Genomic DNA, 281918 nt, shown 5'->3' on the forward strand with positions numbered 1-281918 from the left:
ATTTCGGTATGTAAATACTTGGGCACAACTTCCCAGGACACAGGAGAGTCTCAGAAGCTTGTGTCCGTTTTGTTTTTTTAAGATTTTATTTATTTATTTGACAGATAGAGATCACAAGTAGGCAGAGGCAGGCAGAGAGAGAGAGGAGGAAGCAGGTTCCCCGCTGAAAAGAGAGCTGGATGTGGGGCTTGATCCCAGGAACCAGGGTCACAATCTGATCCGAGGGCAGAGACTTTAACCCACTGAGCCAACCAGGCACTGCAGTGTGCATCTGTTTTTAATGAATATGTTTGGGGCGTAAGATATTCATCATTCAACTGACTTTTGTCCCCTAATTTTGTGTTATAACTGATATTTTATAATAAACCCGATATAAGTATGACCATTGGTCAGCCAAGATCACAGCAACAAAATCAAACGTGCTGGGTCAACTACTCTAATATTAGGAGTAGTGCTGGTATCCATAAATTTTTCCCAGATGGTAAACAACTCCAGACAAAGCTCTCCAAGTATACTTTTCCCTCTATTTAAACATAGTTGCATTTCTGAAAATTCAATGAAAGAGACTTTGTGTTGATATCTAAAGGAGTTCGGTTCTAGCTCCACAGAATTATGAATGGTTTCCCAGCAACATAAGGTCAAGGTCAGTGGGAATGGAGCAATTCTCTGGGTGCACTCTCCAGTGCATTGAAGGACATTTAGCATTCCTGCCTCCTGCCCTCTAAATGTCTGTGGCCTCCCAGTCCCCATCAGCAAGACAACCAAAAATAACCCTACGATTAAAAAAAAAGTTTCATAGGGGCTGAAATGCCCCCACTGAGAACCACCTTTAATATGAATGTTGCTGAGCCAGATCCCAGGAATAAGTAGGGGGTTCCAGCCCCTGGCTCTGGGGGAGGGGTCCAGGAGGCTGCCTGGGTTTGTGGTTGGGCTGTGAGCTGGAAGATGGAGCACTTTGCTAAAATGCAGGATTGGACCATGCTATTTGTGGGTGCTAGTGCAGTGTGCATGTAGAGACAGAAGAGGAGGGCTTTTTGGAAATCAAAGAGAAGCTTCCTATCACTGAATAGAACCAGTACCACCAGACTACTACGGTACTCCACCTCTTCATCCCCATACTGGTCACATCTACCCAAGAAGGTCGCCGCAGCCCCTTCCCTGGTCTGCTTTAAACCCTCTGCCACACAGTCCATTCCCTACCCGGGAGCCTAGAGCTTCCTAGAGCGCACCTCGATGTGCCATCTTTTCTTGCTTCCCTCACGAGGCCCTGGCCCCTGATCGACAAACAACCTCCTTCCAGTTTCCGGGCTTTTGTGCAGGCCACGTTCCCCCTCAAGCCCCAGGGCTCCCAGCCCTCCAGTCACCCGTTAATCCTGCTCTTCCGTCAGGCCTCGGAGCAAATGCTCTTTTCTCAGAAAAGCCTTCTCTGATTTCCCAGGGAGTTGGCTGGGTTTATGGCCACATAAGATTCATACAAAAAATAGTAGCAAAATAACTTTTAAACGTGCCTAGCAATTGGATTCACTCCTGTAAAATCCCTGAAGACGGCCCATTCTCTCTGGCACACTGTTGACTCTTCCGTGCCTGACACTTAGAAGGTGCTCAGCATTGCACAAATGAATGAATTTCTACAGACTGCCGGTCTGGGAGTTTATTTCCTGGACCCTGCGTCACCCTGCCTGCGCAGTAGTCGGACCTCGGTTTCCCCGTCCGCGCTGCTGGCGGGTCTCCCGGGGCAGACGTGCCCGCGGGGGGGCGCGACCCCGGTCCTCAGGCTCGAGGGTCCCGGGGCGCGGGCGGGGGCGTGCGTGCTGAGCGTGCGGGGTGGGACGTGACGGCCTGCCCGGGACCTCCTGCCGTCCGCCGCAGCCGCCGCTTCGGGCTCCCGCGCCGCGCACGCGCACGCGCGCCGCCCGGCGCCCCGCCTCCCCGCTCCCCACGCCCCAGGGGGCCCGGCGCGCGCCGGCGCGGGAGGCAGGAGGCGGGAGGCTGGAGGCGGCGGGAGGGGTGGGGGGAGCGGACGCCGAGGGGGAGGGGCGGGCCCGGCCCGGCTCGGCCCGGCCGCCCGCGCGCGGCTGCTGGAGCGCCCCGGGCCCGGCCCGGGCGGCGGCGGTGGCGGAGGTTCTAGCCCGAGGCCTCGGCGGCGCCCTTGCGCCGCATCGCAGCCATGGCCCTGGTGACCCTGCAGCGCTCGCCCACGCCCAGCGCCGCCTCCTCCTCGGCCAGCAACAGCGAGGTGAGCCCCGGGCCCACGGCCCCGGCTCGGCCGAGAAGCCGCCGCTCCAGGCCTGGGCCGCGAGTGCGGGGCGGGGGGCGTCCGGGCCTGCGGGGGAGGGGCCCCGCGCTGCGACCCTGCCTGGGCAGTCGGCCTGGGTTACTGTGCGGGGGACGGAGAGTGTCACCGTCTGGGGGTGACTGTGTGTGCAGCTGTGACCTCTGTGTGGGGGGTGACTTTCCGCGAGACTGTACTGCGGCTGTGACCTCTGTCTGGGGGTAGCTGTGTGTGTGACTGATCCCCGTCTGGGGGTGACAGTGTGGGAAACTGGCTGTGCCCCTGGGACTCCTAACGGGTGACTGGGAGATGCTGGTTGTGAGATCTGTGGTCCTGGGGTTGGTCTAGGCCCTCTCCCCGTGTGCCTGACTGTATGTGAGTTTGTGTGTGACTGTGGCCTGTCTCCTGGGAACCGTGTCTGCCTGATGCTGTGACAGAGGCCCCCCGGGGGTGCCCCTGTGAATGTTTGAGATTGTTTCCCTGGACTGGATGCCCCTGGAGGTCTGCCTCTTGGTGTGAGTAGCTGGCCTGTCGTGCCCGTGTCACTGTGTGACAGTGACTGAGTGAGTTCAGGGTGCCCTGTGACTGGGTGTCTTGTCTTTGTGTGAGTCTGGATCTTCCTTTTTGTGATATCCTTTGAGACTGCATGTTTGTGTTTATCTGGCCGTGTGGCTGGGGGCGATTCTAGGGTTTACTGTGGTTGCAGGGGTGCATTTTGGTGACTGAGAACACACCACTGCACCCTGCCGGTTTCTGTGTCTCTCTCTGCCATCAGGCCTCTGTGGGCCGGCTCCTCGATCTGGGGTAGACTGGGGAATGGGTCTTCTGAGTGGGCGGTTGGCCTGGGCTGCACTTGGGGCCTCAGGGTACTATAGGGCTGACTCTCTCATCCCCCACTCTCCTACCTTCTCTTGGAGAACTGTTTATGGCCTCTGGTCTCAACTCCTATCCATGGCAAGGCTGAGAGTTGGCCTGAAGACAGAGAAGCTGGAGGAGGAAATTGGGAAGTGTTTGGAGAAGGGAGAGAAGGCTGGAGGAGGGGCCTGCAGGCCCAGGAAGTGGCCTGGCAGCTCTAAGCCATTCAAGCCCCTTCTCTGTGGGGGAGGATAACACGGATAACATGGAAAGGTTTGTGTGAGAGAAGAGGAACTGGTTTTGGTGCGGCCTATTTGTCCTGCAGGCCCGGGTGGCTCTTCTGCCTGATTTTGTTAGGAGACTCTGGAACATTTTCAGAGTGGCGGTAAGGGTGGATCCCCCCCCAACCCCCTCCTTTCCTGGAGAGGCCATTCGTGAGTTACCTTGTCTGCAGACAGGATTCTCCTCATCCTTCCTCTGCGAGTCAAGTGCAGAGAAAAGGACACTGGTGGCCAGTTGCCTGCAGCTGAGACTTGAGGCTACAGTGGCTCTTTTCCTCACCACACAGATACCTATTCTCCTCCATCACTGTGATTACCACCAGTTTGCAGTCTATAGAGAGCTTCCTTGCACTTGATCTCAGACTGCCTTCTCAACAGTGAAATGAGGCGATGGTTGGACTCCAGTAAGGGCTTGTACACAGGGCCCTCAGCCTTGGTTTCGGATTCTAAACTCCATGTTCCCTGCGTAGCTCACACCAGATCTTTTCCTGTCAGAGACACATTTTTTTAAATTTCATGTTATCTTTCAGCTGAGCTATAATTCACGTATCATCCGTTCACCATTCCTCAGTATATGATTCAGCGACTTTTCGTACCTTCACAAGGTTGTGCAGCTTTCCCCATGGCCGGGTGCCGGAAGTCTTCATCACTTTGAAAAAGAAGCCACGTGCCCCTTAGCCACCACCTGCAGCCCCCTTCTCAGCACCCCTACCCTGCTCTCACCAAACTCTAGGTTCCCACTGATCTGCTTGCTGTCCTCATAGAAATGCCCGTTCCGGACATTTCATATGATCACAATCCTACAATATGTGACCCTTTGTTTCTGGCTTTTGCTGCTTAGCATGATGTCTACAGGGTTCATCCATGTCGTAGCACAGATCAATACTTCATTCCTTTTTATTGCGAAATAATATTCCATTCGGTGGATGTATCACATGTTTGTTGGACATTTGGGTTGTCTCTATGAGACACATTTCAAATTATTATATAGAGCATTACTTTTACCAAGTGCCAGGGACCCAGTAAACATGAGAATAAAACTCAGCCACCTTTTTTTTTCCCCAGCCACCTTTTTTTTCCCCAAAAGATTTTATTTATTTGAGGGAGAGAACACAAGCAGGGACAGGGTGGGAGAAGCAGACTGAGCAGAGAGTCTGAAATGGGACTCGATTCCAGGACCCCAGGATCATGACCTGAGCCGAAGGCAGAGGCTTGACCCACTGAGCCACCCAGGCACCTTGGCCCCATTTGATTGGCTGTTAATAGAGGAGCAGCATTAGTTGCCCAGTGAACTAGCCGAGGTTGGGATGTTCCCTAGAAGATGAGGCTTGCTTTCCGATGGGGTGGGGCAAAACGTATGGAGAGAGCAGGCACGTGCATGTGAACTCAGGAGACGAGGCCATCTGTGCCTCAGGTCTGACCTTCCCTGGACCTCAGTTCCTGTGAAAGGGCCGGCTTCCCTCCTATGTGTCCTTGGGCATGTATAGCTTGCTTCCCTGGGAAAACTGACTGCATGTTGCCTCCATTTCATTTCCGGGAATCCCAGAGAATGAGCAAGAATTAAATGTCTTTTTGAGGCCTGTACTCCTAACTCACTTTCTCTCTCCTCGAAATGCACCTCTTCCCCTGAGTCAGACTCAGCCCGGCTGACTCAGCTGACTCAGCCGGTTTAGCCTGGGAACAGAGAGGGAGATCAGCCCGCCCAGCAAAGCAGCTCTCCTCTCAGTTTTTTCTCCCTGCCCCCACCCCATCTTTAATTATCTCATTTATGTCGCTTTACTGTTAATCTTATCTCATTCCTTTGCGAGAACAAGCAGAACGCCCCACAGTAAATACATCAATAACTTTCAGGAATGGATTGGAACATTGTTATTTTTGACAAATGTTCAAGGTGACTCATTTTTATGGGCAGATCTCCAGAGTCTTTTTTTGGCCAGAGGGAGGTGGGACGCAGAGGAGGGGTCGGATGTGGTGTGTTGGTGTTAGATCAGGATCAGGGTTTCTCAGCCTTGCCACTGCTCATGCTGGGGCTAGACAGTTCACAGTCATTGGTCGTTGGAGGTGGGGGGGGGGGTGTTGTCTTGCGCATTGTGGCATATTTAATGTAACCCTGTCCTCCACCCCTAAGATGCCAGTCGCGTCCTCTCGAAAAAGGCTCCAAACATTGCCCAATACCCCCCTATTGAGAAAAATCATCCCCAGTTGAGGACCCCTGGGTTAGATCCAGCATTGTCTTCTAAGTGGTTGTGTGAGTTGTTTGTGCTGCACTCAGGGACAGAAGCTCATGGCCCTGTGGTCAGCACAGCCTCACCTCATGGGTTCCGTTTCTCCTTTGCCCCTGGGGTAGGGCGCGTGAGAAAACCAAGTGACTGGCCACCAGTGCGCGCCGTTGCACATAGAGTATCTTCGTAACATTTAGGGACCCCGGGACTCTCCGCTGTCCCCCTCTTTCTTCGTTGTGAGACTGCCCCCCGGCTCTGTGTCCCTTGCTCCGCAGGCCCCTTCTCGCGTGAGCTCCTCACCCTTTTCCCATTACTGCGGACTCCTGCCTGGTCTCTGTCCTCATTCAGCCTTGCATCTCTCCCAAGGATCGCTGCTTTCCAGGTTTCTCTTTCCTCTTCAATGGGTTCCTCTGTGGAACATCAAAACATGCCAGGTCCCAGCGGTGCAGAGTTGTTGGGGGGCGGGGGTGTTTTCTTATTTCAGTTTTCTCATTGAAAGCGAAAAAGAAAAAAAAGAAAAATTGCAATTGGCGCTTAAGTCCCTGTTACTTTTAGATTCTAACCCTCTTGGCCTTTAAACTTTTAGAAAATATTAAATGTCCGTTTCTTTTGCTTATATAAATAAACCAATAGCCTAGAAAGTTTTATGTTAAACATTTAAGCCTTTTTGGGAACCACCAAGAGCTTTTGAGACCCACAGACAGACAGGCTGCTCCTGGCCCCCTTCCATGGTGAAAGGCTTGCCCAGAATGATTTTTCTTTTTTCTTTTTTTTTTTAAACCCATGTGTTGGAGCTGAAAATGATATTGATCACTCAGCTATTACCTGGCTTGAAGGAGGAAATAGATTCTTCTTAAAACATCACGCCCCCCCCCCCATTAAAAAAAACAGGGTGAGGGGCGCCTTGGTAGCTGAGTGAGTTAAGCATCTGCCTTAGGCTCAGGTCATGATCCCAGGGTCTTGGGATGGAGCCCCACATTGGGCTCCCTGCTGAGCAGAGAGCCTGCTTCTCCCTCTGCCTGATGCTCCCCCTGCTTGCGTTCGCTGGCTCTCCAGCAAATAAATAAAATCTTTAAAAAAACAAAACAAAACAGGGTGAGATCGCAAACCACACTGGAAAGTTGAGATGAGCATGTGGGTGAGCAGGGCCAGGTAGGAGTGTCCAGTGAACAGGAATCAGTGCGGGACACTGCGGAAGGTATGTGGATAAAGGCTGGGAAACCTGAAAAATCCCTCCATGGAAAGTTCTCAGCAGGACAAGGGTGGGTGGAGCAGGGTTGCTGAGGAAAGGGTGCGACCTTGTGGACAGAGCCAGGTTTCCTGGACATCTGTATCTCTGTCAGGCATCAGAGCAGAAAACGTGAGACTTGTGTCTGTGTGGGAGCCTCGTTGCTAGTGGCGTCTGTGGTGTGACACTGTCTTTCTTTCTCCGTAGTTGGAGGCTGGCAGCGATGAAGAGCGAAAGGTAAACCTCAGGTAAGCGGCCTCGATTTTCGTTCCTGAGTCTTTCTCCTAAGCAGGTTGAAAGACTCTTGTTCCTTTCTGGAAGGGAGAATCCTCTGAAGAGAGGATACACCAGTGCGTTCAGTGAGAGCTTTAAAAATCACACCGCAAGCATGTACAACGGTAGCGCGTCCACGTGCGTGAACATGTTTAACCATCAGGAGCTTTCATAACGTTGTATAACATTTCAAAAAGAAGGAAGGTCATTGCCAGGATTCCACCGCCCTCCTCAGTTCCCTGCTTTGAACATCTGTAGAGACTTCCTTCCAGATTGTACCTTTCTGAAAAAATACTCTTTGTCTCGTGCTCTTGCTTTTCCACCCAGCTTTTGCTACAGTGTCCTGCGGTAAGCACGTTGCTGGTTTGAAATAGATGTCCCACCCCCTGGGTTCAAGGTGGGGTTTTTTTGTTTTGTATTTTTGGGTTTTTTGTGTGTGTGCCTGTGTGAAATCTTGTGAGATGCTCCCTGAAAAATAATTCCTCGGGCTATAGTCCTCAGCTGCTGTAGTCACTAGCAGACCCCAAGGGCATTTTTATTTTTCTTTGCCAAAAATGAAGGCCTTCTTTTGGGTATTTTGTTTACGGAAGATTTAGTTCTCCGTTACATAATATATTCGTATTATATAATGTGTTGTACCCTAAGGCACCAGTCTTAAATTCAGATTCTTAGAGTCTAAAAAAGTAAATGGAGTTTCAAGGATATTGTTCTTTGCGGGGGTGGGGGGAATCTGTTTCATCTTGTGAGGACGAAGAACACCAATTGGGAAAGGGAATGTATGTTCAGAAACTGGGGTCCACCATTCATTATTGAGAGCAGGATGTTCTCTGGTTAAACTCACGGGTCTTTGAAGATTCATGTCTTTGGGCGAAAGGAGGGAAGACACTCACTTTTATTGTGGCATACAGTATTTGTAAAGATTTTACGTATAGGGAAATAATGGCCCGGAAAAATCAGAGAGGTCTTATTTCAGGGGCTGGGTCCTCATTTTAACGATACCTTTGGGGATGATGGCGGGTTTTCCCTGTCCCTGGGGTGTTGGGTTGCTCGGGGTCTGGGTCAGGGCTTGAAGGCTGGAATCAGCCAGACTCCCAAGTGGGGGCAGTCACGGGCTGTGTTTTGTGTTTTCGAGCTTGGCTCTCTGGGTGGAGGCAAAGAGGGGAGGAAGTGGAAATCCACTCTCTGGAGGCTCTTTGGGGGAGGAAGTGCTGGAAGAAGGGCTTGCTGATCACCATGGAGGCCACGAGCGGGGCTGCATCTACAAGTGCATCTCCTGCCCCAAGCCTCCCTCCAGTACTCCCCTGGAGTGGGAGTTTCTTCTATCCCCGAGGCCTCCCCTTCGCAGGGCTTATGCCCAGGAGAAGGTATTTAGCTGTCTCACTTAGATTGTCTTTGGGCAAAGAACTAATTTTTTTTTCCCAAACTGCCCTTACTTAGTGGACAGCATAGTCCAAATGGAATTATTTCATTTCAGAACTCACAAGTAGCAGTGATGTGCAAATGTGAGTACCCTGGCAGCCAATACAGGCCCTTTCTCTGCACAGTTGGGAACTCGAGAGGACCTCACAAGGTGGGGGGAAGTCACCTCTGCATATTGCCATATTCACTCCTCTCAGCTGTGCCAGGAGGGGTTTTTTTTCCAGTTTACAGGGGAGAAGCCTGTGGCCCAAGGTTGCACGTGGCAGGTACTAAATTTGAAGCGAGGCCTTTGTTGCCTCCCACACCTGTGTTTGTCATGGGATGCCCCGACACCGGCATTCTGAAGACCGGTGCCAGGACCAGGACTGAGGAGCCCTGCTGACTTTGGGTGGTGTCCCCTGGATGTGTGCTGACCATGGGAATCCCTCATCACTGCCCCCAGCAGGCCTCCCCCCATGCCCTTGTGAACGCTGGGAGACCCTGGCCTGGAGCTGGGAATCTGGGCTCTGAGCTTATCTTCTTGGGTTCCCCTCTTAGTCCCTCTTCCCCCACCTTGACATTGACCCCCCCATTTTTAGGCAGACAACACCATCCTGCTTTCTAAGTGTTGTAGCCACGCAGGAGAAATTCTGGTTTAAGCTTTGACTGCAACTCATTCACGGCCATGTGTTGATTTGCATTTTCAAGCCTTTGCTGTCCAGGCTTCTAGAAGAAGTAGTAATGGAATAGTCCATTGTGTTTGCTTGTCTGGGGAAGAGGGGATTTCTCCATGCTTCAGATTGGTTCTGGATAGTTGCTGGTAGGCAGGAAGCCTGGACCTAGCAGGATACTCCTTTCCCCGCTCTCCTCTGTCCACCCTTCATTGAGAGCTTTCATCTTTCGGTAGTTCTTTTTGACTCAGCCATGGCCAGGAAATGGCTGAATCACATGGGCGGGTCTTCTGGGCCTCAGCTGCTCCTCTTCCCCAGTTTCCCCTGGTGGCCCCATAGCTCAGGTCCTTATCCCTCCCCTGTCCTGTGTCAGTTGTTATCCAGGCCACCCTCCTTCCCACTCAGGTTTCCATCCCCACCGTCAGATGGACACGGTCTCAGAGCGCCCCTGTGCCTCTTGCTCTGGTCCCATCTTGTCTGCTCTCCGCCTTCCCCCTCCGTGGCTGCCCCATCCTCTCCCCACCGCCGCCCCACTCTTGCATGGGTTGTGTTCATCACACTCCCTGGCCAGGCTCTTTCTTGAAACCAGTTCCATTTCCTGCCCAGCCAGCTCAGTGGTCCTGCCCCCAGTCGTGTAACTTCCTTCTCTCTGGCGGGAAGCCCTTGGCTCCCCTCTGTGGGCCACGTGGCTCCACCCTACATGGCAGGTGCACGTGCTTTTGTCCCATCCCTCACCGGCAGCGGCACTCCCCTTAGGGACGGGGCCTTAGTTCCCTGCTTGGGCATGACATTTCAGCTGTTGCAGTATGTTAGCTTTGTCCTGGCCCTGCAGTACAGTGTGTCCCTGGATGAGAAAGAGTGAGGTGTGGAGGAGACAGTGGGGGTTTGGACACAGGCAGGCGTATGTTCACAGTCTGGCTCCTACCTGAGCCGCTGAGCTCCTTTGCCTCTGTGCCTTAATACACTTCCGTGGGTCTCTTTCATTCCGTCTGTCAAACACATACAACTCGCACCTAATAGGGTGGTGGAGGGGCTGAGTCGGGGCTCCTTGCACGGAGCCCGGCCCACAACAGGCTGAAAGAGCCACCGTGACGTTTGGTCCCCGTGAGATATTCACGTTCGTGTCAGTTCACAGCCCAGACTTAGCTGGACTTCCTGCGGATGCAGTGTCCACTCTGTCACGCTGGGCCCCTGGGCCGCCCCCAGGGACACTCTGACCTGGAGCAGCCCCATCCTTTTCCCAGCTGCAGCCCTGTGGGATGCAGACAGCCTCGGGCACACTCCCCAAGGTCAGCGTTGTGATTCAGACAGTTTCTCGGAAGGCCTTCCTGGGGACCTCACAGGAGCTGATCACCTTGTGCCCAGAGCGAAGCCGACTGATGCAGAGCGAAGGAGGTCTGGTTCTCCACATTCTCCCCGCTGCCCTCCGCACGGACAGACAGCCGCTGGCCTCCCGCAATCCCCTTCTGGAAGCTGTGCCGCCCAGCCTGTGGGAATCAGTGAGCAGACGGCTCCGCTGGCAGTGGCTCTCGGCTCCCTCGCCATCCTGGGAGCTGCCTCCGTCTGGCACGAGATGGATGCGTCTGTGCGCCAGGCAGGGCCCCGGGGAGAGAATCTGGCTATGGTTTCCAGAGGGTGGCTCTGGACTGAATGTTTTTTGTTGTTGTTGTTTCCATCCAGAGTTCCCAAGTCAAGCATATGAAAATGCTCATTAGAGTTCTTTTAATATTTTTCGTGCCTCCCCCAAACAAACATGGGGCCAAGGCTGCAGGACTTTGTCTTCTGTTTTATGTGGCATCCATGCTGAACGGTGACCTCCCTGCACCTCTCCTCTCTGTCCACGTTCCCTTCCCCTTCAGATCTTGACCTAGAATTCCTCAGAAGCCCCCGCTGCCCTGGAGTGTGGTTGTACCTTCCCTCCGTCCCCCACAGCAGCTCCCATGTCCTCACTTCCCCATTTCCATTCAGCACCTGTCTTTTATGCCTATCTGCTGTGGGGGTTCCTATTCGCCTTTCGCAGTGGTTTCTTAGGCTGGACTTTCTTGTCCCTGTGGATGCTCCATCCGCTGAAGTCCTTCCAAGGGGCGTCAGGCATCCCCTGTGTCCCAGTTCTGCGGCAGGTCACTGTATCCGTTAGCAGTTGCCGTGGAACAAATTAGCCCAAACCTGACAGTCCAAAACAGTTCCCGGTCATGGCCTCACAGTCGCCAGGGTTGAGAATTGGGACATAGTCCAGCTGGGCTCTCCACTTGGGGTCTTACATGGCTTTAGTCAAGGCATTGGCCAGGGCCAGGGTCGCACCAGAGCTTCAGGTCCTCATCCAAGCTTACGTGGTTCTTGGCAGAATTCCTTTTCCTGCAGCTGTGGAGGTCCTGGTGGCTTGCTTCTTCAAGGCCAACCGGAGGATCTGTTGCCATGGACTCTTTAACCCACTGAGCCACCCAGGCGCCCCTGCCATGGACTCTTGTAACGGAATGCCGTCGCAGGAGTGACCGTCCCATCACCATTACCTTCACTATACAGTGTCACCTGAAGGGGACATCTGTCCCATCCCGTCAGGATAGAGGCTCACCCAGGGTGCCTGTGACAGGGGCTGGGATCTTGGGCCTTCTCCGAATTCCACCCACTGGTCTCAGCCTGTGCGTACATTACATAAAGGTGACGGCGACAGAGATCCTCGCAGGGTCGTCAGGAGCACCAGCGAGCCCGCAGGCCTTGACCCTCACGCCAGTGAGTGGCACGTTCTTTCTTGTAAGCGCCCACATGCTTGTTCTCACTTTCAGGCTTGGCATCTCTTGGATTCACCCCGACTTTGACTGCCTTGTCCTCTGTTGGCCCCTGCATCTCCCTCCTTGAGCTTCGGCTTTAGGGGACGGCCTGGGTTTGGCTCCCCCCGTCCCCCACTGCCATCATCTGTCGCCTCACCAGGCAGTGGGCCAGACCTTACACAGCTTGTGGGGTCGCTGGCAGAATCAAATATCATAACTCCGTGAGCCTTTTCACTATTGTAAACTCTGAACAGATGCTCTTTGCCTGTACCTCTTTCAGAGGTCAGCTTCTATAGTGATTTCCTGGCTCTTCCTTTTCCTTCCTCCATGCGCTTTTCTCTTCTCGTATTTCCTTGGTACCAGCTTTGTTGTATATACTTAGGTACATAAAGGTTCCCCCACCCGGTGCAGTAGGAAGATGGTAGGGGCTTTTGTTAAAGAACGGTTCAGAATCTCGAGATGGTGAGAGCAGAGCTAATCCTTGAGGCCCTCCTGAGCCTGGAGCCTTGAGTGGCAGGACAGGGCCTCCCTGGCCTCAGCCCTCCCAGCGCCTGGCACACACTGGATAGGCCACTGAGGTGTCACACAGTGACTTCCTCCCATAGAGGAACTCGTGGTGCTCTTGGATGACCTACCGGATACTGAGGACAGATAGCCTTCCTGCCATTTCCCCCTGTAGCCACTCTTAGAGCATTCACGGCACCCCTCTGTCCTAACCTTTCTGCTTAGGTGCCACTCACCCAACATATATTTCCTGGCACCTACTCTGTGCCAACACTATTTCCAGGAGCTGGGAATCGAGCAGTGGACGAGACAGATCTCGGCCTCAGGGCTAACATTCTGTTGGGGGAGACCAGGCAGTAAGGAAGATAAACTAGAATAGCGTGTCAGTAAGTACTAGGGAAAGAAAGTGAAGCAGGGACAAGAGGCTCTGGAACGGAGCCTCCAAACACGCTCCACTCTGTGAGTCGCCAGATGAAAGTTATTTCCTCTAACATACGCAGACCTCCTGTAAGGAAGGCGCCATTTTGATTCCCATCCTGTGGACTGGAAGAATGAGCCTTAGCTGGCCTGACTTCATGTGGTATGAAGTGACAGAGGCAAGACCCTCAAGCTCCGTGTCTCTCTGCCTTCAGAACCTGTCCTCGCCCCCCCAATTCAAGAGCCATCTCAATTACCCTCCTGCCAGTGGTTCAGAGCTCTCACCAGGAGGCCGAGAGGAAGGAGTCCACCTGGAAGAACTACCATCTTTGCAGCCATTCTTCCTGCTTGGAGCCTAGCGGCCTTTCTGTGAACTATATTCTTGAGCAAGTCGTGGGGGACCCCCCACGTGTCCCTGAGCTCCACTGAGATCAAGAATTGTGACACGTCCCCCTTCTCGGATGGTCCCTGGGCAGTCACTGGGCAGAGGCCCTTGGGAATGATAGTACCACCTCCTGTTTCCTGCAGGTGCAGGTGCAGGTGCTGGATTTGGAATCTTGCCCCATATAGGTTATATCATCAGCATAATCCTCAAGGTGGCTGCCAGCCCCAGCTTAGGAAGCTACAGTTCAAAACGGCCGGTGGGATGCCAGGGCCAGGGTTTGAATGCAGGTCCCTGTATTCGGAAACCCATGTCCTCTTCTTTCTGCCCCATCTGGTCCCTCACAGGAGAGGGACGCAGTTTTATGTTCAACAAATCCTTTCCTGTCCCCATCCCCTGGGCTTTATAGGCACTAGCTCCCCACCGACCCCCACTTTTCAACATTGGGGTACACAGACTTTTGAACTTCTGGAGTTTAACACAGGTGCTCTCCCTGGTGTATTGGGACATGAATTTGCCTTTAGGGCAGGTTAAATTCTTTGTTAGAAAAACTCCATCTACAGTGGGGACAAATGAGGACAGAGGAAAAGAGTTCGTATGATTCTTGATTCTGTAGGAACTTAATTAAATTTCTTATTAAGTTTAACTTGAAATGAATTTTGCTAGAGTCTAGTAGGTTTCATTAAGCTTTACCAGTACTTAGACTTCAAAAGAATGCCACGGGGCCCCGGTCTCCTCTTTCCCAGGCACGGGTGCACCAGGGGAGTACATACGGTGTCAGAGTCCATGCTCGGGTGGTACCAGCAATCATGCCGGCACTGGATGTGAGCAGAACAAAGCTGTGAGAGGGAGTCAGCAAAGCTAGGCTCTGTCCTGAGAGGTGATGTGAACCTTAGGCAAGTCACTAGACATCTCTGGGCCTCCACCTACTCCTTTGTAAAGTGAAGAGACGAGATTAGATTGCTGCCCCCAGATGGAGATGAAGAGTCCTCAGACCCATCCCTCCTGGCCTGTGTCCTCGTGTACTTGTCATAGTTCCCTGTAGATTTGTAACAGACTGCTCAGACTTTCCCCTTCATTCCAGGACAGAGGTCAAGCGCATACATTTGTGGTCAGGGTTATGGTCTGACCCTGACTTGGAGGACACTAGCGTGGCATCTGAGACGAAGCGGACCCTTTGCTTACACTCCTCAGCGGAGCCCTGGGCCAGCCACACTTTGCTCTCAGGAGCGGGCTTCAAGGGACTCGCCTTTGGCGTACCTTGCCCTGTGGTCAGAGCTCAGGATTTGGAGCACTTATTAGAAAATTCCTAAGACTAGGAGAACATCCAAAACAAGTCGTTTTGCTTCTTTTGCTTCGAGAAAGGCTGCAGTAAGAAAACAGGATTAATCAAAACGGGATTAATCAGAGTCCAGACAGCCATTTTCAAGGCCTGTGAGTGATTGGGCTGGGGGGGGGCGGTGCGTGATCTTGAGTCCCACTCTGGGGCGAGGTCAGTACTGGGACACATGGGAGGTGACATGCCAATGGGGAAGCCAACTGGCCCACCCAGCTGCCTCCCCAGAGTCCGGAGCTGGCAGACTGCCCTGTAAATTACGGAGGTCAAGCCTTCAGGCCTTGAGGCCCGGGTATAGCCCCTGCCCCCACACTGTCTGCGTGACTGTGACCTAGGGCCATCCACATGCCCTCCCCAAAAAGTCCTTCTCCGTCTTGGGGCCCTTGGGAGCCTTAGGGAGAGCCTTTCACTGCCTGGGCATACTGTCTTTGTGGATGCTGTTGGACACATGGTAGCTGTTTGTTTGGTTGGGTTTTTTTCAGCTGTTACTTTCATTGATGGTAGTGCCTGCCAGCCCCGCCTGCTGCCCTTCCCGACCTCCGTCCCCTCCACAGACTCCCAGTTTCACCGCAAAAGACCAAAAGGTCAACCCAGTGGAATCTGAGAGGAGAAACCGCCAACGCATGACCTATTTCCCTCCCAAGTTCTACTGAACCTTGTACCAGACCTTTATCTGGGAACCAGCATGTCTTGTGGGCCTTTATTTTTACAGATTTTTTTCTTAATGGCTACTTTTGGAGTTATTTTTAAAAGACTTCATTTAAAAGAAAGCGGTTGCTGTTCAGTGTTAGGAAATACCTGATGCTCTCACTACTAGGGGCTCCCCTGCACTGGCGGACATAACTCCCAGTTAGGTCTCGGCACATGGCTTGGCAAGAGTTCTCAAGGTGTGTTTCCCCAAATCTGGGCCCAGACGAAATTCCCACAAGGGAGGCACGTGGTTTGGAGAGAGCCAGGTGGCTTCCCCTTCTGGGTATCACTTGTCATTTCCAGGCCCGCCGGCTCTGTGCCTGGTCGGTAGCACGTGGAGGTTTGGGAATGGTTTCTTTAGTCTGGGGCTGAGGCCACAGAACCATGCAGCAAGAGGGCTTCCTAAAGGGCCTGCTTTCTGGGCCCTGGGCACCCCTGTGCTGACCCTACCATGTGGGGTGGGAGGGAGAAGTGTCTCCTAGGAAGCAGCCTAGAAGTAGAGGCAGTTTTTGAGTTAATTTTCTTTATCTCACAATTCAGCCAGTATATATTTAGTGTGTATATACTGGGATCTGGCTGAATGCTGGGGTTCTTTGTTAAAGAAAGAAAGAGTGCTTACCTACCACAGGCAATGTGGGTATGCTTTGTCTACCACAGCTTTGTCCAAAAGGGATTTGAAACACCCTATAAAATTCAGAGAAAATTAACGAGAAAAGCGGGGCACAGGGAAAATAGGGGGAAAATAAGATGAAGCCGGGAGAAGATTTGTATGTGGAATGTATGGTGTAACATTGGTATAGTTACCAGAGCGTGGCTACAGATCTGACTTCAAGCTTCCTAGTGGTCAAAGCAAAGAAAGAAACAAGATCAGTTGCTTGATTCATGATATTCCTAAAAAATGCCACCAGGTTAGTTCATTCCTCTGAAGAATGCTTCCTGATGGACACCTGTGGGTGTTCCTAAGACAGCCCAGTGTGGTGGGCAGATAAGCAGGTTGTCTTAGGTTTAGCCCTGAGGCCCACAGAGGGAGCTGATGTTATGGGCCCGTCCTACCAATTAGGGTGTTTGTGGTCTGGAGAGGTGAGGTCAGCAGCAGGACTTGGTGCCAAAGCTGCTGGTCGCCCCAAACGTTGCAAACAGGATGCTGAGTCACATCCTGCGGGCCTGTAACGTCCTGACTACATGTGCCCTTCACAATAGGAGGCTCGCACGGGCAGGCTGGCCTCCCGCTGTTTCAGAAGTGTGGTCACAAGCCAGAAAATGCTCCAGTTAGGTTTTCGACAGGTCAGAGCTGTGGGTACCCAAGGCCCCCAAACTCTGGACTCACACAGACCAGGAGGAAGTGGGAGAGTGGAGTTTCCCATCACCCTTTGTGGCCTCTGTCCTGGAAAACACGGAGAGGGAACAGGGTCTGAAGACAGGTCGAGGTCTCCATCAATGAGGGTATGAAAGTCTCCAAAAGATGGAAGAGGAAGGCTGTGAAGTATGCCGGTGGCAACGACTCATAGTCTTAAAAGCTTTTATCACCTGCCAATAAAGGAAAATTACAAGCAATGCTTTCCCAAAGCCCAATTAAGTGGAAATTTTCCAAATAGCTTTTTAGATTTTGAAACAATATAAAACTTACAGGAAAGTTCTCACAAAGAATTTTTTCTGAAACAGTTGAGAGTAAAGTTGCCTGCCTGGTGCCCATCACCTTTTGCATATAGGCAGCAGCCTTCTCCTACAAAGTAGACCTTTGATCCTTGACCCTGACACATTACCACCCACAGAGCCCCATCAGGGTCTGCCCTGAGACTCAGTAACCTTCTCTGTAGTAGAAGAGTCTAGTTCAGGATTGTATGTGGCTTGTAGGCGTCCTGCCTGAGTCTCTGTCATTCCATCCCATGTCCTCCATCTCCCTTGGACAATCTTATGAATAGGACACTTGTGCAGGGGACAGGCCTGTCTGTTTTGTTGACTGTCCCTGAATTTAGGTTGGCATGGTATTCCCCGGAAATTAGATTTGGATGGGGTCTCTTTGGCAGGAATAGCCCAGGAGCAATGCTGTGCACTTTGCTTCCCGCCACGCGAGGGAGCACACAATTTCGTTTTGCCCCGTTCCTGGTGATGTTAACTTTGGGCACCTTTACTATATGATTATTCTTTCCCCCTTTGTCCTTAAGAAGTATTTCTTGGGGGCCATCCTTGGAAATTATTTTAATCCTATCCGTCTTTGTCTATTTATATCTGTACAGACTCATGTTTGTCTGTTCTATCCCACGGTTTTTAATCCAGTGGTTGTATTATTGACTTAAGAGTCCCCTGCTTGGCCACTGGGGTCATGTGCAACCTGGCTTCCGTGACCCTTGAGGTCCTGTCCCTGCCATCCTTCAGCACTGCATGCTCTCCAATACCAGATGTTCCAGGCCTCATCTTGTCCTCTCTTTGCCCCATGTCTGGAGCCAGTCATTTGTTCGAGGAGCCCTGCTTCTGTTTAGTGGAGAATGGAATTTACAAGTTGTGCTTATCACTCTGGGGGTGTCGCCCTCCTCAGGCCCTCTTGGGGCAGAAATAGGGAATTTGTATATGTATGTACACACACACACACACACCTGCATCTCTGGTTCTCTATTTAAATAATTTTGGGAACCCCGAGTTCAGACCTTCCTCTCTGATCCAACATCTCACAGTTTATTCTAGTTTTCTCTCCATCTTTGTGACTCGCTTCCCTGACCATGAGAAACCTGGTTCCAGACTGACCCTAAAACACTTGCTTGTTTGAACAGTCTCCCTGGCTATCACCAGCCTCCCATCTCTGCAGCCACCTCTCCTCTGCACAGATTCCTTCCTAGCCCTGCTCACCACATCCCTCCCCAGATGCCTGCCTGGCTCAATCCGCCAAATGGTCTTGGGCCTGAATTGTTGAAGAAGAGAAGTCAGCATTTCTGATGCTGTTTCCCTGAGGTGTTCATTCAGCAGGAGAGCCAGGATGTCAGAGTCCTCTTCCTGGTTTCCCATCCTGGCTCTTCCACTTCTTGGCCCTGTGAACACAGGCCAGCAGCTCAGGCTCTCAGAGCTTCAGTTTCCCTCAAAGACAGACACTGGGGATTAGGTTAATGTGTGTAAGTGACTTAACATGACACTCAATAAGGATGTTCATTATTAGTATTACATTCATCGAGTGCACACTGCCTTTTGGGCCCTCGGAGATCCAGAGAAGGAGAAGTCATAGGCCTAGCCTTTGAGACACTCGAGGTGAGGTGGAAAACTTGGTTGTGTTGTCCGAGGCCCTTGGTTGCCAAGAAGGCCTGCCCACCAGGTGACTGTATGTCCACTTGGAGCCTTTGTGTGGCAAGTCTTAGGTGTCTGGTGCAGCCCGCTGGTGGTGAACACCGCATGTTCAGGTGCTTGGAGATGCCCAAGGTGACTTAGTCATGCACTGCTTTGAAACTGAAGAGGAGGCCAGCTCAGTGAGTGTGTTGCGCCTCCTGTATGCTAGGCAAGGATGGCGCTTTAGAAAATTACATGTGTCTGGCCCTCAAGTCTGACGGTGAAGTTCAGATACACTGGCGTGAGGATAACTTCACTGTGCGTTTTAGTAAGTATTTCTGGGAGCACAGTTTGGGGACCAGGGGCCTTAGGTTCCTATCATTTCTTAAGTATCTGACCTTGGAGAGGTGACTTAACATCTAAGGCTCAGCTTTGTTACCTGCAAGCAGAGGGAGCTGCTGTGAGATGTTGAAAGGGTAGAGCCATGGCTGGCCACTGGGGCAGCCAGGGAGGGCTTCCCGGAGAAGGGGTCAATTCTGGCAGGTGGGCACGAGGTGGGGAGCAGACAGGAGGGAAAGAGAAGGCCATGAACCAAGGCCAGGGTGGAAGAGTCGACGACCGCACAGAGAGAAAGCAGAGACTGTGTGGAGTACGGGACGAACTGTGTACAAGGTCACATGAGGACGGTTTTTATTATAAATCACTTTTTCTGATTGTTTTATGAGCTCCTTGAGGTCAGAGAGTGTCCGACAAATGAAATTGAGGTCAGCAACATGGCTGATTGTAGCTACCACAGAAAGCTGGCAGAAGCGGGTTGGACTGTACCAATAATGCAGCATCATCGAAAGTTCTAGAGCTGGGAAGGGCGTAGCAAGAGCTGTGTTGAGGAGCTGTATGGTGGGTGGGAGGCCAGAAGTCCCTGCCCTGGTTCTCCTTAGAGAGTTCATGAAGCCGAGCTGCCCCCCCCCCCCATAGCTGCCAGCCACATGCACCTCACTGAACTTGAATTTAATTAGAATTAATAAAACGACCAATTCAGTTGATTGGTCTGACTCACCACCCTGTCCGTGTTCTGGAGGTGCCTGGGGCTAGTGGCTCCCCGCCCCCCACCTCCCGCCAGGGACGGTGCAGTTAGAGAGCATGTCCGCTCTCCCGCAGGAATGCTCGGAGTCCTCAGCTTAGGGCCAGGCGCACAGTGGGCCCCAGGGAATGTGGCGTGGCTCGAGGGGATGAGGGAGGCCAGAACTGGAGCGGTGACCGACCAACTGGGGAGAAAGGGACCTTGGGAAAGATGAGGACTCAGCAGCCGCATACCAAAGAGAAAGGGCAAAAGACCTGGGGCGGTTGAGATCATCTGTCCTTGGAATTTTTGCGTTGTTTCAGAAACATTTCCTCCGTGTGTGTCTGTTATTTCTGGCTGGCTACGTTGTCTTTGCTGCCGCTGCATTCCCAACACAATGTGGCCTTTGTGCCTTCTGCCCTCCTCAGGGGGCTTAGATCCTGGTATCTTGGATGTGCAGAGGAAGATAGCAGTGGCTGGAGCTTCCACAGGGGGGGGACCTGAGGGCTCTCATGCGGGGCGGGCCACGAAGGGACCTGTCCGAAGGTTTGGAGAGCCAACTCTGGGCACATCGTTTGCTGTCCTTCTTCTACGGGGTGGGGGAAAATCCTGCTGCTGCGAAACTGCTGGTATATTCCTGGTAGGAGCTGCTCGCTGCTACCCGTTGATAGGAAAGGAGAGCTGTGTAGCTGGCTTCAGAGAATGTCTCTTACTGTCTGAAATACTTCTGGACATTCCTTCTCTCTGAGAAAAGCCTACGCTTTCGAGCCAAACAATACATGCCCCGGCAGCAGAGACATTTGTACTGAGCCCTGCCAGCATTTCTTGCCTATGACCCCTGTTCCCTAAGTAGAAGGCCCTGCCCAGCTGGCATTTCCCTGTCCTCAGCATTCCGGGTGTAGGGGAGCAGCTGGGGAGCTCTGGTGGAGAGACATGGCAGGTGAGCTGCTGGTTTTCTCCTGCTCCGAACGACGGCCTTCGGGACAAGGCCCCAGTGAGCTACACTGTGAAGCACGAAGCAAAACAGAGCAGGGCCTTGGCATACACTGGGGTCTTGGAGGCTCTTGACCAGGCCTTCAGAGTAAGGGAAGGGCCTGAGGAGAGCACACAGTGAGTCTCCGATCATTCCGTCCTCTCAGACTTCACTTCACTGGGAATGGGGTCCGAATCCGTCCAGACCACCATCTGTAGCTGTCCGGGCTTGCCTGCTGCTTCCAGGGCCCTGAGGCAGGCAGGCAGGCTGGCCATCGCGCCCTCCGACCCGGGCACCTGGCCACGCAGGTGCCCAGCGTGGAGCTGCTCGGCGTAGCCCTGCCTCTTCGTGGACACGTGGCTGCAGACGAGTCTTTCCTCTTCTGTCTTGTCCCCTTCTTCAAAAGCATGAAATTGGAAGAATTAAGTGAAAAAACAGAGGAGCAAGCTCTCTGAAAACTGCGCGGCACCATTCAGGCAGAAGGTAGCATCAATACATGTTTATCCAAAGCGACACTCTGAGTGTCATCGGTCTACTGAGCTTCCAGGTGCTGAGAACTTACCTTGACAGGTTGATGGCTCGACTTAAGCCCAAGGTTTGATTCTTAACTTTGCCCGTTCTGAAACTGGAATTTATTAGCACACCAGGGATGATCAAACTTCTGAGGAACCAACTTAGGCTGATCAGACTCATAAGGAACTGACTTGTAAACCAGAATGGACATTTATGAATTCACAGTGGGGCTTTTCACAGCAGAGACCAGGGTCTTCCTTGGTTTGCTCTGGGGTATGTCTGACATGATCCTCCCACTCTCCTGCTCCCGATGCCCTCTTCTGTGTTCACTGATCCTCTGAGGCCCAGCTTGGTGGTGTTTCTTCCGGGGAGATCTCCTTGCCCCCCCGCCCCGGGCTGTGCTGGGGGCCCTCCCGTGGATATGCATGTGGGCAGCACGTATGGAATCTGCTGCATCGCCTTGCAGTCACTGTCCTGCGTCCGTCCCGCCCCCTGGAGTGCGATGTCGCCCCAAGGCAGAAGCCAGGTCTGCTTTATTTCTGCATTCCCAGGACTCAGCCCTGACCAGGCACAGCAAATCTTTGTTCAAAATAAACAGAAATTCCTCTTCGGAGCATTCACTTGCCTTTTCTGTGGTGACCAACTTTATATTCGTTCCTTTTTTTTTCCCTAGAATTGTCATCACGCCTGCTGGACAGACCACAGTCCCCTCAGCCATCCCTATAGCAGGCCCAAGGGACTCGAGGGTTGATCCTGTAGACCTAGTTCAGTTCATTTCAGTCGGCCCCATCTGTTGATTCTTCTCAGAGCCTAGGCTTGGGGCTCTGAGTCTCTGATTTTTGTGTGAGATGTAGCATCTGAAATACTGTAAGTAACTTTCTGAGTGTGGTGAAGATCAGGTGCCTGATGTTAGCCAGAATGCTCTGTCCACAGCTGAGCCCATCCCAGGGCCGACGTGTCTGTTTTGTTACTGTTGTTTCATAGCGTCCCGCGGGGTTACCTTTCAAAGGCCGGGACCTTTGACTGAAGGTGTTTGGTAGAAGAAGGGCAGGTGCATTTTCCTGCTAACCTGTCTGGCAGCTTCCAAGGAGGGTGTTCTGGTTTTTGACCTCGCGTGACCTCCCCTCATCACACCAAATCGTGTCTGCTCTCCCTCCGAGAGGGCCCTGCGTTTTTCGTGGTTATTTCTCACCAGCGGGAAACACTGACTGCGCACCTACTGTGTGAAAGCCGCAGCGGGCGCCCGTTTTCTCTGTCTCTTCTGTCACTGTGAGGCTCAGGGATTCTCACTCTGCAGCAGGAGCACTTTCTTAAAACACAGATGCCTGGGGACACCTGGGTGGCTCAGTTGGTAAAGCAGCTGCCTTCAGCTCAGGTCATGATCCTAGCGTACTGGGATCGAGTCCCACATCGGGCTCTTTGCTCAGCGGGGAGCCTGCTTCTCCCTCTGCCTCTGCCTGCCTGTGCTTGCTCTCTTCCCCTCTCTTTCTCTGATAAATAAATAAAAAAATTTAAAAAAAAAAAAACAAAAAAACACAGATGCCTGGACTTCCTGTAGACGTTTCAAGCTAGAATCAGCTGAGGCTGAACCTGGCCATGACCGTGTTCTAGAAGTTCTGCACGTTCTTGGGATGTATAGCTGGTGTTGGGAATCAGGGGTGGGAGTGTCGTATTCCAGCGTGTGGTGTTTTACACCTTACATTTCCGTTTTCCAAGGAACTGTGCTGCTGAGTGGCACAGCACACAGCCAACCCACCTGAACATAGGCCTGTTCCTTAGAGAGGGTTATTGTCTTTACTGACATGTGGCCAGGCTTGGCTTCGCATCAAACGCCTCTGTCCGCAGGTGTGCGGCTGTTTGAATGAATGAATAGAACCCTGTGAGTATCATGACAAACGTAGAGTAGAACATAAAGTAGAGCCCAGAAATACAAGCTCCCATACCTCACTGCATTTTGTTTTCTTAAAAGCCCAGTGTGCCCCAGAACCCCCAGCTTAAAAAATGAGGTGATCCCCGGAGGCGGCAGGAGATTGACCGGCTTTCTTCCTGTGTCCTTTGGAGAAGAACATTGCCCAGCCCTCAGAGCTGTGGGAGCTGGACACCACGGTGTAGCCTTGCATCCGGCCACAATCTCTGTCACACAGTGAGCCATCAGCAAGTGACAGCAAATGACAGTGCTGTTGATGAGAAGCCTGCCCTGAAGGTGGCTTCTTCACCAGCGTGGCCATGGCTGTGGTGCTGCCCACAGAACTCCACCCCCAGCTTCCCAGTCTGTCCACAAGGACTGCCCCCCAGTTACAGAGGAGCCTGTGGCGGAGGGGGGATCGCGGTGGTCCCCTGAGGCCTCCTGCTTGCCCCCAGGGCTGGTTGGGGAGCTCTGACGCTGCCGAGTCTTCTCCCACTGGAGTCCTGTTTCCCTGAATCATGCCTGCTCTCCCCTTCCTCTGCACGATGCCTGCACCTGCTAGAAAGAAGGGCTGCCTACCCGACCATGTTCTGACTTCCCAGTGACATGTGCCCAACTTGTAAAGGTGTTACTGAGTTCCTGGGCAAGGTGCAGAATCACTCTAGTATGGGCCCCCACTTAATCCTCTTGTGAAGATTTATTTATCCTCCGGAAGCTGGGGGAAGCTTCCAGACAAGGCCTCCCCAGGAGTCTCTGCCCGCCACTCCCTCCTTCAGCAAGGGTTCCAGAATCTACCAGTTAGACGTTCCCGCTTCCCTCTTCAGAACACCAGCAGAGCTCCTTTCCTTGGGTGCTTATCCCAGTCCACCCTGGGATGGTGGCTAGTCATGTCCTTCATTTCACCAGCTCAGGGTGGTGCTGCAGACCGCAGCCTGGGGGCTCCCGCCCGGCGGGTTTTGGCGAGGGTGGGGGGGTCTCATGCCAGGCGCTCAGGGTTACCTAGGCCTGCTTTACCTTTGCAGCCTGCCCTACCCTTCATGCTTGTGGTTCCAGAAGTTTCTCCTGTGTGTGCACATGCAGGTCCCTCTACCTGGGTTCCCCCCACCATCTTCCCCTCACTTTGCTTCCTAAGGCAACGATTAGCATGACTGAGGAATTTTTGGAATGCAGAATGCTTTGACAACATGGGATAAATGCGGCAGCTGCCCACGGTCACCGTTGGGGGAATGTATGGCAATTTGATAGAATTAGGAGTCCTTCAGCCTGTCGATTTCTACCAGAAGGGGGTCCTCATCTCCCGGGTCTGTTCCTTGGCGGCCAGCTGTTTCCCCTCACAATGTAAGGCACACCCTGGTGCTTGTTCCTAAGGCCTCCCAAAACCCGTAGGAGTAAAGTGATTAGAGGAACTTCAGCTGTTTTGCTCCCTCTGAATGGCCCTCTTTCATCTGGATATACAGGGACAAGAGCCTTTTTAAACCCAAATATCAGGGGAGGACAAGAGTCCCACAAGAGCCATTCTCGCTCTGGGTGGAACACCATCCGGGGACAGGGACTCCTGCCCAAGGAAGGACTCCAGCCCCTTCCTTCCCTTTCCTCTTTCACCGGAGGGAGTGCAAGGCAGTAGCTCAGGGGCAGTCAGAGATGCGAAGCCGAAGCCGGCTGTCGTGAACATGTTTTATTTCACTGACTTCTGCGTCTCCCTTCAGCCAGCTCACAACTTCCGCTCTTCAGAGGTTTCCGGCCCAAAATAGTACGTACCACTACCCGATCTCTCTGTTCCTACCACGCATGGGTTTCTGGATGACGCTAGCCGTTTATTCATCTGTCCTTAGTGCCTTGTAGAAAAAACCCTAATGCTGTGTAGTCTCCTGAACCGGGCAGTGGCCAGTGTCTGAGAACATATCTGTACGGCGGAGATAAAAGCACTGGGGGGCTGGAGGGATGAGGGAGCAGGGAGGGCCGGGGCTGAACTTGTTTTTACTCTCCCATCAAGGTGTGTCTTAAAGCAGTGAAGGAAAACAGTTCAGTTGTATTGGTCTGGGTCTGACCTTTCTGGAACTTTTGTCACATACTTTTTAGGACACCAGCATTTGGGGGGGAGAACTCTGGTTTTTCTGTAGCTGGGAGGGGTGGTTTGTGAGTCTATATGTCCTTACCCCAAGTAAAATGGGTGTGCCATACCCAAAATGGTTGTTTGTTTTTTAAGATTTTATTTATTTGAGGGGCGCTTGGGTGGCTTAGTTGGTTAGGCGACTGCCTTCGGCGCGGGTCATGATCCTTGGAGTCCCGGGATCCAGTCACCTCGGGCTCCCTGCTCGGTGGGGAGTCTGCTTCTCCCTCTGACCCTCCCCCTTCTCATGCTCTCTCTCTCAGTCTCTCTCTTACAAATAAATAAATAAAATCTTTAAAAATTTTTTTATTTATTTGAGAGAGTGAACAGGGCAAGGAGGAGCAGAGGGAGAAGAAGCAGCAGACTCCCCGCTGAGCAGGAGCCCAACTGGGGACTCAATCCCAGGACCCTGGCATCATGACCTGAGCTGAAGGCAGCCACTTAACCCACTGGGCCACCTAGACGCCCCCTCAAAATGGATTTCTTAAAGGACATTCCCATTGCTGTGCCCTGAGACTCGCAAATCAGGGTACCACGCTTCCCTGTATTACAAGCCCACCACAGAGAACCCCATGAAGCCTGGCAGTGGGAAAGGGTGTTCTCCTTGGCTACCGGGAGGGTGTGCGAAGCTCGGGGCCTGGAGTGAGCTCAGAGCAGAAGACAGGAAATGGGGCCACAAGGAAGATCTGCATTTAGTTTCCTTAAATGCTGTGGCTGCCCCTGCTCTCCATCCTCCTGGCCCCAAGAGTCATCAATGGTGTCACCCTAAGGCTGTATCTGCTTACTGTCTCCCCAGCCGCAGGGCAGCCTAACAGGCTAGGATGGAGAATGTGCTTTGTGGGCTTCCCTGCAGCTTTAAATCTTGCTCTTTACTGGAAATGCTGGTGCCTCATTGCCGAGGGCAGAGGCAGCATTCCAGGGCCCTCTTCTACCCCGCCTCTGATTTCATATGTAGATGGGGACTCTGGCTCTTCTGCAGTCACAGGAACACTGAGCACTGGCCTTGCACGCCATCACGGGATAAAACCAGCCTATTCTTTGGCATTGTTCCCTTTTTACCCCCAAAGGAAATGTAAGGGAAACCAAGGGGAATTTTTGCCCGTGATTTCCAAGGCAAAGGTCACTGTTAATGGCTGGCTGTTTCCAGAGTTTTGGGGCTTCTGATAAGTATGGATTTTTTTTTCCCTTTTTTTCCCTTTTCTCTTTTTCTTTTCTTTTCTTTTTGTTTCGTTTCTCTCTTTCTTTCTTCCTTCTTCTTTTTTTTCTTTTTGGTGGGGGCAGAGAGAGATGAAGAGGGAGAGAATCTTAAGCAGGCTCCATGCCTAGGGCCTTGATCTCATGACGCTGAGATCGTGACCTCAGCTGAAATCAAAAGTCGGACGCTTAACCGACTGAGCCACCCAGGAGGCCCCTCAATATTTTTCTTTTAAAGATTTTATTTATTTATTTGACAGAGAGAGATCACAAGTAGGCAGAGAGGCTGGCAGAGAGAGAAAGGAGGGAAGCAGGCTCTCCACGGAGCAGAGAGCCTGATGCGAGGCTCGATCCCAGGACCCTGAGATCATGACCTGAGCCAAAGGCAGAGGCTTTAACCCACTGAGCCACCCAGGTGCCCCCCCCCCGCTTTTTTAAGATTTTATTTTTTAAAGTAATCTCTATGCCCACCGTGGGGTTTGAACTCACAACCTGAAGATCAAGAGTCCTAGACTCTATTGGCTGAGCCAGCCAGGTGCCTACTCTTCTGGTATTTATAATCCTGGGCTCCCCAGCTCTTGTAACTGGCAACACAGACCTACAGCTGATAAAATGGGAAGGATGGCTTGGCAGCAATAGTTGGGAAGACTAAATGAAGAAAAGCTGAAAACTGCACGAATGTAAAGGATTGGTGAATGAAATCTACAAAACCATCAATAACTCAACAGCTTGAGTAAGAGAGGCAGCTCTCGGCCTTATTCTTGGGTATTTGAGCAGAGTCACTATTTTTGGCATGAGAATTCAACCAGGAGAAGTCACAGATTTTATTGTGGATTTTATAGTGTACAAAATCACTAATTCTAGGTTTTCTAATTCTAGGAGCCACCGAGTTCAATGTGGTGAGTCTTTTTAGCACCTAGAGTTGTGTATTAGGCTTAGCCAAGGTTTTCATTCCATGGTTTAGAACACTTAACTACTAATACTAGATGTCTGGGGAGAAGGTGATCTTGCCCTTTTTTTTTGTATTTACAGAAATTGTCCTTGTATTTCTGTCAGGAGTTGATTCGCTTCCTGTTGAAACAAACACGCACAAAAAGTGCTGTTTTTTCTTAGAGCTTTTCCCCTCAAATCATGTATAAGTTAATTGGTTGCTCAGTAGAGAGTTAATGATTTTTACAGTTCTCTTTGTTGTGAACTGTGATCTTTCACAAAATTAGTAGAAAGGGGATGCTTTTCTGTTATCATGTGTAGTACATGTTTTCCCTTATTCTGAAAATCAAATAATAATTGCTTTAAAAAGTTAGTATTTGCTCAGTATAGAAAATTTGGAAGATAGAGATTTGGAAATTTGGAAGAAGAGAAAGAAGATAATCATAGGTGGTCCATCTCCCCACCCCAAAAAAAACCACTTTTAATAATTCTAGCGTACAGGTAATTTTCCACACGACAGTGTTTCTGAATAATTGGTAGTAACTAGTAGCTAATACAATCTGTCAGTTTATAGTCTTAATTTCTGCGTAAGCTAAAGATTCTTTTTTGATAGCCAAATCATGAAATGTTTAAAATTTAAATTATAACTTCTTAAGGCTGTATGTCAAATGTAAATGTTATTGCTGGTTTAAAACAACAAAAACCTAAGGTTCCTTCTGCTGAGAAATTCATTATGTCAACTGGAGGTTTTCTGTCACAGCAGTGACACTGTAACCCTAAGTTAAATCACCAATCAAGAACTGTGGGCTTTTGCTAAGATGCAAACGAGTAGTGAAAGCGTAACTTCCTCTTCTTTATAGTCCATCAGGGGAAGGCACCAAGATCAGTGAAGTTGTCCTAAGTCAGGGAGTACCAAAGATTCCACAGCGAGAGCGTCGAAAATTCACCAAGTTCAGAAGGTTGCTCTGTATCTTTAGAAGACATGATGTAGGGAGATCCTTTCACAGTATCCTATAGGAGGGGGCTCTCGGCCTTGCAAGAACCTTGGGCGTCTTAGCCGAGGCCTGAGTTCATGACCCAGACTCTCCAGCAGCAAGCTTGTAGCCAAGATGTGGAAGAGTAGCGCAAAATGATTTTAATCGCTGTTTTGTCCTGTGTGCATTGTATGTGTCATTTGTCTGCATTAAAGCTTTTCCTCTGATGCATTGTCTTTGAATTCCAGCCTGACTGTGCTCTGGTTTTATTCTTCCCAGCTTAAGTGAGAGCTTTTTCATGGTGAAAGGAGCAGCCCTCTTCTTACAGCAGGGAAACAGCCCTCAAAGCCAGCGAAGTCTTCAGCATCCCCACAAACATGCAGGTAAATTGAGGTTTTGACCTTGGAACTTATTTTCTGTGCAATGGGAGAACCTCCCATTACTGGTGGTGAGCAAGTTGCTGGTTTTTAAGGCCAGAGGAATAGTGGAACACAGGCTTGTCATGCCTAGTGCAAAGCAGGAGCTGTTCCCTTGGGCAGGTAAGCCATGCACGTTTTCCAGGTAGCCCCGAGAGCCAGCACCCTGTGGACTGCGCATGTTTGCGCTAGAAGTAAGGCAGTTGGCAGCGTTCTGTTCGGATGTAAAGGTTTCTCACTCGCAGTTTATCAGTAAACTACAGATTACAGTATGAATTTTTTTTTTTTTTTTAAACAAATGCGCCAGAACTTGTTATAGCCAAGACATTGTCCCCTTGATAGTTACTCCCTTGGGATGCCCTATACCTCCTCTGAGAACTCTGGTCATTTCTCTAAGCTTCTGGGAAGCTCTCATTTGGGGAATTCCTTTACAGGTCTGTGGCCGGCGTTGGGGTAGGAAGTCTTTATGATTTAACAGTGGATTTGGTTTTGGGAAGTAGACCGAAGTGATAAACTGGGAATCAAACCCAGTATTCATTTAGGTCCAATAGCACACAAGTAGGAAATTCCTGTCCATTCCTGTCTGAGGCACTGGTACTTGATGCCCATACAGTAACAGAGCCTGCTTTTCTCAGGTGCCTGGACTCTGACACCGAAGGCAGTTTGCAAAGAGGAACCAGCAAACATTGCATACAAGTGCATCTTTGTAATAGGCCTGTGGCCTCTGCAGGCAGTTCTGGGCAGGGCAGCGCATTTCGCAGTGCGATCTGCCAAGCCCTCTGACCTCAGAACAACAGCAGGTGAAAGCAGCCAGGAGCCGGGGCCAGTTCCCTTGTCACCGGGATCATTTTGTCTCTCACCTCAAGTCATCTCACCTCATTTTGGATCTGAATGCCTAGGTTAGAATTTCGTGTCTTACACTTTACAGAGAACACCAGGGGTCAGTCAGGATTTTCACATACTGTTACTTGGAATCAAGACCTAGCTCTGTTTGAAGCTCGGTTGTCAGGAGGCAATGTGGTTTGGGCAAGAATGTGTGATTTGGAGTCAGACAGACCTGGCTTGTGATCCCAGTCCTACAACTTAGTAGTCACGGTCGACTTCAGAGCCTCAGTTGCATGATCTTAACAATGGCCATCAAATACCAGTACCTCAGACAGGGATGGAATTTAAAAGGGATGCATGCAGGGAGGGGACCCTGGGTGGCTCCGTTGGTTCAGCGCCTGATTCTGGATCTGGCTCAGGTCTTGATCTCAGGGTCGTGAGTTTCAGCCCCCTCAGCATGGAGCCTACTTAAAAAAAAAACGTATGCATGTAACATACTTACCTCCCCTGGGTGCCCTGTGTATAATAGCAACGACTGCGAGTACTATAATAACACAAACAGAACCTTCTTCTTGCATCTGCTAATGGTTCTGTCCTGTCAGGAATTCAACCATTATTCGTGTCTTAGCACATACAGCAAAGTGAATGCTCCAGCTTTGTTCACCCGTAGCATACAGTGTCTCCATCCTCTGACCCAAACAGTGTTCTCATACTGTGTGCAGCTTGGGGAAGCAAGCACAAAGCCATGTTATTTGGGCTGGTTCATGCATCTCTGGAATGTACTGGAGAGTAAGAAGAGAGCTATGGGCCTGATGGCTCTCCTGCCCCTGAGGTCTGGAATGGCTGATGGGCTCAGAAAAGCAAGAGGGATGGTGACAGTCCCAGGACTCCCAGGAAATGTCCCTGGGGCAGACACAGGCTGGACTTGCCATCAATTCCTGTTTTTCTAGAATCCCTGAGAAGTGTCCCGGCTGGCCCCCAGTCCCATCCGCAGCCATGCAGAGCAGAGAAAGAGTGAGGGTTAGTTCTGCCTGTGCAAAAGGCGTTCAGATCACTGCAGCCAGTCCCCAGCACGAGACTGTGGCGAGGGCTTCTGCCTGATCTTCCCACAAGTGCTGAGTGAACACGTCCGCACGTGGAGGCAACGTGCGGAGGCCAGGCTGCAGTTGGGAGTTCTGCCCGTCAGCATTTTCCCGTCTCCACCAGCAGTCCCGCTGAAAGGAGCCTATCTGTGTGGAAAATGTCCCTTTCATCTGGGCAGTCACTGATAAAGGGGCTTGTTTTTTCTTTCCTCTCTGTGCTTCTGTGATTCGGGGTGAACGGTGGTGGCATGCAGGCAAGCCCAGGACCAGCCGAGCCGGCTGTGTGCCTTTGGGACGGTGGCGTCACCACAGGCGAGGGTGCTGGTGGGTAGAGGAGGCCTCCCTAAATGTGAACCGTTACCTGCCAATCATTCCTCATGGAAGGCAGCGCCGGTGTGGGGTGTCCTACACCGTGCTGTCCTGTCACACAGAGAACAGACGAGAGGAGCCAGCTCCCAAAGACCTAAGTCCTCTCTGAGGCAAAAAGGACAATTTGAACATCATGTGTCAACCTGCCCTGAAGTTTCAAAGATGGCTTTTTTTTTTTTTTTAAGATTTTATTTATTTATTTGACAGAGAGAGAGATCACAAGTAGGCAGGTAGGCAGGCAGAGAGAGAGGAGGAAGCAGGCTCTCCACAGAGCAGAGAGCCCGATGTGGGGCTCGATCCCAAGACCCTGGGATCATGACCTGAGCTGAAGGCAGAGGCTTTAACCCACCGAGCCACCCAGGCGCACCCCAAAGATGCCTTTGCCAAAGGAATAAATGCAGTGTATTGATCCTTCTGGGATTCTGGTTGTGATCTCTAGGATAATGTTTGTTTGTTTTAAAGATAATTCTGTTACTTCTTGGCATGGCACAAATCAGATCTCCTAGGAATTACTCCTACTACTACTTGTAGACCAGTGTCTTTGCAGACAAACCTTTCCTTCAGAGAGAAACCATGAGATAGGGACGCCTGGGTGGCTTAGTCGTTAAGTGTCTGAGTCATGATCCTGGGAGTCGTGGGATTGAGCCCTGCATCGGGCTCCCTGCTCAGCAGGAAGCTTGCTTCTCCCTCTCCCCCTTCTTCTCTTCCCTCTCTCGCTGTCTCCCTTTCTCTGTCAAATAAATAAAATCTTTAAAAAAAAAAAAAAAAAGGAAGAAGGAAACTGTAAAATGTATAAAGTGGGGAATAAGCTGTTTTGGAGTCCCACTTGCTGCTCACTGATTATGAATCTTGGGTAGGGGCCCGCCTGGAAAACACAGCCTGTTTCCTGTGTTGATCCTCCGTGTCCGTGTCCGTGGAGACTCACCAAAATGGAGAAACTCTCCTCCCTACACCTCAGCCCAGAGGCACCTCCTCGGCTCTGGCATTGCTCTAGGAGCTAGAAGTTCTGCGTGACTGCCTTTGGAAAGTAATCATGCTTTATCATGCTTTATTGAATCCGATTGTAGCCTGGCGTGCATATAAACTGCCGCGAAAAGGGGTACGAGCCTTAGGCCATGGGCAGCTGCTAGTAGCCTTCTTAACATTTTATGACCTCTGAAATTGCTTGGGTAATCATCAGTGAGCCAGTGGGCGAGAATAATGATGAACATAATGATCAGAAGGAGGCCCAAGACCAGGGCCCAGACGTGCAGGCACTTGGCGGGAGAGGCGTAAGCCTGTGTCCCCGTCACCGCACCTGCCACACTCCTCTCCCTAGACTCCACGGAGAAGGCGAGCACCACAAAGCCCTGGCAGCAGAGGGACCGGACAGTGGTCGGGCATGGAGGTCTCACTGTGGATGTTCATCAAGCTCTGGGGCGCACGAGCTGGGGGGATGGAGCAGAGGAAGAGGAGAGAATCTCAGGCAGACTCTATGCTGGGCAGGGAGCCCCACACGGGGCTTGATCCCATGAGCCTGAGATCATGACCCAAGCCAAAATCAAGAGTTTGATGCTCAACCGACTGAGCCACCCAGGTGCCCCACGTTTCAGAACATAAAAGCAGCTTCTAAAAACGTGGGCATCAGCTAGATCTCCCCATTCTCACCAGGCAACATTCAGAAGTAGAGTAAGAGAAATTGAGCCTCCTAGTCTTTGTGACACTTCTCTTGGGGTGGAGGTGGGGGATTTTGACTCCGCCGTCTTCATCCAGACCCTTCGCATCAGCCTCTGGCAGGTTTCTCCCTAGAAACTTTCTTCGTTGGTCCAACAGGTGACTTGCCCCAACATCTTCAAGTAATGATCAACCTTCTGCGTTGTGAAGATCGGATCAAGCTGGTAAGAAGAGACGAGAGTGGCAAGTTTTAATTTTTAATTTTGTGATTCAGTACAGAATTATTCACGAGCGGTGAGAGGTGGGGAGTTCCTATGTTCTAGCAAATTCTCCCAAATTATTCACAAAAGCCAGAGCCGGGTTTGCTCTTCACCACCTGCTAAGTCCAGAGAAAGGATATGTTAGGCGTCCATGTGGGTCTGAGGGTGGAGATCTTCATTCTCCAGATTTTAGCAGTTCACCCATTTATCCCAACTCCGGAGCAGTCTCCCAGAGCCAACCACTGTCCCTTGTGCATGGATATAAATCGGACATGGCCACTGCTCTTAAGAATCTCATCTTAATTCCTGAACTCACAGGGGGAAAGGTAGAAAAAGTCCTTGATGTTGATTGGGTGATGGAAGGGGCCACCGCCTCGAAAGGCAGGCCCTTGAGCGCGTCCTTGCCTGTCTAGGCCGTGCGTTTGGAGAGCGCCTGGGCGGAGCGGGCCCGGTACATGGTGGTGGTGGATAGCAGCGGGCGCCAGGACACGGAGGAGAGCATCTTGCTGGGAGTCGACTTTTCCAGTAAGGAAAGGTGAGTCTGGTGGGGCAGCGCTTCCCTTCGGCGGCAGGGACACGGGTTTCATGGAGAAAGGTTTCCATGCTGCCATATCCATGGGTGGTGATGGTGCGTGTGTTGTGTGGTCAGCAGCGTGTGTGAGCAGACATGCAGAACAGTAGGGTGCACCACTGCGGCTCGGGCATGCCTGGCACTGTACTAGACTCCATCTCTGCTCTCAGCTCTGGGTTTGCTGAGAGGACAGAGAAGTTTCACTGAGCCTAGAAGTTTACTACTGGGTTGCTCTTGGGGATGCCATGGAAGAGAGCACCTAAGCCAGGAGGGCTTCCTGAAGAAGGTGATGGCTGTGGTGGACACCCATGAACAAGCAGGAGCCAGCCACGTGAAGCAGGGATGGGACTGTGCAGACGTATGTGACTGATAGGCATCCTATCCAGTACTTTCCCATATCCCCATCCCAGGTGGATTCCCAAGTATTTGTTGACAGGTCCTTGGTCAGGTGCTCGAAGAGAGGTTTGGAATTTTCCAGCGACTGGAGGCCAAGTTAGTTGTATTATGGGCCCTATTACATGTGTGAAATGAGGGCAAAGAGCTCTTCTTATATCTAGGATATGTGAGTATGCGTGAGATCATCGCAGAGCCTGGGTTTGTGAGAACTGGATTAAGATAGGCTCTCTGTAGTCTTAGTCATTACTCATCTTCCCAGGCAGGTGTGCATTCTCCTGTGTATGAGGCAGTGGGCCAGGTACATGGAGAAGCAGCCGAGACAGTTGTCCCCCACGGAGAACCTGTAAGCTTAGCAAGGAAGGAGCCATGACCAGACGGCAGGGTGATGGGGGGTTTCCCGGGGGCCTGTGGAAGCATGGGACAGGGGTGGGCTTGGAGGGGGCAAGCCAGGAGCCTTCTGCAGTGGGTGATGGCTCACTGAGTCTTAAAGGACAGGTGGGCACCAGGGATGGGGCAGGAGTGGGGGTGCATTCGAAGGCATCATGAGCAGAATCAATGGCAGGACAGAAAAAGCTACAGACGTGGTGATTGGTGGTGGCTATGTAGTCTCGTCTCGTTCCTGTGAGAGGGCTACTAATTCTGGCTGACAAGTCCACAAAGAAAGAGGGGACGATATTTCTTTTATGACCTTCTTCCCAGTGTGGGATAGCATCCTTAGAAAGCTCTCTGTGGCACATGTAGGGAGAGTGAGCCTGTGTCTGTGGCCTTGGGTAGGCTGGGAAGTCTGGATCTGGAAGACTGTAGAGCCTGGCAGGTCCCCCTGGCTCCATGAGCCATGGTGAGCGCCCCGGAAAGTGAGAGGGCCCAGTGCCTCGTGGCAGGGTAGCCCCAGGCCAGCACTCTGGGACATGGTGGCGCTCCATGTTCTGTGGAGCGCAGAGGGATTTAGTGTGGAACAGCGATGTAGTGATATTTGCTCTTCGGTGATCAGCCAGCCTTTCGGAGTTCCTCTCTTGCCACGTGTGGGCCATTCCTGTAACATTCTCTGGCCCAGAGGGGGATCCTGCCTCCTTGTGGGTTGTGGCCATGGCAGAGGTCTGCCCTCCCTCCAGCCATCTCTGTCACTTCTCTGGGAGAACACAGGGAGGTGCCACAGTGTGTCATCAGCGTTTCACTGAGCCCTTAAGCTGCCCTGTAGAGCAGGTGGCCCTGACCCATGTGTTACAGGTGAGGCATAACAGCTTGAGAGGTCAGGGTGGGTCTCCCAAGGCCACAAAAGGCTGACAAAGCTGGGCCTCAGAAGCCAGCCTTTTGTGGCTGCCTTGTGGTGTAGACCCCACACAGCGCTGCGCTGTAGCTCTGCCTATACCCCGTCATTCGTGAATTTGTCTGTACTTGCTAGATCTTTCCTTGTGCCTGGCCTCTGCTCTCCGACCTCATAGTCTGGAGGTCATGACCATGGCATTAGACACATGCGCGGGCACCCCACGTCATCCTACACAGCTGGGGTAGACAGGGCCGCATGCAGGCGCCAGCCCCGAGGCCAGCGCGGGTGTCTAGTGGCCAGGACCGCAGACACTGAGAAGGTGGTCAGAGGGCAATGGGAACCCAGCGGGTTCCTGTCATTGGGCCTGAGGGGAGGCCCTGCAGGTCCAGGCATGCGGAGGCTATGGACTGGGCCCCCGGAGAGCCTCCGTGTGTCCTGGAGCCGGGCCTGGCCCCCACTTGGCCCAAGAGTCCCCACGCTGGCCCCACGGGCTCCCCTGCTCCTGCTCTTCCGGTTTCCTCTGAAACTTTCTCCTCTGTCAGTTGCCCCTGCCCATTTCACACTTCGAGGTCCTTCTCCTTTGGAAGACCCCATTTCCCCGGCCAGGCAGCCCTGCTCCCGTCTGCCAGCACGTAGGCCCTCCCTCCCCGGAGACATTTTATAGTCAGTCACTGCAAACTCACAGAGCGACAGATGAGGGGACATTAGGGAATTTGTAGTTTTTACAGTCGTGTCATGGCCCCTGGCTATGCTTTCCACTGCAGGTGGGGACTCTGAGCGGGGTCCTCCGAGGACTTAGCCCCGTGCGCGGGCCTCTCTCTGGGCTCTTCCCCATCTCTGCAGGTGGGCGAGGCCAGTGTAGATGCTACCCTTGTGTCATCTGGACGGTTTCATCTCATCCTGCCCTGGAACTCCCCCTCCAGCCCTGAGCCTGGCGCTTTGGTACCCCCAGTCCAGTCCAGTCCAGTGTCCTTGTAGCTCCGTCTTCTGTCCTCATTACCTGTCCCTGGCATGGGTCCTCAGTGCTGAAGGGGGCCGGCCTTCCAGGCCTGGCCCCGTGTTCCCAGCTGCCCTCTGCCCTGGGCGCTCTTGGCGTGTCAGTTTGGGGCTACAAGGGCCCCCTGCTCGGCTTGCCCCTCCAGGTCTCAGCATACACTGTGTTTTGCAGCTCTACAAAGGAAGTAGGGTCAGCCAGTAGAGATTGGGTAGGGGTCCAGGGGAAGGGGCCAGGGAATTTGCCTAATGCAAAAGACTTAGTGTGATTTGACCAGAAGGGCTTGCAGCTGCCTTCCCCACAGACAGAAGCAGAGGGTGGAAGAGCCCCTTGCTCACCAGCGCTGCAAAGGAAGAGGGGTCTGTGGGCTCAGAGCTCCCTATCTGCTGTCGGAGGCATCACGTTACTCCCTGGGCCGTTGCTAAGAGGTAGCAGAGGTGGACGTTCAAGATCCCTGGAGGCTGTCGGAGCTGGCCTTGGCTGTGGCTGTTCCCTTGGTCTCTTAAATGCCTTTAAATGCCTGAAGGATTTTCATCACAATCTAAGTAACCCTCTGAGAGGGTCCTTTTTGTCCCTCTGTGTTTCTTGGTGGCACCTGGCACCAGAGTCGCTAAGTACCGTTTCACTGTTAGGGTGAGCAAAGCAAAAGCAGATGAGGCTGGTTTTGAACCTGTGGCTGTACAAAAGGTACAGAAACAGAGGCCCAGAAGTGAGCTCCAGCCGTGGTGTTGGCACTCTCTCCACCCCTGCCACCCTAGGACAAGAGGCCCAGTTGGCCACCACCGCTCGCCTGTATCCCCTGGAGTGTGTGTGGCCTCGTGCCAGGAGTGCGCCAGCCATCAGTGGCTTCACCCCTGCTACAGTGTGGGCATGTGATCAGCTGCTCGCTCCCTGCCCCCTGAGGGCCACAGCCAAGACCTGGCGTTTCTGGAGCTCCCTCCACACTCCGGAGGGATCACAGTCCCCTGTGACTGTCACTGGGACCCTTTCTGGCGGGACCATCCCAGGCTCATGTCTTCTAGAAGTCAGTGGCAAGTGGTCCCTACACAGACAGCCTGAGAGCTTCTCCCAGATACACACCCAGTAGCCAGGCCCAGGTCATGTGGTGGTTCTCTTCTTGCAAGCTGGACAGGCTGGGTGAAGTCAGGGAAGAGGATGCATGAGTGGGCAGACCCTGACTCTGGGCATCTTCTCTTTCCTCCTGAGCAGTAAAAGCTGCACCATTGGGATGGTTCTCCGGCTGTGGAGCGACACGAAAATCCACCTTGATGGAGATGGGTAAGGAGATCTCTTTAAAGGATTCTTCCAGGGGCATCTGGGTGGCTCAGTAGGTTAAGCATCTGCCTTCCGCTCAGGTCCTGATGCCAAGGTCCTAGGATCGAGCCCCACATCGGGCTCCCTAATCAGTGGGGAGCCTTTTTCTCCACTCTTCCCCCACCTTGTGCTTTCTCTCTCTCTCAAATTAATAAAATCTTAAAAAAAAAAAAAATACTAGATGATTCTTCCACTGTAGGCTTTGAAACCCGAGTTGGTTGGGCGCCCTTGGATGATCCTGGGGAGCAGAGTCATCTGTGTGATGTGCCCATTACAGCAGGAGAGGCGACATGCCCTCCTGTGCGCCGCACAAGGACGCCAATATTTGGGACATCATTTAAGGGAATTTGGGTTGTGAAGTATCAACAGAAGAGTGTTTACGGGGGATGTGCTGCTGTGTGACGTTCCAGAGCGGCAGACATCTGACACTCATTCATTCACCTTAATGTGTTAAATGAGCACTCGGGACGTGCCCTCCATGCGGAACTGGTCCCTATCAGTTCACGGTTGGAAAGGACACGATGGGAGCTCACAGCTGTGGGGGTGCAGGGAGAGAGAAGCAGGTGGCAGGCGCCTCTGCAGAGGAGGAGCCCTTCCACGTGGCCTGGGCAGGTGGACAGGAGACAAAGAGCCACCTGGGTTTCCTGTGCATTTGCTTCCAGGGGAAATATGGGGCTTCTGCCGTGAGAGGGAAGTAGCTGAACACAGTTGTCCCTCCACTGAGATGCCAACGGTAAAAGTTATGTTGCCTCATACATAGACTTGGGGAAGAAAAATTAAAATGTGATTTTTGTTTTGTTTTGAAGAGGCGGGATCACGGTTCTGGTTTGTTTCTGGGTTTTTTTTGTTGTTGTTTTTTCGCTTTGTCACATTTTGCCATCTGTGACTCTATTTCCCATGCAGTGACAAAAACAGGGTGGGTGGGGGGCAGGCAGTAGCAGGGGGTGGGGATGGTGGCAGGAACCGGACCGAGATGGTGTCAGATGGCAGTGCTGCCTTTGCCAGGGCTTGTGTTTGTGATAGACCTTGCTGGTTACATAGCTGGGTTAGAAGCCAGTCTTCCAGACTGGAGAACGTTTTTTGTTTTGTTTTGTTTTTTTACTTTTTTCCTGCTCTTGCCCTGGTTTGATCCAGCGGGCCAGTATTACCTGCTCAGAAAGCACCAGGATGTCCGCCGTGGCCCCGCCCGCTCACCTCAGGATGCTGTGGCCAGAGTCTGATTCCTTACCAGGCCTCCTTTCTTTTTTTTTGTTTTTGTTTTTGCTTTTGTTTTCCATCCCCAGGGGCTTCAGCGTTAGCACAGCAGGACGAATGCACGTCTTTAAGCCCGTATCCGTCCAGGCCATGTGGTAAGTGTGCTTTTAGGGACTTTTACCACCTTAGCAATATTTTTTTAGCTGCCAACATGAATAGGAAAACCCCCTTCGACTTTAAAGCTTGTTCCGGTGCGTTTATTTGTGTGTGTGTAGCAGAATGCAGGTAAGATAAAGTGAACCCTGTTAACCATTTTTTAAGTGTGGTTCAGTATACATCCATGATGTGCAAAACTAACTATCCATTTCTAGAACTTTTTCATCATCTCATTAAACGCTAACTCCCTTCCCCACTGCCCCAGCCCTGGTTAACCTCTGTTCTACCTTCTATCTCTACTAGTTTGCCTACTCCAGGTCCCTCCAGGAGTGGGGGGTCATCCCCAACTTGCCCCTGTGCGGCTGGCTTCTGTCACGGGTCGCAGTGTTTTCGAGGTTTGTCCATCTTGTAGCATGTGTCAGAAACCTTCCGAAGGCTGAGTGTTCCTCCGGTGTGTGGTTAGAGACTATTTTTTTGTGTGGCCTCATCAACTGTCAGTGGACATTTGGGTTCTTTCCACCTTTTGGCTGTTGTGCTCGGAGCTGCTGTGAATACGGCTGGATGGACAGCTTGTCTGTCGGAATCCCTGTCTTCAGTTGTTTTGAGGATGTACCTAGAAGTCGAATTTCTAGAGCACGCGGTTAACTCTGTGTGTCGCTCTCTGGGGAACCAAAACTGTTTTCCGCAGACCAGGTTCTTCGCCCCATTTCACCGTCCTGCCGGCCGTGCACAGGGTTTGGTTTCTCCGTGTCCTTGCCAGCACCTGCTAGTGCGGGAGTTCTCATCTTCGCCCTCTTAACGGGTGTGAAGTGGCATCTCGTTAACGGTGCTGGTTTGTATTTTCCCGCCTGATGAGTACTGGGCTGTCTCTTCACATGCTTGTCGGCCCTTTATACATCTTTTTTGGAGAAAAGTCTGTTCAGGTCCTTCAGCCAGTTTTTTCACTGGGTGGTTTTTTGTCGTTGAAGGTATGCTATTCTTATGTATCCACGGTTCCTGCCGTCCCCATGCCGTCCCTGTGTAAATCTGCATACTCCTTATTCCTGGCACACACTCGGTTTGTGCCCTGAAGGGAGCGGCACCCTGCCAGGCACTGGGCATCCGGGAAGGCATACAACGGACAATAATTGGTGTCCTCGTGGGGTTTACACTCTGTAGAGGGGAGGTGGCCTCAACCCGCACAGAGTCATGTGTCGGACCAGGGAATACAGGGAGCATGTTCTCACAGGGCTCCTTGCTGCGGGATGTGGGGAGCAGAGTCTGTGTGGGGGCGGGGGGCTTCCTGCTTCGGGGATGCGGTAGCTGTGGGCAGAGGCTGCACTGGGGGAAACAGGTTGGGTCCGGTGCTTCTCCAGACCAGGCACACACACCTACAAGCCTCCCTCATCCTTGGAGGGCCGCACAAACACCCCTGCCGCGAACCCAACACAACGGTCTCCGTTTCCAGCGATCTGGAAGAGGCTCAGGAGGGAGCTGGTGGCTGCTGAGAAGGGTTCTGCCCAGCGTTTCACAGTCACTACTTTGTTCTCAGGGACAGCGAGAGTTAGGCTGAATTCTCCCAGGAGCCAGTCGGTAGTCAGTATAGTGCCCCGTTGTCACCTTGTCTGCTGCTCCACACTGCCCTCCATTCAGGCTCCTTCTGGAGAAAATCACGAAATCCGAATGCCCGTGATGTCCCAGATGTTCCTTGCGTCCCTGGATCATTTCTTACCTCTTTCTCTTCAGGCAAGTGAAAAACAGGCCCACGAGTTTTTCCAAAACTTCAGGAGCAAAGCTAAATTTAGTAAATATGCAGCTTAGGCCTGTGCCCTGAAGCAGCCAGAGAGAGGACAGACATGCCTGAGTGGGACACGTGCAGCGGACGCCGGGGTGGGCCCTTCCCTGAGGATGCTCACTCCCTCCGAACCTTCCCACTCCCACCCTCCATTGATGCCTTGGTTCACCCCCTTCACTGAGAAAGTTTCAGCCTAGATTTTTGTTTAAAAAAAAAAAAGACTAAGCTGTGTTACCATACACATTCTCCCCATTTTCCATAATGTTCCTTCTGCCCCACCCTTCCTTCCTGAACCTCTTTTTCATTTTGTCCTTGTGTTGATGTGAGTTCCTAGCACTCATTTCCCTAAGAGATCGAAGCATCAGAGCTGTTAGTAACGGTGATGGGCAAAGGTTATAAAGCAAGTTATTCAGAACACAGTAAAATGTGCGGCTTGTGAAAGACTCTTTCCTTCCACCTGCTGGGTGTCGCAGTGGTTCCCACGGCCTCAGAAGTAATCTGGGTTCTTGGGCATTCATTGGCAGAGTGGGAGATGGTCCGGGAGCCAGCCCAGGCGGGAGAGTTACAAGGTTTGCACCGTGTCCTCATGGGCCACAATGGAGGATGTCTCATTGGCTCTTGGGTTTGTGGCGTGTGTCCCCGAGACGAGCTCCCATTCCTGGCAGCCTGGCAGCCTGGAGGTTTCAGACTGCCTTGCTTCCCCCACATAACCTTTTACATATGGCAACGCTCGGAGGGAGTCCTTGAGGGACCCCCCCACCCCACTTTTAACCCCCATTTGGAGGGAGAAGCCCAGGCCTGACCCTGTCCCCCCTCCTCACCCCAGGTCTGCCCTGCAGGTCCTTCACAAGGCCTGCGAAGTGGCGCGCAGACACAACTACTTCCCCGGCGGTGTGGCGCTTGTCTGGGCCACATACTACGAGAGCTGCATCAGCTCAGATCAGAGCTGCATCAACGAGTGGAACGCCATGCAGGACCTAGAGTCCACGCGGCCCGACTCCCCGGCCCTGTTTGTGGACAAGTAAGTGCGGCGTGGCCCAGCCCACGCCAGCCAGACCCTGAGTCTGCCCGAGGTCCCTCCCTCCTCCCCGGCAGTCCCAGGACCAGCATCCCGAGCTGGGGCTCCTCACCTGCTGCCCCCAGGTTATCTATGGCCTCCGGAAGGCTCCGTGACCCCTGCCCCACTTCTGAAATTAGAGGTGCATTTGGGTGTGATGCATTCTGGGGAACAGCTCCGTAACTCCCATCAGCTTCTCAAAGGAAAGTGCCGCCCACATGCTTCACCGGCTCCGGGGCCGTGTTCTGTGGTCTGGCCTCTCCCTCTCTTCCGAGGAGTATTAGGTATCCGGCGTCCCGGGATCCCAGAATGCAACGGCACTGACACTGCCTGGGGACAGCCCTCCTTGGTGGCCCCAGTAGTGAATTGGGGCCCATGTCACGTGGCCCCCAGCAGAGCTCATGTGGCCTGAGGCTGCACTCACTGATGATCTGGGTCCAGAAGAAGGAAACAGCTCCTCTATCTTCTGTCTTAGCTAGGGCCCTCCTCCCCCCAAGTCGTGGGTCCCTCTGGGACTGTGTTATAAGGGCCATGGACAGGGAGGTCAGCCTGAATGAGGAGACGACTGGAAGCCACATTCTAGGAGGCCCCAAGTGGTGAGAGAGTTGGGGAGAATGACGGTTGCCTTTAAATATAGAAAGGGGCGTCCCATGGAAGAATTGTCGTGGTTTGTGTAGAAGTAGGGCTGGTGGGTAGACATTACAGGGAAGCACATAGATTCTCCATGTAAGAAGGAGAGGAGCAGAGCCGGGTGAAGTGAGGCCCTCACGTGTGAACATGTTCCAGTGGAAGCAGAAGGATCGGTTGGTGGTGGGCGGACATGCTGCGGGTGCTTCCAGTGTCTCGTCCCGAGAGCCTGAGTCTCTGCAGACCTGAGCGAGGACTGTGCTTTCCAGCCATAGCTCTCCATCCGCTCGCCACTCTGTGGACTTCCTTGGGGGTTCTAGACACAGGCTCGGACCCTTCTGTCCCTTTCCCCTCCTCCCAAAAATGTGCGCACAAAGAACGTGGCTCTCGGAGCATCTGGTGTGTCTGCAAACGCGGACCTCAGGCTCCCTGTTCTTCTGCATCTTACTGGACGTACCTTCTTCCCAGGCCAACCGAAGGGGAAAGGACTGAGCGCGTCATCAGGGCCAAGCTCCGCAGCATCATGATGAGCCGGGATCTAGAAAACGTAACCTCGAAAGAAGTAAGAGAGCTCGTCCCTCAGCAAGCCAGAGGTCACAAGGTGTTCATGTGTCCTGTTGCTCTAAGCACAGCAGAGGCGGGCCTGCCGCATTTCCTTCTCCGACTCTCAGAGGCTTTGACCCCCCCCAAGAGCCTTAGCCTCCCACTCTAGTCTGGATCCCGTTGTGCTCCATACCAGCTGTGGGGCCTTGAGCACATTTCTGATCTCTCGGAACCTGTAAGACCTTTGGTGGTAGTTCCCGAAGGCACGCACATTGCCCTGAGACATGCTGGCCTACTAGCTCCCTCTCCTTTACCTTGTGTTTTGTTGAGATGCAGGGAACGCTTATTGCTTATTTCAGGATTCTCACTTACTAGCAAGTTACCAACCCTGGACTGCCTTCTGTGTGCCTTCAGATTTTTTTCTGGATCACTTTTTTCTTGTTTCGGTGGCTTTTTGTTCAAAGACCACAATGAATTATAATGTGTTTAAACTGGGTAAATCTGAGGGCTTGAAAGGGCCATTGAAAAAAACCATAGATTACCCTTTTTATTAATTAACACACATACAAAGTCATATTTGGGGGCAACCCTGTTGGATCCCCTCCCTCTTTGGGAGCTTTGTTCTATCGCTCAGTAAGCTTTGCTTTGCTGTACAACAAAAACAAAAACGAAAAACTGGGATGCCTGGATGGCTCAAGTCGGTTAAGTGGCTGCCTTCGCCGGCTCGGGTCGTTATCCCAGCGTCCTGGGATCGAGTCCCACGTCAGGCTCCTTGCTCCTCAGGGAGCCTGCTTCTCCCTTTGCCTCTCCCTGCCTATACTCTATCTCTCTGACAAATAAAATAAGTAAAATCTTAAAAACAAAACAAAACAAAAAACTATCATATTGTGAAGCCTGCTAAAGCAGGATAAAACTGACTTTATGTATTCACCGTGATGTATTTGATAATTTAATTGTAAAAATAGAAGTTCCTTAAACTCAGTAGAAGAGATCCCGTGCAAATCAGCTTCTTCATATAAAATAATGAACTTCTCCCAGTCAGACTGACTGTGAGGCTTGGTAGCCTGTGTTCCCACCACCTGTGTTTGTGCTATGTGCATCTCAATGTGTATGTGCCAACTCTGGGGTAAAAAACAAAAAACAAAAAAACGCCAAAACAACCAAACACCTTTTTTGAAAACAGCCACAGTTTAAGTGGTAACATAACTTCTTTGGAATTGGACAGCCCTTGTTTTGTTTTGTGACGAATCACTTTCCTGCTGTTCTCCACTCCACAGATCCGTAATGAATTAGAGACGCAGATGAACTGTAACTTGAAAGAATTCAAGGAATTCATAGACAATGAGATGCTCCTTATCTTGGGACAGATGGACAAGCCCTCCCTCATCTTCGACCACCTTTATCTCGTAAGAAGCATGGTGCACAGCAGGGTCTGGTTTGGGGAAACATTGGTCTGCAGACTTGGGTTGGAGCTTGCAGCAGAGTCAGAGACAGGGAGAAACTGGCGTTGCTAGAACCCCATTCCTGGCTGTTCTGGGAACCCCAGTCTTCAGCTCCCTTCCTCTGGCCTGCACAGTTGCACTCTGCCAGATGTCTGAGATGGGGCTTCCAGCTGAGCTGTGTGGAGTGGTGTGAAGGCTGTCTGGCATGGTCCACTGGCCGCAGTTTTCAGAATCTCTCCACCCTTGGTCTTCAGTCACTAACACAAAGGTCCTGTCCAGTTACCACCACACTATTTGCAGGCTAGCGCCCCCAGTTACTAAATGACACATGCTTGCCAAACCCCAGAACCACACCTGGCATCACCGAAACGTAAGAAACAGTAGGCAAAACAGACCGAAATCGCGAAACTCAGTTTTTTCCCCTCTTTCCATCTGGGCAGCAACTCCGTGCCCTGCTCCCGGGCCCACCGAAGGGACAGGCCCTGGGAGCCCCAAGCAGGGGCAGGTTGCGCAGCTTCCCCCCACCTCCATCTCTTGCTGGATGCTCTTAATGCTGCAAATCTCCATAGAAGGCAACTGGCAAGTTCTCAGAGTCCCTCAGAGAGACTATAGAGGAGAGCATGTTACTAAAATTAGAGAAGCAGTACAGTGTGATGAAAGTCAGACCCACCAGGGCCAAGTTCCCACTCCCCAGCCAAAGCAGCTGGGAGACGGAGAGCGAGCCTCTTTGCCTTTTCTCCCGCGTTCTATACCATGTGGGATGGTTATGAGGATTAAGTAGAAGACGTTCTTAAAGCACCGAGTGCAGTTTCTGTAGGCACTGGTAAATGGCAACCATTGATACAGCAAAAATCACTTCCTGGGAAAGTGGAGGAAGTGTATTTGCTGCTGAAGGCAGGGACAGTCTTGTTTTCTGCCCACAGGAATTAATTAATAGTTCTTCAAATGCATGTGTTGTGATATATATACTTAATACTAAATATATATATATATCAAATGTATATGTATTTATGTATGTATCAATTCATGTGTGTGTGTGTGTGTATTTAATGTTTATATTAAAACCTATATGAATGTGTGGGTTTGAAGCCTTTCTGTATTTGGAAAGCTGTCCGGCAGCCCTGGGCTCTAATCTCCCCAGGAAGTTGGTGGTTTTTTTCATGGTGGAAGCAACAGAAGGCAGGCCATCTCTCCACTAGGTGGTGATCACAGCAAGAGGAAGCTCACAGATGTAGCGAGCTTTCGTTATTGTTTTCCAGTGAGGTTTGGTGCTTTATGTCACTTTTTCCATGAGAGATACTAAAGGAATTCTTATATTTGAGCCTCTCCCTCCAGCATGAAAATCCAGCTAGCACCCACACATTGCCACTCCACTGGGCCCCCTGGGGCTCCTGCATCCTGAGGGGTCTGCCCTCCTGGGAAAGGAAGTTTCTGCGGAGACTTAGAGGGGGCTCTGACTCTGTCATTTGCATTGCCTGAGAGTGAAGTGATAGCTTTTTCTTTGTTTTTTTTTTCCCCTTCTGTGTTCCTGGGAAGTCAGAAACGGGAGCATTCGTTTTTAATACGCTTTCATAGGCATTACATTAAAATGTATTATGGAAGGTTCAGAAACACCAGTAACTCCAAAGAAGAAAGTAAAAAGCTTCCCCAATTTGGCAAATCTAGATGTAGTCACTGTTAACGTTTTAGTATATTTATTTTCCCATCTTCTGGGTTTTTTTCTTTTTATGTCTATATAGCTTCTTAAAAAAAAAAGAAAGAAAGAAAGGAAAGGAAAGACTCATACTGTTTATATAGTTTTGTATCCTGTTTTCTTTTTTTAAATTGTTTTCATTATGCGACATTTTCCTGTGTTGTTAAAGAGCCACCCAAAGTATGATTTTTTTTTTAATTGCCCCATCGTGTGGCTTCATCATTTATTTTACTAATTTCTTCTTGTAGGACCTCTTAAGTTATTCCCATTGTTTGTTCTCGCAAATAACCATAAATATCCTGGTGCATAAACCTATGTGCAAATTCCGGGTATTTCCTTAAGACAGCTTTTTGTACGGGGAACCACTGGGTCAGAGAGTGGGAACTTTTAAAAATACCCAGAAAGGTAGATTGACTTCTGCTTTAAATTAGTGGTGTGTGAAAGTGCCCCTCTCCTGAGCGGCAAGCCGGAGGTCACTGCCTCTGGTGACGGGACCCTGCCGGAGCCCTAGGAAAGGACTTCGTGAGCGCGGGGGTTACAGATTTCGCCTTTCCCCCAAGGCCTGGGGGCATCCAGGGCCTTCCATGCAGGCTGATACTGCCTGGAACGCCCCGGGAGCCTGCTTTGCTAGCGGTCTCTTTCAGTTCTGTCTTCCATCTAAGGACAAGGGCCCGTGACGTAACCCTCCCCCACCCAAGACTAGCCCACCCCGTGCCTCCCCAATGCAATTCTGAGGCTGACACGTGACACTCACGGGGGTTTGTGTGATCTGTCCCCCAGGGCTCTGAATGGAATGCATCCAATCTGGAGGAACTGCAGGGCTCAGGGTGAGTCTGCTCCCCTCGTCTCCCCTTGTCCTTCCAGGCATCTTAGAAGCCCCCGAGGCTGAGCCCTTATAACCCATGGCCAAGGGCTGGGCTGGACAGATGTGCTTCAAAATGCCACCTCCTGAGTATTTCATGGGTTTTAGATGTGTGATTGTTTGTATCACCAAGAATGATTCACAGTCACACGCCAGTGGCAGAGGACAGCCTGGATGCTGGTAGGGCCACAAGCCCCCTCCTGGGCCCCACTGCCCCCTGGCACAGGTGCTGGCAGGTCTAGTGTGGACACACACACACCGGTCTGGCCACTCAGCAGCTCTGGTCCCAGAACCACTCCTGGTCCTCCCGGATGTTCTACTTCGGGGCCTAGTGGGAATCTGGCAGCTGAAGACTCAGTCTTGGTCAGAAACATATGCCCGTCTCTGTCTGAGAAATGCCCAGCAGCAGGAATTAAGAAAAAAAAAAAAGTTTAAATCTAGACCTTCAAGAACAGATGTCTGGACATTTTTTTTTTTAACAACGCAGCCACAAAAATCACCATTTTGTGGGTCTGACATGATGGCATTCTTGAATTACTGCATTTAAAAATCAAGACTAAACAAATCTTAAAACATATCTTTAGAACTACTGGTTAAGATGTGTTCTTTCAACAGAAAGTTTTCTTAAAATGTAGAGTGATACTATCGATGCTTTCTCGCACTGGGAATGAATAAATGATTTTTTAACGTATTTTGTAAAGCACTTGTAATAGTCTCATAGAAACCCTATCTGAGGTATCTTCTAAACTCCTGAAATTATTTTGGTCTTCCGGGAATGTATCCGGTTTAGAGAACCTGCACTCAGAGACCCACCCCACCCTTTACTTACTTATTTGTACTCTGCCTTGTTTTGAGAGGATTTAAGGCAATTCTCAAGGACATAAGTAATGGATGGAATGGATGGATATATTCTCTTTTAGCTCTTTGTTTTTTTTTAAGCCTCTATCTATTCATAACAGGAAGTTTAAAAATTTGAGAGTGTCTGAAAATGTATCTAGTAATACATAAGTCTGCTTCCAGAATTCCCATTGCTTAGCAACACTTTGAACTTTCTTTTTGTAAGTTTTTTTTTTTTTACAAAGAAATTTGTTCTTTATTATAATACATTCTCACCATATAGAGGGCAGTTGAAAAAAAAACTCCTATTTAAGGAAGAAAGTCCCACCATAAACATACACACTTTACGAGTGTGTATTTAATTTTTTCTTTGCTCAGTTTTCTGTTACTTTGGGTTTTTTTTTTGTCGTTCCTCATTCTGATTCTCCAAATTTGTTCTTTATTTTTTTCTCATTACAGTGTGGACTACATTCTAAATGTCACCAGGGAAATAGATAATTTTTTTCCTGGCTTATTTGCATATCATAACATCCGAGTCTATGACGAAGAGACAACAGACCTTCTTGCCCACTGGAACGAAGCGTACCATTTCATAAACAAAGCAAAGTAAGTGGGCGGAGAAGCCCAAAAAGCTGGTCTGAGGAAGTAACTGGCAGATGCTGGGTGGGCAGAAATTGATGGCAGTCCCAGACACAGAAATCTCTGGTTTGTGGAGCCTTTGATGTCTGGTGGGCCTCTGGTTTTAGACCACAGGACCCCTAGCACCAAAAAGGCACATTCATTGATCTTCTCAGGGTGGGGGCCCCAATGAGCCTTTGTTTCCCCCATCATTGATTGGGACACCAGACCCCACTTCTGTCATCAGCACTGCTTCCGGGCAAGAGTCTCATATCCAGTAGACATTCATGGGAGGTCTGTCTATAGGGAGTCACTGAGCCAAAGTCGTGCGTGGACTGTGAGCACCTCTGGGGCTGCTTCCCCAGAGAAAGCTGCTCAGGCAGGAGCCTGGAGGGAGGGCCCGCCTTCTGCACCTGAGTTGATCCAGTTTTCCTGTTCATAGAATGGGGCAGACCGTCAAAGGTCCCCATTGCTCTGAGCCTGTTACTGGCATCACCTGTTTTTTTGTCCTCCCCTTATTCTCCTCTGGAACAACTCTGCCTTACTGAAGTCCAGAATATAGAGACAACCCTTTGCTATCGAGAGAAAACCCGTCTTCTGCTTTGTAATCCCTTAAGGTCAAAGCTCCGTAACATGTCCTTACTGAATCTTAGTTTGTTTGCATTCCTGGGGGGATAGATTCCAGACCAGCAGTCAAACAAAAAAAAACAAAGACAAAACAAAATGCACTGACAGATGGGGATGAATTTGAAGCCTGTGGTCTAGGAAAGGGGCTCAGACCCACCTGACAGGCCAGCTGCTTCCAGTATAAACAGACAGGCTGGTGGGTCTACCTCCTGTACAAATAAAGCTGTCCCGGTGCTGCCCCTTCCAGCATCGTGAACCCTCCCATTTTCAAGCCAATGAGGTCTGGAGAAACACAACCTAGCCATTTCTGTGCAATCAGTCCTACCTGGGCCAGAACTGCCTCCTTACAAATGACCAGCCCACCTGCCTTCTTCCCCTCATCCAAGCCCGGGTGCCACCATCCTCGCTCTGGCTCCTCGACCCTCCCTTTGTGGCGAACATCTTGCCCTCCCAAGGACCTCATGGCCTTCCACTTGCTGGCCCCGTTTTCTCTGCGGTCACCCATTCCCCGTCTCCATCTGCTGGGGCAGCTGGGGAGCTTTTACAGATGCCCCTTGCACTGCCCCTTTGCTTCCTGCAAGAGAGTTTCTGGTCTCCTGGCCCATCCCAGTGATCCTGCTTTGTCCCTGAGGGCAGCCGATCTGGGAGCTCTCCCAGCACGACTTGGCAAGGCAAGGACTGATTTATCTCGATTTCCCATTGTGTGCTAATTGATTTTGCAGTGAAGTTATTTCCTTTTGAGGGTGTGTGGCCATCTGCTGCTTCAGTATCAGGACATGGCAGGGGTGGGGTCTGGGCACGGAGATAACTTCAGCATTTAAAGGAAAGAAAAAAACACATTGGGTAAAACCTGAGAGAGTGAAACCGTGAACGTTTGGGACCCTCTCCCCTGCTTCTGCAGGAAGAACCGTTCCAAGTGCCTGGTACATTGCAAAATGGGTGTCAGCCGATCTGCCTCCACGGTCATAGCCTATGCAATGAAGGAATTTGGCTGGCCTCTGGAAAAAGCATACAACTACGTGAAGCAGAAGCGCAGCATTACACGGCCCAACGCAGGCTTCATGAGACAGCTGTCTGAGTATGAAGGCATCTTGGACGCGAGGTGGGTGAGCGTCTGCAGGACGGGTTGGCAGAACCCACTAAGCTCCCGTCAGGCCTGGCAGTGGCCTCTGCAGCTAAAATCCCGCCTCTGGTCAGGGAGGGGGGCGTAGGGGGTAGGAGCCAGGCTGAGACAAACAACTATTGTTTGGGGTTTGATTCGTGGTTTCCAGGAGGGATCTGTTTGATTTTGTTGGCATGCACAGAAAGCTGTTTTGCTGCTGGAGGGAACGGTGTGCGGCTTCTCATCCAAGGTATGACGTCAGGGGTGGCGCAGGCACGTGGCCATCCCCGTTTCCTGAGCATCTGCTTTGGGCCTGCCAAGCCCTGGGCCAGGCCTTGCCACAGGGCAGGTCCGAGGACAGCAGGACGGACTGGCTTCCAGCACTGATGAGCTGGGCCGTATCCGGCTAGCTTGCCCATCTCCCCCAGCCCTGGTTTCCCCTTCTGAGTTTGCAGCCTAAGCCTACCTGGTAGGGAAAGCTGTTGTGAGATTTACCTGAGGACTGCACAGGTTGACCTCTGCAGATGCCATGCTAGAGGTGGCTTGTGGTGAATAAAACGGAGCTTTGGACCTCCACCCAGAGGACTTGGAGCTCCAGTCCCCACCCAGAAAAGGTCTGCCAAGGACAGGTTATCCCGGGCGTACAGGGGAATGAAGAGTGGACACTGGAGGTTAGCGTGCCCCATGTTGCACAGCCGGCAGACAGCACAAGGGAGAGGGCACAGTCAGGTCTGCTGGCCCCCACGGCTCTGGTGCTGGGAGGCCCCGTGGAGGCAGGTTCCCAGACGCTGGGACTCTTTCTCCCTGGGTGATTTCTCACTGGTGTTACGACGAGGCCACATGCACAGTCCATGGGCTTCTTGGCCAAGTGTGAGCAAGAAGGGGTGCCCTGGCAGGGTGGAACAGAGTCTGAGAATAGCTCTGGACATCTCTGGAGTCCCTTTCCTGTCACCCAGGGAGTGGCTGGACAGATCCCCAGGCAGGGCCCCTGGCCGAGGGGAGGCAGAGGAGGGTGGGAAGGAGGCGGGAGCATCTTGCCCTCCTTTCCCTTAGCTCTTCAGACCCTTGCTGCCATCAGGGGTTTGCCACCTCACAGCCTCACCAGGGGTCTTCAGGCTGGGGGCACAACCACAATGCACTGCCTTGACTTGAAACCCCATCTGGGGGCCCTCTTGGCCTTGCCTGGAATGGGCACACAGAGCAGTCTCGACAGGTTGTGGTGCTCCCATATGTTTCAAAACAACAGCAGCCCCCTGCCTTTTCTTTCTTTCTTTCTTTCTTTCTTTCCTTTTTTTTTTTTAATTTTATTTATTTATTTAATAGAAAGATATACAGTGAGAGAGGGAACATAAGCAGGGGGAGTGGGAGAGGGAGAAGCAGGCTTCCTGCCAAGCAGGGAGCCCAATGCAGGGCTCAATCCCAGAACCCTGAGATCATGACCTGAGCCCAAGGCAGATGCTTAACAACTGAGCCACCCAGGCACCCCTAAAAACAACAGCAGGCCCTTAATCCACATCCTTTCCCAGCTCCTGCTCCCATCATGGCCACATACCTGCAGGATGTTGGTACTGGTGCCTCAAGGGTCCTGGAGGTGACTTAAGTGCCTGAGTCCACATTATAATTTTTTTTTTTGGATCCTTACATTAAAAATATGTTATAACCACTGGCGATTCACAGACCTGTACCCCTGGGGATAAAAATATGTTATATGTTTAGAAAAAATTAAAAAATAAAAATTTTTAAAAATTTAAAAAGAAATGTGTTATAACCAGGGGCGCCTGGGTGGCTTAGCGGGTTAAAGGCTCTGCTTTCGGCTTGGGTCATGATCCCAGGGTCCTGGGATCGAGCCCCACGTCAGGCTTTCTGCTCAGCAGGGAACCTGCTTCTCCCTCTCTCCCTCTGCCTACCTCTCTGCCTACTTGTGAATCTCTGTCTGTCAATAAGGAAATAAAACTTTTTAAAAAAAGATACGTTATAACCATACTACCATGGTATCATGAGACCTGTTTTTAAAAGCAATGTGTCTGCCACATGGTCGTTGTGTGGCAGAGTCACTGAGGGCCTCCGCCAGGAGCTGTGCGGTTGAGGTTCCAAGGCTGTTTCTGTCAGCCTTGAGCTGTCTCTTGCTGGCCCAGCCCTGGGCGCTCCTCCTGGGACCCTCAGGGCACCACCCTCCCGTGACCTTCCTCTGCTCTTCCTCCCCCACAGCAAACAACGGCACAACAAGTTGTGGCGCCAGCAGAGTGAGACCTGCCTCCAGCAGCCGGCAGATGGCCCAGCAGGGTCTGGGGACTTTTTACCAGAGACCTTGGACGGCGCCCCGGAGGCCCGGCTGCCCTGCCTAGACGATGCTGCCCAGCCCAGCTTCCCAGACAGTGGCGCTCCAGGGGGACCCACTCTCCCCTGCTGCTTCCGGCGGCTCTCAGACCCCCTCCTGCATTCCCCCAGCGATGAAACTGGCAGCGTGGTCCACCTGGAGGATCTGGAGAGGGATGCCCTTTTGGAGGAACCAGCCGAGCCGGCCGAGGCAAACACACCAGCCAGACATCTCCAGGAAGCTTCTGGACTCTGCGAGAAGGAAGTGAAAAAGAAGCTGGAGTTTGGGAGCCCCAAGGTCCTGAGTGGCTCCTCGCCGCAGGTGGAGGAGATGGAAGGGGAGGAGGTCCCAGGAGCAGGGCAGTGGGGACGGCCCCCACCCCAGCTCGAGAAAAGCCTGCTCAACCGGGAGAACCTTAACAACAACAACAGCAAGAGGAGCTGCCCGGAGGACTTCGAGGTGGGCAGTGGGGCGGTGCGGAGGGCAGCGGGCATTACTGGAGCGTGGCTGCGGGTGCCTGGGAGTGCAGGCGCACTGTGGGGCTGGGCTGTGCAGGGCCAGCGCCCGTCCCTGCAGTTCTTTTCCCCCACTGCTCCCCCCCCACCCCATGCCCTCATTCACGGCTCAGGCAGAGCTTCCGACTCAGTATCCTTCTTACTTAAAATGTAAAACAAGACTTACTACCTAGCTTCAGCATTTATCAACCCGAGGCTCTACCGCGCCCCACTCAATTTCCCACACTCTGAATTGTCTTGAGCCAAACCCCAGCTGGGTTGCTCCTTGCACAGAAGCTTCAGTGAGTGACATAACCACAGTCCACCCTGAAGAAGTTGATGTAATTGCTCAGTATCATCAAATAGCTGCTCTTCCCACTCCTGCTCTAATGCTTGACTCCCTGAGTCCCAAGTGGCTATCCTGTTTGGTGGGTTTCTGCAGCAAGGTCCTAGCAAGCTGGCCCTTGTTCAGAAAATCACTAATTCTGCCCGCCTTTCCTCTCCTCCGAGTGGCCCGGGAGCTGAGGCTGGTGTCCTGAGAGGTGTGCTGTGCCGCCCACCTCCCAGGTCCCGCCCTCACTCTGCACCAGCTCTTGCCACGGCTGGGGACATGGAGCTCCGTTCCCCCTGCCTTCCCTGTCCATCTTCTGAGACAGCTGTGATTCACAAGGAGGACCACTCAGAAATGCGTTCCCATATCCAGAGGGTTTGTCTTTCCTGTGTTCTAATACAAACGAAAAGGGAAGTCCCAGCTACCGACCTCCAGACCGAATGTTAATTACTCGTGAATTTCTCCCACTCAAAGCAAATACACATAAAGACAGATGATACAAAACATCTGTCTGGGATGGTGATGTGTCCATCAGTCTGAAATGGCATCGGGTGGATGGCAGGATGAAGAGCAGGAGAAGCGTGGGTAAGAAGGTACATGAAGGACAGCCTGCCTTTACTGGCCAGAGCTGGATTGAATGGGTGAGGTTCTCCAGGGAATAGGACCCAGAGACAAGCACTCATTCATTTGTTCAAATCTTATTTGCTAACTACGGTGCCAGGTTGGTGAGGGCTTCCACTGCAAGAGGACCACGCTTCCTCTGCCCTCGCCGCTTAGCACCTGCTTAGCGATCTCAGTAGAGGTCCAGCTCCTCAGAGAAGCCTTCCCTCTGCGGAGCACTTTGAGGTCATCCCTCTCCATCCTGACACGTGTCACTCAGTTTGCTGGTTCACATGCGACGCTCTGAGGGCAGGGACTGTCTTCTTCGCAGCCCCTGTGCCTGACCCAACTCCTGACATGTGACAGGCGCTCCCTAAATATGAGTCGGATGGGAGAATTTGCTCCTGCTCTGTTGCCCCCTGGGCTCTGAAAGGTGGTCTTCAATCTCCTACTGGGGGACGTTCTGCCACATTTTAGAACATTAGGTTCTAAAGGTTTTAGGAGAAAACTTTGGTCAGAACTTCAGGAAAATTTCTGGCTCAAGAGTTCAGATCTCACCGGTTGAGCTGGAAGCCAGCCCCAGGAATCCTGATTCTACAGGAAATCCACCCTCCCACCTCCCCAACCACACGCTCTCCATGTGCCCCCCTGCAGTCTCTAGGAATCCTGCCTGGGTTTCTTTACGATTCCTCCAGTGTGGGACCACCCCAGGACATCTTACCTTGGGGGACTTAGGTCTGTGAGATGAGATGGGACTAGGCCCTGACGGTCAGGGCCGTGGGCAGGGGGCAGGGAAAAGCATGGGCCAGCAGCCCTTTGCCAAGAGGCCTTTGTTTTAGGCCAGCTTGGGAATCTCACAGCTAAACCGCTGTTCGCCTCAGCCCGTAGGACCCTGTTGTCTGTCGATGGGTGTGTGAGGGAGGTGTGAGCAGTTGTCCTGCCTTCGGAAGGGCCCGAGGTGGAGACGCACATCACATTTGCCTAGAGGGAGATGACTTTCCTCAGAAAACAGTGCCGACATGTTCCCCATTGGTAATAAAACACACCTCAGCCTGGTGCCCTCATCCAGGACTGTGCTTGGGTCTGTACTGGTTTTTGCCTTCGACAACCTCACTCTGAAGACCACAGCCAATGGCTGGATGGTGGCTCTTTGGAGTCACACTGTGTTCATGCTAAAAGGGAAGAGCCCTATTTCCAGACTACATATTCCCCAAGCACAGATTCTTTCTAAAAGGGAAAGGAAGGGAGGAGAGGCGTGCAATGGTGAAGGTGGGTTTGAGAGGGCTCTGCTCCTGACCATGCTGTGCTGGTTGTGTGGCCAGAGATTTGCCCAGGATCGTAGTCCTGTAGCCTCTGGAAAGTTGGGTTCAGCCCTGTAACCACCACTGTATACGCCCAGGTGGGTTCCAAGAGGCCTGTGTTGCTGCGTTAACTGAACGAGGGGCACTGCCTCTGCAGTACCTGCCCGGCCCCACTCCAGCCCCTCCTCGTATTTTGTGGCCTCCGGCTCGCTGTTGTATACTCACAATGTTCTTATCCCCTTTCAGCACGATGCTATATTTGGGATCCTTAACAAGGTGAAGCCTTCCTACAAGTCCTGTGCAGACTGCGTGTACCCTATAGCCAGCGGGGCTCCCGAGGCCTTCAGGGAGCGGGGTGAGAACCCCGGAGCTCCTGCCATCTGTACCCAGCCAACCTTCCTGCCGCACCTCACATCCTCCCCTGTGGCCCACACATCCAGCAGGTCCCGAGCTTTAGAGAAACTGGCCTCTGGCCCCAGCGAAAGTCCCCCATTCCTACCACCAGCAGGCTCAAGGAGGTCAGACATCGGTGGCTCCGGGGCCGCAGCTGCCCCAGAAATACCAGCTAGCCTTCTGGAACCTTCCAGAGAAACCCAAAAAGTCCTGCCAAAGTCCCCCCTTTTGAAGAATTCTCACTGTGATAAGAATCCTCCAAGCATGGACGCAGCGAAGGATGACTCACCACCCAAGAAAGACCTGAAACCTGCCAAGGACCTGCGGCTTCTGTTCAGTAAAGAATCTGAGAAGCCGACAAGCAACAGCTACCTGATGCAGCACCAGGAATCCATCATTCAGCTGCAAAAGGCGGGCTTGGTCCGAAAGCACACCAAAGAACTAGAGAGGCTGAAGGGCACGCCCGCAGACCCTGTGTCTCCCTGCAGGGATGGCCCCGCCAGCAGGTTAGAAGCCAGCATCCCTGAGGAGAACCCTGATCTGGCTCCTGTCCCTCCGCTGGGGCCCCCAGCTCTGCCCAGCCTCTCGGGGAGTGATGAGAAGTCAGAGGCCATCCCCACTCCGTTCGAAGTCGCCCCACCCAAGAGCCCCGGTCCCTTCCTCTGCCGCCTGGATCACACCAGTCACTTCTCAAAAGACTTCCTGAAGACTATCTGCTACACCCCCACGTCGTCCTCCATGAGCTCCAACCTGACGCGGAGCTCCAGCAGCGACAGCATCCACAGCGTCCGAGGCAAGCCGGGCCTGGTGAAGCAGCGGACGCAGGAGATCGAGACCCGGCTCCGGCTGGCGGGCCTCACCGTCTCATCCCCACTGAAACGCTCACACTCTCTGGCCAAGCTCGGAAGTCTCAACTTCTCAACAGAAGACCTGTCCAGTGAGCCAGACGCGTCCACCCTCACCGACTCCCGGGACGCCCAGTGGAGCGAGTCTTCCTTCTTGCGTGAGCCCCAGGCAGCCCCAAGGAACCCAGCTGTGACCTCTCGGCCATCAGGGAAACCTGCTTCAGAACACTTGAGAAGCCCCTCTTGGACAAGCAAAAGCTGACCGGCCTCTTGCTGTATTTACTCGGACATGCGTTTCCACCGGTCCCTCCCTGTGTCTCACTGTGGGTTTCAGCTGTGATGTCTCCTAAACAAGTGACATTCTAACTCTTCCCGCTCTCGCTGCAGAGAGGAAGAGAGGAAAAAGAAGAACCCAGCACAAGGAGAAGGGGGGGGTGCCAGTCAGGTGGCCTGGGAGAGCCAGAAGCCATCGGCCAGTAGATCTAGAACTCTGCTCCCCAAGCCCTGTGTTTTCAGGAAGAATCCTGTTTTTAAAAAGAGCATACACAGACATGCACACACTCCCCGAACACTGCGTGTGCACCATGAAGGCTCCACGACCACAGCGCACATTCCTAGCTCATTCAGGCCCTCACAGGGAAGCCCTTGGATGGCAGTATGAAGTCCTACCTCTGTTCTTGCTGTGCTTTTTATTTTTTAAAATATAGTCGTGACCAAGGCTCTTTCCAGGGAATAATGCTGTGTCAGAAAAGGTTATTCCAAAAAAGATTTTTTTTTTAATTCTTATTTTTTCGCTGGGGACCCCCAAAAAAGTCCTAAGTTGACTACGCACAACACCGCTAGGTAAAGTCAGAACAGGCTGTCGAATGCTGTTGTTGGACCGACCCTGTGGTGCGTGGAGATGATCGGTGCAGCTGAGTTCCTTGTCCTGGTGTGTGGTCCCAGCAGAGTGGCGTGCATCCGGCCAGTACTGGGGTGAGGAGGGGATGTGTATATGTGACGTCCTCAGTCATTGCTAATGGTGACGTGTAAGTTGCCCCCAGTCTGGGGAGAAGGACCCACAGAGCATCACTGCGTCTCCTCTGCTGCTCAACCCGATGTGGTTGCCTTGAGGCTTTGAGAGAGCTCGAGTGTGTGTGGCGGGGGTGGTGGGTCTGAAATGGGGATTGTCCTGCCAGGAGCCCTTGGGCCCATGAGGTTACAGGAACAGGTTCAGGGAGGAAAGGGGGCTCTAAGCAGTCACGAGCCGCTCTGCTGGCCCCTCTCTCGGAATAGCCCTGCCACAGCTTCTCGGAGAAATGAGACCATTGAAAAGCTTCATAGATGTTTACAGTCACCGCTTCCTTTGATGACGTACTGCTCCGTCTCTCTCGCCCTTCCTGGCAGTGAGGACAGTGGAAGAGGGCTCTGTACTCCTGGCCGGGGGTCTGGGGGGCCCCTTTCAGAATCAGGTGAGCTGCACCCATCACATAGCCACGGGATCCGGGCATGGATGGAGGGAGTCCACTGGTGTTGGTCAGTAAGACAGGCTGTTGAAAGTATTTTGGAGAGAGAGAGGGAGAAAAATAAAAGATGCTTGGTAATAAGACAGAAAGGTTTCATCCAGGGAGTCCGCAAACTCTGGTAACAGACCCTTGAGCTAAGAAGCTTTTATATTTTTAAGGACTTGTTAAAAACAACAATCTAATATGCAGCAGGGACCGTGTAGCCTGCACAGGCTGAGATACTCCCGATCCAGCCCTTTAGAGAAAAGGTTCACTGACTCTTGGTTCCACAACACAGGGCTGCCCAGGGCCCTCCAGAAAGAAACTGCCAAATTCGAAGGCCTGCCCTGCCCCTTGGACACCTCAGGCCCAGGCCTTGTCTTCTCCTGACCCAGACCTTGCCTGCCTACCCATGTGCTGTCCCGCAGGGTAGGGGTTGGCCCGGAGGTGCTGGCCGATAGTTGCCCAAAGTATGGTATGCACTCAGCCGTCCGCTGGATTTATTCAGTCAAACTAGAAGCCTTTGGCACTGACCACTCTCCGAAAGTGGCTGAAGGAGCTGCCATCTCGGATCTTACAGTGGTCAGATCTGGGTTAGGGTTCGGGCACCACAGGCAGGGTTTTCAGGAACGAGGGCAGACGGGGCGGGGGTGGGGGGTGGTGGTGGTCCACGTTTCAGCTAGTGGGTGGAGTTTGTGCAGAAACACCCTCTCCAGGAACTTTTCCTCCCCAATGTTGTTGATTTTTGTTTTGTTTTTTAAATCATAATGTTATTTGATAGGAATTTGTTTTCCCACCCCTGTCATTCAAAATCACCTTAAAGGGTGATTATCTACTACTTCTTAGAATCCCTGTTGGGTTCCCCTCCCGCTCCCTGCCCCCGGCCAAAAGAAAGAAAGATCATTCTCAAAAAACATACCGAGTTCAGTATATGTTTTGCCAAATGAAACTTCGCATTGTGGTTCCATTTTTGTGTCAAACGATCCTTTAGATTTGATGCTTGACAGGCTTCCGTTGCTCTTCTAACCTCATGTGTCTGGTGTGTGGGAACAATATATTTTTGCAAACTTTAATTTTGAAAGCGTAGAAGGAGAATTACAAATTTGGCTTTTGGCGACCCTGTTGTTTGCACAAGCACGGCTTGTATGTCAGGTCTACACAGACCAGGGCCCAGGGCCCCATCATCAAAGCTAAATGGGGGTGTTCTTGATTGGATGGCTAGCACTCTGGCCCGGAGGAAAGGATACGGACTTTTCTCCAAGACCCACATCACCAAGAGCGCTCTTCCAGGCTCAGGGGCACCCTGGCAAACAGACTCACGCTGACCTTTGAAAAGAAAGCCTGTGCTGTAAGCTACGCCGCATCTGGACCAGCGTTCCGTCTGCCTGGGATCTTGCTGATGGCGAACATGCTGAACGTGGGAGGTCCACGCGGGAGGCAGGGAGTTTCTGCTTTGAAAGTCATTGATCCTGATGACCACCATCTTCAGGGAATGTCCTTGTTAAAATAGAGAACGGGAGTTTTCGAGATCTGGTGGATGATCTCCCTGAGTCTTGAACTGCCTCTCTTGTGCCACCTCACCTCTCTCTCTCTCACTGTAACTCGTGCGACATGCTGCAAGTTAGACTCAACTTCCCTAGATCTTCAACTTGCTTCAGTCCAGGTGGGGTGGGGGCTGCTGCTTGTCAAGCTTTGTTACGTATGAGGGGGAACCTGGATCTGGGGAGAGGAGGAACCACACTGCCCTCTGATCATGATTCGATAATGCCCATTCCGGTTTCTTTGCCTTGGAGCTACTTTTGGGGGTCAGAGCAATGCTGAAGAACTTCAGCACAAGGCTTCTTGCTCTTGGCATTCCGTTTCTTTGATCTCTTCGAGGGTACCCATGCTGACCTCTAGGTGCCGAACTGCACGCTCCTGGGCAGTGACACCCATTTGTCATGTGTGAGATCACTCACCAGCTGCTCACGGTGGCCGCACCGTCCAGCCTTCCCTTCTGTGTCCCCCCACCCCTCTAGCCAAAAACCATTCCATCTCATTCGAAAGCCTTTTCTCTCCTACATAAGCCCAGAGGATGATACAGGGTGGAGCCAAAGTCGCAATAGAATTAGCATCTTGAGGCTGGCCCTGTCCTTGGGCGCTCTTGTCTCCACACGGGCCAGAACCCAAAAGATTCAGGACTCCCCCTCCTCCCCTGGGGCCATCTCTCCCCAGTGAGAAGAAGTGATGCATCATTTAGGCAAGGTCCACAAACAACCTTACCCAGGGTGTCTGAAGAAAGACGTGCTCTCTGTTGACCAGAAACGCTTTGTTCTGGAATACTTTCCACCCAGCCCTCCTCTGGCTGGCCACCTAGCAGAGCTTCCCCAGACCCAGTGAGGGCAACCACGTGACCTCTGGCAGGAGAGCTAGGCAGGCCAAGGAATTTGTGATGCTGGGCACAGTGAGGGTGCACCTGCCCCGCTCCCATCCTGCAGGCTCTTGCCAACGCTGCATGCCAAACAAAGGAGTTGGTTGACACCCCCTCCCCGTGCTCACTACTTGGTCTTTTCATTGTGTGCCCTGCAGCTGAAAACCTATGTATATGAACTCACTCTGCATACATACACGCATATATATATGCACATATATATATGCAACTTGAAGCAGACCATCTCACGGGCCACTTCTCTCCCATCGACACACACACTGTGTCCCCCTAGTACAAAGTGGATCACCTTGAACGATACAGAGTGGGGCCATGTGCAGCAATACTCTCCATAGACCTGGACATTGACCACCCCCCCCCAACACACACACCCTTTTGTCTAGCCCCGGGCCCCGGCTTCGGTCCATCTCTGCCACAGGAGTCTTTACAACCAGCCCCTTTGCTGTCCTTTGTGTTGGCCTTGCCGCACAAGAAGGTGGCTGCTTCCTCCCTCCTTTTTCCGACACTGTAATTATTGTTTTACAATTGAGTGCCTTAATAATAGTTTACAAATACTGTGTATTTATGGGAAACTGGTAAGCTCGCACCTTCTGTGATTGGGCCTTTGCCTTGGCGATGGTGGTCGGCGTGAGGGCTGGAGCTTGCCCTACCCCATGCTTGTGCTCATCTGCTGTGCAGTCCTATGTGGGGGGGGGGGGTCCTCCCCACCCCACCACTGTCTCAGGAGCATTGGTGGTTCCTGCAGGTGAGGCTGGCACTTGCTCACTGTGTGTCCCACAGTAGCAAGGAAAGCACAGAATTTGGTTCGCTAGCCAGCCAGGGGGTGGCACCGTCCCCCTTTCCCCCATTGCACAATTGTGCTCTTTAAATAGAAAAGTGTTACCACCTAGGCCTCCCTGTGTTTCCTCCTCTGCTGGTGTCCTGAGCTCTCTGCCACCAAATGTGGGGACAGACACCAGCCCCGGTGAAATGAGGAGCTAAGATAAGTTCTCTAGTTTTCAGAAGCTGCCAGTGGGTTCCAGCGTGTTGCGTTAAGATATTGATGATTTTTTTTATTCTATTTTTCTTCATTTTTTTTATATTATATATTTAAAAGGCAGTATCTTTTGTACTGTGAATTTGCAGTAGAAGATGCATAATGCACTTTTTTTTTTTACTTTTGTTGGTGTGTACTGTAATAGTCTGTGTGCTTCTTGTGATGAAAATAAACTTGTTCTTTATAAATGTCTGACGGCGTGTGAACTCGTGCAAAAGGAAGCTGCTGCTTCAGTCGTTGCCAAGACAGTCAACATACCCGCGCCATCCAGACAGCCAGTCTTTACTGAGCACCTGCCTTGTGCTCAGTGGTATAAAAACCCAGACACATTAGACAGAAGAAAGAACCAAGAAAGCCAATGTTAGTGCCTCCAGGAATGGTCTTGTTTTTCCTCCCGATTTGATGAGTAAGGAAGCAGGCCTGCTTGTGGGTGGTCATTTGGATACCCAAAAAAACCTATCCCTGCCAGGGTGGGACTTGAGCTCTTGGTGGGCACCTCTTCCACGAAAGCAGAAAGCTAGAGTGTGTTTAACACCACCGCCTGAGCTAGTCCAGCCACACACTGTGGGAGAGGAGACTGTGGAAGCTAATGATTGCTGGTGGCCAAAGCAGGAATCCCAGGGTACCTCAGTTGCTGCCCACAACAAGGGCTTCTCTTGTGCCCAGGCCACAGTGCACTGCAGGTCAGGACCTTTTGGTGGCACTCCTTCTTTGGTGACTCATGAAGCTGAACTACTTGCATTTTTCTTTTTCTGTTTATTTTTTTATTTTTATTATTTTATTATTATTATTAAGGCCACTCTCATTTTTAAACCCTGCTATCTTGGTGTTCTTTGCTCTGGCTGTGCAGTCAGGGGAAAGAGCATGCGGCCTCACGTTCACTCTTCACTGCCTTTAGATGTGATACACCTGTGTTTATGCTGTAATGGGCGAGACCTAGTCACGTGGTCCCCACACCCCAGCTGCCAGGACCACTGGGAGATGTGACGTACACACATGCTTGGGGGGCACTACTGTTGACCACAAGTACCTTGGCATGACCACTCAATTCCAGTGCTTGTGGATCCAAGAAACCTTTCGTTGCATTCACCTCAGCTTACTGTGTCTGTCACCTGGACTCACAGGAGACTGATAGATAAACCAGAATGCAAACAGATTACTTGAGAGCAAGACTTGAAGCTGTCAAGCAAGTCCCAAGTACTCTCACTTGCACACTGAGTCCTCGAGACAAAATCAACATTTGAAGCCAAATTATGGTTAGGAATTGTTTATGGAGTATGAAATCAAAGCAAAAGACTAAGGAAGGGGGTGATTCCTGTGGTTAGTGCCAGCACGCTGCAGGGCAGTCCTTTCTGCAAGATGTTTGTGAAACCAAACCCCTGAGGGTCATGGTTCAGGACAGTCTTCATCATTGGCAAGGCTGGAGATGCCTCCTAAATTCTCTCCAGGCTTCAAACATGAATCAAAGCCTGGGGAGCGAGGCCCAGCGCTCCGTGTGCTCCTGATGGATTCCCTGGGAATTCTAATGGCCAAGCACAAAAACCATCAAAATAAGAGTGTGATGCAATGGGGCAGGCTTCCACTTTGCTAGCTATGCTCACATTCCACACATGCTTCCTCGAGACAACACCCACATCCCCCTAATGGAACCCGGGCGTTCCCAAAACTCATCAGATACTCCACTTACCCAGGGTCCTAGGAGAACATTCCTCTCATTGGCTGATTTTACCCTGGTTTCGTTCTCAGAGTAATGAGCCTGAGGTTGAGTGTAATCCCAGGTAGTTTTGTAGAGGAGGACTCCTTGCTTGCTTGTGTTGATGCCTGGAAAAGCCCCTTTTGGCGAGGCACTTGCAGGAGGCTCCAGAAGGCAGGGCTTGGAGAATGACTGGTGTTTCAGAAGGATTCGAATCAGGGGTCCTGAGGCTCTTTCTAAAGATGTGTGCCAACAGCATCCTGAGTGAGCCCTGCCCAGAAAACACCAGCCACACATCCTGTACCCTAGCCCAAGGGAAAAGATTCTACCAGCCCTTCTGTGTCCCTGTCACTTTCCATCAGGAATCCCCGAGTCCCCCAGACAGCCCTGTTGGTGTGATCTGCAGCTCATGCTGAAGAAACAGGCCTGCAGAGGGCAAGTGGTTTGCGCACGGTTACATCTGGGAAGTGGTGAAGCCAGTGGGTATGGCTTCCTCCCCACATGAAAACTTTCCCAGGGCTTTTCCCACCCCAGAAGTAGAAAAAGCAGCCCAAAGATGCATCTTGGTCTCCCTATAGGTATTAGCAAGAAAACACAGGAGTCAGGAATGAAGCCTCCAGCCCCTAGAAAAACCTGACCCACATCATGCTCCAAAGGCTATCTGGACAACACAAAGTGTGTGTCTCTCTCCCAAATCCTGTCCACCATTATTTGCCTTCAAAGGGAAACCGCTTGTGCATCCTGGAGTATAGTTGTAAAGGGTCCCCTTTCAGCTCAAAAGTCCTCTTGTCATCAACTGATACAGCAAATAAAATGTTGGTGTTTACTGGAGCAGCCTCCCAGCATAGGAAAGGAGGCCTAAGGCCCTGATGCTAAGACACAGATTCTCCTGCAGGTGGTATGTTGGAGGTGGTGAGCTCTCTCTAGTTTGGAAGTCGGATATGAAAATAGATTAAGAACAATGCTACCTACCTCGTGGAGCCAAGAATTTGAGAATTAGCTAATGTACGCAACCGCCTTCAGCCAGGCCCACCAACTGTGCTGTATCATGCTGGCCGTTCTTGTTGGTACTGGCAGCAGGGAGGGAGGAGGGGGAGGCAGGAAGGAAGTCACCTAAGCTGAGCATCTACTGCTTTCAAGTGTTACACATATATTACCGAGTTGGTCCTCATAATGGGTTTGACCCCTTTCACAAACAAAGAGGTGGAAGCTCGGAGAGGTTAGGGAATGTGGGTCAGAGCCACATAGCCAGAAAGGGACAAAAATCCAGGGTGCCTGACTCCAAAATCATATACTTTCTATCCTGCCATCCTCGCCCCAATGAAAATAGCCCATACTGCACTTAGGGCAATGTTGAGCATGTAGTAAGTGCTCAATAAATTTTTGATGATTATGAATGAGTGAACAAATGAAGGAAATATGGTCCGAAAGTGAGTCCTAGTTCCGTTCACAAAGGCCTGGAAAGTTTGGGGACACCCATGATTGCCTAAACCAACTCCCTCTCTGAGAGAGGCAAAAAGCCTGTCACCTTCTGGACCCCAACAAGAGCTTGGCACATTGGACCAAACCTTGGGTCAGCACCGGGCATCAGCTATGAATCTGAGAATCCCGAGTTTTTCAGAGTCCAGAAGGACTCAAGCCAGATCCCTTTATAACACCCATCCATTCCGGCATTCTCCACCCCCACCCCCATTCGTGGCTCCCCTGCCATGTGCCAGGTGTTGGAGACAAAGAGGAGGCCATCTGTCATCCTTGGGGGTCCTGACAGCAAGCCCTTCTGTAAGGGACAGGAAGAAAACACACCACCTGCTAAAAGAAATGGAGTCAGACAGGTAGGATTCCAGGTTTGTGTCTTCCCCTCCTCTTACCTATTTTCCAGCATCTCTGCAACAGGGTTCTGTAATGAAAAAGGAAAGTGTAAAGATTTAATGGAAAGGATGCTTTTGTAACTGAGCTGAAATTTGCCCTCTAAGTTCCCGGGCTCATGGCTCTGAGGGACTCAACACAGCATTTTCCAGAAGGTCTTTGCTCTCCTCTGATGAGTTAGCATGGCCCCAGAACAGACAGAGTGCTCCCAGCCTGCAGTGGCTCCCTGTCCTGCTCCGTGAGCCCCTCTGGGCTGCTGAGGCCTACCCTCTGAGCATCTGGGGGCTGGTGATGCAGCACCCAGGGTTGGTTTCACAGGGCGAAGACTTTGCTTGGAACTCTGCACTTACCAGGGTACTGCGATTGGTCTAATGCTCTGCTTGCCACTCTTTTGAAATCCCTAATAATTCTTTTTTCTTTTTTAATATTTTATTTATTTATTTGAGGAGAGGGGAGAGGGAGAAGCAGGCTTCGAGCGGAGTAGGGATGTGGGGGTTGATCCCAGGACCCCAGATCATGACGTGAGCCAAAGGCAGACGCTTAACCAACTGAGCCACCCAAGCACCCCTAAATTTCAGTGTTATTTGTTACATAAAGTACTTAGAACAGGTCCTGGCACAAAGTAATCCTTCTGTGAGTAGTTGCTGGAACAGTGGGGAAGACAGTGGTTAGACCCACCCACAGATCAGACCCTGTTAATGGGCCGCGCCCCCCACCCCCACACACTGCCTTAGCATCTCTCTGAAGGGCCAAGGGAAGCAAACCCAAGCTGCCTGGAGAAGGGGGAGGAGGACTCTAACGCGTTGTGCATACACATCACCCCCAGCCCCTGCCCCTGAAGCCTCAGAGGACAGAGGGCCAGGGCTCTGCCTCTCTCCGGATATAAACATCGCCCGTCCCGCGACATGGACCCCAGTGGTTCTTTGCAATAAGCCTTTGGGGACGGGAACGGCGTGGGCGGCCTGGGAGCGTGGGCTTGTCCCTGCTTCGATCCAGAGGCACATCCTGTTCTGGCGTTGCCATGGCACAGCCAAACATCTGCCACAACAGACGGCTGGGGCCGGCAGCTGGCAGCGCGGCCGCAGGGGGCACGGGAGGCCGGGGCGGAGCACACACAGGACAGGGCAAGACTGGCGCTGGACACTGACTTAGGAAACCTCCTGGAAACCGCCCACCTCCCGGGCGCATGCACGTGCACGCGTACACTGTGTCTGGAAGACTTCCGGGACCGGTGCGTTTCCTATCGGGAGCAGTTCCTGACTCCCGCTGTGCTTCCTGGAGGTCTCAGGAGAAGATCCCAAGCGCACAGCCCTAACAGGACTGTCCCCAGCCCACCAAATCTGAATTCTTATCCTGGTCTAGCTCACAGCGGGGCTCCCAGAACTGCCCAAGTGGCCCCATCTGGCTCCCAAAATGGAATTTGCTTTCCTGGTTGTTATTTTCTGTGATTAGAAAGTAAAACACAGTCATTGTATCAAAATCACATGATGTCTACAGGGACAGTAGTGGCCCTCCTGGTGTACGAGTCTGCCACTGGCTGTGCCACACACCTCTCATGAGTAATAGGCACGCATAAAGGGCTTAGAATGGCACCAGGCCTAGGAATGTGCTATACACATATGTCAAATAAAATGATTGTTAATATCTGATTCCATACATCAGGCTGGCAACACAGGTATGAATACATTTCCTACCGCAAGAAACAGAGGCTAAGATGAGTGACATCACCTGCCTAAGGTCACTAAGCAATGTCTGACCTGGATTTGAATCTAGGTGACACCAACACTAGAGCTTTAAGCCCAAAAACTTCCAACACCGACAACCCCTTCTGTTGCTTCTCTTCATCCTAGAATACCTCGCCAGGTCCCCTCCTCTCTTCAGACTACACACCTCCAGTTCTGACCTCATTCCTGCTGGAAGCCTCAAGGGGTCCAGCTGAGGTCACAGTTCTGGCCCTAGACTCATGGAGGCCACACCCTGTCTGGGGCCTTTGCGCTCTCCTCACCCCTTTGCCTGTGTTCCTGCCTTCCAAGGCTTTCAGCCCTCTCTGCTTGTTGCCTCCCAGGGCCTAGACTTCAATAACGTCACAGTTCTTCCCTCCTCCCACTTTCTCTGCCCGGCAGTGAAAGCTTGGTAAAGTTAGTTGTAACAGGCGACATTGCCGGCTTTGTTCAGATGAAGACTCAGAAGTTGAATGGCTTACCTAGGTCACCCAGCCAGAAAAGGAACAGAATTCCAGACCTACCTCTTCCAGAAAACCATCCTAATAGCATGGCCCCAAGTCCAGAAGAGAGGGCTGTTTATTCTGAACACCGCATGGGCATGTATAAGACTGTGAGTCCCTTAGGTTGAGCACTGGGTTGGGTTTATTGTGGCCCACCTGTGCCGGACATAATAGGCACTCAATAAATACTTGTTCAATGAATGGTTACATAAGTAAAATGATGAATGATGGAGCATTGATCATGATCATGATGTCTCTTTTCCCCTCTGGAGTTATGAGAGGTTGGGGGGAGTTAGGCAGACCCAGTTGAATCTTTCCTCTGCCACTTCCTGGCTGTGTGACCTTGGCTCAGTTACCTAACCCCTCTGAGCCTCCACTTCCCTCTCTGTAAAATAGGGTTACAGTCTGTGGGGAGGGGTGGAGATGACTTACAATGACTGTACAGAGTAGGTGTTCAGCAAACAGCACCGCAGAGAGGTGATTCAGGCCCTGAGTCAGGCTGCAAGGGTTCCCAGTGTGAGATCCAACACCGACTATCTGTGTGGCCCCAGTGGCCGTAGTCATTTTCCTTCTCTGGATCTCATTTTCCAGATCTGTCACTTGGGGATCATAACAGCATGGATCACTCAAGGTGGTGAGGATTAAAGGGGAGTCCACTTGGTAAGTCCCCGAAAACATGGGCTTCTGTGATTTGGGGTGACTTCTCCCACTCTTCTACCCAACCCAAGGCCCTTGCTCCATGCCAGGCACACAATAGGGGCTCAGATTGCTGGAGGAACTGAAAATCATTTCTGTGGCCCTTAGGCTGTGGACCCAGAGAACCAAAGCAGCTCCCAGAACACCCTCCCCACCTGGGCCAGCTCTGGGGTGTTTTTCCATCAGACCTGGTGACTTGGTGGAGAGGGAACCTTGGCCTTGTCACTACCTTTGTGCAGAGTTCAGTGGAGCTGGGATGGCAGCGGCTCCTTCCGGAGAGCCCCTCCCCACAGATGCTAGAAGTGAGGTGGGGAAGGCTGGAGTGGGAATAGAAGCCCCTCCAGAGCCGGCCTTGCACCCCAAGGGGAGCAAGTTACTTGTACAGGCGAGCAGGCCTCAAGCTAGCACCACTGCTCCCTGCTGTGTGCCTGTGGACTTGTCCCTCCACCTCTCTGAGCCTCACTTCCTGGACAATGGGCTGTTGATGACATGGGTGGCCCCTAGAATTATTGAGAAGCAGGTGAAGAGTGAAGCATACAGTAAGTGCTCCATAAATGTACAGGCACTGCTGTCTCAGCTTTTCCTATAGAACTCCTGACTTCCACAGATGGGGAAACTGAGGCTCAGAGAGGGCCAGTGACTTGTCCAAGGTCACAGAGTCTGTATCTTGCTGGTTCCAGCTGTGGCTTTAACCATTCTCCCTGCTCAATCCCAAAACAGCCAGCAGGGTTGGGCTTCTGGGTCGACCAGGCAGGGGTCTCCCTAGAGCAGAGGGGTTGGGTGGGAGGGGGTGGTGGAGAGCAATAGGAACAGTCACCTTTACCCAGGGCCTTGTTCTCTCCTGAAATCCTACAAACTCTATGAAAGCAAATGAGGAAACGGAGGCTCAGAGAGGTGATTGTCCCTTGCCTGAGCATACAGTGGAGTAGGAGGCTCTTGACCCCAGCCCCAGATCTGTTTGTTGAACGAAGCAAGTGACAGCCACCAGTCCAAGGACACACAGTGAGTTACGTGGTTTCAGGAGTTAGTTGGCCTCCCACACCCGGGAAAGGGAAGTGAGAGGAACACACAAGGTCAGGCGCCTCTGGACTTAGTGTGTTATTAGCAGCTCCCCAAGGGCAGGTGGGAAGGGGCCCTATCACCCATTCCCCTTCCTCCCCCTGAGGGTCCAGTAGCCTCTCAGGGGTGCCCAAAGGGTGTCGGGATGGCTTCTGCAGCCCCAGGGGGCGGGGGAAGCCAGATGGGTAGACTAGGGGCAGCCCTGTCTTCTACCTGCCCCCCCACAGGATGCTCCCCTGCCAACCGGCTCCACCTCCTCACAGACCGCTACACACCGACCCCAGGCACCACACCCCTTCTCCCTGCCTGGCCCTAGTATATAGTCTGGAGGAGAATGGGCATGGCACACACCTCCTGAGCCCTCCAGCCTCCAGGGCAAGCGTCCTAGCTGCAGGCCGTACGAGCCTACCTGCCTCCAGGGGCACCGTCTGTGGTAGGGTGGGGGGCATGGCCAAAGGCCAAGGCAAAGAGCAGGTGCACTTAATACAGGCAGGTTCAACAGGCAGGGTCTGAGACCTGCCCGACAGTCTACACCAGATCCACCAACTGGTCTCAGCATCTCAGTGGCACAGGCATGTCTTATGTATGCATCCGCACTTGAGAGAAGAGAAGCCTGAGGTCAGCGTCTCCGAATTTCACAGAGGCTCCATCTAGGCCAGAAGGGCTTGCTCTGGCAGCCAGTCTTGTGAATTTGCAATAGTATGATCCTGACGACCATCTATTTATTTATTTATTTATTTATTTATTTATTTATTTATTTATTATTTTTAATTTACTTGACAGACAGAGATCATGAGTAGGCAGAGAGGCAGGCAGAGAGAGGGGAAGGGAAGCAGGCTCCCCGCTGAGCAGAGAGCCAGATGTGGGGCTCGATCCCACAACCCTGGGATCCTGACCTGAGCCGAAAGCAGAGGCTTTAACCCACTGAGCCAGCCAGGTGCCCCGTGACGACCATTTATTATGCTCTTATTGCATACCCTACACTTTGCTAAGCATTTAAATATTATCTCCTTAAACCTCACGGCAGCCATGAGACAGACTAACGCCATTATCCTCTCCTTTTACTTTTTGTTTTTTTGTTTGGGTTTGGTTTTAAGATTTATTTACTAATGGGCGCCTGGGAACCTGCTTCTCTCTCTCTCTCTGCCTGCCTCTCTGTCTACTTGCGATCTCTCTCTGTCAAATAAATAAATAAAATCTTAAAAAAAAAAAAAGATTTATTTACTAATTTGTGAGACAGAGATAGAGAGAGCACGGGTGAGGGTAAGCAGCAGAGGGAAAAGGGAGAAGACTCCCCAGGGTCCTGGGATCAGGACTGAGCCGAAGGCAGATGCTTCACCCACTGAGCACTCAGACGTCCGTAATCTCTCCATTTTTTTTAAAAAGTTTTATTTATTTATTTGACAGAGAAAGACACAGTGAGAGAGGGAACACAAGCAGGGGAAATGGGAGAAGGAGAAGCAGGCTTCCTGCTGGGCAGAGAGCCCAATGCCAGCCCAATCCCAGGACCCTGGGATCATGACCTGAGCCAAAGGCAGACGCCCAACGACTGAGCCACCCAGGCACCCCCTAGTCTCTCCTTTTAAAGGTGAGGAACTGGAGGCACAGAGAGGCAGAGTGACTTGCCCAAGGCCACACAACATCTCTTTGGCAGAGAAGGAAATCAAAACAGGGTCTGCTCATTTGCCAAAGCCTGTGCTCATTGCCAAACTGCTCGAATGGTGCTAAAATGACAGCAGAAAGTCTTGTTCTTTTTCTTAGTCACCTCTGGCTCCCCGACCAAGGAGGAGGAAGAGCTGGCATTCAGTTCTCTCACCCCATCAGCCTCTTCTCCCGGAGGGATGTCACTGTTCCAGGCCCTGGGAAAGTTCTCAGTTTACAGCTGCAAGAAGGCAGCCCTAAGCTGGGGACAAGGAAACTGTATTTGCATTCTTTTTATTTTATTTTATTTATTTATTTGACAGACAGAGATCACAAGTAGGCAGAGAGGCAGGCAGAGAGACAGGAGAGAGGACGAAGCAGGCTCCCTGATGAGCAGAGAGCCCGATGCGGGGCTCGATCCCAGGACCCTAGGTTCATGACCTGAGCTGAAGGCAGAGGCTTTAACCCACCGAGCCACCCAGGTGCCCCTGTATTTTCATCCTTTAAAAGTTGTTTGAGTCCTGGGAGCTTCAGGGAAGTAGGGACAGAGGGGGCCATAGATTTCTTCCAGAAATGGTCTCCTTTTCTTTGCACTCCCTGGGTAATTAGTGTTGAGGGTCAAGAAAAATGACCGGTCTTTTCTCACTGAACTGGTGGAGGGGAGGGAAGGGGGACAAACATCTGTTCCTAATTCATGGGACAAGGTAGTATCTCTGTGGCCCTTGCTTGCCCTGGGTGCTCCAGAAGCCTCTCGGTGTCCTGATCGGAGTAGGGGATAGAGAAGCAATCGCTTGCCCCTCGCTGGGCCATCTGCTACTTGGAACCAAACCCTAGAGGTAGCTGCTCAGCCTCTAGTTGGAAGACCACTGGGTTAAAGGGCTATTTCAGAAACCAAAACGCTCAACTTCTGTTTTCTGGGAGTGTCAAGGAGCAGGCCGGCAGGATGAATTTATAAATGAAGAGCCAGCTTCCTTCCCTCAGTGGTCCTACATGCGGGCGTCCTGAGCCTCAATTTGCTACCTAGTCTGCTCCATCACATGCCCACCCGCAGGAATAGCCAGAGCAGAGCGCAAAGCAGGGTGGTGTCTTGACGATGTCTTCCTGGTTCTTTCTCTGGGCATAAACATGCAGATATTCATTATTCCATTGTGTGGTTTCTCATATAGGAGGACACATAGAGGGCCCCTGGGGGGCTCAGTCAGGGAAGTGTCCGCCTTTGGCTTGGGTCATGACCCCAGGGTCCTGGGATTGTGTCCCATATCAGGCTCCCTGCTCAGCGGGAAGTCTGCTTCTGCCTCTCCTGCCGCTCCCCTGCTCATGTGCATGCTCGATCTCTCTCAAATAAATACATAAAATCCTTTAAAAAGAAGAAGAAGAACAACGCGTGCATGGGTTGTTTCCAATTTCCTACTATTGTAAACAATGCTGCAGGGAACACCTTTCTGCCTAACGCCTCTGTGGCACCTGCCATCCTTCCCTTAGACCTGATTCTCAGAAATGGTAGCCTCCCTCCAACGGGGCCGCACACTGCCTCATAGTCCCATCTTCAGGAAGTTGCCTGCCCTGTGGAATCGGGGCTGGCCTGCACAGCGTGTGACTCTCAAAGCTAAATCGTAAACAGCATCACAGTCTCTGCCTTGGGCTCTTGAATCTCACCATCTGGGGAAGTCAGCTGCTGTGCCATGAGGATACTCCAGCAGCCTGAGGAGGTGCACATGTGATGGGAAACTGAGGCACCTCGCATCAGCAGCCACACCAGCTACCCAGCCATGTGGGTGAAGCAACTTGGAAGAGGTGTGGGATCTCAGTGAAGCCTTCCGCAGAGTGCTGTCCTGGTTTCAGCAGACTGTAATCTTTTTTTTTTCTTTTAAGATTTATTTATTTGAGAGAGAGAGAGCAGGGGCAGAGGAAGAGAATCTCAAGCAGACTCCCCATTGAGCACAGAACCCAACACAGGACTCAATCTCACGACCCTGAGATCATGACTTGAGCCAAAACCCAGAGTCGGGTGTTTAACCGCCTGAGCCACCCAGGCGCCTCCGCCTCCAACCTTCTAAGAAGCCCTGACCCAGAACCACATAGCTATGCGGCCCCCAAATTCTCAACCTGCAAGAGCTGATAAATGATTTTGTTTTAAGCCAGGACACTATTGGGTGATGGATTTTGCAGCCAGAGGTAACTAAGGGACAAAGAATTGAAGACCAGAGCACTTTTAAGAATCATGACAAAGAATGCCATTTCTCCTTTCCTCTTCATTCTGCTGGACTGTCAGCTCTGGCTCTGACGTGGAACTGGTCTGATGATCTAGAGTGACCTCCCCATACGAGTTCCCATCAGCTCTGGGAACATGGAGTATATTTGGGAAGCCCCAAACGCGACCAACAGTCATCTCCACGCTGTTCCCTCATGAAGACTGATTTTTGATTAGTGGCTGTGGGCATTTCCAGGGAGAGATGGTCACAGCCCGTTAATGTGCCAGCGAATGCATCAAATAGCCCAAGCCGGCAGCAGAGAAAACCCAGCCTATTATCAGTTAATTGCCCCTTTCTTTCTTTGGATTCTCAGAAACCTTTTAAGGAGGGTCAGCAAAACCATCTGGCTCATGAAAGAATATTTAATCAGAGGCCATGCAGCCAGAATGAGGATTATGGTGAGGAAGTTGGCTTCCATTCCTCAGGCTCACGTGCTCTAAAGCTTTCCCCCGTGACGCACAGATCCAGGGAACCTGCTTAGGTACTTGGAGAAACGTTGAGGGTTCCATTCATTTAATCACTAGTATGTTTGGTTAATATTTATTTAGCATCGCAGACACTCAATAACACTATGTTGAGAACATTCAAAGGCGTGAAAGTCATGGTCTTTGTGCCTGACGTTGTTCACAGAGGCAGCGAATGAAGTAAAAAGTCCATAGATGGTGGTGTTCATACCATGTTCCAGTCCCAGCTATAACCACCTACAAGCTGTGTGACCCTGGACAGGTTTATATACCTCTCTGAGCCTCTGTTTTCTCTTCTAAAAAGGAGAAGATAATAATAGTATCTGTTCACATGATTTGAGGATTAAAGGAGATAGGCATGTGAAAGGATCATTATGGGCCCTAGAGCTTGGCATGGGTTTAACCACTGTGGAGAGTGTAATTGTTAATAGTAAAAGGTCCCACAGCACCACGGATAAGCCCACATTACAAATAAGACAGACCCTGGGGCACCTGGGTGGCCCAGCCAGTTAAGCGTCCAGTTTTTTATTTCTGCTCAGGTCGTGATCTCAGGGTCCTTAGATGGAGCCCTGCATTGGGCACCCTGCTCAGTGGGGAATGTCCTTGAGATTCTTTCCCTCTCCCTCTGCCCCTCTGCCCCTCTGCTTGCATTCTCTCTCTCTCTCAAATAAATAAATAAACCTAAAAAAAAAAACCCAAAACCCAAATTTGAATCCCAAATGTGTGCCGTGGATCAAATGCCTTCACCCCTCTGAGTTTTGGTTTTTGTTTTCTTTTTTAAGATTTTATCTATTTATTTGAGAGGCAGAGAGTGAGCAAGTGAGGGAGAGAGCACAAGCTGAAGTAGGGGCGGAGGGAGAGGGAGAACCAGGCTCCCCACTGAGCAGGAAGCCGGAAGTGGGGCTTGATCCCAGGATCCTGGGACCATGACCTGAGCCAAAGGAAGACGCCTAACTGACTGAGCCACCCAGGTGCCCTTCAGCCTTGGTTTCTTGATCCATGCAAAAGGTCTAATCGATGCTCCTCACAGGGCTGTTGTGCAGATTAAGGAAAGCAACGCGTGCGTCTAGGTGTTCAACACACAGGAGACCCACAATACATGGCAGCCATTTCTATTAGCAGGGAAGATGGTCAGAAAAGAAAATCGTTGCAATATAGTATGACAAATGCTATAAAAAAGGCCTTTCGGTGGGTTTTGAGGCATGGGTGTGGATTTCTGAGGAAGCAACTAGCAGTCCATTTGTGTACTAGCACCTTAAAGAACAAGTCCTCCTTTGAATTTGGGGCAGGAACTCTGGCTTCAGGGGCAGGACCCTGTGTGGCGAGCCTGTGCTCCTGGAAGCCCGGAGCAATTGGGTTGTTATTTAGAGTCTGTCAGATCAGGGCACCTGGGTGGCTCAATTGGTCAGGCATCTGCCTTTGGGTAGGGTCATGATCTCAAGGATCCAGGATGGAGCCCCATGTTGGGCTCCCTGCTCAGGGGGGAGTCTGCTTCTCCCTCTGCCCCAACCCCCCAGCCTGGCTCATTCTTTCTCTCTCACTCAGAAAAAAAAAAAAAAAAAAAAAGGCTGTCAGACCAGGGGAGCCTAGGTGGTACAGTCAGTTAAGCATGTGATTCTTGGTTTCTACTCAGGTCACAATCTCAGGTGAGATGGAGTCCCACTCAGCACCTGCTAAGGTTTTTTGTTGTTGTTGTTGTTGTTTTTATTTTATTTGTTGGGGTACCTGGGTGGTTCGGTGGGTTAAGCATCTGCCTTCAGCTTGGGTCATGATCTTGGGGTCCTGAGATCAAGCCCCGGGTCAGGCTCTCAGTTCAGCGGGGAGCCTGCTTCTCCCACCCCCTCTGTCTGCCGCTCTGCCTATTTGTGCTCTCCCTTTCTCTGTCAAATGAATAAAAATTTAGAAAAAGATTTTATTTATTTATTGGGGGGGGGAGAGAGCTAGAGAGAGAGAGAGAACACGTGAGTGAGCATATGAGTGAGCCCATGAGTGAGCATGGGCAGGGGGAGAGGCCGAGGGAGAAGCAGACTCCCCACCGAGCAGGGAGCCTGACTGGGGCTCAATCCCAGGACCCCGAGATCATAACCTGAGCTGAAGGCAGATGCTTAACCGAATGAGCCACCCAAGTGCCCCTGCTGAGATTCTTTCCCTTCCTCCGTCACTCCCTTCACTAGTACTCTCTCAAATAAATAATTTTTAAAAAGAAAAAAAAAAAGAGTCTGTCAGACCAAGGTCCAAAATTCAGCTCCACCCCTGACTTAGCCAAGTGAAATTAATCAGTGCAGTTAAATCCATTTGCTTCTCAGTGTCTTCATCTGTAAAATGCTGCTAGTGATGGCGGTGGTATGTGCTGAGCGCCGGCCGTGTCAGACCTTGTTTTAAGTACTTTGCATTCACGAATGCACTGAGTCTTCATGACAACTCTGCGAAGAAGGTGCTATTATCATCTCCCCATTTTACAGATGGGCAAGTTGTGGCACAGGGAAGTTAAGTCACTTACCAGTAAGCGGCTAAGACTGATTGTAAACCCAGGTCCTCAGGGTCCTCAGCCAGTGCTCTGAGCATTTTAACTCTGCAGCTTTCCATCCACATGACATGGTCTGGGAGAGGATAAAATCAGATGATACGCACATAAACTGCTAAACGCAGAGTCTACAATATATTTGTGGTGTTCCCTGGGAAGGGAGCTCCTGGCATTTTCCACCATTCTTTGCAAGCCTGTCTTTTCCAAGGAAGGTATTTTTCCATCCCTACATATTTTAGAAAGGTCGTACATACCCCCTGCCCTTGCTGGCCGTCAGATATACAGAGCAGGAGGCAGAGAGGATGGGTGAACATTTGAGGGCTCCCCAACTCAGTGAATCGTGAGTTCTCAAAGAGCCTGCATCCCCTAGCTTGCTGGGTGGGTCTTCCTGCCATGCTCCAGGCTGGACATATTTCCATGGAGCTTCTGAGCAGTCGATTATATATGTCCACCAAGCTAATGACGCCAAGGGCATGGCCAGGGTGTCCTAGCAGACCACTGAACACAGGCCTTGAATACAGCCTCATCAGCTGTCTTATTACTTATTGTTTCTGCTTTAGGGACTAGAGAAGGCAGAGGGAGCCTCATTGCATGGTGTAGGAGAAAGAGATCAAGCCTTGACTTCATGGCCTTGGGCAAGCTTCTCCACACACTCCTTGTATGTAGAGTGGGAGGATAAGGGCTATGTATCAGTTAACTACTGCTGTGTAACAAACCACCCCAAAGTGTTAGCAGCTTAAAGCAACATATATTATTTAGCTTGGTGGTGGGCTTGCTCTTGTGTCTGTGGTCAGTTGGACAGTCAGTCATGGCTGGATGGTCTAGGGTGTCCTCTCTCAAATGTCTGCTGATTGGTGGCTGCTGGCTGGGGGGGACAGGATGTGTCTGGGTCATAAGACTGTTATCATCCAGCAGGCTAGCTGCTTCTACCTGGGTTTTTTCACAGGGTGGCTGGGATCCAAGTACAGCAAGAGAGGGTAAGCTCCACACACAAATAATTTGCAAGTCATTGCATGTGTCATATTTGCTCGTGTCCCATTGGCCAAAGCCAGTCCCATGGTCAAGACCTGAGTCAGAGTGGAGAGCAACTGCAGGGACAGGGATGGGGCTGGATGGAAGAGAATAATTTGTAGCCATTTTTGCAATCTTACCTCAGTGACCCTGCCAGGGATATCAGGAAGAACAAACGAAAAAGGATACAGTTCTCAGTAGTAACTAAGTTAATAGAAATCACTATTGGCTTGGAGTAGCAGCTCAAAACAGGTTGAATGAATAATCCTCACTTTCCAGGGGAGGGAACTGCTGTTCACAGAAGTTGATCATTTAACCAGAGTCACACAGCTAATTCTTTTTTTTTTTTTTTTTTAAGATTTTATTTATTTATTTGACAGAGAGAAATCACAAGTAGGCAGAGAGGCAGGCAGAGAGAGAGGAAGGGAAGCAGGCCCCCTGCTGAGCAGAGAGCCCGATGTGGGACTCGATCCCAGGACCCTGAGATCATGACCTAAGGCAGCAGCTTAACCCACTGAGCCACCCAGGCAGCCCACACAGCTAATTCTTGAAAACAACTGCACTCAGAACCCAGGGCTGTCTGATTCCAAAGGTCATAGCCGTCCCCGTGGCTGTTTTCCCCAGCAAGTGCAATTCAGTTCAAACATTAATAGGAGCTAAGAGAAGCCTCTATCTGGGTTACATACCCGGTCTCTCCTGTCCGACCATGAAGGTCTGGCCTCATTATTTGAAAGAAGCCAGCTGACTCCTGCTTGCTGTCTGTAGTCCAAAACTGGAGTACAGCTGAGCCTGGCACAAAGCAGAAACCAGGGAGCATTTGCTTAAATCCAAGAGAGTGACGCTTCTTCCCATAAGAAGTGGTGTTTGCATGCAGATACCAAGGGAGAGCTCTCTGGCTCCCACGGGGCAAATAATGCCTTCCTGCGACTGACAGTTCTGGGGGCAGGAATCTCTCTGTTTCAGAGGGCTGTTCCCCCTTTTCAGCTTTCCTTTGGGAGAAATCATTTCCTCACCTCTCAGAAAGGGACTTGGCACTTCCTTGGGGAGAAAACAGACGATCCTCTCTCTTGCTCTTCGGCTTGGGAAAGGCAACAGCTGCCAGGGGAGCTGTGATCAAAACCTGTAAAAGAAAAGGGAATATAGGGGCGCCTGGGTGGCTCAGTGAGTTAAGCCTCTACCTTCGGCTCGGGTCATGATCCCAGGGGCCTGGGATCGAGCCCCACATGGGGCTCTCTGCTCAGCAGGGAGCCTGCTTCTCCTCATCTCTCTCTCTGTCTCTCTGCCTATTTGTGATCTCTCTGTCAAATAAATAAATAAAATCTTTAAAAAAAAAAAAAAAAAAAAAAAAAAAGAAAAGGGAATATATTCCAAACCACCTGAGAAAGGAGCTCCTGTGCTCCCCCCTCCCACCCCCCTCGAGGGCTCCAAGCCTACTGTGATTTACCCTGGTGTGTTCAGGGATTCTCCACCCTGTAGGATAGCGTCTGTGGGAGAGCATCCCATCCTGCAGGTCCCAAGTGTAGCTCTGACGCTGGAGAGTGAACACGTGGGCACGTTCGACTGGTTTCTTTGCTTTTGTTTCTATCTGGAAGTTTCCATAATTAAACAACAACAACAGCAACAAAACCCCAAAAATAGCAGTAACTCAGCAATTTGGAAGCAGAGGCTGCAGAGGGGAGAAGGCAGGCGCTGAAGTCAGAAACATGCAAGACAGAGCTGTATAATCTCAGTTCCTTCCCCTTCTAAAGCCTCAGTTTCCCCTTCTGTAAAACAGGCATGATTGTAGGCCCTATCTGCTAGGATTGCCGTGAGGATCTCCCGAGATTTTTCTTGCAAAACCCCAAGCCCAGTAAGACAGTAAAGCTGCCCATGTCTGTGCTAGGGTCTCTCTGCCTTGCTGTTGTTGGCATCTGGGGCCTCATACTTTCTCATTGTGGGGTGGGATGGAGGCTGTCCTGTACTTTGCTGACACTTGGCATCATTCCTGGCCATCTCATAGTTGTGGCGGCCAAAAATGTGTCCAGATACCGTCTGATGTACCCTGGGGGCAGGGGTGGGGTGTGTAATTGCCCCAGCTGAGAACCAAGGTCTAAGCCTTTATCTTTGTTGCTAATTAACAGTAATCCCCTTACCATGCGGAGGAACACCCGCCAAGGTAGACTCTGGCGTGTGTTGCTAATACCCCAGTAAATGACACAGGTAATTGCCCCCACAGCAGGATTTACATGGGCAAGCGCGTGGGTTTTTTGGGTACCCAGAGTCATATCTGAATTTTGAAAAATCTTCAAGGAGCTTGGGGATCTTGACAGAACACCTTGAATATACAGAATTCTTTCACTCTCTTCGAGAAGGTAACATTTTAAAAATTTCAAACCATTGAATGCCCTTCACAGAGATGTGAGAAAATACGGAACAGGAAATAGAAACAGGAAACTCACTCATAACTTGAATGCTGTTGCTCAGAGAGAATTTCTATTACTGTGGGGGTGTGTCCTTCCATAGAAATGGGACATAAATGCTTTCTGACCTGCTTTTTTCATTTAACAGCACATCTGGGGCAGCCTTCCATACGGTCAAGCAACCAATCATCTTCTACAAAATTCTTTTCTAGTTCCTGCATAATCACCCATGGCTCCCCGTGGGCTGAGGGATAGTCAGGCTTCACAGGGGAAAAGGTTGAGGTCATATTTGCAGCAAACCAGTCCTTTGTTGATGTTATCTGTGCAGGTGGGGGCCAGGGACCACAGACCTCATACAGGAGGAAGGCAAAGGTTGGATTCTGGGAAGTCTTATTTGCCTCTAGTATGAGGAACAGACATTTTTGGCTGCTGTTCATTCTTTCCAGGGCCTGACCTCAGCCTGTCTTTCTGGTCATACCCCCCATTTATTGCATTCTGTCCCATTACTGCACTGGAATGTATTTACCTATCCTCTGGTTTCCATCAAGGGTTGTTTCCTGAGCAAAGAACAATGAATGTCCTGACCCATATATGCTCAATCCTCATTATTGGCGGACTCCATATTTGCAAATTCGACTACTTCTCAAAAATTTCTTTGCAGCCCCAAAAGCCACACCTGGAGTGCTGTTGGAGTCATTCATGGGCACGTGCATGTGCAGAGTGGAAGAAATGTTAGTCATCCAGCATGCCTGACACTGGCTGAGGTCCAGCAAGGCAACAATGTTCGGCCCTCTTATTTTAGCTCTCTTATGTTAGCATGTGTCCTTTCACTGTATACTTAGTATTTGTGTGCATTTTTGGCATGGGTGTGCATTTAGGGCATGATCTGCTATTTAATATGGCCCCCAAGTGAAGGGCTCAAGTGTAGTCTAGGATTCCTACGTGGCAAGGAGGCTGCAGTGTGCCTTAGGGAGAAAATGTTTGCGTTAGATAAGCTTTGTTCAGACATGAGTTACAGGGCTATTGGCTGTGAGTTCAATGTTAGTGAATCAACTATATAAATATATATTAATGAACAATGTATATATTAAATAAGGTGCCTTCAAACAGAAACATACATAAAACAAGGTTATATAGGGGCGCCTGGGTGGCTCAGTGGGTTAAGGCCTCTGCCTTCAGCTCAGGTCATGATCCCGGCGTCCTGGGATCGAGCCCCATATCAGGCTTTCTGCTCAGCAGGGAGCCTGCTTCCTCCTCTCTCTCTGCCTGCCTCTCTGCTTACTTGTAATCTCTGTCTGTCAAATAAATAAATAAAATCTTAAAAAAAAAAATTAAAAAAAAATAAATAAAAAAAACAAGGTTATATATATATATAAAATATACTATTATATATATTATATTTTATTATATATTTTAATGAATTTAATAATACATTAATAAGTCATTAATTATAAATTGTATCATATTTATATATATTTAAAATATATAAATATATAACATAATATATAAATATATAACATAGAATATATAATATATAATTATATATAATATAATAATATGAAAAATTATATTGTTTGATATATTTGATTTTATTAAATTTAATTAAAAATTTATTATTCAGGGGCATCTGGGTGGCTCAGTGGGTTAAAGCCTCTGCCTTCGGCTCAGGTCATGGTCCTGGGGTCCTGGGATCGAGCCCTCCATCGGGCTCTCTGCGCAGCAGGGAGCCTGCTTCCCCCTCTCTCTCTGCCTGCCTCTCTGCCTACTTGTGATCTCTGTCTGTCAAATAAATAAATAAAATCTTTTAAAAAAATCTATTATTCAATATTTAATATAATATATTAGTATATTTACTATAAAAACATAATAATAAATTTAAAAGGTCAATAAATTATAATGATACATATTTTATTTTAATTATATAAGTATTATATTATATATAATATTTTTATATAATACAATTATATATAAGTTTTTTTATATATTGTGTTTTTAAAAAATTTATTTATTTATTTGTCAGAGAGAGAGAACACAAGCAGGCAGAGTGGCAGGCAGAGGCAGAGGGTGAAGCTGGCTCCCTGCTGAGAAAGGGGCCCAATGTAGGACTTGATCCCAGGCCCCTGGGATCACAACCTGAGTGGAAGGCAGCCACTTAACTGACTAAGCCACCCAGGTGTCCCAAAACTAGGTTATATATTGATTGGTTGATGAAATGCCATGACTGTGGCCTGCAGGAACCTAGCCCTGTATGTCCCCTAGGAGCAAGGATTCAATATTCAGTAATGAAGTGTTTGTGGTGACTTTATTATAGAGTATGACAATAGTAAATAATGGGATCATTGCATCCAACCATGATTATGGCCTTAGGATAAATTTCTGAGAATGGAGTTACTGAGCTTAAGTAGAATAGCCTACTGAGAGGTCTTTTGAGTTTGTATCAGTTAGCTCTGATTATGCAACAAACCTCAGTTTCCCCTGTAAAATGGAGATAAGAAAAACCATATTAACTTACATCTGCTTAGGATGAATAGTCCTGGAGCAAGAGCCTGGCAAGTTGGTAACACTGGGCCTGGTGAGAAGTAAGTACATGCTTAATAAGTACCAATTCCTTTAGAGTATTTATTTGTATTCAGTATCTGGGGCAGGTGCTCTCACAAACATAATTTCAGGTTAGCATCACATTTTCTTGCCCAGTGAAAAGATAATGAAACTGAGGCCCCAGGAAGTGATGTGATTCACCTAAGATCCCAGGGTCAGGAGGACCTGTAGCAAGGCCGGTCATTACACCAAGGCTTCTACCATTAGCTCAGTCCATCCTGGGGATCTTGCATGGACTCAGTCCTAGTATAGGCTGGGCCCTGTGCCAAGTGTGCAAACCATTTTCTCATGGATGCTCCCACGTCATGAGGTGGTGTCAGAGGAAGCTGAGTAGGGAGTGGGGATGTTCATCCCCGCTGGGTGGTCATGAGGCCATCCCCCCATTGGCATCGGTGGAGACCCCAGGAGGAGTCTAGATTTCTACCCCGACCTAATGAGATGATGTGCATGTCTCTCTCCACTAGGGTGGCCTCAGAGGAGTCATAATAGAGAGGCAGGAGTTTTGCCACTATCTGATATAGTCCTCAATGTATGTAGAGAAAATCTTTAAGACAGTCGTGTAACAAACAGAGCTGACATAAAGGGAAATACATTTGCTATACTTTACTTGTACTGGTAAAATGACACTGGTAGATGGTGAACACATCTATAGATATATAGAGATAGATACATAGATACAGGCTCATCCTATCTATCATGTAATACTTAGAACAACCTCGAAAAAAAAGCCTCACACAGAAATAAACTAAAAAATACTAGGGATAGATCAAAATGGAATTTTTTTAAAAAGTTAAAGTAACCCACAAGAAAGCAGAAAAAAGAAAATAAGACAAATATAAAGTAGAACAATCACAAAACAAAATGTCAGATTAAGCTGTAATGTATCATTGCCTTAAATGTAAATGGCCTAAATACACTAATTAAGAGATGGAGATTGGATAAAAAAATATGAACCAACAATATGCAACCTATAAGAAACTCACTTCAAATATATCAGTATAGGCAGGTTGAAAGTAAAAGGAAGGAAAAAAGATATACTATGGAAACAGTAATCAAAGGAATTCAGGGTGACCATGTTAATATCAGATAAAGTATATTTCAGAGCAAAGAAAACTACCAGGCTGAGAGGGACACTCTATAATGATAAAAGGGCAATCCCCCAAGAAGACCTAACAATCTTAAATGAGTATACATACACCAAACAACAGGACTGCAGGACATGTGAAGCAAAAACTGATAGAATTGAAAGGAGAAATAGACAAATCCATCCTTATAGTTTAAGATTTCAACACGCCTCTCTCAACAATTAAAAGAACAACTTAACAAAAAAATCAGCAAGGACATTATCAACTGACAGGCTCTGATTGGCATTTGTAGAACACTCTGTTGAAGCACAACAGGACACACATTCTTTTCATGTACCCACAGAACACATACCAACACAGACTAGATCCTGTACCATTAAAAAGAAACTCAGGAGATGCCAAGTGGAGTGTGTGCATTTTTGATAACTATGTACATCTGCTTACTGTACAGTTTGAAATACTAGTTTTTTTTTTCCCATTAGGTTTTATAAAAATGCAAAAACAAAACAAATCTTTGGGGCACTTGGCTGGCTCATTGGGTAAAAGCATGTGACTCTTGATGTCAGGGTCGTGAGTTCAAGCCCCATGTTGGGTGTGAAGCCTACTTAATTAAGATTGAAAAAATTCTAAGAAAAGAAGCTTCAACAAATTTAAAAAGAATTAAATAAACTGTACAGTGTGTCCTCTGATCACGATGCAACCAAATTAGAAGTAGTACCAGAAAGATAACAGGATAATCTCCAAACACTTCAAAACAAAATAACACACTTATAAATAATTCATGAGTCAAAGAGGAAGGCTTCAGGGCAATTTAAAAATACATTGAACTGAATGAAAATGACGATACAACATCAAAATGTGCAGCACACAGCTAAAGCAGTACTGAGAAGGAATCCTGTAGTACTAAATGCATATATCACAAATGAAGTACTAAATACATATAGTAGATAAAGTCTTATATCAATAATCTAAGCTCCTACTTCAAAAACCTAGAACAAGAGGAGCAAAATAAACCCAAAGTGAGCAGAAGGAAGGAAATAATAAAGAGCACCAATCAATGAGATGGAAAATAAAAAACAATAAGAAAATCAATGAAATGAAGAGCAGTTCCTTGGAAGGATCAGTAAAATTGACAAATCTCTAAGACTAACTAAGAAAACAAGAAAAAAAGAAGACATGACTTACCAATATCAGGAATGAAATAGGAGCTATTACTACAGACCCTCTAGGCATCAAAAGATAATAAGAATGCTCTACAAACAACTCTATGCACATAAATTTAGCAATTTAAGTGCAGTGGGCCAATACCTTAAAAAAACACAAACTACCATAGGTTACCCAATATGGAACAGATAATTTGAATAGCAAAAAAACTATTAAGGAAATTGAATTTGTAATTTAACTGCTCCCCCTCAAAAAAAAAAAAAAAAGTCTAGATCCATATGGTTTCACTGGAAAAGCCTACCCAACATTTAAAGAATTAACAGCAATCTACACAATCTCTTCCAGAAAATAGAAGAGAAGATAAACACACCCCACCTCATTTTATTAAGGCAGTGTTACTCTGCCTTATCAAAACCAGGCAAAGAGTACAAAAAAGGGAAACTATAGATCAATATCCCTCATTAGTTTAAAAACAAACAGGCTTAAAAACACATTAGCAAATAGAATTCAGCGACATGTAAAAATAATTAAGCACCATGACCAAGTGGAATTTATTACAGGGATACAAGGCCAGGTCAGTATTCAAAAATCAGTCAGTGTAACCTGCCATGGTAATAGGCTAGAACAGAAAAATCATATCATCATATCATTTGATGTAAAGAAAACATTTGGCAATATTCAAACCTATTCATCATAAGAACTCTTTCAAAAAGTAAGAATAAAGGGGGAACTTTATTATTATCGAAAATAAACATTTATTATTAAAATACTAAACTAAACTTTCACAACTTGATGAAGAGTCTGTACAAAGAAAATCTATAGCTAATATCACAGTTCATGAAGGAAGACTAAAGGCTTCTGCCCTGAAGTCAGGAATAAGGCAAGGATGTTTGCTCTTACTATTTAGTCAACATAGTACTAGAAGTTCTAGCCAGTGCAATAAGGCAAGAAAGGGGAATAAAGGCATAAAGATCAGAGAAGAAAAAATAAAACTATCCCTCTTCATAGATGACATGATGGTCTGCATAGAAAATCCCAAGGAATCTACAAAACACTTCCTGGAACTAATAAGTGAGTTCAACAAAATTGCAGGATACAAGTTAAACATACCAAAAAAAAAAAAAAAAAAGAGTTGTATTTCAATACCCTACTAAGGAACTCATAGACACTGAAATTTAAAAATACAATGCTATTTATAATCATAAAAAATAACTTAGGTGTAAATCTCACAAAACATGTACAGGGTTTATGAACTAAAATCACACAACACAATAAAAGAAATCATATGATATTATGGATTGAAAAATAGTATAGTAAAGCTGCTGTCACTTCTTCCCAAACTGATATATGGGTTTAACAATTCCTATAAAATCTCAGATTTTTTGTGCAGATGTAAACAAGATTATTCTAAAATCTATATGGAAAGGCAGTGAAATTAGAATAACTAAAACATTTCTTAAAAAGAATAAAGCGGGGGGCATCTGAGTGACTCAGTCAGTTAGGCATCTGCCTGTGGCTCAGGTCATGATCCTGGGGTTCTAGGATTAAGTCCCACATTGGGCTCCCTCCTCGGTGGGGAGCCTGCTTCTCCCTTTCCCTCTGCTGCTCCCCCTGCTTGTGGTCTCTCACTCTCTCTGTCAAATAAATAAATAAAATCTTAAAAAAAATTTTTATTCAACAAAATTATACTTGGCTGGCTCAGTGAGAAGGGCATGTGACTCTTGATCTCTGGGTGGTGAGTTTGAGCCCTGCATTAGGTATAAGGATTACTAAAAATAACTAAATAAACTTAAAAAAAGAATAATTTGACATGGAACATGGAATTCTTAGATTTAATACCAAAAATATGATCCAAAAAAGGAAAATCAACAAACTGAATAACAAAATTAAAAATATTTTCTCCACAAAAGACTATATTAAGGGGATGAAAAAAATACTACCTACTGGGAAAAAATTTTGGAAACCACATATTCAAAAGAGGATTAGTATGTAGAACATAAAAAGAACTCTCAAACTTAACAGTCAAAACACAAAAGTCTCAGTAAAAAAAATGGGCAAAAGAGAAGAAGAGAGAAATGGATGGTAACTAAGCATATGAAAAGATTTCAGGGGTGCCTGGGTGGCTCAGTCAGCTAAGCATCCAACTCAGTTTTGGCTCAGGTCATGATCTCAGAGTCGTGAGATCAAACCCCACATCTGGCTCCGTGCTCAGCAAGGAGTCTGTTTCCCTCCTCTGCTACTTGCCCCCCATCCTCTTTGCTTGCTCTTTCTCTTTCTCTCAAAATAAATAAAATAAAATCTCTTGTGTGTGTGTGTGTGTGTGTGTGTGTGTTTTTAAGAGATTATTTATTTATTTGACAGAGAGAGACACAGCGAGGGAGGGAACACAAACAGGGGAAGTGGGAGAAGGAGAAGCAGGCTCCCCACTGAGCCGAGAGCCCAATGTGGGGCTCAATCCCAGGACGCTGAGGTCAGGACCCAAGCTGAAGGCAGATGCTTAATGACTGAGTCACCCAGGGACCCCTCTTTTTTTTTTTTTTTTTAATAAATGAAAGATTTCAACATTGTTACCCACCGGAGAAATGCAAATTAAAACCACAATGAGATACCACTATATATCCATAAGAATGGCTAAAATAAATAATAATGACAACACCAAATGCTGGTGAAGATGAGAGAAACTGGATCGTGTATGGATTTCTGTTGTTTTTTTTTTTTTTAAGATTTTATTTATTTACTTGACAGATATCACAAGTAGGCAGAGAGAAAGAGAGACAGAGAGGGAAGCAGGCTCCCTGCTGAGCAGAGAGCCTGATGTGGGGCTTGATCCCAGGACACTGGGATTATGACCTGAGCCAAAGGCAGAGGCTTTAACCCACTGAGCCATCCAGGCACCCCTGGATTTCTGTTTGATAGGGGTATAAAACTGTTCAGCCACTCTGGGGAATAGTCTGAAAGTTTCTTAAAATACTAAACATACAATTATCATACGACCCAACCATGGTACTATGTGGCAAATATTTTTTTTCATAGAGAAATAAAAATTTATGTTTACACAAAAACCTGAACAAGTGTCTATAGTGTTTATAGCAGCTTTTGGGGTAAGAATCTGCTCCAAACTGGAAACAACCCAGGTATCCTTCACGTAACAAACAGTTAAACGGGGAAATAGCCATACCATGGAATACCACTGGGAAGGAATAACGAACAAAGTACTCATATGTGTAACAACCTAGGTACATCCCCAGGAATTTATACTGATTGATAACAACAACAACAGTCCCAAAGATTGCATACTATATCATTTCATTTGTCATTCTTGAAATGATGGAATTAGAGAAATTGGGAACAGAGGAGTGGTTGCTTGCCAGGAGTTAAGGAGGAGGCGGTTAGGCAGGAAGTGGGTGTGGCCATGAAACGTGGGTGTGGCCATGAAACAGGGCTGTGATTTTGTGATTTTGGTGATGTTCTGTCTCTTGACTGTATCAGTGTAGACGTCCGGGTTATACTGTACTATCATTTTATAAGACGTTACCACTGGGGGGAACTGGGTAAAGGGTACATAGGATCTCTTTGTATTATTTCTTACGCTTGCATGTGAATCTACAGTTATTTCAAAATAAAAAATTAATTTAAAAAAAGGCAATCCAGGGGCACCTGGGTGGCTCAGTTCGCTGCACGTCTGCCTTTAGCTCTGGTTATGGTCCCGGTGTCCTAGGATCGAGCCCCAAGCTGGGCTCCTTGCTCAGTGGGGAGCATGCTTCTCTCTCTCCCTCTGCCTACTGCTCCCCTTGCTGTGCTTGCTCTCTCTGTCAAATAAATAAAATCTTTTCTAAAATCTTAAAAAATAAAATAAAATAAAAAAGGCAATCCATCTGTAGACACTCATTTCCAGCTCCTAATCTGCAGAAAGATACTCAAAGCAGGGAGAATGGAGATTTATTTTTTTTTCTTTTTTTCTTTTTTAAAGATTTTATTTATTTATTTGAGAGAGAGAGACAGTGAGAGAGAGCATGAGCGAGGAGAAGGTCAGAGGGAGAAGCAGACTCCCCATGGAGCTGGGAACCTGATGTGGGATTCGATCCTGGGACTCCGGGATCATGACCTGAGCCGAAGGCAGTCGTCCAACCAACTGAGCCACCCAGGCATCCCGAGAATGGAGATTTATTGATGTAGCATGAATTTTAATATTCTCTGAGCTTTGCCCTCTTCTGTCACTCAATTAGGGGTCTTGCCTGCTGAGATTACTCTAGAGGTTTCTAGTCTCTCATGTATTTAATATTATTATTTGTTAATGCTTCCACTGGGCTAATTCACTCAGCTTCCAGGTTGCCTGGGCAACCCAAGACTAATGTCCCCATTTGGTACAAAGAGAAACCAGAAACATGAAGTGCTGAGGAGCTCCAAATGCAGGCTTCCTAATCCTTTATTCTGCATACATGAGCGGGCGCACCTGTGGTGTGTAGCATTTGGAATCACTCTTATTTTTGCTGATCATTCAATTCCCCTTCATCTAGCACATGTCTTAGGTCATTTCAGTAACTACTGCAAAAGACTCTAAAACCCAGCATCTCACCTTGGACTGGAGTCCCTTCATTTAAGGGCCAGCTCAGGCAGAGCCAAGATTACCTTCAGACTCACAGTGACTTTGCTGTGAATTTAAGAACAGTGAGATGCTGGGTTTTCTCCGGGCAAAGGGTTGCACAATCTTCCTGCTCTTTCTGGGAGTAGCAGCTCTCAGCTGACCACATCCAGGGCAGGTGTGGGGTGGGGTGGTGAGATGGCCTTGTTTCTTGTGTAAGAATCACCACTCCCAACCCAGGGATAAAACTAGGAATTGAAACAGGCACCCGGAAGGCAAAGGCCTCGGGAACTTTCTTTCTCAGTGTAGTCCAGTCCTCTCTGGTACTGTCATCTGGGGGAAATTGGTGTCATGGAAAATTTTTCTTCTGATTTCATCATTGAGAAAACTGGGCTAAGTGAATCAACAAGTTTTAAACAGCTGCGTGTGACAGGCACTGTGCAGGACGCTTTGCTGTGCCTTAATTCACTGAATCTAGATCTTTGATCTTTAAAACCCCACCCCGAAGTAAGCATTTGGATGAACCCCACCATATAGATAAAGAGAGTAAGGCCAGAGAGGGGAAAATGACTTGCCCAAGGTCACAAGGTGGGTACGTAGAGGAGCTTGAAGCTAAGGCCAAGGCCACCAGGATCCAAAGTCACTGTTTTTTCTATTCTTTCTTGTTGCCATAGAGGCAGTTTAATGGACTAAACCACAGAGGGTCCAGAGTTCTGCCATTAGAGGGATATGGCTTTTATCTTTAGCTCTGCCTGGCTCAAGTTGTGTGACCTTGAGCAATTAATTTCTTATTTTCTTCATCTTTATAGATGGGAATTAAGAATCATTTCTGCAGGGACACCTTGGTGGCTCGGTTAGGCATCTGCCTTTGCCTCAGGTCCTGATTTGGGGGTCCCAGGGATCGAGCCCCGAATCGTCATCTACATGCTTAGTGGGGAGTCTGCTCAAATTAATAAATGAGTTCTTAAGAAAAAAAGAATTGTTTTTGTAGCCATTGGATTGTTGGAGGAACTTCAGGAGATTTTGTGTTCAAAGCACTCATATAGTGCCTGACAAATGTAAGTGATGTTCAATGTAAGCAATGATCTGTTCCCAAAGAGTAAGTTAGTTTGGTTCCCGGCTCCTTCGCAAAGCACTTGCATCAACCTTCATTTCCCCCCAAACCACTCAGAGCTCTGCTGCTAACAATGCCCTTGTTTCACTAAAAATAGGAATCATGATAACAGCCAATGGTTTCTGTGCATGGCCAAATGCCTGGGTGCTTCCCCAACTTCATCTCATTTAAATGACGTGAGCAGCTATGTCTTGCTGTGGAAGGGGTGCTCCTGTGAGTGGCTGCTTGAAGGCAAAAGGAAACTCGCCCCCCCCCCCAACTTGGCCGAGGCCGGGCAGTGGTAGCATCATTTGCTGAGGGCTCATTACAAGTTAGTCAGCCTCCTAAGTGCATTACTTAGCTAATGGAATCCTTCCAGAAGTGGCCGCCACAATCCCTATGTTACTGATGAAGAAACTGAGGCCTAGAGAGGATCAGTAAGTTGCTGTTATACTTCTTTTGGTTTAGGTGGACCATAATTTACCTAACACATATTTCTGAGGCTAATGCTTAGGATGAAAAATGCGAAGATGCTTGCTTTAGGAAGCAGCCATCCCTCGGCAGGCCTGCTTTGTTCATTCAGTTCCAAATTTCGGTAGTTCCGAACCTGGTTATTTCTGAAAGGGGCTCTGGCGAATAATAGGACAAGTTTTCTCTAAAGATCAGGAAATTCTGGACTGAAGAGGTGAAGGGAACTGACCCAGGACACAGTCTGATAGCAGCAAAGTTTGGGACTTGAATCAGCTGCACTTTGGCCTGGGCGGCCCAGTTACTGAGCAAACGGGTGAGGGACTTTGGCCGGCAAAAGAAGGGAAGAACCTGTTCCTCACCTGCGAAATAGGGTCAAGACTGGACCTCCTTGGGGAGTGGTGTGGCCCAGCCCAGGGACAGCCACCCTGTGCTAGGAATGCGACAATAGAAAGTGAAGGGACGGGTGGAACGCTAGCAGTCCCCAGAGGTGGTGGTGGGAGGGTGTGATGGGAACGGGGGCGGAACTTTGGCTCGCAAAGGCGGGAGTTGGAGAATTCGGGGCGGGGCTTGGAGAGTCAAGGCTTAGATAGGCAGTGGGCGGGGCTTGTGATGCCGAGAATGGGGTTGGGTCCGTGGGTGGGGCTTCTAGCAGCGGGGCGGGGTTTTGTGGCGCCCTTGGGCCAGTTCGGACGCAGTGGGAGGGGAGGCAGGTTTAGAGAGCCAGGAGGCCTACTAAGGTTTGGATGGGGCAGTGGGCGGGCTCAGGGGAACTGATGTTCCAGTTTTGAGGGGGTCTGGAAGAATCTTTGAGGATCCGGGGGATGTGGCCCTACAGAGCCAAGGCGGGCCAGTGGGCGGAGCTCCCGGTGCTGAGGAGCAGAGGGCGTGGCTAGGGAGCGCCCATGGGCGTGGCCCTCTGGCTTGTTGACTAGTAGGCGGTGCGTGTGCTTGGGTACCGCCTTCCTCCGCAGCCCACCGGCATTCCTCGGCGCGACCACAGGGGGCGCTAACGAGAGTGGGGCGTGGAACCAGGGGTGGGAAGTAGGCTTTCCCTCCCGGAAGTGGGCGTGACGGACCGAGCCCTAGGGCCTTTTGGTTGGGCGCGGCGCGGGGCGGGGGCGGGGTCTGCGTGCGGCGGCTGTGGCGGCGGCGGCTGCCCGCGCCCCTCCCCCGCGCGGCGCTCAGTGCCAGGCGGGAGGCGGCAGCGGTTAGAGGCTTCGCCCGGCTTTGCAGCGGGGACTTCGGCGGCGGCGGCGGCGGCGCCTCAGGCATCTCGGCCCTGGTGAGCAGCGCGCGCCTTGCGGGGCCGCTCGGGAGCGAGCTGGCGGGCCGACCGGTCCTCTCCGCATGTGCCGGCGCCGGCTGACAGGACCCGGCAGGGCGTGGAGCAGGGCCCAGTGGAGGGGAGTGGGCTCTAGTGGGCGCGCGGGGCGCAGACCCTTGGGCCGCCTCCCCCTCCACGGCCGGTGTGCGGCGGGTTGGAGCAGGGGCTGCTGCCGGAGGTTCGGGACGGAACCGCTTGGCCTTGGGAGGGTGAACCGGGATCCCTGTGGGGAGGAGGCTGCCCAGGGGCGGCTTTCGGAGGTCCAGACGCCTCCCGCCGGGGTGAACAACCCCGGGTCGGGTGGGGAGGAGCTGTCTGAGGAAGGGTTTTAGGGATTGGGGACCCGCCTGGCTGGGTGGGGTCTGGGGTGGGGAGGGGCTGTTCGGGGTTAGGGCGCCGAGTCGGGGGGCGCCGGGCCTGGGGGCGGGGTTTGAGTCGCCCCAGGGAGCGAGTGGGTGGGGGGCCAGGGGACGGGCTCACGTGGGGCCAGGGCGAGCTGGGGCCCTGCGTGGGAGGGGCGAGGGCGGCGGTCTAGCCTGAGGGTGGCTGGCTGTGGGTGCGAGGCCGGCTCCGGGTCCTAAAGATCTAGCTCTGGGGTCGGGAAGGGCAGGGCTCGGCTAGAACTGGAGTAATGTGGTCAGGGGCGGCTTGGGCGAGCGAGGAGCCGAGCGGTGGGGAGTGGCGGGCTGGGAGGGCCAGGGCTGGCGTCGGGGCGGGGGGCGGTTGTTGGGAGAGGAAGAGCGGAGCCGGAACGCTGCAGGGTCGGGGGACTGGAGCGTCGGAGTGAACCGGGTCATTCAGAGATGTGCTCCCCTAATAGCGGAGCAGCTGGAGAGGGACGCAGTCAAAAGGAGCGAGGTGCAGGTGGGGCTCCGTTGCGCCTAAATGACTGGGGATGAGGTCAGATGTAGAGGGTGGAAATGCAGGAACCCAGCTCTCCCGCCCGTCCACACCGGCGCGCACACACCCGCTCTCGGTCTCTCAAATGATTTGAATGTGTTGGGGGAAGTGGCAGGCTGCTGGGGAGAGCCGAGAAGAAAGGGGCTTCCTCTTGGAGGGAGGCGCTGGCCCTGCCGTCCTTTTTTGGGAGTGTTCAAAGGGTTTTGATCGCTGGAAAAGGAAACGTAGGCTTTACTGCATCGTGGTTTAGACTCACATCCTATATTTGGCCTTAATGTAGGCTGCCCTTGTTTTGTGGCGTCTGAAGTACTTGCTCTACATGTTGCTAACGTGGAATTCTGGGTGAGAAGCAAATTGCAAGTTGTTCATCTCCCCCAGGATAGGAAGATACAAAGGCCTTTCTTTCCTATAAGACATTTAAACAGAATTGGATGTTAGTGTTTTTAAACTGGTACTGAATGGCCAATGTCTTTACTTTTGGTAATAGTTATTACAAAATATTAGGCCCTTTTATCGCAACCATTCTGCCTGGGATTACATTCTAAAACAGTACTTGTAGGGCTCTTAGTCACTCTATATAATAATGCATTTCATTGTCCTTATCTGGCAGAATTCTCTCCAAACACCAGGGCTTGGTAGAATAGACAAAAACATGATTAAGTATAAGCAGTTGCTTTGTACCGTCTGTTCATTTGTGAAGGCAAGTAGATATCTGTTTATATATCTTCACTTTCTGCATTCCCTGTAAAACTGAAGAAATGGGAAAAATCTGTTTTGGCCTTGATTTTGTATATTTCAGAAAACTAACTTAAGGGAAGTCATTTTTTATATTTTATTTTTATTTTTTTGAGTGGAAATACACTTCAGAGACAGTGTTTGGTTGTGAAGTCTAGTTAGTAACCCTTGGGTCTGAGAGGTTGCATAACTACTTGGGGGGAAGTAAAATAAAACTGGGAATTCTGTTCAATGTTAGGCCTCCATGACATGCACTGTTTTGTGGTAGGTGATAGTCATGTGTACTGAGGATTGAACAAAGATTGGTATAAAGGTCGGGTACACACCTTTTTGACAAATGCAGAATGTGCTTTGTCCATATTTATTTTTGATTATTTGTGGAAGGTACATTGAAGCCTGTTGAATTTTAATAGACACATAGCAGTGAGCTATCACACTGCACACAGTATTGAATTTTTCATGTTCACTTGTTACTTTGCTTGCAGATTGTGCTAATTAGCATTTATGTCTATTACTTTACATAGTTCAGGATTAGGTTCAGGGTGGCACATAGTACTTTTTAAACACCCTTGGATTTTTTGATTTACATTTTATGTTTAATACACCTGTCACTTTTGGGACCTACTCCAACCATGAGGAAGAGAGTCACTCCGGTGTGTGAAATGGAATGTTCAAAAGGATGAATTATCAGCTCTCAGTTATGTAACTGGAATGGCAAATTATTTAATACTTTGATTTGTCACAAACTGGTGCTTTAGAAACTTTTTTTTTTTTTTTTAAGATTGTATTTATTTGTCAGAGAGAAAAAAGAGGGAGAGAGCGCACATGCAGGGGAAGCAGCAGGCAGAGGGTAAAGCAGGCTCCCCACGAAGCAGGAAACCAGACTTGGGGCTCAATCCCTGGATCCCCGGATCATGATCTGAGCCGAACACAGACTTTCAAATGATTAAGCCACTGAGGCGCCCCTAGAAACAGATATTATTAACTGGGCTGTTTTGCCTTTGACTTTCTCAGAGGTGGAACAGTAATAAATTTATTTGGGTGCCTCTTTTCTATGCAGGATACAAATCCATGTTTGTTTTCCATTTGGTGACTTCCCTGTGTTACTCTGTTTCTGAGTTATAAAAACTCTTTTTCGTACTTCTCTGTCTTTTTCAACTTAAGATGTCTTTTCTGTATTAAAACATGGAAATCCTCATGAATATTTCAGTATGACCTAGTACCTAGAATCTTAAGTAATAGAATCTCTCTGGGTTTTCTTTGCCCTAGTTTGGATCCTTTAAAATGAGTGAACAAAGTTCTTTATAATTCCTTTTTGAGAGCTTATTTGTATTTCAGTAATACATAATGGAATCTTTTTTTGTTTTGTAACTTCTTTTTGAGCTATAATTCACATACCATACAGTTCACCTGTCTAAAGTGGTTTTTATTATAGTCACAGAATTGTGCAGTCATCACCGTAGTGTTAGAGCATGTTCATTAGTCCAAAAAGAAACCCATACCTATTAGTGGTCCTCCAGCCCTGCTGTTCTCCTCCCTCCCCTGCCCTAGGCGGCCACTAATCTATTTTCTGTCCCTGGATTTGCGTATTTTGGACATTTCATATAAATGGGATAATTCAGTATGGGGTCTTTTGTGTCTCTTATTAAGTATAAGGGTTTTCAAGGTTCATTTATGTTGTAGCATGTATCAGTACTATATACATATATATATATGTATATATATATATATATTTTGAAGATTTTATTTATTTATTTGACAGAGAGAGAGATCACAAGTAGGCAGAGAGGCAAGCAGAGAGAGAGAGGGAAGCAGAGAGCCCGATGCGGGACTCGATCCCCGGACCCTGAGATCACGACCCGAGCTGAAGGCAGCGGCCCAAACCACTGACCCACCCAGGTGCCCCAGTACTATATATATATATTTTTAACGGTCGAATAATACTCCACTGTGTGGATATGCCATATTTTGTTTATCCATTCATTGGTTGTTGGTTGTTTGGGTCTTTACCCCTTTTGGCTGTTATGCATAATGCTGCTATGAACATTCCTGTACAAGTTTCTATGTGGACTTGTTTTCATTTCTCTTGGGACTTGCTGGGTCATATTGGTTACTCTGTGTTTAACTGTTAGAGGAACTGCCAGACTGTTTTCCAAAGCAACTGCATCATTTTACAATTCCGCCAGCATTGTATAAAGGTTTCGGTTTCTCCTCATCCTTGTCAACAATGTTACTCTCTTACTTTTTGACTCTAGCCATCCTAGTGGGTGTGAAGCAGTATATCATTGTGATTTTGATTTGCATTTCCCTGATGGCAAATGATGTCCTGCATCTTCTGAAGTAATTAGCAGACAATTGAATATTTTCTCTGGAGGAATCTTTATGTAGATGCTTTTCTTATTTTTAAATTGGATTATCCTCTTATTACGAGTTATTTATATATTCCAGTTACATAATATCTTATCAGATGTTTGATTTGCAGAATTTCTCTCTGATTCTGTGAGGTGCTGTTTTGCTTTCTTGAGGGTGCCCTTTGAAGCACAGAAGTTTTTAATTTTGGTAAAGTCCCAATTTATGCGCAATGGAGGCAGTTGATAATGGAGTTAGAAGTTACTTAAACCTTGGGCCCCTGGGTGGCTCATTTGGTTAAGTATTTGCCTTTGACTCAGGTCCTGATCTCAGGGTCCTGGGATTGAGCCCCTCATCAGGCTCCTGCTCAGTGGGGAACCTGCTTCTCTACCCCCACCCCCATCTCTCCCTCTGTGCTCTCTTGCTGTCTCTCAAATAAATCTGTTTTCTTTTCTTTTTTTTTTTTTTTTAACTTACTTGACCTTAAGTCACATCCCCATCAGTATTTTGGTTCTATAAATTAAAAACCAAATGTGAAAGTGTTAGGAAATGATTTAAATTAGTTCTGTATCATAAAGGGTTCATCAGGAACATGTCATTCCCCTCTTTAAATCCTCTGGTGGCCTTCCACCTCCTGTCTGTGGTTAAACTTCAAGGCTTCTTCCTGTGGCTGTGTGTGGATCAGGGTGTCTCTGATTTCGGCCTGCCTCCCCTCTTGCTATTCTCCTTCCTATGTTTTCATCTCTGTTGGCCGCTTCCTGAAACTTCTCAGGCTTCAGACCATCTTGTGATGAACTTAACCACTCCGCCCCAATCTTCTGAATCCCAGTTGTCCTTTGGGATCCTTCATGAAACTTTCCTCAACCCTGTGGGCAGACATTGTCCCTGTCTTCACACATCAGACGTTCATCACTACTGTCTGCTGCAGGGAACTGGACCTGAACTTGAGTTTACTGTCTGAAAGCACCTTCCATAGAAGCCAGAATATGAGAGAGAGGTACCTGACAAGTTATACCAAGATTCCCTTGCTCACAGTGTGGTCTCAGGTGCTTTTGGATTATTTGCTGAATGAAGGATTATTGAAGTTAATTGGAAATATCTTGAGGTCAGTGGGTTTCTCTTTTGATTATTACATCTCTGTTGCCTGTGTAAAGTAACACAAAGTACAGGGGTATTCCCCCCTGTCTTTCTGGCACCCAAATCCACCTCTTGCCAAAAAATTGCTCAGATGTAAAACCAAGCATTTGAAACATTTTCCCGAGGGCAGAACCTTCTCATCCAGGGTCTTTCCCCCTAATGAAAAGTGATGACTGGTGCATAGCCTTCTTAGTAGGACAGATGGCCGAGGAACATTTTTAGTTTAGAATAACTTAGCCACACCAAAGGCAGCAGGCCAGCCCTGATGGTACTGAGTCAGTCAGTACTGGAACCACCCCTGTGTACACCTGATGATGGGTATAAACTAGGTTTTCAGGGCACAAGCCTTCTTGCCTTGCATTCTTTTGTTCATGCTCTCTTGCTTCTCTCAGAGAAGAGAAAAAAAAATGTTTTGTGTTCCTATGTTTACTCTTAATAATATCATTGAAAATACTCCACTTAGTATCTCTCTTTTTTAAAAGATGTATTTATTTTAGAGAGAGAGCGAGCGAGCGAGAGAGTGTGTGTGTGTGTGTGCGCTGGGGTAGGAGGGAGAGGGAGAGAGAGAAACTCAAGCAGACAACATGCTGAGTGTGGATCCTGATGTGGGGCTCGATCTCACGACTTCAAGATCATGACCTGAGCTGAAATCAAGAATTGGATGCTCAACTGACTGAGCTACTGAGGCTCCCTGGCTAGTATCTTGAGAATTAGGAGAAACCAACTGGCCATTTGGGAACATTTCTGCTGCTGCTGCTTTTTTTTTTTTTTTTAAAGATTATTTATTTATTTACTGGACAGACAGAGATCACAAGCAGGCAGAGAGAGAGTGGGAGGGGGAAGCAGACTCACTGCCGCGCAGAGAGCCTGATGCGGAGCTCGATCCCAGGACCCCGAGATCACAACCTGAGCAGAAGACAGAGGCTTTAACCCACTCAGCCAACCAGGCGCCCCTGGCTCCACTTCTTAATAGCTGTGACTGCCCAGTTATCCCACCTCCCTGAGCCTGCTTTCTCTTCTGTGGTGAGGGATGCTAATGGTTCCTTGCTGGACTAGCAAGTAGACCATGAATAAATTTGTATTCCCTCTGTCATCACTCTTTTTTTTTTTTTTTTTAAGATTTTATTTATTTATTTGACAGAGAGAAATCACAAGTAGATGGAGAGGCAGGCAGAGAGAGAGAGAGGGAAGTGGGCTCCCTGCTGAGCAGAGAGCCCGATGTGGGACTCGATCCCAGGACCCTGAGATCATGACCTGAGCCGAAGGCAGCGGCTTAACCTACTGAGCCACCCAGGCGCCCCCTCTGTTATCACTCTTAATGTCTGTTAATGAATGGAGCTGGGGAGAGTAAGTCTAATACATTTTACTTCTGAAATTAAGCCATTAATGTATGGATTCCCACTCCCACCTCGGAATTTTAGACTTTGAATCAAACTTGAATTACTGAAGAGGGGAAGACTGTCTAATTTTAGGTTAGAAAGGTAATTTTATTTTATTATTATTTTTTTAAAATTGTACACTTTATTTTTTTTTTTTTAAGATTTTATTTATTTATTTGAGAGAGAGACAGTGAGAGAGAGCATGAGCGAGGAGAAGGTCAGAGAGAGAAGCAGACTTACGTGGAGCTGGGAGCCCGATGTGGGACTCGATCCCGGGACTCCAGGATCATGACCTGAGCCGAAGGCAGTCGTCCAACCAACTGAGCCACCCAGGCGTCCCAGGAAGGTAATTTTAAAGATGAGGCAAGGTTTTGTTTTCTTTTTGCCTCTGTCTGTATTAGAAATGTCTATTTAGACAAGGTTCTCTTATTCAGGCCTCCTTTGTATTCAGTCATTTTAAGGAAAAATGTTTAGTTCCTGGGAAAGATTGATATCTTTTTAGGGTTTGGAAGGAGATTGCGCTGCAGTGCCTAAGACTCTTATTTGGTTATAATGTTAATGGCAGTGTTGTGATAAACTAACATTCTGTTTGGGAAAGAGCCTCAGTAGCTACGTGGGATGTTAAATTGGGCCTGTCACATGAATTTCACATTAGTAACAAAATAGACCCTCCTGTTTGCCACAATAAAGAGAAATTACGTCAAATTAATGCAAAGGTCAGAGTGAGAGAAAGTAGAATACAGCGGGTATATTTTGTATGACTGAAGGCAATAATTTTACAATACATATCCTCCCCCTTTGGTCATGAAATTGCCTATATTAATTTTTAAAAAATTATGAACATGGATCATACAAAGCACCAGTATCTTACTACCTTTTTTTTTAATTTTTAAAAAGATTTTATTTATTTGACACAAAGAGATCACAAGTAGGCAGAGAGAGAGGGGGTAAGCAGGCTCCCTGCTGAGCAGAGAGCCCAATGCAGGGCTCAATTCCAGGACCCTGAGATCATGACCCGAGCTGAAGGCAGAGGCTTAACCCACTGAGCCACCCAGATGCCCCTCTTCCTGCCTTTCTAAGAATATATCATTTTAAGGTGTTTGGGAGATTATTTCTCAAGTCCAGAGGTCCCCATTCTTTTTTTCCTTTTTTTTTTTTTTTTTTTTTTTAAAGATTTCATTTGTGGGACGTCTGGATGGCTCAGGTGGTTAAATGTCTTTCTTCAGCTTAGGTCATGATCCCAGGGTCCTGGGATAGAGTCCTGCATCGGGCTCCCTAATCAGTGGGGAGCCTGCTTCTCCCCTTGCCTCTGCTGTTCCCCTTGCCTCTGCTGTTCCCCCTGCTTGTGCTCTCTCTCTTTCTAACAAATAAAATCTTTGAAAAAGAAAAAGATTGTAGTTATTTGTCAGTGAGTGAGCAGAAGCGGGGGAAGCAGCAGGCAGAGGGAGAGGGAGAAGCAGGCTCACCACTAAGCCTCATGTGATGTGGGGCTTGATCCCAGGGTCCTGGGGTTGTGACCTAAGCCAAAGTCAGCTACTTAACTGCCCCAGGCACCACCTAGGTGCCCCCAGAGGTCCTCATTCTTGGCTATCCATGAGGATCATCTGTAGACCTTTATAAATACATCTGCCTGGGCTTGTGCTCCCTGGTGATTCTGAATCACAGCCAGAGTGGAAAGTACCTTGTTGGTCAATTCCTCCTCCTAAGGTGGAAGGTACTATTGTCATAGGAGCGTGAGAGACTTGCCCAATATCAGGAACTTAACTGTTCCATCCCTCTTCCCCCAGCTGCCTTCCACCTCCTTCCATGTGTCTTGTGAAATTCATTTTTAGAGTTGGTTGTGTCGAATTATAGTGTCTTATCATTTTTTTTTTTTTTAAACAGTGTGAACCTGATGTACTTTCTCTTCTTAGTCCTTGACCGAATGCACCAGTTCCCTCTTAACCTTACACCACGGTCTTTTGCCAGACCTACTCAACAGAGTTTGCCTCTTCAGTTTATCATCGCTATCAGTAGTTTGTACCAATGTTTGTGTCTTTTCTCACATCTTTAGCATGTGCATGTATTTTATTTACCCTATCAGATTTGTCCAGATATTCAGGTCTTTTAAGATGCATTTTTGGGGAACTTAAGTGGAATCTCTTGGATAAGCCTTTGGTAGATTTGATTTCTTAGTTTTAATGTAAAAAAAAAATCCGTTTTTATTTCCTCAGTCTTATAATCTGACCGTTAGTAAACAGTGGTTGTAGGTATTTATCTCAAAAGTTTCAAAGACCAATTAATATTGCAAAAGTGACTTTGCATTGCGTCTTGCCAGAATAATCTGGACCATTAGGCCATATGCATATGGAGACACTAATTTTGATAAGAGCAACACGCGGGTACTGGAACTATACAGATTGTAAATGGTGAAAATGAAAACCCTTTAGGATCAGCAGAAGTTGATCACAGCTTCACAGTGTGGTTTTTCTGGCTCCATGGAGCCAAAACAGCCTGGGAATCTGGGCACAGGGCTGTTTGGTGCAAGAGCCTTTTTTGCCCCATTGTGGAGTCAGATGTGTGTCCCTATATTCTGAGAACTGCTGAGGTCTTCATGCTGCATGAACAGAGATGTAATTTTTCAGTTTTGTGAAAGGCTGTAAACACATGTGGGAAAGGAAGTGTGGGGAGAGTGCTCCCTTTGGAGGGGGTGTTTTCCACTCTTGATATTGTAGGGGTTCTTGTCAGAGTTCACAAGCACCTACCTACTCCTCAGGACAAATGTTTAATCACCCTTGTTTGCTTACTTCACATGAAAGATAATTAAATTCCTTTTTGCAATGGTCAAGCATTCTTTTCTAGTTAAAGATTGTAATTCCTTTCATTCTTAGGAACTTAAAGAATTGAGCCTGACTTACAAATGCAAAAACTCAAATGCTGCGTGAGTGCGACGGAGAAACACATGTAAACTTGAGCTGTCCTCTCCCTTAAGCAGAAGAATTTATTGGAAGACCCATCACTTTACAAGCTAGACGGTGAATTAGTTTTGTGGTTAGTAGTGTCTTTAGCTAAACATTGTCATCCTGGTTTTTCTTGGCAAGCAAAAGAGGGGCCCCGGCCAGCGAGGGCTGGCCATAGCTCCTGGGGGTGGTATTCAGTAAGATGCATGTTGTCTGTTCTAGAAATAGAGTAACCTTGGACTTGCTCTCTTATCCAAGCTGTTGGTTGCTTTACACTGCTACTTAGAAGTTTTTGATTCTTTAGTACCCTGAGAGTTTCATTTTGTTCTTACACCACATAGAGATACCTTGAATGCTCTGGGCTGAAATTGTCATGTGGAACAAATAATGGGCATCACCTGCAAAGGATGATTGTGAACCATGCGGTTTTCTAAGGCTGAATGGTTGAGAGCACAGATGCAGTTTCTGTTTTGCAGGCACTGTGTACATTCAGTCCTCAACCCGGAACTGGATTGTGTTCCAAAGTTGATCTCAGTTATTTGGAACTCAGATGGCATTTATGGTATAGATTTAGAATTATAAGTGGTGGGCAAGTTCCCAGCCTAGACTGAAGAAATGTGTTTAATTCACAGCCACAGGTTTTTCACCTTTTCATGGTGATAGTGGAGTCCTGTAAAACAGAGGGGAGGAACCGTGTTCTATACCGACCAGCCTGTGCTGGCATCTGGTAGCCTCCTGCCCTGGCAGCCCTCCACAGGCTTCATCCTCCTTTCTTCATTTGAAGCTTCTGCTCCCCTGTTAAGCTGTAAAGCATATGGTTCGAATTCGTTTCTACTCATGTGTTCCTGGATTGCCACAGTCACTTCTAGGCTACCACTGTTTATCAGTGTTAGGATGACTGTGGGCTTTAATTAGATTATTTTCCTCACATCTCTTTACCCTTTCAGAGGTACAGTATTAATATTTTTATTGTTGTTAATTTCTTTCTTTCTTTTTTTTTTTTAAGAGGAAATGCAGAGTGGGGAGAGGGAGAGAGATTATGCAGGTTCCACACTGAGTGCAGAGCCAGACTCGGGCTTGATCTCACAACCCTGAGATCATGACCTTAGCAGAAATCAAGAGTCAGATACTTAACCAGCTGAACCATCCAGGTGCCCCAATATTAATACTTTTAAAAAGGAATATTCCTGTTATAGACCATCTCTCTAAAATTTTGGCCTTCAGTCAGTGCAACAAGGTTTCAGGGGAAAAGTTGAGTTAAGGTGTGTGGATCAGGGAGAGCCTATATAGAGAGGCTAGCTCTCATACCTGGAATCAGGAAGAAGCCCTGCCTGCTTTTGAAAGGTTCTTCCTGTTACCTCTAAAACAGTTCGTCTGCTTTTTTTTTTTTTTTCCTGAAATATTCATGATCCCTTTTTTCCATCCCTTTCCTTTTGGAAACCACTCTGGAAAGGGTGTTAAGTTTTAGCAGTGACTTGGTTTCTGTGATCTTTGACAAGTGGATCAGGGCAGGGTATTGGCTGTAAATTGGGTCGGCCTGTACTGGCCAGAGCTAGGCACCGATCTCTGTATTTCTGTTCCCTTATAAACTCTTTTTTTTTTTTTTAAGATTTTATTTATTTATTTGACAGAGATCACAAGTAGGCAGAGAGGCAGGCAGAGAGAGAGGAGGAAGCAGGCTCCCCGCTGAGCAGAGAGTCTGATGTGGGGCTCGATCCCAGGACCCTGGGATCATGACCTGGGCTGAAGGCAGAGGCTTTAACCCTCTGAGCCACCCAGGTGCCCCCCCTTATAAACTCTTAACCAAAAAGCCTCTTCAAACAATAAGAAATAATTTACCTCTCTTTTCGTTGTTGCCTTTTTGAGGGGTTTGGATTGTCTGGTTTCCAAGAACTCATTCAAACATTTTTATGTATTAAGTATTTTACTTGCTTTTAAAATGTGTAATAGTTTAAAAAATATGTTACAGACTTCCTCTAGCCCTCAAATGTATAATTCCTTTTATTTTTTTAAAGTAATATCTATGCCTAATGTGGGGTTCAAACTTACAACCTTGAGATCAAGAGTCATGTCTCGGGCGCCTGGGTGGCTCAGTGGGTTAAAGCCTCTGCCTTCGGCTCAGGTCATGATCCCAGGGTCCTGGGATCGAGGCCCACATTGGGCTCTCTGCTCAGCAGGGAGCCTATTTCCTCCTCTCTCTCTGACTGCCTCTCTGCCTACTTGTGATTGCTCTCTCTGTCAAATAAATAAATAATTAAAAAAAAAAAAAAAAAAAGAGTCATGTCTCTACCGGCAGAGCCAGCCAGGTGCCCCTCAAGTATATATTTTTCAATACTGAATTCCATGTGGGACTGAGCTCCATGGGAGTTGAGGGGACAAGGTAGGTGTTGGAGAGTCAGCATCTATGGGACATGGAGTTGAGGCCCTAAGGGTGTATAAAATAGCACTTGGCTGATTTGGAACAGGTGTAATAGTGAGGAGGAATAGTGTAAGATGGATAGAGGAAATGGCCCAGATTATGGAAGTCATGATAATAGACTATATATTCTATATATGTAAAATATAAATATAGCTTTGATGTGGAGTTACAAAGGTAGATGAAAATGTAATTTGTGGATGTCACTAGTGTTAAGGATTCCTCTGAATTATATTTTGCGTTAAATGATTAGAAATTTAAAAATAAATACCTGTATGGAATTATTTTTCAGTTTGTGAAAGTGAGACCTAATACCACTATCTTTCACATTCCTTGAAGGCAGAGAGTACTCTACATTTTCTGTGTCTCCTTTCCCAGCATGCTGCCTGGCACACAGTAGGTGTCCAATAAATGTTAGTTGAATAATTGAATTTCAGTTTTAATGTGATATGCTTGTGATAGAGATGGTCAGTCTTCCCATTTTACTAGACGATGAATGTATTAAAGGGGGCATTTTCTGTGGTGTGGAAGGATTACTAATTGTACACATTTACTTATTAAATTATTTAATGGTAATCCAACCCCATAATTTACATTATAGATATGTAACCAAAGTGTGTGTGTGTATGTACATGTTTGTTTATTGGAACATGTTTTATTTATAAAGCACATTTTGGAGCTCTAATCACAGCATGAATTCTGATGAAAAACAGGGTGACATTACATATTGGTGCTTCATTGCAAATTTACTGACTTCTTGAATAAAGTTGAAAATACTGGTAGTTTGGGGTTTTTAGGTCTTTTGTTTTTTGGTTTAGTTAGCAGCTTTTATTTTAGAAGCAATTGAAGTAACATCCCTGTGGAAGCATGCTTTCATCTGGTTGAGTTTTTCTTAAAATAGCTATGAAAAGAACCGTAATTTGTATAAAGATGAGGATTTGAAGTTAAGGTAGACATGGAGAAAATTGAGCTCTCTTTCCTTTCTCCTCTCGAGTTTCTTATCCTTTAATGCATTGACTGGCTGTTCAGTGTCCCCAGTGGGTCCTGAGGGCCCTCCAGGCCAGCCCGAGGGGAATCACAGAGAGCTATCAGCCCTTTTTAGAGGCTCCTGGGCTCCAAGGTTTTAATGTGTTTGCATTCATCTGACTTGAGAAATTGACAAAAACTGGGTAGGGCAAACTATGTAGTATTCCAACTGTTGAATCATTTGGGGGTTCATTTGTGCGTTTTTTTTTTTTTTTTTAAAGATTTTTATTTATTTGACAGAGCAAGAGAGAGCGCATAAGCAGGGGGAGCATCAGAGGGAGAGGGAGAAGCAGGCTTACTGCTGAGCAGGGAACCTGATGTGGGACTCCATCCTAGGACCCTGGGATCATGACCTGAGTCGAAGGCAGATTCTTCACTGACTGAACCACCCAGGTGCCCTCATTTGTGCATTATTAAAGTTTGAAAAACCATAGGCCTTCATTTATATTGTATTAGTGATAGGTGATCACAAAGAAAGAATTGTTTTGTAGTTGTAATAAGTGATCCTAAAAATTGTAGGGGCACCTGGGTGGCTCAGTTAGTAGAGCATATGACACACACTCTCTCTCTCTCTCTTTTTTTTAAGTAGAGCAAGAGAGGGCATTGCCCGCACAGGGAGGTGGGGAGGGAGAGAGAGAATCTTAAGCAGCTCCATGCCCAGCATGGAGCTGGCTGTGGTGGCTCAGTCTCACAACCCCCTGAGATCACGACCTGAACAGAAAGAGAGTCAGATGCTTAACTGATTGAGCCACCCAGGCGTCCAGAGCAGTCGACTCTTGTTCTCATGGTCATGAGTTCAAGCAGCATGTTGGGCATTGAGCCTACCTTAAAAAGAATCATTTTGCAATTTCGTGCATTTGTGTGTGTGTATATGCGTGTATTTCTGGCAATTTTTAGAGATTACTACTAATTTTAAATTAGGTTTTTTTTTTTTTTTTTTTGCTTGTCTGTTATAAATACAGTCTTTTAAAAGAGTACTAGGGATGGGAAGCCCCCTCATCTTTATGCTAGTCTTCTACTCAAAATGCTTTAAAGAGGATTCTCTTTTGAGGCATATAGCAATTCTTTTTTAGTTCTGTTATGCAGTCCGATTAATTTAACATAAAGAATTGGCTGATTTTCTTTTCAAATCTTCATTCAGTTTGGAAGGAAAGTAGAATTGGGGGTTGTGTTACAGTTTTGCCAACTAAGGCTACTAGAAACTGCTTATAATAGAATATTCACTCCCAAAATACTTAGCCCAACTGTTTTCTCCTCAGAGAGGGCTTTATTTGTTTGTCTCACTTCGAGGTATTTTCATTTTATTGGTGAAATAAAATGTATGATTTTTCTTTTAAGAACTGAGGTCTTTGGAAGGTAGTGGGTGGTGGGAAAGTATTTATTTGCTAGTAACTGCATTTTCCTCAGTGAAGTTACATTCTTCCCATTTCTTATACTTTGTTGTAGAGACTGATACTCTGTGGGGGTTTTTGTCCTCTACTCCTTTTGATAAGAGGTGTGCAGATAACAAAATAATTTGTATTTTTACAAAAAGGATCAGACAAAATGATTTGCCCAAGGTGGTAAGATTTTAAGAGTTATACTTTCCTATTTCTATAGGGTATCTGAAAATTCTGGAGACCTAGATTTATATTTAAACAGTATTAATTCATTTTGAAATCACAAGCTCAGTATGTTTACCTTCAAGCTCTGGATATGTCTGTGGGCAGAGTACCTTAATTTTAAGCCATGACTCGTTATTAATCTGAAAAGGAATGATACATAATTTGAATTTTTTCCCTATTTTTTTCTTTTTTCAAACACCCTACTCATAGGGAGAAGCCTTTTTTATTTGGGGCGGGGGTCAGAGAGAGAGAGAACACAAGGGGGGAAGAGGCAGGCAGAGGCAGAAGCAGACTCCCCGCTGAGCAGGAAGCCCGATGTGAGACTCAATCCTGGGACCCTGGGATCATGACCTGAGCCAAAGGCAGAAGCTTAACTGACTGAGCCACCCAGGCATCCTGAGAGAAGGCTCTTTGAAGTTACTACTAAGACGTGGTTCTTTGCCCTGGCTATCGACTCCCTCTGTGTGTGCTTCTCCATCCCAGCATTTGTCATAGCAGCACATTAATGTTAGTGTGAATGTTTGGTTATAATGCATGTCTTTGAGCAGATTGTAAGCTGCGTGAGAGCTAGAGCCGGGTCTCCTTGCTCAGCATTGTGTCTGCCATGTCTAGCATGATCCCAAGCACATGACCAAAGGTCAATAAATATTTGAATAAATGATTGATGACGAGTAAAGACCTATTCAGCATTCACAGTTGTGTGTTTGTGTTGTTTGTATAACCCTGTGAGTGCTAGTAACTAATTGAGTTCTCAGTGAATTTTGTGTCTTTTATTGGAGGATTGTGGGCTGGCTCCCAATGAAAGAAGCATTTCGTATTGATTTGTAGGCTTCAGATTACAGTAGGCGCCCTAGAATAATATGCTAGTCGTCTGTTTTGTAGATGAAGAAACCAACAACCATAGGACAAAAATGATTTAATGGTTAAGTGACTTCCTACTCTATCTGGCTGTTCCCTTAAAGCATTGTCAAAAGTATATGTTTTGTCACTGCCCAGGGTATAGGGTATTAAAAAGGGAAGGCAGATTTTTCCGTGAAAGGTGATTACTTTGTTTTTTGACATTGCTCGTTTTGTCTGTGCCTACGCTTACGAAAATCTTCATAAAAATGTCTTTTAAAAAAACTCCCAAAGACCTGGGAATCCAGTAATTTTGTTTCCTGGTACAAGTATAGTGATAAGGAATTACTAAAATTTTATCCCAAGAGTAACTCCATCTGACTAAGTGCGAGAAACAGACTTAGCAAGTTTGAACAGTCATACAGTGTGCTTTTCACCAGTTGTTGATAAGAGAAGTAGGTCATCGGTACAGAAAGAGTATTTTGAAACACATTCATCATTAATTTTTAAGTGAGATTGCTGGGTCAGTCATGTCTGTAAAAGTTCTGCAGTTGATAGAAGAACTCTTGGGACTAATTTGGCTCTTTGATGAGAAGAGGTTCAGCTTCTGAGACTAGTCTCCTGTGGTACGCTTGAGGGAGATGGTATAGGCTCTGATTCCGATCTGCAGTGTTCTCTGGGCAGCGTTCTCTGCATGCCTCTCTGTCTCTGTGAGGGAGGTTTCTTATGCAATTCTTTTTTCAAAGCTCCAGGGATGGGGAGAGGTGGTTGTGTTTATGGAGATGCTGGTGATAAGCAGCAAATTGAGAAAATATGAGGGATAGTAAACATGTCATCCTTGCACATGACCGTAGGAAAAAAATCTGCTCTTATTTTGGTAGTGCAGTAACAAAAATATACTTCTGTTGTTGAAGAGCTGGAGATGACCCCTTAAAATCTCATGTTTTAGCACCTGTAAAATTTCTGTAATGTCATTATTTATTATATTTTAAGTGAGTTAGAGGTCCTATTAGGGCATCATTTAGTTGATAAAGGGTCTCTCTTTAATTCAAGTGCGAGAGTTAATTTGAAGATTTTTATTTTTTTTATTTTTATTTTTTATTTTTAAAGATTTTATTTATTTAGATTTTTATTTTTTGTATTTAGGATCTTTATATGTTGCTATTTTGCTGTTCATATGCTGATTTCATTTTTAAAGTTTTGGCTTTATTGAGGTATAGTTGACATGAGATTGTGAGATGTTTGAAGTGTACCTTGTGGTGATTTGATTTATGTTCTGTAGCTCATTTCACTTCTTGTCAGACCTCATTTTTAGCAGTCATTTTCATAGCTTCCCATTCTACTCCAGATCATCAGTCAGTGAGTGTTTATGTCACCATCAGGGGTCCTTCGCTTCTTTCTCTAACAGCTTCATAAAATGACTACAGAATTGCAAAAGGTAAAAGTAGGAGTTCTTAGAAAGCTTTAGGAAGTATAAACCTGTTCACTATACCTTGCCTTTTAGAAATTGCCCTTGATATATAGATTTCTAGCTTTTTATGCGTGTCCTTTTGTGCATTTTTCTTAGACAAAAAAGTGCATAGTCCTCTGGCATTAAGCCTAAGGGTTTTCAGTTGGAAGTAAAGATTTGCTTCTTTTGGCCTATTTAAAGCTGTTTGTCTCTCAGTCTTTGAATGTTTACAGCCAGTTTCTATATTTTTATAAAATGTGAGCAAAATGCGATTTCATATTTAAAAATCGCACAAGCAGGCCAAGTGGAACTGTGAACTGTTGAGGCAGCGCCGCCACAGAAGAGCCCTGAGTGGCATATTGGCTGACGTGGGAAAGCCAAATTGTATGTGTGATGGGGAGTTTATCATTGAAAAAGTATGAAACTTCAGGGGGCAGAAAGTTGAACTGCTCTGTATTTTGTGGTTCAGGGTCATTGTGTCTCTCTAGAAGTCTTTTATCTTTGGGCAAGTCGCATAATGTTTCTGTGCCGAAAATGAAGGGCCTGGAATTGATGAGCTTTGGAACATTTTCCACTCCAGGCTTCTGTGAGGACTGAGCCTGGATGCTTCTTGGTGGATCTTGTGTTTTCTTATTGTTCTTTCCTGGAAAGGTTTAAAAACTAAAATGATAATGGGTTACTGAATTGAAACAAAGTACATTTGTAATTGATGCCTCCTTCTTGGTATTTTGCCTATTACCTGTATGAATAATGGTAATGGGAGGAAACTACTTGGAAGGCAGGAATGAGGGTGAATTTCCCCCTTTGTTCTTGATGTCATAATAAATTTGAACCAACATCAAGGCTGTTGCGTACTTGGAGTCTGTTGTCTTAAGTGGTCAGCTGTTTTTCTAGGGGGGGGAAACGGTGGTTTTTTTTTTCCCCAGCACCTCAGTGTCGTCAGTGGGGTCCACATCTCTTTCAGCCATAGCTGCCTATGAGTTCTGTTGTGTATCTGACTTTCTTTTGTGCTTTGTAGGAAATGTTGCATGTGGTCTTTTTCCTTCTTTTTTAAAACAGAAGTAGGTAAATTTTGGCATATTTTTTTCTTGGAATGTGTCATTTATGAATCTGTTAAGAATTGGCTGCAGTTAAAATGATTTGTTAGACGGGGCGCCTGGGTGGCTCAGTGGGCTAAGCCGCTGCCTTCGGCTCAGGTCATGATCTCAGGGTCCTGGGATCGAGTCCCGCGTCGGGCTCTCTGCTCAGCAGGGAGACTGCTTCCTTCTCTCTCTCTCTGCCTGCCTCTCAGTGTACTTGTAATTTCTCTCTGTCAAATAAATAAATAAAATCTTTAAAAAAAAAATGATTTGTTAGATGCATTCAGGTGTCACTGGTAGATTTTATTTAAGAAAATTCAAAACACCTTGGTCATCTCATATCCACAATTGGTGAATGTTGAATTTTTGTATTTAATCGGAGCATCTCCCATATTTGCTTTGCGTGTATGCTCTTTTGTGAATGTCTGTTCTACATAGGCTTACATATTCCATTTCCAGCTCCCTAAAAGCAATTTTAACTATTTGTATTGCCATTTAAATAGCTGTTTTTAGGACATTTGTTTCCTCATCTGCGATCTTACTTGTCATTTTCTTTTAAATAATGCATTCGATCTCTCCCACATTGAAAAGTGCCTGCCATTAAAGCAACAACTTAGAGGGAACATGTTCTTTCCCTTTTGGGACATTCTGGAGTCTTCTGTGGTTGCTGCTGGCAAAGGAACACTCTGTGAGCACTGGGGTAATTGATGCTCTGGAAGAGTCTCAGCAAATGTGCTGGGCAGGATTTTGCTACTAGTAGGGGTTTTCCTGTATGTGTTCCTAGCAGGATGTGTTTCCTTTCATATGAACCATAGAAATACATCTGCTGGAATCTTTAAACAGATAACTTCTCAATAAACAGGAAAATGTCAAAATTGTGATCATTTTTTTATGAGATGGATGGAAGTAGACAGAATAGAGAAAATATAGTAATATTTACTCAGGTGTTTTGAGTGTATTTCATTTGGTACCATTACAGTATAAACACCCTGTCTTGTCTACATTTTTTCATCTAATACCCAACACATTTTATTTATTTATTATTTATTTGACAGACAGAAATCACAAGTAGGCAAGAGAGGCAGGCAGAGAGAGAGACAGGGAAGCAGGCTCGCCGCTGAGCAGAGATCCTGATGTGGGGCTCGACCCCAGGACCCTGGGATCACGACCTGAGCTGAAGGCAGAGACTTTATTTTTTTTATTTTTATTTTTTTTAAAAGATTTTATTTATTTATTTGACAGAGAGAGATCACAAGTAGGCAGAGAGGCAGGCGGAGAGAGAGAGGAGGAAGCAGGCTCTCTGCTGAGCAAAGAGCCTGATGCGGACTCGATCCCAGGACCCTGAGATCATGACCTGAGCCGAAGGCAGCGGCTTAACCCACTGAGCCACCCAGGTGCCCCACCCAACACATTTCTTATATGGCCTATGAAAAAATTTTCTAGGTATAACTTGGCAGTACCTTAATTGAGACTTTACACTCCCCTAGAGGTTAAGGATTAATCACTGACTGTAAGATGGCAAGTTTTATTCTGAGTATGACTTTTTGCAAACTTTCCTCTGACACTTAAAAAGTAAGTTTGGGACACCTGCTGGCTCAATACATACAGCATGCAACTCTTGATCTTAAGAGTTGTGAGTTCAAGCCCCATGTTGGGTATGGAGATTTCTTTTAAAAATAAAATCTTTAAAAGATAAAATAAGTCCCTAAGCCACAGAGATAGACTTCATTTTTTTTTTTTAAAGATTTTATTTATTTATTTATTTGACAGACAGAGATCATAAGTAGGCAGAGAAGCAGGCAGAGAGAGAGGAAGGGAAGCAGGCCCCCTGCTGAGCAGAGAGCCCGATGTGGGACTCGATCCCAGGACCCTGAGATCATGACCTGAGCTGAAAGCAGCAGCTTAACCCACTGAGCCACCCAGGCGCCCTAGACTTCATTTTTAACAGCTTGTTCTTGGTTAAGATGATCACCCAACATGTAAAGAAAAATTTTTTTTGTTTCCTTAGATGAGCTGTTAAATATTGTGAATATCTGTAGTTAGCTTTTAGATTTTTTTTTTTTTTTGAAGCAAAAACAGTATATTATCAACTCATCAGAAATCTTTGTGGCACCCTGTCAGCTGAGATTTTGATAGGGATTGCATTAAATCTATTGATCAGTTGGGGGAGTGTTACTTTTTTTTTTTTTTCCTTTTAGTAGGCTCCATGCCTACTGTGGGGGCTTGAACTCATAATCCTTCACTCTATCAACTGAGCCAGCCAGGCTTCCCGGGAGTATTGTTATGTTAATGTTAAGTCTTCTGACCCATCAACACTGGATTGGTTGTCTTTCCATTTAATTGTGGCCTTCCTAATTTATTTCAGCAGTGTCTTGGAGTTTTTCACCTACTTCCTAAGCATTTTATTCTTTTATTCTTTCTGATACTGTTGTGAATGGAATTGTTTCCTTAATTTCATTTTCAGATTGCTAAGAGTGTATAAAAATACAATTGATTCTTATGTATTGATCTCTTATCCTGCAACCTTGCTGAACTTACTCAAATAGTTTTTTAGTAGATTTAGGATTTTCTGTATGTAAGATCATGTCATCTTTGTTCAGAGATAGTTTCATTTCTTCCTTTTCAATCTGAATGCCTTTATTTCTTTTTCTTTTCTTATTACCCTGGCTAGAACCTTTAGCACATCACTGCATAGAAATGGCAAAAGTAAACATCCTTGTCTGGTTTTCCATCTTGGAGAGAAGGCATCTTTCATCATTGAATATTGTGTTACCTCTGGGTTTTGTCTTTTTTTTGTTTGTTTGTTTTTGTTTTAATAAGTTTGAGGAAATTTCCTTAAATTCCTACTTTGTTAAGTGTTTTTATCAGGAAAGTGTTGGATTTTGTCCAATGCTTTTTCTGTGTGAGATGATTGTACAGTGTTTGTTTTTATTTGATTGATATGTTACATTATTTGATTTTCAGATGTTGACCCTACCTTGCATTTCTAGGGCAAGTCCCACTTGGTCATGGTATATAATCCTTTTTATAGGTTGCTAGATTAGGTCTGCTGTATTTTGCTGTATTCCTCAGTATTTTGCTGAGGGTTTTGCATCTGTGTTCATGAGACTTTTTTTTTTTTTTTAAGGATTTTATTCATTTATTTGACAGAGAGCGATCACAAGTAGGCATAGAGACAGGCAGACAGAGAGGGGGAAGCAGGCTCCTTGTCGAGCAGAGAGCCTGATGTGGGCCTCTGTCCCAGGATCCTGGGATCATGATCTGAGCTGAAGGCAGAGGCTTGCCCTGTATTCATGGGACCTTGATGTAGTTTTCTTGTGATATCTTTCATTGATTTTGGTATTAGAGTAATACCGCCCTCACAAAATTAGTTTGGAGGTGTTCTGTTCTTTGGAGGAATATGTGAAGAATTGGTGTTAATTCTGTAAATATTTGATAGGCTTCAGTGATGAAACCATCTGGACCTAGGCTTTGTCAGGTGGTGCTTTTATTTTTTAAAAGATTTTATTTATTTATTTGACAGAGAGAGAGATCACAAGTAGACAGAAAGGCAGGCAGAGAGAGAGGGGGAAGCAGGCTCCCTGCTGAGCAGAGAGCCTGATGCGGGACTTGAACCCAGGACCCTGAGATCATGACCCGAGCTGAAGGCAGCAGCTTAACCCACTGAGCCACCCAGGCGCCCCAGATGATGCTTTTAATTATTATAGGTATCAGTCCCTTTATTTTATAGAAGAGAAAACTGAAGCTCAGAAAGATTAAATAATTTGCTAATAAGTGGCAAAACTAGGATCTTAATCTGAATGACTTTATGTCAAGTTCTAGGATAGTAACAATAGCTGACATTGACTCCATAGTTATGTGTTTCTAACCATACAAGGTGCTCTGACATATTAATCTCCTGCTACAATCCTCATACCAAGTGCTCATTTAATAATAACTTCAACTTCATATGTGTTGCACCCATTTTCAGATTGAGAATCTGACACTGACTTGCCCTGTTGAACCTTGGCCAGGAAGTAAATGATGGACCTGTGCCTCTCACTCAAAGGGCTGTCTGACTCTGGAGCCTGCCCTCTGATTGCTTTTCTCTGTGGTACTCAGCAAAAGCAGCTGTGCCACGTGTGGACAGCTGACCCCAGGTCAGGTTCAACCTTGATTGTAAATGGGCTCATACTGTCCCTCAGGTTCCACTTGGACAGATGTGGCTTCCATCAGCATAGAGCTCTGGAAGTACTGCCTTTTCTCACTGACTCTGCTGTGTAGCTAACACTCTTCTCCGTGGTTGGAGCAAAAGAACCTGTGTATCATTCTGACTCCTGTGGTTAGGATGAAAGTAAGTTGTCACCATGCGTAATACAGAAATGATTTCTAAAGGTATTTTAGTACAGATGTCAGCCAGCAGACTTGCATAATGTCTTTCACTGAGGACATTCGAAGCACTTTATATATTTATATTCATATTGTTGGTGAGATTAGATGGTGTCTAGCCTATTTGAGTAAAGAGGGAACGTTGCTTCTCTTTTTTAAGTTAAAGGCCCTCCTCAGATGTCCATTCATATTTCCAATATGAATGGACACAAAAAGGTGACCTGATACCTTGTGCGGTTGGAGGGGCTGATTGAGTGGTGGAGCTCACAGAGGGAGATGAGGTCTCATCTGTACAGTGGGATGGGTAGTACCCAGACTTGTCAGCTGGTGTTCCGGGAGCCTAAGAACAAAGGCCGGGAACCTGCTGTACAGACCCAGGTTGTAGGTGGTGCTTGCTCATACCTGTGCTCACCTGTGCTTGCTGATGTTTTACCCAGGGCCTGCAGCCTGGCTTCTGCTGAGGCTGGCATGGGGCAGTCCCCTTACTGTGCAGCACTGGAGGAGGGTATCTGAGTGTCTAGCTGCTCTTAATTTAGGCTTTCACTCAATTTTCTCTGCAGCCTGTTTTCCACATCCCTGTCTTCAGAGATAACACAGCTATTCCTCTGAGTGCTCTGGGATTTCACTGTGAGCTTGGGCAGGCATCCTTTTGTGAGCCTCTCCTTCTGAGGCCCTCAGCTGAATGGAGAACATTCACACTTCAGTCATTACATGTGCATGATCGCTTTCTCTCTTCCCAGATTTTCTTGTCACATTTACTCTTCAGCCAGGCACCCCCACATTTGCTCTTTCGTAGGCTTCTTTCCAGTGTTCTTTGTCCTATCCTTGGTGTTACCTACTTTCCTTCCTTTACTGGCATTTTATTAGGATTTCAGGAAGGGGTGGAGATAAGTATATTTCTTTTGTAAATTACCTCTTCATGTCCTTTGTATAACTTTCTACTGGGATTTTTATGTTTTGAATCTGTAAAAACTTCATACATGAACAATAATAACTCTTTGAAATATGGTGCAATCCTTCCTTTCTTATCTGTTAACTTACTGTTGAAACATTTGCTGGAAGGTACCGGTGGGGAGTTTAGCTTTTGCTAACTTGTGCAGATGGCTATATAGGGAAATGGATCCAGAGACCATCTGGCTGTACATTGACTTCTGTATGGATGTGATTTTCTTTTGGTTTTCACCAGCTCGTGGAAGCTGTCTTACCTATTCATACTTGAGAAATACTCACGCTATTCCACAAATGACAGACTCTGGCCAAGTGGAAGCAAATCCTTTGCCATCTCCTCTACCAAATGCTCTAAATGTATGGTCCTGGTAGTCAGCTGGAAAGTTCTGGCAACAGCTGGGCTGAGGAACACGGGTGCTCAGCTGCCTGCCAAGGGTTTGTTGCCTCAGCCCAGCCACATGCCCTAGACTTGGAAAGAGGCCACTTTTCCACATGCCTTGGAAGGGTAGAAGGAGGCTCTGGCAAGTATAAATGATCTCTCTCTGCATTTAGCAGTGGGCCCAGAGCCATGAGGAAGAGAATCAGAGGGAAGGAATTAGCAGCAGCCCACCATGTGTCCCATTTGGCATGAGTAGACAGGTGTTAACCTTCCTATGCATGGTGATCGGGGTGCTGGTTTTCAGCTGAGTTGTCAGGTTTGACAGTGTTCCATTTCCTCTCATGTTTTCTCCTTCTATCCTAGCCAATATGAACAGAATGCCCTGCATATTAGCAAACAGGAAAATTATATTGGCTGCAGCCTAGGGAACCTGGATCAGGTGAGGCCTTGTGATCCTAACGCACGAAGCTTTCAGTGCACATGTCTCTGGGATACCTAGTGGAATGTGGAGTCTGAAGTGATCTATGAGGAAGCCCAGGAACACCAGCTTGGCATCACTTCCCCTTTTCCAAGTCCCCTGGTTACTTGGGAAATGGCTGTGGTGAATGATCAGTTCTGACATGAAAACCTGTCCATTTCCCCTCCCTGAGTTTTTCCTTTCCTTTGTCTGACTACTACTGCTACCATCATTCTGGAACTTTCTCAGGCTGGTTTACTGCCACAGTTCAGCCAGCACCTTGCTTATAGCTTCTTCCCATCTAATATGTCATGTGCTACTGTTAGACCTTTTGTCATTCTGAATAGCACTTTTATCACATTGCTTTCTGTTTAAACCTTTGCTGTTCTTTCCTAGGCTCTGGCTTTTGACCTGTCTGGCGCCTTGGTAAAACTCCTGTTAGCACTTAGGACCAGAAGTCCTGTTTTAAGGTGCTCTGATACTCTTCCTATGTTGGAAGGCTTTTGAAGACAAGGATGGTTGCTTATGTTTCTTGAATTTGCCACTACACATAACTGGTCTTAGGGCACAGTCCTCAGTGAGAGAGCTGATGTCTGGGAAAAATGCTTAAAACTGAAAAATCACCTTGGCACACTGATGAAAAAGCCACAGTATCATAACTTTTGGGGGATTTGCATTAACTTCAGATTCACCAGATGACTTCTCTTTGGAGTTTCCTTAGCAATGAAAGGAAAAGGTTGGAGTGAATTATCTTCCAATTCCTACCCAACTCTGAAAGGCTAATTTTCCCTCATTCTTTGCCTTGATCTTTCTCCTGAAATTAAAACTGATGAGCTGTTTCTGGATCTTGAGTTAGGAATTTTTCATTTCTTTGTAATTCTTTCCCTGACGCATTTTGTTTTCTCTGAGTATGTGCTACTCAAGGAAATTTGGGTTTGCTATTTGGCTACTTTTTAGGAGAGCAGACAAAAATGCCATATTCTGATTTTTTTTTTCTCCCTGTTTGGATTTTAATGTACTTTTTGCTCTTCCACAGACACAATGAGGCGAGTGGTACGACAGAGCAAGTTTCGGCATGTATTTGGACAAGCGGTAAAAAACGACCAGTGTTATGATGACATCCGGGTTTCTCGAGTGACCTGGGATAGTTCCTTTTGCGCTGTCAATCCCAGATTTGTTGCCATTATCATAGAAGCGAGTGGGGGAGGAGCGTTCCTTGTGCTCCCTTTGCACAAGGTAAGTAATCTGATTTTCTACTCTCTGAGGCACCCTCCGTTAATCTTGATTTATTTCATAATAGAGTGACGTGGAGGATTGATAGTTCACTAAGAATTGTGTGACTGTGGAGACCATTAGACTCTGATATAACTGAGGCTTATTCCACACACTTCACTAACTACATCAGTTTTTTTCTTAACAGAATCATCAACCAAAATGATAAACTCTATTTTGGGTATGCCTTCTCTGGATGAAGAGATTATTTTAACAATGCTGTGAGCATGGGCAGGCACAGGCATTTTATGATTTGATTAGTAAACATGCATTTTTTTACAGAAGTTTTTTCAAAAAGTGCAATTTTTAAAAGAAGGAGAATTTTTTTTTTTTTTAAGATTTTATTTATTTTTTGACACAGAGAGAGATCACAAGTAGGCAGAGCGACAGGCAGGGGGAGAGGGGGAAGCAGGCTTTCTGCTGAGCAGGGAACCTGATGTAGGGCTCGATCCCAGGATCCTGGGACCATGACCCGAGCCAAAGGCAGCTGCTCAACCGGCTGAGCCACCCATTTGCACCTAAAAGAAGCAGAAATTAAAAAAAAAAGATTTTAGGGATGCCTGGGTGGCTCAGTTGGTTAAGCAGCTGCCTTCGGCTCAGGTCATGATCCCAGTGCCCTGGGATCGAGTCCCACATCAGGCTCCTTGCTCCGCAGGGAGCCTGCTTCTCCCTCTGACTGCCTGCCACTGTCTGCCTGTGCTCGCTCTCTCTCTCTATCTGACAAATAAATAAATAAAATCTTTTAAAAAAAAAAAGAAAGATTTTATTTGAGAGAGAGCAGGTGTGCAAGCAGGGGGAAGAGCAAAGGAAGGGGGAGAGAGAGAAAATCTCAAGCAGACTCCACACCCAGTGCAGACCCTGTTGCAGGAATTGATCTCACAACCCTGAGATCATAACCCAAGTCGAAAAATCAAGATTCTGATGCTCAACTCACTGAGCCACCCACCTGCCCCTGAGCAGAAAATTTTAAGTTAATCTTCCTCTTCTTCTCATCCTTTCTTTTCCTTCTCCTCCTCCTCCTCCTGTGAGGTCATGAGGATGGAGACTTTTTGGTGTTTTGAATGATAAATGGGATGAGACCTTAAGAAAATGTTACAAGCAATGGAGGTTTTAAGTCTGGACAAGACTGAGTTTCAGCATAGAATCTAAGCAGTGCAAGTAAGTGGTAGAAATAAAGGATCTTTACTGAAAGTTGTTATGTGTGACCTTCAGCCTTACTGGGCTTCCCAGTCTCCTGACTTTAATCCCTTCAGGGAGCCCTCTCCAATATGGGGGGAAAGATAGGAGATTTGTGAATTTTTGATTGTTCTTGAATATTGTAGAGGGCTCTCTGTACTTGCTTTAACAGGAAATCCCAGGACTGCAGATAAGTGGGGGGTTGGGAGGGTGGGCATGGAGAGAGCAAGCGAGCCTGCAAAGAGTTATTTTCTGGTTGGGTTCTAGGAGGAAAATAAGCTTGGTGACTCCTGAGTTCTAATGATAAGGGCTCAGGACTGGTGAGGATGCAGGTGTTGGGTCACATTACAGCTGTTTCTACTCTGCTGAGAACCTTGGGTCTCCATGAGTCTGAGCCATGTATATTAGGGGTAGTCATCATGATGGCCTGGGTGATTTGGAAAGTGGTTACAGTAAAGTGAATTTCTGTCAAAGTATTGTTTCCCATTCTATTTTGATGTTTTTTCCTAGGGAAAATTCTCACTAGGAAAACTTCTAATTCCTCTATACTTTACTTTCTCTCAGATCCTCATGACTGACTTATTTTAACATCTGATTTTTACTTTAGTGGCCAGAATGATGTGATATTATACAATAGGACCGTCTCACTACAGAAATAGTAGATGGATGCCTTTAGGGAACAGATTTGATTAGTGTTTCCACATGTACCTTCTTACTGACAGAGTTGTTGATTACATTTTATTTTATTTTTTATTTTTTTATTTTTAAGATTTTATTTACTTGACAGACAGATCACAAGAAGGTAGAGAGGCAGGCGGAGAGAGAGGAGGAAGCAGGCTCCCTGCCAAGTGGAGAGCCCGATGTGGGACTCGATCCCATGACCCGGAGATCATGACCTGAGCCAAAGGCAGAGGCTTAACCCACTGAGCCACCAGGTGCCCTGTTGATTACATTTTAAAGGAGACTCTTTTCATTCAGTTGAAATTTTAATTTTCTACTCAGCTTTATTTTGTGGAGAAAATTAATGTTTAGTGGCAAATAATGTATTACAGTATTACCACTGCTTACCTGACGTAGAGCGGGAGTTTGAATTCAACGTCAGCTGCGTGTGGTTGGTCTGTGGTGCCCATCTGAGAGGCTACCTTAGCTGGTCAGCTGAGATCAGGCAGTGGAGCACCATGATGTATTTTGGAGTTTGAGTTTTTATTCTCCCTTTTTATAGAGTGAGAGATCTATTTAAGAATGACTAATTTATTTGCTTATTTAGCTTCCAAGAAATGGGACAAGCCAATTAAGCCCAAACTTTTAAACGGTTAATCTTCCTCTCAGTTCATATAGTCTTGAAGTTCCACATCCACATAAGGCTGTGTGGCCATATCTTTGCTTTTACAAACCACGGGAAGCTTTGAGTTTCATTTATGTAATTTAAGGGAGACCTATTTGCAGTTCCTAAGTGAACTGGTTTTTATGATTTGATTTTCACTTGCATTAGTATTTTGTTCTTTTACCAGTTGTATAGGAATTAAGGTAGAGTAAGTTGCTTTAAAAATTGCCATGTTTGGAAGAAGTGTTAGTTTTTGGAGGAGCCTCAAGAGTCATTTTCCCAGACTTTAATACGGTCTGTGTGGCTTTGCTCCTTAAATACTAATTTGTTTTGGTGGAGGTGACATTGGCATAAACTAAGCCCAGCCATCGGAAATAAGGCCAGTACTTGGTATTAATGACTTTTATAATTGATGGGTTCACAGGTACTATGTGGGATTTTGTGTATTACAGTGTCTGTATTTTAGCCCTGAGGGTCAGTGTGGCATAGAGGAAGAACACTGGCTTGGCTCAGTCACAGACTTGTAGTAGGACATGGATTTGTCACTCTTTCCTTGCTACAACTTCAGTCTTGGGACAACTTTGAAATAGTTTTATAATGAGGTGCTGCTTTTGTTTAAATCTAAAAACAACCAAATTCTTACATATAGTGTGAAGCGATACTTGAAATTAAGATCGCATGAAATGATGCTCTTGGGTATGTATTGGGCTCCAGTATGTGTTGTCAGTGGTCTGGGATTCCTCTAAACATGAATTGTAGGAGATGGGTATGGTTTTTAATAACCACCTCAGAGACTTCTGTTAATGCCCCCCCAGCCCCTTTTTTTTTGTGGTTACAAGCAGGCAGGTGAGTTTTGGTGGTGCTTTTTGGGCTCTCTGTTCATATTAATACCGAATATACATGTACTGATCTTAAGACTTTTTTTTTTTTTTTAAAGATTTATTTATTTATTTGACAGAGAGAGATTACAAGTAGGCAGAGAGGCAGGCAGAGAGAGAGGAGGAAGCAGGCTCCCTGCTGAGCAGAGAGCCCGATGCGGGACTCGATCCCAGGACCCTGAGATCATGACCTGAGCCGAAGGCAGCAGCTTAACCCACTGAGCCACTCAGGCGCCCCGATCTTAAGACTTATTATGACTCTTCCACAAAGGTTCCTATTTAAAAACATAGCCTTCCATGAATTTCTCTTCAAAGCTGGTTAGTGTCGGCAGCAAATAGGGCTTCTTATTGCTACTTCCTGAGGTTTGTGGTTAGTTTCTGGGAAAATTGTGATCTCTGCGGACTTAAGTGTGAAGAGTAGTAGGGATAAATACATTAAAACACATACATAGCAAGAGGCAAGCTTAGGAATGGATGTGTGTTTATTTTAAGTGTATGGTTTATGAGGTTTTTGTTAAGGTTTTATTAGGGAAAGTGGGATTGTAGGAGGTCCCTGCTAGAGGACTACAGAAGGTACTCAGCCCTGAGGTGGGGTGGTGTAGATTAGCACACGTGGTGCAGGATCTCTTTCGCAATGCTCTCATCAAGCTATGGCATGCCATGCTGTCATGACTTTCAAGGTGTGGCTTTATACATTTTCTTATTATTTGGTCTTTCAGAGGATGAATAATAGCAGTCTTGCAGAACAGAAGTTTGCTTTGTGGTTTTGGCTGTGAGGGTTTTTCGCCCCACGATTACGCAAGCTGCCTTGTATCAAGAGCATACAGGTTTCAGCTCCCTGTGCGCTGTACCGTGTGGGCACGAACAAGCCTCTCCTGTGTGGAGTAGCCGCACTGGTGATGTGGGATAAGGCGTTCCCATCCCTGTCGTGAACCCTGGTGGCTCATACACACCAGTGTTTGTGGGAAGGTGCATGTGTGTGCGCGTGTGCACATACACACTAAAGCTTCAAATTACAGGGAACGTGTAAATCCTAACTTAAAACAAGGGTGGGGGGAATTAATTAGAATTCTGTGCTCTTGATCTCTTAACAGTCCTTAGGTGGAGGGTACAAATCGGAGGGCTCCCATCTTCCCTAATTGCTTTCTCCCTTCCTCCCTTGACAATTCTTACTTTGGGCTGTTGGAACTATGGCTGACTTCATCCTCTCAGTAACTGCCTTTGAGGTAGCTCTGTGCTGGGCTCGGGAGGGCTGGTTGTGGCCAGTCCTCTGTCGCCCTTTTGGTTAACTATCCCCTCTCCTTCTAGCTTCTCTGGTATGGCTGTGCAGTACCTTCTTGCACATAGTTACTTTTCTCCCATTTGTTTTTGGAACTGAGTGTAGGAATATTTGTGACATGGCTTTATTTATGTCTGTGAGCTATCTTTCCAACTCATCTGGTAGTCTTTCTCAGCTAGGGTTTTGTGAAAGAATTCAGTCCCACGGAAAATCATTTCAGTAAATATTTTCTTAATTCTTTTCAAGGATGGGGCATGCTATGCCTTCTAGATGCGTGGGAGAGAAATTAATTCAGTACATATATATTTGCTGCCTTAGAGCATTAGGACTTAATTTTCTCATAGAACCTGGGCTGCCAAGGGCTGCTTTAGAGTGTTATTCTGTCATATTTATTGAAGAAATCTTGATTCCTTTCAGTCAGAATTCTAAGTACCTCTTCTGATTGTTCAGTATCCAACTCAGATGTTATTTCTGATTCACTGAGTCAGTGAAAATCATCCTTTGGCTTCCCTTGGCTGCTTATCCATGCTGCTGGTACCACGTCCTGCATCATTCCATTGTACTGTAATATTTTTGTAGCCACTTAACAGATAAGGGGAGAATGATTACAGTTACATTCTCTTGATCTTTTGACATTCACTTGCATGGAAGATGCAAACCAGATGACTGTTTGTGTGCTAGACCTTCAGGATGGCCTCCAGAGATTCTCACCTCCTTCTGTTCATGCTGTAGTGTGGTTTCCTCCTGCATTAAACAGGGCTGAACTCTGTAACCACTGGGATATGGTGGAATTAATGGCGTGTGACTTCTGAGACTAGGAACTGGAAGCATGCTGGCTTCCACTTTGTCTCTCTGGGATGCAGCCTGCTTTGAGGAGACCTGAGCAGTTCTGTGGAAAGGTCCACGGGACCTTCCACTGATCGTCTGCGTTGCTTGACCAACCCTATGAGTGAGCTGTCTTGAAAGTTGGATCCTATGGCCCCGGCTGACACATCACTCATGAGAACCCTGAGCTAGAACCACCCAGATAAGATACTTCTGAACTCCTGACCCCCAAACTATGAGACAATAAATGTTTACTGTCTTAAGCAGCTAAGTTTTAGGGTAAATTATTAAGCAGCGATTTGATAACTAATTCATGTATTCTCAGAATATAGCGCTTGACTCATCATGTTAGGTCACACAATGCATGAATAAATGAGTTACTTACAGTCACCTTAAAGGCCTTCTGGGAGTTTTAGGCACTCTTTTTTTTTTTTTTTTTTTTTTAAGATTTTATTTATTTATTTGACAGAGAACACAAGTAAGCAGAGAGGCAGGCAGAGAGAGAGAGAGAGAGAAGCAGGCTCTGCACTGAGCAGAGAGCCCGATGCGAGGCTCGATCCCAGGGTCCTGGCATCATGTCCTGGTATCAGAGGCCTTAACCCGCTGAGCCACCCAGGCGCCCCAGAGTGCATTTTTTTAAATGCACTCTTTGCATGTATCTTAAACTTTCTATACAGAAAATAAATATATACAGATACATTTTTAAATAAATCTTAAATGAATAATTGAGAGGTTCTATACAGTAGCAAGAGGTTCTGTACAGTAGCAGTCTTGTCTTATGGCAAGATTTGGTTATCCTGTGTTCCATGATACTATCCTATAACCTAAAAAGATTGTGTTAATAAGGTCATAGTCACTGTCCTATGTAGAACTTCAAATTATGTTATTTGTTTTTGGGAAAAAGTCTGGAATGTTAATACTGATGGTGAGACTGACAGTGGTATTTATTTTCTACTTTAATCATTACCTGTTCTTTCTTCAAAATGTTTTGCAATGAATTTATTACATGTAAAGGTTATTTTTAAAAAATTGTCAGTAATATTATCAGAGCATGTGTAAAGAGCTAATTGTTCTTTAAGCCTTAATGAATTCTAAAACAGTACTTCAAAAAAATCATATTTGTTCGTTCACATACTCATTCCTTAGATATTTGAGTACCTCCTTTGTGCCAAGACCTGTGTTGGGCTCTTGGTCTTAAAAAGCTTTGGTAACAGTTGACTTTGATCTCTTTGATGGGGAGCTTTGTGTGTACATGAAGTTCTCTGACACAGTGATGAGAGATGAGTTCCAACTGAGGCTCTTAAGTCAAGGAAGACATCACAGAAAAAGTTCTGCTGGAATTCAGGCTTCTGCACGTAGGAACTGGGGATGAAACAGAAGAGCTCGGCTGATTTGCTAAACTGATGAATTTGAAGAGGTGCTCCGTTCCCAGCAGGACAGAGAATCAAGTGGGAGCCACATACCCTCTTCAGATTCCAAGATTTCTGGGTGTAGAGATGGGCGTTCAGTGAAACTGGTGAAATGGAATGTCCGACTGGAGGGATTAAGAGGAGGTGAAGGATCGCTTTTTGGTAGAAAAACCATTTCTTTTGTCCTTTTTGTTCCATCACTTCCAGTGTAAATAGTGCAACATTAGTGTTTTCCTTCATCATTAAATGGAGAAGAACCAGAAAATAAGCAGCACTCTCCATTTTAGGATATTGTCGTAACTGGATCCACATAGCATCTTTCTTACGTCTTCTTTAGGAAAAGGCAACATCGACTTCATGTCATCTTCATAAGAATATGACTCCAGAATGACCTCAGAATGTGCTTGGAGGGTCCCCTTCCTAAATGGTCTTAGTTGTTGCACGAGTAGGGTTGCTGTCACACCTGTGTTCTGCAGGTGTGAGGATTAAAGCTCAGATTGAGTGCGGGCTCAGAGCTCCAGGGTCTTTGTGGATTAGAACCTGGGCCTCTTGGTCTGTATTTGATTTGTACATGTGTATTTTTGAATAACATTTCCCCCCCCACTGAGTGTGAAAGGTTTTTTTTGGGTGGGGGATGTATAGAAACTGGTCTAATTGATACTTAATCTTTTGCATTCCTTCTTTTTCTGCCATTAGAATGCTTAATAACAAAAACACTAGCTTGTCAGGGCTTTGGTTCTGTCAGCTCTGAGAATTATCTTAAGGTCTGGAAAGTACTGGATTTGTTCCCTGCCTCGAGGAGACAGCCACAGTGAGGAAATCGCTGCACTTCACATTATGGAGCGCTTCCTTTAAGCGCCAGGCACCATGCTGATAAGTGCCTTCTTTCATGCACTAGTTCAAAAGGAATGGCAGTCTCCCGATGGCGCTTTTCTCTGTGACACCCCCCCCACCCCTCCCACCCGCCCCCCCCCCCCCCCCCCCCCCGTCACTGCCGGCACCTGCTGGATTTGCATTGGCTGCATCTCCCCCTTACTGAACACTCCTGACACGCGGTTTTCATTCCCACAAAAAGCAGTGCTCCAGTTTGGACAAGGGTAGCAATGCCAGTAGCCCTTTGTACAGATGTGGGCATTTGGCACATGGTCGCTTTGGTGTGACGGGCAGGGAATTTTATTCAGTGCCAGCGTCTTGATGTGTCATGGGATGCCCATTCACTGCCTCCTGAAATAGACGCTGTCTGATGCACGGAGCACCTTACACTGTCAATTGTATGGGTGGTGAAAGGCTGCAAGGCGGGGGTTGTGGGGGTGGGGGATGCAGGGGGACGGCACCAGGTGCAGAACAATGACTTCCAAATTATGTCACGAGCTGCCAGCCACACGAGCGCTGCACGGCCTCATTACCACATGAAGTGCCACAGAAGGGCCCTTTCATTTTCTCCCAGTGACTGTTTTCCACAGTCTTGCTATGGGGGCTTTTAGGGGGGATATCCTGCTCACCCCCAGTTAACAATGGAGCACAAAGTCCTGGCAGAAGGAACCTCACAATGTACCCTGGGGCTATTTTTGATTACAGTGAGTGGTTGTGACTCAGAGTGTGCCCTCGCCTATGACGGCTTCCACCCTCCCCTCCCAGTCCTCCTCCCCTGGAGATGAGCAGGCAGCCTGTCCTTTGTACGGTTCCTTGGCTGGCTTCTGCTGCTGCTGCTGCAGTTCACTGATATGTCCACAGCAGCCGGCTTGTAGGCCTGACAGGGTTTTTACCATATATGGCCATCAGAGCTCTGGGGCTGTCAGCTGGCCAGGATAATTTCCTTCCTTTGCTTTGATTGGCTGCTTGGTGGCTCAGAGAATGGTGGGATCTGGGAGCATTTGGTGAAGGGAAGCCACTGAGTCAAGTGCAAAGAACGTTTAACTCTTTGCTGGTTTTCTGGAGCTCGAGTCTGTGCTGAGCACACAGGCAAGTGCTGCTAGTAAAAGCCCTCACTGTATAAACATTATAACCCAGGTCTGGCAAAGCAGTAAAGAAAAGGTTTCCAACACACATTACTCTGAAATAGACCCAGGGTTTAATGGACAAATATCTACAGTCCTGATTTGTCCAGAAGGCTCCTTTATAGCCATATGTAGCAAATTTTCTGCTGCCGAGTTGAATATCTGTACTTGGTGGGGTGGGACCTGAGTGGAGTCCAGAGGAAGCTGAGCTGGGAGGGTGAGTGGTGGAGCACGTGTTGGCTTTCTTAGAGGACCAGTGACTTGGGTTTCTTATCTGGCTAAGCTTTTAAGTTGTGAGTAAATGATACAGTCTACAGAACTGGGTCTCTACTCCCATCTTCCTGCTTGTTCGTAACTACTACATGAAGGGAACTGCAAGGCATTTACCTTTAAAAAAAAAAGTTATAGTATTTTTCTGGTTTTCATCTCTACTTCCAGGAGGGTGGATTTTTATTCTGAAGCTTTTGTGCGTAACCCACTGCAGGGTTTGGACTGAAAGGGGGTAGCTCTGGAGTTCTTTGTCATTCACAGAGGGTTCTAAGGGAGAAATCCCCAGTGTCATTCGCTGAATACAGGGGTTAGGCAACTGATTACTCTCCTTTCTGATGTGAAATTGAACAATTTGTTTTAATTTCCTGTATTTGCACTTAGGTCAGTAGTTATTTTGCTTTTCAGCTTTTGCTTGTGAACTGAATTTTATGTTGACTGGGTTCTACCTCATCCTGGATTCCTAGTTTGTGTTTATTTTCAGACCAGAAGTATATGGAATTTTGTGTCTAGTGATGAGGTTTTCACTTTACAAATTGTTAGGAAATACAGTGTCTCTCTGCACTATGGCATATTTAGGCATGGTTGAGCAAGGAAACGTTAACTTCCAGTGTTTTGCTTTCTGATTGTGAAATCCATAGTTTTACAGTAACTTCTTTCATATTCTTAAGACTTTTAAAATGGTCTATGTGGTATTAGACCCAGGTTTTAAAGAGGACCTATGATGCCAAATAATTTGCTTGACTTTTTTTTATGTCCATAAAGCCTGTTCTTTGCTCACAGGCAAATGAGCTCTCTACAGAGCCACACTGCCTCTCTCTGGCAGCTCTAGGATCTCACTTCCTTGACAGGACTGGGTAACCCAACCTGTGTGCTTGATTCCAGGGCTCCTCTGCTTACCCTTAAGGTTGGTGTTTTTGGTTCCCTTAAAGTAAAACCACCCCAGGCTGTATTAGTCCTGGATCTGGAGCAGCCCCTCTCAGTGGCCAGCTTGTCAGCAAGACATATATTGTGTATCTCAGTCTTGCCGGTCTACTGTAGAAGTCCGTGTCATGTTCCCTGTGCCACTCTGCCCTGTCCCACGATCACAGACTCTGTAGCTTCTTCATGTGGAGCAGTAGGGCCCGAAGAGATTTCAACAGAACATTATCCACATAAATAATACTGAAACAAGAAAAAGGAAGTTGAAAAAAACTTCAGTAGACATCCTTTGAGCTCTGCACAGTGTGAATAGAGCTCTTATGCCTGGGCTGAAAACTTTTCCTTTGCTTCCAAGCACATGTTTGACTTACGATTCTCCTTGTCAAGATTCAGAAATTCTCAGGGTATTACTCTGAGGCCAGTAAGGAGTCATTATCAGAGCCTTACAAAAGATCTTTTAAAGTATGAACAGAATGATAAAGTTATTGAACTCTGGGCATATAAAGTTATTTTGACCAGCATTTTTTCTCCCTAAAATATATAAAGTAGGGACGAAAAGTTTGGAAAATCTTTGTCTCTTGTTCCTTGAGTCAGGATAGGGAAGGACTTTTTAGACATTTATATCCAAAGGTAGTGCAGTCAGGCTGGATAATAAGCACAGATTTCGAAGAGGCTGGATGAGATGACTGCGGATCAGAGGTTGGAAAGGCGCTGGAAAGCTGCTGTGCAGAACTGGTTGAGGGGGACAGTGCGAACTGCTGTCAGAAGCCCACACCCTGGAGTAGTGTGGGTCTGCATGACTGAACTCTGGGATGTCAGCTAGAAAGACCTTGTATGAAGGATAAGTGGAGCATCTTAAAGGAGAATACTTGATTTGACTAGTAGAATTAACATGTGTCACTTTTCAGCACTGTGGAAGTTTATTAACTTTTTGGAAACCTAGGTTATTGTGAGAAACAGTAAGCCTGCTGGTCAGCATTCTTTGTGGCTTTAACGAAAGCGTGCATTTGAAGGACCCCCTAGATGCTCCCTAGCCCCAGTTAAGCAAGCGAACATGAGGATCGAAAATGTTTATTACCGGCGCCTGGGTGGCTCAGTGGGTTGGGCCACTGCCTTCGGCTCGGGTCATGATCCCAGGGTCCTGGGATCGAGGCCCGCATCGGGCTCTCTGCTCGGCGGGGAGCCTGCTTCCTACTCTCTCTCTGCCTGCCTCTCTGCCTGCTTGTGATCTCTCTCTGTCAAATAAATAAATAAAATCTTTAAAAAAAATGTTTATTACTTTGGGGGTTGTTGTTACGTTAAGAAACAGTCATTCTGAATGATCTTTTATAGAATGCAGAAGTCATGTGGGCAAGCTTCCCAGTGCTGAATTTTGAGAGTTTGGGAGGTTGAAAATGTGTGCAGGTTCCTCTGGTATACTATCAGCTCCTTTAAAAACACATTGCAGAGGGATACTTGGGTGGTTTAGTGGGTTAAAGCCTCTGCCTTCTGCTCAGGTCATAATCCCAGGGTCCTGGGATTGAGCCCTGCATTGGGAGGGGGGGTGGTGTCTCTGCTCAGCAGGGAGCCTGCTTCCTCCTCTCTCTCTGCCTGTCTTTCTGTCTACTTTTGATCTCTGTCTGTCAAATAAAGAAATAAAATCTTTAAAAAAAATCACAGAGTAGAGTTCCTTTATAGTAAGAGATGTGTGAGAAGACTTCTGTACACTTATGTTCATGTGTCTTTAGAGTTTCTTGATTGCACAGTACTGCCGTTGGCATGTAGGATGAATGCACTTTGTGTACTTCCTAAGTATGGATTCCTTTTTGACATGAGGTGTGAGAAACTAGTAAGATACACTGTGATATGTAAGTGGCAGAAGTTACAGTTTACCATTGAAATTGATGGGAAGTGTCTTTAACAACTAGAAATGTCATGTCATAAGAGTTACAGTGAATTTGGTATGCCTCAGGAGGAATGTGTTTTCAAGGTTATTTAAAATCACAAACATTCCTTCTTAGAGCAGTTAGATAATGTATTTACTGGTGCTTAAATTTTGCTTTTTACTTTCCCTTCTGCAAAAATGCCTATTGGAGGAAAGTGTTGCCTAACTCTGGATATAGTTGAAGCATCAGTTTCCAGGAGCTCTTTTGAGTTTTGTGGCTGTTTTGAAATTTTTGAGAACTTTCCCCAAACCCAGAGTAAATGATAGTGGTAGTGTCTAGGTGGTTTTCTGCCACTATGAGGGTTGCTGGCTGGAACATGTCAAAGCCATCAGCCTCAGCTCGGGCCAGCCACATGGAAATTGTGCTGTCACACCTCTCCCCTCTGCCAGCTGTACACACACTTTGGAGGCTGAATTTTCCCTGGGGCTCATGTTGCTGGGCCCTGGGTAGGCTGTTGGATCTTTTAGATAATGACAGTCCGTAAGCCAGTGCCCTGACCTATTTCACTAATATGTCACAAGTTTATGAACTAGGCACAGGGCCAGCGCCGTTGGTAATCTTGGTCATTTTGCTACTTGAGTTGACTTGCTGGCCATTCCCACCACTTGGAGTTTTAGCTAGAGAGGTACAATAAGAGCTCTTTTGTGACAAGTGGCAGGGACTAGTAAGTAATTGATAAATTTTTAAACATTATTTAAAGCAGGGAGTCTAAATGGTGGTGGATTGTTCTCAGCTAAACTTGCAATTCCATGCTAGAAAATGAGTGATATTCTAGATGATGCAGCTGATGTGTGACACATCCTTAAGAAGACAGTGACCTGATTAGTTAGTAAATGAAATTAATCTATATGTAAGTCTTGGAAAACAGGTAGTACTTAAAATAAAGGACCATTTAATTGGGAAAAAAAAGGGGGGGACGGTTATTAAATTCTTGTAACTCTTTTTTTCTAACCTCAGCATTCACTTACTTGTGCTGCTTAGAGGTGCAGGTGAGCTGTGTTGTCCCCATGACTGGCAGTGGGTGTCCCTTCTGAGTGGTCCTTCACAAGCCAGCAATTAGACATGGATGCCTCGGTCTATTCACTGCATGATGAATGAGGATGTGTCATGTGTATGAATGAGAAATGCATTTTCATTAGATCCTCGTGCACAGTGTTTCTCAGAAATGATGCGTCGATATCTTTACCATATAAGGCCATTATTGTATGGTTTCCTCCAGTTTCCATGCACTCGCGCTCTCAGCAGTTTATAATTGCCCAGCTCTGCCCTTTTAATAATGTACTCATTGGATAAAATATGTTGTGCTTTTCTTTTGATTGATTTTGTTATGGGTAAGAAGCTATTCAGTGGTGTAACCCTTGAAGTTGAGATAGCTGACCCTGAGTTGTGTGTGGTGAGCCTCCTGTCTGTGAAACAGTCAGTGCACATTTAAAATGCCAGTTCTCGCATTGCTTCCCTTTTTCGTTTTTTACCACTATCAGACATTTCGTCGATTCCCTTTTTGTTCTGCTGCAACGTGATGCTACCTTCCCTGTTTTATTTGTTGTAAGGATTTGTGATGATGTTACAACCAGAGGAAACAGCTGTTGGCAGGATACCATTTTTTATTAACTCTGTTTCTGATGACCAGCTGCCTGTAATTTTTTAACATGACTTTCATGCCTTTTTCACAACCCGTAGCCTAATGGGAATTTTTTCCCTATGAAAATCTTGTATGGCTGGCTGGTCAGTGATGTTCAGATCTCCCCTTCTTCACTCCATCTCTTTATTTAGAAAATGGGGATAATAAAGTTGCTCTATCATAAAGCAGCTTTGTGAGAATGAAGATCTAATGAAGATCTAGCATGAAATAGAAGCATTCTGAAAGTGTTAGCTATTTTTTTTTAAAAATTCAATTTGTTTGCTTGTTTATTTGAGAGAGAGAGAGTTCTCTCTCTCACATGCATATGAGCAGCAGGGCTTGGGGGCATGGAGCAGAGGGAAAGGGACAAGCAGACTCCACACTGAGCACAAAGCCGGACTCAGGGCTTGATCTCATGAAACTGAGATTATGACCTGAGCAGAAAAAATCAAGAGTCGGACTGTTAACCAGCTGTGCTACCCAGGTACCCCGAGTATTAGCTATTCTTACAAGTGCTTGTTTTTGATAGGAAGGAGGGCAGTTGACTGCAGTTGCTCTTTAAATGACATTCAAGTTCCTGTGAAAACGTTAGGCTCTTGAGTACTTTGATGCTTTGAACTTGTGGGCACTAGGCCGAGAATGGCAGCTAGGCTTACTATTATTCTTAAATGTCTGACTTCACTGAGCAATACTGCCACTATCTTTACACGAGGATTATATAATTTTCACCTTAAAAAGAAAGTCATTTCATAAGCTTCTCAGTAGAATTAAGAATAACTTGTGTTAGTACTTCCAGATTGCCCTCAAAATTAGTGTATCTGAACAAAAGCTCTTTTTAACCCAGATTGGAAAAAATTATTTTGTGTCCTTGGAAGTTCAAAGTTTAGTGACTATACTTTGCCATCAAAGATGCCAGACTTGGTTTGCTAGGGAGAGTGTTAGGGTGCAAGGACTCAGATAAAACAGTGCAGATAGACAAACATCTTTACCTTGGGAGTGAAGATTTTTTAATGTAAAGTTAATAACAGTACACTCCTGGGGGCCGGATAACAATACATTGGTGTGTTTCTCAACTCTATTGCATTTTAATTATTTTTAAAAAAAATAGGAAACAAAGTAATAGGACATTCACATACTTACCAGCAAGATTAAACAGATGTTAATATTTTGCCCTGCTTGTTTCATACCTCTTGTTTTTGAAAAACGATAAAGTATAACAGATGTAGCTAAATTTCCATTCTTCTTTCTTCCTCTTCTCCTTCACCAGAGTTAACCATTTCCTCAAACTTGGGATGTGTACTTTCATTACATGTGTATCTATCTGTCTTTAGGTTATTATTTTATATGTGTTAAACTTTTATGTAAGTCATATTTATTTCCATACCAAGAAAGCAAATTGCATTCTGCTTTTTTCACTATTCCCAGCAATGCTGCAGTTAATATCCTTTCTGGTAAAACTTGGGAACCTTTCTTACCCACAGACCACCTAGTCCCACGTGGTAATGCTCAGGGGTGGGCATCTTCACCTCCACCTGTATCTGGATTGCTCTCAAAAGGCAGCAGGAGAATCTCCTGTGAGTTCCATTTTCCTGACATCCCTTGGCAACCGTGTATTTAGATGTCTAAATTGTTGCCAGTTTTAATAGGTCTACAGTGTTACCTGATCATTTTAATCTGTGGTTCCCTGATTACCAGGGAGAGCAGTATTTTTTCTTACATCTATAAGCTGTTTAGGTTTCCTTCCCTGGGAATTCTGTGCTCTTACCATTTGCTGTTACTCTGTTAGGTTATTTGTTAACTTTGTCCAGTCAGGATGTTGCATATATATATATATTTTCTCCAGCTTGTCTTTCCATTCTGCTTATGTTTTTTGAGAACAACCCACACTGCAGAATTTGGTTAGGTGGTGGTCGTTGTGGTTGTTGAGTTTGCATCAGTATTTGTCATTTGGCTTCCATTTATTCTTTTGTGTCAGGGTGGACATTCCTTATGTAAGGAGTTCAGTGGTGTTCCTCTTTTCTGTTCTCTGAAAGTTTTGTCTGAGGTCTCTTCCTTGAGTGTTTGGTAAAGTCCTCCAGTAAAACCGTCTGGGCCTAGTAGCTTTTGTTGTTCATGATTGGTGGGGAGGTGGGTAATATGTGGACTTCTGTTCCTGGTTCTTTCATCGTTTGGGGTCTATTCTGGTTTTTTATTTATTGAAAAACTTTTGATTTTTTTTTTCTAGGAGATTGCCTATCCATCTGATGTTTTCAAATTTATTATCAGATATTACTCCTAGTATTTTCATGTCATGTCAACTTAGACCATATTTGTAAGTTACATGCTTTTTAAAATTACTGGTATTAGTGCTTTCTCTCTTTTTCTACTCTGTTCTGTTGTATCAGTTTGGCTTATTATTTATTTCTTGTTAATTTCTTCTCATAATTTTACATTCTTTGAGTGTGCTCTTTGTATGTTCTAACTTCTCTTTAATTTTCAGACTTTGTATATATGCATTTAAGGCTACTGATTTTCCATTAAGGAGATCTGTTTTAGCTCTTTCCCACAAATTGTCCAGTGTTTATTGATCAGTTTTAACTTTTTTCTATTGGCCGTTATAATTTTCTGTGTGAAGAATTTAATAAATTTAGAATTTTTTCAGATGCCTTGGGGATTTGGTGTTTATATATTTTTCTATTAATTTTTATTTAAATTGCATTGTACTCTAAAAGTGGGCTACAGGATATTGATTCCTTGGTATTTTGTGAGATTTGCTTTGTGGTATCCTAATGGGTCATTTTGTTTTATTTTTTTAAAAATATTTTATTTATTTATTTGACAGAGATCACAAGTAGGCAGAGAGGCAGGCAGAGAGAGAGGAGGAAGCAGGCTCCCCACGAAGCAGAGAGCCGGATGATGCAGGGCTCGATCCCAGGACCCTGGGATCATGACCTGAGCTGAAGGCAGAGGCTTTAACCCACTGAGCCACCCAGGCACCCCCTAATAGGTCATTTTAAAAAGGCAATGTTTAATGTGTGCATGGAAAAAAAATGTTTATTTTAAACTATTGGCTCTAAGGTTGGATAAGTCCATTAGATCAAGCTTGTTACTTGCTAGAGTCATCTATATTCATGCTAATTTTTGTCTGTTTGCCTGAGAGTAAGTCTTCGTTAACATCTTCTAACATTATGGCTTTGTCATTTTCTCTTCCTAGTCCTCTCAGCTTTTGCTGTAATTAGTTTGAATCTATGTAGTTAGATAAGTTAAAGTTCATAGTGTCTGTGGCATCCCAGTGAATTGTTTAAATGTTATGTAGTGATAGTAATCTTTAATAATGCATTGCACCTTAAAGTTTGTTCTAGCATGGCTGGATGGCACATATTTTTATACCCTTACCCTCCTTTAGTGACCTTCTTAGTTTTTAATTCGGCAGTTTATGATTTTTTAAACATGCCTTATAACTGATTTTAATCTAATCTGAGACACACCGTCTTTTAGCTGGTGGATTTAATATAATGTTCATATTATTTTGTATGCTGTATGTCATAATATTATAAAACAGACACTTGTGATTTCCATTACGACCTGTATGAGCAGTAGAATGCTAAGGGGTGGCAGGTAGTAGCGTCAGGGCTGGGCTTCTGTGAGGATGCAGGGAGGGAGAGAGGGAAAGCCACGTGGCTAAGGTGTTCTTTGGCAGTTCCTTCTTTAAGGAGCGACATGATCAGGGATATGATAGAGTGGATTCCAGCAGTTGTTCGTTTTGGGGTAAAGCATATGGAGCTTTTCAGGTGCTGGGAAAGTACCAAGTCTGTTACTTTGTCTCCAGTTAATTCTCACAAGCTTTTACAGAAGGAGTTGTAACTGTCTCATTTTGCAGATGAGGAAATGAGGTTGGAAGATGAAGTTATTTGGCTGGGGCCTCAGCGGGAAAAGGATGGAGCCACGACGCCAGCCCAGGCCGTCTGGTTCCTAGCCACTCAGCCTTTGCTGCCTGTCAGTGACCCAGAGGACCCCTCCTTATAACAAACACCCCCATTCTATATAATGTGTTGGTTGGCATTTTCTTCTAGGATTCCTTTTTTGGTGATGCAGTTCTGGAGATCCAAATGGGGTTGAATCCAATTTGCAAGGGGATGCGAGCATGTGAAAAACCCAGACTTTTAGGTCTGTGGATGGGGCCATCTCCACACCTCAGTTTAGAATTATTCTTTCTCAGTAGAAAACCTTCCCACAGACTGTGACCCCCACAGGCTTGGTTGAATGCCCCTCTCTGTGTCCTGCCACCCATGCCTGTGCTCCTGGAGCACGTCCCGTGCTGCTCTGGCACTGGTGGTTTGATCGAACTCCACGTTTAGCCAGGATGGAGCTGCCCTGTTCATTTTTGTATCTCCAGTATTCAGCACAGCGTCTGGCCCCTAGAAGTTCATAAGGGACACATATTTGTAGTTCTTAATGGTGGAGTAAATTAATATATTATGTTCATATGTATTATATATATAGAACTAATAAGAAGTGGCAGTAGTTTTTTATTGAGTATTTACTATATTCTAGGTACTATACAGGCTTACCTCATTTACTGCACTTACATACTGTGATTCTGGTTTTGTTTGTTTGTTTGTTTGTTTGTTTTTAAAGATTTTATTTATTTATTTAACAGAGAGAGATTACATGTAGGCAGAGAGGCAGGCAGAGAGAGAGAGGAGGAAGCAGGCTCCCTGCTGAGCAGACAGCCCGATGCGGGACTTGATCCCAGGACCGTGAGATCATGACCTGAGCCGAAGGCAGCGGTTCAACCCACTGAGCCACCCAGGAGCCCTGTTTGTTTGTTTTTTAAACAAACTGAAGGTCTGTGACAATCCTGTGTGGAGCAAGTCTGTTGATGCCATTTTCCCAGCACTACTTGCTCACTTTGTGTCTGTCTTTCTCACATCTTGGTTATTATTGGAATACTTCAAACTTTTTCATAACTGTTATGTTTGTTATGGTTTGATGATAGTTGACATTCTTTAGCAAGAAAATACTTCTTAATTAAGGTCTACACATTGTCTTTTTTTAGACCTATTGCTATCACATGCTTCATAGATTACAGTATGGTGTAAATAAAATTTTATGTGCACTGGGAAATCAAAAATTTCATTTGACTCACTTGAATTGCAGTGATATGGACCAGAACCTGGCAATATCTCTGAGGTGCACCTGAAATTAAATTTTTTGCATACCTTACACAGATAATTGTAATACTAAATTATGGTTTGCCAAAAAACTTTATTTCATCTAGTCCCTACAGTAATCTTGGGAGATAGGTATTCTTGTTACTCATATCACAGGTGATGGATGAAGCTGAGAGAGATTGTATGACTTGCTTAAGGTCGTCTGCTGTTGAAGTAATTGAGCCTGGAGTTGAACCCGTATCTGTCCGACTGGATACTGTGTTCTTTGCATTTAGCATACTGCTTCTCTGGAGATTCCACAGTTGAGCCAAAGTGGAGAAATCATAGAATTTCTTGATCTTGAAAAATTTCGGAGAAGCCTTACCTCACTGTTATGATGACTTGCAGTAAGAGGAGAACAACAACAACAAAAAATAGATTCAGTCTTGCTTGGCAGTGATTACTTTTTGTATGACTGCTTTTAGAGCATAATAGGACCTCTGCATGGACTGGCATTAACCTGTTTCAAAAAGGAAATAGCTTTTATGTATCTGTTGTTAACAATAGCAATTGTCTTCGTTAACACAAAATCAGCTTGATAAGCCAGATTGACTTACTAGATTCAAATGTATAATAACATGAGCATATTGTGATGGCTGCTTTACCAACATTGAAAATTGTATTCTTAATGTGATGTGGACTAGATAATGGGTGGGATCCAAGCTGGTGTTAATTAGATCTGGCTGTCTCTTCCGTTGATTGAAGACAGTGAAGAGACTGAGACATTGTAGTATGTCCATTAGCCCCTGAGCAATAGATAGAGCTTTTCTTTTTATTACCCTAACTTAGTGTGCTCACAGTATGCCATTCATTTCCAGAACTGGTAATTTATTATATTCAAGGGTATTAGTTAATTTTATTAAAAGTTATATTTAACATTTTAAATAATACCAAGGGTTTTTTTTTAATAGTAAAAACACATCTGTAATTTACAAATTGTATTTTGGTGAAAAGATTTTGTATTTTCATTTGCTCTATTAATGTAATTGATTAAATAAAACTTCTGTGGTTCTAGAAATTTGGATTTTTTTTTTAAAGATTTTATTTATTTATTTGACAGAGAGAGATCACAGTAGACAGAGAGGCAGGCAGAGAGAGAGGAGGAAGCACGCTCCCCACCAAGCAGAGAGCCCGATGTGGGGCTTGATCCCAGGACCATGGGATCATGACCTGAGCTAAAGGCAGAGGCTTTAACCCACTGAGCCACCGAGGCACCCCTAGAAATTTGGATTCTTATAATTTGGTGGAGTATCCTTGGCCGTCACTATTTCTAGAAATGCAGGTTGACAGTTCCTACTAGTTGACACTGACTGATGTGAATGTCATCATATATAGACATTGGAGAGTTTGGGGTGGCGGTAACAAAAGAAAAATGGGTTTGAGAGAACACACAAACTCTTTGGTGTTGGTGTTTAATTAGGAGATTTGTTTCTCTCTCCTTTCAGACTGGTCGAATCGACAAATCCTACCCTACAGTATGTGGCCACACAGGACCGGTGCTCGACATAGACTGGTGCCCACATAACGATCAGGTCATTGCCAGTGGCTCAGAAGATTGCACAGTGATGGTAAGCTCCCAGGGTGTGGCAGGCACACAGGCCAGTGAGACCCACCCACCACTTCCAAAGAGAGTATGTGTGCAGAGAAAGTCATAGCAGTTCTGATTGTCCACTGGATTATACGCTGAGTGACATGAAAGCATATCTGTAGATAAGCCTCTCAGAGACATTGTACTGTATTGTTTTTCTTCTTTTGTATGGATGTGCGTGTGTACATGCTTACTGATGTTTGTCACACCTTTTCTGTGGCGTTCTGTGAATGCCATTGATCCACGAGCCTGCTCCCTCCCCAAAAAGGAAAGAAAAAACTGCTAACATGAATGGCCTATTACAGTGGAAAGTTACACATAAAAAATGCCGAAGATTATACATTAAAAAAGGAATATGTAACAGATAACTGGGGAATAGTAAAGTTTTGCAATAAGTTAAGTGTTTCTTTCCAAGCTAACGTCAGAAGGTGTGTTCTATCGAGTTGGACCCTCTTAAGAAAGTCCTTTTTCTGCAGATAAACAAACAACATGAAAGACATTTGAGTTCTTTACATTCCCTCATTTAGATTACAAAAGTAGATTATTTGTGAAACTGGGTTTTGGGATACTTTTTAACTAAAGCTGCTTATTCTTGATTATGTTCTTCTTAACCTTAAAGCGTAATTATAGGTTTGGATCCATTCATAATCCTAGCCCAAAGTATGTTTACCATAAGTCCCTCTGGGGAGTAATGCACTAAGGGCAGAAATCAGTGAAGGTGCTCCCTCTGTCAGATGCAGTGGTCTCCTGCATGTCGGGTGCAGAAGTTGGAGACCCACACTACTGTTATTTCCCTCTTCATTTTCTGTCGCCTGAGCCAGACTTAGAAACATTGTTTGGAAAGTTTTATTAATTAAAATTATTGTACATAAACACAAATTAATTCCTGAACTGTGTCATTTAAACATTTACCCATTTTTCCTCATGGATTTTTGGCCGAGGATAACTCCTCCTGTGATCTCATAATTTTGGCAGCCAAGTCATATTATAATGAAATATGCTGCTGTTAAAAGGAATTGTTCTGCTTGGTGTGCCTTGCTAAATTGATCATTTTCATGACTGCAGACACATTTTACTAAGGAAAAGGAACATTATTGAGACCACTGATGCCAAAATCTTAAACTGAGACTTAACTTCTCTTAAGAAGCGGGTTTGATTCATCTTTAAAAAAACAAAACAAAAAAAAAAAAACCACCCTTTTTTTGGTTCTAAAACATGTAAGCAGGGAAGGAAGTTCAGTGAAATGAATACCCTCTCACCCCCACCCAGCTCCTTCTCAGACTCTTCCATGTGCTGCATCCCTGTCATAACCCCTCCCTCCCTCCCTAAAGTAACCACTGCTCCCACTCTTAAATACTTCTTGCTGTTCTTCATGGTTTTAATCACCTCAGCAAGCATTTCTAGACAGTGTAGCTTAGTTTTGCTGGCTTAAAGAACTTGATTTGTCTTCTAAATCTTTTGTATATCTTGTAGGTTCCTCCTCCATTATTTTCTTGTCCTTAACAATGAATCTAATGAAGAAGCCTGACCTTAGGCCTGCACCTTTCGCTATCTAGTTTTTGGTGATTGCACACTAATGGTGCAGTTCATCATGCTCCTCTGTCCTCTGAATTCCCTGCAAATTGGCAGCTGGATCCTGAAGTGTGATGAGGTTCAGGTTCGGTCCTTTCAGCAAGACTGTGTAGCTGGTGTTATGTTCTTCCATCAAGAGGCCGATGATCCCAAGATGTCTGGTCTTTGTTCTTTTTTGATTTGTGCAGCTATCTATGCTCACCACTCAGATGCCACAAATCGTTAGGGGGTCACAAAATGGTAATGTTAAATTCTATTATTTTGTTTCAGTTTTTAGCTGGTAAAATTGTAAGGTGATGCCCCTTCTTATATACTATTTGATTGCCCAGTAGTACTGTTCAAATAGGAAAGTAGCATAGATGTTTGATTCTTTCCTTTTATTTACCCAGTTTTCAAGATAATGAATTGGTTCTCTGTCTTTTTCAGAAGATGACCTGTTAGGTTCTCCCCACCCCCACCCTCTACCCCTGCTTCCATTTCATTTTGAGCTCATGGATTTGAACATATTTAGTGGGGCTTTTTTTTAAAGGTTTTATTTACTTATTTGTCAGAGAGAGAGTGAGCGAGAGCGAGCACAGGCAGACAGAGTGGAAGGCAGAGTCAGAGGGAGAAGCAGGCTCCCTGCGGAGCAAGGAGCCTGATGTGGGACTCGATCCCAGGACACTGGGATCATGACCTGAGCCGAAGGCAGCTGCTTAACCAACTGAGCCACCCAGGCATCCCCATATTTAGTGGGTTTTAATTCATTACGATTCTTTTTTTTTTTTTTTAAAGATTTTATTTATTTATTTGACAGAGAGAGATCACAAGCAGGCAGAGGCAGGCAGAGAGAGAGGAGGAAGCAGGCACCCTGCCGAGCAGAGAGCCCGATGCGGGGGACTCGATCTCAGGACCTGAGACCATGACCTGAACCGAAGGCAGCGGCTTAACCCACTGAGCCACCCAGGCGCCCCAATTCATTACGATTCTTACTTCAAAGCTCAGGTCATCCAGTCTTTGTTAGTGGGAACTTCAAGTTTCCCTGAGTTCTTTTGACAAACCCTATTTGTTTTCGGTAGCTTCCTTGCTGTTTGGTATGTGAAGGTATTCGGGCTCATCTTGGACATCTCTTCACCCACACTTAATATCAGCCATTTCTCCCAGAAGCTCTGGCTTCTTTTAATGGAGAAATGGAATTTCTAGATCAGTCTGGATGCTGGGAATGCTCATTGTTACCATGTGATCATTTGTTTTTAAAGATTTTATTTATTTGAGAGAGTGAGCAAGCCAGAGTGAGAGAAAGCACGAGTAGGGGGAGGGGGCAGAAGGAAAGGAAAAAGCACACTCCCTACCAACCAGGGAGCCCAGTGCAGGGACTCTGAAATCATGACCTGAGCCAAAACCCACGCTTAACCAACTGAACCACCCAGGTGCCCCGTTGGTGATCTTTTTTTTTTTTCTTCTTAAGACTTCGCAGTAAATGGGGCGGGTTGGGGGGAATACACACACACACACACACACAGTTTCAAGGATAAAATACGTTGTGACTTCATCTTAATATTCCCTGTTCAAATTCTGGACTATCTAGTTTTGTTTTGTTTTAAAGATTTTATTTATTTGAGAGAGAGATCACAAGTAGGCAGAGAGGCAGGCAGAGAGAGGGGGAAAGCAGGCTCCCTGCTGAGCAGAGAGCCCAACGAGGGGCTTGATCCCCAGGACCCTGAGATCATGACCTGAGCCGAAGACATGCACTTAACCCACTCACCCACCCAGGCACTCCATGGACTATCTAGTTTTAACCTAACCTCTTGAATATTGGATCTTTATCTCTTCTTCCACACTGAGAATCTGGGTTCTCAAAAACTCAGAGGGTGAATTAGAGAGCCCTGATCTGTCTTGTATGCTTTATCGTATTATAGATATGATGGACTCAGCAGAAATACTGTTACAACCACCAGTTAATGATTACTAAAAATAGTTTCATAAAGCCACAACTTTTTACTTATGTCCACCTCTCTCTAGTCATTTAGATCATCTGAAGCATCTTCCCTGGTGGATTCTAGACCCCAGGATGCTAGAACCCAACCAGAGAGTACTTCTTTGTGGGACAGGCCCCACACTGAGGAGAGACTGCAAAGAATGGAATCAAATTGAAAAAGCTCATGGAAACAGTACTTTTTAAGTCCTTCTATATAGATAGTAGCTCCTCAGGGACCTTCATTTTTTTTTTAATTAATTAATTAATAAAAGATTTTATTTATTTATTTGGCAGACAGAGATCATAAGTAGTCAGAGAGGCAGGCAGAGAGAGAGAGGAGGAAGCAGGCTCCCTGCTGAGCAGAGAGCCTGATGTGGGGATCAATCCCAGGACCCTGAGATCATAACCTGAGCCGAAAGCAGAGGCTTTAACCCACTGAGCCACCCAGGCACCCCTCCTCAGGGACCTTTAGTTTTGGAGGTGAGTTTTTCTGAATATAAAATCCTCAGCTCATAGTTTTTCCTCATATCTTTAGATTATTCCATTTTCCATTCCATTATTCCATTTTCTTTTGGCATAAAGTATTCCTGTCAAAAAAAAATTTCAGATAATATAGTTCTCTCTCTTTTATAAACCATATATTCTTTTTGCCTAGATGTTCATAAGATTTTTTTTTTTCTTAGAATACAGTAATCTTGCTAGAATATTGTTATTCTGACTTGGAATTCCTAAATTGATGGTATGTTCTTTCAGTATAGGGTTTCAGGACTTTTTTCTCCTTCCCAGAATGTTTTCTCAATTATAGTCCTTCATATTTGCTCTATTTTTTTGCCTTGGTTTTCTTCTTTAGGGGCTCCTCCTGTTAATCCATATGCTTTGTCTTCTTTATTATCTTCAGTATTGGTCAGTTTCTCTCCCAACTTTTTTTTATGTTCATTTATTTTATTTTTTTAATTAAAATTTTTAAAAAATTAAAAAAAAAGATTTTACTTATTACCTGTTTGAGAGAGAGACAGAGCGTGCGCATAGAGGGAGAGTGACAGAGAGAAGCAGACACCCCGCTGAGCGGGGAGGCCGATGCAGGGCTCCATCCCAGGACCCTGAGATCATGACCTGAGCCAAAGGCAGACTCTCAACTGACTGAGCCACCAGGCACCCCCCCCCCCCAAAAAAAAATTAATTGAAATATAGTTGACATACTGTGTTTGTTATATTAGCTTCAGAACTTTAATCTTTTTTCTGCTTTTACCTTTTATTTCTTTGGGGGCATTATTAAGTTTTTGATAATGTGTTCTTTCTTGGTTAGTCTTCACTTCTAAAGTGATTTTTCTTTTGTATCTAATTTCAAAAAACTTGCCTCCTTTTGAGTTTTTCAAGTTCTGACTTTATTTTGTTTTGAAATAGTGATTGTTTTTCGCTAGTTGAGGACACCTTCTTAGCATTCTTCAGTTGTCTATAGGAAAGTATTCTATGCCTTGGTCTCTTTGTTTCTTGTAGTAATTTAGGGGACCATGGCTTTTTTTCCTTATTTTTACATGCGTTCAGTGGTTAGGTGGCTCAGTTCATATAGCCAACCTAACTTCACAGAGCTCCCCCTTGTGTCTCTTTTAGGCAGTGTTCAGCAGTATGGTGACTTGCTTTCTGAGATTTCTTGGCTTACTTTTATTTGGTCTTCCTCATTCCTTTGTCCTTCTTATTTCTGTCCTTCTCAGATTTGATTCCATTCCTTGGAATGTCTCCTCATTGTGGGCCCTGTCTCATAAAGGAGCCCTTTCAGTGGTTCATTTCTAGAGTATGGGGTCTAGACTGAGGTCTGGACTGCTCCGCCCCTTCAGACCTTTCTATTTCAGGTCGCTGTCCTCGCCTGCTTTTGGGTAAGGCAAAACCCTTCCCAGTGGCCCCTGCTTCTCTCACGTTGGCCTGTTACTCTCAGGTTTGTGAAGCACCCCATTGCTGCCCCATGATGTTTCCACAGAGACCCGTAATACACAGGTCATACGGCTATTGGTAGTTTTCTTCCTTCCACTGCGTTTGGGGGTTATCACCTAGTTCTAGGTTTTTGTTTTGTTAATCTGTTTGCTCTGTGTTCTTATTGAGAGACTTGAGAAGATCCCAAAACTGTGCTTGTTGCTGATGCCACCATCCTTCTGGAATCTTCTAATGTTCCCTTTTGTTGGTATTGCCAGAGTGAACATTTTGTAAATTGAACAATGCTTTGAGATAAATCCTCCTAGTTTGTTTTTTTAAGCCCTTAAGTATGGCACTGATATTTTAATTATTTAATATCCCCCAAATCATTTGTTACTATTATTGGGGCAATTACAAGAAGCTTTTATAACTTAACAGTTGAAGTGAAATTTTAAAGAAATAGCTGCTTTTCTCCTACTATACCTTCTCAATACCTCATTTTCCTCTTTGCCCTCGTGAAAGTACACTGTATGATAATCTGTTTCAAACACAACACTTTCAGTTTTATTTTTAGTTTATTATTATATATTGTTTTATTATATATAATTTTATTATGACAATGATTATTTTTAAAGTAATCTCCACCTCTACTGTGGGGCTTAAACTCATGACACCCACTTTACTGATTGGAGTCAGCCAGGCATCCCAATACCTTTTTTTAAAAAGGAGAAATGCTTTCAGTAGTTTCCCAAGCCTAGGCTACTACTAGCCTGGGTAGTAATCCAGGAGCTACAAATAGTAGGTAGCATAACGAGGCCTCATTCTAGTAGGAGAAGAATCCCAAGATGGGGGATTTGGAGCGCATGCAGGCCGCTTACATACCCTCAACCTCCTCTGCCTTACAGGTAAAGTAATAGTAACAATAACAACAGGAAGGAAACTATACATATAAAACGTTTAGTATTTTTTCAGTATACCTGTAGTGGGTTCATAGAAGTAAGAATATCTTTAGCAAATACTCAGTTTAAAAAATACAATAGAACCACTTTGCCAAATGAACTGTAAAAGAATTAAGGTTTTTGTTTTGTTTTGTTTTGTTTGTTAAGAAAGAACATGTACGCAGGCAGGGGTGGACTGAGGGTTGTGGAGCGAGGAGGGGCAGAGGAAGAGAATCTTAAGTAGTCTCCATGCCCAGCACATGTTCTGTTGCAAGGGCTCCATCACACAACTCTGAGATGATAATGCTAGCCGAAATCAATTTGGACGCTCAACCCTGTGCCACCCAGGCGCCCCTACATTTATTTTGAAAGCTTTTTGTATTTATAGTTTTAATTCCATTAAGTCCTAAGCATTTAAGCATTGATTTGTTAATTTGGCAAGCATTGATTAAGTGACAGCAATGTCCTTTTGATTGTAGGTTTATGCTGATGGTATATTCCTTCATCTTTTACAGATGACTTTTTTTAATTTGAAAAAAAAATTAGTTGTATTTCTTGTTATAAGAACAGCAGATAGCACTATATAGTAGACTAAGATTTTCTAAGTAAAACAATTTTTTTTAGCATATGATGTATTATTTGCCTCAGGGATACAGGTCTATAATTCATCAGTCTTACACAATTCACAGCACTCACCATAGCACATACCCTCCCCAGTCACCCCATCCCTCCCACTCTCTCTACTCCAGCAACCTGCAGTTTGTTTCCTGAGATTTAAGAGTCTCTTATAGAGTCTCTTATGGTTTGTCTGCCTCTCTGGTTTTGTCTTGTTTCATTTTTTCCTCTCTTCCCCTGTGATCCTTTGCCTGCTTCTCAAATTCCTCAGATCAGTGAGATTGTATGATGATAGTCTTTCTCTGATTGACTTATTTCGCTTAGCATAATACCCTCTAGTTCTATCCATATCATTGCAAATGGCAAGGTTTCATTTTTGATGGCTGCATAATACCCCATTGTGTGTGTGTGTGTGTGTGTGTGTGTGTGTGTGTTTCACATCTTATCATTAATACAGATGACTTCTTGGATGCCTGGGTGGCTCAGTGGGTCAAGCCTCTCTGCCTTTGGCTCTAGGTCATGATCTCAGGATCCTGGTATCGAGCCCCACATGGGGCTCTCTGCTCAGCAAGGAGCCTGCTTCCTCCTCTCTCTCTGCCTGCCTGTGATCGCTCTCTCTCTCTCTCTCTCTCTGTCAAATAAATAAATAAAATCTTAAAAAAAATATATAGATGACTTCTTTAAGTGGTCTAAAAATAAATTATATTGGTTTAGTTTACCTTTAATTTATTACCTTTTGAAGCAGTGTCTTGCACTGGCAGAAAGCAATTATATAAATCCTCCTCCCAGAATTTATAATCTGCTTCTAGGTTTTCCAGACTTCTTATATTGTGAGTTCTGTTCTCCAACAATACCTTTTCATAGAGAGTTTTGTTTTTTTTTTTAAAGATTTTATTTATTTATTTGACAGACAGAGATCACAAGTAGGCAGAGAGGCAGGCAGAGAGAGAGGAAGGGAAGCAGGCTCCCCGCTGAGCAGAGAGCCCGATGCGGGGCTTGATCCCAGGACCCTGGGATCATGACCTGAGCTGAAGGCAGAGGCTTAACCCACTAAGCTACCCAGGCGCCCCTCTCATAGAGAGTTTTAAAGATTGTGGCTACTAAGTATTTCACTTGGAAAAAGTTTAGCTCCAGGAAAACAATACTGTTTTAAATAATAGGAAGAGTAGCCAAGTTAAGTTTAGTGATTGATACTGACTCACCATTGTTCCTTATCTGCAGGGAGTAATCAAACACAAATCTAAGAAATGGCTGATTCAAACTGTGAGCTGCAGTCATCGTTTCTTCCAGAATCTGGGAGAGGGAAAGGTCTTGGAAACAGCGTGTTTGTGTTACCCATTTCCGGCTAGTAGTTCAAAGGGACACTTTTCCCTTCTCCCAAATCAGTCTTACACTAGAAGTCAACAGAAGTAAACTCCCCATTTTGCACATCGTTTCTTCTATGACAGATTTTCCTAATACAGTTTTTGCCTCTAAATACAAATGGAAGTGGTATTGTCATTGGTGAGGAGAGTGAATCCCTTGGTCATTCTTAGGCTTCATGTTCTTTCCACTTTGTGCAGATTGCAGCGGGCCCTTTACCAGCAGGTATTTTAACCTGAAGACATTCGAAATGAGCTCTCAGTTCTGGATTTTCCCAAAACTTGTGTTGTTCTCACCAGCCTGGTTTTTGGAGGCAGTTTCTGTGGGGAAGCCTGCGGCTCTGCAGCTCTCCCGGGCTCAGTGAGCCCCTTCCTGTCTCTTGAGGAGGCTCTATTTGCCCTTTGGAATTGGTTTCCTTAGCATTTAAAAAGTATAGGGCCTTTGGTGGGGAGTAGCCCTTTTTATGGCTATAACTTTAGTACCTGGGGGTGATTAAAGTGGAGAAGCAGTGTCTGGAAAAGCTTCGTGTGTGCTTTAGATTTGCCCTGTGTTTGAGACCCAAAACTATCAATGAATTGTGCTTCAAAATTACTGTTCGAGAGAAACCCAAGTTCCTTAATTTTCATCACTTTTTTCTCTTTTCTTTCTCCCTCTTTCTTTCTTTCTTCTTTTCTTTTCTTTTCTTTTCGATTTTATTTTTAAGTCATCTCTACACCCATTGTGGGGCTTGAACTCACAGCCCTGACTGAGATCAAGAGTCACAGGCTCTACTGACTAAACCAGCCAGGCGCCCCATTCAGCACTTTTTTCTTACTGGAACTATTCTACAGAACTGTCCTTTTTTACATTTTCAGAATTACACATGTTGAAAAGGATTCCAGTGATACATTAGTTCATGAACATGTGCTTCAAGTTATTTTTTTTCCAGAACCATGATGGGTTTTTACTGATTGATTTGCTTTTTTCATCTGGAAGCCCTTGGGAGTGATGACGTGTTTTGTTTTGTTTTGAAACACAACATTGCCATAGCAATGTCTAGTCCAAATAGGAAATTTGAGGAATACACAGTATTATTTAAAAATCAAAACAAAGCAAAAATTCAACTGGAGGAGAGAGAGAGAGAGAGCTGCTTATCCCTGGTGTGCTGAGATGCTCAGTCTGGGTACAGCAGAGGATGGTTGGTGCCTCTTTTCCTCTCCTCACTGACAGGTTTTTGAAAAAGCTCTTTGGTTTTAGAATATTGGCTTGAGCAGCTAAACATGAAACAGAGTAAAGCTAATAGACCTGTGTTGAAATCAGAGCTTTTCTCCTTTGTGCTGATCGGCCTAGGCATGTACTAGAGCTTTCACTCATTTATTTACATCATTGGATGTAAATTAAATAGTTGGGTACAGTGCTGAGTCAGTTTGAAGACAAGGCTTATGAAAGAAATTCTGGTGTTTACACCTAAAAATATATGCATGGTTCTAGTAAACAGCAAGAAAAATAATTGTGAACATAGTAGGCATTTTTTGGGGGGGGCAAGCCAGTGTTTTATAAGCCCTTATGTGCATGATTACATTTAATCATTATAACAGCAAAGTGAGGCCAAGAGTATGTCCCATTTTACAGCTTATGGAACACCACCCCAGACAGCAACTGGTTTGTCAGAGGTCACCCTGTTTTCAGTATCTTTTCAGTATCTCACATCAGAGGAGTGCTTCAGGTAGCAGAATGTTTTAGCTCTTTTCTTATATCCTTTAACACCTGTATGGAGAGCTGCTGCTGGCCCCATACCAAATAAGGAAGTTGCAGCTTCCAGAAGTGAGGTCTGTTCTTAATGTTAACATAGCCATTTGGTGTCCTAGCTCTGTTGGGAGGCCATGTCTTCTGGCGTCCAGGTCGGCATCCTTTCTGCCACACCAGGCTACATTCCAGCTTATGCACAAGAAGACTAAACCTGTACCAAGTGGGGGTTCTGCTTTGTTGTCCCTGCGCTTCAGGAGCCAAGACTTCTTCAGCCCAAATAAGAAGGCTGTTGCCTGGAAGCCTCAGACAACCCTCCGAAGGGCAGAGAGCCACATAACGACAGGCCTGTGAGTAGGGCCAGTGCGCACCAGCCAAGCAGTGTGCATGCTTTATGTGGAAGAGTTTACGGGTCTTCAGCCCTTTTCCACAGTTCACAGTGCAGAACACCACCACCTTTATTTACCAGCGAAGTCAAGAGTTCCGTCATCTTTTCATTTAGTTTCACAGACTTTTCTAGTCACTGACACCTCCCACTGTAAATCCTCAGGTCTGTGTTACTCCTTCCTTCTTTCCTCTTCTTCCTGTCACCTAACTCCTGTTCCTTGTTAGAGGCCATCCCTCCCCTCAGAGTCTTCCTGGATGCACCAGACTGGAGAGCAAGAAGGTCACTTCATGACACTTGGCATTTTTGTGCAGTCCTTGTCTTACACCTGTGTAGCTTTGGTTACATACTCTGTGGTTTCCTGGCACATAATACAGGCAGTAGCAATAGTTAACACTTAGGAAGAGCCTGCCTTATGACAGGCATTATTCTAAATACTTTAGATTCTTACTGCCACATTGCTTCTCAAAACAACATGTATTGAAAGCAGATTCCTTATGTCCCATTCTATAGATGAAGAAATCGTAAAGCTCAGAAAATTTAGGTCAATGTCTTCAAGGTTATGTAGCTGATACGGGGCTGAATCAGGAACTGGGCAGTCTGTTCTAGTTCTGGAGTCCATGTTCTTAACCACTATACTGTTCTGTCTCTGACTGTATGCCAGGCACCGTTCTAGGGCTTACAAACTCATGTAACTCCCACAGCAGGCCTAGAAAGTGTAAGTATTCGTTTCTTCTGTGCAGTGACATTGAGTTGTTTGTCCAAGATCATCGCTGTAAGTGTCCCAGGCAGGATTTGAACCCAGGGTCTGTTTGGCTCTGGAGCCCATGGCACAACCTTCTACATCATACCACTGGCCTTTGATTTTTGGTCTCTTAGAAATCTCTGCTTTTTGTTAGTAAGCCCCTCAACTGCAGAGCCTGTGTGTAGTCACCCCTTCCCCTCTTGCCTGGTAATAGGCCTGCCTGATAGAGGCTACTGAAGAGATGCGCTGTGTGAATGAGTGACTGAGGTGGTAAAATGGGTTAGAAACCATTGAATCTGCAAGGTGAGATTAAAAAAGGAACAGAATTTCCTCATTTAAAAAATTACATTATAATTGTTTTTGCTCCATCATTAAAATTTCCTTGCAATCCAAGGAAAACATGGATGAGGAAGGAGATAGGAAAAGGTAAAGTCCCATTATGGGCTCTGCTTCTGCCCTCATATTTAAGATTGGCAATGCTGACTATTAACAAAGACTTCCCTCACTTCACGCTTCATTAGGGATTTAGAAAGCACAGTATTTCATTCTGGTCAGAGTCAAATACAGGGTGCAGAGGTTTCTGGTCCTTGTAAGAGCAGCCAGCAGCCCGTGGTTGTGGTGCCATCTGGAGATGGCAGGTGGTGTTACCACTCCTCCAGTTCTAAGCCCGGGTCAGAATTCGGTTTGGAAAATGCATTTCCTGTTGAGTCACTAAAATCCCATTTCATAATAGTTTCTCTGTGACTTTAGGCTTTGATCAAATCAGTTTTCTGTTCTTTCTGTTAAAACAAACAAACAAACAAACAAAAACCCAAGACCTGTTCTACATTCAGATAGTTAAGTTCAATTTGGAGTTGTTTGACTAATCATAAACCCTTCACTAAAAGTAAAGGGTGTGTTTCAGGATGAAAGTAAACCTCCAATGCTGGGGGTGGTAAGCAGATGCTCACACCCCTAGGGAAGAGAGACACGGGTCAGTGTGTCTGTTGGAGAGAGGCAAGGTAGGTTTTCTTTTGCCCTCTGTCCTTGTTCACAACTGCATTGTTTAAAATTTGCTGAATGATGAGGGTTCAGGGGAAATCAGGTGACGTCTAGACTTGGGCCCTTAGAAGGCACATTTGTTTTGCCATGATTGGCATAAGGGATTATAGTTAGCCTGGGCAGAATTAGCTGTAAGAATGAAAGATCACTTAATTTGTGACTTTTTCCCATTCTTGAGGATGGCAAACTTTTTCCTAATTTTTTGCAGGACAGCAGAACTGAGCTGAACCTTAAACACTCATCTAATCCAGATCTCTGCCTTCCCTAAGCAGTTGAAAACAGACAGTTGTTTGTCTCCTTAAAAATCCCCAACAAAGGAAAATTCTGTTTCTCACTTGTTCCACTGTTGAGCATGATTGTTCACTGGCAAGTTCTAAATTTTTCACAAACTAGTTCCTTAAAATCTTTGGTGGTAAATTTACTTATTTTTTTTTTTTAAGATTTTTTTAATGTATTTGACAGAGATCACAAGTAGGCAGAGAGGCAGACAAAGAGAGAAGAGGAAGCAGGCTCCCGGCTGAGCAGAGAGTCCAATGTGGGGCTCGATCCCAGGACTTTGGGATCATGACCTGAGCCGAAGGCAGAGGCTTTAACTGACTGAGCCACCCAGGCGCCCCTAAATTTACTTATTTTAATATATTACTTAAAACATTTGAATTGTTTTAAATATATTTTATATTATAATATATTTTAATATTATTATAATATTTTATATAATACATAATATATATATTATATAATATAATTTATTTTAATATATAATATATTTTAGATATATTAATGTGTTTTAATCTCCGTATAAAAGAAGATAGTTATTTTAAACTTTAGCCTTTTCACAAACTTAAATATTACTTAATGCCTTTTCTACAGGATTCTTAGTGCTACTCACTTAGTGGTGTCTCATTTCTTTCTTCTTAGAGGGTGTCTCTTAACCTGTTAGAATTCAGGTCTTCCACTGTCAAAGTCTTTTGTCCCTTCCGTCTAATGCTTTTCCCATCCCAATCCCCCTCTGCTACCCAGGCATGTTCCTAGTTAAGATACAATGAATCTTGTGTGTGTCTTCACCAGTCAAGAGGAGTTTAAAAACTGCTTCATTGAACTATAATTCACATACAGGTCACCCACTTAAAGTGTACAATTTAAGGTCTTAATTTATTCACAGATACATAAAACCATCACAGGAGACAATTTTAGCACATTTCATCACCTCAAAAAGAAACTCTGTATCCCTTAGCTATCCCTACCTCTGAGTCACTAGCACTAAGCAACCACTAATCTACTTTCTATTTCTGTGTATTTTTCTGTTCTGGACATTTCATATACACAGAATCTTATAATATGTGGTCTTTTGGAACTAGCTTTTTTTTATTTAGCATTATATTTTCAAGCTTCATCCATGTTTTAGCATGAATCAGTATTTAGTTTCTTCTCATGGACAAGTAGTATTCCCCCTGTATAGCTATATCACATTTTGTTCATCCGTTTCTCAGTTGCTGGACCTTTGGGTTGTTTCTGCATTTTGGCATTCATGAATAATGCTGCTGTGAACATTCATGTACAGATTTTTGTGTGGATATGTATTTTCATTTCTCTTGCATTACCTTGGGAGTGATATTGCTGGGTCACATAGTAACTCTGTGTTTTAACATTTGAGAACTGCCAGACTTTTCCAAAGCAGCCACACCATTTTACATTCCTACCAGTGGTGTAGGGGGTTCTGATTGCCCCCCATCTTCACCAGCACTCACTGTCTGTCTTTTGATTATAGCCTCCCCTTGGGTATGAACTGATGTTTTATTGTGGTTTAGCTTTGCGTTTCCCTAATGACTAATAATGATGAGCATGTTTTCATGTGCCTTTAAACTATCTGTATATCCTTCTTGAAGAAATATTCTATTTAAATCCCTTGCCCATTTAAAAAATTGGGTTATTTTCCTTTCATTATTGATTCGTTAAGAGTTTTTTAATACATTCTTTTTCACTGTTTTGTGTTCTTTGAAAGGCAGAGTTTTTAATTTTGATGAGGCCAGTTTATTTTTTTCTTTGTAAGATTTTTCTATGTTAGATATTACAGAGCTATTAGGTATATTTGTATTTTTCAAATGTAAAATCACAGAAAACATGGTGTTTTAAAAATGACATCGTCCCTTAGGAGCCCTGGTGGGGGGAGTTTGCTCTCTCCTCAAAACCCTGGCCTCACTGGGAGCTGTCATCCCAGTGCTGCTTCTCATGGGTGCTTCACTTGTTTCCTATTCTTCTTTCATTGATGTTGTTGTTGTTGTTTTTCCTTTCGTGCTTCTAACTGGAGAGTTTTGAATTTAACAGGGAATTTAAAATAAAATCTCAGGGCACCTGGGTGGCTCAGTGGGTTAAGCCGCTGCCTTCGGCTCATGTCATGATCTCAGGGTCCTGGGATCGAGTCCCGCATCGGGCTTTCTGCTCAGCAGGGAGCCTGCTTCCTCCTCTCTCTCTCTGCCTGCCTCTCTGCCTACTTGTGATCTCTCTCTGTCAAATAATAAATAAAATCTTAATTAATAAATAAATAAATAAATAAATAAATAAAGTAAAATCTCAACTATTAAGTACAAGTGGAGAAGCAACATTTTGTAGGCCTGACGGGTGTTCTGATCTTTAATATTCTACTCCATTTTTTAAAAACCTGCATAGAGTCAGTGTACAGTATTCTTTGGATCTTTCATCCAAAAACCAGTGTGTGTTCTGTTTATACAGAGCAGGTCAGCAAACTGGATGGTCACAGGAAAGGTGACAACGAAAGATCATCCCTCACAATCCCTCTTGCTTTCTTTCCCAACAGGTGTGGCAGATCCCAGAAAATGGACTTACCCTTTCCCTGACCGAACCTGTGGTGATTTTAGAAGGCCACTCGAAGAGAGTTGGCATTGTGGCCTGGCATCCGACTGCCCGCAATGTCCTTCTTAGCGCAGGTAGGAGAGAACAGTAACCAGTGTTTTGATGTGTGCTGTGCACATCTGAGGCAGCGCACTGGGAATCGATGATGAGGGGCTGAGATGTGGTGGCTCTCCAGCCCCGCTGCCCAGCTATGTGTTGAAAGCTACTTGGGTAGTCTGACTCAAGACTTCTTCCCCAGAGAAATGAAAAGATACATTCTTACCTAACATTCCAGCAGATTCATGGCTCCTGTTGGGGCCTTTCCTGGACCACAGTTTTAGTTTACTCCTTTTATAGCAGGAGGATCCCTGGTAGGAACCTGGGGTTCCAGCTCTGAATGTTATTGCCAACTTCAGGCAGACCTTGTTAGGCAAATCTCCTCCTTCTGTTAAAAAGGAGAAAATAAAATCATTTGTAATCCATCTACCACCCAGAATATCATCACTGATACTTCTTTCCAGAAGATACTTTCATGCACATAGATGTGCACATAGATGATTTTGCCTACAAAGATGGGTTCAGAAACTTTACATGTGACCTGCTTTCTGTGCTTAGTCGTGTCCTGGTCCTGTTTGTGTGTCATTAAATGTTATTCCTGTGATTTTTTTTTTTTTTTTAAGATTTTGTTTATTTATTTGAGAGTGAGAGAGCTCGAGAGCAGGATGAGGGTCAGAGGGAGAAACAGACTTCCCACTGAGCAGGGACCTTGATGCAGGGCTCAATCCCAGGAATCTGTGATTGTGACCTGAGCTGAAGGCAGGTGCTTAACTGACTGAGCTACCCAGGCGCCCATTCCTGTATTATTTTTAACACTGCCATTAATAGTCCCTTGTCTGGATACCTTCATTTATTTAATTAGGCCCCTATTTCGGGACATTGACATTTTCTGGGTTTTTTTTTTTTCACTGTTGATCAGCGTTGCAGTGAACCCTTGAATCAGGATTTAGTGTTCCTCTTGGTTTGCCACTTGAGTAGTTTCCAAGTGTTATCCTATAGAAATCTTGTCCTCTGTCTGCAGTTTGAGATTTTATCTTTTATAGAAGCAATACAAAAGTCACAAGTGAGCCTCATGGGATGGTGGAAATGTTGTGTATCTTGATTGTGATGGTAGCTGCATGAATATACACATTTGTCAGAATTTAGCAAATGTATACCTTTATTTTATTTTTTTTAGATTTTATTTATTTATTTGACAGTGAGATCACAAGTAGGCAGAGAGGCAGGCAGAGAGAGAGGAGGGAGCAGGCTCCCCGCTGAGCAGAGAGCCCAATGTGGGGCTCCATCCCAGGACCCTGAGATCATGACATGAGCTTAAGGCAGAGGCTCAACCCACTGAGACACCCAGGCGCCCCCCAAATGTTACTTTTAAAATGTCAGAATTTGTCAGAATCTAGCAAATATGTACTTTTAAAATGGGTGCATTGGATTGTATGTAAATGATACCATAATAAAATTGATTTATTAAAAAAAGGAGTACTAATGTTAGTAGAATTTTTTTTTTAAGATTTTATTTACTTATTTGACAAATAGAGATCACAAGTAGGCAGAGAGGCAGGCAAAGCAAGAGAGATGAGGAAGCAGGCTCCCTGCTGAGCAGAGAGCCTGATGTGGGGCTCAATCCCAGGATCCTGGGACCACGACCAGAGCCGAAGGCAGAGGTTTTAACCCACTGAGCCACCCAGGTGCCCCAAATGTTAGTAAAATTTTAAAAATCTTTCCCCTCACCAGTAAAAAGGAAAGGGATAGTTGAGTTTTTAACTAGGAATAGAGGGTGTTTATGATATAATAAGGAAAGTTAAAAAACACCAGGTACCTATTGAAACCAAGGGCTACTGTTCAAAAAAGATGCTATCTAAAACTCTCTTTTTAGTTAAAATCACAAGTGACTCTACCTGGGAACCCTCCTGATGTTCTACTCAGTCTGATAAGGAGATAAAATAGTTCCAGAGGTGGAATTCCATCGTGGAAATTTTTCTGCAGCCCCTTGTCATCAAGGTCGAACATCAGCTGACTGATCCCCATTCTGCCTTTAACAGACAAAGGAGAACGGTTGATGGCAGTGTTGTGCATATTTTACGACTAAATGATCCATTCATGGTGGCTGAAGTTACACATTTGCCTCTGGTGCATAAGGCAAAGGAAGGGTCAAGTCTCACCCCAGGGTTTAGCTGCAGCTTTACTGTTGCGCAAGTTTCCCCCCTCCCCCCAGTCTCCTGTTTCTAGCCCACAGACAATTTAGGTGTCTGGTTATCAGTGGCTACTTTTTTTTTTTTTTTTTTTTTTTGAAGTGCTTACAAAATTGGCTTATTGGCAAGAATTTATCTTCAGGATATCCATCCCTTATTTTGGTTCCTCCTTGTCCTGGAAGGAACAAATGGCACCTGCTTTTTAAGGAGTCTTGGGTGAGTCACCTAGGTGGCTAAATCAGTTGAGCATGGTCCAAGGGTCTTGGCATTGAGTCCCTCATCGGGCTCCCCACTCGGCAGGGAGCCTGCTTGAGATTCTCTCTTCCCACCTACCCTTCCTCACCCCTTCTCTAAAATCAATCTTTATAAATGAATGAATGAATGAATAAAATAAAGGGGCCTTGGCGCCTGATGCCTGAAGGAAAGTGGAGTCGGTGAGCAGAGTGGTGCGACTGCATCAGCACTGTGGCCTCTTCAGGGATCAGCTTCTGAATCCACACACCTGCTTGATGACATTTTGGACATTGATCTTGACCTCTTTCTCTCCCCTTTTAAAGATAAAGACCTGTTGTGAGCACATGCATTTCCCTTCCGCTTACTTGATTTGCCATGCTTTGATATAAGACCATGTTTATAGTATTACTGATCTGAATAACCCGCTTGTCTCACATTTTTGTTGCATGTTCTACACAGGTATTTAAACTCTTTATTTTTAGTTCTGTGGAGAAGAAGTAAACTGTATTCATTCTGATGTTGGTTATACTAGAAAAGGGAAGCTTAAGATCACATGGGGTCCACTGGCCCCAGCTAACTCTCAAAAAACATGGGATTTTATTTTAGAGTTCTCTTGCCATTGCTTTTTGTTTCAGATGAACCCAAACTTAGCAAACCATGTTTTCCCTTTAACACATTTCTTTTATATAGATGTCTTATTTCTTTGTCACTTGAGTTTCTAACTCACAGCAGGTAAATAGAGCCACTTAAAATCAGTGTCTGTCTTTCTGTGTGTACGTCCCCCTCACTGTATTTGTAGCTTTCAAGTGTTGGTGTACAGGTGTTTCTAGTCTCTGAGGGGTGTGGCTTTGCTTGCTTTCAGGCTGTGATAATGCCATCATCATCTGGAATGTGGGGACAGGGGAAGCCCTTATAAACTTGGATGATATGCATTCAGATATGATTTACAACGTGAGCTGGAACCGGAATGGCAGTCTGATCTGCACAGCTTCCAAAGACAAGAAAGTGAGAGTAATCGATCCTAGGAAACAAGAGATCATTGCTGTAAGTATGCTTGGGATAAAACCCCCCATCTTGGTACCACTTCAGTGAGTGTGAACTTATTAAGGCAGGCTATAGAAGCCTTGCCCCTGGTCAGCGGAGCCTTGTGTGCAGACACTGGACCGTGAATCCACAGAGCCTTGTATAGGCTTCTGCCTCCCAGCCACCCTTCAGAGCTGGACATTCTAGCATTTACACAAGTCTTATCTCTCACTTGGTGACCATTTTTCAAAAAGAAACAAATTTTTTATCAGTTCACTAGAGGCCTTGAAAATTCACAAGTCTAGATCAGCTAACCTAAACAGTTAACTGCATTCCTGGCTTAGTGCTCAGTACAGATCCCCGTCTCTTCCTGCAGCCATCGTCAGAGTACCTCACAGAGATGCCGCAGGTTCTCTTTGGCTCAATATTTCAGTTTCTGCTACTCAGAGTAGGCCTCAGCAGACAGAAGGTGGTGGGCATTTGGGACTTGAGCTGGGGTTGAAACAGCAGGTGCTGGATCTCAGAATGTCTTGCATCAACCCCGGTCTCTGGTCCTGCATTTGCCTCACTCTGGAAGGTGCTGGTTCTTTGGCAGATTTACCTCTTAAGAGTTAGCTGGCTGTTGTGACTAGTGCTTACTGAGCACTGGGGACTTGCCCGGCTTTGCGCCAAGTGCTTTCTCCATCAGAACCTTCCAGGGCTCACTACTAGTGCACTCTCAATGAACAAATGAAATTAAGGAAGGGGGTTAACTGAACTAGACTTCCTTCTGTCCAATGAATTTGGTGGAAACCATAGGGTATATCCAACTTCCAGGTTATCCTCTTGAGAAACGGACACCTGGCAGTCCTTTCATGTTTTTTATTTTTGCAGGGCATGGACTTGGGTTGGCAGTAGGGCATGGTGAAGGAGTGAGGCTTTTGAGTCAACTCCTGGCATTTTTGCTTACTCACTAGCTAAGGGACCTTGGCCAAATTACATAGTCTCTTTGTTTTCTCATCTTGGGAGGAAGCTTACACACACACACGTGCATGCCTGGTAATCTGAATGGCATGGGGAGCATGGGTTGGATTTAGTGTATGAGCCCCCACTCTCCCACCCCACTCCACCTCACCTCACCTTTCTTGCAGTTTGAATATAATATGCATATTATTCTTGGTCCCCCAGGAGAAGGAGAAAGCACATGAAGGAGCAAGACCCATGAGAGCCATCTTTCTGGCTGACGGGAATGTCTTTACCACTGGTTTCAGCCGCATGAGTGAGCGGCAGCTGGCTCTCTGGAATCCGGTATGCCCCTTCCCAGCCTTTCCACTGGTTTACACTTGAGCTTTCTCTCTTTTCTGAGCAGGTCTTTGGGTGGGTAAATGGATTACAGGATTCTTAGTGTAGTTACCTGAACTTCTGCTGATCTTAATTGGGTGGACATTCTCATCCTCACCAGAGACTTAGTGCTTTACATGTATTACAAAATGCGTTCTTGATCCTCTCAAGCAGTCTGTATTGACTGCATTTTTTTAAAAAGAATGCACAAAAAAGCCAGTGTTTGGGACTTGGGAAACAAGTTCTAAACTTTATTTTATAAAGAATTTGATCAAATGTTTAAATCAAAATAGTCATACTTAAGAAAATGTTGAGAATAGCATAAGTGAAAAAATAACAAAACTGAATACACAGTATGATCTCAGTCTCTGTGTGTGTGTGTTGGAAGGAAGGAAGTAGACAAAAACGGTCATTGTTTTTGCTACCCACTGGACTGTGGGATTATGGAATATGGGATGATTTTTATGGTCTTTCTGTAACTTTTAACAAAGAATGTGTATTTGCAATAAGAAACATTTCTTTTAAAAAAGAAAATAGGGTGCCTGCCTGACTCAGAGTGTGTGACTCTTGATCTCAGGGTCATGAGTGCAAGCCCTACATTGGGCATGGAGCCTACTCCAAAGAAATACATTTTTTTTAAAAAGTAAAAAGAAAAAGAAAATAGCTACAAAGGACAAGGGCCGTCTGTCTCATCTTTGTCATGGAATCACACCAGTGTGTACATTGATGTTGTCAGATTGACAGTTTTCAGTGGGTTGGAAAATTGGTATTTATGTGTTTGAGTTGGCATTTACATGTATGAATATTATATGTGCATTGTTAAAGCTTCATTACTCTAGGAAATTGCTCACGTAATTAGGGATAAAAGAATGATTCCCCTTGTAAAGTATATGTATACAAATATATATATTTGTATCTTTTTCCCAGAAAAATATGCAAGAACCAATTGCTCTTCATGAAATGGACACTAGCAATGGGGTATTGCTGCCCTTCTATGACCCTGACACCAGTATCATTTACTTATGTGGAAAGGTAAACAGTCATTTTAATGTTTGATATTAAATTTAATCTTGTAGGAGGAAAAGTATCCTTCAGAGATATAGTAGATGCACAGTGCCTTATATCATTTTAATATTTTAATTTCTCTGATTTCTGTGTGTGTCTTAAGCTAAAATAAGGACCAGTGATTTTGGTGTGTTTTCAGTCTTGAGACTGGACCCTTTGAACTTGTCATTTGTGTGGTGATAACATACTGTGTTCAGGACTTCTGACTGCAGCAGGGATGGGGCTCTGGTGCTGGGGCAGATGCTAACAGGGATAGCTTTTTTGCTCAGGCACTCTAATGAGAAAAAGAGGACACACTGATTGTCCTTTCACCTCTGGTGCCGTGGGATCCGGGATTTTAGATTGCTCTGTAATGGTGTGACGAATGAGTAATGAGGTCACTGCATCTAATGCTGAAATCCGCCAAGGAGCCCTCCATTGGCATGTAGGTCCTTACGCCACATGCCGCGGACTTGTAGGGAGAATAGTGCTTTGTAGGCAGGAGCTTTTGAAGGCCTCAGAGATGCTCCAGGATGTTTTTCTTTTTCCTGGAGCTCAGCATTAGGGCCCTGAGCTTGAAAAATATGTGGTCTGCCTACTTTCAGAAGGTGACACTTGTTACAGGAAGATCCCACACTGAAATCAGAAAGCCTACCTTACTGCCTTACAGTCTTCCTAACTACGGTGTTGCCAGATTGATGATGATGATGATGATGATTTCTTTTTAGTGGGCAGTAACCTGAAAGTTCCTTCTTCTTTCATAGGTTCCGTTTTCCTTAGAATTTCTGTAGTTGAAATAAATGAATTAATGCAACTGGAGCTGTTGATGTATTTGCCTCAAACCTGTTAGATGGCCCCTTGCTAGGTAAAGCCAGAGATGTCTCCCTTCTCATAGTTGACTGAGCATGCTCTACATTGTCATAGATCAGTTGCTTAGAAACTGGGGTCTTGTCTGTTTCCTGGAAAGTCATTTTACTTCAGATGTTCACAGCTGCCATAGAGTACATCAAAACAAGTAACAGGAGCGGTTACCCAGATATTATTAACATGAGGTGGAAGGTTGTTTTGAGTATGCAGGAAACAGTCTGTGTTTAGCTTTTTCACCATTGCTTTAGATATTTACATCGTTGAAACAAGTAGAAACCATGCAAAATGAGAGCCTTGAAGGCAAGGGCATAAAACTGCCTGGTTATTTCTATCACAGGCACACGCATACATACCAAGCATGCTGCTTCTGGCAGGCAGCCTTGCCTTCATTGTTCAGGTTGGTGTAATTGTGTGACAGTTAGTTATACTTGGAGAGACTAGCATATACTTCAGATCTTCAGAAACATCTGACCTTTCTAAGCAAATGTGTCACAGAATTTGACACACGGTTACGAGAGAGCACTGCCTTCCGAAGTTAAAGGATACTCATGTTTTAGTGAGTATCTTAATTATGAACTAAGAATTACTATGAGTTAAGAATAATGAATTAAGAATGATTTAAGAGCTGTTTATTCTTAATGTTTCTGAATTATAAAAATCTTACTTTTTATAGTTATCTGATTGGCCGATGTCAGTGCCCTCAGGTCTGTGAACGACACCATTCTGTTGCCAATGAGAATCCATCACTGCCTTCTCCACAGTCCAGACTTCTGTTTGTTCTCTGAAGTTGAACTGCAGTTGCAGTTGCTTGGCCAGAGGTGTTAACATTTTTGCCCTGACTCTGACTTAGTGTCTAGGCTCAGTGGAGTCAAATTCGAGGCTTCAGCAGGAGGCGGAGGAGACCGTTTGAAGGACGTTCTAGCATCTGATAAGTGAGGGCATGCTTTGCCAGGAAGAGCAACCATCATACCCTCTTCCTCTGAAGAGAAAGCAAATGGCCCCTGAGGCAGAGTCCCGGTTAATGCGGGGCTTAGGGGGAGAGAGACCCCACTTCAACCAGATGCTTTAAGTAACATTCAGCATGAACTTGTCTCTGATTTCTTGTAGGGTGACAGCAGTATCCGCTATTTTGAGATCACAGATGAATCCCCGTACGTCCACTACCTCAACACATTCAGCAGCAAGGAGCCTCAGAGAGGGATGGGCTACATGCCCAAGAGGGGACTCGATGTTAACAAATGTGAGATTGCCAGGTAAAGAGTCGGTCTGGTCAAGTCTTCAGATTGTCTGTGCTGCCTGCTTCACAAGAGCAGTACCTCCGCCTGTCGTGCCTGGAGCCAGTCTGTGTGCCCTTTGTGGTCGCGTGGACTTGGTATCTCGTTTCCTGCCCACACTTAGGAACACAGAGTTTTATTTACTTTTTAAGAAGATTTTATTTATTCATTTGAGAGAGAGAGAGACAGGAGAGAGCACAAGCAGGGGGAGTAGCAGAGGGAGGAGGAGAAGCAGACCTCCAGCTAAGCTGGGAGCCTAATGCGGGGCTTGATCCCAGGACCGGGAGTTCATGACCTGAGCTGAAGGCAGACTACTCAGGTGCCCGGGAACATGGACTTCTACAACAGTGAAGAACCTTTCAAAATCATTTACTTGAATTGTGCCCCTCCCCAGTCTTCAGACTACATAACCTGTGGTGCATCGATTAGCTGAGGCGCACTGCGAACTTACGCAAATACTGTAGCCTTCATCTCTTGTCTTCAGGCTGAGGCTGTGGCCAGTGTCCCTGGGAGGCAAGCAGGGAGAGCCTGCCCCTGGGATGGAAAGAAGGGATGGTTTTTCTGCCCTGTTGGGGGACAAACAAGTTCCAAACTGAATTGTGGACCTCGTGGATCCTATTAGAGAAGCCAAAGACCGATAGCTGGGTGTTGGGTTAACTTGATTCAGGAAGTTCAGCTGTGTTACAGAATTCCCGCCTCTCTACCCCTGTGGTTTTTTCAAAATTTTATATTGCATAACGCTAGTGGTCTTCCTAGGGGATAGGCCTTTTTCTCCTCCTAGTCAACAAAAGATAGTCCCTGAGACTCATGAATGAATGACTGTCCATTTTAAACAACAGAATGACTAGCACTGCACTATCAGGCCTGTGGTCATACCGCACATTTGTAGAAAACTATATTTCTTTTTTTTTTTTTTAATTTTTTTAGAATTTATTTTAGAGAGAGAGAGCACATACAGTGAGAGGGGCAAAGAGAGAGAGACAGAGGGAAAGACAGAGGTCTCAAGCAGACTCCCCACTGAGTGCAGAGCCTGACGTGGGGCTTAATCTCATGATCCTAAGATCATGACCTGAGCCAAAGTCGAGAGTCAGGCACTTAACCAACCAAGCCACCCAGGTGCCCCACAATACTGCATGTCTAAGGACATCTGCCTAACCATGCTGTCCTAGTCACATAAGTAATACATCTTTGAAAAATAAAAATAATTTTTAGATGTCCCTTTTTATATTAATTAGTCTAAGTATTTTGTTTGTTTGTTTTTTAAATACATTTAACTCTCTATACCTGGAGTTAGTGAAGGAAAGCTGTCACAGATAATTCAAAATTATGGTATAAACCAATCTCATCAAAATATGGTTCAAAATAGATTGAATCCAAACTTAAGATTGACTCCAGTATTTGGGAAGGCCTTTATTTTACTGTCATCTAACAGTTTAAAAGTCTATAAGCACAATCATTCAGGACACCTCCTACGTAGGAAGTGTTTCTTGAGTATTCGTTAGATGCTGGGTGCTGTGCTGAACATGCTGCCGTGCTCGGTCCTTGAGCTGCCTGGCAGTCCCAGGGCAGTCTTTTTTTTACTGCCAAGCTGACTGTAGAGCTTCCCACTCTTCCCACATTTAATTTCAAAATTTTCTTGAGCTTTAGACATGATGTGGTTAACTTGGATGACAAAATTTTAATCTTAAGATTGTTTTCCTTTTTAAAAATCCTCTTTATGTTGACAGATGTTCAGTCACCTCTAGTTGGCAGAAGACCTGGCCTCCAAGTCATAGATCGTTGCTGTCTAATATTGGGTGTTTGCTCTCTCCTGACTGCTGACTTGGTGACTTCTTCAGAAGTGACTCATTGTCAGTGGTGGAGGTTCCACCTTGGCAGGTCAGCCCCCAGATGACTGGGGTTGGACCATCCCCAGAAGCACAGACAGAATTCTCCTGGGTTTTGTTTCTAGTCCACCATTTCCTAGCACAGTTTCTCTTGACTTCTGTTTTTTCATCTGGAAAATAGGAACACAAAATGTACCTGTTCCCCTGGTAGATCTGCTAAGGTGATTGGCAAAGCATTTCGTATCCCATACAGCAATGTAGAAGATTAGTTTTTGGTCAGGAAGCCTGTTATCTGGCCTCCTGTTTCACTTAATACAACTTTGCCTTTATTTCCCCCTTGAAGATTCTTCAAACTTCATGAGAGGAAGTGTGAGCCTATTATCATGACTGTTCCCAGGAAGGTAAGTGCCCAGTTTCCTAGGCAATTCATGTTTAAAAAGATTTTTAAAATTCCAGGGCTGTCTTCCTAAGGATTTTCCCAAAATGTCTCTGTAGTCTGACCTTTTCCAAGATGACCTGTATCCTGACACAGCGGGGCCTGAAGCCGCACTGGAGGCAGAGGAGTGGTTTGAGGGGAAAAATGCGGATCCCGTCCTCATCTCCTTAAAGCATGGATACATTCCTGGCAAAAACCGGGATCTCAAGGTGGTCAAGAAGAACATTCTGGATAGCAAGCCCACTGCAAATAAGAAGTGTGACCTGATCAGTGTCCCCAAGAAAACCCCAGACACGGCTAGTGTGGTAAGGACTGCAGGAGCTGGAGAGTGAGCTTGGCTGGCTCAGGGCTTTTATTTATTTTTTTAAAGGTTTTTTTTTTTTTTTTTTTTAAAGATTTATTTATTTATTTATTTGACAGAGGGAGAGAGAGAGTGAAATCACAAGTAGGCAGAAAGGCAGGCAGAGAGAGAGAGGAGGAAGCAGGCTCCCTGCTGAGCAGAGAACCCGATGTGGGGGGCTCGATCCCAGGACCCTGGGATCATGACCTGAGCGGAAGGCAGACACTTAACTGACTGAGCCACTAGGTGTCCCTGCTTGGGTATTTTCTTAACTGTTTCTCCCCCATGTTTACATTGATGTCTTATTGGAGTAGAAATGAAACACAAGAGTGTGGGGCTGCAGGTGCTGGGAAGAGAAGGTCCCAGGAAGGGGAAAACGTGGTGAGAGGGTTCAGGGGTACTCGGTGTTATGGAGAGAAGCATCTGGTGGTGAGTGAGACTTAGCAGCAAAGATGATCTTGGGCCTCTTGGCAAGAACCATTTCAGTGGAGTGGTGGGAACCCAGAGCTTGATGTAGGAGACCCGCATGGCCCCTGGGGGGTGCTGCTGCTGTTGGGGGAGAACAGGGTCTAGCTAGGGAGGACAGGGTGTGCGTGGGGAGTTGGTGAGAGTAGAGCAGGATCCCAGGGAGCCCTAGGAAGGGCAGTGAGTTGTCAGTAAGAAGGTGTGTGGAATGAAGAGCCAAGGTGCCTGGAGGAGCTGCTGCTTTGGCCGTGACTGAGGAAACCACGTGAGGTGCTATGGCTTGCAGGGTTTCCAAATGAATCACCTCCACCTGGGACAGACTGAGTCCTCTTCAGAAGAGTTCTAGCAAGCAGGGCAGGGGGTTTAGCTCCTAAGAAGGACCCTTCCTGGGAGATGGTAGGAGCTCTGTAGCTTCACCTCTGACCCAGGTCACATAGATTTTACTCCTTATTGTGGCTCAGTCATTAAGCATCTGCCTTCAGCTTGGGTTGTGATCCCAGGGTCCTGGGATCTGGCCTTTTTTCGGGCTCCCTGCTCAGTGGGAAGCCTGCTTCTCCCTCTCCCACTCCCTCTGCTTGTGTTCTCTCTCTTGCAGTGTTTCTCTCTGTCAAATAGATAAATAAAATCTTCAAAAATAAAAAAAGAAAGAAAGAAAGAATTTACTCATGACATTGCATGGGGTGGTTGGGCTGTGGGGCAGCCCTGGAAGGATTGGTCCTGTCCCACAGTTTATGTCCTGAGTCTCAGTGCAGGTAAGTGCCCAGGCACAGGGAGTGGGTGCAGCGCTCTGGGAACCTGGTTCTGCTGTGGGCAGCAGGTGGACTGACTAGCCGACAGGTGGCCTTCTCTTGGAAGGCCCAGTTTGGTGCCTGTGGCTTGCCACTTCCAAAGTAGAAAATGAGATTGTATGCCTTATAAATTCTCAACTGTGGTAAGGTTTGTTTACTGCGTTTTAGTAACCTCTTGTCTCTCCACCCCACCGTCTTTTCTGGTTTCCTTAGCAAAACGAAGCCAAGTTGGATGAGATTTTAAAAGAGATCAAATCTATAAAAGACACAATCTGCAATCAAGATGAGCGCATTTCCAAGTTAGAACAGCAGATGGCGAAGATCGCAGCCTGAAGGTCCACCCCCAACCCCCAAAATGGGAGCAGGAACTTGTGCTTGGTAGCTGGTTGTTGGCGTGGTCCCAGGGAGGGCGAAAGGGAGGCACTGCCATTCGGAGACATTCCGTGTCACATTTATCAACCAGCGATAGGCCACATTCCAGTAAGAACGCAATTCGTCTCCCAAATTTGCAGAAACAAAATGTGATTTAAAAGCTGAGCTTTTTATCAGAAAGCTTTTTTGATGTTTTAAGTGTTATGTGACTTGTCAAACTTTTAAAAGACAAAAGTGCTACTTTTAAAATCCCAGATACTCTGAATTTTAGAAAACCAACCAATTCTGATTCAGTGTCGTGCCCAAGTACCTTTTTTTTATAAACAGGGACCAATGCCACATTGCTTTTTGTATTTCTTTTTTTTTAATGTTGCCAAAACCAAAAGTAGCTTTTTTCCCCCCTTGTATTTTGCTACTTTGCAGTATTTGTGTGTGGTTTTTTTTTTCCTTAATTTGAAAGGGACAGCACTGTGTATGTTTATAAACTAAATGAAGATATTATTTTGTATACACATTCATCTGAGAACAATCAGAGCAGTAGCCACATGGTGCTGGCTCGTTTGCAGCACAAACCTGGTCATCCTCATGACTACAGAAGGAAGACTTGAAAAATCACGTGGGTTCGCATCACCACCCTCTCCTTTAATGGAGTCTCTGATCAAAAAAGCTCCTATTGTATTGCTTCCTTTCTTTCCTTTCTCTTTTCTAGAAACTGGGTGGTTGTACCAGAATGGAATTTCACTTCTTGGTTATCCTGTGCTTCAGATGATTATAATCTAACCTAAACTAGCATGTGTTTCTCCAGTTTTGTTACACACATGGAATCTATTGCATTAATCACTTTAAACATCATGTTTCAGGTTTCAGTCAATACTTGACAAGGGTGCTGGGGACAAGAAGCCACAGAAGCCACTGTGGAGTGCTCCCTCTTGCCCATTTCAGCAGCTTGCCTAGCTCTTGAGTACAGTAGGGGACTAAGACCTAGGGAAACTGAAGGGGAGTGCGTACCCCCCCACCCCATGATCCTCTGCTCTCCCGCACATCCCATGCTGTCCCTGTGCTGTGCAGGAGGCAGCAGCAGCTCTCCCTGCACCACCGGAGCCCCTGCCCTTCCCGCGGTCTCATGGATGCAGCCACCTCTCTCAGGGCTCCCCCAGCCAGTCCTTCTGTCCTCCTGCTTTTCAGCCCTCCCCACATTCAGCTAAGAGGAGGCTGGAGGGCGCTATGGAATATTGAGAGTGAGGAGAATGGTCTAGCATGATGCAAGACCAGGGGGTCAAGGCTCTGCTGTAGCGGTAATGTGTACAGACCTGTCCTTTCGCGCGCTCTCCACACAAACCAACCTGCCATGCCCCTCCAGCTCACACAGAGGCTCCCCAGATGCAGCGACTGAGCTCTGATGACCTGTTCCATTCCCAAGTTATCCTGAACTTCTCTCCCATTTCCATGTTCTCGTTTTGCATGCTTGAGGAACAAGATCTAAGGAATCTCTGGGAAGGGCTGAGTGAGTGTGGTTGAACACGAAACATACAGTGCCAGTGGGCCTCCCCAGGGGCGCGCTCGTTCCTGTTCCTCCCGGTGTGGCATGAGACTGGCAAGGGAGCATCTGTAACGGAGCCAGGGTGGAGGTGGAGTGTGGCGACATTGGGTTGGAATGCACGGCCGAGCTGGGGCTAATGTCCCTGTAGGACAAGTACCGTGTTTTTACCCAGTATTGGGATTGCTGTCTCCACAACTTCTGAATGTTTGGGGGTGTGTGTGTGTGTGTGTGTGTGTGTGTAATATTGGAGTGGATAATGATATGTAAGGAAAGCAGTAATCACAGTGACTTATACTCAAACCTGTACATGCTTCTTTATCAACGTAATCTGCTGAGGACCTTCATTTTTTAAGATTGAGAAATGTTTTAAGGTTCTGATACCAAATTAAGTAAAGGAAACTGTTGATGGTGGTGGAACACCATAGCAAATGTGGTTCAAAGAGAAGACAGAAGGCAAGGAGAAATTACCCTGATCTTAGTGTGTAGCTTGTGACTTATTTAATGAACGGATGCCCAGCCAGGCTTGGAGTCAGCGCCTGAAGCTTTGTGGATTATTCTTCCTGTTGTGTCTTTTCCTTTTCTTCCCCCTTCTTTTTCTTTTTAAAGCCGTGCTATCCCAGAGGAAAACCAGTGAATTACTCCTAGATCGGCTCTTATAGAGCAGCCATAGTATTCTGTCAAAACACTTGCTTCCATTTTCAAAGATAAAAGTCATTGATTACAAAATGGTGTCCGTGTTTATTTCACATCCCAGCTGTCTCTGAGGCAGCTCACAGCCTCTGTGACTCAGTGGAACCAGCTGGGTGACTGTTCTTCTCTAAGAGTGAGTACAGAGGAGGTGGGGTCACCGCTGCACTCCCACACAGGGGGAGGTCGAGTGGGGTATAGCAGAGTGAGGGCTCTGTGCCGGGTTCTAGCAGGCCTCCAGCTTTTACCAGGGGTGGGATCTGGGGAAGATGATCTCATCTTGAGGCATCCCTTTCCCTGCTTTGAAGGAAGGATACAAATGCCACATCACTTGGAAGAGAGATACCTGCACCTGGCCGCACAGAGAGCCCTCACCACTGCGCTTGGCTCACAGTGTGACTGCGACCAGCTGAGTCCCCAACTGTGCCTTTGAAAGCATTGCTTTCTTTAGTACAAGTACGGCCCTCGGCTTAGCTGTGATTTTTATTCCAGCAGAGGGTTTCAGGGTCATTTGAACTTCATGGCCTTTTTAGCTTCCCTTTTTACAGCAAAATAGCATCTCATGACATTTCAGTGATGGTAGCAAGGAATCACCCACCCTTTGGTTTTTCCAAAGGTCTGTGAACATGAGTGAATGGCACAAAGCTCCCCTCCCCAAGTGTGTTCTCCTGAAGTTGCTGTCCTCTGTGAGGAGGACGGCAGCCAGCTTCATGGTCAGCCCGTGCGTGGCTGCAGGAAGTCGAGCTGGCAGATGCTGTCTGTGCCTCTCCAGGATGCCCACGGCCAGGGGGCAGACACGTGTGCGCGGTGTAGACGACCATCTTCCTCTCACTTCAGCTGCCTTACTTCTATGCCAGAAGACCTAAAGGTCACCATATCAGCCCCAGACGGCCAGCCAGGCCCCACTGAGGGAGGACTTCTGTTTTTCTAAAGGCTACTTCCCTTGCTGTTCTTGGTGTCCTGTGTCCAGAAAAACTTCTTGTTGGCTCTTAAGAATCTGTTAACTTAAAGTGGCCCTTCTCTTTCTGCTAGCACGTTAGAATATCATGAAGCCATCAGTGGGCTTGAACGTGAGTCATGGCCAAGGACACACCCTTCCCTCCTTCAGACAGGCAGTACTGGACAGTGCCCTTTGTTAAAGCCCTTATCTTTGAGGCTGGAGGGGGTGTATGCTTATTGGCACAACTTTCCAGAGGGCAGTGTAACAAGGGACATCTGAAGTCTTCAAGGTCCTTACCTTTTGGCCCAGGGTTTTCACCTCTGGGAATTTTGCCCAAGGAAACTATAGGAGAAGAATTGGCAGAGGAAAAATTAGTTTAGCAGGTTTGATTAATTAACCAGCCCAGGACTGATCGCTTTTGATGAGCCCTCTTAAGGGTCTGTACATATACAATGTATATTTATGTGTTGAAAAAACACAAGTCTTGCTGTATGGAGGTACCAACTGTGGGTAAATTTTATTAGATTTTACTGAATTTCGTATTTCCCATAAATGTCCTAGTCCCAGAGAGAAGTTGTTAAAATTAATGTATGAATGATGAGTTCGTGATACATTGAAAAAAGCACCCTAAATCCATGGGGGAAGGAAGTGGTGCTGCGACATGAAGCAGCTCTGGGGGCTGAGACTCCGTAGAGCCGCCCGGCGACGCCTGTGTGTATTCCTGATATGGTCAGTGGTTAAATGGAAGGAAACTTTATTTTCAAGTTTAGAAGAAAAATAAGTCCTTTTCTCTCTAGATTTTAGTCTGGGGGAAACGTTTGAAATCACAAAGGAAAAACCAGATTGACTGTAAAAATCAAATCATACGAGATTTTTGAAATGTTAAAAAAAAAAGGTCATGGAAGCTGGGAAATAGATTTTTCAACCAACATGACATGCAGCAATATACTTTAATATTCTTCATCTCAGCCCCAGCTGCCTGCTCTATCTGAAGGGGAGGTGCGCTCACCTCCCCAGTGGGCTGTTGGGCCCCTGGCGGCTGGCCTGCCTGGCCCCCAGGAGTTCAATCTATCAGCCTGTCAGCAAGAGGTTTGAGGAGACTGCTAGGTGACACTAGTCAGAATGAGCTTTGTCCCCTGAAGGCAGGTTTCTGGAAGAGGTGGAGAAGTGGGGAGGGAGAATTTGCTCCAGATCCAAACGTAGTCAAGGGTAGGGTGGCTGCCGAGTGTGTTCGGTTGGCTGAGATGTGGAAAAAGGGGAGTTTAGAGAAGCTGCTGGAATCGGCAGCTCAGTGTAGCTTTATTGTACTCAATGCAGCTAGGTAAGAAAACCCGATTTTAAGGGCCCAAGTTAGTAAGTGGGGGGTTGGGGGGTGGAGGTGTGTGCGGCTGAGGAGTATGGCTCAGGTAACCAGAGAGCCCTGCCTGTTCCCGCTGCCCCCGGAGCCTGGGGTCAGGGGACAAGTGAATCACTGGAGTGTGCTCACTCAGGAGGGCAGAAAGCACGATCTGTGAGTCAAACCATGGAGCGCTTGGCTCTCTTGAGTGAAGAGGCTTTCTCACACTGGTCTCAGACTGGATATTTTTGGAAAGGACGACAGCGGTGGGTTTGCAGCAGCACTGGAGAGAGGATTCAGGCAAAGGTCTAATAGGAGACGGGAAAGCTTTGGGTCGAACAAGACCAGCAGTCATCGGTGTTGCAGGGGGAAATCGAAGGAGCTCATTGGATGCCGGGTGGTGTGTGCGTTGCAACGCAAGTGAAGTCTCTTCGCTGCAGTCCAGGTGATGCAAATAGACTAGTTTCAAGCGGTCACACCCTGGGCACCTGGGGGCCCCGAGGGGCTACAGGAGCTGAGGGGCTGGGTTGCCGGATGGAGCCTCACCTCCACTGGGTGCCCCTCTGGGCCCAAGCAGCAGGCCTTGCCCTCATCATAGCCCTGCTGTCATTACTTCTCTCCACCCCCACCATACACACGAGTCAGGATTCAGCGGGTAAATAACTTCATTTTCCGGTGAGGGTGTGAAAGTGCTGGAGAAAATGGTCGTCGAGCAAATGACCCAAGTGGTCCAGCTGTGTTCAGTGTGTGACTGAAGCTGTGTGCCCTGATGGTCAAGAAATCAGCCGCCAATATTTTAGAAACAAAATCCAAGTTTGTGGGTTGCACCGAGAGGTCAGAGAACTGGGAAGTTGCCCCATAAGCAACAGGAAATTGTTGCAGGTTCATTTCCGTGCCAAGATGATACTTGGGTTGTCAGAGGTAGAAAAGGCACCTCATGGTTAACAAACTGCGAGACTGCATACGGCCCCCCTCAACTACAGTTCTCTGAAACAGGAAAAGGAACATGGCAGTTTCTACTCAGGGCTGTGGATGAATATGCCACAAAAGATGGAAAGGCGGCGAATTCCATATAGCTGTCTGGGCACCTGCCAGAAACTTCCCCTTGTAGAGAGAACAGACCATTGTCTGAACAGCCTTGTAGCTGGTTCCTCTACCCCCCACCCACCTTCCCTTTTTTTGCTTCCAGAGTAATGGTTTCTAGAACAATCTGTCAAGATCTCTGAGGGGGACACAAGTGGTTCCCCTTATCTCCAGGATGAAGTCCATGCTTTTCAGCCTCCTCCATGAGAGCCCACTTGACTTGCTCCCTGCCTCTCACCCCACCTGATTCCCATCTCCTTTCTCCAATGCCACCATGGACTGTCAGCTACTTGTGTGGCTTGGAGCTTCATGATACGCACATACGCCAGATGCTTCTCACACTGCTGCTGTCAACCCACTAGTCCTTGTCCCTGTCATCTGTAATGTGTACTAGCTTCTGTGCTAGGGTTCGCCAGAGAGACAGAACCAATAGGATATGTACATACAAAGAGATTCATGATAAGGAACTGGCTCTTGGTTAGGGAGACTGATAAGTCCCAAGGTCTCCTGTCAGCAAGATGGTGACCCAGGAGACGCGATGTTTCCATTTGAGTCCAAAGGCAGTGGAAAAAAACAGTACTTAAGTGTATGCAGGCAAGGAGTTCACTTAACTACCCATTTTTGTTCTTTTCTGGCCTTCACCTGATTGGGTGGGGCCCGCCCACACTGAAGGGCAATTTGCTTTCCTCAGTCTAGGGATTCAAATGTTAGTATCTGGAAACACCCTCACAGACGAGCCCAGGATATTTGCCCAAATGCTCTAGATACCCTAGGGCCCAATAAAATTGACATAAAATGTACTATCACCATAAAATGTGCTATCACATCTTCCGAACCAAGCTCCCTGCTCCCTGCTCCCTGCTTTAATCTCTTCTCAACACAAAGACCAGAGTGACCATTTAAGGTGTTAAGGCAGATGTGGCAAACTGAGGTCCACAGGCCAAAGCTGCCCTGCTGGAAGTTTCTGTGGAGCCCACAAGTTAAGGATGGTTTTTTATGTACTTAAATGGTTGGGGGCGGGGAACTTTAAAAAATAGTGACAAGTAAAAATACGTGAAATTCAAGTTTTAGTGAGCATGAAGAAAGTATTGGAACAAAGCCATTCCTGTTTGTTCAAGCAACATCGATGGCTGCTTTCCTTTTACACCTTCAGAGGTGAGTTGCAACAGAGACTCTATGTATGACCACAAACCCTAAAATATTTACAATTTGAGCCATTAAGAAAAAGATTGCTGACCCCCATATTTGGAGTCAAAACCCCCTATGGTTCCTCCTCCCACTCAGAATAAAAGCTGACCTCACATATGACTGGCCCAGCTGCCTCCCTGACCTCCTTTCCTGATGTTCCCTTGTTTTCAGGAGGCCTCTTACCTTTGATACTCCCATGCACGGCTCTCTCCAGACCACCCAATCTTCCTCTATCCCAGCATCTTCGAGGCTCACCACTTCGCTCTCCGCTCCTCCCATCTTCCCCATAACACTTTATTTCCACCAGATCAATCAAATTCAGTTGAGATTTTGACTGTCTCCCTGAACTGATTGTAGACTCCACAAAGACAGGAACTCATTTCATGCACTTTTATCACCAGAATCTGGCAGATTGCTTTTTAAAATATTTGCTAGAGTGAAACTTCTTGCAATACACATTGCTAAAGGCAAGGGAAAAAAAGCAAAAATGAACATTAGGACTTCATCAAGATATAAAGCTTCTGCACAGCAAACAGTTAACAAAACCGAAAGGCAACCTAGGGAATGAGGGAAGATATTTGCAAATGACTTAACAGATAAAGAGCTGGGGTCCAAGACCTATAAAGAACTTAAAAAACTGAACACCCCAAAAACAATCCAGTCAAGAAATGGTCAGAAGACATGAGCAGACATCTCTCCAAAGAAGACATACAAATGGCCAACAGTCACATGAAAAAAATGCTTCACATTACTTGGCATCAGGGAAATACAAATCGAAACCACAATGAGATACCACAACACACCAGTCAGAACAGCTAAAATTAACAAGACAGGGAACAACGAATGTTAACAAGGATGCAGAGAAACGGGAGCACACTTACACTGTTGGTGGGAATGCAAGCCGGTGTAGCCACTCTGGAAAACAGTATGGAGTTTCCCCAAGAAGTTAAAAATAGAGCTACCATATCCAATTGCACTCCTAGGTATTTACCCCAGAGATACAGATGTAGTGATCAGAAGGGGCACCTGCACCCCAGTGTTCATCACAGCAATGTCCACGATAGCCAAACTGGAAGGAGCTGAGATGTCCTTCAACAGATGAATGGATAAGGTTGTGGTTTATATGCACAATGGATTATTACTCAGCCATCATGATGAATACTTACCATTTACATTTACATCGATGTGGATGGAACTGGAGGGTATTCTGCGTGAAGTAAGTCAATCAGAGAAACGCTATTGTATGGTTTCACTTACATGGAATATTTGGACTAGCACAGGATCATAGGGGAAGAGGGAAAGCAATGGGAAGAAATGAGAGAGGGACACAAATCATGAAAGACTCTTGACTCTGGGAAACAGGATGAAGGAAGGGGAGGTGGGTAGAGGAATGGGGTAACCTGGTGATGGGCGCATTAAGGAGGGCACATGATGTGATGAGTCCTGGATGTTCTATGCAACTGATGAATCAATGAGCCCTACATCTGAAACTAATGATATACTATATGTTGGCTACTTGAATTTAAATTTAAAAAAAAGAAAAATATTTGCTAGGGGGGCCTGGTTAGCTCTGTCGGTTAAGCATCTGCCTTTGGCTCAGGTCATGATCCCAGGGTTCTGGGGTCAAGCCCCACGTCAGGCTCCCTGCTCTTTGGAGATCCTTCTTCTCCCTCTCCCTCTGGCTGCCACTCCCCTGCCTGTGCTCTCTCTCTTTCTTTCTCTGTCAAAAACAAAAACAAAAGCAAAAGCCTTTAAAAAATACATATACACTTGCTAAGTGAATGAATGAAAACACATTTTGGGGACGGAGACACATAACGGATGGTCTGCACGATAGTACATTGCTTCCAGAATGTGACCCTCCCCTGGCTGGGCTAATGTCCCCTTTGGAGCCACCTCCTGCGGTGCTAAATCTTGAGTTTCCCCTTACAGAGGCCTGAGTTGTGGGGATATTGGGAGCAAGCAAGCAGGCAGAGCAGGTGTGCAGTGATGGAGAAAAGGCTTCTGGGTCGCTTTAGTTCCCTGAATCCATGCAAAGATCCGTGAGCTATCTCAGGAATCCTACTGCCACTTAAGCCAGCTTGAGCTGAGTTTGCAACCAAGACTCCATATTTGTGCCGGTATTTCTCCTTCGTCAGAGCCCTTTGAGGTCTGAGACCCGTAGTTCTCCATCACTGTGCCACCATGCCCAGTGCTCGGGGTGGCCATCAGGGGCATTGATTCCTTCAACTGTTACTGTCGGAAAAACTAGAGTCTGGAACATATTTCTATATTTGATGACCCTCTGGCCTTCCAGGTGGGGGACCAGCCCCTGCGCTGGCCACTCTCCAGCACCCACGCTGACGCAGTGAGCCCTGGAGAGCCCCTATTCTCGTTTACTCTGGAGGGACAGCCTTGCTCTGCAGGCCGTCATCCCAGAAACTGCTCCTGGGGCTGCCCAGAGCGACAGCCAGAATCCAGGGCTCCCCAAGGTTCTGTTCTCATTTGAGAAGAGGAATTGAGTCCCAGCTGCAATGGGCCCCAAAGTGGCCATTTCCTCTTTAGATAGTTCAAATGGGCAAATCACAGCCTGTGAGCCCTCCTTTCAATCAAAGAGGATGTGTGTGTTGGGAAGGGGGGGAGGGCAGGCCCTTGGGTATGACCCCTCCCCCACCACCTCCCTTCATTAAAACAGCTCTGTTCTCTATGAGATCTTTGCTTTCCTTTGAACAGAGGATCCTCATGGTGGAGACTTTTCTAGCTGGATGCCTGTTTGGTAGGAAGCTGTAGGTTTTGTGGTCTGGTCTGGCCAACCCGGGCTCAAATACACCTGGGCCCTTCCCTAAGCCTCAGCTTCCTAGGAGGCAGAATGGCTACTGTAGAAGGCAGGCATGATTCTAGGAGATGTGACCACATTTTCCCCACAGTTTCCCCCATTTTCCGGGAAATGGGTGTCTTGACGGGGGAGCGGAGAGGGGCCATGGTGAGTTCCCAGCAAAATTACAAACAGATGTTCAGATCTCATCAGGTGCAGTCTTGCCCATTCACAAAATTTCAGGATTTCACAAGTATTTAATTTTTTTTTTCCCTCATTTTCCTCAATAGCCGAATGCATGGTTGACCAGCTTATGCCTGGTAAATATCAGGTCGAAGTTAAGCTTTGCTGGCTTTCTTGTCTCTACATGGCGATCGTACTTGTCACTGGAGTAAACAGTTCCCCTCCTCCGCTGCCCACCCAGAAGCAAAAGTGGAGCGAAATGCAACCAGACAGGCCCCCACCCAACTAGAGTGAACTCCACCATGGCAAGCATTCTCACCCATCAGCTCATGTAAGCAAGACTGCATTTAGTGTGTGGAAGACCATTTAGGAAGGTCCAAATATAAGGAGGTGGGAGATTGCTCAGATATCAGATCTTTGGTTGTCCAAGTGGGGGGCCCTGTGAGCTTTAAGAGAGGGCTGCTCCAGCAGTAATGGGTCAGTGAACCCCCTGGGAGCACATGTTTGCCAAAAGGCCTGTGAGTGGCCCTCGGGTCCAGGGCTAGCCCCATCACTGTGGTTTGTATAGAGAGGATGATAACACTCACACACTTTGCTGACTGCAGTTCTGGGTCCACACCCCAGCAGTTCACATGGGGACCACGGCATTCCCGTGGACCAATCGTAATGGGCAGGGTGTGCCAGGAGAAGCAGGAGAGTTTGTATATTTATTCAATGAACGTCCACTGTGATTGAATTTAGGCTCTGTAATCAGAGAGCTTAAACCCTGGCTCTCCCACTTACTAGCTGTGTGACCTCAGGCGAGTTACTTAACCTCTCTGGGCCTTGGTTTTTTCCATCCAAAAATATGGATACTATTAATACTTCATGAGACAATTGTGACAAATTAAATTACCAATTTGTTTAAATTGTTGAATTGTTTAATTTGATCCTAGGACAGTGCTTGGCATGAAGAAGCTCCTGAAAAATGTTAGCCATTGTTTTTCTTGTATGTCAGGAGCTGTGCTTGGCCCACGAGATGCAATGGTGGGCAGTGGGTTTCTTCTGGAGCTTCTAGGAAGAGAGATAGGTATCAAGGAATGACATGCATATCAGAGAGGGAGGCAGTGTTCTGAGATCTCAGAGTGGGGTTACGGGCTAGGAAAGGCTCTTCCCATGGAGATGGCAGGTGAACTGGGTCTAAATTGTGAGTAGGAGTTACTCAGGTGATGAGCAGTAAGGAATGCTCCAGGCAGAAGGAACTGTATATGCAAAGGTCCTGTGTCAGGAGGAAACATAAGAGGAGCAAAAAGAAGGCACTGGAGCAGAGAACAAGGGCGCATGTGAGCAACATGAGGCTGGAGAGGAAGAAGGGTTAAAGCATCGGCTGCCGTGTTGGGCATTTGAGTCTTTATTCTATAAGCCATGGGTAGGAGCACCTGGGTGGCTCAGTGGGTTAAAGCCTCTGCCTTCGGCTCAGGTCATGATCCCAGGGTCGTGGGATCAAGCCCCACATCAGGCTCTCTGCTCAGCAGGGAGCCTGCTTCCCACCCCCCACCCCTGCCTGCCTCTGCCTACTTGTGATCTCTGTCTATCAAATAAATAAATAAATAAAATCTTAAATTGAAAAAAAAAAAAAGCCATGGGGAGGAGTGCCTGGGTGGCTCAGTCCTTTGAGCGTCTGCCTTCAGTTCCGGGCCGTGATCTCTACATCCTGGGATGAGGCCCCGAGTTAGGTTTCTTACTCAACAGGGAGTCTGCTTCTCTCTCTTTCTCTCTCCCCCTCTCTCTCCTCCTCTTTGCTGTTCCCCACTGCTCATTCTTTCTCTCTCAAATAAATAAATAAAATCTTTGAAAAATAAAATAAAAACAATGGGTAGTCATTGAATCCTGCATAGGGAGGGAGCTCCTACACTTGAAGCAAGGATTATTCGTTGAGGGCTAAGGGGCCTGAGACCCAGAGTGGGATTCGCTCTTACGTTTTAGGATAGACGGACCCAGGGAGTCAGAGGTGAAGCGATTGGGCTCTGCCTACATCTGCAGCCCAGTCTCCTCTTAGACTCTGATTATTCCTTGCGCTGTTTTGCACTAAGCAGGAATGAGATGAGACAATCTCAAAGAAGCCAAGTGAATTCCCTAAAGCTACACAACAGCCTGGAGGCAAGGGTTCAATTCTCCTCACTCTCCAACCCCCGTTTTTCCACCTGGCTAATTCGGTGGCCCTGGATGATGGCTTTTGACCTGGACACTCATCTGTAGGGCCCCAGAGGGGCCCCAAGAACAGTATGTGTCTTGTGTGCAGCTCATCCGAGTGCCTGGCACTTAGAGCACACTAAATGTGCCCTACCCTGAGAAAGCCCATGGCATTGTCTTAAGGGGACTCGTGTTTCATTCTGCCCATTTGTGGGGACCCATTCATTCCTTAGTCCAAATGGTTCTCCCCATAGCCAGTGTCTCATTTTTCTAGGTCAGAGGCCAGGAAACCGCAGCTTGTAGGACAAATCTGGCCCTCCACCTACTTTTTTAAAGAAAATATTATTGGCTCACAGCCACACCCCTTTATTACATATAGACTATGGCTGTTTCCATCCCGGAGTTGAATATTTGGGACAGATCCACAACGCTGAAAAGATGCCGTCTCTCTGGTCCTTTACAGAAAAAGCTCCTTGATCCTATTCTAGGGAAGGAGTTGCCCTCCAGGGCTTTCTATGATATCTGAGTAGGTTCCTAACCGCCCCCCGACCCAAGAAAATCCTCCAGATTCGGGCTGAGCATTAGAGGAAGTGATGGGACTGGTCTCATTGCTGTGGCCAAAGGGCTGTGGGAAACCCCAAGAAACACTGGGCTGGGCTGTGGGAGGGGCTGTCCTCCAAGCCCCCTGGACGGGTAAAGACAGAGAGGGTAAATGTCAAGTCACCCTGAAATCTAGGACATCTCTCAGGTCCTCGTGCTGCTTAACATCTCTGTTTCCCGGTCATAAAGCCGACATAGACGTCGTTACAGACACTTTTTTAATCTAAAAATATGGGGCAGGAAGACGTATGGGAAAAGAGAAGGGGCTGCCCATCCTTGGGCCACCCAGAGATGAGAGCCCGGAGCCTTTCCTTCGGTGCCTCCTCTGAGCACCTGCCCGCACCTGAAAGTACCCTGTTTACACATCTTTACTTTTGCCCGTGAGTGCTCTGTGCACACCCAGCGTACGTGCGACTTTCACGCCCGGATCGCTCTCCGAGGGGCGGGTTTCCATCAGGATGGAACCGGTCTCTTTTTTCAAGTGTTCCTCTCAAGTCAAGTATCATCGCTTTGCTCTCTGAAGGCATTTGGGGAGCCCCTTCCTGGGCTCTGCCTGCAGACATAGAAACCTGCTCACTTTGAATGCTTGAATCTCACAGGGTTTAGGTTTCACGAGAGGTGGTTGTTCTGGTCTTCGCGCGGATGGCCTGGGCCGTAGTGGTCGTCGCTCCTCAGCAAGCCCATTCAGCTGCTCTGTGTGGAGGCCGAGAAAATTAAGGCCATCCCACCTCAAGTTTAGCTGATGTGGTAAAAAGAGGCAGAAGAAAATCATTAAAATTCCTTACCTACTGACAAGCCCCTGAAACAGACCAAGTGGCTCTCCCCTGGGGACTCAACTGCCCTCACCTTGAGATTTTGTTAAGGACAATCCTACCCTGACCGACCCCCTACCCCAACAGGTCCGACTAGGATCCTGTAAGTCTACTTTAACAATTCCTTTAGGAAACTTAATCTCTAAACCTCCAAGATAGTGTCAACAATCATTCCCAAGCATATGGCCCACTGATACACATCTAAACGGTCTCATGAGAAGATTTTTATTATTGGGAATAAAAAATCTTTCTCTCAACAATAGCTAGCCCCTCAAGGTTCTGGAGACCTTGCTTCCAAAATTCCTTAGAGACTAACATCATCCCTAATCCCCTTTGTCCTCACCCACCGCCAAGTCCATCCCTATTCTGCCTTCAAAAACTCGGACTGTAATTTGATTCGGGGTCCAAGTCCCTATTCCGCTGTGCCGGATATACTTGGGCCCAAGCTTGTCAAAAAAACCCTCGTGTGATTGCATTGGTGCTTGGCTCCTTGGTGGTCTCTCCAGCGTGAAAACACAGGCTTAACACTCTGGGCTTACCTTGAAATCACGTACCTGCCCCTGAGTTATTCCCTTTCCTTTTGCTGGGGGCTTGCTGGCCTGCAGAGGAGACAGGCTGCATGCGGCTACTCAGCCAGGACCATCGTGGGTGAGAGGCTGGGCTTTTTCCTCTTGTTGCCTGGACCCGGCTCTGCCCCCTACTCTGCGTGACCTTGAGCAGGGCACAGCCTCACTTCGAGCCTCAGTTTCCCCAAAGGACTGCTCTGAGCGTTCTATGAGCTGATATGATGCAGTATCTGGAGTGTGGCAGAGGCCAAGGAAATGTTAGGCATTTGTATTACGAGGCTTTGCAGGCGAGGAAGCCGAGGCTTGAGAGAGGACACTTGCCCAAGGTCATGCAGCTCATACGTGGCCCGTTATCAGCCCCCTGGCCTTGATTGTTGTCCCCCGAAGGGTCCTGCTCTAGGATGGTTTTCAAAGCTCACAGATGGCATAAAGGACCAGGGGCGGGTCTGTGGTACAGTTTCCTTTTCCCCAGGTTGTACCCGACCCTCCGGAGAAGAAGCTTGTGGCTGCTTCTGGGAGGGGGAGGAAGGGATGCATCTGGGGGATGTGGGACTCTGCCTCCGCTTGTTCCGGAACCCCCCAACACTAGTCCTCCCACCCCAGCGCTGCAGGTGGGGTAACAGCTTCAGATGCCACCCCATTCAGAATTTAGCGAATGGCCAGCTCCCTTGGCCCCGTGGCCTGGAAGGGGCCGGTCCCCAAGGTGACCAAGTCATTTATTTTGCTTTGCCAGAGACTTGCCCAGTTTTAAGCCTGAAAGCCTTGCATCCCCAGAGGTCCTTCAGTCGCAGGCAGACTGGGAAGTAAGTCCCCCTCCTTTGTCTTCTGTATCTTTAGGACCTCTCCGTTTTTTTCAGAACTGTGGATTTGATTCAGGATGAGCTGGGTTGAGGGCTGAGGGGTGGGGACCCAAGGCAGTCCCAGCAGAGGGACTGTCCCGTCTCTGATGTACCTGGGGGTCTCAGTGTTCCTCTCTCTATACAGACTGGGGAAATTTGGGGGAGCTTCCAGAATAGAGGTTCTTTTTTTTTTTTTTAAGGATTTTATTCATCTATTTAGTTGTGTGTGAGAGAGAGAGAGAGAGCAAGCCCAAGTTGGGTGGAGGGGCAGAGGGAGTGGGAGAGGCAGACCCCCTACCAATGAGGAAGCCCAATGGGGGGCTCGACCCCAAGACCCTGAGATCATGAGCCACTTCTTCGAAGATTCTCCTGACAACCCCGTCCTCCACCCAGCGTAGGGTAGGGGCCCCTCCTTAGCTCACCGCAGGGTGACACTCTGTTCCCTTGTTCACCTGCCGGCTTCCCCACCAGATGGAAGAGCTCCACGAGGACCGGAGCCCGGAAGAGCTTGCCTTCTGGACCTCAGAGCCCCCAGCCTGATGAACGAGTCAGGCTGGGGAGATAAAATAAGCAGGTCTTACCACAGTGGAATTTGCCATGTAGCTCCTCAGAGCAGGTACTGCTTATGGCTAAAAAGACCACCTGTGTCCCTGGAGGCGGACCCTGAAAGAACGGCTACCTCGATCTGCAAACCTCGGGAAAGTCTGTGTCCCATGGCTTCTCCCACCGGGATTCCCGCCTTGGACAAGAATCTAGAACCATTCTCATTTGCATCCGGTCACTCCCTTCCGTCCAGGGTGGGGCCCTCCTCACCCCTCTTCCCATCACAGTGGGGTTGTGCCTCTCAAGCAGCCCTCCCCAGGAAAGCTTCCGTGTGGTTTTCAGCATGTGCGCGGTCACCGGAACCCGAGAGGGCTCTGCAGGTCCCGCTCTCCTACTACCCACCCGGTCTCAATCCATACCGCCACCAAAGCTGTCACAAACAAGGGGGTGTGGGCCGTCACGTGGCCCTGTCTGAGTAACCACATTCTCGCTTCCTTCTTTCACACAGACCGTTGAGGGTTGGCGGGGTCCGGGACCACAGCCGGGGTGCCACAGCAGTACTCTGGCTGTGTGGGCTCCGTCCCGGGTTGCTACGGCAGAGAAGCCGCTTCTCCTGGGCCCTCGAGGCAGCTGTCCCATGCTCTGCTGAGCAAGGTAAGTGCCTGCTCGCCCACCCGCGGGGAACAGTCGGGGAGGGCGGTGGCCTGGGACCAGCCTGGGGCAGGGCCTAAGCTCTGAACCAGAGCCCAGGGGCTCAGGATCAAGGTCATGGCCTTATTCCACTGTGTCTTCTGGATCCCGCTCCCTCCCTCCACTTCCGTCCTACCCTCCCAGCAGACTTGCCAGCACCAGCTGGCTTGAGGGAGGGGGAGGGGTTCTAAATTTGAAAAAAATCGCAGAAATCATACGAGCCCTGCTTTCATGGGAGGCACAGGGAGGCGAGGGGATTGGCTCAGAGCAGAGGTAGGTGTAGATCTGGGCGATTCCCGAAAGGGAGAGGGCAGGTGCAGGCTGTATCCTGAGGCCTCTTAGGCTATGGGTCCATAACAATATTATCTCCAAAGTCATGTTTTTCATGTTTTTTATAAAGTTGAGAAGATGACACTGGTCTGTAGCAAATCATGAAAATACTAGAATTAGGATACTAACTAATACTGCTAGCGAAAGAGAAAATAATCATAATTAGAATACATAAACAATGATCAGGGCTCCGGTCAGTCGCTGTACTTCTCTTCCTCCTTCTTGCCCCTCTTGTTTTCTTCTTTTCCCATCTCGGACTTCCAGCCCCCTGAGACCTGGTCTCTGGGTGGGCAGGGAGCTCAAGAGGTGACCCTCCTGGCCCCAGGCCCCTCAGCCGCTTCCTCTGGGGCTGCCGGGCCACACCCGAAATGGTAGATGCTTCCCTCACCAAGCTTGGCCAGCGGCCAGCGGAGATTGAAGCCCTGATGGCGGAAGGGACTGGGCTGCCAGGCTGAGCGTCTCCCGGGAAGCTCGGACAGGCAGGAGCAGGGTCTTCTGAGGGGCCGGGCAGTCATCCAGGAATGCTGTGCCTCCCTTTTGTCAATGAGAAAATTGAGGCTCAAAGGGGAGAAGCAGCCCCAACGTGGCCTGGATGGGAGGTGGCTGGCCTTGGACTCACTGTCCGCCCCCATCTAGCCGCAGAACCCTCGTGGAGCCCAGGGTGACCCCAGCCGTGGTCTCTTGGTCTCCTTTGCTGAGCTTGAACAAAAGGACGGCAGTGGGACCTGGGGCTCAGGCTAGAAGGAGATAGGATGGCTGGAGTGTGTTGGTGCCTCTGTGTGCTGGTCCATCTGCCTGTCCATACACAGTTCTCCAGACAATCCTCAGTTGGTAAACTAAAACCAAGTGTGGGTCTCTTTGAATTCATTTGTGCAAAATACCTTGCCTCCTCTATGCTAGGCTGCCGAATTCAGGGTCCGGACGGTAAAAGTTGGTTTTGTTTTGTTTTGTTTTGCTTTGGTGGGTGCAGGAGAACAAATCTTAGCCATCACTGTGCCCCGTGTTCCTGCACAGGGCTACGGAACCGTAAACAGGCGTATCTGCGGTATCAGTTTAGGGGGATGGGTGGTAATTAGGTAAAAAAGCAGCCAGAAAGGGCTCCTTGATGGGGTCAGTGGCGATGATGAGAAAAGTCAGGAAGGGCAGGACAGCAAGCCCAGTGCAAGAACACACATGTCGGTTGCCTCTACCCCATTCCTGAGTCCCCTCCTGCAATGGGCCTTTGGTGAGCCCCCAGGAGGCCAGGCCTGCCAGTGCTGGGGACCCGGTGGAGACCCTGTCCTCTGAAAGCTTGCAGTCTGGTGGGGGTGGGGGTGGGGCAGCACTGTGCCTGTGCCCCACTGGGCAAATGTCACAATACCGTCTAAGTACCTGCCTGTCTGCTAAGCCCTGAGCATGGGGCGTGAGCAGCAGGACATCTGTGGTTCCCATTCTCTTGAAGTTTATGGGTCAATGGGAATGGAGTGTTAGATAGTAAACAACATTTTAACAACATTATAAACAATGGGACCCGTTAATTGTGCCTGAGGCAATCCAGGTTGGCTTCTTGGAGGAGGCATCATTTGCTCAGCTCTGGAGAACAGATGATAGGAGGTGACTGTGAGTTGGATCTGGAATGAGAACAGCCAGGGGCAAGTTGCTGAGCCCTCTCCTACTGGGTTCCTGACGCTAGGTGCCAAGTGGGTCTCGGTTTCTCTCTCGCATCTTTCACGTGCAGTTAGTAGAGGAGGTGCTAGGGCCTGGGTGAGCCAGTGATTCATGCATAGCTCTTAGATCAGTCCCTGGAGCATGGTTTACACTTGATTCCTGTGATTTGCAAGCTGGGGTTGGCCCGGGGTTTGGTGTAGAGACAGTTTTCTAGGGCTCCCTATCCCCGCCCTCGCTGTCAGACAAGATCAGAGGTATGTCAAAGCTATTCCAGGGTGGGGTTTTTTCCAGGCTACGGCCCGAATGCAGAATGACAGAGACAACAGCTTGCCATTATGGAGCACTTCCTGTGTGCTAAACACTCAACCTGAACCAGCTCTCTTCAACCCACAGCCACCCCACAAAGTGTATGTGCTATCATTGTCCTTGAGTTCCAGATGTGGGCCCTGGGGCTCAGAGAGGTGAGTTCAGTTGCTCAAGATCACACAGCTTGTGCATGCCAGAGCTGAGCCTTGATCGGGTTTGACGCTGGACCTGATGCCGAGTTGGGCCAGGGCCTGTCCTGGCTGCCAGGACTGAGAACTGCCCTGGGGTCAGCGTGGGGTGGAAGGAGTGGGGGACACCTGGGGCTCGGTTTGACCTAATTGCTGATCTGGAGCCTCCCCTTCTCTCGGCCTGCTGTTCAATCCACACCCTGAGATGCTTTGTCTTTCCAGTCCCAAGCTTCCAAACTCTTGTTGAGTGCAGGGATTCCCGGGATCCAAGATTCTGACTGTGAAGTCCCAAGCTTCTTGGAACTGCCATGGTGTCCTTCCCGAGCAGCGCTGGGGTTGCCGCCTGCAGCTGTCTGGAGCAGGGCAGGGCCCCCCACCCCCTCCGCTGCCCCTGCCAGCAGTCTGCCCCTCCGCAGCCTGGGTGGGGCCCCAGCAAAGCAACCTGGTTTTAGGGTAAAAGGCAGGAAATGGGCCATATCTGACCTACTCCACTAGACAAGCAGGAAGACAGGACGTAGCAGCTCTTTGCCCCTCTCTCAGAGCCCCTCTCCTGTGGTGAGTGACCGCCTTCCTGCCTCTGGGAAGAGAAAGGTGTAAGGGAAGGGCTTCACCACTCTGAGGAATTGCCTTCAGTCTTTTGAGCTTTGCTGTCCTCATCTGTGTAATGGGAATCGTAGCACCCAGTGCAGGTGTGGAATGGTCCAGCCTTCTGATACGCCGTTCTCATTGTATAACAATACATTGATCTTAGCGAATATTAAAGTCACAGCCCCCTGCACAGCCCCCTCAGAGCCCCAGAAACCCCGGGAGCTGGATTTTCTTCCTGTAGAATGAGCGGATGCCTGCCCAGCTGCAGCCTGGTTCATGGCTGTGGTGTTCATGGTCCCTGTCATCCCTCTCCCTTGAAGCCCGTGGAGTGGCAGGCACCAGGCTGAGGTGACCAGCCTGAGGCTGAGGGACTGAGGCCAGGGATAAGGGGATGAGAGGTTTTGAGCGCTAATAGTGGGAACACCCTGGACGAGGTTGTCGCCCCCAAATAGGCCTGGGCTGGGAGATGGGGCTTTCCTGGTGTGCCCTGTCTTATCTCCACACACACGGCGCTCTCTGCTCTCCTGCAGGACCCCATGGCATCTCTCACTGCCCCTGGGGGAGGTAGAGAGGCCACCGCGGCCACACCTTTCCTGACCCTGAGCTTTCTCTTTCCTCTGCATCTCTGTCCGCAGCCCCGAAGAGGGTTCCCCAGTAAAACACCCCTACTGGATGCCAGATATCAGAGACCTTCCCTACAGCATGCTATCTGATTCTCAGATTCTTTCTTTCTTTCTTACTTACTTTCTTTCTTTCTTTGTCCGAGAGAGAGAGAGAGAGAGCGTGAGTGTGCTCATAAGCAGGCAGAGTGGCAGGCAGAGGCAGAGAGAGAAGGAGGCTCCCTGCCGAGCAAGTAGCCTAATGCAGGACTCGATCCCAGGACCCTGGGATCATGACCTGAGCCAAAGGCAGAGGCTTAACCGACTGAGCCATCCAGACGTATTCTTTCAAGCCAGATTGCTTATTTTACAGTTAGGGAAACTGAGGCAACCTGCTAGGGTTACACTGCTGCTGAGTGGTCTCCCCTCCAAGCTGCCTGTGCATGCTGGGCACGGTGGGGATGGGCACAGGGAGAGGGCAGCCGCCCCTTCCACGCCTTCCTCCCCGCCTCTAGACTACAGAAAGTTGGGTCCTGACTCATCAAGGTGCATCCTCCACCCAGGAACCGGGGGGTGGGGCTTTTTATTTTTGTCCCCACCCTCTCTGCTTCCAGGAAGTGGCTGAGGGCTCTGCCTTCCAGGAACCAAGAACTGCCAAGTGGGGGTGGTGGGTACAAGTCTTGGTAATTTTGAAATACAGATCCTAAAGTTCACCCTGCCTCCCCCAAAAGCAAAGTAAGGCAGAGATTACCCCCAAGCAGGAACTCCACCCCTGCGCAAAGACACTCTGCCTCCTAAAGGCGGGTTGGGAGGCAAAAAAATGCACATGCGCATGTGTGGGGAGGAGGGATACATTTATTAAGCCCCTACTGCAAGCCTGGAGCTTTGGAGTCCATCATCTGAGTCCATCATTCCTTTAATAGCTCAATGAGATAGATGCAGATCGGTATCCCCATTTTACAGATGAGAAAACCGAGGCTCAGAAATTCAAGATCATACAGCTTAGAAGGAACAGCGCTGGGATCTGAACATGTTTTTGTCTGACCACATGGTCTGTGTCTCAGTCCTGTGCCCTGCATAGCACCTAGTTCATATGGGACAGAACTTTCTGGATGAGATGGCCCTCAAGGTCCTTCTTCTTCCTCTTCTCCTTCTTCTTCTTCAAGATTTATTTATTTATTGAGGTGGGAGGGGCAGGGGGAGAAGGGGAGAGAGAATCTCAAGGAGACTCCGTGTGGAGCGCTAAGCTGACCGGGAGCTTGATCCCACGACCCTGAGATCATGACCTGAGCCAAAATCAAGAGTCAGATGCCTAACCGACCGAGCCACCCAGCTTCCCCAAGGTCCTTCTTATTCTTACCCTGCCTTCCTTCTCTCAACTGGGTCCCCAATCCCAGCCACAGAAACCAAAACCAGCCAGCTAAGATCCCCAATCCCAGCCACAGAAACCAAAACCAGCCAGCTAAGGTCTCTTCCAAGCCATTCAGCTAGGTCAGGTTTCTCCACAGAGCTTCCTTAATCTTCCCTGGGCTCCAGTCTGATCTCTGCCACTTGCCAGCTGTGTGCCTTTGGGCAAGCTGCTTTACCTGTCTGAGCCTTATCCCTCCTCAATAAAATGAAAACAGTTGTGAAGGCCTGATGTGTCTGGTGCCGGTATCCTAAAGTTTCGTTTAAGGAATTATTTTAAGACATGATCAGAGTGACATTTTATTTTTATTTTTTTAAAAAGATTTTATTTATTTATTTACAGACAGAGATCACAAGTAGGCAGAGAGGCAGGCGGGGGTGGGGGAGCAGGCTCCCCGCCGAGCAGAGAGCCCAATATGGGGCTCGATCCCAGGACCCTGAGATCATGACCCGAGCTGAAGGCAGAGGCTTTAACCCACTGAACCACCCAGATGCCCCCAGAGTGACATTTTAGAAACTAACATCAACTAACAGGTGAAGGAGATCAAGTTGAGCCTGGAAGCTACGGAACCTATGAGTACTAGCTACAGTCACTCAAAGGAGGAAGAACAACTGGTTTGCTCTAAATTATGTGAGGTACAAGGGAAATATTGGAAATGACCCAGGCTCTGCTCCAGACACAGTGCTTGGGATTGTGCCCTGCTGAGGGTATAAGGTCCAAGAAAACCAGGAATACCTCAATCCTGGCCCAGAGCACAGCTGTCACTCCCCACAGGTTCTTCAAGTGCATGATTCTGAATCCCGCAAACAACCCGCTAGTGCAAGGGGACCATGAGGAGAGCACGGGTGTTCACAATGCCAGGAAGAAAGACCAAGGGGAGGGTTGAAAGGAGAGGCACTCTTCTGTCTGGGCTGGTCAGGGGGCAGAAGCGTTCCAGGAGAATGGGCCCCCAGGCAAGTGAGGGGACTATCAGCTCCTGGAGGGCAGGACCATTCTGAAGAGATGGGAGTTTTCTCCTGGCCCCAAATGGTTCAGTTGAAGGCTCTGGGCCCTTACAGACTTACAGGAGAGGCTTACTGATGGAGCCCAAGTAGCTGCCCTTTGCTGGAGCTTGCAATGGGAATGAAGGACTAAGGGCTTCGTTCGTAGGCACTGCCTGTTTTGACCTCATCCCAGTTGTGGAAATGAGGACAAAACCAAGCATAGACACTGAGAGAGGATGGGAAAAACCAAGAATCTGAGGGACAGGCCAGCCCTGTGTAGGGCGGGAGCCAATTCGAAGGAAAGTAGGAGAAAGGGATGTGGAGACACGGGTCAGGAGCAGACTCCAAAAGGCCCCAAAGGCCCAAACAAGCAGCTTGATCCTGTTGACCCATGGTCTCCAGACTCGCTGGCTTGTGGACCCCATCTGTGGACAATATATGTACATGGCTCTATCCGTGAATTGTAAGCAGGCACTACTGGGCTCGTGATAGTCAGTGGAGTCTTGCCTACAGTTTTGCAGTTTGAATCACCAAGGGTAGGGAGGTAAAATTTCTAGGCACCATAGAGGAGAGTGGCGGGGCCCTCCGGAGGGACCTATGGATGTTGCTAAACAATGATACTTGCTCTTTGTGGGGGAGGCCCTGTGTACCAGGCATGCACTGGGTCCTATAGATGCTTGACACTAGGTGCCTGCCCCATCAGACGTATTCCTGGCTCTGGCTGTCCACCAATGCAGTAGAGGGGGCTTGGCAAGCCCAGGGGTGAGGCTGTCCTGATGTCCCTCTGTCCATGTCTCCCCCCAGGTGCCATGTCTCTGCAAGTCCTCCTTCTTCTGATTTTGCTGGGCCCTGACAGCAGCCTCCAGCTGTGGGGGATAGGGAAGAATGGAACTCAGGAGGCCCCAGATGCCCTGCTTGCCCGGGGCCGGAGACAGGTGGATGAGGACCAGGAAGAGGACTCGTATGACTATGTTACAGAAGGCACAGGCCCTCCAGAAATGCTTACAGATAACCCTGCGTCTTTGGCCCTGACTCCAAAACTTCTGGCGGAGTTGGCAACATTGGGGCATGGAAATCCTGAGCCAGACACTCTGGAGGTGGCCACAGGGAAGTCAGCTAGCCTGGATGCAGGAGGGGTGACCCTGGGGAGTATGAGCATGGAACTGACCACACAAGGCATTCCTGTCACACTGAACCCACTGACCAAAGAACCGGCCACTACATTACCTCTCATCACAGAGGCTCCATCCACAGAGGGGGCTCTGTCTACAGAGCGGGCCACTACTGAGGCCCTGTCCACAGAGGCACTGACCACGCAACCTGCGGACACAGAGGCCCCGTCCATGAAGTCTACTGTCATGGAGATGCTGTCCACGGGGCCAGAAGCCACAGATGCCCTGTCCACGGATTCTACTGCCACAGAGGCCCCGTCCATGAAGTCTACTGTCATGGAGATGCTGTCCACGGGCCCAGAAGCCACAGACGCCCTGTCCACCGAGCCAACTGCCACAGAGCCCCTGTCCACAGATCCAGCCACCACCATAGGGCACCTAACCACCGTCCCTCTTGTGACCTCTGATCCTCAAAACAGCACCACTGTGGCAGCGGGCAATTTGTCCGCTGTCTTCACTGAACAATGGAAAAACAGGCAGCGTCTCTCCCCACAGAGCTCCGTGGCCCCCATCCCCACGGGGGCCCCAGACCGCATCCCTGTGAAGCAGTGCCTACTGGCCATCCTCATCTTGGCCCTGGTAGCCACAACCTTTCTCGTGTGCACCGTAGTGCTGGCCGTCCGCCTCTCCCGCAAGAATCACATGTACCCCGTGCGCAATTATTCCCCTACCGAGATGGTCTGCATTTCATCCCTGCTGCCTGAGGGGGGTGAGCTGCCCCCTGCCACGGCCAATGGGGGCCTGCCCAATGCCAAGAGCCAGGGCCTAAAGGCGGAGCCTGGGGAGGGCCGAGATGGGGACGACCTCACCTTGCAGAGCTTCCTCCCTTAACTCCTCCGCTCGTCCACCTGAGCAGGACCCTGGCCTCATCACTCCCTCCAGGGCCCACTGGGCCACCACCGAGCACCCAGGCTCTGTTCCATGGTCTTGGTTTCCTTGGGGCCCCCAGGGATGGGGATCTTTAGGACAGGGTTGCCCCATAGGCCCCAAAGGGGCTGAACTCCTGTAGCCAAAGCAGGACTGGTGAGCGAGCTGCCTTGGTCTCCCTCCTGCCTCCAGTGGAGGATGGGGAGGTCCCCCCACCTCCTTACCTCCCACCTGTCTGGGCTCCCTCTAATGCCTCCAGCCACTGAGGTCTCCTTCCCTAGCACCCAGGGAAGACCCAGAGTCTTCTGGCTGCGCTGGTCACTGTACGGGAATGGGCATTTGGGAGAGGGGTGCCAGGTTCCGCAGGCCTTTCGCAATCACCCCTGCACTTGAGGGCAGCTTGGCTTTTCTTGGGCGTCTCCCCAGGGAGCCCAGGGTGAGATCCTGGCCCGAGGTCTGGGGTGTCACTTGGAGAGGCTTCTTTGAGGCTGTGTGGACCAACGAGCTTCCTTCTGGGGACAGAATAACCCCTTTCCTGCCCTCTCTCGTCTGCCCCTGTGCCCACGTTTTAGGGAGGGCTCTGTCTTATTCACTGACGTGGCCTACTCCCCAGCCCAGAGCCTGGTACAGCTCAGGCCTTTAATAAATATTTGATGAACAAATGGTGCCTGAATGTCTCAGGGTGTCGGGGCGCCTCCTTCTGGTGGGGATTGTTCCTTTGCTGTTCAACCCAGCCCCTCCAGGAAGCCCCCTGTCCGGGCCTAAAGTTGCCTTCAGCATTGTCTCTTAGACACTGGGACATATTGGTACATCCTAGGGCAGCTGGGGAAGGTTTTAGGCTGTCATGGGGACACGGAGGCTGTTCCCTGAATCTATTTTATTCAACTCACCCCGTGACCTAGTTCTGGCCTACAGAGTTTGTCCCCCACCCCCTCAAATCTCAGACAAACGTCAAGGCCATCCTCCCTGGAAACCCACCATGACCTCTGGCTTCTATAGGGGGCCTGTCTCCCATTGAACACTCACCCCTCACAGGGCTGAGCACAGCTGCAGCCTATAAGGTTTCTGTACAAAGTCTGGGGCCAGCAAACCTTTTCTTAAACGGCCAGACCAAAAAATTTTTACATTTTGGAGATCACGTGGTCTCAGCTGCAAATTCTCAACCCCATCTTCCGTCCTTGTAGATCGAATGTGGTGCTGAACGGCGTGTCACCAATGAATGGGGTGGGCTGGGTTCTAAATCAAACTCTATTTACAAGCAGGCGGCAGGCTCTGTGTTTGCTGACCCCCAATTTAAGCATTTAAGCGAGCACCCCGGTAGTGTGCGACATTGTGATTTTAGCCCTAGGAGCCCCATATTGGGGAAACTCTGCAGCCCCAGCAAATCAGGACCACTGGCTGCCCTACTCAAGCTAGGCTCGCCCGTGCCTGCGCCACCGCCTTTGGATCCACGCTGACCCCGAGGGTCGGACCAGTGTGCCAAAGCTTCCAGAGTGGCGGGACCCCAGATTCAGACCTGGGATCTTCCGCCTCCTGATGCTTTTCCATCACTCTGGGATCAAAAAAAGGAGCTGCTGTGACAAGCACTCTGTTCTACCTTCTGGGAGTGGAATACAGCTCATCTTGGTGGACTGTTTCTCTTCTAGAAAAATACCTCCAGCAGCCTCCTTGGGAGCCACAGATCCCTTCGCTTCAGGGTGTGGCCTGCAGAGAGAGTTCAAAGACAGGCTTGAGTCCCGGTAGGTATCGGCTGCAGCTGGAGATGGGATGGGAGACTGGCCCGGCAGGAGGGAACGTGGCAGGCCCTGGGGGCCGAGTCAGAAGTGGAGGGATGTCGGCTCCTGCCCCCAACTCTCCTGTGTGACACGCAAGGAAGGCGTTCAGGGCACTTTGGTGGGAGAGGGGTGTCTACCCTGGGCCGGGGCAGCTGACCCTGGAAAAGGCGGGATTATGCATCAGGAGAAACATGGGTTTACTTGCCCTTTGGAAGTGATGAGAAAGTGATGGGGGACTCGACATCATGGAGCGGGGGACCAAGGCCGAAGGACTAGGGGGACATCTGAGCAGTGTCACCCCGTACTTCTGGGCAGGGAGCAGGTCCCCACGTTTCCCGCTCCACTGGAGGACATTGCTGCCCCAGAGCCCCTTGGCGGCTTTCCCTAAGGCCATCGGACTGAAGTGGGCGTTGGGGATAACAGGTGCTCGAAGAAGCCACCAGGAGGCGCCCGCCACCAGCTTTTGGAGCGGTTGAGAGCCCAGAGCTTCCCGGTTTGGGAGTAGCAGGGGTTGCAGAAATAGAGACGGGCTGCAGACCCAGAAGGAGGGCTCCTGGGGTGGATTTGTACCCAAGCGGTGATCTGTGCTGCGCACCACCATCGTTGGTGGAAATACTCCCGTGGCTGATTTTGAGACATCAACTGTGCATAAAACAAATGATACAACAAAGGTAAATCCTCTGAAGAACATAGATAAAAGCAGAATGTTGTAAAATAATTAGGAAGTGATGGGTGTTGAGTATTGAGGGTTTTTTTTTTTTTTTTTTTAATTTAACTTATGAAACAACTGGCTCACAAAATTCTGAAAAATCCAACAGTTGGCCCTTGGAGATGGCTATAGGCTGTCTCCCTCGTACCATTGTGCCCTCCTCCTGCCCGACCTCCCCTTGACCTTGGACTTCACTGCCTGAGTCACCCATCTTCCATTGGGCACATATATTCTGAGCATGAACATCAACAACATGCCCACGAGTCCCCTCAGACAGCTTGGGAAGGAGGACTTGTATTCTTCTTATTTTACAGAAGAAGAAACTGAGGCAGTCACCTATCTCAGGTCACACACAGGATCTGGGACTGGAACCCAGACCTGAATCAGAAAACCCTGTTCCTACCACAATGTCATGCTGTCCTGAAGGTCACAGCAGGCTTCTGGGGGAATGCCGTGCCTGAAGCTCTCCCCACTGCTGACCTGTCCTGACTTCTGGAAGTCCCCATTAATCACCCTTGCATCTCCTGGTGGCTGAGGGAAGGCACTGGTACTTGCGAAGTTGATAGGGATGAGAGCAGGTTGCAGTAATGCTGGGAGTCCAGGACCCAAAGGGAGATGGCAGTGGGAGAGGGCTGCGGAGTGGAGGCGGCATGTCTTGGGCATTTAGTGCATGTCCAGGCGCACACTGAACACTTCAGCTGCATGATCTATTCAGTCCTCCCGGGACGTGGCTGTAATTATTATCCCATTTTTCTGCTGGGGAAACTGAGGTTCAGGAGGCTGGATCACTTGCGCCAGCAGGTTGCATTGCTAAGAAAGCAGACTCTGCTGACTTCAGCTCTGGCGGCAAGGAAGGAAGGAGGGTAGACAGGAAATCAGGAGACGGGGGCGGGAGAGGGGGATGCATACTAAGTTTACTGTAGGTCTCTTGGGTCTCCCGGGCTGGGTTGCCAGCCCTGCGGTGGTTTATCCGGCAGCTGATCTGGGCAGAGTTGCCTCAGACTTGCCCTCTATTTCCTGCCCCATCTGCCACGCAGCCAGGCCACATAACTCAGCTGTCATGGTGTGTCCCTCCTGTGCCGGGCACCATGCTAGCTCTCGGGGATGCCATGTGGGCTCCTGGCCTGGAGGGAGAACTAGAGATCATCAAAGATCACCTAGAAAAATAGAAGATCGTGGTGGGGCCCAGAGCCCGAAAGAAGGGGTGCTGGGGGCTGTGAGCATGTGCAATGTGGCCAGACCTTGGGTGTGGGCTGGGGAGGGGTCAGGACAATGTTCGAGGCTGGACAGGTGCAAAATTGTTGAGGGTGGTTGTAGAGAGGAGAATGTCCCAGGAACTGAGGACAGTGTAGAGAGCAGGGTGGGGGCTTTGGGAGAATGGTCGAGCCTCGGGTGGCAGGAAGGAGCCAGAGTGGCTGCAGGGGAGGGGGCGGGTAGGCAAGGCTGCGTGAGGATAAGAGGGCCTGAGTCAGCGTGGGGGGCACAAGAGGTGGGGGATCGAGAGATGACTGTGAAGCAGGAAGGGTAGGAGTTGGTGATGCACGGGCAGGTGAGGAGGAGGGAAGAGAATGGAAATCTCGAGTGTCCTACGTGAGCATCATCAGTGGAAGGAGCAGGCTGGCTGGTGGGATGGGCTTTGGCCCTGAAGAGTCTCCAGGCTCCGGTCTGGTCCATCTCCAGGCAGAGGGGTCAAGAAGGCTGGTGGAAAAGGTGCTCGACATGATTAGCCCATGACAGCCTCACGGAGTGAGATGTCACCCCGTGGCTCCGGAAGGGACTACCATTTAAGGCCCAAGGTACCATGTGCTGACAAGGCCGGGGAGAAGCCAGAACACTCCCCACGTGGCTGGCGGGAGAGCAGCAGGGCGCAGCCACGCCAGAACCAGTGTGGCGGGTTCCTTTTGAGTTAGATGTGGATTCCCCATGTTGTGTATCGGCCCCAAGGTGCATATCCGGGAGACTTCGAAATCCTTTTCCTAGGCATTTCTGCAAAAGAATGAAGACCTGTGTCCCTTCAGGGACCTGCATGCAATGGGTATGGCAGCTTTACTCATAGTAGCCAAAAAGCAGGAAACAATCCAAAGATCCATCATCTGGTGAATGGACGCGTGACCAGTGGGACGCTACTTGGGATACAAAGGGGCGAGCGGTTGATCCATGAGCCAATGGGGACAAATCTCAAACACATGGTGAGCTAAAGAGGCTGGACACAAAGAGCTATTTGAATGTTATGTGGCTTCCATGATAAAAAGTCCAAGCAAAGCCGATCTGGAGTGGCAGAAATCAGCTCAGTGGCCACCCTTTTGGGCGATGATCTAGGAGGCCTGGAAGGAGGCTTGTGAGGTGATGGGGATGTGCTCGATCTTGGTCTGGGTGCTGGTCGCACGGGATCCTCCTCGACTCTTCTCGTCTGACTGATGGGTTTCACTGTGTGGGAAGCTCACTCCTGTGCAAGCAAACGAACAAGCAGGCAGGCAGCGGGTTCCTGAGCCTGGGCATGCCTGCGGGTCGGCTCGGATGAAGGAGCACACGTGTTGGGGGAGGGCTTGGACATCTGCCCCAGGGAGGCCGGAAGATACCACGGTTTCTGGGGTCACCCCACTGGTGTCCTGCCTAGATGCAACCCTCCTTCCCTTCAGTGGCTTCTCCTGTGCGCAGACACCGTCCCCGACTCCCTGGTGCCCGACGACAGAAGATGTTTCCAGTCTTGTCATTTGCTGGCCTAAATGTTTCATGATCTGGACAGACTGACCTCGTCACTCCTCATTCCTCCTCACACATGCTTCCTGCTTCTGATCCATCACCTCCTTACTACCTCTCTCTGGGGCTCAGCTCCCCAGGCCCCCCCAGGCATTTTCTGAGCTCACGGTTGATCTAGCCTCGCCTCTGGGCTCCCTGTTTGTTTGTCCCTCCTCTTCCTGGTTCTTTGCCCTGAGCCCCGGGACAGAGACTAGATTGCCTGGCCAAAAGGTAACTCTAGTTTGTTCTCCTTTCTTCTGGGCCTCCGTCTCTCCATCTGTAAAATGGGTGTCTGCGTGGCTGCTCATACCACTGAGTGGCCACTGTTCCCTTGCCTGTTCCTCCCGCTCAGGTGGGAGTCTCACGAGGCCAGGTCCTGTGGGTCTTTCATGCCCTAGAAGGCTCAGGAAGGAGACAGAAGTCAAGATGATGCCACGTATCATCTTTGCCACGTAGCCTCTCCGAACCTCCCAGTCTAACTTATGCACAGTCAAGTGCCCCGGGCACAGTGAATGGTAAGGGTGCCATTAACCTTACAGAGGCAGGAGAAGTAATGTCAGCCGCTCACTCCCAGGTGCCAACCGTGAGCTTATTCTGTGCTGGATTTGTTGTCTGTGTTTCCTCATTTCATCCTCAGCCTGTGAGGTAGGTCCTACTTTTAACCCCGTTTTACAGATGAACAAACTGAGGTTCAGAGAGGTTCCATGACTTGCCTGAGGACACACAGCTTGAAAAAATCACAGATCTGGGATTAAACTCTTAGACTTGCTTGGAAGGGCAAGAAGCTGGCTCCTTGAGGAAGGGCTGGGAAAATCCCCCCAAATCTCCAGAGCTCAAAGCCATACCCTTGACCTGACCTTCCCTCCGCCACAGAGCGGAGTCCACCCTGGAGGTGAACCCACAGTGGAGGACGGGAGGTGCTGGGAAGCAGCCACTGGGTGCCCATCCTTGGTGTCCTGCTGTGCCAGGGACTGCAAAGGGGTGGTGGGACCTGAAGCCAGGGGCAGGAATGGGATTGCCCTGAAGAGAGTGTGGTTCTTTTCCAACATGGCACTGATTAGTAATGGCCAGGATGCTCTCAATCCCCACGGGTGGCAGGGGATTGAGCACAGAATGACACACAGCTCCTGTGAAACCACACTTCCCAATGCATTTTCCCGTGGGTAGCTCAGCTGCACCCTGAGGCAGCTCACAAAAGTTGAAACCACTGTGTATAAGGTGGTGTGCAGATTCAGGGTCCAAACGCAGTTGGCCATGAGGTCAGGCGGGCTCTGCCCCCGCCACCTGGCTGTCAGTCTTGGCCTCTGGCTCCTGCACTGACTCTGCACACAGCCCCCTCCCTGGCCCGGGATGCTACATGCTTGTGGGCAGGGATCAGGACTTAGCCTCCAGCATGACCCTGGCACAAAGCAGGTGAGGGGCAGCGTTTGTGGAATATTCCAGCAGCCGGGATAGGCATGAAAGTGTTTTCGAAGGACAGCAGGGGAAAATGCCTGTGATGTAATATCACGTGGACTCAGAGCCTCGGTCTTCTTTTCTGGGACATGGGATAATAACAGTATCATCCCACGGGGGTGGGGGGGTGTCAGGAGGCTGAATGAGACGGGGCTGGAGGCGAGGAAGTGCTCCATAAATCACAGCCAGCAGGATTACCGAGAGTGGAAGGAAGACTAGAAGGAGGTGCACTAAATCTTTGAGAAGCGAGCCACCCGCTGTGTGATGAGAGGTGAATTTTCTTTGTTCCTTTCAGATTTTTCTGTGTTTCCTTTGTATTGTTCAATGAATGGAACAAATCCATAAGTGCTGGGAACTTGGGGGTCCCAGCTTTCCCCGCTGGAAGGGGGAAACCATCCTCGACTTATTGCTGCCCACATGGGAAGACTCTGAGCCCGCGGTCCTCACCTGGGGGTGACTTTGCCCTCCCGGGGGACATTGGCCATGTCTGTAGATACATGGGTCACGCTCCTGGCACTGGCATCAAGCACATGGCTGAGGCTGCTGCTACTGCCCTCCCCCAGTGCCCAGGACAGCCCCCCCACCCCACAGCAAAGAAGTGTCTGGTCCAAAACGCCAGTAGTGCTGAGATGGACACACCCTGCTGTCCCCACAGAGGGCTCCTTCCCAGAGCTTTCTGGAAACCCAGAGGGGCTTCTGTGTGCCAGCAACCTTGAGTAGCCAACCTTGAGCTATAGCTGCCCCCACTCTTTGTGCCCAGAAGCCTGCAGAGATGCTGCCCACATCTGAGTTTGGGGGAGTGAGAACACCATCCCTGGGCCTTGCGGTGGGACAGGCCCAGGGCTGACTTCCCCAGGAAAGGAGGAAGAAAAAGGCCTCTGGACAGGAGACCAGGGTGCCAAAGTGTCACAGACACAGAGCCCTTTCCAAAGCACATCAATCCTGCCAGGGAAGCCATGTGCACGTGAACCACCCTCCCCTCCAGCGCTGATTCTGGGCTGCCCTCCTGCTCTCTGGGGGTGATTCTTTCTTGGGACCCCGTTGTCCAACCACTGGGTCCCCCAGAAGGGAGAGGCTTCATATGATTTCCTGCAGAGTTTAGGAAGTGTAGGGCAATATTCTCCCTCTCACTGTGCTCACTTGCTCTTTCTTCTTCACATGCTCCTGCCTCAGGACCTTTGCACTTGCTGTTTCCTCTACCTGACGTTCTCTTTCCAGATGTCTGCATAGCTGGCACTGTATTATCCTTCTGGTCTCAGCTGGATGTCACCTTTTCAGAGAGGACTTCTCTGCAGCCCTTTCCATAGGTTTTCATTCCAACAACCCCCTTTTTTCCCTTCAAGGCACTGATGACGGTCTGCAGGAAAGTTGAGATACCAATTTTTGCCGTGCAAGGGCAGCAGCGCCTATCACTCGTATTCACTCTCCCCTCGTCACTGCCCAGTGCCTGGAACACAGTAGAGGTTCAGGGGACATTTACTGAATGAACACACAAGCAAGGGAGGATTTGCGAAGGCGTGGGGAGGGAGGCAAATCAATGGGACTGACAAAAATGTAAGCACTGTGGGCAGAGACCAAGGGACCCTTCGGTGTAGGGCTTGGAGTCTGGCAGTCCTAGTTCAAATCCTGGTTCCACTGCTTACTGTTTTCAGGATGGTTGGCAATTCTCTAACCCCTGGGGGCCTCAGCTTCCACACCTGTGAAATGGGGAGATGAATCCTTGCTAACCCTAAGGCCAAGGAGGTAACCACATATGTAGCTGACACATTGTCAGTGCCTAATTGTGGCCCATCTTGGGAGAGAGGGTCCCTGGCTTTGGGGCAGGCCTGGACCACCTGAGCCACACCATGGAGGCCTCCCTGTCCCCCCTAAACCTCGAAGCCCCGCCCCTGTGGTCTGGGGAGCAAACCCCCGCCCTGCTGAGCTCTCTGTCGTTTGGCCTAAAATTAGCTCGCAAATTCCTTGGCTGCCTGGCCAGGGCTTCCAACCGACAATTCAAACCAGATGTTCCCAGCTGTTGGGGCCCATTCCCCCCCACCCCCCGCCAGCGCCCGCGTGTGTCCCTGCTCAGGGAGGTCTGACTTAACCCCCGGCGAGAAGGCCCCACTCCTGCTCCCAGGAGCCCCGGCTGCGTGAGGTGGGTAGGAGTGTGGAGGGGAGTCTCAGGCCTGCATGCACACCCCTCCAAGGATGGGGGCACCCCTTGCAGATTGGCCTAATGGTGGGTGGGGTAGGGGGGTGGGGCTAATTGCTCTGCCCCTTTCCATCTAGTAGCCTTATGGAGCGCCTGGGGTATGCCAGGCTTCTGTGTTCGCTGCTGTCCAGATGGTGTGATTCTCATTCTCCATCCTGTGTCACTTGGTTGCTGTTATTATTATTATTATTATTATTATTAGCATCTTTATTTAGTGCCAGGTGCCGAGGTTCACTGATTTCTATTAATAATCCCAGGGATGTGGGCTTTTTTTTTTTTTTAAATTACTATAACTCCCATTTTACAGATGAGGAAACTGAGGCCCAGAGGAGTTGAGTAATCTACCCCAGGTCGCCCAGCTTCAAAGCCACAGAACCCAGAGGTCCCTGAAGGGCAGGTGGTCTTGGGTGTACCTCCTCGCTGGTCACCCTCCGTGTGGCCCTTTCCCACATGGATGTTGGGGAAGGACCCTCTCGGTGAGGATGTCCCTGGGCCTGGCTGCAGAAGATGGACTTATGGCAGCTGCCAGGAGGGGGTGGCCCAGCAGGAGCCCTCACCAGCCAAGTTTCTGGCCCCAGTGGAGTCAGAAGCTGGTGGCCAGGGTGGAAGGAGCCACAGGGAGGGCTGGGGATCAGGGTGGCTTTCGTGGGGACCTCATATGGACCCCTTCTCCTTCCCAGAGATGAGACCTAGAACCACCTTTTAGAGTCCTTGAGTGTGGAGGAGAAGGGTTTGATGCAAGGAGAGAAGTGGTAGAGGGTTTTGTAGACATAGGAACCCATGGTTGGCCATCTTCATCTACGGTAAAATCCCAATCCCTTGCCGACACCCGCAGAGGCCCCGCATGATCTGGCCCTGGTGCCCTCTGACCTCATTTCCTCCCACTGTCTCCTCACACTCTGTTCTGGCCACACCAGACACTTACACTTTCCCACTCTTTGAAAATGCCAGGTATCCCCTACCTCAGGACATTTGCACTCATTCTTCCTGCCACCTGTAATGATCTTCCTCTGATCATCTCTGGGTCAGTCTCTCTCACCCTCAAGGTTTTGCTGGAACATCACCCTCTCTCTGACTCTTCTCCTGGCCAGACCATATAAACATTACTAAGTTACCACTTTAATTGTCTTCCTTGTCCCACTAGAATGTCAGCTCCGTGAGGACAGGGATTTTTATCTGCATTGTTTTCTGCTGTAGCCCTAGGGCTTGGGAAGCATCTGGCATGTAGTATGTGCTCAGTATATATTGAGAGAGAGAGACAGAGAAAAAGAGAGAGAGAAGGAAGGGAAGTAGGGAGGGAAAAAAGGGAGAGAAGGAAGATGGGACAGAAGGTCCTAGTGTACAGTAAGGGGGGCAAAAAGAAAGCAGGAGAAATGTGGGTGATGAACTGATGATGTCTTTAGACCCCCTGAAGTTCAGCCCCAAGCCTCCCCAAGCCTCCCCACTTCTCCCTCTCAGCCAGCAGCCTTCTGCTCAAAGTCGGGCAGGGGCCCCATTTCCAAAAGTGCTGCAAAGGAATTCAGAAGCATCTTCTTGATTCCTTCCTGTGATGTCATAGCAGGTGGGGCAGGGGCGGCGGGGACTCCTGGGGAGAGATCTGCTGGAGGGCACCCAGTGGGCAGTAGGTGGAAGAGGAGACAGCTGGTGGCCCGTGTTTACATTCCTGCCCTCAGATCTGGCTTCTTTGCGGGACTAATGAGCCACGTAGGGAAATGTAAATGTTTATAAGGCAAACTGCAGCTGGCCGGCCACTGGCCATTTTGGCCCCAGGAAGCCAGAGATCCGACAGGCTCCCCCTGCACCCCTCAAAAAAATAGAGGGATGCAGAGGTCTTTTTTTCTTTCTTTTCTTTTTAAAGAAAACTTCTAATTGAGTCATAACCTACGTAAACTGCACGCAGCTGAAGCATGCACCTTGATTTTTCCATACGCACACACCCGCGTAACCACAACCTGGGTCTAGATATTGTACATTTCCAGCCCAGGAGGTCCCTTTGTGGCCCTCCCCAGCCAACAGCCCCCCAAGGATAACTGCTCCTCCGACTTCTGTTCTCATAGCTGAGTTTTGTGTTTGTTCCAGAAGGTCATGTAAATGGCATCACCCAGAGCGCGTTCTTTTGGGTCCAGGTCTTCTGCTTGCTGTGTTTACGGGACTTCTCTAAGCCGAGGTCTCCTGCCTCTTCCCTGCCTTGCAGAGAAGTGCTCCCCTGTATGGACATCCTACAATCTATGCATCCATTTTTCTCTTGGTGGACGTTAGGGTTCTTCCAGATTTTTTGCTTTTAGGGATCAAAGCAATTAAGGACATTTTTGTCTTTGTGTGGATGTGTGTTTTTATTTCTCTTGGGTAAATACCTACAAAAGAGATGGCTGGACCATCTGGAAAGTAGACGGCTAACTTCGTAGAAATTGCCAGATTGCTTTCCAAAGAGACTGTGCTATTCTTCTCTCCTATCCATAGTGGGTGAGCGTCTGGTTATTTGCTGGGGGTGGGCAAACAAGGGGAAATGAGTGGAAAATTTACTCAGTATCACTGAATGACAGAGCTTGGAAGAGCTTCCCCTGACCCTTCCTGATTCAGGAAGGGAAACTGAGACTTGGTCACACAGTGTGTGGGGTGCAGAGCTGGGAGCTAATGCAGGTCCCCCCATTTCCAAGCTCTAACTACCCCCTGGTCTTATCAGGTCAGCACCCAGTCTTGTTTTCTTGGAAGAGGCCTCATGTCAAGCCCTTTCCCACCACAGGACATTTGCACTTGCTGTTCCCTTGGCCCAGGGAGCTCTTCCTCCTGCTCCTCGAGTGCCCAGTTTCTCTTTACCCTGCAGGCCTCAGTTTAGAAATTTCTTTGGAGACGCTGGCCATAGTTACTAAAATAGATCCCCAGGCACCTGCCCCCACCTGCTTCTAAGCTACTCCATATCCTTTCTATCCTTGGTAGCATTCTGCAGTGCTGAGCTATCTTCCTGATTTGCCAGTTGACCTCGGTCTCAGCTATATCCTCTGCTAGGGGTTCCCTGAGGAAGGGGCCTAGTCTCTCTCGTCCCCCATGCAGGAGCTGGTGCAGAGCAAAATAATGTCAGTGTCTCCCCTCCCTGGGCCTTAGTTTCCCCATCTGTAAAACCATTTAGCCAGTGGATGGCATTTTTTGAGCACCTGCTGTGTCCAGGCACTGGGACTGGGGATAAGAGGCCCTGGTTCTGGATTTCAGAAGCTGACTGAGTCCTATGCTGATAGGGCCATGACGGCCCAGTGAGCTCAGTGCTCCAAGTGGGGAGCCTAGTGGTGCAGGAGCACTGAGTGGTGCAGGAGCAGGGAGGAGGTTGCTGATCTCCCTTTCCAGAGGATGGGGTCAGGGAGGGCTTCCTGGAGGTGGTGACGATTGAGCTACAAGATACACAGGGGTGTGGTCAGGCAAGGGAGGCATGCAGGACAATGCATCATGGTTCTCTGTGCTTGGTACAGGTCCTGGCATGTGTAGGTGCTCAGTAAATAGCTGGGGAGTGAGTGAACCTCTCTAGGTTATGGGTGGGGAAACTGAGGCCCAGAGAGATTTCACGGCACACCTAGAGCTCTGGCCTGCCCAAATGATTCTGCCTCCTTGGAGCATCCCACTGGAGGCCACGCCATGAGTGTCCCTCTAAAGGCCCAGACTTTGCTGTGAAGGGGCCACAGCTTAGACCTCTCCAGCCACATGAAAGGCTTCAGATATTTTTGCCAGGAGGGCAGGTCCCAGTGGCCTGAGGGCTGGGTAATTAGAGGTGGCTCTGAACCCAGCAGAGGCTGGAGCTGGGGGCTGTGGTGGGCCAGGCCACCCCAGGCTCCACTGGGGAGGACCTTGGCAGAGATTCGGGGTGTGGGGGGTTTCCCTCCCCTTCTCTGCCTCCTCAGCCACGGCTGTTCAGCTGGGCGGGAGCAAGCTTTTAATTGCATGGCGGGCACAGGGTGGGGTCTCTGAGTTGCCTTGAGGCTGGATTATAGGTTGCAAACGAGTGGCCTGGCCTGTTTGGTGCCACAGGCCTGCCTGCGCCCCTTGGAGCCGTGGTGGTGTGGGGCACAGGGACCATGCCTGGGCCCCACAGCAGGTCCCAGGACTGGAGAGTGTAGAATGTGAGACCCTCGGAGAGACGGAGAGAGTGACAAGAACAAACTCTCAGAGCGTATGGTTGTCAAACCTGGGAATGCAAGTGGGGAGGTCAGAGTGGTCGAGCACATATCAATAAGCATTTATTGAGTACCTGCTGTATGCCAGGCACTGTCCTAGATGCTGGCATTTTGTCCATGCACAAAACAGACCCCGCGGACCTGGCTCATCTACTCTCTTTAAAAATATATATATATTTTTATTAAAATATAATGTATTATTTGCCCCAGGGGTACAAGTCTGTGAATCATCAGGCTTTTTAAAAAAATTATTTTTATTAACATATAATGTATTATTATGGCTCATCTACTCTTAATCGATAATAACCTTCAGGAGCTGTTCTGAAGGTGCTGGGTACCATCTACCTCAGGGCCTTTGTATGTGCTATTCTCCCTGCTGGGAATCCTCTTCCACCCTTGCCTTGCTAGATACCACCTCCTCCTCATCTTCATGAGCAGCTCTGCTGTTACCTCCTTATGGAGGATCCCATGAGTTCTGGAACCAGACTAACCCCCTACAGCACCAGAACAGCCCCATCCCAAACTCTTAGCGCAATGTGCAGTTAGATATTCTCTGTTTGTTTACTTGTTTACTGCAGGTCTCCCTTGACTCTGTAAGCTCTGTGCCTGTGTTTGCTTGTCACTGTCTCCCAGAGCCTGATCCTGGCTGGAGATAAAGCAAATGTCAAGAGAAATTTCTAGAACGGAGGAAGGGCAGAATGTTAGAACATAGGAACCTCAATGTTGGCAGTCTGGTGGCAGACATGGAGTCCAACCCCACATTTAGCTGCATCCCAGAGAGGGGCAGGGATTTGCCCGGACCCCCACAGTTGACGCATGAGCTAGGGCTGGAGCACAGGGGTCTTTTTTTCTCCCAGGGACCGACATTTTTGCTGTGTTCACACTGAGGGTTGGGACATTTGGCTTCAGGAGAGCACGTGTGTCTCTGCGTGCGTGTGCATGTGTACTGATGCGTCTGATAGGTCTGAGAGCACAGGGGCCTTCCTGTGGGGAATGGGCCCCTTGGTGGTGGGAGGGTCCCTGGCCTGGCAGTTTCATTTCCAGGTAAGACACAGGGGCTGGTCAAGAAGAAAGGGGTCTAGGTCCCCACTTGCGTTGGATCCCGATGAGGTCACGCTGCTGGGAACCTCAGTCTACACATCTGTCCAATGGGCTTTCCCACCTTTCCCCAAGCATTCATGGAGGGGAGAAAAACTGCGCTTTGGTGGGTTTGGCGGGATGACTCCATCTGTGCAGGAAACAAGTAATAATACTCAATCTCAGTGTGGAGACCAAGTATGACCCTACCCCAGATATGGCCCCATCCCCATCCTTGGAACCTGTGGATAGGAATGTGTCACCCGGCATGGCCAAAGGGCTTTGAGGATGGGATTAAGTTAAGGAGAGTAGATGGGAAGCTCATCCTGGGCTACTTGCATGGGCTAAATGTCATCCCAAGGGTTCTTGAAATTGGGAGAGAGGTTGGAAGAGAGCCAGAGAGACAGTAGCCTGAGGACTCAGCCCCCCTCCAGAGGACAAGCCTAGAAGCTGAGGACTGTAGGCGGCTTCTAGATTCCCTCCACCTCGAAGACTCCAGGATGCATGGAGCTCTGCCAATACTGTGCTTTCAGCTGAGTGAGACCCTCTTCTGATTTCCGACGGCCAGAACCGTAAGAGAGTGAATGTGTGTTGATCTAAGGCATTGAGTTTGGTCATTTGTTACAGCAACTGTAGGAGACTCATACATTTGGCATGCAGGCAATTTCCTGCCCTCCCGCTCCTCTGACTTTTCCCAGCAGCCTTGTGAGCAAGAGACTCTCTATCCTCGGTTTACAGATGATGACAAAACAGAGCCTCTGTGGGAGGCAGGACTCGGTGGAGGCAGGATTTGGGCCCAGGTCTGTGTGCCTGCTACCAAAAGAGGAGCACAGAACAGGACCCTGACTCAGGCTGGGGCAGCTGGGCTGTCCCAACTGGGGACAGGCCCTGCCTGGGAGGGTTGCGTCCCCTGACTCTTGATTTCTTGGGGTCAGAGTCCCTGTGCCCCTCAGACTTAGCAGAGGGACTCCTCCCCTGGTGCACTGGATATGCCCTGGCCACCTGGAAAGTGGGTACAGTGGGGGCAGCATGCGGTCATGTGTGGGGGCGGCATCTCACACCTGGGGGTGCGCGTGTCAGTGTGCGGCCCCTGGTGGGCAGTCATCTGTTTCCTTGAGGATGCGGGGTTTGGGGGTGATCCCGAGAAAAAATAGGAACTCCGGTTTTATTTTCCAAACAAACAGCTGTTGTCCCCCTTTCTGGAGGAGTAGGGCTTGCTGGGACCGCTGGAAGGAATGACAGTAATCTGGAGTCTTGGTTCCTGAAGGGTGGGCCGAAGCTGTGGATTCAGGCACTCTCCCTGCCCCATACTTTCTGTGGCTCCCTACTGCCTCATGGATGAGTGATGTTCTGACACCTTAGCCTGGCTCTCGCTGTCTTCAGCCCTACCTGCTCTCCCTTCTTGTCCACCTCATGCTCCAACCTCAGATAATCACAGTATGGCCTTCTGGTCCCTCTGCCTTCATCCATGCAGGTCCTTCCACCCAGGATGCCTCTCCCGGGTCTCCTGTCCAGACTCTGCTGGCTCACAGCCACATCCTCCAGGACAACTTCCTTGCCTCTTCCTCTCAGGGGACCTCTGCCTGCTCTGGGGTTCCCCAAGCTCTTGGCCCGATGCCTCTCCTGCTATGGACCCTTTTCTGTTTTGTAAGAGAGTAATAATGTCCTGCGTGAGAGCTCCTCGGGGGCTGGCATGTGTCTGATTTACCTCTGAAACCCACTGGCACGGTGCCTGGCGCGCTATAGATGTTCATGGAGCGTGTGCTGAGCGAACGAATGAAGGGGTGCGTGAATGAATGAATGCAAAGATCCGCTGACCCTCCGGAGTGCTCAGGTCAGCCAGCGGTCCCTGCGCCCGCGGCTACTACTGGCTTGCCTTCGTTTCCTGCTTGAGCCCCTGTACTACACCCTGCCTCACTGGGCCCACCTGTGAAATGGGGCCTCTGGCTCCTGCTGTGGCTTCTCCATCTGGGGTGGCTTCAGGCCACGGATGTGAGAGTGTCAGAGCCAGAGGGAGCCCAGACAGCTTCCTGCCCACCCTGGCAAATAAGTAAACTGAGGCCCGGATAAGGGAAGGGCCGGACCAGGGCCTGACAGTGGGTGGCTGGGCTCTGCTCCCTGCCCAGGCCCGTACCCTCCAGCTGGGCGCTTGCTCTCACCCTGCACCCCGGCCTCTGGAAAACCTGAGTCACAGCTGGAACCAGGGCAGGGGGATTTTCCTGCTCACCCGCAGAGGCCCCTAAACCTCCCTGACCTTGGCCCCCTCAGAAGGGAGGCAGGCCCCCAGCTTGCTGTTCTGGAGGGGCTGTGCTGCAGGACAGCCCTGTCTGTCCTGTCTGTCTGTCTGCCTGGGCCAGCGCTGGGGACCCTGGGTCGGGGAGGAAGTGCCCCATCTGGAGTTCCCCAGCAGTGGAGGGGCGCTGGCGGGAGTGGGAGCTGGGAGCAGGGAGCAGGGAGCAGGGGGGGGATCGTGTGTGGCCGAGCTCAGCCCCGCCCCTCCCCTGTCCCCACCCCAAACCCTCTTAATGGAATCAAGCTGGCCCCGCAGCAGCCCCGGACGGGAGGCTGGAGGAGGGAGGCGGGAGGCGGGGGCAGGAGGGGGGCGGCGGCGCCAGCCGGAGCAGCGGCAGCTGGCACTCTCTGTCGCTCCACCTGGTGGGAGCACCCAGGCCTGAGCGCGGAAGGACGGACTGGTGAGTCCCTGCTGCCCCTCTTCCCCGGGAGCCTGGGGGCGCTGGGGGTTTGGGGACTGGGAGCCGGTGCCCTCACTTTGCCGGCTTCTCTAAGTTCCAGTGCCTTCTGAGCGTGTGCTGGAGGCTGTGTGTGCATGCTTGGGCTCTGTGCTCAGGGTTTTGGTGGTGGAATGTGTCCGGTGTGTGGGGCAGCGTGCCCGTGTGTGTGTGTGTGTGTGTGTGTGTGTGTTCCCGCGTGCATGGGGACATGCGTGCAGTTGTGGCCTAAAGGGAGCAGCTGTGTTCTCGAAAAGCGGATACCAGGGTGGCTGTCCCAGGGTCAGCAGGAGGGTCGTGTGGCCCACGTTGTCCGCTGTCTGTGGTCTGTGGGGGCCCCAGTGTGTGTCAGGGGACTATGTCTGTGCTCTAGTAGCCAGAGAATCAGTCCGTTGTGGGTCTGCTGTGCCTCCTCTGTGTGTCTGCTGGTGGGCTCTGCGGACTTTCTGAGGTGTCTGGGCTTTGTGTGTCCCTGTTGCTGTGTGAGTGTGAGTATGAGTGTGTGTGTGTGTTGTGAGACAGGTTAGTGTGTCTGTGTTGTGTGTCTGTATATTGTGTGTCTGTATATTATGTGTCCCTGTTGCTGCTGCTTTGTGTGGGTGTATATTTTGAGCCTCAGGACTCCCCATCCCTCTCTAGGCCTCCCTTCCAGGGGCCTGAGTCCCTGTCCTTGGCTGCCCTGGGGCGGGGTGGGGGTGGGTGGAGGGGTGGGTAACGCTTCAGCCAGACCCTCCTCCCCTAAAAGCCACTAATTGAAGCCAGGTTTTCGTGGGCTGCCCCTCCCCCGCTGGCCACCAGTCTCTGGGTGGGGGTGGGGCAGAGGCTCTGGCTCTTCAGCCTCAGGTTCCTAGGCCCTGGGGGTGGATTTGCATCATTGGCATATTTCCTGACCTCTGGGGGGGGGGGGCTCATCATCTCCAAAACCCCAAACCCTGAGTGAGATGGGCTCTAGAGGGAGGTCCGGTTCCACCGTCATGTGGGGCCTAAGAGTTGATACCCCCTCCCATCCTGCACTGCTGTTTCCTGTCCTAACAACAGTCAAGGGAGGTGGCCCTTAGACCCATTGCACAGATGTGGAAGCTGAGGCTCACAGATGACATGCTAACCCCAGGACTCATAGCTCCAACCCACTCTCCTCTGGTTGTTAGACCCTGGACCGCCCATTCCCGGTCTCAGACCTGATTTTCCTCTTGGCTAAAATGAGAGGGTTGGCTTGACCCCAGCTCCCAGTGGCCTGTGAGTTTCTGGGCCCTGGAAAACATTAGGTCTCGGGAGGAGAGGCCAACTGTCTCCCAGAAGGAGGTAGAGACAGCTGATGGGCTCACTCATCACTTCGGGGGCTGCCTGGGCCACTGTGCCCACTGTACGGAGGGGAAACTGAGGCCAAATAGGGCAGGGGCTCATCATGAAGGGCCACACAGCCATTGCCTTTGAGGTCTGGCCAGCTCCCCACGCTCTGCCTACACCTTTCCCAGGAGCCGGGTTGAGGGGTGTGGGGGACTGAGAGTCAGGGTCTTGGCCTCTAAGAGCCAGTAATATCTTTGTGTGGCTTCTTTCCTGAGCCTCTGTCCTTCACCCCAAGGGTCCAGGGAGAAGGGGGCCCTTCTCTGTGTCCAGCTCATTGTCATGTGTGTGTGCGTGTGTGTCTGTGCGTTTATATGTCTGTGTGTGTGTGTATGTATGTCTCTGTGTGTACATATATATCTGTGTGTGTGTCTGTGTGTTTCTGTGAGTCTGTGTATATCTGTGTCTGTGTATGTCTCTATGTGTGTGTCTGTGTGTTTCTGTGAGTCTTTGTGTGTGTGTCTGTGTATGTTTCTGTGTGTATGTGTGTATATCTTTGTGTGTGTCTGTGTCTGTGTGTGTGTCTGAGTTTCTGGGTGAGTCTATGTGTGTCTCTGTGTGTGTGTATCTGTGTGTCTGTCTGTGTGTCTGTGCACACACACAAACACACACATGCACCCTGCATTCTGGGGTGGCTGGAGCTGAGCCTTCACTCAGCAGGTGTAAAGGTTTTCACCGCCCGGGGCGGGGGGCAATGGGCCAGTCTATAGATAGAGTGAAGGTAACTGTCTGCCCGCCTGGTGGGAAGATGGGGCTGGTGCTGGGCTCTGTTGGAGTCGAAAAGGGGCTGCTCTCGAGCTTGACCTTTCCTGCGGAGCACAGCTTCCCTGTGCCGGATGCTTTCTGCCGGTCATCTCCCCCAGCCCGTGTGGCTCTGTGATCACTTCCCCACCGACTCCCCGATTTATGGGCAGGGACAACGAGGCCCAGAGGGAGCTGCCTGCAGAGCTGGACCCAGGGGGAGCCCCCCAAGTCCACCCATAGCTGTCATCGGTGGGGAGGAGCCTCGGCCCCCGCCACTGAAGATCTCTCTCAAGCTTGACTTGCAGGAGGCAAGGAGGTGACCCGTGGATCAAGACCCCAAAGGTCAAAAAAAAAAAAAAAAAGGCCCCAAAGGTCAAAGCCATCTGCAGGGACCTTTGCTAACACATTCAGTGTGGGGTGTGAGGAGGGACCCTTCTAACTGATGCATGGCGTCATCCAGGGGTTGCCGGCTCACTTGGGGGTCGCCCCAGGGCACATGACAGCACGTGTGGGGGTGTGTGTGTGTCTGTCTGTCTGTGTGCGGGTCTGTGTGTGTATGTGTGTAGTATGTATATGTGTGAATGTGGGTGTGTGCACATGTAGAAGGGGAGTGTGTGTGTCATAGGTGTGTGTGTATGCTGTGAGTGTGTGCATGTGTGTATGGGTGTGTGTGTGGTGTGTATGTCTGTGCATGTGTATGAGTATGTTTGTGTGAGGTGTGTGTGTCCATAGGTATGTACATGTGTGTGATGCCAGTATGTGGACGCTCAGACTCACCCAGAGGAAGGTTCAAATCCCAGCTCCGACAGGCACCATCTGTGTGTCCTTGGACAGGTCACTGTCTGTCTGGGCACCCCCAGCTTCTCAACAGCATTGAACCCCAGGGTTGAGCTCTAGGGCTTCTCTAGGGCTGAGCCCGGGCAAAGAGGGTGGGGGCATCCCCCCCCCACCGTCAGAGCCCAGGATTGTCAGCTCATTAAAAACAAACCTCTGAGTAGTTTTGCCTCTTTTTATGTCCTGGAATTAATTACCTTTGGGTTTTCTTGGTCATCTGAGCCACTATATCCAAATTGACGTCAGTACAATTAATTTCCATTAGTGCTACTTAACTGGGGGGCCTCAGGTCAGTTGGAAGAAGCCACTCAGTGTCCTGACATCATAACTACCTCACTCCCCAAGTCCCCATGGTGACCTGTGTGGCCGGGGCTGCCAGCAGGTTTAGGGAGCAGGCCTTGAGGACTGGGCCCCTGAAGGGACACATAGCGCAGGTGTCAGGAACCCGCCCTCCCCATCTAGCCCAGGACCTGGCTCTACTTCTGGCCCCTGTTCCCCCATCTCAGAGAGACTGTCAGACAGGGGATCCCCAGGCTTTTTTGTCTTGATGCTTCGAACCCCACCCAGGTCAGAAGGGGGTTCTCAGGGACAGACAGACCACCAGGGGGCACAGAGAAGGGCTGCTGGGCTTGTCTGAGGGCCCAGCCCCCCTCGGGCTGGTGGGGAGAGCCCGTGTTTTAGGAGCCAGCTTCCTCCGCAAACCTGGACCATGCCGAATGTATTAGTCAGCCGGGCTGTCTAGGCCAGATGGGGTCTGGGGGTTCATGACGGGAGCAGCCTTCCAGCAGGGGGGAGGGGGGAGGGCGGGGTTCATCTGGTTCCCATTTAGTGGTGGACTCAGCTCCAGCTTCATCTCAGGCACGAGGGTCCCTCCACCCCCTCCCAGGCCTCCAGGCCCTGCTTTGTGCCTTGACGTAAGGGTTAGCCACGCTCCTGACATCCAAGCCCTCTGCTGAGCTCATGGAGTTTGGAAGCTTCAAAATGCACGAGTCTCCTGGAGAAGGGTACTGGGACCACAGAAGGGCCAGGGGCGGGTGGGGAGGGTCCCCCGAAGAGAAGGGGTCGGCTGCCTCCATTGCTCCATTTCTTACTTACTCCCAGCCCGACTGACAATTTCACCCTCCGTGCCTAGCCCCAAACCCCTGCTCTTGCCTGACAGTGACTTCCCTCCTCTGAGCCTCAGGTTCCATACCTGGAACCTGGGGATAATAATAGTACCTCCCCCCTTTGGGTGGTTCCCAGGATTCGGTGTAATTCTACTTAAGAAACTCAAAATAGTATTTGGCACTTGGTAAGCCACGAAAGGGTAAATTATTATTAATTCAGCCAAGGTGCATTTATGGAGCACTTAACGGTATGCCAGATAGGGTCCGGAAACCCTGAGGGTGCCGAGGTAAATAAGAGTCAGTCCCCACCCTCCAGGGCCTTAGGGCGAAGTGGGGTGCCTCAGTGGGATGGTCTCAGGATGAAGTGGAGGGGCAGACAAGGACCCCATGTAGAGCGAACGGCGTCCAGGGAAGGGGCCCCGGCTAGGATCTGCTCTGTGTCCCCAGACGCCCCAGAGTTCTACCCCGCACTCTCTCCTGCCTCGCTGCCCACAGGTCTCCGACAGGATGGTGTCGGCGGCAGTGCCCAGGCTGGTGGTCTCTCTGTTGCTGCTCCTCAGGGCGCTGCCCATGGTGGCCTACTCTGCAACCCTGCAAGCCGCCTATCTGGAGGACACAGGGGGCAGCGGGGAGGCCGAGGGCTCGTCGGCCTCGTCCCCGAGCCTCCCACCGCCCCGGACGCCGGCCCTCGGCCCCACGTCGCTGGGGCCCCCGCCCACGCCCCTGGCAGGCCCCAAGCCCCCCACCAACTTCCTGGACGGCATCGTGGACTTCTTCCGCCAGTATGTGATGCTCATCGCCGTGGTGGGCTCCCTGGTGTTCCTGCTCATGTTCATTGTCTGCGCCGCGCTCATCACCCGCCAGAAGCACAAGGCTTCGGCCTACTACCCCTCGTCTTTTCCCAAGAAGAAGTATGTGGACCAGAGTGACCGGGCCGGCGGCCCACGGGCCTTCAGTGAGGTCCCCGACCGGGCTCCCGATGGCCGGCCCGAGGAGGCTCTGGATTCATCCCAGCAGCTCCAGGCTGACATCCTCGCTGCCACCCAGAACCTCAAGTCCCCCGCCAGAGCGGCGCTGGGGGGCGGAGACGGAGCCCGGATGGAGAGCAAGTCCGAGGGAGAGGAGAGCGGAGGCCGGGAGGCGGACCAGGAGGCCCAGGGACGTGGGAGCCCGGCAGCAGAGGAGAAACCAAAACCGGAGGGGCAGGAGGAGCCAAGCCCCGTGGTAGAGGAAGGAGTGTGGGAGGCTGGCCAAGGCCAAGGCCAAGGCCAAGGCCAAGGTGAGCCCGGAGAGGCTCCTTTGTTAGCGCAGGATGCCAGGGGTGCCGCTGATCCCCCTGAGAGCCCCTGTGCTTGCAGTGTTGTCCCCAAGGTCTAACAGGCCTCTGGGGCTGCTGGCCCTGACTATTGGACCCTTTGTGGTCACCTCTGTGGGTGTGGAAAGGCCCTTGTCCCTTACGGCTCCCTGACACCCCCTCCTTGGCCACCCCTGACAGCAGGCAGAGATGCTGGTCTCTGGTGTACCCCAAGAATCTCCCCAGGCTCCAGGATCGTTTGCTCCTGTGGCCCCAAAGGGCTGCATTCCAAACAGCGCCTCTGGGGAGGGGGAATGGGAAGGATCCCCATTATATCTGTGATGCTGCATCCCACACAATTGGCCCCATCACTCAGGCAAACATAGGCCGCAAGTCCCCTGTGATGGTGCCAACATTGTCGCTTTTCCATGGAGGTAGGGAAGACACGTCAGAGTAACTAGGAGTTTGGGACAAGGGTGAATGGGACCTGCTGAGGCCCCTAGGGTTGGGAGCAGTGACAGTGACCGCATTAATGGGCCTGGGGAGGCAGGAAGTTTCCAAGGGGCCTGTGCACACATTACGACAGGTCCCTAAGTGAGCCTGTCCAGGGCTGGGTTCCCCAAGCTACTCAGTGGAAAAAGGATTTGGGGGGCCAGTGAGTTGAGGAGACACTGCCTCTCTGCTCCCTGTACCCCCTCTTACAGCACCCCAGGGCTCTGCAAATACTTCAGTAAACGCCCCTGTGGAATCTGGTTTTAACCACAGAGCACTTTTTTTTTTTTTTTTTTACAGCTACAGAGTAAAGTCACGCAGAGCACATTCTGGAAATTACTGCCCCAAATGCTCCTGAAGGTGCCCCCCAGTTTGCGGTCGCTCTGGAGTTAGGGGCGTGGGTCCGGGGGCTCAGACCCGCCCAAGCTCTGCCAAGCATCTCTGTCTGGGGACGAATTTCTCATCCCGTTACTGCTACGGGCATGGGATGAATGAATTGAACCTTTTTTGTCAGGCCTCCAAGGCTGCCCAGAAGCTAGGGGGCTGTGTGTGAGGGGGCCCCACTCTAGGGGGAGTGAGAGAGGGTAGGGAAGGGTTCCTAACGCCCAGCTTAGAGCAGGGGAGCCCTGGCCCCCCAACCCTTTGCTCACGTGTGTTGTCTGGCAGCCTGTGCTCACAGCATTTTTAAACCTTTGACAAGGGAGCCTGAGCTCCGTCCTGATTTGGGGAGGCTCTGGGGGTGTTCCTCTTCCTCATCCCTCCATCTGGCACACCCCCGCCAACCTCTGCACAACTTTTTAGGTGCTGAGATGTAGCAAACCAGCACAATAAACCTTTATTCCGGCCTGAGTGTTGCTGGTTTTCTGAGGGAGGAATGAGTCTGCTCGTGGGGGTGGGGGCGGGGTATTTCTTCTGGGCTGTTCCATGGCGTGGGGTAGCTTTCTGGGGGAGACGCATTAGGCAGGCCCAAGAAGCTGAATGAGATGATTCGTGAAAGGAGGGCAGAACGGGATCCCCCCTGGGAATGTGGCAGGAGCTCTTGCTCCCAAGGCTGAGTCCAGCCCTGGGCTTGCGGCCATGCAGACCGGCCTCCAAGAGCAGTTCTGTGATGCACCGTGGCTACAGGAGATCTACCCTCCTCCTTCTCCGGGGAACGCGAGCCCAGTCTCCCGGTTCAGTCTCCCATCCTCTGGCAGAGTGGCAGAGGACTAGAACAGGGCTCACAGGCAATGCCACACTCCTGGCACCCTTGGCCTGGGGTGGGAGGCGGCCTTGGCCTGTGTCTCCTCGCTCACCAGGCTCCTCCTTGCCTTTGATGGCAAGTTCCTGAGGCCATGGCCCCCCGCCCCCTTCCCTGGAGTTGCCAGCTGGAATCCAGATGTGGCTGGGCTGGGAGCATGGGCTGGATCCCCCGGAGTGGGGGGGGGCAGGGAGGCCACCCCCCCAATCTCTCTCCTCCGCTGACCCCACATCCCTTCAGAGGGGGCCGGGTTTGAGTTTCATAACACACAATGGCCTCTGTCTCTCGCAGCGGGGAAGGGCCCTCCTTTTCTCAGCCCAGACCGGCTCCCGCCCAAGAATGTAGGGAAAATCCAATGTAAATCCCTGAATGCTGTGTGGCTCTGACCAAATCACTCAACCTCTCTGTGTGTGACCGCTCCTGCAGGGTCCTAGGTGATTGGAGGTGGCTGGGGTATGCAATGACCTTCTGCATAGCAGGTAAAACTCAGGTAAGACAGAAGCAGATGTTAGAGATTCCTGGGGAGCAGGCAGGGATGACTTTGCAATCAGCGGCTTCCAGGTCAGTGGCTCCCCAGTAATTGTCAACAGGGTCCGCCGGAGGACATGAAGTATGAGGCCTTAGTTACAGCCCGTGTCCCGTGGGACTGATGGGGGCGGGGACTCAGGAGGTAGTTCAAGCTCTGAACCGGCATCAACCTCTCCCTCACCTCTGAGCTTTAACAATTACTATTCCCTCTGCCTAAGACACCCTTCCACCCCACTCCTTGTCCAGCTAACTCCCCCTTCTCCTTTACCTTCCAGCCTAGAAGTCCCCTGCTCTCCCCGACAGCACCCACCCAGACTCCCCTGCGCTCAACACTACTCCTAACTGCTCACAGCTCATGAACATCTGTGACGTCCCGGGCCCTGCTCTGAGCCCTGAATGTCATTTACTCGTTGAGACTCCAGCCGGGGAGAGGGACCCGCTGTTGTTCTCATGTCGCAGAGGGGGCGTCCGTTGCCTAGGTCCCAGAGCCAGGATCCCAGCCCCATCGTCTGATTCTGGAGTGAGTCCTCCACGGCTTGGACAGCTGCTTGGATGAATGAATGAAGCCTTTGCACAGGAGAGACCAAGGCCTCACTCCTGCTTATAGGCCCTCCAGGGTGCTCCCACATTTTTGACAGAGTTACCAGAGGGGCCTTCTGTGGGCACACATCTGGCGGGGCACCAGCGGAGGGCGAGCCTGGGGGGAGGTGGGCTAAGGGCCTGTATAGGCTGGGGCTGGGCAAGGGGGAGACCTGAGCTGGAGGGTGGGTGTGGGGGGCTCCACTGTTCCCAGGGATCCGGGAATCTGCCAGGTCTGAACAGGCCCCCACTGTCCCAGGGCTTGTAAAACCACACAGCTGCCCTCAGCCTGGGGGTCTGTTCCCGGGCCAGGCCTGCTGCTTCTCTCCCTAGAAAACGAGGGGGAGGGGGAACAAAATCACCTAAAGACACAGCCTCTAGCTCAGCGTGGAAATGGGGCCTTCTGGGGAAGTGTGCTGGGAGTCTGTGGGGTGCTGGAGGGACTTCTTCCATGTGCTATGACTTTCTCTGATCAGCCCGAGGGGCTGGGCATTTGCTGCCTGGGGGTGATGTCTAAGGCAGGAGCAGGAGGGGCAGAACTCAGGTCTCAGGGCACATCGTCTTGAACCCTCTTGGGGTGATTTATGTAGTTTGGGCCTGGGGTGCAGGGACTGAGGAGGGGGAGACTGCCACTGTCCATGCCAGCTCTACCCCTTTTTAGCTGTGCGGCCTTGGTGAATGGCCTCACCTCTCTGGGCTTTCATTTCCTTGAGCATAAAGAGATGATCCTACTCTACCTGGCAGGGGTCTCAGCCAGCAGGCTGGGGTTGTCGGAGAGCTTTGTAATGTCGTAACTCCCGGGCGCAACCCAGACCATTTATTTATTTATTTGTTTTATTTATTCCTTCCTTCCTTATTCATTGATTCATTCAGGGCTCGAACTCATGCCCCCAAGTTCAAGAGTCGTGGGCTCTACCGACCGAATTAGCAAGGCACCCCCTCGCCCAGACCGATGACATCAGAGTGTCCGAGGGTATGGCAGGGCAACTGTCATGGCCTGGGGGGCTGTCCACCACTGTCCCCCCAACACGGGGCCAGGTCCTGGCACGCAGTAGGTGCCCTGCGAGTGCGCATGTGTGCATGCGTCTGCGGCTGAGGGAAGCGCTCTGTGCCAGTGCACCCGTGTCCCCTCTTAACCCTCCCCACACTCCCTACAGAGACATGAGCAATCTCATGATCCCCTACTTTGCAGATGAGGAAACAGGGTGCAGAGGCTTGGCCCATGTCACACAGATGGGCATAACTGGGATTTGAACCCCGGGCCTGGCCAGCTCCTTAAGTGGGGCTTTTCGCCCTGAGCCTCCTGCTTCATGTTAAGAACCTGTTTGTGGGTGCAAAGGCTGAGCCTTGATACTGGTGTTGGGTGTCTGTTGCATTTCATCACAGGGCCCACCCTTCCCCTTGGGGTGTTGGCCGTGACTGCCCAGTGCCGGGGGGCCCTCCTGTCTCTGTGCTCATGCATAGAGCCTCGGGCCCCCCGAGTCTGTCCCAGCTGGTATTAATCAGCAACACAGGTTCCAAAGTGCCCAAAGAGCAGCTGCCAGGGTCAGAGACTCTGGTTCCCAGCCTCAGACTCTAGTGAGCACCTACTGTGTGCCAGGTACTGAGAACAAATCATTGGCTGTAAATGAGAGGAGGAGATGAATCAAAGAATCATCTAGATGCAGTCACGGTGATTGGTAACAGGTAGGGCTGCCATATATAAATGCACTCTGGTGCGCGTCTGGCGCTTTCTTGATGCCAGATTTTCCGCTCTATGGAGGCATAATTGACACGCAGTAACTGCACGTATTTAAAATGTGCAACTTGATAATTTGGATAGATGAGTAGATTCATGAAGCCATTGTCAGTCAAGATAACAGACATATCCATCTCCTCTGACCATCTCCTCCTACCTCTTTGCAATCTCTGTGGGCTGTTCCCCCCCAACCTCCGTCCCTAGACCACTATTGATCTGCCCTCTGTCCTTATGACTCATTTTTATTTTCTGAAATTTTATAAATAGAATCATATAGGAACGCCTGGGTGGTCAATGGGTTAAGCAGCTGCCTTTGGCTCAGGTCATGATTCTAGGGTCCTGGGTTCGAGTCTGGTATTGGGCTCCCTGCTAGGCAGGGAGCATGCTTCTCGCTCTGCCCCTCTCCCTGCTTGTGCTCTCTCTTAGACAAATAAGTGAATAAAAATATTTTTTAAAAAAATGGAACCACACAGCGTACTCCTTTTGTCTGGCTTTTTGCACACAGCACTGTTCTGAGATTTATTCATGTTATTGTGTATATTAATATTTCACTGCTTTTTACTGTGGAGTAGAGTTCCCTTGAATGGACATACCATAATTTGTTTATTCTTTCACCTGCTGATGGACGTTTTCATGGTTTTCCAGGTTGTGGCTGTTACAAATAAAACTGCTGGGAGCTACCAATGTCCATTTATTTCATCCTTCCAACCTTTTTAATGAGAAGGTTGTTATTTCTCTCCATTTTAAAGATTAAACCAACAGACTCAGAGAGGTCAAGTAACTTGTCTAAGGTCACACAGCCAGGAGTGGGAGCACTGAACCTCGAAGTGGGAATATTTGAGATCAGTTATTGTAGGGAACTTCTGAAGCTCAGAGGGTCTCAGACCAGCCTCCTGCATTTCATCTTAGACATCCGAGGACCAGACAGGGACTGGGACCCATTCAGAGCTGACCAGGAATCCAGGTCTCTGGTGGGCAGTCTTGTGCTTTGTCTAGCTCTTCTCTGTTTAGCTCTGGCTCTGCGTCTGGTGTTGGGGAAGAAGCAGGCTGATGTGGAGTGGGACAGGGATTTGTCCTTTTTTCAAGTGGTTTTAATTTCAGGATTCCTCCGGCTGCTCAGAAATAGCAGGAAGGATTTGGCATTGGCTCCAAGGCCCAGGGGTCCTCTGCAGCTGCTCTCCCCTCCTGAAACGGGTCCCGGGTTTACAGTGGCAGCTGCAAAGTATAAAATAGTGCTGCTCATAAATCTGCTCTTGCCAGGGTCCCTGATGTCAGAGGCTCTGCAGTGCCCAGCATGGGCATCCTGCCACTGGACGGGGCCCCACAGGGATACCCCGGGTGTGCCCTGGAAGGCTGGAGGGTCCAGGTCTGTAGGTGGCCACCTGCGGCCTCTGCCTTAGGGTTTGGAGAACCGGACTCACTTAGGGGGTTTGGAGGGGGGAAAGGGACTGAGATTGTGCAGGGGAGGAAGATTGGGGACAGCAAGGGAGGGGGGAGAGATAGTGAGACACAGAGACAAGGAACCAGGAGACCCAGTTAGGCTCCTCCTAGCTGCATGCATTTGAGCAAGCCACTTTGAACTATAGGCTCTTAACATATAAAGTCCAGGGACCACAGCCCTTGCCCTGTTTCCACCCCCTCCCCCGGCTCCCCCCGACCCCATGCTGTGAATATACTTTATTATGTGCAGGACGGCAGGGCGAGGTGGTGGTTAGGGGTACAGGCTTCACAAGGCCTGGGTTGAAATCTCAACGCAGCCACCACCCGGCTGTGTGACCATGGGCGAGTCACTTCACCTCTCTGGGCTTGAGTTTCCTCATCTGTGAAATGAGAATAATGGCTCCTAGGTCAAAGAGGTGATGGAAGTTGAATTCATTCAATTCCAGTGCTTAGAACAGGCCTCCCAATGGTGCTCAATAAATGGAAGCTGCCGTTAGCTATAAACTGTGAAGTGTTGTGTCCGGAGAAAAAGGGCAAAGGTCTGGTTTCAAGTGTCTCGCTGTTCTGAGAATCACCTCTTCTTTCTAGATCTAAATATAGTAGCTTCAGAATTAAAAGATCAGTGATGGGGCGCCTGCGTGGCTCAGTGAGTTAGGCCTCTGCCTTCGGCTCGGGTCATGGTCTCAGGATGCTGGGATCGAGCCCCACATCGGGCTCTCTGCTCAGCGGGGAGCCTGCTCCCCCCACACACACCTGCCTCTCTGCCTACTTGTGATCTCTGTCTGTCAAATAAATAAATAAAATCTTTTTAAAAAAATTAGTTATTTCTTGGGGTGGGAGTAGGGCAGAGGGTCCTGGAAATGTTGGTAAAAGCAGAACAAGGCCAGCAGCCAGGGAAGTCCCGTGAACCCCAAGGAGGGCGTGAAGGGTGACGCTCGAGAGCAGAGACAGGCTCATGCTACCCTTTGGGCAGAGATCAACCCCCCCCCCCAGGCCCATGTGCCCTTCTGCAGGGATTTGGCGCCTGATGGGGGCCAGGAGGTCACGGGGCAGCTGTTCCCTGCCTCCCTTCTGAGGTGTGGTGACCCCAGTGAGAGCTTAGACATTGTCTGGCTGAGTGTGGCTGGATACGTGGTTGGCAACGTGGTTCGGGGAGCTCAGGGACTTGGGCCCATCATGGGCAGGCACCAGGGCTATTTGTGGGGAGCAGGAAAGACTGGGGGTGGAGGTACCCAGCTGGATTAGTTTCCAGGTACCTGGACTATCTCCCCTCCCCTCTCTGTTGGGTTCCCATTTATAAAACAAGCAAAATACTTCTCAGCATTGACTCTGGGTAGAAGACTGCTTCAGGCGCAGGGGGGAGGACATAAGATGTCTGCATTCCAAGAGACCTGGAGTCAAATCCGAGTTCCAATTCCACTTCCAGGATGTGTGACCTTGGGCAGCTTCTGCCCTACCCCATCCCTCTCCTTTCGGAGCCTCAGCGCCTCACCTGTGAGAGCACAGGTCCTGTCCTGTTGTGAGACTCAGACAAGAAAATGCTCCTCGAGCTCAGGGCCCGGGGCCCAGGATAGAAAAATGTTTTCATTTCTGTTGACTCTTCTAAGGATCTCTGTCGTTCCTAATGCTGGCAAGCAGTGAAGAGGCTGCTACAGGCCATTCTTTTTTTTTTTTTTTTTTTTTAAGATTTTATTTATTTATTTGACAGAGAGAGAGAGATCACAAATAGGCAGAGAGACAGAGAGAGAGATGAGGAGAAGCAGGCTCCCTGCTGAGCAGAGAGCCCTACGCGGGACTCGATCCTAGGCCCCTGGGATCATGACCTGAGCCGAAGGTAGAGGCTTAACCCACTGAGCCACCCAGGCGCCCCAATACAGGCCATTCTGATCTCTGAAATTCTACGGCTTCTCTGCCCAGCACTGCGGGTCAGTGCCCAGAACAGAGCTGGGTATCCAGTAGGTACTCAATGATTGCTGAGCAAGGAGGGCTGAGTTTCCTTCCAGTTGCTCCTTGATTGAGGAGCAGAGAGGAAGGGTAACATTGGGAGGCAGGACATCTCTGCACCTGCCCTAGGGAGGGTTGAAATGAGGCTCTCTGAAAAACCTCCTTGGCCCCCAAACTCCTACTTCTGTCCTTGGTCGCTGTTTCAATCCCACTCTCAGGCCCAGTGTCCATCACATCTTGAGTATCCACTGTGTTCCCGGCACAACACTAAGCACTTTCTATACACTGGTTCCTCACAAAGCTGAGTGAGGCACAGATATCCGCCTTCTACAGAGGAAGAGTGGAAGCTCAGAGAGGTAAAGCAACTTGCCCAAGGTCACACAGCCAGAAAGGACCTGAGCTGGCTTTTGAACCTCCTGAGGCTTTTGGACCCCCAGGGCCAGTGCTCTAACCACTGCCTGCAATCCTGTTCCTGAGTGAGTGAGTGAATGAGTGAATGAATGAGTTCAGGCATGCAGGACAACAGTGTGGGAGCAGAGGCCCAAGGCCAAGGCGCCCATACTTGCACGTGGCCCTGTAGCTCAGCTAGGAGAGCAGGTGTTATCACAGTGGCAACCGTGGTCTGGCTGCTGAAAGGAGGAAAAAGGGCTCTGACAACAGCCCCGGGCTTGCCCCCGACCCTCAGGGCTCATCAGGGCCATGTGCACACTTGCCTTGGGCTGGCAGAACATGCGTTGGAGCCCCAGGCAGCAGGACCTCGCAGGCGCCTTTGTTCCTACAGTCCTGAGCGCCCCAGGTCACACGGTGAGTGAAGAAGCAGACAGATGCCTCTTGGGACCCTGGGGCCCTTGGTCCTGCCCAGGATGCTGCATGTGTGGGGATTCCGAAGAGTCCACCGGGTCTGGAGGTCAAGCCCACAGCCCTGAGGCTCTCCAGAGATGTGAACTTGAAGATGGGAGGCCCTGGGGAGGTAGAAGCTCTGGGTCGTCCAGCTCTACTCCTTCCCTGTCTTTGCTGCCTGGGACAAGTCGGTTGCCCTCCCTGGTCCTCAGCTGTGTCTCTGGCAAAGGGAAGAAGGAGGTTTGCTTTGGATTTCAGCCAGCTGGTGGGCTCCAAACTCTGCGATCCTGTGGGAGGTATTATTGTCAGCACCTAGGGGAAAGCCTGCAGGAGGCCATTTTCCCCGAAGTACAAATAGCCACTCAGTTCTTGGAGGGGAAGGTCTTGGGAGATTTTTTCTTCTTCCCCACCCTCTGCTTTAATGCTTCCCAGGGAGCTCAACGTACCCCTCTCTCCCCATTGTAAGAGTTCCCTGGAGGAATTTGTGGGGCACCTTTGGTTGTCTCCAGCATCTGAGACGCCTCCCTATTGGGAAGTCCTTTCTTCTGTCACACCTAAGTTGAACAGGGTGGGCCCGTGGGCCACTTTCCTCGCCACCTTGCCTGCAGCAGAGCTCTGGCTAGAAGGACCGGGCGAGTTATTGGGGGAAACAGAAACACTGTGAATTTTTCATGACCTCTTATAAAATAAGAACATCTTATCTTTGTCCAGATTTGATCTTCACATGATCTGGGTTTCAGCAGACTGGAGGGAAGATGAACAGCCCTCTTGGAGGGTCCGGTGGCCATGTCAACCAACGTTGTACATGTCCTTGCCCTTTGCCCTGGAAGTGCTCTTGTGAAGCCGGCCTATGCTCGGACCCCATGGCAGCATTGTTAGTAAGTGACAAAAAGGAGTCCACGTAAGTACCCATGGGGGAGTAGTGGTAGGGGGGCGCTCCTGCCAAGTGAGAGAATATTCAGGGAGAATTTGCTTGTAGGGGGGCAAGGGCCTGGAACATGGAGATATCAATCCTGACAGAGTCAATATTTCCCAACTGGTTTTTCACGTAAATGATTTCATTTGAAAAATCGCTATGGAGTCGCTTTGATTAGCCTCATTCAGCCGATGAGGAAACCATTCCTGCTCGGCGAATTGTTGGTGGAGGTGAGCTGGGTCCAAGGTCACACTTGTGCTTTGTGGTCTACACGAAGAGGGCGAGCTCTGAGCTCCAGGGAGCAGCCCTGATGAGATACACTTGCACAAGCAGGTCACTCTTTTGAGGTGTGAGCCCAGATTTCCTCTTACGGGCTCTGGGTGTCCCCAGGATGGAGCCACCTTGGGGTTCCTCTGGGTAGATGTGGGGGCCACAGCAGGTGGTCATAGGTCGCAGAGCTGGGTGGCCCTGTGTTCTTACACATTTCTGAGGGGATCCCGCACGTGTCTGTCTTTGCAGATGAGTGGGGCTGTCCTGCCGGTTGGGCCTTCCAGTGGGATCGCCGGGTGGGAGGTACACGCCTCGCCTTTCACAGGTGCTGCCATATGCCTTGTCCAAAATGCGACACCGGTTTCCATTCCTATCTTGGTCTAGGAGAGCCCCCGCTTCCCTTCATCCTTGACAACACCACTGCTGTTGTGTTTTCCCTACCCGATGGGTGAGAAGTGGTATTCCATTGTTGGGTTAAGTACGGCTGTCTGATTGCTGGTGAGAAAGGAGCTCTCCTTACAGAGTGCTTCTAATTACCTGTTTCTATCCTTAGTCCCCACTTGTACTGATGTGTATCCACTGATTTTCAACCCTTTTCAGCCACAGAATCCTTTGTTCTAATAAACTCTTACCAAAGATCCTAACCGAAGTTGAATAAAAGAAAGAGCTGCATTTTGGAAGGGGGAATGGGTTAACTAGAGGGCACATGTTTGCCTCCCTGTGCCCCCTGTGCTCAGTGGAGCATAGTTTGTAAACAGTAGGTACAGTCCTACCACTTAAGCTATAAATGGGGAAACCGAGACCTAAAGTTACCCAGAAAAGTAGTGGCTGAGGCAGGTCTCCAGTCCAGGTTCCCTGGCTGTCATCAGTATTGACTGGTGGAGGTAGAGGTGGAGGGGATAGTGGTAGAGGTGGTCATGATGGTAAAGGCAGGGGTGGTGATGGTGGCAGAGGTGGTGGTGATTGTAGAGGAAGAGATGGACGTGGAGGTGATAGTAGAGGTAGAGATGGTGGTAGAGGAAGTAGGGGTGGTGATGGAGGAGGTGATGGTTGAGGAGGTAAGGTGGTGATGATGGTGGAGGTGATGGAGGAGGTGATGGTGATAGAGGTGGTAATGATGGTGGAGGTGACGATTGAGGAGGTGATGGTGGTGGAGGTGATGACAGAGGAGGTGACAGTGGAGGTGACGACAGTGGAGGGGATGATGGAGGTGACAGTGGAGGTGATGTTGGTGGAGGTGATGGTTGAGGAGGTGATGGTGGTGGTGATGATGGAGGAGGTGATGGTTGAGGAGGTGATGATGGAGGAGGTGATGGTGGAGGTGATGATGGTAGAGGTGATGGTGGAGGAGGTGATGACTGTGGAGGTGATGACAGTGGAGGTGACACTGGAAGTGATGATGGTGGATGTGATGGAGGTGGTGGTGATAAAGGTGTTAATGATGGTGGAGATGATGGTTGAGGAAGTGATGGTGGTGGAGGTAATGGTGGAGGTGATGGTTGAGGAGGTGATGGGGGTGACGGTGGTGGAGGTGATGACAGTGGAGGAGGTGATGATGGAGGTGACAGTGGAGGTGATGTTGGTGGAGGTGATGATTGAGGAGGTGATGACAGTGGAGGTGACACTGGAAGTGATGATGGTGGAGGTGATGGTTGAGGAGGTGATGGTGGTGGTGATGACAGTGGAGATAATCGTGGTGGTAATGACAGTGGAGGTAATGAAGGTAGAGGTGATGACGGTGGAGGCGATGGTTGAGGAGGTGATGATTGAGGAGGTAATCATGGAGGTGATGCCAGTGGAGGTGATGGTGGTGGACATCCTTGCCTGGAGCCTGATCTTAATGGTAGTTCTTCCAAAGTTTTCCAGTGGGCAAAGCGTTTGCTTTTCATTTTCTGGTAAATATCCTTTTTCAAGTTAAGGAAAATTCCTTTTTATTCTTAGATTGCCAAGATTTTGTGTCGCAAACGGGTATTGAAGCTTATTAAATGCTTCCCGGTATCTGCTAAGATGAGACAAGTCCTTTTTCTCACTGTGGGGACCTGGAAGCAGGCACCCCTTAGGCATCTGAATGGGGCTGGGCTTGTCTCCGGCAGGGAGCCTTCCTCCACCCTGCTCACTTTTCCTGGTCTCTCCTTTCTTCCTCCCTGAAATGCAGACACTTTTCAAGGCCTGAGGAGGGTGAGGCATCAGAATAGAAATGATCTCCCTGTGCTGGGTCAGCGCTTTCTGCCTGCCTGACTTCTGCTGCTGTTTCCTGTACTAATCCCTAGGGGCGGGGGGAACAACCCCCGCCCCAGCTTGTTCCAGACATAGCCCGAGACATTTTGAGGTTGCCTTAAAATGTTGGTGGCGGACAGACGGGGGATCTTGAAGCCTTGCATTCCTCTCCAGGATGCCAGAAGAGGGGTGGGGGGAGGTGGGGCGAGTATGTGGTGGGGGAGGAATTTTTCTTGGGGGGGTTAATTCGGGGTGTGGGGAGAAGGGCCGGTTGCTAGGCGAAATCGGCAGAGATGAATCATGTTCTGGCCTGAGTTGGTTATTGGCTAAAATGAGAAGTTGTCCAAGTTTGTGGAATCTTTTTGTTTGAGCTGGAAGGGAATAGGGAGTCATTGGGTCCAATCTCTTCCTTTTGCAAAAAAAAAAAACCCTGCGAATACAGAGCAGGAGAAAGATTTGCCCAGGGAATGAGAATGGATCTCTTTTCCCTCCTATGTTTCTCAGGACCTGTGGCCAGAACTGGCCTAGGGGCGCACCTCTCGTATTGTACACATTTAGTGTTCTAAGCTTTGGAGCTTGAATGGTGAATCCTGAGATATACCCTCCCTGAGCAAGGTGAATCCAGAGTGCCATGCATGGTGAAGAAAGCGAACAGGATGATGAGCTAGTGAGTAGGCATGGATGGGTTTCTACCTGAGCCAGAGTGGATGGGAGGAGGTAGGACCCGAATGGAGGACTCAGCCTGGGGAAGCTCTGGGGAAGGGGAACCTGGGCAGAGGGGCCAGCAAGTGCAAAGTTCCTGAGGTAGGAATGAGCTTGGTGGGTCTGAGGGATGGCAGGGAGGCCACTGGGGCTGGAATAGGGTGAGTGAGGCAAAATGTAGACAGGTGGGGTCTCAGGGGCCAGAGAGAGAGGTTCAGTGGGAAGCTGTTGCTTGGCATGAATCCTGGCTTCTCCTTGCTCTGTGGTGCCTGCTAAGGGCCTGTCCTGTGGATGAAGGAGCATTTAGTAAGCACTTACTGTGTGCCTGGTTCTCCTGAGCACTTTAATCATGTGACCTCATTTTGCCTTTTGACAGGCCCCGATGGGTTTCTAAATGAGAGGGGCCCACACTTGCCCGTGGCCATGCAGTGTAGGCGGCCCTGACCCAGGCCCTCTCCCTGAGGCCCTCAGCTCCATCAGCTTGGCCAGAAAGGGACTTGCCTGCACAAGCAGATCATCCTTTGGTTCAGCTCCATAGAAAAAAGAGTGGGAAAGGTCAAGAGGAGACGGATTGCAACGGCCGCCCAAGAAATCTTGCCAGGAAGCGGGGCTGTGGTATCCCCAGCATTTGGGGTTAGAGTAGACGAGTACCCACTCAAAGGGAGATGGTCCCAGGGGCCCTGCTGTTGTGGGAAAGTGAGCAGGGTTCTGAGGCTGCAGGGCAAGTGGGACAGTGTGAGAAGCTCCCACAAAGCTCCTTTGCCCCCAGATAGTAAACCCAACAGAGGCTTGGAATTCCACCATTAATGAGTTACTCATTGGTGGTAAGCACTTGGCTCCTCTTCTTGTAACATGCACATCTCCTTTGGAAGACGAATGGGAAGATCAAGACTTGAGCCCAATATGGTGATAAATTCTAGATATTGTAAGTGACAGGGGCTCAGACGCAGGCCAACTCTGAGGGGCTGCCCAATTTAGAGCTCCCCATAGGATCGGCAGGCACTTTTGTTGGGGGTACGTGACTACCCATCTCCTCCCTCTGCCCAATCCTGCTTTTTTACCACCCTTCCACAGGTATTGATACCAGGAACACTCCTGAAAAAATACTTTTCTTGCTAAATTCCGTCTCAGAGTCAGCTTCCTGGGGAACCTGACCTGTAACAATGACAGTGATGATGATGATGGTGGTGATGATGGTGATGATAATGGCGGCTGTATCAGTCGGCCTGCAAGTGCCATAACAAAATACCCCAGACCACAGGGCTTAAGCAATACAAATTTATTTTCTCATAGTTCTGGAGGCCGGAAAGCCTAAGATCAAGGTTTGGACAGGGCTCAGGTTCTGGTGAGAGCTTTTTTCTTGGCCTGTCGATGGCCATGTCATCCTCACATGGTCTTTCCTCCAAAAGCATACAAAGGGACCTTTCTTATAAGGCCCCACCCATGCTTATGACCTCATCTAACTCTGATTACCCCCTAAAGATCCTTTCTTCAGATAGCCATATTGCAGGTTAGGGTTTCAATGTCTGAATTTTGGGGGAACACAATCTAGTTCATAGCAGTGATGATGGGAACAGTGATGATGGTGATGACCAGGATGGTGATGGCACTGTTGCTGCTGCTGTAATTGGTAATGATGATGATGAGGATGACAATGATAATGGTGATGATGATGGTGGTGATGATGATGGTGATGGTGATGGTAGGGATGGTGGTGGTGATGATGATGGTGGTGATGGAAGGGATGGTGGTGATGGTGATAGTGATGGTGGTGATGAGGATGGGGATGGTGGTGGTGATGATGATAATGGTGGTCATGATGGTAGTGATGATGATGATAGTGGTCATGATGGGGATGGTGGTGGTGATGATGGGGTTGGTGATGATGGTGGTAGTGATGATGCTTGTGGTGATGACGATGGGGTTGGTGGTAGTGCTGATCGTGGGGATGGTAATGATGGTGGTGATGATGTTGGGGTTGGTGGTGATGGTGGGGATGGGGATGGTGGTGGTGATGATGCTGGTGATGATAGGGATGATGGTAATGGTGATAATGGTGGTGATCATAGAGATGACAATGATAGAAATGATGATGGAGATCATGGCGATAATGAGGGGGATGGTGGTGATGATGAAGGGGATGATGGTGATGCTGATGATGTCGATGGTGGTTGTGAGGTTGATGGTAAAGGGGATGGCAGTTAAAATTTACTGAGTGATTACTACATGCCTAGCTCTGTGTTTTTTTTAACTTGACCTGTGACAATCCATTCAATCCTCTCAACAATTCTATGACTTAGGACCTAGTTTTCTGCTGTTTTTTCAGGAAGGGAAATCAAGGCTCAGAGAGGTTCAGTACCTGCTTACATTCACATGCAGTGATCATGGCAGAGCTGGGATCAGAATCCAAGTCCTCAGGTCCCCATCCAGGGCTGCTCCCTAAGGCCCTGTGGTCCTGCTCAAAGGAGCCAGCGACACAGGGTTGCATATGGTGTGGAAGCATTTGGGCAGAGGGGGGATCCGGCCCAGTTTCCCCACTGGGGCTTCCTGCATTGGCCCAAGGCACTGGGAGCAGGGCAGGAGGCTCCTGCCACTTCTCTGGCACCAGAAGCTCTAGGACAGTAATGGTTGTCCTCACCCTGGGGGCCTCTTGGAGTTATTCTGGGAGCTGGGTTTCTCTGGGGTAAGGCCGGGAGCTAGAGTTTTCCAAAGATAGCTGGGTGGGGAGGGTGGTGGTGGTATCTGAGGCTAGGCCCTGGGGAGAGCCATGCCCTGTGGTCGTCCGAGCACAGTGGAGGGAGCTTGACCAACAAGCTGTGTGGGACAGAAGTCCTCTCTGTGTGTGTCCTGCACCCGGGCAGCCCGACGAGGGCTCTGCGGTATTTGGAAGGTCAGACTCTGAGGGCTGGTCTGGTGATGAAGACACCATAGGGTAGAAGCTTGGAGGTTCTGGTATCTTTTTTTTTTTTGAGTTCTGGTATCTTAAAAAGAGTAACAGTAGAAGTAGCAGCAACAGAAGCAAGAGTAACAGCAGTTACCATTTAGAATGGTCACGATACCTGTGCTAGCAGTACTCAGGGCAGGGGAGGGAACGGAGTAAAGAAGCAGTGAGTGGAGCCCCGGCAGTCTGGATCTTATGGCCTTGGGTTCAGATCCTGTCTCTTTCACTTCCTAACTTCCTAGTCTTGGACACATCACTTTACCCTTTAGTTTCTTCATCTGCCAAATGGGATAATAATAGCATTTGAGGCTTCCTGGGAGGAGTTCATGAGCTCCTCTGTATCAACACCGAGAAAGTGGACCTGGTCTGCATCAGGGCTGAGCTGTTGTGCGTGATCATAACCGACACCATGAAAACAAGCTCTATGGACCTCGTGCTTTCTTGCATTGTCTCATTTAATTGTCATGTCGACCTGACTGTGTAGGTGCTGTTTTCATTCCCATTTTGCAGATGGAAAAGCTGAGGCTTGAGCAGCTCAAACTGCTCTAAGTTTCTTGTTCAGGGTCACACAGGGGCAGCCGGCATTTGAACCCACTCTTGTTGGACTCCAGTGCTCCCAGCTCAATCTGCTTTGCTCTGCTGGTGTCTCCCTGATAAAGAATGTACTCCATTCCATCTTCTGTTGGGGCTGGAGCTTGTCTGCAGGGACCCCGTCACTCTGTCAAGACTCAGTGGGTCTAGAAGTATTCTGTCCTACCCGTGATGATGGACACAGAGCCTGCACTCCTGCCTCAAGTTCATGGCAGTTTCCTCTCATTTGTTTGGCATTCATTCATGAGAGAGAGAGAGTGAGAGAGAGAGCACCAAGCAAGGGGAAGGAGGAGAGGGAGCAGACTCCCCACTGAGCAGGGAGCCCTATGCGGGGCTCGATTCTAGGACCCTAAGATCATGACCTGAGCCGAAGGCAGACGCTTAACCGACTGAGCCACCCAGGCGCCCCTCATTTGTTTTGCTTTTAAAGAAGACTCCAGGATAGGGACAGCTAGTTTTAACAGGACATGCTTAATGTGAGGTTCTAAAACTGTACATTCTGATGTGGTCTTAAGTGGCCAAAATCCAGGAATAACATCTAGGAGAGGTTAAATTAGAGACATGGTCATAGTTGTGGTGTGGTCCTTTGAAAGGGGTGGGAGGGGGTTAGAGGACCTCAGCAGAGGACCTCAGCTAACCTACTGCTTCCAAGCTGTGTCATCTGGGGCAAGTCATTTCACTCTAGGCCTGTTTCTCCACCCACCCGCCTACCCACCCACCATCCACCTATGTGTCCGTTCACCCACTAACCCACCCATCCACCACATATCCACCCACTAACCCACCCATCCACCACATATCCACCCACTAACCCACCCACCCATCCATCCATCTACCCACCTACTCACTCCCACAGTCTCCATCCATCCACCCGGCCACTGACCCACCCGTCCACCCATCCATCCACTCAGTAGGCATTTAGGGAGCTCCCAGTGAGTTAAGAACTATACCAGATGCTGGGTGCCCTAATTAAGACGTTGCCATGAGGGTAATCTACACAAACATCAACAGCAAACTAAATTATGGACCTTCATAATGCTATGCAGCCGTGAAGAATCTGGCAGGTCAATAGGAATGGATAGGGAATGGCCTTCAGAAGTACAGTCAAGAGGAAAATAAACATGGCAGAAGTATAGGGTATGTCACCACATGTGTAAAAAAGAAGAAAACGGTCTATTTGAACACACGTGTATCTGGATTTGCCCAGAGAATTTCTGGAAGGATACCTGAGAAACGAATATCAGAGAGTGCCTCTGGGGAAGGAGGCAGGGGATTAGGGATGATGGCAGGGACATCAGCTCTCTTCCATTTCGTGTTGTTTGGATTTTTTTTTCTTGGAGCATGTTACCTATTTAAAAAAAAAAAAAAGACAGACTCAGTATCTGCGTAATGATATGGAAAGATAAGAGAATAGCAAATTATGATGTTGTCCATGACACATATGTGATTAAGAAGTATAGGGGACTGTGGGAGCAGAGAGTGACACCTAGCTCAGCCTGGGACAATCTAGGAGGCTTCCCAGAGGAGGTGATGCCTGAGATGAGGCTCCCAGCCTGAGCGGAGGTTAAGGGAAGACCCCTGGCGAGGGCATTCCTGGCAGAAGGAATAACAAGGGGAAGTCCTAAGGGGAAGGTTCGGCATCCTGGAGCAAATCCATCGATGTGGTAGGAAAAGTATGGACAATTGGGGAGCCAGGGACAGGGTCACTTTTGTTTAGGAAGACCCCTGCCGCAGTCACGTGCAATGTGGATCCCAGCAGTGAGGCTGGAGGCAGGGAGATCAGTGGGGAGGCCAGGAGAGAGGAGGAAGGTCTAGACTGAGGCAGATGCTAGGGCGGTGGGGGTGTAGGGGCGAGAGAGGAAGGGACTCAGGAGCTTTTTTGCAGAAACACCAACGCTCAGATCCCACCACCAGGCCATGAGATTTAACGGGGTGTCGGGGTTAAACTGGGCTCCCTGGCAGTTCTGATGCACAGCCAGGTAAGGGCCCTGGTGCTTGGGGCCGAGATGGCCGAATGAATGGACTGGCGCTCGTCCTGTGTTGGTGCATCTTCTTCCTGTGAAGGCTCAGGGCCCAGGTGAACGTCTGATGTATGGTCGGTTGGAATCTTTGGTGTTTCTGCCAGAAGGAAACCAGGAAGGCGAAGCCTGGGCTTTGGCTTGAGTTGGCTTAAATAACGTCCACCTCAGAGGGTTGTCACGAGAGGGAACACAATACCAGTGTGAGGGCCTGGCCCAGGGTGTATGCGCGGGAAGGAAGTTTGACTCTGACACACTCAGAGCTAGCTTCAAGCTCATTCAAGGGTATGCGACTCCCTCCTGTGGTTAAAACTAAATTTGTTTGGGCAAAGCGGGGTCGGGGGCGTGGGGGGTTAGTCTGGAATGTAAGTCACAGAAATTCTTTTAGCTGCACAACCGCATATTTTGAGGTTTGGGTTGTTCTGGCAATACTGCCCGAGCAGTTCGGGAGTGGCCTGTGACGTGCAGAATTCTGGTTCAACTCTCAGAGGATACTCACCCTGGCAGAGAGATTGCGTTTTTTTAAATTACAAAGAGAAGCGGTAGGGGAATTGCAGTGTTGCCACATATGAAGAAGCATGGAAGGAGACCAGCTTAGCCTAGAGGGGCTGAAATGGCAGCATGTGCCACGCAGACCATCTGACATGTTTCCTGACATGTCCCCACCCGGCGGCCCTAATCGGAGAGAGAGTCTTAGGAAGGCCCTGGCCCTCTCCACAGGCCATGGAGGGAATGGCCTTTGAAGTTCTGTGCACTTCTCCAGGACTCAGAGGACGTTTTGTTTTGTTTTGTTTTCCTTTTCTTTTCTTTTCTTTCTTTCTTTCTTTTTTTTTTTTAACAAAGAAGGTATATTTAAGAGAAGAGACAGCCAGCCCATGCCTGGACAAAAAAACCTCACCATCAGAAAAAAGCACATCTCATTTTTGAAGAGTTGAAGGAGATCTGAGATGGTTAGCTGGTACTTTAGATCCCAGGGCCTCCTTTAGTGGGATTTTGGCTGATGCAGGACTGTGGGTACCTTGGAATAATATCCACAACCCTGGGGTGCAGACAGGGTTCAGGAGGGACAGTGTAGAATGTTAGGCATGCTGGGCCAGGGATGGCTTTAAAGCTTTAAAGCTCAGGTCACCATACACGGACAGACCATTTGGAATGAACTACTCAAACAGCACACCTGTGTGGGGCAGGACAGAGCCTGGGCAAAACCAACTGCTCCCCTGTGGCTTGGCTCCCCTGCCCCCCAGAACTGCCAGAGGCCATCCGAAGTCACAGGCATTAGAATCACCTGCACAGGCCTAAAGCCAAATGCTGGGCCTAGAAATCTACATTTTCAAATGACCCCCAGGTGGGTTTTTTGTTGTTGTTGTTGTTGTTTTTTTTAGGACTCCTACTGTTACAGCCTTTAATGTACAAAATCTGAATTCCATCAGGGATGTATACATACCTAGATCAACTTCTTGGGTCAAAGTTGTGGCTAAATTCATTTTTAATTTCAAGGTTCCAAGTGGCTGGGCCAGTTCTCTGAAAGCTCAGCAGCCTTTCCTCCCAATGAGAGGAACAACGGCCTGTACTAATTCCATCACAGTATTAATCACACTGGATTTTAATCACCAGCTTATCACTTTCCCACTAGACTGGGGGCCCCTTGAGAAGGCAGACGGGCACATTCACTTTGCTGTGAAGTAGGTACCAAATTACTTGCTACATGATATCCGTGTTACTACTCAAATTGCATACATTTACCCACAATTATTGAGTATGAATCTCCAAATAGTCTATAATCTGATTGAAGAACCTCACATACAAAGAAAGGGACACCAAGGCTTTTGATGCAGCCTGTGCTACATCATTTTTAACATTTGTAGCTGAGGCATTTTAGTGTAAGAGCTGGTACCTCTATACATAAACTAGTAAAAATTTTAAATTCATTATCTATTCATGTTTTTAGCCTTTGCCTTCTAGAAAATCGTTAGCTGTTCCTTCTGGCTGCTGTGTGCAGAGATCCTCCTGTCGGAGTGATTTTAAAAGCGTCATTTGTAGGTGAGCAGCTCCTTTGTCCTTCAGTGGCAGTAAGCCTTATGCCTGCGTTCGCACTGCTTCCCGTTTTGCCATCCGGGTCGACCCTCCCTGCGGTGGTGGTACCCTGAAAACAGATTCTGGTAGACTCTGAAGAGTTTGTTTTGCCTGAGGCTCCACGTGCTTCATGGCTTGCAAGACCTAAGGGCCTGCCAATTCCACAGCGCCAGAGGGCGGTCCGGCTGCCACCGTGGCACCGGCCGTGGCTTGGTTTGGCATCGCTGCTTCCACTGAGTGCGCAGTTCATCCTAGCCTGATGGCCACCAACTCCACACCTCTACCAGAAGGTGACAAGGCCACCAGTAGCAGGCAGGTGGGTGCCTCCCAGACACAGGCTCCACCCCCTCCCCCCCAGCTGCTCGGTGACTTTACGGAATTGTCAGGGCCAGGGTTTCTCAGGTTTTAGTGTTTCACAAACCAGTGAAATTATAGAGTATTCTGGACTCATGTTGATTGTCAATCTACTATTTTGCAAAGAACAACAAAAAGAGATGGCTCTCTCCTTTCACCTTTGCCCCCGTTCTGTAAAATGTGACACACGTCTGGCCGGCTCTGCCCATGGGCCTTATTGTCTGGTTTTCTCAGAAAGATGCGCGTGTCATCACAGCCCAGCATCTGGGAGCCCCAAGGGGGCTCCAGGCAGGACCCTGGAGTGAGTGAGGGATCCAAGAGACAAGGCTTTTCAGAGAAAAACATGGTCTTATATCCTTTATTTTATATATATGTGTATATATATATATGCACATCTGTTTTATGTACAATAATTGGTTCTATCAAATAATATCACAGCCTTCTACTGGTAATCTTCCCCAAGACAGTTTCAGGTGAAATTAGGTATTTGCGCACTTTGACTACCACACTTGAGAATTTGTGACTGATTTCCATTAGAGGCCATGCGCACAATTCAAAATATATACAAATGGGGTTAAGGTGCTAAGAGTGGGCCGAAAGAAAGCACAGGACTTAGAACAAGTAAACGGTGTATTTTGCTGGTATGGGAGCTGCCACGTGACCAGCAAGCACTGCGCGTGACTCCGAGCTCTTTTACTGTAGTGGGGGTGGTGGCTTCTGAACATCTGTAGTGACAGCAGGTCTGACCGCTAGATGCTTCGCCGAGGGCTCATTTCTTCTCCTTCTCTGCCTCTCCTTTTGTGGATTCTTGTTTCAGTTTGTAATCTGCTAGGGCAGCCTTGATTGCGTCTTCAGCCAGCACTGTAAGGAGCACAAGGAAAGAGCCTCAGTCTGTAGACTGTACACAGAGGGTCTTGGGAATCACACCTTTAAGAGCTAGAGGGCAGCAGTGCTGGGAAGGGCTTATGACAGCGGCCCAGAGCCTGAATACGCCTGCCCGTGGCTTCGGAGGCAGACTAGGGTTTAAATACCTGGGATTCTAGGCTAGTTCCTCAGCCTCCTGCAATCCTCTTTCTGTTCTATGAAACTGGGACATTCTCCTTTGCTGGGATAGGGTGAGGGCTTAATAAACTGACATGTCAGAGGGCCACAAGAGATGTCAGTTCTCATCTGCCCCCAGAGAAGTCCAGAGTAAATGTATCGGATACTGGCTGAGCAAGCTGGCGGAACATGGTTGGCCATGTTGACAGGTGGCAACTGCCACATCGTCTGGAGGGATCCCAACTTTGAAAACTTTTACTTTGGAGTCAGAATTATAATGAATAGTAAGCAACAGGCAGAGAGGAACCGTTAAAGGTGGCAGTGCCCAAGAAGGCCAAATGAAGAGGCTGGGGGTTTTCTGAAAACGTCGACAAGCTATGCCCTTTATTCCTGCATACTAGGAATCCCAGCTCAGGTGGAAAGAACTCGGGTCATAGCAGACTTCCTGACAACTGTTAGCACATCCCTGCCCCTGATTTTCCCTGTGAGTCTTACTCTGGCAAGAGGCCTGGCTCTCTGCTGATTTTAAACTAATTTGGTCAGTAAGTTAAGGCTACTATTTCTCATTCCCTCCTTCCCCTAGAAGGTTCAGAGAAGATGGAAAACACTTTAGATTTAAGACAAGAGGCGGCCAAACTGGAAAGCCAAGTATAAGTCTTAAGGCATCTGGGCTTTCTCCTAGGACAGCATACAGGGGACTGTTACACAACTGGACTTAGTCAATCTGTATACACAGACGCAGACTATATACACAGTAACAGCACCTGGGAAGGAAGTGGTAACACATGCGACAGAATTATGGCAGAAGCAGAATTATCTCCTTTACTGTCCAAACTTGACTCCAATGGGTGGGACCAGCACAGATTCTAGAATCAAAGATTGGGGCTTAGGGCCTGGCTTTCCCACTTAGAAGCCATGTGACTGGGGTGCTTTAAGCTGAGCCCCGCTTTCCTGGTCTATAAGAGGGAAAGATAATGATGCTACCTGTGGACTAGAGGACATTTCTGAGGCTTAGAAATGATGCCACGACGTGCTCGCATGACGCCCAGCACACCCCACCTCCTGTTAAGACCCTCCCGGAGATGGGCAATGAGGCTTGGAGGCTTTTGCCATTTGAAGGTTACGGATGCCACAACCAAAACGGCTTCGCTATTACTCCGCACAAATGCCAGTTGATGCCATTACAGAAGTGCTCCCAGCTGTGCAAGCTCATGGGCATTATGGAGCGGAGACTCACTGGAGCAGTGCAGCTTCACGGGGGGCAGACAGAGCTCCTTGGCGATGTCCGTGTTCTTAATCGTCAAGGCTTCTTCCACCTGAGAGGCATGGAGGAGAGCGGGACAGTCTCAGTGAAGCTCTAACTCAAGGAACAGGCAATCAAAAAAGGAGGTCCAAGAGGCCCCCAGAATGGGGTGGTGGGGATGACTGCCATTAAGAACCCCAGAGGACGCACACTTGTGCGTCAAGGCTGCAGCTGGGGCTCTGTGGTATGGAGTACACACTCTGTCGTGCGGCGTGGCTGGGGTAAGCACTGCCGACAAAGACACTTCGACAAGCCAGCCCGTGAGACCTCTCTTAGGGGTCTGCTTCAGGCCAGCAACAGCAATCTTGCTTTTTTTTTTTTTTTAAATTTTTTATTTAAAGGCAGTGATTTCTCCTATTCTGGTTTTGTGAGGATCAGCTTCAGTGATGTCTTTATACCAAATGTTTAGAATAAATCCCTTCAACCAAAAGTGCTAAATGGTGTCAGGGTGGTCAGAGAGGTGGCAAATAGGCCAGTGGCACTCTAGCATTGGCAGTGGCACAGACTGGTCTTGGGATCATCCTCTGCCGGAAGAGAATCTATCTTGGCCAAATGACGGGAAAGGATGCCCTGAGTTTGCTCGAGTGTCCGAGGACACGTGAGGGAGGCCCATGTGGAAAGAGCCCTGCTGCCTTAAGAAGACCCAGAGTTCCCCATCTGTCCCCCAATTTCCCAATTCTGCTGACTTCAAGGATAATGCTTCACGTTCTGTTCTTAGAAACTCAGAGAGGACCACAAGGTCAAAGAAAGGCCCTCTTCCTCCTCTTTCTGATCACAGCTCAAAGGCCAGATCCTGGGAGCACAGGTGCCTTGTCTTGCTTTCCCTTTCCCGGAGTACAGGTCTTAACAAATCGCTTCAGAGGCATCTCCTCCAGATCAGGTTAGGCCTGTGCTCGCCCAGGGAGCTAGCCAGAAGGCCCGGAGCCACAGGAAGCCCGGGGCACGTGGCCCTGCTCCCAGCATTGCTGTAGAGCTGCCCAGCTCCCCATGCACACTCCTCTGGGACTCAGCCCCTGAACCTGGTCCCTTAGGGCTACGAAGATAAGCAGCCCTATATTTTGGCTTTTCTGAGCGGTTTTATGACTGCATTTTAGAAACTCCAGTCCTTCACGGGGTTTGGGACCTTCTACCTCTGCAGCTTCTGGGAAAGAGGCTTTGTCAGAGAGAAGAACAGAAACGGTGTTCTAGCTTGTCTCATTTCCACTCTCAGAGGGCCTGCTGACGAGCCACTGGATCATTGTTCTGATTTATTTGTTCCCTTGCCTCCATCTTTGGTGTTTCTGATCCTTTAATCCCTTTTTGCACCAGCTAGTTTATAAACCACCTGCAATCCTTCTTGAAAGATGATACAAAGAAACAAGAACACAAACCACAATATAGCCTCTCCCACCCTTAGACTAAAAAAAATTTCAATTTTATTATTTATATTTTATATTTTTATTTTTTATTTAATTTTAATTAAAAGAAATTTTAATCAGCAACCCTGCAGAAAGCCATAGAGTTCTTTGCCGTTCTTTTCTGTTAGTTGGGGAGGTGAGGATATTTTTCCCATTTAATTAAAAACAAAACTGAATGGATACCTGGGTGGTTCTGTTGGTTAAGCGTCCAATTCTTGATTTTGGCTCAGTCGTGACCTGGTTATGAGACTGAGTCCTACCTTGGGCACTGTGCTGGGCATGGGGCCTACTTATGACTCTCTCCCTCTGCCCTGCCACCCAACACAGAAAACAAAAAAAGCCCTAAACAAAACACCACCCAACCTCCAAACAAAGAAAAAGGATCGACAAAAAAAAAAAAAAAAAAAAAAAAAAACTCCAAAATAAAAAGCTTAACAAAATTATCCATAATTCCCAATGTGAAGAATTTAATCAAAACCTGGCAGCAGCCCTCCCTCCTTTCCCCCCCCAATAATTAGACCCTTCCCTTAACTCAGAGGCAGGTTTGTCAGAAATGTGATTTAATGCTGTCAATCCGCAAGCAAACTTACCGTCTTCCCTTTTACCCATTCAGTGGCTAATGAGCTAGAGGCAATAGCAGACCCACAGCCAAATGTTTTAAACCTGGCATCCACAATCTTCCCCTTTTCATCCACTTGAATCTAGAAAAGAGACAGGAGTTAAGCAGTGGTTCTTGGTGCCGCCCTGTAGAACCTGCATTTATAGGGGGTTCACTGAAGCTCTCCCCAAGGGCTTTGGTCTTGCTTTCCATACCCTAAGTTTTAACATTAATTACTGAATTTGCTTTGTCACAAAGGGCTTGGTGATGAAGAGTAAAATGTTGGAATGATCATCAGAATGAAACAGGCTATACTGGGTAAAGATAAGCTGAAAAATATACCTCCCACCCCCAATTTTTGGTTTTGTAACCCTAGTCTGCTCTTTGGCTATGAAGTTCTCTTGGCTGCTCACTCTGCATTTTTAAACACTGGGAGAGTCTGTAATAAGATCCCTGGTTAGTGCTATTTAGTTTGGTATGAAATGACATCTAGTGGTTTCCTCCTGTCTTGTTTCTGTTTTCCAAGGTAGGCATGGAGACCTCTGGCAAGCTGCCCCTTCACCACGATGAAGCAGATGTGGACAAAGCTACCGTTTACTCAAAGTGCCAGTCACTACCTTTGTGTTGTTTCCAATCAGGCAGAGGCTTGATATGTGGTATTTCCTGTCTCACTGGGGATTGCTAACCGAGTGGTTGTGGTTTTCCTTTGCTCAGTAAAATTCACAAAACTTTCTACTTGGCTGAAGTTGGAATTTAAACTGATAGACTGAGTAGAAAACTGACACCAGAAAGGGTTAGCAGTATATGAGACAACTAAGATTCAGTCCCTACCTAATAACTGATAACTTTGAACCATCCCATCATCTCACAGGAATCCAGGTAGAGACCAAGGGGAAAGCTGTGCATGCAAATGCTTTGTAAACAAAGAAGCACAGGATGAGCAAAGGGATTACTGTCATTACCATTAAAGACGAAAACCAGCGGTACCTGCAGTTTCATTACATCACCACATGCTGGTGCCCCCACCAATCCAGTTCCGACATTTTTTGAAGTCTTGTCAAGGGATCCCACGTTTCTAGGATTTTCATAATGATCAACAACCTGAAATTAGAAGAGAAATCCAATGATTACTCTTTTTTGTCTCCCCAACTTGATGGTAAGCTCCTTCAAGTTTCTTGAAGTCAGCAAGTTGAACCTGGCAGGCAGTCAGTCGCTAAGCCACAGACATCACCTGGGGAGGAAGGCTTACACTTACACAGTGAGATTTTATGACCCAACCGTTTGAACCTCTTTTCCAACTACCCTCAGAAATTTGAGTTACTGGAGAAAAATCAGCAAAATCATGTCTTAAATCCATAGTTTTTTTTTTTTTTTTTAAAGACTTTATTTGAGAGCAAGAGACAAAGGACAAACGGGGGAAGGGGCAGAAAGGGAGAAGCAAACTCCCCGCTGAACTGAGAGCCCAACCTGGGGCTCTATACTAGGACCCTGGGCTCATGACCTGAGCTGAAGGCAGACGCTTAATTGACTGAGCCACCCAGGCATCCTCCATAGGGTTTTTAAATCACAAATAATGAGCTGATCTTTACCACCTAAGTCACCAGATTTGGGCTCAAACAGCATTTCTGGTATTTCCAAATAAATCCATCCTCAAAGGATTACTATTAAAATTTTTTCAAAAAACAAGTATGGCCTGGCAATTGAAGGATTTCCCAGAAGTCTCAAGGAGAATGTTATACAAGTAACAATGCTATGGAATGTGTTCATTTGCGTATGATAAAACAGTAACCGTCCCGTTACTGTATTTCAAGCCCGGAAATCACTCTGGTGGAGTAGCGCACCCTGGTGGCTGAAAGGCTGCTAGCCCACGTTCGTTGAGGGTGTTTTGTCAACAAAACACACCCCTAGGTAGGGGAGGAGCGAAGTCCCTGGCAGACGAGCTGAAGCCAGGACAGAACAGTATCTATTCAAACTGGCACACAGAAGACTTTAATGTAACCTTGAGGCGTGTCTACCAGTTAGCCTTAAGTCTAGCCTTAAGTCTCCCGATCTCCCAGTGTCTCTTCCCGACCGCGGATTTTGATCCCAAGTCCAAGGACTTACAAGATAATACCTCATCTGGACTTGTTGCCCCATGTTTATTCACCGCGTTCTTAGTCGTTTCCAGAGTGGGAAAGTTTCTGGTGTAGGGAACTTTACGCCCTCGGAAGGCAAGGGCTGCAAACTATGCACCTATTCCTATTCCCCGACGCTGTCTCCCCTACTCCCCACCAAAAATCAACAACAACAACAACAACAAAACAGGACAAAATTAAAACACCGTTGATTATGCTGACTCCACTCGGAGACAGACTTCCTACAACAGTAACTGCACCGTAAATGATCTCCATGTGCTGGGCACCATGCCGAGGACTGCACAAACACTATCTATCTCGTGTAGGGGAAAGCTAAGAACTCACTTTACAAATGGGGAAAACAGGTTCATCGCAGCGCAGGGACTTGCCCAAGGTCATCTGGCTTCTCCCTGAAGCCGGAGCCCGCGCCAGTGTGTCTGTCCCTGGAGTGAGGCTGGCAGGTCATAACGGGCCCTCCTTCCTGGGCTGCTGGGTTTTGAGGCACAAAAATCGCAGCCAGCCGCGGGGTCCACGGGCAGCGGTTAGTTTTACCCGCGCAGCAAAGGAAACAGAGTCCAGTCAGAGTCGCGCGAGGGGCTGGCCCCTACCCCCGCCGCAGTGGGGGTTCCCAAGGCCGCGCACAACCCCGCAGTCACTCCTCCCCAGGTCCGGCCTCCGTCGAGCGCCGGCACACCTGGGTCCTCTCGCCGGTCCTCGCCATCCCGCCGCCTTACCAGTGCGGGTCCCGCGCATTCCCTCATCTGCCCCTACCTTCTTGTGATAGAGCCGGGCCGGAGCCGACAGTTCCCGGGCAGGCAGGCGCGGACTCCGCAGCAGCAGGGCCGACGCCGCCCGTCTCAGACGGCCTGCTCCAGCCGCCGCCATCTTCCCGGCTTGCGCCAGCTTAGGCCGAGCGCCAGACGGAGGGGAGCGACGCGCCCGCGCGTCGGTTCCTGGCTTGGAGCGCGCACCCTTTTACGTCACCGCGACTTCGCGCCTGCGCCCTCCCCCTCCAAGCACGTGTCTGCCTTTGGTTGCGTCTTGACCACGCCCCTCCGGGGTGGGCGGGAAGCCGAACTGAAAGACAGAAGTTGGAGGGTTTGTTCCGAGCGCGGGGTTTTGAATCTGAGGGGTCGCAGGCAGGAGTGGGAGCCCAAGTTCGCGTTCACCAAGCCTCCCCATCGCCGGAATGCGGCTTAGTGGATCAACCACTACTGTTCACAGCTCGATTTTGCAGCTTAGGAAGTTGAGGGTCAGAGAGGTTTAGTAACTTCTCCAAGATTGCCCAGTCTCATTTGAGATTCAAGCACGGACAATTCTGGGTTAGAATCCGGAGTCTGCTCCTTCCCGGCTGTGTGGCCCTAGGCGAATGACATAATCTCTTTAAGCCTTGATCCTCGCTTTTATACTAATTCAAGAGCAATTCATTGAGCAAGTGTCATGTCAAGGCGTTATACTAGGCTTTGGGGATCCAACATAGGAAAACACATTAATTCCTTACACAATTAACCTCGCTAATGAGGGAGAAAGGCAGCAAATAAACAATATTTTCCTACCTCAAAAATGGGAGCTTAATTGCGGAAAACGAACACGTCATACCCTGATTTTTTTTAAAGTATGTATGTATATGTCTACATCTATTTCTCTTCATCAGCATGCTGACATATTTATATGACCAATGCCTGGAAATGAAAAGTTTCTAATAAACGCTTAGTAATGAAATTTATTAATACTGGCTTGCAGAACATGATTTCATACAAGAAAACCCACACGTGTATTTAACGCTTACTTAGGCACCAGGTATTACATAAAGGGGAGGAAGCTCTGTGAAATATGTTTTTTTTTCGTGAACGGTGCAGTACATCCTTCCCCGGGTACTTGGAGTTTCCTCTGCGTTTTCGGTTCAGTTGCTAGGGAGACTGAACCACGCGCCTGATCGGGTTAGGCAGTAAGGAAGGCTTTCATTCCCAGATCTCTTTTGACCTTCTCAAGATGGCGCCAAACCCTTCCCTTCAGTCATCACTCCATGACTTCCTCTACGGCCTCCACTTCCTGTTCAAAGACCCAACCTCTGTCCGAAGTTGCGACGGAACACATGCCGTATTGGGGAGTTCTTATTCTGAGAGAACTTCTATACCTATGTAAAAGCAATACGAAATTTCACGGGTTCCGAGATTTTCCTGTCGTTCGAGGCTCACAGTTTCCCTTTCCGTCGCAAGGAGAGCGGGGTTTAGGTCAGGCGCACGCCGCGGGCAACTCCTCCTTCGGCGGGTCTTCGGCGGCCACGAGAAGACCCGGGAGTCACTGGAAACGCAAGATGGCGACGGCGGCCGCAACATCGGCTTCAGAAGCGGAGGCTGAGCCCAAGGCCGGGCCCACAGCGGAGGGCGAGGAGGATGACGTTAAGACGGCTAGGACGAGGAGGAAGGTGTTGTCGCGGGCTGTGGCCACTGCGACGTACAAGGCCGTGGGGCCGGCGTGGGACCAGCCGGAGGAAGGCGTGAGTGAGAGCGATGGGGACGAGGAGTACGCCATGGCTTCCTCTGCCGAGAGCTCCCCTGGGGAGTACGAATGGGAATATGATGAAGAGGAGGAGAAGAACCAGCTGGAAATCGAGCGGCTGGAGGAGCAGGTGGGTCCGGGGCTGGGCGGCGGGCTCCTTCCCTCAGGTTCCCGGGTCGTGGCTCTTCTCCCGGGTCTCCGGCGGTAGTAAAGCCGCCAGGGCCGCAAAACCGCTATTAATCATCACAGGTCCCGTCATTTGAGCGTTTATTGCTTGCCGGCTGTTTTGCATGCGCTATCCCATTGAACGCTAACAGCGACCCAAGGAAGAAAGTAGTGTATTCCCCTTTTTAGGGAGGAGATTGAGGCTTCTCGTGAAGGGAATTCTCTTGCTGACGATTACACTTCTGCAGGTGGCGAGCCAGGTCTCGAACTTTGGAACGACTACAGAGCTTCTGCTTTTAACCACACCGTTAAATTGTCAGCAATCGCAATGAAATTGTACTTAAAAGAGATTTTTTTTTTTTCCTTTTAAGTAGCAATGCCCACAAAGGTGAACTACGGTATGATAGACAAAGCAGTGACCGTGACTGTGATGATAGAAATGGGATGGTAGAAATCTCAGCGTCTGGAGGCTGAGACCCCAGTTGTAGCTAGTCCATGTTTGTGTGAGCTTAGGCACATTTCTTAACTTCTCTGAGCCTCGGCCTTCTCACCTGTAAATTGGGAGCAACAAGTTCTGCATCATGTAGTTGTTGTAACAGTAATTAAGAGCCCAGTCCTGGCACCTGATGGTACCATGATCTATAATTTGTAACTCCTGTGAAATCCAGGATCTCAGCAGGAGAAAGGTGGTCCGGTCAGATTAGGATAATTTGAGAGAAGGTTCATAAAGGGACTGCTGTGTTTATTAAAGTGTGGTCAGAGAGATCAGGAGTGGATGTGCAGTACCTTAGGGCTAGTGACTGCCGGACCTTGTGTCTGCTTCTAGGCCTGAAGAGATGAGGGGAGAAGACAGACCAGTGTTCTGAATAGTTGTGTTGAGAGGGCACCTGAGAGCAGGGGCCTTCTGCTAGGCAAACCCTGCTTGAAGAGAGAGAGCCAGAGACTCCCTGGATGTGGTCCACACAGGAGGGCACAGGACGGAGATGAGAGGGGGAAGTAGAATTGGGAGGGCAGGGCACCTGGGTGACTCAGTTGGTAAAGTATCTATCTTTGGCTCAGGTCATGATCCCAGGGTTATGGGGTCAAGTCCTGCATTGGACTCCCTGCTCAGCAGGGAGCCTGCTTCTCCCTCTGACCCTCCTCCCTGCACACATGCACTCTTTCTCTTGCAAAAATAAATAAAATCTTTGAAAAAGGAATTGGAAGGGCAAACAAATCGAGAACATTTTTGTTTTAGCAATGAGGAAACAGGCTTGGAACAGATGATGAAATGATTTGCCTAGAGTCATTCACAAGGGGAATTGAATTTATCAGGGTTGTCCATGGGCCAAAAGCCACACTGATAAGAAATCACTTAGCTATGTGAAGTTGTTAACCTACCTTACTCACTTAACCTTGCTGGGTGTGAGATTCCTTATAATGTCCCCTTTGGCAGTCATAGTTTTGTTGTGAAATAGTGACAAGGTATCACTTGTTTCATTCATCATCACATTTGAATGTCAAAGGAGCTCAGTAAGGGTAGGCAAGTAGTTATCTTTTCTGCTTTTTAGAAATTAGTACTCCAGTGTTTACTCGGTCTTTTATTAGTTCACAGTCTTCTATTCATTCACTACACAAAGGTGTACCATAGGGTACCAGGCTGACTCTGTCTCTGTCCTGATGGAAATCTATGCTTCTGACTTCTTTCGAGCCTTGGGCTTTTCCACAAGCCATTAGCTTACTCTTCTGTGAGTCAGGGGAAATAGGATTAGCTGTTTGAGCGGAAGGGGAAGCTTGGAAGCAGAGTAAGTCCTTGGTGAGAGTAACTAGTTAGCAAGAGAGCAGGATGGGTCAGAGCAGAGGTCTCCTGGCTACTGGTGTCCTCTAGTTGCCTGCCTTACGTCAGGTCACAGAAGGTGGTTTGGAGCTCACACAGTGACTACACTGTGATATGAATTGAAGAGCCTCTGGCTCTTATTGACCTGTTTGTCATGGGGTCTGGAGATTGATTTTTCCAATTTTTGCAAGCCTCCCTCCCACCTCATCCCGATCCCATCGCCTCTAGTTCCTGCTGTAAGTGCTTTTATGGTGGAGTGTGACGATGGACAACATCAAGACAGGCCTGTGAAAACCTCACCCTTGTCATTTCTGCAAATTCCAGTTCTCTGATTATATTGTATGGGAGCTCAACATTAGTTGGGGTAGCCATCCCTGTAACAAAAGCAAAGATTTCCCTTTATCTGTGTTTGTGTCCTGAAACTAAAAGTGGCACTTCCTGGTGCCTTAAAAGTTATTCCAGCTCCCTGAGTTTTTGGTGTCCTCGGTGGTCGAAACAAGGGTCGTAGGGCTGTAGTGGAGCTTAAGTGACCCACGCTTATAAAGCTCCTAGCAAATTTGACACACAGTAGGTACGGTGCCGCGGCCTGCTGTGTGCTTTCCCCGCTCTGCCTGGAATTGTGGTGGTTGTGTCTTCTAGGGCCAGGCCTCGTTATTTCTCTGCCACTGCTCGGGGTCCAGGTTGTTAGGGGATCTGGAAAACAGCACATCGTTGTGTGCACTGGCTAAGCGGCCTCTTTCTTTAAGTCATCCTTTGTTAATGATGTTCTGAGACCAGAATAGACCAGTATATGTTCTTTCTTGTTGGTGCTGAGTGAACTCTGTGGAAAGTCTCATAAATGCATCTCAGTATGTATTTAAATACACATACTTTTGGAGCACCTCTTACTCAGTGTCTTTATTATTTGGGCCTAGAAATCAGAAATTTAGACCAAAAGCCATCCTGGGAAGCAGTTTCTCTACTTCGTTGACTTTTATACCTTTTTTTCCTGACCTACAAATGGTATTCGTGTAAGGGGAGCTGTATAGACGTTAGTCACTCTAACAGGACTGTCTCACCCCTTTCCTGTTCCAAAACTACCTTCAGACCCAGGTGACTTGAGAGCATTGTGTGACAGGGAGAGCCTCTGCCTCTTGTTTAGCAAGGAAAGTACATTTTGGGCAAACCTCACTTCTTCAGTTAGTGTGACTTGGCTACACACTTGACAATCAGTTGTGAAACATGAGTGTGTCAGGACAAACCACTTGAGAAGCAGAGGTTTACTCCGGCTCCTTCCTGGTACAAATGAAGAAGCCAAGAACCAGGGGAGATTAGAACGCTTGTGTCCTGACCTAGTCCAGTCCTTTTTAAACTCATCATGTAATCATGGGATGGGCTTAGCTTGTTAAAATTTATATCTCATGAGCAGGAGAACATTGCTGAAAAGTCTTAAGATAAAAATTTTAGGTCAGACTCTTGCCTATTATTGAGTATTGTTTTTTTGCATGTAATTTGGTACATACAAAGCAGTTCAGGTCTTTAAATTGTGAAGTGTGGTGGTCAAGTGAACACTACTTACTTAACCACTTGGTCTAAGAGTTAGAACCTGATCAGTACAGTTGTACATACCTAATCGGCTTTTCCCCTATTCCGTGGCCCTGCCTCCCCTCCTAAAGCCCAAGTAACTACTTTTTGAACTGGTGTGCTTCCTTCTCTTTTAAAAAGTGTATCTTTTTTTCAGCTACATATGTGTCCCTAGGTAATATATTGCCCACTTTTGCTAATTTCTGAGTGTTTGGAAAGTGTATCGTATCATGTGGCATTTAATCTTTTGGGACTGCTTTCCACACAGCAGTGTGTTTTGGGATTCCTCCATGTTGCTTGTAGCTACGGTTATATCATTTTGCCTGCTGTATATTTAATACGCCATTGGAGGGGTGTTATCAGTTCTTCTGGTGTTAGGATTGCTCACAGTTTATTTTTGTTTTATTTTCTTTTATTTTGGTCCTGTTACCAACGAGTTACAAGGAACATTGTTACTGTTGAAATGTGCTATTATTCAAGATGTATAAGGATTTCTCTGAGTGTTTTTCAAACTGGGGTCATAGTCGTGAGTCATGAATTCATTTTGATAGAACCAGTGTTGTTCTTTCATATGTTTTCTGTCTGCATGGGTCTGTTTCTCAGCGTTCTCTTTTGTTCTTTTGGTCAGTTTGTCAGTCCTGTGTCATTTCCATGCTCTGAATCATTGTTACTGAGTCTTGCTACCTGGTGAGACAGATTCTCCTCTGTGTATTTTAATACAGTACCTCGTGTCTAGATTGTTGAGTACATTGTCAGAGTGTTAGTTGAATGAAGAGGGAAATAACTTAGTGCTGAAATGTGGCAGATGTTGGAAGAGTAGACCCTGGTGTTCATATGTAGACTTAAGGGAACCACATACCCCAACTCATACAAAAGCTTTTTGAAAAAATTAATCTTTTCATTTTGAGATAGTTGTAGATTCCCTGCAGGTTTAAGAAATTCTACAGGAATCCTGTGTACCCTTTACTGGTTTCTCCCAATGGTATCCTTTTGTAAAACTACAGTATAACACCACCACCCAGATGTCGACGTTGATCCAGTCAGCACAGATCAGTCTGTCACCACAAGGGTCCTTCCTGTTGTCCTTTTATAGTTACAGTTCCTGACCTCTGGCAACCACTAATCTGTTCTCTATTTCTATAATTTTGTCGTTTCAAGGATGTTATGTAAATGGAATCATATAGTATGTAATCTTTTTGGATTAGCTTTTCTTATTCAGCATAATTCCCTTAAGATTCATCTGACTTGTGGGGCCTCTGGGGGTCAGTCAGTTAAGCATCTGCCTTTGGCTCAGGTCAAGATGCCAGGGTCCTGGGATCCAGCCCCATGTCGGGCTCTCTGCTCAGTGGGGAGCCTGCTTCTTCTCCCTCTACCCCTGCTTGTTGGCCCCCCCCCAACTCGGTCAAATAAATAAATAAAATCTTAAAAAAAAAAGATTCATCTAAGTTGGGTACATGTTGTTCATTTCCTCATTCTGGCTAAGTAGTAGTCCACGTATGGGTGCCCCACGGTTACTGGAACCATTCACCATCGAAGGTCATCTGGGTTTCCAGGTTTGGCTTCTAGGAATAAAGCTGTTAGGAACATTCACATACAGGTTTTGTGGGTTACATAGGTTTTATTTCTCTGGAAAAGTACCCAAGGGTGCACTTGCTGGGTGATGTGGTAATTGTGTGTGGAATTTATAAGAAATGGCCCAGCTGTTTTTCAGAGCTGCCATCCACATTTTACATTCCCATCAGCAGTATCAGCAATGTATGAGTGAGCCAGTTCATTTTTTTTTCTCATCTTCTCCAGCATTTGGTATTGTCACTATTTTTTATTTTAGTCATTCTAGATGTATAATGATTTCTCATTGTGGTTTTAATTTGCATTTCTCTGATAGTTCATGATGTTGACTACTGTGTGCACTTAACTTGCTGTCTTGTGTCCTCTATGAACCTATTGGTTCATGTCTTTTACCCATTTTCTAATTGGATTCTTGGTTTTTTAGTGCTGAGTTTGGAGTTGTATCTTTTAGATACTTGTCCTTTGCTGGGTATGTGGTTTGTACATATATTTTTTGAATTCTGTAGCTTGTTTTTGCATCCTCGGTAGAATCTTTCATAGAGCAAAAAGTTTAAATTTTAATAAGGGGGGCGCCTGGGTGGCTCAGCAGGTTAAAGCCTCTGCCTTCGGCTCAGGTCATGATCCCAGAGTTCTGGGATTGAGCCCCGCATTGGGCTCTCTGCTCAGCAGGGAGCCTGCTTCCTGCTCTCTCTCTCTCTCTCTGCCTGCCTCTCCGCCTGCTTGTGATTTCTGTCAAATAAATAAGCAAAATCTTTTAAAAAAAATAAATTTTAATAAGGGCCTAACTGGTGTAGAATTTTTATCACAAATGGTTGTTAGATTTTGTCAGATGCATTTTCTGTATCAGTGATACCGTGACTTTGGTTTAGCCTGTTGAGCTAGTGGGTTACAATGATTGATTTTCACAGACTGCAGTATGAGCTCGCCTTATGTACCTGGAACAGATTCCACTTAGTCATGGTGTATGATTCTTTTTATACATTGAATTTAGTTCTGTAAGTTTTCCTCTCCATACTGCGGTGGCTGTATCCTTATTTTGACTTGCTGTGTCTTCATTTTCTTTTCTTTTTTTTTAAAGATTTTATTTATTTATTTGACAGATAGAATTCACAAGTAGGCAGAGAGGCAGGCAGAGAGGGAGGAAGGGAAGCAGGCTCCCTGCTGAGCAGCCAGCCTGATGCGGGGCTCATCCCAGGACCCAGGAATCATGACCTGAGCTGAAGGCAGAGGCTTCTACCCACTGAGCCACCCAGGCGCCCCGTATCCTCATTTTCGTTCAGTTCTACATATTTTTAAGTTTTCCTTAAGACTTCCTCTTTGACCCGTGGGTAATTTACAAGTATATCGCTTAATTTCCAAATGTTTAAGGATTTCCCTACCATTACAGTTTTTTTTTTTTTTTTTAAGATTTTATTTCTGTATTTGACAGAGAGAGATCACGTAGGCAGAGAGCAGGCAGAGAGAGAGAGAGAGAGAGAGGGAAGCAGGCTCCCTGCTGAGCAGAGAGCCCGATGCAGGACTGGATCCCAGGACCCTGAGATCATGACCTGAGCCGAAGGCAGTGGCTTAACCCACTGAGCCACCCAGGCGCCCCTCCTTTTTTTTATTTGCCATTACAGATTTCTAATTTAATTGTGTTATCAGAAAACATCTTCTATATGATTTCATTTTTAAGAATTTGTCAGTTTATCTTACAGCCCATGGTTTGGTCTCACTAAACCCTCCATGGGCTCTCAAGGAAGAAAAAACGGTGTTCTGTCACTATCAGATGGAATGTTCTGTATATGTTAATTAGGTCCTGTTGGTTGATGCTGAGGCTCTTCCGTCTGCTTGCTGATTTTTTGTTTACTAGTTCTAGTTGCTGAAGTGGAGGATTTTGAAGTCCCCATTGTAAGTTTGTATGTCTCTTAGCTTGAACAGTCTTGCTTAATCTATTTTGAGGGTCTGTTTGTTTCATACACATTTAGGATTTCTTTGTCTTGCTGGTGGGTTGAGCCTTTCATCATTTTGTGATGCCCCCGTTTTATCCTTGGTAGTTATATTTTCTCTGAAGTCTGCTTTATGTGATATTAATATAGCCATTTCTTTTTTTGGACTAATGTTTATATGCTATCTGTTTTTTAATCTTTTTACTTTTAGCCTTCCTATGTCCTTGAATTTGAAGTGAGTTTCTTGTAATCAGCATATAGTTAGGTTGTGTTTTTATCTACTCTCCCATTCTGTGCCTTTTAACTAGTATATATATATTTTAAAAGATTTATTTGTTTATTTTTATTTATTTATTTTAAAGATTTTATTTATTTGACAGAGAGCTAGAGAGCACAAGTAGGCAGAGCAGCAGGCAGAGGGAGAGGGAGAAACGGGCTGTCCACTGTGCAGGGAGCCCAATGCGAGGCTCAATCCCAGGACCCTGGGATCATGATCTGAGCTGAAGGCAGCCGCTGAACTGACTGAGCCACGCAGGTAGCCCATATTTGTTTATTTTATGGAAAGAGTGAATGAGTGGAGGAGCAAAGGGAGAGGGAGAGAAGCAGACTCCCCCCTGAGCATAGAGCCCCATGTGGGGCTCAGTCCCATGACCCTGCTGAGATCATGACCTGAGCTGAAAATAAGAGTCAGATGCCTAACCAACTGAACCACCCAGGTGCCCCTTAATTACTATATTGAGACCATAAATATTTAAAAGATATATTTTATTTATTTGTCAGAAAGAAAGAGGGGGAGAGTACGCTTGCACAAGCAGGGGGAGTGGTAGAGAGAGAAGCAGAGAGAAGGAGCCCAGTGTGGGACCCTGGGATCAAGACCTGAGCTGAGGGCAGATGGTTAACCAACTGAGTCACCCAGGTGTCCCAAGAGCATAAACGTTTAAGATAATTATTGCTATGTTAGGTCTAAAGCCTGACATTTTATTATTTTCTATTTGTTTCCTGTGTTTCTTATTCTTCTGTTTTTCTTTTCTTGTCTTCCTGGGAAGGACATTTTTTAGGATTCTGTCTTGATTTATTTATAGTGATTTTTAGTGTATTGCTTTTTATAGTTTCTTAGTGGTTGCCTTAGGGATAGTTGATTTGACTTACACGGTAGCTGTGTTCTACCACCTAGTGAAGTGTGGAAATGGTCCTTCCATTGAGGATGTCCTTGCATTTAGCATCCCCACTTTGAAGTGTCACTGTTTTGGGTATCAGGTGGTCTTAAAATTTTTGTGTCAGTTATCACATACAGCTTAGAAAACTCATGAGAAGGATCTTCCAGGATGCTTATCTGTATTTCTTGCTCTTTGAGCTCTTCCTTCCTTCCTGATGCTACAAGATTTCTTTGATCATTTCCTTTCTCTTCCTTTCACTGTCTTTAAGAGAAAGTCTGCTAGTGGCAGGTTCTTTTAGTTTTCTGTTGTCTCAGATGTCTGATAGCTTTTTAAGCAGTTATTTTCATTTGTGTTAGCTTTCAGTTTGAAAAGTTTCAAATAGTAGAAATAAATCTCTAATGTACCTATTGCTCAGCTTCAGCAGGTGCTGCCATTCTCGCTCCTCCCATTAGGGGTTTCTTTTTTGTTGTTTTTGTTTGGTAAAAGAGCTCTTACCTACACAGCCGGCAGGTGCTAAAGCACATTATTAATCACGATTTAAAATCCTCACGAGAACCTTATGGACTAGACCCTAGTAATATCCCCATTTTACAGATGAGAAAATAGAGGCTGAGCAAAGTTAATGACTTGCCTGAGGTCACACTTGGTGTTTCTTTCATCAGAATGTTTCCTGTATTTCAGAGAACAACCCAGCTGGGTTCTTACAGGGACTGGAACAGAGTGGAGGCTATGTGTGTTTATTAGAGAAAGGCTTGTTCATTGATTTTTCTTCCTCTTCCTGGGGGTAAATGTGGCCTTGCTGTTTCAGTGGCACTCCCAGAGAGCACATCTCTTTTGTTTGTAGCATTGTCACCATTGTTGAAAAATGCTAAGTTCTTTTGATGGTGGCGTTTTAAATTTCACCTTGTGCTCTTTTCCTCTTAGCTGTCTATCAACATCTATGACTACAACTGCCATGTGGACCTGATCCGGCTGCTCCGGCTGGAAGGGGAGCTTACCAAAGTGAGGATGGCTCGCCAGAAGATGAGTGAGATCTTTCCTTTGACTGAAGGTAACATATCAGCAGTGGGCCTGCTTTTGTAAACACAGAGAACTGAGGAGTATACATTCTGTGTTCAGTGCTGAAACTCAGATGTGTTCCTTACAGAAATGTGGAACATAGAAATAACAGTGGAAAGAAGAAAACCCATTATCCAGTGTCAGTGATTTCTAGTTTTTCTTCTTTTAGTTTTTTGCAAAACATAATTGTGATTGTGTAATACAGACTCGTGTTTTGGATCCTGATTTTTTTTTAATCCTCCATTATGATTAATCTTTCCCACATTTTTCTGTTTCCCATTCCAGTGTTTTCTTTAATCCATTTTCTCAGCACTAGTTAATTGTATTACAGTTAAATTTTATAAGTGATTTTTAGTGTAAACATTTCATGCCTTGTTTGTTACATGGTAGTTAGGATATAGATTACTTTTACTTACTTATTTGAAACAGAATTACCCTGTGCATCTTGTAGATCAGTTCTTCCTGAGTTTGTAATTGATCTTTTAGGGAGGAGTTGGGAGAACACAGGTCCCAGATTCAGCCCTCTCCCCCTCTCCCTGCCCCAAAGCATAACTGCTGAGTGTAGGAGCTGGAATCAGATTGCCCAGATTTGTTCCTGACTGTACATCTTACTAGTTGTGAGACCTTCAGCGAATTATATAAACATTTTAAGACTCAGTTTTCCCAGCAGTAAGATGGGCTAGCAGTAGTTTCTACATTGCAGTACATGGATTGGATGAGGTATTCTGGGTATAACACATAATAAATGCCCTAGCGTGTCATAAATGTTTAGATAGGTGCCATCGTTACTCATTATTATGACTATCATCTACAGGAGTTTAAAAAAGATTGAATGAGAAATATATATACGTAAGTACTTAGCAAAAACATAAAATGCCCAACAGGTGTACGGTATTATGATTTTAATTACTTGGTCTTATTTGGAAGCATAAACTTTATGTGTGCTTGGTACAAGTTTTAAGAATTGAATTTCTGTGACCGTGGTAGGCTGTATGAGATGGGCGAAACGTGGGTGTGCTCGTGACTTACAGTAAGGTCCCTGCTGTCATCTTGCCCTTTGGTGAAGGAGATGGTCATGCAGGAGGTGCTGTTGTCTTGCAGAGCTCTGGTTGGAGTGGCTGCATGACGAGATCAGCATGGCTCTGGACGGCCTGGACAGAGAGCACGTGTACGACCTCTTCGAGAAAGCCGTGAAGGATTACATTTGTAAGTTCCCTGTGCGCTTTTTTGAGGTGTCTGCAGATGCTTCTGTCTCTGCTACCCAGGGTTGCCTCATGAAGGTTCGCTCCTCAGAAAGGAGAGTGTTAGTCCAGCAATTAGAAAGATTTGAGTTTACTTATTAGAAAGATTTGCTCATTTTGGCTTTCTTTTCTTTTGTCCTTCCTTCCTTTTTTTTTTTTTTTTTTTTGAAAGATTTTTATTTATTTATTTGACAGAGATCACAAGTAGGCAGAGAGAGAGGCAGGCAGAGAGGGGTGAGGAAGCAGGCTCCCCGCTGAGCAGAGAGCCCGATGTGGGGCTTGATCCCAGGACCCTGGGATCATGACCTGAGCCGAAGGTGGAGGCTTAACCCACTGAGCCACCCAGGTGCTCCCCGCTTCCTTCCTTTCTTAAAGATTTCATTTATTTGTATCTCCCGAGAGGGTTTCTCTAATATCTTCCATGCCTTTTTTGAGCCCGGCTAGAACCTTGAGAATCGTCATTCTGAACTCTAGATCTGACATATTACCAATGTCTATGTTGATTAGATCCCTAGCTTTCGGTACTGCCTCTTGTTCTTTTTTTTGTGGTCAATTTTTTCGCCTTGTCATTTTGTCCAGATAAGAGTATATGAAGGAGCAAGTAAAGTACTAAAAGGGTGGCAACAACTCCAGGAAACTTTCAAGTGGTTGATTTTCTGTTTCTAGAGTTACTGTTCTTCTCTTTGGTCTCCCGTTGGATTTGCAGGTGTTTGCAATTTTTAGATAAGCTATCTAGCTGATCTCCTGCTAGCTGAAGTAGTCTCAGCCTGCTACTTCTCCACCATCTTGACTCCTCCGACTCAAAGATTTCATTTATTTGAAAGAGAGAGATTGAGAGAGAGCATGAGAGTGGGGTGAAGGGCAGAGGAAGAAACAGACTTGCTGGTGAAAAGAGAGCCCGATGTGGGACTTGATCCTGGGACTCCAGGATCATGATCTGAGCCGCAGGCAGCTGCTTAACCAACGGAGCCACCCAGCCACCCACGTCCGCTGTCTGTGGTTTTCATTTGAGGATGTTTGGTTTTAAAATACAGTTAGGAGAAATGTTTGTCGTAAAGGAGTGAACATATTCACACCCAGCATTTTTTTGGTGGGGAGAACTTTCGTGGTATTTTCAGATGACTAAAGGTTGCCTTTTATTTGTTTTTTTATTTTTTTTAAAAGATTTTATTTATTTATTTGACACAGAGATCACAAGCAGGCAGAGTGGCAGGCAGAGAGAGGGGGAGAGCAGGCTGAGCAGAGAGCCTGATGTGGGGCTCAATCCCAGGACCCTGAGATCATGAACTGAGCCGAAGGCTGAGGCTTTAACCCACTGAGCCACCTAGGTGCCCCTAAAGGTTGCCTTTTGTACATAGTTTGGATTTTTAGAAGTTTTGGACAGAATGCTTTTTTTTTTAATATTAAAAAGCTTTGAAAAACTTATTTTATTTTTTAAAATATTTTATTTATTTATTTGACAGACAGAGATCACAAGTAGGCAGAGAGGCAGGCAGAGAGAGAGAAAGAAGGAGGCTCCCTTCTGAGCAGAGAGCCTGATGCAGGGCTCGATCCCAGGACCCTGAGATCATGACCCGAGCCGAAGGCAGAGGCTTTAACCCACTGAACCACCCAGGTGCCCCCAAAACTTCTTATTTTAAAATAAGTTTAGATTTACAGGATAGTAGTACAGAGAGTTCCTAAACTTCATCTTGCTTTCCTCAGTATCCTGTAACTACTATACAAAATCAAAACCAGAGAATTGATCTTAGTACAATGTTCGTGTCTGCTTCTGTGATGTTTTACCCCATGTGTAGATTCTGGTAACCACCACTGCAGTTGACTTACGGAACCTCCATCACCACACAGGTGTACGCTGTGCATTGTCTGCTTGTGTTGAATTTTTGCTAGCGCAAGTGGAGTAGACACCTTCTCTCGAAGTTTCTTTACCCTCCCCTGTTGGCAGTATGATTCTCTAAATATGCTTTTTACCTATAGGACACATCAGAGAATGCTATGGACAAGACTTTTTTTTTTTTTTTTTAAAGTTTTAAAAATTTCTCCCTTTTTAAAAATTTTTTAATGATTTTATGTATTTGAGGGCTGCCTGGGTGGCTCAGTGGGTTAAGCCTCTGCCTTCAGCTCGGGTCATGATCTCAGGGTCCTGGGATCGAGCCCCGTGTTGGGCTCCCTGCTCAGCGGGGAGCCTGCTTCCCCTTCTCTCTCTGCCTGCCTCTCTGCCTACTTGTGATCTCTGTCTGTCAAATAAATAAATAAAAGCCCCATTTCTATTTAAAAAAAAAACAAAGATTTTATGTATTTTAGAGAGAGTGTGCACTTGCAAGTGTGGGCTGGGGAGCAGGGAGGAGCAGAGGAAGAGGAACAAGCAGGCTCTGTGCTCAGCCTGACCCAGAGATGATGACCTGAGCTGAAATCAAGAGTTGGATGCCCAACTGGCTGAGCCACCCAGGTGTCCCCACCACCCCCAAATTTCCCCAGATTTTCTCCTTTTAAATTAAACATCCTTCTTCCATATCTGGTTTTCCCCACTGTGGGCATTTCCCCTTTTGACAGGCACTGGAACTTGAAGATAGATTGCCCCGAGGAAGAGCATTTTCCATGTTCCTTTATCAGCCAAGAGAATTGATCAGTTTTTAGTTTTTATAATCCAGATACTGAAAATTACAGGTGTTTTGTGAATATGAAATTCCCCTATTATGTGCTTTTAGTGTTCTTGGGTCTCTGCTCCAATCTGTCTATGTGGCTTCTTAGAACCTTTTGACAGTTCCAAGGGCTTGACGCTCCCATGTTTTTTGATGATCCTGGAACCCCTCTGTGAATGTCTCAGAGTCATCATTAACAGTACCTCCCCAGTCTAATGTTTTCTGGTCCTTGATGGTTTACAGTCACCCTGCTGTGGGGCTGCTACTGTCAGTGCTGAGGTCAGTGTGCCTTTCGTTCCCCAGTTGCTTCAGGGCTGCTGGTGGTCTGGAAGCCAGATAACCGTGCTTCTCAGATTAGGTCTCTTAAAGTAGTTTTGAATGGGGGTCCGTGGGGTTCTTATGTTAGTTTCAGGAGCCCTAGAGCATGGAAGTTATGTCCCTTGTTTTGTGAATGTTCGGAAGCCACTTTGGCCTGCTTTAAGAGTCGCATGCTCTACCAATTGAGTCAGCCAGGCACCCCCTCTTCCTTTGTTGTTTTGCATCCCATATGGCTGCTCTGTACTGGTGAGCTAAAACAGAGTAGCTAATAAAGTTTGGCTAAGTTCATTGAAATAAATCCTCGGGAAAACACAGTAATTGTCAAATCAGCTTTATCTTCTAAGTATTTTTATTTTACAAGGTTAATGGATAGGCCTGTGAAATATTTTCAGATCTCTGAAAGGTGACTTAATGTGCAAAACGTGTGCATTGGGAACCACTGCATTCCTAAAGAGTTTAATGTATGTGCTGCCCAAGCAAGCACTCCTAAAGAGTTTAATTCATTAGTCTGCTCTTAAAGCTGCAGGGGTGAGTGTATATAAAGTTTAAGAAGAAAGTGACAAAAAAAAGGGCGATTGGGTCTTTTCTGTTGTTGCTGTTTAAACATCATTATAAAGAAAGACTTAAAATACAGACATCTGGTTACAGAATTGGTGGTTTTAATTTGTTCTTTGATTTTGACCAGAAGGCTTAAAAAGATTCAAAAGTTAAAAAATTCTAAGCTTTGAAATCTTTCTGAAAGTACTCAGATTTGTAACTATTTGCATTGAATATTTTCATTGAATTGCTTCCATTTTAATAAATAGGCTTTTTAATCATGAGCATATTACATATTACCTGCTGGCATATTCTGTTTATGCAGTAAAATGGCAATAATTGTAACCTAGTAGAGACATTAAGATACACTTTCCTTTCTAGCTGCAGTATTAGTAATTTATGTACATTGGATGCTTGTTGGTGTGCTCTTACCTTTTTGTGTGAATGAGTATTGTTTTGGTGGGCGTATTTCTTTTGTGACTCAGCGGAACAAAAGTTTTGATCTTTGGGTATTTCATATCCTGAATTAATAGAGCACTTCTCCTTCTTAGGTCCTAACATTTGGCTGGAGTATGGCCAGTACTCAGTTGGTGGAATTGGTCAGAAAGGTGGCCTTGAGAAAGTCCGTTCTGTGTTTGAAAGGGCGCTCTCGTCAGTCGGCTTACATATGACCAAAGGACTCGCCATCTGGGAGGCTTACAGGGAGTTCGAAAGTGCCATTGTGGAAGCTGCCCGGGTGAGTGGCCTGGTCTCTGTGACCAGTGCTTGCCTTTAGCTAGTTGGGGCTGTCTTTGTAAGTGGCCTCGGAAGAACACAGTTGACGAAGTGGTCCTCGCCAGTCTCTTAGTGAGTGGGCAGTGAAGTAAAATCAGTAGTATTTGTGGAACAAGAAAGATTTCTTTGACTAAAAGCAGATGACCTTATAATTTTTCTGATATTTAAAAATACTACTTCAGTTATTGGTTCCAGGTGAATACACCAGAATAACTATATCTCTTAAAAGAAATGTATATATATTAGTCATGTCCAATAATAACTGGCAAGAGGTGTAAGAGATTTGACCTCATCATAATTGGATTTTTTTTGAACTCTGACTCAAGGGTTTACAGTCCCCTCCCAGTGTTCCCTCTCCCGTGTGTGTGTGCGCGCGCATGCGCGCGCATGCACACCATTCATAACTAGTGGAGCCCTCTAGTAGTTAGATGGTTATTATTAAAGTAGCCCAGTCCCTTGTTGATTATATCCCTGTTGAGAGAGTCTGTAGTGGTGCCTTCAGCTCACTCCGATGGAGGCATCGGGGCTAACTCCTTTGGCTGACATTTGTGGCCCTCCAGCAGCAGACATAACCCTGTGTGGGCTCTGCTCCCATGTGCCACTCCACAGTTGTGCACTTGTTGGCCACTGTACTTAACACGGTTCCTTCGACTGGGAGTCCGTTTCCTCCTCTTACTATGGCAGGAGAGCCTGTAGATGCATCCCAACTGCCTACTCCTCTCGGAGTCTGTGATGCTTTCCTCCCTTCATAAAAAACCTCAGCCTTAAACACCAGTCGAAAGCAAGCCTTCTGATACTTTCTTTCCTGATGTTTCATTGTAGTCATTTGTGCATATGTTGTCAGTATATACATTTCTAACATTCCTTTTTGCTTTTCACCCAGTCGGAAACACTTAGTAGCAAAGACATTTATTTTTGTGCCTCTCCCAGCATTTGACACAATACCTCATGTATCAGAGGTCATATAAACGTATTTTTAGTTTGAACTAAAAAATTTGTTGCAATATTTTTTTTGAAGTAGGAAGGATTGCCAAGTTTGTCATTTACTACAAATTTGCTTCTTTAGCCCATAGCTGGCTTCCTTTCCCCTTTTGACCGGGAACAAACCTTTGATTCACAGCTGGAGAAAGTCCACAGTCTCTTCCGGCGACAGCTGGCGATCCCGCTCTATGGTAAGAGAAATGGACCTGTTGACAGCTGGCCCTCCATGGTTTTTAAAATGCTTTGGGGCATGTCCTGTTGTTAGGTCTTGCCCAGCACCCTGTGAGACAGATGTTGCTGGTGTTCTTACTCTCACTGGACAGTGTCACTGTGGACGAGGCCTTTGGTTAAAAATGTACCTTGAATTGTTAATGGTCCAAGAGGATTGAGGGTCAGCAGGCAGACCTGGAAGCCAGACTTCCTGACTTGCAGTTTTCTCTATTAAGACACTGTTGGAGAGGTAGAGTTACTATAAAGAATAGGGAAACGAACCCCCCTGTGTTTTCTGGGGAAACTTTATTGAGTAAGAGCTCCATGGTGAGCATTTTCTCTTTAGCAGTAACCTCTTCCGTATCAGAGTGAGGATTTCCCACAGGCTTATCGCATTCTTCTGTGGGGGTGATTGGTTCTGTAGCCCTGTTGGTTGGAAGTGTTCATACCTGAATTTCTTGGGGGTTTGGTAAGGATTTTCTTGTTTGGGTGAATATATTTTGGTAAGCCAAGCTTGAAACTCTGGAGCTAGAGCTAGAGCATGAGCAGCGTCTGGAGGATTTTTCTGGGCATGGGAAGAGTTTTGTGCTGCCATCTTGTTTGTTCTTCAGGCGTAGTTTCACATTGTACACCCTTGGCACCTCTGGACAACTGCTTGAGCCCATACGTAATTGCTCTTTCTACTTCGTGGCTTATTTGGATTTGATTTAACAAATTATAAAGTGGCTTTCCAGTTGAATCCTTGGGTGACATGCAGAAAAGGCTAGAACTGAGCAGCCTGCAGGTTTCATCTCCCATAGCAATGTGACGTGGCATAGTACAGTGAGTAGAGCATGTACTTGAGCCAGACTGCCTGGTTCAAGGCCTTGATCTACTGTGACCTGCAAACAATTGATGTAACCCTTTACTTGCGTTTCCTCAACTGCAAAATGGAGATCATGGTAGAGTCTACTCCCTAGAGCTGGGAGGATTGGATGAATTAGTGGATGGAAAGTTTAGAACATAGGAAGCACTAGGTAAGTGTTGCTATTATTTAATTAACTGATGGATTAATTGGTAGGGCTTCCGGGGAAATTGCTTTGAGACAGAATCTAAGGTCAAGTCTGGGCCCAGTAGAAGATTCGAGCATAAGAGTTGCTGTGGTCACTCGTGGGAGGGGCTGGCATCCTCCGAGTCTCATGGTTTCATCTCTGGGTTGATGAAACTCAGTGGCAAGACCTATGGGGCTGAATCCATCTCTCAATAGATATGGAGGCCACATTTGCAGAGTATGAAGAGTGGTCAGAAGACCCAATACCAGAGTCGGTAATTCAGAACTATAACAAAGCACTACAGCAGTTGGAGAGATACAAACCCTATGAAGAAGCACTGGTAAGTGTTGGCCTCTTTATAGTGAACTTCTCGCTGCAAATTTTTCCCTAATCAATAGTTGCATCTTTAAAATTTATTTTGTTGTGAAATCTATAGAGTGTATAAATGTGTGCATACAGTTTACATACTAATAATAAAGTAAACATCCATGTACCCACCACCCAGGTTAAGAAATAGAACATTGCCAGTACCTTAGAAGTCTCCTATGTGCCCCTCTCCGATTGCCTCCTCTTCCCTCTCCCGAGAGGTAATCACTTTCCTGACTTTTGTGATAATCGTTCCCTTGCTTTTCTTTATAGTTTTACAACCTATGACCATATCCTTGATTAATATATTGTTTAATTTTGCTTGTCTTTGAGCTTTTATGTAATGGAATCATGCTGTGTATTTCACTGAACGTTTTTGTGGGTTGTACTTGTACTGATCAGTATAGTCTGTTTTCGCAGTCATGAAGTCGTATGTGTATGCCACACTTTATACATCCGTGTTCCTAGCCGGGTTGTTTTCCAGTTTGTTGCTAGGAGGAGCAGCATGTTTTTGGCCTTTCTTGCGCATGTCTCTCAGTGCACACAGGAATAGGCTTTCTCCAGAGGGCATCCCCAGGAGGACTTGCTGGATCAAAGGATTGTGCCGAACTGTTTTCTGTGTTCTCAGTTGGTACTCCTGCCCAGGAGTTCTCACTGAACCGAGGGTTTTCCTTGGTCTTCCCAGCCTTTGATACTGACCTAATTATGAGCCACTGGGATGGGTCTGAAGTTGTAGTTTTAATCTGCATTTCCCTGATTGCTAACAAAAGTTGAGCATTTGTTCCACATCTGTTGGCCATTCGGATGTCTTTTTTTGTGAGGCGCCTGGTGAAGTCTGACTCATTTTTCTTTCATCTGTATTTTTTTCTAATTCTTAGGAATCCTGGATCATATTCCTTCTTTTGGTTGTATGTATTATAGAAGCTTCCCCCAGGTTTGTGGTTTGTCTTTTTAGTTTTTTAATGGCGTCTTTTGTTGAGCAGTTCTCAGTTGTACTCTGATTGGGTTTATCATTCTTTCTCTTACGGTTTCTGCTTTTACGCTTAAGAAATCTCTCCAGGTTCCAAACTCCTGAATAATCTTAGCTCTCTTTTCTTCCAGAAGTTCATAGCTGTGTATTTCATGTTTAGATCTTTATATGGAGTTGATTTTTGTATATGGCGTGAGGCGAGGGCCAGTTTTGTTTTTCCATACACCCAGTTGTTCCGGCACTGATTTTGATAGTTCCATCCTCCCCGCATTGATGTGCTAGCCCACATCTGTCATAGATCAGCTGTCCATCTATTTCTGGGCTTTCTCTTCTGCCCCACTGGCTTAAATTACACTGTCCTAATAATGACAGTTTTGTAAGGTTTTTGTTTGTTTGTTTGTTTTTTAAATTCTTTTGAGAGAGAGAACACAAGGAGAGGTGAGAGGCAGAGGGGGAAAGCAGGCTCTCTGCTGAGCAGGGAACCCAATGTGGGGCTTGATCCCAGGACTCTAGGATCAGGACCTGAGCTGAAGGCAGACGCTTAACCATCTGAGCCACCCAGGTGCCCCAGTTTCCTAAGTTTTGCTTGTAGGTAACATGAATCCCATCCACGTTGTTCCTCTTCAAGAGTGTCTTCTCTTTCTTTCTTTAGTTCTTAATAACTTGGGTTTAGAATCAGCTTTTCAGATTTTATTTAAAAAACCTGTTGAATTTTGTATTGGAATTGCACTGATCAATTGGGAGAAGACTACATCTTAGAAATATTGAATCTTCTAATCTATGAATGTGGTATAGGCCTTTGCTACTTAGGCCTTATCTTTCTCTAAAGTTTTATAAATTTATAATTTCATCTGGTCCCTTGAACACATTTTTTAAGACCTATTTCTAAGATATTTTTGATTATATTGAAAATGCCACTTTTTTAAAAAGATTTGCTTTTCTAATTGTTCTTGCTATATAAATTATAATTTGGTTTTTATACTAATTTTTTTGTCTGTTGAACTTTCTAAATTTTTATTAATGATCAGTAGATTTTTTTTGATTTTGGGTTTTCCATGTTGACCATAATATTTGGTTTTTGACCATAATACTGTTTGTAATAAGTGGTGTTTTTCTACCTGTCTTGGTCTTAGAATACTTTCAGCTACATTTACCATGCCTCAGACTTATCCACTTATCCTTGTGTTTTCTTGTCCTGTTTGACCTGCAAGTCATCCTTGTTAGCAGTTAATCTTGAATTATACAGCCCCAGCTTCCTTACATTCACTACATGCTCCCTTGTATCCCGGAGCTTTCATCTGGAATCATTTTTATTTTGCTCCAGGTACATACACCCTTTAAAGTCACCTGCCCTGGATATTTGCTGGTAACAGATTTTCTCAGTTTTAATTTGAAAAGGTCTTCACTTTGTTCTTCTTAAAACTTCATTTCTCAGGATGTAGAATTCTAGATCGACAGTTACGTGTCCTGTCTTCCTGGCTCCTGTTGTTGCTGTTGAGACGTCGGCTTCTGTGATGGCAGTCCTTGTTTTTTCTCTGGCCCATTTTAAAGTCTCAAAGGTTTTGTTTGATGTCCCACAGTTTCAGTATAGTAGGTCCAGGGTGGATATCTTTGTATTTATCTTGTTCGTGGTTGGTTGGGCTTGTTGGCTCTGTTTTTGGTATCTTGTGGCATAGTAAGAACAGTGACTTTGAGAGCCAGGCCACCTCAAGTTCGAATGTTAGCTCTGCCAGTTGCTAGCTCTCTGACTTTTAGCTTGTCCTTACCCTCCGTGTGTTTCAGTCCCCTCGAATGTATTATGGGATGATAATGATCCCCACTGTGAAGATCAAATCCTTAATATATCTTACACCAGCAAAAGCTTAACCTTCATCTAGATATTTCTTGTGTCTTTGCCAGTTTGCTGATGATTTTCAAGATGTTTTTTATATCGAATCCAGCAGTTTTAGTAGTTTTCAGTGGCAGTCTCTCTGGGTAACCCGTTTGTCATTAAAACTAGAAACTGAGATCAGACATCCTCTTTCTCTACTCAGAGCGTGTGTGCTCTCCTGCTGGCCAGCCTGTAAATGACTGGTAGGTAGTTGTATTTCTTAAAGCCTCTTTAATGAAATCTTTAGCTAGTTCATTTTGTTACGACCATTAGAAGAGTATAGCTGAAGAGGAAGGTTGTATAGGGATTTTCTCTGAAAAGAAGTTCGATTTTAGTTCTTTGGCTCAGTAAATATTCAGCCTAGCCTCTTTCATGTTCTGCATGTGCCTGCACGCTGGCAGGAGCTGATACTGGAATGAGAAGCCTTGGAATGAAGGCAGCAAATCGCTCCAGTGTGGATGTGTTCACTCCACTCAGTAGGCTGAGAAAGTGACTTCTGTTTCGGAGGGATGGCTGTCCATGGTCACTGGCAAAGGTGTTTCTCTTTCATTTAGTTGCTGATGGATGCTCCCATCAGAAGCCCCCTGTGGCCTGAGGGTGGGTTTGGAAAAGGGTTCGTGGAACCTTTCTAACTGTTGCCATGAAGAGGCGCTATGGACTCTTAGTCTGCCCGTCGTGTTGTAGACCCGGCATGCCAGAGGTTCTGCGAGTGGGAATGGGGGATTTTTACTGACATAGCCAGTCTTGCCAGAATTTACTATGAAGATATGTTGTGCTTCCTAACAGTGTCAGGTAGCTCATTTCAATCTCATTATGCTTCCCTTTTGCCTTAGTTGCAAGCAGAGGCACCCAGGCTGGCTGAATATCAAGCGTACATTGACTTTGAGATGAAAATTGGTGACCCTGCTCGCGTGCAATTGATTTTCGAGCGTGCCCTCGTCGAGAACTGCCTTGTCCCAGACCTGTGGATCCGCTACAGTCAGTTCCTCGTAAGACCACTCGACTTCTGGTTTCTTTCCTTCTTACCGATTGAGAGCCTGTTCGAAGAAAACCAGCAGGAGTGTAGGGAGTTAGTTCTGTGCCACCCCTCTCTGCTTCCTCATTTTCCCCTCATCCTCCTTTCCCCTCTGCCAACTCACTCAGGGAGTTCTTCTGGTGTTCCAAGTCATTTCAGACTGACACTGTAAAAAAAATTTGCACAGTCTTCTTACTGAGGACTTTAAGACAGATTACTTTTTTCTTGTAACTTTTCATTATGGGAAAAACGTAAGCATTAGAACATAGATTAATAAGGTGAAACCTCGTGGGCCCATCACCCAGCTCTAATAGTTAACTCATGGCACTAGTCTAATTTCGTCTGTGTCCTTAATCTTCTTCCTCTTCCATGGGATTTTGAAGCAGATCCCAGAAGTCACATTTCATTGGTAAATATTTCAATACATGTATATAAAAGATTTGAATCAGGACCCAGGCAGGGTCCATCCCTTAGGATTGGCTGATGTCTCTCAAGGTTGTTTTCCTCTATTGGTTCCTTCTCTACCTCTCTTCTTCTACCCTAACTCCTCATAATTTCTTTGTTGAAGAAACCAGTCACGAGAGGCGTTTCTAAAGAAATTTGTCAGCTGGTTATGCTGGGGATGTGTCATGGATGGTAAAGTCTGTAATGGTAGCACTTTCTCTCCTAACTCTGGACTTTTTAATCGTAGGATCGGCAGCTGAAAGTAAAGGATTTGGTTTTATCTGTACATAACCGTGCTGTTAGAAACTGCCCATGGACAGTTGCCCTATGGAGTCGTTACCTCTTGGCCATGGAAAGACATGGAGTTGACCATCAAGTGATTTCTGGTGCGAATGTTTTTGTGGGAAGACTCTAAAGCTTTCTGTCCCAGGCCAGAAACCTAGTGCTGTGACAGTCATTAAATCAGCCTTCCCCTGGGTGTTAGCTTTGGGACATAGGGTGTTAGTGACAGAAAAGACCCTAAGTGGGAGATAAACTGATCATAAGCTTTTAACATGCTAACATTTCATTGTGATTTTCTGGGAATTTGGCATCTTTTTTCCAAACCTACTGACCCAGAATTCTTTTAGTGCGGGGCATCTTGTGGAACATGCCCTTTCAAGAACAAAGTTCATATAAATCCTGGAGGCTCTTTTTTTTTTTTTTTTTTTTTTTTTAAAACATTTCTCTCTAGCTCATTTCACTTTGTTTCCTCCGTCATTATTATGAAGTCATATAGTATTGGATAGTAGAGGTTTTTATAACAATCTCAGTAATTTGTATTAACTTCTTTTTGAACTGGTAACAAATCCTGGCTTATTCTTCAATTCCAGTGACATTTGAGAAAGCTTTGAGCGCTGGCTTCATTCAGGCCACTGATTATGTGGAGATTTGGCAGGCGTACCTTGATTACCTGAGAAGAAGGGTTGATTTCAAACAAGGTATTTAAATTCAAGTGTCAGATTCAGTTCCGAATTCTTTCCTAACATGTCTTTCAGTGAGTTATCCCAGTTGCCCAGATACATCACGATGAAGCAAATGGTGTAGACCAGCCATTGACAACTGTTTCCCCCGGAATTTTCACTTTTAAATCCTTAAGTCCTCTTGTGAATTGTAAGGGAAGATACTTAGGGTCCTTATGTTCTATACCGAGTCCTGCCAGCACTGTCCATAATGTACTATTTGTTCCAGTGTCTTTCTCCCCAACCACATGATGAGGGCAGGACTGGCAATTTTATTTCTGTGTCTCCAGCCTGATGCCAGGTGCACAGCAGGCTCCCAGGAGTTTCACTGTAGAATTAAAAAAAAAAAAAAGACATGGTATTGGTATGCGGTTTCTTGAAGCCAAACCTCTCTTGCAACTCCTGACAGATTCCAGTAAAGAGCTGGAAGAGCTGAGATCTGCGTTCACTCGCGCCTTGGAGTATCTGAAGCAGGAGGTGGAGGAGCGTAAGTGTGGCTTCACCCACTCCTCCCTGCGGTTGTCTTTCCCCTACTTGGTGGGCATGCCTTCTCCGGCAGAGGCTCTTGGTCTTTAGATTCTTCTCTAATTTTGGCTGCTTCTCTTCTTAAAGGTTTTAATGAGAGCGGAGATCCAAGCTGCATGATCATGCAGAACTGGGCTAGGATCGAGGTAAGTGTTTTTGACAGATGTGCCAGTGACATGCACCTTTGAGGGACATGTTTGTAACGATGTGGCTGCCGTTGCATCAGAATCCCCGGTGATAGTCTGGGGTCTGTAGAGATTTGTGCTCTGTATCTAGCTTGGTGCACGTTCATCTGTATCTTAGAGAAAACACTAGCACTTGGGTAAGAAGTACGCAGCAAACCTCGGAATGCCAGGAATTGACTCATGGACTTCTGCCCCCCTCCCCTTGGTGTCTGGTTCGTGAGAGGATCTCGGGTGTGTACCGTCTGCCAGGCATTTTACTGTGTGCTGGCGAGATGAGGGGAATCCTGCTCCGTGCTCCCAAGTCTTTGATCCCCTATGGGAGATAGAAATTTGACAGATAATTAAGGGATATAACGAATTCAATGTTGTTGTTGGGCCAAGGACCCCAAGTGAGTAAGGTATGGAATCTGCCCTTGATCAAGTCACAGAGTTGCGAATTCTCATCCTGTTTTATTTTCTCAGGGAGTCAGGTCAAAGAACCAGTGTCTGTCAGGTTCAGAGGGGTTCACTTGCCCAAGTCACTTAATAAATGGCAGAGCTGGGACCTCCTCCTAGATCGGTCTTTCTTTTCTCCACATTGCACTCAGATTAAATGCTTGTCGTTAAGCTTGATAAAAATAAAAAGTGACTAGTCAGTTCTGTTTTAAGTACCTGTGGCTCCTGCTCGTTGCTCTCAAATAGACAGGCAAATAGGCAGACAGCTTGAGGCTTGTCTCCTCTGAAAGCCTGAAGTGGTTGAGCTGGGTATGCTGCTGTGGTCAGTGGCTGGGAAATATCCAGGGAGTCATGGAACACCGATTGTCAGTGAGGGGTTTTAAGGCATGTCTGTTTGAGGCATGCTTTGTAATGGGTGCCAGTGTGCTAAGGTTTGCATCTTTTCCTAAAGGAGCCTGTTAATGCATTTTAGGCTCGACTGTGCAATAATATGCAGAAGGCTCGGGAACTCTGGGACAGCATCATGACCAAAGGGAATGCCAAATATGCCAACATGTGGCTCGAGTATTACAACCTGGAAAGGTAATTAACTTGGGGGCGGGGTTGGTGGTGCCTGTCAGGGGTAAGCTGTGTTAAGTCCTGGCTGACTCCTGCTGGCCTTGGCTTGCCCCTCACCACAGGGCCCTGGCCTCTGGCAGCCTGTCCTTTGTTCGCAGCTCTGTGTGTACTGGGAGAGGCTAGGGAACTCAACCTGAAATTTTGTGTCTGGGCTTGTCATACAGCCATATGTTTCTTTCTGTTATTTTGGTTTTTGGATAGAAATATTTTATTTAAGTTTTGGGGGAACTATTTTTTGTATTTGCTTTGTATGTAAAAGTGGAAAATATTAAAAAGCAAGGAGAAAAACCCCAAAGTTAATCTACAGTGGCAGACTCAGAGACATAACCCATTAGCTAATGCTTTGGGTATATTCTTTGAGAGTTTTCTATGCTTAACTTTTTTTTCCTAAAGAAAATACAGTGACAGTGTACGTGTTAGAAATCTCTAAAACTACTTTAAATAAATGTAACCAGTAATATTTATATCATGGGGAAGATGTAAAGAATATGACCAGCCTTTCTGTTCATTGTATCTTGAATGTTGCATCTCAATAAATACATTTTCAGGGGTGCCTGGATGGCTCAGTAGGTGAAGCCTCTGCCTTCAGCTCAGATCATGATGTTGGGGTCCTGGGATCGAGCCCCACATCAGGCTCTCTGCTCAGTGGGAAGCCTACTTCTCCCTCTCTCTTTATCTGCCTCTCTGCCTACTTGTGATCTCTCTCTATTTATAAAATAAATAAATAAAATCTTTAAAAAATATATATATATATTTATTTTCATATATTTTTTTCATTTTTGAGTGTTTTGGTTTTTTTTTCCCCAATTTAAAAAATAACACATGCTCAAATTTAAATGAAACATTTGCCAAACTATATGGTGGAAAGTTTATTACCATCTCACCCCTAGAGATGACCACTATTAAAGCTTTTTGAGGGGGTGCCTGGGAGGCTCAGTTGGTTAAGCATCTGCCTTTGACTCAGGTCATGATCCCAGGGTCCTGGGCTCCCTGCTCTGTTCCTCTCCCTCTGCCTGCTGCTCCCCCTGCTTATGCTCTTTCTCTCTGTCAAATAAATAAATAAAGTCTTTAAAAAACAAAAAGCTTCTTGAATATTCCTCTGGGTCAGCAATTCTCAAATTTTTTGGTCTCAGGACTCCTTAAACTCTTAAAATTTGAGAATCCTGAGAAGCTTTTGTTCATGCAAATCATATATGTTTAATATTACCATATTAGAAATGCTGACAAATATTATTAAATATCAATATCAGCATATTAGAAAACTGAGAAATGAAAAGTTATTTGTCGAAATAATAAATTGATTACATTTAACATAAAGAATATATTTTTTATGAAAAATGTTTTCCAAACCCGAAAATAATTTAGGGAGAAAAGTGGCATGGTTTTGTTATCTTTGCAAGTGTCCTTAGTCTGGCTTGGAAGATAGCTGGATTCTGATGTCTGTTTCTGCATTCACTGTTGTGAATTCTCATTGAAAAATAAGAGGAAAATTTGGCTTCATACGTACGAGTAGGAGGTTCGAAGAAAGGGGTATTTCACCTTCCCAGATAATTGTGGATATTCTTTCATACTAGAGCAAAATTAGCAAGTGGTTGTTTCTTAAATAGTTGCAGTGTGGAATCTGAAACCATTTAACATTGAATTTCTTTGTACTTTCAATAGACCTTTTACCTACACACAATTCTGTGACAGCCATTGTTCCATTTGGAGAATATTCATTCACTAAGTCATGTAGCTCTTCCCAGTATGGACACATTTCATCATGCATTATTTAACAAATTACATTTGTTCATATCCTCAGTGATCTTAGAAAAGTTTTTTTTTTTTTTAAGATTTATTTATGAGAGAATGTGCATATGCAAGCGTGAGGTGCAAAGGGAGAGTAAGAAAGAGAATCTCAGGCTGACTCCCCATGGAGCATGGAGCCTGACTGAGGAGGGGGTGAGGGGCTCAATCCCACGACTCCCAAGACCCTGATCTGAGCTGAAACCAAGAGTCAGACGCTCAACCCACTGAGCCACCCAGGTAGGTGCCCTAATAGAAAAGTCTTTTAAAGTAGGAAGCTGTCAAACTGAAAGTGGCAGATACAGATTTTCCAAAATTCTGATTTTCACTTAAAAGCTGCCATTTTATCATGGCAACAAATATGGCCAGGGGTTTTTCTTGAAGTGACAGACTTCTTCATTAATTTTCAAAAATGTCTGCCAAATACTCAGGTCTACGTACCACTATTTTTGTCGCTGAGCTGTTTTCTCAAGTAAAAATGGTGTTCCGTGAAAAAACAAACTAGTACAGTTTACACCCCAAACAGAAAGATAGGCTTTTCTTTGTGATGACCATTGTACTTTGGTGTGCAGAGAAAGTGCTTTAAATGTTCACATAAAGCACATCTACTTCTGTCGCACAAAATATGAGAAATATGTGCTCAGCCTCGATTTGTGACAGGGGCCACCATAGCTTTTGCACCATCAGTGCAGATGTCAACACAGTGAAAAAGTCAGTGTTCAATAATAAAGTAGTTTTGACTTTGCAGATCGCCTGAAAGGGTCTTAAGAGACCTTTAGTGGTACATGGATCCTACTTTGAAAACTGCTGGTGTAATTTTTTTCCCCAGTATTCTAATATATATTTATAATAAATATAAAATATACATACATTTATATAAATATAAAAATACACATAAAAGTGTATTTTTAAGTTTTTTAAAATAGAAATGGGAACATAGTGTTTTCGTAACTGTTGAAAGAAAACATAGTTTTTAATTACTGTGATGAGCAGTGTATCTTTCCATGTGTGAATCACATTGTGTAACTCTGGGCATGAAATCTGACTGTTCTCTGGATTGGTGATTCTCCCCTTGGATAGGATGGCCTTCTAGAATTTCTCCCAAGTTATCAAGTTAGTGTTGCATTCTTGGATTCCCTCACCTGTGTTGCAGGTGCCAGTGCTATAAAGGCTGGACTCCTGGTCTCAGACTACTGTCCCAGGTGCATTTTCTAGCAGCATCTCCTTGCTAATGGAAAGAATAACTTAGAAGAAAGCCTTAGTTTTGACTGGAGGAAAGAGGAGAAAACATTTTAAGTGGCGTAGTACAAAGAGCTGTGGATAATTTGGGAAGCCAGAGTTGCTGCAGAGCTTCTGATCTTGTGACACTACCTGTGAGAAGATGGCGCCTCCCTTTGCGTGCCTTCTGCTTTGTGTCCTGGTGGCAGCAATGGTTTGTTTTCTGTCCTAGGGCACACGGTGACACCCAGCACTGTCGGAAGGCCCTGCACCGGGCAGTCCAGTGCACCAGTGACTACCCAGAGCACGTCTGTGAAGTGTTGCTCACCATGGAGAGGACAGAAGGTGGGGACCCTCAGCTCTCTGATGCTGGCTTGGCATCTGTCCCATGCACCCTCTTGTCTTAAGACTATAGTCTGTGAGGACAGACTGCATATGGTATAGCCACTCAAGTGGTGCTTGGTGATTAGACTGTCATGGGAGCCCACGTCCCCTTGCCCTCTCCTCAGAGTCTCCGAATGCAGGAGGGCTCTCTGTGATGTTCCTGTGCAGGGTTCTCTTGGTTCTTTGTGGTGGATGCTGTTCTGTCTACTCGCTAGGTACCAGTAGCACCCTTCCCTTGCTCCCAGTCATGACAGAAATGTCTCCAGACTTGTTGCCTGGGGATCCAGATTGCTGTAGCTGAGAATCTGCTGTAGCACGGTGTCATGGACACCAAAGGCATGCTGAGAGGCAGAGGGCTAAACATGGGCTTTGGTCATGTTGTGTCCTTTATAAAGTTTAGAACCTCGGTATTAAGTTCTCAATAGGGAAATAGTGAATTTATCCATAGGTATTGATCTAGATTTGGGGTTTGAACTCCTCAGAACTGGAAGTAAAACACTCAAGTAACAATAGCAAATTAAAAAACACCCCAGGGGCACCTGGGTTGCTCGGTGGGTTAAAGCCTCTGCCTTCCGCTCAGATCATGATCCCAGGGTCCTGGGATCCAGCCCCACATCAGGCTCTCTGCTCAGCAGGGAGCCTGCCCGCCCCCCCCCCCCCCCGCCCCGCCGCCTCCCCGCCCCCCTCCTGCCTCTCTGCCTACTTGTGATCTCTGTTTGTCAAATAAATAAAATCTTTAAAAAAAAACAAAACCCAACATTTATCATTTGAGCAGCTTTTAAAACTCTTCAGTCTTATACATGTCATGCTTGTACATTTTATATGAGAATGTCTTTATAAACTTAGGTAATGAGAATAACATCATATTCTGGTTTTCAGGTCATTTAAAAAAAAGGGATTTTTTTTTCCTAAGATTAGAGGGAGAACATGAGCACACGGGGAACACGCTTGAGTGGAGAGTGTGGGGAGGGGCAGAGGGAGATACACAGGGCTCAGTCCCAGAACCCTGAGATCATGACCTGAGGTGAAATTAAGAGTTGGCTTCTCCACTGACTGAGCCACCCAGGTGCCCCAGGAGAAGGGATGTTTTAAATACACCTAGAGAGGGGTGCTAGGGTGGCTTAGTTGGTTAGAAGTCTGCTGCCTGCCTTCAGCTCAGGGCACGATCCTGGAGTCCTGGGATCAAGCCCCACATTCCCCCTGCTCAGCAGGGAGTCTACTTTTCCCACTCACTCTGCCCCTTTCCCTCCCTCTGCTCATGCTTTGTCTCTTCTTTCTCTCTCAGATAAATAAAATGTTTTTTGAAAACACACACACACACACACACACACATCTGGAAGAGCTGTTCAAATTCTAAAAAGTTCAAGCCCACAGTAAGGAAATCTGGAAGTGGGGAGCGAGCTCTACAGTTCTTATTCCTCATGGGGGAGCTCTCTTGTGGTGGTGGGGAATTAAGAAAATTTTCTATTCTATCCTTTAAAATTCTAAAACATGATGGTTTGCTTCTGTTTCTGTCAAGGTACCCTAGAAGATTGGGATATAGCTCTTCAGAAAACCGAAACTCGACTAGCTCGTGTTAATGAGCAGAGAATTAAGGTAACAATGCTATTCAGGTTTTGAAGCTCTGCTACCTACTTTGTGTGTGGTATGAATGTTTGTCAGAACCTTTGAGGTCTTCCTAAGAAGTATCTTTTCCTCAGGGAGTATTCGTGAAATACTTATATAGTTGGGGAGTTTGGGACCTAAAGTTCACTGGAATGTAGATGGAAAAGTTAAGAATGGAGCCTCACTCAGCCCTGTGAATGGAAGGTAAACACATCCAAATTAATCAGAGCCCCAGTTTTATACTTTGTTTCCTTTCTTTTGGTGAGTAATTACTGGGGATGTTACAGAACATTCTGTAGATGTGAGATAGGGAATCCCAAGAAGCCTGAATAAGCCCTGGCAGGGAAAGTTGTGACCATGCTATCCTCTTCCTCTTCCTCATGACCTCTCCTTTCTCTGGGGTAGTGAATTTCCACTCCCTGCATCCCCCTTCCTCACTGCTCGTCATGGGCCCGTAGAGTTTCCGCAGTCACTGTGTCCTAGTGATGCGTCCAATGTTCCCATCTTCCCAGGCTGCAGAGAAGGAAGCAGCCTTCGCCCAGCAAGAGGAAGAAAAGGCCGAACAGCGGAAAAGGGCACGGGCCGAGAAGAAAGCATTGAAAAAGAAGAAAAAGACCAGAGGTGCAGACAAGCGCAAAGCAGAAGAAGATGATGAGAAGGAGTGGGGAGATGATGAAGAAGGTAGAGCTTTCTGGAAATGTTATTTGGGAACGTCTTTAACTTCCAGAGGAGTTACAGACACTGTACAGAAAACTTCTGTCTTGAACCAACTGAGAATGAGTTGCTCACACGGTGCCCCGTCTCCCTTCCTTTCTCTGCCTGTCATCCACGTGGGCGTCACTTCCCCCTGCTCGGGTTCCCTGCCATCCTCCTGGCACTGCCCTGTAGCAGCTCCCGCCCATCCACCCAGGCTCCACTCCGTCCACAGTGCCATTGCCCCCTCCCCCCACCTCCTGTGTGGTGCCCCTTCACCCTGCTCAGGCTCCCACAGCCTGGCTGGCCCTGCCTTTCATCCACTCAGGTTCCAGCATCCCACACTGCAGCCTGCGCACACACCTGCCTTGCTCAGCACACCAGGTGGTTTTGACTTGGTGGAGTTTCCAGCTGGGGCTTCTCTTGCCTCTGCCATTTCAGGGGTGGGCAGGTGTGGGTCAGGAACATCCGGTAAGGGAAAGCATTATTTGTGGACATTCAAGGACTGCAGGTGTTTTCCTAGTACAGAGGTATCAGCCAGAGGGGCTGTTCTTGTGCACCTTGAAATGACTGTGGCTGGGTAGCTTGCTGGTTTTCAGGGCTGCAGGGGAAGGCAGATGTGGGTTTTTTTGGTTTGTTTTTTTTTTAAATTTATTTATTTATTTGTTTGAGAGAGAGAGTAGGCAGGGAGGCAGGCAGAGAGAGGGGGAAACAGGCTCCCTGCTGAGCAGAGAGCTCGATGTGGGGCTCGATCCCAGGACCCTGGGATCATGACCTGAGCTGAAGGCAGAGGCTTAACCCACTAAGCCACCCAGGCGCCCCATGGGCAAGGTAGATGTGACGTGTGACCGCAGTAGCATATGATCAGGGTCATGGGGGAGGACAGCCTGGATTACTGGTGGCGGCCAAAGGAGGCTCTGGTGGGTCAGCTCCCTGCAGGAAAGACTTCATGCACCTCAGCATCTGGAGCTGGGAGTGGGTGACTGTCAAGTGCAAAGGAAGGGAAGGGTAAGCCAGAACGCCACTGTCAGCAATGCATGAGGCACAGAACACCCTGGAATTTTCCCTGAGCAGCAAATGAGTTTGTTAGAGCCCTGGTGCATGCTGAGGGCTCTGTGCTGGAGTAGATGGGGTGGTGTGCACTGGTTAGACTTCATTAGGAAAACAGTGGGGAATTGAGGGAAAGATCTGAAAGTGGGTCCAATGCAGCTGGCTTTCAGTACTGACCCTCTGCAGACCGTGGGGCAGATGGGTTGGTGTAGAATGTTACTCCACTCTGCTGAAGGACATAAGACAACAGTGAATGTAGAGGAATTACAGGACTTTGCAGGGTGTGGCCTGTGGAGTGCATACGTCAGAGTTACCTAGGTGCCTGCTTAAATGCTGTCCCCAGGGGCGCCTGGGGGTTCAGTTGGTTAAGTGTCCAACTGTTGGTTTCAGCCCAGGTCATGATCTCAGGGTTGCAGGATTGAGCCCCATGTTGGGGTCCTTGCTTAGTGTGTAGTCTGCTTGAGGTGCTTTCCCTCTCCCTCTGCTTCTCCCCCGCTCTCAAATGCCTGCACATGCTTTCTCTGGCTCTCTCAAATAAATAATTAAAATCTTAAAACAACAACAACAACAACAAAACCCTTTAAGTCCCCAGGCTCCATCCCTCTCCTGCTACCCCAGGCTTTCTAGGAGAGCAGAACTAGAATTTGCCATCTGAACTTTGAGACCTGCTGACCTTTTATGCAATTGACCCTTGAACCTTGGGGCTTAGGGGTACTGACCCCCTATTCAGTCAAAAATCCATGTTTAGCCATGTTTACCTTTTGATTCTCCAGACACTTAACTGCTGATAGCCTACGTTGATTGGGAGCCTTAGCAGGATAATGTAAACAAACAGTTGACTAACATTTTATGTTTTTACCTGTTCTGTACATCTGCTTATAGTAAGGCTAGAGTCAAGGAAACGCTGTTGCAAAAATCACAAGGGAGAGAAAATACAGATTGTATTTATTCAAAACAGTCCGCATGTAAGTGCACCTGTGCAGTTCAAGCCCTGTTGTTCAGGAGTCCACTGTGCAATTAAGAGTGGATAGCTGGGACTTGCGTTACTACCTCCCTTGATTTAGTCCACTTACATCAGTGTACCTGGGGCCCAGAAAGTCAGAGGACGAGCTGAGTGGGTCAGGCAGGACTCAACAGAGGGTGTGGTCCATGCTGGGCTCAGAGACCGGGGGTGGGGGGGCAGGCCTGCTCTCGCACTGTGGGGCGGGCGTGCATAGAGCCCCTTACCGAGGAGAATTAGCAGTTTATCCACATTGCTGCTTTTCTTCCTTCACCGTGTAGAGCAGCCTTCCAAACGCAGGAAGGTGGAGAACAGCACTCCTCCAGCCGGGGAAGCACAGGACCTAGAGGCAGAAACCGGCCTCTTTGGGAAGAGTGTGCCTGTAGACGTCGACCCCCCCTCCAAGCAGAAGGAGAGGGCGGCCGCCCTGAAGAGGGACATGCCCAAGGTGCCCCATGACAGCAGCAAGGACAGCATCACCGTCTTCGTCAGCAACCTGCCCTATAGCCTGGGCGAGCCGGACGTGAAGCTCCGGCCGCTCTTTGAGGCCTGTGGGGAGGTGGCGGAGATCCGCCCAATCTTCAGCAACCGGGGCGATTTCCGAGGCTACTGCTATGTGGAGTTTAAAGAGGAGAAGTCCGCCCTGCAGGCGCTGCAATTGGACCGGAAGACTGTGGAAGGGAGGCCAATGTTTGTTTCCCCCTGTGTGGATAAGAGCAAAAATCCTGATTTCAAGGTGGGTCTGCAGAAAAACACCTTCCATGTTGGGTTGCCGTGGATAGACTGAACGCTCTTTGCCTCCTGCAGCTAACATTTAGAATTTATGCAGGATGCCTATAGTCCGTTAAGAGCTAGATTTAACCAGGGTCTCTTCTGAGCTGGGTAGGTGAGCCCTGACTCACAGCTTGGTCACTTCGAGCTCATGCTAGTTGACAAATGATGAGAAAATTAGAAATTGTAATGATGGCTACTTGCCACTGAATGTTGCAAAGTGGCAAGGGCCATGCAGAGTATTTACTATTTACCTTGTCGGATCTTCACCCCAACTCAGAATAGCGGCTTTCATTCCTGCCACAGGTCCGGGGAGGGAGTGGGGGCTTTGAGAGGTTAAGTTACCTGCCCAGGGTGACCCCATTAACAGTTCACAGCACCCAGAGTCAGCTCTGGTCTCCGATTGGGGCGAAGCCTGTGGCCACGTCTGGTACCGGCTACAGTATGGTGCACTGGGTTGGGCTGTGGGAGTTTGACTCTTTCCTTCCCTTCTTCCTGTAGGTGTTCAGGTATAGCACCGCCCTGGAGAAACACAAGCTGTTTGTCTCAGGCCTGCCTTTTTCCTGCACCAAAGAGGAACTAGAAGAAATCTGTAAGGCTCATGGCACTGTGAAGGACATCAGGCTGGTTACAAACCGGGCAGGGAAACCGAAGGTCAGTGTCTGCGCAGATAGTGTTAGCTTCCCGAGGCTTGGGCAAACCTAGTTGTCCATCTGTTCGGGTTACTAGGTTCTGAGTGGGTTCCTCTTTTGCTGAGAAACAGACAGGTTAACAATAGGGACACTTGGCTCTACTTGCATTTGGAGTCAGATTAGCCTGTTTCTAGCTAATTATACTGAAAAGAGCAGGGCATTGGGGGAAAGAAAATTTCCCATGAGTAACAGGGGTCACAGTGCAGACCCCTGGCTGGGTGCGCCCTTCTGCCCAGACTTGCCTCTTCACCAGGCCTGCAGGCACCTCCTCCAGGCCAAGACCCCATCCTGTCTGCCCCTAGCTCCCCTCGGCGTCCTGTGAGATCGTCTCATGCCACATTCTGACTAGTTGTTTAGGCACGAGTTTGGGTTACCTGTCTTCCCCCCAGCCCCCAGAGGGCTGCTGGAGAGTTGAGGAGGATGAAGTAAGGAGCGGCCAAGGCCCAGACATGAGAACTCACCCTCCGTCCAGCCTCCTCATTCATTTGCTCTTGCTGGATTTATACTGGTCTGTCTCTCCCTCTCTCCCTCCCTATTGTTCCTTTTTAATTTTTTGTATATTTTCCCTTTTTTTTTTTTTTTTCTGGGGCAAGCACAAGGTATGCTGACCTCACAAAGGTTATCTGAAGTTACAGTCAGTTGCAGAAACGGAGGAAGAGTAGGGCCAGTGCATAAACCTATAGACAAAGGATGGTGGTGGAGAAGGGAACCTGATGTCGGGGTGCCTGGCCAGTACTGGCTTCTGGACTGAGGCAGGAAGTTGGGTCCTGGCTCACCCGAACCTGATCTGATTCTGGATCTTGCCTCTTTCAGGGTCTGGCCTATGTGGAGTATGAAAATGAGTCCCAGGCATCACAGGCTGTACTGAAGATGGACGGCATGACTATCAAAGAGAATGTCATCAAAGTGGCCATCAGCAATCCCCCTCAGAGGAAGGTTCCAGAGAAGCCAGAGGCAAGGAAAGCTCCAGGTGGTGCCATGGTGCCGCGGCAGATTTACGGAGCGTAAGTGTGTGCATGTTCCCTGCATGCGCTCGGCCCTGGCCAGCACCACGGTGGATTCGTTTCCTGCCAGTACAGCGAGCTGGGGCGGGAAGCCAGGACCTGCTGCTCTGCGGATGCTTACTGCCATTCCCCAGAGCGGGTCCACGCAGAGCGCAAGCCCGGAAGTGGAACCTTTCCTAGTGTTTGCCGGTTTACAGGTGTGGTTTATCTGAGGTCATTTGGTTTCTAGGCAGTGATTATTTTAGTCTCCTTTGGCGGCAGAATCCGTATGTGTGGATTCTGAACCTGACGGCTGTGTGCCTGCTGCAGTAATCTGCACTCTGGCTGTAACCACAGACCTGGCTTTTCACCTGGTTGGAAGGAGACAGCAAAATCGTGAGGTGGTTTGGTGAGGTCTGAAAGAGGATAGTGTTTTTATCTAGCCTACATGTGACTGTTGCACAGGGTTGGTCTTTCCCCAAATTGTGAAAAAGGCAGTTTATTAAACTGGGTTTTGCCTGTTAGTCAAAGTTACAGAGGACAGGAATCATCTTCCCTCTCTGGTTTTCACCCTTCACCTATTAACTTTATACTTTACGTGCTCTGAGAAATTTCTCTACTACTAATAAACTATAGAAGTGAGCCCAGAGCGTATGGTCTTCACTTTGTAACTTTGGGTGATTGAAGACCATCCTCGCTTATTTTTGCAAATGAAGCAGGGACCGCGAGTGGTTGCTTTGCAAGGATACATCCAGTGTTTGTTCTTCCAGGCGGGGGAAGGGGAGAACCCAGCTCTCCCTGCTGCCTCGTGCCCTGCAGCGCCCGAGTGTGACAGTTGCCCAGGCCGAGAACGGCCCTGCTCCACAGCCAGCGGTCACCACCTCAGCAGCCACTGAGGCACCCAAGATGTCCAATGCCGATTTTGCCAAGTTGCTTCTGAGAAAGTGAATGGGACTCTGGAGAAGGGAAATGCCTTACTGCACGCTGGCCAGGAAGAGCAGCCGGCACCCAGCTGTACTCTGGGTATGGAAGGGCCCGGGGCAGCACCCCTCCTGTGTATTTTCCTCGGGGTTAGACAGAAAGAGATGAGGGTGTCCAAGGAAAGAGGCTTGAAGTGCTCCCTCATATTGAGGGCAAGGGGAGGAAAGTGGTCACTCCATGGGTTGAGCCCAGTGTGTAGTTTCTTAAGCTATTTTTGTGTCTTACAGAGAGAGAAACAGAAGTGAAACTCAAACACACCATTTTGAGACCTACTTGTCCAAACATTTTTGGTCAGCTCTGGCCCCTTTTATAAGACACTTCTCTTAACAGTCTGCACAGCTCATGTGCCCGTCACTCTTTTAATTTTAAAAGACAAAATGGCAGATGCTAGTAATTCACCAGAATGGCCTATTTTAGTAAAGGGGTGGTGGGGATTGGGGAAGTCACATAAAAAACATCTGATGGATTTTTGTTGGGGGGGGGGTTGTGCGTTTTTATATTATGTATTTGTAAATGACACATCAGCCCACTGTTTTATGTTTCCTAAAAGCAAAATACTTGTGAACTTTGTTTTATATGGGAACTCTGTGTGCCACCTGCTCTGGACCATTTTCTTTGCCTAGTGATTAGTGAATCGTGTTCTTTGTCTAAATACTGAGTTTCAGCCCTTTGGTTTTGTTTAAATACCACGTCAAGTGCAAACTTAAATTCTCCCCACTTAGCTTTGTTTATTAAACTGAAGTTCTCTTCAAAGCTTCTTGCTGAATGGTACTCAGATGTGCATTCAAACATGGGTCGATTTTGAAATGGGTGCACTGTGTTACCTAACAGATGTGGAAATAGAACTTTTGTGCATCAGATCCCATTGTCCCTTTGATTTAAATCATTTCAGTTGTTCTGGGTCTTCAGTTTTATAAACTTGATTTTCCTGCATTTTGGCCCTTCAGTTTTTCTTAGGGTTTTCTTTCTTTACTTTTTATCTTTCATCTCTTATCAAATATTTATTGCTTTAAAAGCCATGTTGCCAGTTCAGTAGGGAAACACAACTTTTTTATAAAGACATTCTGGGAGAAGAAATCAGGAAATGCTTTCATGCGTGCTAGAAATCAACCCACTTTATCTGTTTCTTAAGTTTTTGTACATCAGCCTTTACTACATTTTTAATGGGAAATTGGAAGTGTCACCCAAAAGTGTTGACGAAAGAGCAAAAGGAACTCTAGTGCCTGTCCTTGAGCTTCAGCGTCTGTCTAGCACAGGGTCCTTCATCTTCGCTGCACCTGCCCTCCCTGTTACATTGAAGGCTGTGTCAGACATCACAGTACCCCACCCCCTGCCCGCCAGCCATCCCAACCAGGGACTACAGCGAGTGCCTCCAAGAGATAAGGCCCTACAGGCCATGGTTTTGTCCTTACTCCTAGAAACATGAGCAGTAATGCCTTAAGGTCCTCAACTATCCAAATTCCTAGTTTCCTGTTTTTTAAGTGCATCCCCCCACCTACCCTGGGAAGTTAGGGTAGGTTGATAAACATCTGAAGTCTTTTAATCTCACAGGTCCCCTCCATCTTGTCTCTCCTTTTCACAAAATATTTTTTGTTAGGTGTTAGTTGTGAATTAAATTCATAGTGGCCAGAAGAACGCATGCTGTGTCCCTGGTCCCTCCTGTGTTCCTTGGAATGGGCACCAATCCCTCCCAACCCCCCACCCCCACCCCATGGAAGCTTGTTGGTGAGGTGAGTGGATGGGGGACATGCAGGGCCTGCAACCAAGGAGCCCTGAGTATCTCCTCCCTAGTCCAGGCTGACGTGGATTCACTCCTGCCGCTGCCTAGTTCACTGTTCCGCTCTCTTGCTGTTGGCCCGTCTTCGGCCCTCACTTCATGCTCTCTTGTGTCAGCACAGGCTCATTACAGAATTGAACCCACTCAGACTTGGGCTCAGAGTGTGGACGGTCCACGAAACAGACTGTCAGGAACATGTGAGTGGGTTTATGTGTTTTCCCCCAGGAAATCAAGAACTGACGGTAAAGAGAAGCACGAAACACCATTTATGTTACTGGCATGTTAGCAGAAGACCAGTGCTTCAGGCCTGCCAGCGCAGGTAGGTCGCGTCCCCCCACAGTTCTGTCTCATCTGCCGGTCGAGATGGGCGCCTCGTACCACAGTACAAATGGGGCTTGTGTTCCGAGAGGATTCCTCCTTCATCCTTGTGACAGACGGGAACACTGCCTGAATAAGATGGCAGGGTCTCAGGCCTTTATGTAATAAAAATACTTTATTAGAGTCAGTAATCTGTTAAAATAACCTCCTTTACAACAGAGCTAAAGTGCACGATTCTCTCTATGACAAAGCATGTACTTCTGTCAGGCTTTCTCGGCGTGCTTATAAAACCAAGATGATAGGAGAGTTCAGGTTGCCGAGAGACTTTATGGCAGCATTCGAGTATGAAAATACTTTTTATAAAGGTTTGAATATCCCTTGGGGCCACTTCACACAGCTTAATCGTTCAGAAAGCTACTCTGCATCTATTACACAGTTAAATAACTATAGAAACACCTGCCACCTCAGAAGAGTGACCTCCTTGCTGTCAGGATGTGACTTTGCATTCTGATGCCGACCCAGGGCACGACAGCATGCTTTGCTGCTGGGAAAGGAGCCTGTGGCCATTTGGAGTCTGAGCAGCACAGCAGCAGCCATTTCAGCACGTGGGCCAACATGCTACTGGTAGAAAGGAGGCTTCTTCCATAGAATGAAGACTTGGAAACTTGGCCACATTACATGGGACATTTTATCATTTTACAAGTTGCTAGAAAAATAAGGCTACTCCAAGGCAATCTCTTCAGCTTCCCCTAGGGGACGCGGGACAGTACCAGGGCTGGGGGAGGTGGGTGTGGAGTCAGTAAGTGGGGAAGACTGCGTGACAAAAGGGAACCTCCTGGCTGGGTGAAAGGTTTTTCTTGGTTTGCTAGCAGCTCCCTCTAATTCATTATTGAAAAGGCTTATTTGGTGTTGACGTGGCAGCTGTTTTCTCAGATGTGTTCTCGAATATCTACCTACACAAGGTGTTCCACCAAAGGGTCGGTGAGGGCAGACTTGGCTACTCGTATAATACCTGGTCTGTGCTAGGATTCAGTTGCATGACAAGAGCAGAGGACTTGTAGACTAAAATGTCTGGTCTGAGTTGCTGCAAAGTGCAAGAAACATTTTATACACAGAGAAAACCTAACTGGCCACTCCCCTATTCTTAATTAGAAAAACAGTCTTGATGAGGGAATGTTAACAGCCTCTGGTACTAGAGTCTGCGAACTAACTAGGTAGGACTCAAAGACCTCCTTGAAATGAGCAAGGTATCTAACTAGAAATGTTGTCAGCATTAATTTTATTTCATTTCTCCAAAGTTTGTTCTACCAGTGAGAATTGGACACAAAGCCCATCTCTTTGTAGAAGCAAGCTTTCAGTCGTTTCTCAAAACCGGGACCAGGTTCTCCCCAAGAGTGCTGACCTCTCAGGTCAAGTCATAGGGCACTTGGAGGAGTTTCTCCTATGGCTTCTGGACCTCCTTCCATACTTCTGGCCTCTCCCCACAAGAGTGCAAATTCTGCTCCAGAACCTGTGTTCTGGTCACACACACACAGCACCGATGCCCTCAAAGCCTCCTTTGGGCCACCAATGCAGACAGCGGACACCACACAACATTTACTAGCCCCACAGAAGAAAATAAATAATAACTTGGGCTGAATTATAAATTACCTTAGAGATAAGGCTTAATAATTTAGGTTTCTTTTTCTGAACTGAAACATCTGGAGGTAAAGAATGTTTAAGTTCTTTTTCTGTCTCCTTTTGCTTTAGGAGACAATTAGGTTTCTAGAAGTGCTAAGGTTTCCCCTGCCTCGGGACATCCCTTGTTACCCAGGGAGGATTTCCAGGGTTAGGGCTTCACAGGCAGGGTCTCCTTAAACCCAGAGTGGTTGGGTTTGGCTTCAGGCAGTGCCACCGGGTACTCTGTTGTGGCAAAGAGCAGGGTGTCCAGAGTGGTCTCCGTACACTTGGCAATGAAGCGGATGAATGGCCTCACGTCCCCTTCATTGGCAACCTCCAGTACATGGTAGTACTCAGACCTCTGCTCCTTGCGGATGGTGATGGGTGGGTAGCCTGCCTGCATCAGTATGAGGTTCATCAGCAGGCGCGAGGTCCTTCCGTTGCCGTCGATGAAAGGGTGGATGTAAACCAGTTTATAATGGGCCAAGGCTGCAAACTCCACCGGGTGCAGATTCATGGCGTCCTCGGAGTTGAGCCATTGGATGAACTCCTGCATCTGCTTTTCCACATCTTGAGGATGGGGAGGGATGTGGTGTCCCACAAGGACCTGTGTCGTCCGAAACCTGCCAGCTTCCACTGGATCCACGTAACCCAGCACCCGCCTATGGATCTCCAGCACGTCGCTGATGGTGACAGACCCGATGCGGGAGACTAGTGTTGTGTTGATGTATGTCATGGCTGCATGCATGCCAATGACTTCGTTCTGCTCCTCCAGGCTTTTCCCTGGCACAGCGTAGCGGGTCTCTAGGATGTGCCTGATTTCTGAGAGGGTGAGGGTGTTGCCCTCGATTGCCACCGTATGGTAGATGTGATGGTAGTAAGTTTCCTCCATGACCCGGCGCAGAGCGGAGTTGCCCTTGGGGATGGACATGACCTTCTTCACTTTGCTGTCAATGATGCTAAAATACCTCTGGTCGATCTCCTCGACCAGCGGCAGCGTCCGGTCCCGGTTGACCAGTGCTTTCTCATGGTAGGGCGATATGGTCAACGCTCTGGTGTATAAGTAATCTGCCTGGATGATGTCCTTATCCTCTTCTGAAAAGATGCCAAACTCGTTGAGCGCATCCACAAAGTCCGGGTCCATTTTCAGGGCGTGCAGAAAGAGCTTGTGGGCCTTTTCCCGCTTGCCTTGGCGTTTCATCTCCAGGGCTTGGTTCAGAGCTGCTTTGGCTTCCAACTTAGCAGCTAGAAAAGAGCCAGAGAAGCATTGGCAGAGAGGGTTGCGGGGTGGGCAAAGAATGTTCAGGGGAGCTGTCCCCTGTGCTGGGCCTTCAGTGTGCTCGTTCCAGCCTTTCTGCTCACCGTTCCATGCTACACATCTCGATGCATTTGTGCCCCACAGCTGGTCTTTGTGTGTCCCAAAGCCATTCTCTGCCCTGAGAGATACCGCCTGGATTCCCTGGGCCCCTGCCTCTGAGTGCCACAGTGAGTGGCTGTGGCTACAGCTCCTGTTAAGTGTTTCTCCCGTATTCTCCGCTCTCTGCTGTCCTGTGTCAGTCCTGGTGATCCTGGCCCTGACCCCTGGCCCCTCAGGCCTAGGCTGTTAATAGCTCCCCCCTGATGCTAGGCTCTGGAGGTTTCCCCATCTCTGGGCTGTTCTTCAAATCTTTTAACCCAGTGGTTCTCAACCAGGGGTGATTCCCTCCCCCTGCCAGGGGACAGCTGGCAGTGTCTGAAGACTTGTGGGGTTGTCACAGTTGGGGGGTGTGTGTGCTACTGCCATCCAGTGGGTAGAGCCCAGAGATCATGCTCAGTATCTTGCATTGCACCCCAGAGGAGAGTGTGGAGGGAGAGAAACTGCTCTAGATCTAGCCCTCCCATCACCAGCCCTCCACCCGCTGTGTGTCCGCCACACACGGGGCTGCTTTTCCTCACATCCTCAGACTCTTTCACCCTCTGGTCGCCGCATGGTTGTACTTGCCCTCCATGCCTTTTCCTTTGGGTCATTTTCCTGTTTACAATGGGGTCTCAGCTCAGGCGTCCCCTCCAGGGAGCCCACCTGGTATGCTCCCTTATCGCCCCATCACTGCTAGTGACGCTTATTATCTTAACCGACTGTCTGTTTGTCTAGGCTGGGAGCTCGGGGCAGTCTTGTACGCTGAGTACCCTGCACCCTGCACGTGGGACACTGTAGGCACTTCACACAGCTAACCAATTAAGAAGTGAGGAGCGGTGTCCGGTCTGCCTTAC

At 47.8% G+C, this 281918-nt stretch overlaps 7 protein-coding genes and 1 long non-coding RNA gene across 17 annotated transcripts in view; 5 read left to right on the forward strand and 3 right to left on the reverse strand.

Annotated features, from left to right (window-relative positions):
- The first annotated feature begins 2034 nt into the window (after positions 1-2034).
- Positions 2035-61309, forward strand: SSH1 (slingshot protein phosphatase 1). 3 transcript variants are annotated; one of them, XM_082700099.1, is made up of 16 exons: positions 2052-2236; positions 7066-7106; positions 28489-28592; positions 30787-30856; positions 32714-32778; positions 33228-33349; positions 37252-37320; positions 38640-38705; positions 41307-41501; positions 42633-42726; positions 43985-44113; positions 46623-46669; positions 48001-48147; positions 49688-49888; positions 52097-52664; positions 55178-61309. In XM_082700099.1, the coding sequence occupies exons 3-16, from the start codon at positions 28587-28589 to the stop codon at positions 56429-56431; spliced, it is 3033 nt and encodes a 1010-aa protein (XP_082556225.1). In that variant the 5' UTR covers positions 2052-2236; positions 7066-7106; positions 28489-28586; the 3' UTR covers positions 56432-61309. The 3 variants fall into 3 exon arrangements, with proteins under 3 accessions (XP_082556223.1, XP_082556225.1, XP_082556224.1); XM_082700097.1 differs by lacking the exon at positions 30787-30856 and having other exon boundaries at positions 2035-2236; XM_082700098.1 differs by lacking the exons at positions 2052-2236; positions 7066-7106; positions 30787-30856 and adding an exon at positions 27185-27204.
- A 1096-nt stretch (positions 61310-62405) lies between these two features.
- On the reverse strand, positions 62406-78065 carry LOC309848483. Its single transcript, XR_014303072.1, has 7 exons — positions 77992-78065; positions 77561-77667; positions 75513-75612; positions 64679-64707; positions 63783-63880; positions 62805-63081; positions 62406-62639 (listed from the first exon to the last, which is right to left on the reverse strand). It is a non-coding gene; the product is annotated as an uncharacterized lncRNA (long non-coding RNA).
- Positions 78066-91024: 12959 nt separating this feature from the next.
- Positions 91025-166539, forward strand: CORO1C (coronin 1C). 2 transcript variants are annotated; one of them, XM_082700027.1, is made up of 12 exons: positions 96176-96352; positions 97925-98109; positions 116303-116502; positions 136798-136920; positions 152004-152133; positions 155381-155562; positions 156709-156828; positions 157789-157893; positions 159880-160025; positions 162216-162273; positions 162368-162613; positions 164115-166539. In XM_082700027.1, the coding sequence occupies exons 3-12, from the start codon at positions 116308-116310 to the stop codon at positions 164232-164234; spliced, it is 1425 nt and encodes a 474-aa protein (XP_082556153.1). In that variant the 5' UTR covers positions 96176-96352; positions 97925-98109; positions 116303-116307; the 3' UTR covers positions 164235-166539. The 2 variants fall into 2 exon arrangements, with proteins under 2 accessions (XP_082556152.1, XP_082556153.1); XM_082700026.1 differs by lacking the exons at positions 96176-96352; positions 97925-98109 and adding an exon at positions 91025-91221.
- A 12105-nt stretch (positions 166540-178644) lies between these two features.
- On the forward strand, positions 178645-188996 carry SELPLG (selectin P ligand). The gene is made up of 3 exons (XM_082698826.1): positions 178645-178977; positions 179485-180210; positions 187100-188996. Exon 3 carries the CDS (start codon positions 187105-187107, stop codon positions 188296-188298), a length of 1194 nt encoding a protein of 397 aa, XP_082554952.1. The 5' UTR covers positions 178645-178977; positions 179485-180210; positions 187100-187104; the 3' UTR covers positions 188299-188996.
- An 8063-nt stretch (positions 188997-197059) lies between these two features.
- TMEM119 (transmembrane protein 119) lies at positions 197060-211835 on the forward strand. 2 transcript variants are annotated; one of them, XM_082700125.1, is made up of 2 exons: positions 197060-197149; positions 209696-211835. In XM_082700125.1, the coding sequence occupies exon 2, from the start codon at positions 209708-209710 to the stop codon at positions 210575-210577; it is 870 nt and encodes a 289-aa protein (XP_082556251.1). In that variant the 5' UTR covers positions 197060-197149; positions 209696-209707; the 3' UTR covers positions 210578-211835. The 2 variants fall into 2 exon arrangements, with proteins under 2 accessions (XP_082556251.1, XP_082556250.1); XM_082700124.1 differs by lacking the exon at positions 197060-197149 and adding an exon at positions 204998-205136.
- Positions 211836-231721: 19886 nt separating this feature from the next.
- ISCU (iron-sulfur cluster assembly enzyme) lies at positions 231722-238840 on the reverse strand. The gene is made up of 5 exons (XM_082699282.1): positions 238602-238840; positions 236704-236817; positions 235709-235819; positions 233656-233734; positions 231722-232238 (listed from the first exon to the last, which is right to left on the reverse strand). Exons 1-5 carry the CDS (start codon positions 238713-238715, stop codon positions 232147-232149), a joined length of 510 nt encoding a protein of 169 aa, XP_082555408.1. The 5' UTR covers positions 238716-238840; the 3' UTR covers positions 231722-232146.
- A 1065-nt stretch (positions 238841-239905) lies between these two features.
- On the forward strand, positions 239906-278196 carry SART3 (spliceosome associated factor 3, U4/U6 recycling protein). Of its 5 annotated transcripts, none has more exons than XR_014302535.1 (20): positions 239907-240462; positions 249455-249581; positions 250691-250795; positions 254879-255063; positions 256168-256273; positions 257539-257663; positions 261363-261518; positions 262236-262374; positions 262861-262968; positions 263399-263476; positions 263602-263660; positions 264607-264716; positions 267988-268100; positions 269659-269735; positions 270257-270425; positions 272769-273223; positions 273760-273912; positions 274764-274954; positions 275704-275956; positions 277917-278196. XR_014302535.1 is itself a non-coding variant. In XM_082698187.1 (19 exons), exons 1-19 carry the CDS (start codon positions 239926-239928, stop codon positions 275879-275881), a joined length of 3117 nt encoding a protein of 1038 aa, XP_082554313.1. In that variant the 5' UTR covers positions 239906-239925; the 3' UTR covers positions 275882-276774. The 5 variants fall into 5 exon arrangements, 3 of the variants coding, with proteins under 3 accessions (XP_082554313.1, XP_082554312.1, XP_082554314.1); XR_014302536.1 differs by having other exon boundaries at positions 256222-256273; XM_082698187.1 differs by lacking the exon at positions 277917-278196 and having other exon boundaries at positions 239906-240462; positions 256222-256273; positions 275704-276774.
- The window catches only part of FICD (FIC domain protein adenylyltransferase), a 5680-nt gene continuing 1927 nt past the window's right edge, over positions 278166-281918 (reverse strand). For both annotated transcript variants that reach the window (XM_082698189.1, XM_082698190.1), the window contains exon 3: positions 278166-280913. In XM_082698189.1, coding sequence (XP_082554315.1) covers positions 279838-280913 — 1076 coding nt within the window. In that variant the 3' untranslated portion in view covers positions 278166-279837. The remainder of the gene's footprint in view (positions 280914-281918) is intronic.

Source organism: Mustela nivalis (genome assembly GCF_964662115.1).
Source record: "Mustela nivalis genome assembly, chromosome: 14".
In the NCBI taxonomy this organism is placed as follows: domain Eukaryota; kingdom Metazoa; phylum Chordata; class Mammalia; order Carnivora; family Mustelidae; genus Mustela; species Mustela nivalis.

Excerpts from the sequence above, each read along its gene's own strand:
- SSH1 (XM_082700097.1), top strand. The coding sequence starts at position 2,168 with ATGGCCCTGGTGACCCTGCAGCGCTCGCCCACGCCCAGCGCCGCCTCC. Across the intron at positions 7,107-28,488 it reads GAGCGAAAGGTAAACCTCAG|CTTAAGTGAGAGCTTTTTCA; the intron begins GTAAGCGGCCTC and ends TATTCTTCCCAG. Across the intron at positions 46,670-48,000 it reads GAGGAACTGCAGGGCTCAGG|TGTGGACTACATTCTAAATG; the intron begins GTGAGTCTGCTC and ends TTCTCATTACAG.
- CORO1C (XM_082700026.1), top strand. The coding sequence starts at position 116,308 with ATGAGGCGAGTGGTACGACAGAGCAAGTTTCGGCATGTATTTGGACAA. Across the intron at positions 136,921-152,003 it reads CAGAAGATTGCACAGTGATG|GTGTGGCAGATCCCAGAAAA; the intron begins GTAAGCTCCCAG and ends CTTTCCCAACAG. Across the intron at positions 157,894-159,879 it reads TCATTTACTTATGTGGAAAG|GGTGACAGCAGTATCCGCTA; the intron begins GTAAACAGTCAT and ends GATTTCTTGTAG.
- SELPLG (XM_082698826.1), top strand. The coding sequence starts at position 187,105 with ATGTCTCTGCAAGTCCTCCTTCTTCTGATTTTGCTGGGCCCTGACAGC.
- TMEM119 (XM_082700125.1), top strand. The coding sequence starts at position 209,708 with ATGGTGTCGGCGGCAGTGCCCAGGCTGGTGGTCTCTCTGTTGCTGCTC.
- ISCU (XM_082699282.1), bottom strand. The coding sequence starts at position 238,715 with ATGGCGGCGGCTGGAGCAGGCCGTCTGAGACGGGCGGCGTCGGCCCTG. Across the intron at positions 235,820-236,703 it reads GTGATGTAATGAAACTGCAG|ATTCAAGTGGATGAAAAGGG; the intron begins GTACCGCTGGTT and ends TCTCTTTTCTAG. Across the intron at positions 232,239-233,655 it reads CGTGAAGCTGCACTGCTCCA|TGCTGGCTGAAGACGCAATC; the intron begins GTGAGTCTCCGC and ends TGCTCCTTACAG.
- SART3 (XM_082698186.1), top strand. The coding sequence starts at position 239,926 with ATGCCGTATTGGGGAGTTCTTATTCTGAGAGAACTTCTATACCTATGT. Across the intron at positions 250,796-254,878 it reads AGCCGTGAAGGATTACATTT|GTCCTAACATTTGGCTGGAG; the intron begins GTAAGTTCCCTG and ends TCTCCTTCTTAG. Across the intron at positions 269,736-270,256 it reads TTAATGAGCAGAGAATTAAG|GCTGCAGAGAAGGAAGCAGC; the intron begins GTAACAATGCTA and ends CCATCTTCCCAG.